The 288,358-nt window shown below is 37.6% G+C and overlaps 2 protein-coding genes and 1 long non-coding RNA gene across 3 annotated transcripts; all 3 read right to left on the bottom strand.

The window, feature by feature from the left end:
* Positions 1–21,653: 21,653 nt before the first annotated feature.
* LOC139589481 (uncharacterized) lies at positions 21,654–23,340 on the bottom strand. Its single transcript, XR_011679028.1, has 2 exons — positions 22,346–23,340; positions 21,654–22,083 (listed from the first exon to the last, which is right to left on the bottom strand). It is a non-coding gene; the product is annotated as an uncharacterized lncRNA (long non-coding RNA).
* An 88,860-nt stretch (positions 23,341–112,200) lies between these two features.
* CHSY3 (chondroitin sulfate synthase 3) lies at positions 112,201–251,832 on the bottom strand. The gene is made up of 3 exons (XM_071424723.1): positions 251,062–251,832; positions 249,165–249,448; positions 112,201–116,501 (listed from the first exon to the last, which is right to left on the bottom strand). Exons 1-3 carry the CDS (start codon positions 251,774–251,776, stop codon positions 114,936–114,938), a joined length of 2,565 nt encoding a protein of 854 aa, XP_071280824.1. The 5' UTR covers positions 251,777–251,832; the 3' UTR covers positions 112,201–114,935.
* A 23,046-nt stretch (positions 251,833–274,878) lies between these two features.
* MINAR2 (membrane integral NOTCH2 associated receptor 2) lies at positions 274,879–284,126 on the bottom strand. Its single transcript, XM_071425931.1, has 3 exons — positions 283,947–284,126; positions 275,882–276,127; positions 274,879–275,058 (listed from the first exon to the last, which is right to left on the bottom strand). The coding sequence occupies exons 1-3, from the start codon at positions 284,109–284,111 to the stop codon at positions 274,879–274,881; spliced, it is 591 nt and encodes a 196-aa protein (XP_071282032.1). The 5' UTR covers positions 284,112–284,126.
* Between the last annotated feature and the right edge of the window lie 4,232 nt (positions 284,127–288,358).

Genomic DNA, 288,358 nt, shown 5'->3' with positions numbered 1-288,358 from the left:
GACACTCCAAAAACCTGAAGATGGGAATCAATTGGACAGTTTGGCAGCATACATATCTCATACTGGTTCATTTTAAAGGGATAAGAGGTCAATATGCTTTATCATTTTTTAAGTTTAATCTTGAGATAAAGAAACCCTGGCAAAACCTATCCCGTTCCACATACACCTCATAATCTAGCCCTATCCCCCAAGTGAGCAGGGCACCAGGCAGAGACAGGAGTCAGCTGTGGAGTTTAAACATCCTACTTTGGTCTTCCCCCAGACTTGTGCATGATTTACTGCTACAGATGGATCCTTATAACTTTGCAAGACTTAGTGATATTAATCCAAGGGTAAAGAGCTGGCTGATGTCATCATGAGAGCTCTTCCAGTGCATTTTCAAAGTTTTGGGGAATCTAGAGGGGTCCCAGTCAACTGCAAGTTGACAAATGCAATAATTTACAAGACAGGCAAAAAGGATGACCTTGGTAATGGCCATGTCTTTAAATCACAGGAACTCAGGAAAGTGGCCTAACTCAGGTCATATATTCCACAAATCAGACATCTATCTAACTTTACTGGCATGTAACTTTAGATAATGATCATTACAAAATAATTTTTTAAATTGCAATATTTTTACATCTTTTGAATGTGTACTAAGTCCATAGAATACACGAATCTTTGAATATACTTGAAGAATTAAGATTTTGATCAAGTGGACACCATGGGAAATGAGGCACTTACCATTCTTTTGGAAATACTTTTTTTTTTGTCGGGACTGCATGGAGTTCATCCACAAATCTCTGGGATGCACAACCACTGGGATTTCAAACCTCAGATACAGCTCTTAGCAACTCACTAGCTGTGGGATGGCATTAGAAATTAGGCAGGGGACCACTAGCACAAAACAGGATTTGACAGTCTATTTACACCTTGATGAGGGCTTTAAGGATACCAGTGGCATTTGAAAAATGGCAGTGGTAAACAGGAACATTTTGCACTTACTAACTGTAACTCAGTTGCTTTGCTGAGTTGAGGCGCAGTTTAATGCAGCAGAGAACATAACAGAAAAGTCCATCAAAAAAATTAAAGCTGATTTCTTTCAGGATGTAGCTGGCATTTACTGATCATCAGAACAGATTAGAGTGAATTCTGGTTTGTTGTCATGGTGCTAGCCAGAGAGGAAGAGCTATGGTGCATAGACCTTACCCACATTCCCACAAATGTGAACCATGCCCCATATGTGCAAGGTAAATTCTGTTTTCACCAAGAATATTAGGTGTTTAGGTGAGAGACAGATATTTTCAGACATTGTATTATAACTTTCTTGCTGAGGATTATAGACCTGCAAAGATGAGAGCAATCAAGAAACTGTCTGCATGTGTTCAAATATGAATTAGGAATAGCTGTGTTTACCAGGGTCAAGGAAAGGACTGTGTTGGGGGACACACAGTGCCTGATGTACCAAGGCTGCAGATACTCTTGCTACAGGAATACCACAGTACAGTATATGACATGGTTAGAAGCAAGTGGCTTAATAGATTTTGCTGAGTGTACCAAGAGGAAATTAACCAGTGGCCTGGATGACATGTCCCTGGAGCTCTAGCGCTTAGCTATCTGATTGAACAGCAGAAATATGAAAATGGTGGTCTCCCTGGCAACAAACATAATTGTATGTTTGCCTGAAAACCTACCTCTAGGTTCAGGGCCAAGACATACCACTACTAATGCTGAATGTTTCATTTTAATGTTTCTGACATTCATCATGTTCTTTTAATAAGCAACAGCCTCTGAAGTGATGGCAGATAATCAAGGCTCTGAATTCTGCAATAAACTGAAATAATAAGAGATCTACTGTAAAGTTCTAGGACAGAATTGAAGTTTTAGTAAGTATTTAATGCCAGGTGATATGGGGGTCTGGCCTAGGGGAAGGGGGGATGCAATGAAATGAGCTTTAAGGTTCAGACCATTCTATGATTCTGTGATTCTTCGAACATCTTCCTTCATTGGTAAGAAATAAATACAGACACAATGATACATCATAAACATCACTGGAAAGCTCAGACCTTTACTCGAACACATAGTTAGCTTTACATTTAGTTTTATTTATTGAAGATTCTAGTTCACACTTCTAGGAGTTCTGTTTCTTTTCTTATCCAAAGGACATGATTGTCCTTCAGCTTCCTGTCTGAAGCTGAGTTTTCTCTGACTTTTATGAGTGTTACTGTGGTTTAATGATAACTAAGAGCAGTTGAAGCAGGTGGTGTATTGTTAACTTATGATCTGTACTTTGCCTCCTATCCTAGCTTCATGTATCCTATGACATTTTTTAACTAGCAAGCTTCAAGCAGCTACAGTTTAAAAAATAGCAGTGAAATGATTTATGCTACATCTCAGGAGTCTGTCTCTCTGAAGTCGTCACAGAAGATTCCTATTTTAATACATTCCAAGTGCTGCTGCAATGTCATTCTTCCAGACACCAACATGTGTCCAAACTATCTGACAAGGTGTTAAGAGACATCCAATGGCCACATTCAGGTGAATTAAGATGTTAATTTCCACTACCTCTTGTTGTTGCTCTCCACACTCTATTGTTCTTCTAGTGTGGTCTAGAAAAACACTGCAAGCAGAAAGCTTTGACAAGTATTTAGTAAGAAGTTGTCTTTGTTCTGCTCCCTCTATATCTTCAGTGACTTCTCTGTTTCTTGCAACTGGTTTTTTTCCCTTGTGCCCTGGCCATATGGCCAGAGATGACTGCACTGTATAAATAGTGTGAGGCACACAGCAAAAAGAAGGCATTCACATTTTAAAGACGTCAAAAATGTTCCCAATGACAGTCCTCAGAGCAAGGTGTGCTGTACAGCAGCATCCTACCACTGGTGCAAACTGCAGTGAGCTTGCATAAACTGAGGTACAAAACTAAGCACTGAGAACAAATCCAAGCACAATCAAGTGTTTAAAGGCATTTGGGATGGCCCATTTGCAGAACAACAGAATATAAGCACGCTATGAGACAAGCAGATTGTAAAATATTATGTACTAATAGAAGGGCATTCAAATCTACTTCATTCCTGCATAACCTGCATATAACTTATGATAAATGAAAAATATTCAATAATTGCAAGTAATTACCACAATTACCTTCCCTGCAGACTGCAATTGCCTGCTTGAGGAAATATTTTCAAATTGGTTTGGCCTATTTAAAATAAAAATCAATTTTTTTCTTCTTTTTCTTCATTTTTTATTTTTTATAGGAAAAGGTCTTTCTATTTATCTCTTTCCCCCTGAGTTTGTTTGATAAGTTTGTCAATACAAGTGCACACAGCTGTAGTTGAAGAGCATCTGAGAGGCATGTCTGTTCCAATGCATGAAAAGGGGAATTAAATACATTCTGAAAAGGCAAAGTCATTGAAGCTGCCAAAGCTTTGACTATACAAGCTTTGATTTTCAGCTCATAGTTGCAGACTAAACTGACAGGATCAGAGCACTTCTCAAGTTTGCTTTTAGGGGGGAGAGTGGGGGGGAGAAGAGATCAAGCAATGCGGATTGGAGCTAAATGACAAGTTTTTACAAATAAAATTCACATCTACCACCAAACTATTTAAATAATGGATTGTAAGTGCCTTTCAAATAATCTAGAATAGCAAAAGGTCTCCTAAAGGTTACATCATATTTACAGCTGAAAATTTCTCTTGTCACTTTTAGCGCAAATTTCTTTCTACTATTGTATGTAGTTCAGTGTGAGCTACTCTCTCTTCTCTGTGTATCCAGATAAATTAAGAGGGACTGAACTGCAGAGCTCTTAGATTTTCAAAGCATGTTTCCTCAACTGTAAAAATGAATTACGGTACTTACCTGCCTGCGAAAAGATAATTCTGTGGAGTCTTCCAGACAAGGTGTGATGACTGCATGGCACTGCACGCAGCACTGAACTGCTACATCTTGACATAAAAAGTTTTTAGCTGGCACAGAACATGAATGGATGTTATTTATAACCTTCCATCATCCTGAGTAGTCATTTTTCATGTGAGACCATTCCCTCTCCAGTCAAACCCAGGCATCTATTTATTTAAGCTGCTTTCATGGGGATTGCATGCAGCAGCTGGAAAAGTCTTTGCTGAAGGCTTTCATTGTTTCAGAGAGCTTCTTTCTGCCTAAGCTGGGTGTTGAAATTAGAAGAGAGAACCTTTCTTAAACAGCAAATAATTTTAAACACACTCACCAAAGTGTGCTCCTCACTAGAAACTGATGCCTTTCTGGTCTGTAATTTCCTTTCCCAGCAGTACTGGGAAATATGGAATTTTTCAGTGGAATTATATGCTTATTGGTTATTGCATGAGTTTGCATATCTGGAAGCAACTTAAAAATGTTCCAGCAGCTGAGCAAATTTGAAAGTGGACCTTTTAATGTTTTGCAGATGGAACACCACAATTTATCAAGAACATAGCAAATAGACAACTACAAGAAGCCCCAAAGATGTGGTTATTACTCACCACCCAGATCAAAAGTTACAGAAATTGTCCATTTATTGTTATTTTTCATATTCCATTGTCAGTAACAATAGGTCATAATGACAGCAAAAGAAAGTGCTGATTAGAGAAACATTGTTCATTTATTTGTTTAAAGTACAGCCCAACACATGATTGAGACAATCCCTATATTATCTCCTCCCCATAAGAAAATGTCAAGTTAAACTTAAGTTTTTTATTATTCCCCAAATACAAATTTGATCACCCTCACGATCCTAACCCAAACCAATTTTTTGTCAATTCTCCTGGAATAAAGGTCCTGGAATAAAAGTCCAGAATTATGCAAAGTGCATTCAAGAATTTAAATTGAATGAAGTAATGCCTGCAGTGTGGCACAGAACTTTGCTATCAGTGCTACAGTCCACAAATCTCTGCTTTTTCTACTCTGGATAAAAGAAGTCAAGAATCTGAGAATGCATATACTTGGGGCTGATCTCCCCCTGAATCTTTGCTGGACACCCTCTCTGAAGATTTCCACCCTTGACAAAACAGTCCTCTATCACCTGAGCAAGCAGAGCTGAGGAAGCTTCTAGAAAGTCAGTGATATATATAAAGAGGTAGAGAGGTAAGTAGCTGTACAACAGAGACTTCAAAGCAATTGCTCAAATATTGACTATGTTGTTTTATAGCTTCAGTTGGTGAAATAAATCCCCACCTCTTTTGTCTTACAACAGTATTTGTAGGTACTACTTTCCTGCTATGACTAATACATATAGTGAAATACAGTTTGAAGACTATAACTAGTACAGATCAGCCTAATTTTTTTACCTTAACCCTATTGCTGAATTTGATAATATATTTTTGATTTATTTACACTGTTGTTTTTTCTTTTTTCCTTTTCTCTTTGTGGAGCTTCAGAGTTTTTTGCAATTATTTAACTTCTTTTGGAGTATAAGATGTCCCAATAATTTGTTGTCCTAAAATTATGTATTCCAAAAGAATTTATATGAAAATAAAGTATTAAATGATCATATTGATAATATGTCATAGGCTTAATTGCTCATGGTTTCTAGGTTTGAATTTTTTTTAATACTGATTAAGACTCCTGGCTTAAATAAGGATGTAGATTGTAGTTACAGACATCCCTAATGTAATGTAAGGTGTTTAGAAAGGTTTCCTGATATTCTCAAGATTTATTTCCTTTGTCTATTTCTGTAGTTGCTAGTCAGACATGTTCTTACCTATCTATGCTTATTGCTTATATAATAATTCCAATCTTGCCTTTCATTTCCTATAAAATCCCATTCTCTTCTCTTTACCATAGGATTGTCAAAAATATCATAGCCTTGGCATTGGACTCACATAACTTCAATCAGCTCAACTGATTAAGGAAGAGAAGGCCAACTAGGTTTTAATAGTTTAAAAAATCCCCTGTAAATCTTTAAACTTGAATTCTGATAAAGATTTAGAGTTTACCAGACTCATTAAAGGCTGAAACATGCACCATTCCTTTTATAATCTACAAGGACCTGAAAATATGTTTGTAAATGTCCAGATAAATGAAATATAGTTTTTGTAATGAAAATAAATAAACAAGGGAAAGGAGGAAATGGGTTGAAATTGGTTTGTTTGGAGATCCATGGTCAAACTGTTAAAGCTGTACTAAGACCTCTTAAGAATGGAAGTGATTTTATCTGCTCAATAAGAATTATGGTGTTTATCTTAGCTGCAAATAGAACAAAAATCTGCTGATTTTCTTTAGTACTATATGATAATTCTGTATATAAGTCAATATTTAAATGAAACAGTACTTTTGAACAATTTTCCAATCATTTTAGATTTTGACAAGTTTTTTTCTTTTGCTTCTTTCAAAATCACCGGCGGTTACTTAAATTCTTGCGGTTTAACATCACTCAGTCATCCTCTTCTCTCTTCAGCTTGATTGTGTTGAAAGCTTCCAATTCATTACCTTTTCATGAAGTTTGCTTTCTAAAATAATTTTAAATGCATCAATTGCCTGTAAAATGGCTTTGTAAACACTAGAAAATCAATAATCTATAGAAGCTGGAAAATGTTATGTCATCCTAGATTGGTTCAGGGAAGATAGAAATGAGCAGTGTTGCTGTACCATGTTACATTCCCTCTTAGTGGCAAATCATCTACCTTATGTATGTCTGCTATGCTGCTGCTCGTGGAGTACATAAGATAGACTACCCAGTACACATCCCACTCAGGAATTTAGATGCACATGGGATGTGCCTATATTGTCTTCTCCAGCCAGCACTCACAGCCCTGTGATTGAAGTATCCACAAGCCAAATTTTATTCTGAAATTAGTACATAACCAAATTTCACAAGAGTGTGGCTCAAGATGAAACGTTCAACATTAACATCATAAAACAATTTTTATGTCCAGATATTGCTAAAAAGTGGTGCAGAGAAAAATGTGTTTCTGACTATTTTCTTCAACTAATAAAAACTTATAGTTCTTATATCTCGTTTTAAACCCCATATAGAGATTGATGCCTTAATTTTTTATTAAGAGGATTAACAAAATTATAAAAGACTTACTTCCATGTGCACAATTGTAAAATATATTAGTAACACTGTTTCTCACTACACTTTTTCCAAAATAATTCTTTCAAGTGCTATGTATTTCTTTTGAAATATTGCAGTGCAGAATATTTTGCCTGAATGCAAGTTAATCTGAAAGATAATAAACCTTTTCAAAATGCCAAAGTGGTTCCTTAAGTATGAAATCCCATAATAAACTAATATAAGAAAAGGAAGACATATTTTGTTCTATTTATCAGGCAAAAATTTTGTGAGGAATGTCTGATACCTTGCTAGATGTTCTCCTGATTATTACTGAGGGCAATTACTGCAAAGCAATCACAGCAGAGCAGATGTGTAGTCAACAAAAATCACTGTTCATTGGTGATTTGCTATTTGGGCTAAATTCATCAGATACAGTGCTTCACTAGAGTACTGAAAGAGCCAAAGATACTAGGCTCCAGACTAGGAGCTCAAAAGCAGAAAGAAAGGCAACAAGATACATTAAGTGCACGTCAAAGTTCAAAACACATGGCTATGGTCATAGTTCAAAAAGTAAGATACAGAAGGAGTTTCAGCTTTTGAAAGAACATGTTGCTGTTTTGACTGTGTACACCAACACTTGAAGAATATTGGGAAGGGATAAACAACAGACATGAGATTATCTTGCAAAAACAGGTTAAATTAATTTGAAGATTTCAGTAAGAAAGGCCCCCAGGGAGTTCAGACTTGAGCACATGATACTGCAAGAAAGTTATTGGTGGTGTTATCCTAAAAAATAATCAATATTGTACTTTTCTATGTTACAGTTCTGGTGAAAGTCTGACATCTGTACTCTTGAATAGTGGAAAATGGAGGGAGGTGGTCTGTAGTTACAGAGGTGAAGAGTTTTGTTTGATTGCTTTCTTTTTTGCTTTTGCACACAAGAAGACAAGATTAGCCAAAACAAACACCTATCTTCAATGCTAAGCAACACCAAAATAATGTTCCCAAATCCAAAAATAAGGTGGGTAAAAATATCAGAATTACAAACTGTTAACACTTCAAGGAAATTTTTATTGTATTTGATAAACTCTTAAGGAAAGAGGAGAAAGTTCCTGAATTTTCACAAGAACAAGCAGAAGAGTACATAGGCAAAAAGCCTGTGAATCATCAAGGGATACCAGAGACATTGCTAAAGATTTGCCTTATTAAAAGTCACTGGAATTCAGTATGTGACAAACAGCATATGCCCACATTCTACAATCAGTTAAGAGTGGGTGCTCTCAACCATGAGGAGATCTTGAAAGATGTTAGCATGGCAATTCCTCAGCTTGACATGTAAGAAACATTTTCTAATGCACATGAAAATAATCTGTGGTCCAAAAAGTTAATAACTAATTTTTTTCCCTAGGTTCAAATGAATAGAGGCACTGCAAAATGCATACAGTCAAAAATAAGCCAGGCAAGTAAAAGAGATTATATTACCAACACTGTTAAAAATAGCCCTTGAAAGAGGAAGCAGTTTATTGTTGCCAGAAAAAGAATCTTTTAACTCCCTGAGAGAGTCTTACCAAAGACAAGTAAATAGGAGATTATGTTATCCAGTGTTTCATTTTTAGATGGAGTATCTGTTATGAAATTACCTTGAAGACATATTTCACAAGAAAATACAGGTGAAATCCTACTTCCCATTATTGCCATGCAAAATGTGTTAGTGGAAAATAGCAGGAAAGTAATAAAATACCTCCTACCAAAATGATGCAGACAGGCTTTGATGTTATGTTAAAAAGCAGAATAGCACTGGTGAAATACAGTTTATCACCACTGACTTTTTAAGACCTGCATTAGAAATTAACATCAGGATATATACTAACTTGCTGGTGTGTATTGACAAAGAAAGCAAAAACAATATAGTCAAAATATGAAGTTCCAGGAATTACTAATATTTTTTGAAAACCAGATTGTATCCACCTCTGCCTCTGGCACCACTAACAGCAGAGGCAGGCAGTAGTCAGACATAAATGGGCACCTACAGCACCTAAGTGGTGTCTGCATTTCCCAGCAGACAGAGAGTTTAGCTGTTGAGGTGTTTGCTCAAGAAATCCTCATGGACACAATTGTTACATTAGGCTGTAGTCAAGAAGTGCCAGAGCATACCACAGCTAAAAGAGATAGATTAAACAAAGCTGAACAATCTGCTGAGATCCAGAGCACTTCATATAAAAGCACTTCAGGCTTGCTTACTGGCTATTTATCAAATTTATTATACAGCATTGATGTTTATTAGCTGTTCGTTACATTTGGCTGGGAAGAAGGTGACAAACAACAGTAATTTTTAAGAGCATGCAGCCCAAGCCATATTGATTAACAAACCCTCTTGATCAGCAAGATAACTAATGATCCAAGTGTGTTTTGAATTCCCAGATTTAGAGTGGCTTTTCATGCTGAGACAACCTTGACACCATAAAAAGATGACTTTCCCAAACTGATTTTTTTCTTCCAGAAAAGTGCACAAATATTAGTGGGTTTGGTACCACTACTGGGAAATCAGAAGGTCTGTATCTTCTCAACTTCTCTGCTTTCCAAGTTTAATAAACTGTTGAAGAGATGGAGGAGAAGAAGGAAATAAAGTGGGGAAAGGTGTATCTCACTGTCTTGAGTCCAATGCCAGTGCATGTTCATCAAAAGGCACGTACCAGAAGATTCCTTGGTTGTACGCATAACATACTTTACAAATTACATATGGGTTTCATGCTATTTATGCCTTATTTATATTTTAACACTAGGCTTCAGCCAGAGTCCTCTGAGAACAGGAATATCTTATTATCAGCCCACAACATAATTGTGTGAGTTTCATGGCTTTTCTTTAACACAGTAATACAAGGCTCATCAGATTTGGTGAAGCATTGGACCAACAGTTCCCATAACTCTGCTCTGTGTTCATGGAGTAAGATTATTCTCTGTTTTTGCATTTTTCCCTGCCAGAGCCCTTCATTACTCTGACAGCAACTTGCCTGTGCCAGAATAAGTGGAGACAACTGAAACCAAAGTTAATTATCATAACAGATTCCTCTCAATGCTGTTTTCTACTGCACTTCACAAGCTCCACTATGGACAAAATAACAAGGGCAATAAAGGCAGGACCTAGAATGCCACAGCATTCAGGATTTTCTGTGGTGAAACTAATTGCTAATATATTTCCCATTGCCAAAAGAAAATAGAAAAAAGAAAGAAAAAAGAAAAAGAAAAAAGAAAAAAGAAAAAAGAAAAAAGAAAAAAGAAAAAAGAAAAAAGAAAAAAGAAAAAAGAAAAAAGAAAAAAGAAAAAAGAAAAAAGAAAAGGATTGTGACCTATGAGCTTTCCATGTATCTTCAGTAGCATTTCATACACCATGATACAGTATACTTCTTCTTTCATTATTGGAAGTCTAATAAAGCCATAGAGCATCTGAAGGGCTCTCACAAAAGTTTTTTCACTGCACACTCACCTTCCTGTCTTGTCTTTTACATGGTATTCTGATTCCCTGTCATGTTAGAAATATTGTTGTACAAAGGTGTGATAATTGATTTAAGATGATTGATTATTAGATTGGATATGAGGGAAAAATACCAAACATCAGAATAGCCAGTCTGACAAGGTATCTAGATGAGTCACCATCCCTGGGGGCATTTAAAAGACCTGTAGATATGGTGCTTAAGGATGCCATAATGATGGATTCAAGTCCATTAGTGATGGACTTGAAACTGCTCCATGCTGGTAAGCTCTTGACCTTTCAGAGCACAACCACATTGAATTCATCTTCTACTGACCTTTTTTTTTTTGACTGGAAAAACTTCCTTTTAAATCACTTCTGCAGAATAATCTGGTAGAGGATCATGCATGTTTTATTTAGAATTCTAAGATGGTTGTGAGATATGGCAAGGAAGAAAAAATTCTGTTGTAGAATAATAATTTGAAGTATCATATTGACAAAAAGATCCTCATTCTCCCGCACCATCTCTTTTCAAGGACTTCAAGGACTAAATCTGATGTCATCCTCTTGCTTTGCTTTTAGGCTTACAGACTCAACTGCATATTTGAGGAAGAAAAGAAGAAAATCTCCCTCTACATCTTCTTGAGAACACATTTTAGCTGCAAATGCTGTGGAAGTTGTTTTCTTTCTTTCTTTCTTTCTTTCTTTCTTTCTTTCTTTCTTTCTTTCTTTCTTTCTTTCTTTCTTTCTTTCTTTCTTTCTTTCTTTCTTTCTTTCTTTCTTTCTTTCTTTCTTTTTCTTTCTTTCTTTCTTTCCTTTTCTTCTCCACTCCCACTGTAATGGGCTTCCTGTATAGTGAGGGCTGACAAAAGGAGCATATTCTTTCTGAAGGGAAAGTAGAACAGACCAAGCAGAAGTAAGGCACTGCAGATCGTGCCAACCTCCTCAATCCAGGTTTTCCCTTTCCTTAGATGATCTGCACCATGTTGTGCATATCTCACTTTGAAACTTCTCACAGTCCTACCCTTGAAACAGCTCAGTTTTCCAATGAAACAAATTCAGCTGTTTTCTGTATGTCTCATTGAAAAAACTATGGCCAGAGAGATTATTAAGGCACATTAAAATAAAAAGATTGAAGCAGCAAAGCTGTCTGAGTAGTTGTCCATGGAACAGACAGTAAGTAGTCCAGTAGTAAGTGTTGTCCCACTAAATCAAAATCCACTCTGGAAGCACTTAAAAATCCAATTCACATTCCACCCAGCAACAGACCTTAATGGTGCTGACCAGCCTCCACTTTGGGACCTCCACCCCACCCCAGTGTATGACCATTATAAGCTCAAACTGGTTTTTTCTGGGTGAATGTTGAATCTATGCCGTGGGATGCTGATCCTCAAACCTATCTCTTGGTGGACTTCTCAGACCCCCATCTCAGGCCCAACTTCTCTTTTGCCATTGCCTAACAAAACTGTGAATGCCCCAGCTCTGACCCCTGCTAAGACCCATAAGGGCAGACATGACCTTTGTGGGGCAGCCTAAGTCTCACCCCCTCATGGGGGGCTCTCGATGCTCCCTAATGCTGACTTTCCATGCCAGGATTCCTGGCATTAATACCAGGGATTCAGTTATAAGGATGGCTTGGGATTCATAGAAACATTTTAAATTTTTAGCCAGTACTACAAATTTGGATTTATCATATGTCTAACAGCAATAATTAAACTACCTTTTTGTAAAGGCATAATAAAAGTTAGCCTCTAGGTGGTTCTTCATTGCCTCAAGCCTTTTATGCTTCCCTAACTCTACAGTAGTTCCAAAAACCTTTCCTAGTTGACGATAATGTGATTATTATGAACATTGTAATACTTCTTTAAAATATCTTTTTAACTAAAAAATATCTTAGCACTGATATATTTCTTTACATCCTCACAGATATGAAAGGTTCCCTTTAATAATTTTGCTTGTCTCAAAAATTGAGAGAATCTTTAGTAATAACCTTTAGTACTTTGATTGCTCAGCAAAAGATATATTTAGATCTAGTGAGCACATAGCCAACCTAGTTAGAAAAAAAATGTTGGCAATATGAAATGGTTATTTCCTCCCTGTGGGTGCAAAAGTAATAAACATACAGTTGTAATCAATATCAACACTGAGACTTCATTGACAAGGGCAAAAACTCAGGAAAAGAAATTACAATGAGCCAATATATTTATATTGAAAACTCTGATGTCCCAAACCTGTATTCAGGAAATCCATAATGAAATCATTAAATTCAAATACATGTATTTATGGCTAAGAAATTTATGCTTAAATGATTGAAAGAGTTTTCAGTCTCATCTAGGATTCCTAATGATATGTGAGAAAGCCATTTTATGTTGACACATCTTTTGTACAAAGACTAGATTATGCTCTTCGAGTTAAATTTAAGTTGACCCACCAATAGACGAAAAAAGCCTACACAGAACTCCTGAGTTCCCAGCTGTAGTCTGCCTTTAGGTAAGCTGCTCCTGGCACATGTGATCTGGATGTCAAATCAGAGGTCAACAAGATGCCCGAGAAATCATTGGGCTATCTTTTGAGATAGGGAAAGAGCTTTCATTGTGTCAGTAGAGAGAAGTGTCAGAGGAGGCCACTGTAAATAGTTGATTTGAATTTACTGGCTTCATAGACTCGTTCTTTTAAAATTTCTGCTTGACATTTTCAGGCAGTTTATGTTTCTGCTTTCTTCCTATGGTTATACATACTTTTGCACCATTTATAAGTATTTCTGCTCCACAAATCTCTGTGTCTGCATAGGTTCTCACTTACTACAGACAGTTCACCTATCTGAGATACTGACATGTGTAAACACATTGGTTTTCTGCACAATTTAATTGTTTAAATTATACATTCTGACACATAGTAATTTTATGCAACAAAGTCCCAAAGAGAATAATTAATATTAAAACATGAAAATAATGTATTTTCAACAAAACATTCTCATTTGACTTTACAATGCATATCCAACACTGCTTTCTAGTAAGAGAAAAATGTTTCTTTATGAACTATGCAAATCTTAGTCTGTCTTTCTTTCAAGAAGAAGAGTACAGCTTTCTATTTCTATGACTAAATCATCTTTTTCTGTTTTGTGATTAAGGTTATTGCTCATATGAATGGCTCTGATAGAAGAGCATCACTACAGTACATTTTTCTGAATAGGTACAGTGTAAGTGTTTATTATCACATTTTTATACCCATGTTTCTCAGACAGAATGATATTGTAGGACATTGAGTCCTTATGAGACAGTAAGTAAGTAGTGGCAATAGAAAATAGCTATTAGCTAAGTTATATGCTATTAAAAATATCTGTAGCTAAGCTGGAGTTCTGCTTGTTGGCAAGTACCCAATGCCAATCTTCTGATCCTCTACCTTAATCCTCTGTTCCACTGTAGGGTGACAGCAGGGGGACCCTTGTCTGCAGAGATAACCATGCTGACTTCTGGCAAGCTGGCATGACCAGCTGGAAAAAAGGCTGTGCAGAGCCAAACAGCCTGGAGACTCCACCTTTACCTCTTCAACTGGATCCTGGTCCAGTTGGGCCTGAGCCCAGCACCAGCAGCTACTGCAATGCCAACACCAGCCTAGACCACCACCCCAATGCAAACGCAGTGTATGAGACCAACCCAACCGTGTCCATTTCCATCTGAGAAGTTGATGCAATTCTTTAGTCTGCTGCAAGAGCTCTTGCAGCTCCTAAGGGGAAAAATGTCTTGAGCAGCACGATGGATCGGCTCTGGTTCAAGCTGCAGTGTGGACTACAACTCTCTCCTTCTGGGACAATACATGCTGATCCAAAAGTAGCCTCAGTGCCAAAACCTGCTCTGTCCTGCCCACGTCCCTCTTTGCATCCATGTAAATGCTGATATTGAATTAGTTGTTGAAACAAAGTTGCCTATTTTCTCAGCTAACCAGGTTTGCAGTCCTACTCAGTCTCCTGACAGTGTCTAAGAGTCATTTTGCATTGTAAATCTGCATGTAACCATGCACTATATATTTTAGCAAATAATTCCTTTGAAAAGATATGAGTTTTCATGTTTCACATGAGATAGATCATGAATGGATGGGAGAAAAAACAAAAACCTTTTTAGCTTTACCATTACAACATGTCTGTATGTGAATAATTCAACATGCTTTTAAGAAAATAATAACATTCTTCTTTTTCTGCACTACACCACCATCTTTATTATTTCATGGTCAGCATTACAATAACTTTTTGGGAAACTGAGAAGTAAAATCATAGGCCATAAAGCTGCTTTTGGATAGGATAGCCTGAAAAACAAACTGTTCCAGATATTACTCTGAGAGTTTATCACTGGGAGACATATATCCATGTATTCATCATGCAGCAGTGGTGACAGCTGATATTCTTTTAAGACAAGAAATTCTTCAGAGTGTGTCTCCACTCCCTGACAGTACACAGAGGTTTTTGTAAACAGGACATACCGCAGAATCCCTCCTCCACACTACACAGACAACTTGTACTATTCATCCAAGCCAAACAGGACAAATGTTTTTTTTTTTTCCATGAATAGAGTCCGTATTCAAAAATCTTTCTGTATAAATTCACCTAGTTATGAAAATTCACCTAGTTATTGCAGTCTAGCAAACACCTCTTTCATAAAGTCCCTTTATAAGTCTTGGCTAAAATTATGTAATAATGAGTTTAGGACCAGCAGCTAAAAGGACTAACTTTAACAATGAGGTCAGTAAGAGGGAGAAGATGATGACGTATGGTTTGGTGGCTCAAATCCAGTCCAAATAGTCAGTAAAGCAAAGTAAATAGTTCTAGTCTGGCTTTGGTCTGCTCTTCCTTTGGTCTGCACCTGTTGAAAGACTTATTGATGTACAGTATATGAAATTATTACATCCTGTGTGCATTATTAAAATGCTCAGCACTCACAAGAAGTCACAAGATAGATTGCAACATTTTAATCTGTTTATTAAGAAACTAACCACCTATTCTTGTCACAGGAGATATTTAGGATTTGTTTTGACTGTGCAGGTTGCGCAAAAATACTGTCTTAAATAATAAAAAGCAAGAAGTATATCTCTAAATATTATGACAGAATTATACAGAAAAAAACCCCAAAATTTACATGTATTGAACTATAGCCCTATTGTACTTCAAGTTCCTAAAGAGAGAAAGAGAGGTTATGGAAAGAGAACTAATGCTCCTACTGAGTTTTGCTGAATTTCATATCTCTTAACTGCTATAGCCAAATCATTCAGTTCAAAGCCCTTAAGAAAACTTATGGAAGCTGCTATTTTGAAGTAGTCTTTCCTGAAAATATAATAAATAATCTGAACAAATATACAGTTGCTATTAAAACTTCAAGTCTCATTTTTTAAGTACTTAGAGCATTGCCGTTTCCATTGAGTAGTTAAGAACTACTCTATTCAGTAACTAGTCCATTCAGTAATTCAGAACTTTCCTTTCCTAAACACAGTGATGCTCACTGGCAGGTAACATCATCAGGGCACCATGGAAGAAAAAGGAATTAATTTCAAGTAGGGCTAAAATTCCAGATAGGTAGCCATAGTCAGAGATTATTTTGCATCCTAAAAATAAATTAGAAGAGTTGATTTCCTTCTGAAATATCTCTTGGAACACTCCAATAAAGCTGTGGATACACCTTTGGCTATACCTAAATACGCTCTATCATGCAGTGAAATAAACATACGCCAGAAGTACTGCTCTTGCAGTAGTCTGTACTGAAAGAGCATTATTGTTTCCTGCACAGTTCTTCTTCCACTAACATCATAATTTGGGTGTATCTCTCTGATTATGCAAAGTGATTGCAAGGCTTCAGACATAGAGAAGAATGTAGGTATTTCTCAAAGTCTATTGAAAAGTCCAATTTTACAAAGAAATGCTGAAAGGTCACTATCTCTGTCTTCTCCGTGTGTTCTGATTGATGCCTGCCATGACAGGACTACTAACTTCACATCACCAGACATTCTTTTTTAAGTGAGAAAGTGTGGAGAGTACACTTTGAAATGTTCAGGTTTAATTTTCATAAACAGTGAAAAAAGTGATTTTTAAAGAAAATAACAAGTTTAAGGTTATATTTGAAGTTATTGCCTACATTTAAGGACTGTGGTCCTTCCCACTAAATTCAGTGCTGGGAGCTAGTAGCTGCCTGTGTATTCCTGTGATTAATGTCTCATAACTAATAAAATGGGCCTTGAGGGGCCCCCTTGAGGGGCCCCCTTGAGGAGCCCCCTTGAGGAGCCCCCTTGAGGGGCCACTTAAATTTTCAGCAACTAAGATGACCTGGATACTGGAGAAATGTCAAGATATTTGCAATGCAATTCCCTGTATCACTAACTGTATTACACATAAGGTTAGGCAGGAACTATTCTCCTTAAGAGTCTGTTATAAAAGAGAAAAACTCTTCAATATCTCTCAGTAAATCATTCCCTGTAGGCTACAACTGTAACTTTAATGTATAGCAGAGTTGCTGGGCTGTTTCCCTCCACATTACAATTGACTAAACACTGCATAATTCCTGCGTAAAAGGTGACCCATCTCTTGCCTTCCATGCTGTACCAAAGAGTTTGGCTAAGTTATATTTAGGTATTATGAAGCAGGGACCACAGATGCAGTACCAGCTCACTACTTAGTTTGACATTTATTAACAAGAAAATGCACTTCATGTCTTCAATCTCTAGCTACAGACATGTTTATCTTGAATACAATTTCATAAGACATTGTTGTGAATTATCAGTGTTTTTCAAGACTACTGTATTCCTTAAGGGAGCTGCTTTTTTACTCACTAAACAGCAATTTTGTCCTTGTCAGTATTAAATGCAAAAGTAACTGAAGATTTCAGTTGTTCCAAGATGCATGAAATGGAGCCATTACATGATTCTCTACCTGACCAGACAAGAGAGAACAAGGAGAAAACACAGTTATTCGTAGTTTATATTTAATCTTAAAATCTTTAGGTTCAGCTCTTTCTATTCACAGTTTGCTACACTACCTGGCACCACAGACATGGTTGAAACAAAGATTTCTAGGTATAGTGAATTTTAGTATTGAATAGGTCCTTTTTCCTAGTATGGTTTGCCTCCAATACCTCACTGAATAGGAAGCTTCAGAGGTAGCAATACAAAAAAAACCCCAAAAAACTTTTGTCCAAGTTTTGTTGAGATTCATAATAAATTACAAAATAAGTCATGTCTAAGTGGAACTGGTCCACATTACATTCTGTGGGTCATCCCTGTGTCACCTAAATAGCTTTTCAGGATCCAGAAAATGAAATGCTTGGTTACAAAACTTTGCATGTTGTGAAATAAAGCCCACTATTGGGACAATTCCAATGGAAAGATAAGAATGAAATTGGCTACACAGTATTTAACCTCTAAGTGAGACTGATCATCACAATGAGTTTTGAATCACTGTTGATTCTGACAAACAAGATATGACCCCAGCAAAAAAAATTCCTGTGATAGAAGAGCAGAACAAGCCCATTCAGACACTTCACCACCAAAGTAAATCAATCAAAAGTTGAACAACTGAAAAATTCAGAAGCTACAATGGATCTGCAGCCATGCAGCAGTCGCAAAAGTATCAGCCCTCCTGATACAAAGGAATTATATTTACTCCTGATACAAAGGAATTATATTTACATCTAATTCTTACAACCAAACACTCTATCAGCCTCCAGAGACAAACATTACCACTGAGGCGATATGGGTCTTGGAAGATCATTTTTGATTCACAAAGCCATCACTCTCTGAGTACAAAGATCTCCAAAATGAACTGTCACTGCACTAAATCTCATTAGTTCACTACACGAGAATGGAAAACAGACCCCTCTGAACAACTCACAAAGTCTGATAAATCTAAAGCTATCTGATCTGGCAAGATATCTTACAATAGCTTTTTAGCTTTGAATCTCTTTCATTTGCACTGGTGGGCTGAAAATGACTAGGAAGAATGCGTGGATGAGGCCTCACACAGATGTGGCCCACAGGCCCTGAGGGACTTCAACTATCCTAATGCATACTAAAAAGAGAATACAAGCAGTACTTAAGCAATCCACATGGTCCATGAAGGACATTAATGTCCAATTCCTGAGCCATCTGTAAAGAAACAAGCCATGACTGGTGCAGGACTGGATCTCATATTCAGAATCAGGGAGGATCTCATTGGGAATGGGGAGGCTGAAGGCAGCCTTGGCTGCAGAGACCTTGACATGGTGGGGTTCGGAACCAGGAGACGAGAGAAGGAACTATACAAAAGTAAATCACAGCCCTGAACTGCAGCAGAGCAGAATTTGACCTCTTAAAAAATATCCTTGGAAGGGTGAAACAGGGTGACACCGCGGAGGCAATAGAAGTCCAGGAAATCGGGTCAATATTCAAGGATCATAATGTCCAAGCTCAAGAATAAGCTCTCCCAAAGAGGAGGTGTCCAGGCAGAAATGTCAGAAACTCTATGTGATATGCTCCAGACAGAAGTGTCAGAAACCCTGTATGATATTCTCCAGGTCCATGAAGAAAGAGAAGGTGATAAGGAGTAGTCAGCATGGATTTACCAAGGAGGAATCTTGCTTGACCCCTCCATCTTATGAGGAAGGCCTGGAGCAGCCAGGGCTTGCGGAAGTCTTTTATCAATGTGTTTATACACCCAGACAGGATACAAAGTGGATGGGCTCTACCCGGTGGCGCCCCAAGACAGGACAAAGGCGATGGGCACAAACTGAAAGACAAGAAGTTCTGTAGAACAATTGAGAAACCCATTTCTACTGAGAGGTGACTGAGCACTGAGACAGGTTGCCTGGGGACACGATGGAGAGTTCTTCCTTCTTGGAGAGTTTCAAAAGTCATCTGGTCATCATCCTGGAGTGAGCAATTCTAGGTCCATCTGGGTCAACAGTCCTGCTCAGCTCAAGCAAGTTGGACCAGATGAGCTCCAAAATTGTCCTTTAATCTTAGCCCTTCTGAGTTTATGCACATATGTGAGTCTAAGAAAGGGGCTTCTGCACATGTTTCAATAAAGATAATAGGTAGGAATATATTGGATTCTGATGAAATTACTTTATTTTTTTGCAGGTTGGGTGTTCCAATTGAGGGTGTGCAGATGACCATTGATACTTTTTCCAAGTACATTACTATCTTCATGCTCTTGTGTTCCTGCATATTAATCCTCTACATGGCTTTTGCTGGCTAACTCCGTGCTCAAGGGTAAATATGTAGTGAGATGGGGTGAACACAAATTAGGTATGTAGAACATGTGAGCATCAGGACACTCTTCTACTGTAAGCACAAAAAAGCAATGACACTTCCACAAGTAAAGAATATTTGAAAATTATTGTATCCCTACAAGGTAATTTTAAAATTGGTTTCTGTTTACAGTGGATCAATGGATCACCCATAAAGCAAAGAAGCAGGCAATTTAAAACAGGATGCAAAAAAAATCTTTTAAAGTTTTATGTGACTGGAAGTAAAATTTAAAACCTTTCAGGTGACAACTCTCAGCTGGAGAAAAGCACACATCTCTTCTGTTTTCAAGATCATATATATTTATAAGCAAAACAGAAGAAGCATTATTAGACTGTCTGATGATGTAGGAGATTGACCATCATGGAGGCAGCAGAGCATTCTTTTGGTGACTTTTTGCTGTGCTAGTGAAAAATACCTTTGCCTAAGGCTGGAAATTAAGCCACCCAAACACAGAAAAGGGGTAGAAAGGGGAGAGGGACCTTTTGTCCTTTGTGTGATACAGATTCTCTTACCTCACTTCCTATGAATACTGGAAGTGCTGGTTCAGAATGGCACCTCTTTCCTTTATCATTCTCATATTTATAAGTAGCTTTTGGAACTCCTTTGCTGTAGCTTTCAATGCTATTAAACAAAATTTTTATCGTTATTTTCTTATAATAGTCTGTCTGGAAAAGTGACTTGCATTTCAGTTTTTTGGGTATGCGGCCTCGATTATGTTATAGGATATTCTGTTCAAATTATAGTGGGCAACACAAGACATCTAGACCCTTCTTTAAAATAACCTCAATTAATAATCATTTCACTATTTTTTCATCAGCTACACATCCAGCCCAGCTAAACCAGTGACTTGAATATGGAATAACAAGTACCTAGAAGAAACTTTATTGAGAAATTAATTTGCAAATAATAATTTGCAAATTAAGATCCATCTATAAAATTTTTCTTAAGGAAATAGTTCTAATAATGACATATATTATAAAAGTTATAAACAATCCCTGGGAAATAAGAAATAGAGGCTGAATGTCACAGTAGAAGTTATTTTCTGGAAATATGTGATACTCACTAAGTACACTGCAACTGCAGGAATAATATTAAAATCAAATATATGTTCATCAGCCCTCACTAATACTTCATGTGCAGACATATTCTCCTAATCCAGAACCACACGGTGCTAGTGTGAAAATGACAGGCAAAATCTCTTTTCTTCCATTTCTTTTGAACTGTAGGACTTCACTGGTAAATGTTTGGGTGAGCAATTTGTGGAGTTTACAGTGTGAGTCCTTATAATTAAAATGATTTTGTGATACTGCTGACAGCATCATATCTGTTCTTTGTCAAAGAGATTCCCTTAATTTCTGAAATAAATAGATTAATAAAGTTGTTAGATTCAAGTTCATGTCAGAGAAGTTATTTATCTGTCCTGAAATGCGTGACTATATATTCTAGTAATTTAATTCCACAGCCCCATTAATTTTATTGCAGCCAATTATATATTGTACCTCATGGAGGTGGGTTCCTTCAGATAACCCTTTATGACCTTAATGGACTAACTCTTCCCTGAGAATTAATTTCCAAAATTAAGTTGATGCAGAAAAAGAGTCCTCTCTGCTGTAATGGGGGTAAAGTAGTCAATCATGCAGGCTGAAGCCTAAATTATGTAGGGAAAGAAGAATTAAAGCTGTTTTGCTTGGGGTTTTTTTCAGATTTTTTAAAATGTTCTATATTTCTGAATTACTGACTAATGTTAACCAGCAAGTGATTTAGCAATCTACAATGATTGATGATTTTTAACAGATCTTCTTGATAACAGACAGAAATCATTTTTAGTATGTGTCATGGTTTGACACTGGCACAATGCCAGTGCCCCCATGAAAATACCTTCTCCCTGGTTTCTGCTGTGAGATGTGACCAGGAATAAGCAAAGCAGGCTCCTACTTAGGGAAAAAAGAACCAGAACTTTATTAACTACTCTACAACTACAGATAAAATAAAACACACACATAGGGAAAATGAAAACTTCACAAATGCATTTCCTCCTCCCCCCACCAAATTTCCAACACAATACATTTGTTTCTCAAATCACCAACTCTCGGTCCAGCACCACCCTTCAAACAATCAATCCTCAGTTCATCAAGAGGAGAGGAGTCCTTCTTGTGCCATGGGCTTCCCCTGGAAACACAGTCGAAGCCTCGTGTGTTTCCGTGTCACTTGTGGCACCGCCCGGAGAACATCTGCCGTGGTGACTTCTTCCTTTCCATGTCCAGTGCTCTCACCACTGAACATGGACCAGAGCTGCTTCTAGGGTTGTCTTTTAAGGATGCTCTGTCCCGATCCAAAAAAAGGCACAGTCTCTCCTTTGGGACACCTGTCCCCCCCATATTTTTCACCCCCTGGGGCCGAGGGGCATCAACACTGAACCCTCTTGGTTCTGAGGCCATTGCCTCCCCCTAGAATGCAGTCTCTGTGTCACAAGGAACTTGGGTCTGTCCATCTCTCTTCTGGGACACTTGTCCCCACAATCCCTCCTTTGGGACACCTGTCCCCCCCATATTTCCACCCCCTGGGGCCGAGGGGCATCAACACTGAACCCTCTTGGTTCCGAGGCCGGCATCTCTCTTTTGGGACACCTGTCCCCACAATCTCTCCTTTGGGACAGCTGTCCCCCCCATATTTTTCACCCCCTGGGGCCGAGGGGCATCAACACTGAACCCTCTTGGTTCCGAGGCCGGCATCTCTCTTTTGGGACACCTGTCCCCACAATCTCTCCTTTGGGACAGCTGTCCCCCCCATATTTTTCACCCCCTGGGGCCGAGGGGCATCAACACTGAACCCTCTTGGTTCCGAGGCCGTCATCTCTCTTTTGGGACACCTGTCCCCACAATCTCTCCTTTGGGACAGCTGTCCCCCCCATATTTTTCCACCCCCTGGGGCCGAGGGGCATCAACCCTGAACCCTCTTGGTTCTGTCCATGGCTATACAAAAAGAGTCCAGCAAAAGCCACTCCATCATCTCTTCCCACTAGGATTCTTCTCTATTCTTCTACTATCTCTCACTCGCCCAGACCTCTCTCACACTGGCCCATTTTCTTCCTCATCTTCCACTCTATCTTCTAGGAAAGGTCAATGTTCTGTGAAGTTCTCATTTTCCAAAAAGGGGTTAAAAGCTCCTACAAGCGGCCGGCTGAACCCCCCCCTCTTCTCCGTCCCAGCCGTGCTGCCGGCACAGGCCCATGTTTATCAAGCTTCAAGGTTACAGTCTCAGGCAGCGGCTCTCTCTCTCTCTCTCTCTCTCTCTGTCTCTCAGGGGGGGCTGCCCGATGGCTCCCGGTGTCTCTCTCTCTCTTTCTCTCTTCCACCCTTCCACCCTGGGGCTCAGGCCTACCTCTCTCGGCCACATGGCTTTCCCCTCCCCCTGCCCAGCCAGCAGCTGGGCCGGGGGAGAGACCCGAACTCTTTCCCGCTGGAAACCCAAGAGGACCCTCCCAGGGGAGAGCCCTGCTTTTAACCCCGTGTTCTCAGAGGCGTGTCCATATCCCAATGGCCAGGTTAAATGCCAATATTAAAGTCTGAATATCCATTGGCCAAAAACACAGCATCCCAAAAAACACATTTCCTGTCAAACCACCACAGTATGTTACAGATTATTAAGAATGGAGCTTAAAAATATTGACATCAATTTTATTGTTAAAGTTATGAAGAACTATACACCTACATAAAAAAACATTCATCCACATTTCTTTTCCATTCATCTAGTATAATTTAGTACTAAATAAAATCTCAGGAAAATGTATTAAATTATTTCCTGCGCATGTACAACAACAAGAATTTATGAATCCTTCAACTCAGGTCATACCTATTATTTTCAATGTAAGACTGCAGAAGTAATTAGCCTTTATTATGATCAATTCAGATTAATTCTTTTGAAACTTTTAAGATAATTCATCCACATATCAGTATATATGTAAATAAAAGTCAGATGAATCAACAAATCAAATGAGTAAGATATGAGTGACAGCAATTCTGGCAAATTTCAATCAGTTCTTGATTTCAGTCAAGAGCTGATTGAAATCAAGTAATCTCTCTGCCTCTGTCGCCATCATGTTCATTACAGTATTTGGTTATTTGGATTTTTTTCTGCTATGCTTTATAATATAGCATTTAAATATTTTCTGTGACACAGAGTCATCACATTTTCTTTGGGAGATTTTATTCTACTCTTAATTGAATTTAAGTAGGTGTATTTGAGATAAGCAATGGTACTTTTGGAGAGCTGCAGATGTGGTGGCTTGGATCCAGCATCCTTTGAAGTCAATGGAAACACTTCAACTCTGATTTAATGGGTCTTGGATTTAATCCAAAGTGCACTTTGACTTAATTGGACTATTCCTGGGAGTAAGTGCAGTGTCTGCTTGAGAACTCATATACAATGAAAGTTTGTGAGATCTAATCCTTTGAAGTGAGCATCTGAGAGGCAAGAAGAGTCACTGTCATGGTAAAAATTGTTAAAAACCAAAAGAAATAAGAACTGTGAAAATTTTGCAAAAGTGAAAATAACTTTGTATAAATGTAGCAGAACAACACAGAAAGAATGTGCTTTTTCACAAGCTAGTACAAGCTGAACTCCCAAGGGATTGAGAAAATAGATGCAGAACTTGGTTGTATGACATTGTAGGTAACGACAGTAATTGATCTTATCATCAGGGTACATGAAATACTGAAAACATGCCTTCATATAATCTCAATCATAGTATGTTAGACACTATTAATCTGAAGGTGTCTCTACAAAACTATGGCACAATGCTTTTCCCATTTCCCTATCCACTGCAAATGAAATACCCTCAAAGGGATTCATTATGAGCCATCTCCATTAAGTCTTGAAACAAAAGACTTTTAGATAGTTTGGCAATCCCTGTACTAATTTCATCTCTCATCTATCTATCTATCTATCTATCTATCTATCTATCTATCTATCCATCCATCATCTATTTATGTATGTATATCCATTTTTTTAGTTTTGAAACAAGAGTTTTCTGCCCTCAAATCTTGATTTCACAAAAAACACCCCAAACCAAAGCAAAAAACAACAACAGCAAATCAAAACAACCAACCAACCAACCAAACAGACCAAGAAAAACCCCAAAAACCAATCCCAAAAAAAACCCCACCACCAAAAATCCCCCCAAAACTACAAAACCACAAAAATAACCAAAAAACACCAAAGCAACCAACCAAAATCCCCCAACAAGACTCTAAGGTGTTGATAATTAGTAAGATAATCAGAGTGTACTATTTTCTCCTTCAGGGTATCACGTGTATTAATCAGTGTTTCTAAACAAGGAAGTCCAGTTTCCATCTACAGTTGTTGAGAGCTAGTACTGAAGACAGTGCACACTTCATTGCAACAAGAGCTTGGCCTGGCTGAGAGCTGGTGCCAGACAGCTCTGTTCCCTGGTGTGACCCTCATGTGCAGTCGTGTGCTGTCCAGCTGTTCTGCCCAAGTGACTCAGTCACTTCTGCTCAATTCTGTGCTGCTGCTGGCTCACCACGAGAGGGGCTGCTGTCACACACCAGCCATACAGATGTGGAAATTGTAGCCAATCATGAACCTTCAAAAACCTACTGCAGAACAAAACCTTGCTGTATTGGGTTTGCATGGCAAGGTTTTGGTAGCAGGGGGGCTTACAGTGCTGCTTCCATCAGAAGCTGGTAGGAACTTCCCCCATGTCTGACACAGCCAATCCCTGTCACCTCCAAGACAGACCCAATACCAGCCAAGGCTGAGGCCACAGTGGTAGCACCTCCAGAATAGCATATTCAAGAAGGAAAACAGGTACTATACAGGAGTATTTGCAGCCAGGGAACAGAGGAGTGAGAATATGTGAAAGTAGGAGCCCTGCAAACACCAAGAGCAGTGAAGAACAGGCAGGAGGTCCTCCAGGTGCTGGACCAGATGTTCCCCTGCAGACTATGTTGAAGATCATGGCATCATCTAGGCAGCTGTGCACTTGCAGCCTATGGTGGTGCAAAGTGGAGCAGAGATCCATCTGCAGCCCGCAGATGACCCCATCTGCTGGAGAAGGCGTACATCTGAAGGAGGTTTTGAGCCTGCAGGCAGTTTATGGGGAAGCAGGCTTCTGTCAGGATCTGTGAAACTGTGGAGAGGAGCTTGCACTGGTGCAGGTTTAGTGGCAGGACTTGTGACCTCACAGGGTCACATGCTAGAACAGTCTGTTTCTGAAGGACTGCATCTAATGGGAGGGACCCACACTGGAGCAGTTCATGAAGCACTGCAGCAGCCCAAGGGAACAACGAAAAGTTTGGAAAAGTTCATGTAGGCCTGCACTCTCTCTTACAGCATGGGCAGGACTCCATGCTGGAACAGAGTAAGGGTTGAAGACTACTGCCTCTGAGGAGGAAGAAGCAGAGACCATGTGTTATAGAGTGATAGCAGTCTCCATTCCCTGTCCTGTCCTAATCTCAGCTCTGGAGCCTTTCATTATATTTTTTCTCCCCTGCACAGTCAAAGAGATGAGTAGCTTTGGTGGCCACTTGGCTTTCGAACAGGGTCAACTCACCAAATTTGTACAACCCAGAGGTCTCTAGAAAGCCACCATTTAAAAGCCACCCTCCTTTGTGATGAACTTATAACACAACTGTACCAGGTTGGTATGTAAAAATCCGCTGCATGAGACACAGAGATGTCTTGGCTCCAGATATATTCAGCCAACGTCCCAGTAACTTACATGTGAACACATGAATTGCAACAAAAAAGCAGAATTAGCAATGCAAATGTGTGTGTTTGAGTGAAATGTGAGGTGGGCTGGGCTGGGGGGGGGAGGTTTCAGAAAGAGAAATTTCATCTGCTTGAATTGTAAAGAAAGAAATTCAGTTCAGAGCAAAATTACTCCTAATACAAGGTTTAAATTTTTTTCTATTTTTCTTCTTTTCCCCTGCCCAATTCCTTCTTCTATATAGTCTTTCTTTCCTTCAGTCTTTTAATGTTTCCAAATTTGAGAGGATCTCCCAATTCTCTTTACTAATGCTACTATATATAAGTATTTTTCACAGTCTGTTTGTGGCTTTCATTTATTTTACCTTGTCTATTCAGCAGTTTGGACTTTGGAAGAATTATGATAAAATAAATCACTGAAGAGGCATGTTAAGTTGTTGTTATCAAGTAACTGAGCTCTGTGCAGCTTTGAACCAAAGTAGTTAGGTTAGGAGAAATCTGCATGTGTTACCTACACAGCCAATCATTCCTGCAGCAGCCCCTGGTTCCAAATCTGATATACAAGCTGATAGTATTTGGTATGTTATGGGTACATTTCCTCCCATGTATGCAAATTCAGAAGGAAAACGTTTCTGACCAAAATGGAATTTACAGTATAACCTAACAATGTTTTTCCATCCCTTTTCAAGACATGCTTTTTTTACAAGTCATATAATTAAAAATTAATTCGTGTCCAGCCATCCTCTGCCAAAGATACCATTTATGTGTATTTCCAAGCAGTTACTATTTAGACATCTTAGCAAACAAAGGAATTAATGCTTATTGTCTCCACAGTTCTCTTATTCTTACAATTAAATAATTCCCTCCCTTCTTATGGTAATTAGTGCATATGCCCAGTCTTTCAGTTGATGGGTTTGTTGAGTCAGTGGTTGAGAGTCCGTGGTCATGATTTCCCCTTGACAGAGTTAACTTTTACCTTGTTGGAGCTGATTTCAGCACTTGCTGAGGTGGCTTCCCTTGTGGTGTGTAAGTTCTGCATTCTTTTGCATCTATTATCAGTGATCCATTCTTCCCCCCAAGCTTTGTTAATCTCCCCCTAAGTCTGGGATAACACCTGGACAATAGTGCCACCTTTATCTTATCTCAAATTCCAGGTGTGGTGGCTTGTTTTACAGTCCAAGCTCCAGGTATACATGGAAGCATATTTGGGGGGAGGGGGCGAGGGGTGCTTTTCTGGTCATTGGTGGTCACAGAGGGCATCTGCCCCATAAGTTGGGGTGATCTATGTTTGACCAGTGGTAGGTCTGTATGTGAGCAGCTGCTTCTTTACACAGTTTACAAAGTGGGAATTTTTGTCTAGATGAATTACCCAGGAGGTACTGACCAGATCTTGCCTCCACCAGGCCTGGAGATAGCACCATCCTGACACTCCCTCTGTGCTTACCGCATGGCAAAGTCCTTTTGTGGCCTTAACAGTATTTGGGAGAGGCAGCTGTGCTCTTTACATCCTTACAAGGCCCTGATACACAAAATAGGAGGTAATATGACAAGGGTTAAATGTAGGACAAAATCACTGAGCTCCTTAATACATACCTTTTAATGTATTAATATAATGTATTAATACAGTTATATGCATAACAGGCTGAGTGCTAGTACTGTTATCTCTATAGTTCTTTATGTGGCTAAAGAGTAGAATATTCTGTTAGATGGTTGCATAGCAACAACCAGCCATTTCAGTTTTCTACCCATAATTTACATGTTGACCTCACACACATTAAGAATGTTGCTATTAAAAATATCCCTTGGACAAGATTATTTAATTCCTCTGGAAACATTGCTTCCACTCTTATTATTCTTGCTATAGAAAGAGATGTATGAAATTGATGAAATTTTAACTTTGGGAATGTATAACATCCACATTCTCTTCTTTGCTTTAAAAGTATCACACGAAAAGTGAATACTATAGCTGTGGCCATAAAGCATACGGACAAAAAGTCTGATGAGGTCACCAGGCTCAAGCTCCTGGATATATCAGGCCAATAAACCCACCCAGACAGAGTACTTCAGTTATGGTACAGCACTGTGCTGTACCATAGCAAGTGGTATATGCACATACATGCATATACATATCTCAAGTGATTTGGTGACTTAAAAATGCAAGTTGGAAGGAGATAACAGGCAATATCAAGTGTCACAAATGCATGGCTGTGAGGGAACCTATTGGCAATGTCTGTCCCTACATAACCAGCAGCTAAGCTTCACTCAGATCTGTAAAGGGAGCAAAACTCCTTAAGATCTGTCACACTACACAGAAAGAAAGTCATTCCACAACTAGAGTGCCTCCACTCAAACCAGGCACACAACCATGTAGCTGTAAAAGCAAGGTGCCTGCAGTGTCATGAATTTCTTTTAGTTCTGTAGCAGGTATATGTCATTAATTTGCTATATGCAAATCTTCAAGTAGGCAACCTACAGAATTTATTTAAGTATGAAAGTTTAGTAAGAAAAGCACATGCAGGTTCTGCTTCTCTGGAGCAAGATTACTGCTTCTTTTTGGACCCTGATAAATATATTGCAGGGCCCATGCATAATCTAGAAAGAGAGCGATCTGGGGCATAGCCAGGTTCACCACAAAGGCACAAAAGAACACAGGTTTAATTCCACCACTTCCCCAGGGGCCATGATTTCTCTGTGGACATAGAGTAAACTAGCTCTTAAAATGCTAAATTGAGTGACTCAAAGGAATTCAATTATCAATTGAATTAAAATACAATTCAAGTATCTTGTCTTCTAATTAAACTTGTCTAATTTCTCTGTTTAATTTGACTAAGCTCTAGAATTCTGAGTTGTCACATGAAAGAGGACAGAAATAGCCCTCACAAGTCTTTTCTGGACCCAAGCATATTTGGCTGTAATAAACATTTGTACCAGTTTGTAATAAAATACTGTAATTTGATACAGTATGTCCATATATCATCAGCATCTAGTAATTCCTGATACTTAAGCTCTGATCTTGCAAATAGTTATGTCTATTAAGATAGTGCTGTAAATTTAGAAACACCAAGCTTATTTAATTAAATTATACTATCCATATGACTGATTACAGAATTGGCATGTAAGCAACAGAAAGCCAATACAGGAAAACTGCACTAAGGAAAATGCATAATCCCTAAGTCTCTGTTAGAACAATCTGTCTTTAAAAAACAAGATTTTCCTTTTATATTCCTTGGAGTTTACATGGGCAACTTTAAGTAGATGATCACCTTATCTTCTGAAGTACTATGTTGGCAGTGATATTTTTTCACATATATTTTTGTGATGAAAATAAAATCTTGAGTGTGTTATAAGAACAGTTAACTAAGTTAGCTTGCAAAGATATACAGCATTTTCCTTGTAAAGTTGTAAAATACTAATTTATGAGAAAAACATTTTCTATTCCAACAGTTGGACAGTCTGATTAAAGGCTCACTTGTACTTTGTTCTTGATATGAAAAAGTGCAATCAATTTTTTATTTTTAAGTACTGGAAAAAGGTAAATAAATTCTTTCATGCAAGATGATTAATCACTAAAAACACTAGGGAAAAAGTATCATTATCAGATAAGACTGGATAGTCCACTACTAAGAAAATAGTACTTAGAAAAATTAATTAAAGCAATCCAAAGACAATGTAGTCCATTAAACTTGCATTCTGGGCTACATCAACAAGGTGTGGACCCGTGGGTTTAGGGAAGTGATTTTCCTCCTCTAGTCTGCCCTCATGGATTCCACCTGGAGTATTCCACACAGCTCTGGAGTCTTGGCACGAGAAAAGCTTGCACCTACCTGGGGGAGTCCAAAAGAGGCCATGAAGGCAATCCAAGGGCTGGAGCTCCTCTGCTGTGATGGCAGGCTGAGATATTTTGGGTTCTTCAGCCTGGGGAATGAAGGCTCAAGGGAGACTTTAGCACAGCCCTGTGTCTGAGCAGGGCTTACAGAAAAGATCAAGAGCAAATTTTTTCAAGGAAACGCATAAGCTTGAGGAGAACATTTTAAACTAAAAGAGGAGAGATTTAGAATAGATCTTAGGAAGAAATTCTTTCCTCAAGGCATGGTGACGCACTGGAACAGGTTGCCAGAGAAGCTGTGGATGCCTCATCCCTGGAAGTGTTCAATGCCAGGTTGGATGGATGCTCTAAGCAACCTGGTCTACTGAGAGGTGTCCCTGCCATGAAGAGGGTGATCTTTAAAGCCCCTTCTAACTCAAAGCTGAATATTCAAGAAAGAAGCAATATCAACATCTTAAAACATGCACATTATTTAGTCTGAGCTAATAAAATCTGAAGTCAACACTGAACTCTGGTTTGGGGTTTTTTTTTCCTGTTTTGTTTCTTTTTTTTCCCCTTAGGTGGCAATTTGAATTTTCTACAAAAAGCTTTGTAAGAGCTTCTCACTGTTAATAGTTTCTGCACTTGTCAAGAGATTTGCTGAAATGAAAGCAGAACATGGTGTTCTGCTTTCATTTCAGCTATTTCTTTATTATTGGTATCTGTCCTGCTCTATTTGATAACGACAACAGTCTTATGGTTCTCCTGTGGTTAAAGACACAGCATTCACACTAAATCTCTTAACTATTTTGAGAAAGAGCATTTAATTTGGCGATTTACACATTAATTTTTCCCTACCTTATGAAGGCAGTCCACAATCTTACAGTTTACTAGATGCAGTAAGATGTGGCTTAAGTTTGTATGAATAAAGTGGTCGCTGCTACATATAGAGGTCAAACGTGCACTTAATCTTTTTTAGCCTTTTTACAATAGAAGGCTTGTCTTAGCATTTTATTCTTGAGTTAAGAATACTTAAACGACTGAAACATGAGAAAGGCTAATTTAATGCAATTTCTTAAGTGGAGTTCTAACCTTGATAATATATTTCATTCTTTGTGCTTCAAATCCTTAGAGGTGAATTATGTCAAACTTACTGGAATAACTTGTTTTACCCTGCCATTCAGCTGCTGTCACTTTCAACAATGGACTTGAAATTTATCAAGTCCTATAAAGGCTGCAAAGATTTAACATTCATTTAAAGACAAACAACCAACCAAGAATCCCCTCCAAAACCCACAAAAGCACACAACAAAAAACCTCAAACCCAACTGCACCTTTGTTCCTTACCACAGGCAGTAGTTGAATTTATTTCTGCAACACTTTTGCATTTACCACACTTCAGCATTTACTTCTACTAAGTTTCTTTTTTTTTTTTTTTTTCTGGCAGGAAGCCATGATGTCACTACTTTATATTTCTAGTTAATGTTAACTCGACTGTAAAATAAATTATGTGACCTATTTTAGAAACACTGAAGTGGCAAAATGTTACAGCACAAAATGTAGTAAAATATCCCCTTTTTAATCATCCAAATCAGCCTTGCCAGAAAATGTAGCTGGAGTAAAATTACTGCTGCATATAAAAGCCTTTTTCAGGAACAGAAGACACAATATTTGCATTCGGAAGTGCTAAATAAGCTATAAAACTTTATTACTCTTTATTTAAACTTTTTATTCTCTCTAAGCAAATGTACTTGCTCTCTGAAAGAACAGAAAGACCTCCAAGAGGAACAAGTTTCTGTAAGAGAAGCAATTACAGTTCACCAAAACTTTTCAGAACACTAAAGGTAATGTTCCTTTTTCTGCTCTCCTCCCCTACTCTGTGTTTCCAGGACAGAAAAATACTGCCTCTGAAATAAACCAAGGAACTTCCCTATAATAGATTTCAACTCTCAGACCTCCATTTTGCAATCAAGTAACATACAGCCTGGAATAGTGGAAAAATTGTTTTCTTTCTGGAGTTTCCAATCCATTTACAGCATGCAGCAAGCCCTGTAAAAAGACAGTAAGATAGAAAAGAGCTTTATTGCCATTGCCATGGTGAATTCAAAGCTATTACTTTCCAGCCATCTGAACCACATATCACAGATAAAGTGAAATAGAAAAAAACAACAAAAGAAGTCATTAATTCATTCATTGTCCCTATGTGTGTTAATTTTAAAGTTATATATGAGCAGAATTCACTCTGTAAGCATAAAGCTCAGCACAGACGATGACAATTTCAAGTATAACTCTAAAGTACTAAATTCAAAGTAGTCATGTAAATCACCTTACTTATGTTCTGTGGAAAATTGACAGAATAAGAAAGCCTTTCTCCCCAGATGATGGAAATTTTAATAGTGGCCAAGAAAATAAAAAATTTCAGATATCCCATTCCATTTTAATAATAACTGAGAATTTCACAGCTTAAAAAATATCTAGTCGTGTATCCTCAGATTTGTTACTTGTTGAAACATTCCTTTTGTTCTGAAAAGAGTCTAATTGAACCTACACCCAACAAGCATTTTAACAATTCTCTTTAAAATTTGGTATTATATTTCATAAGTTAATGATTTTGCTCCATCTTTATCAGAGGGTGAAGACATTTAAGAAAAGAACACTGAAAAACAAAGGAGCAGATTGTTCATTTGACACAAAGGAATGCTTTGATCGCTGATTTATCATCTAGCAGTGTGCATTAAGTATCACACTGCACCACTGTTTACAAGAGATCAAGGCAAGTAGACATCTTCTCCTGCTTTTCTATCAGCTAAAAAAAAAAAAAAGGCAGAGAAAGTAAAGCACACTTTGATTTTATGCCTGGTAACAGAACAACAATAGATACCTAACACTCCTTTTCCTAGTGAAAATTCTTTCATTTCTACTAGTTGCCAGCAAGAAACAAGCAGGTGCCTGCTCTCTTTACATGTGCTGTTATCTCTGGTTGTTTGCATATTCACTAGGATGAATGGCCCACCTGAACATCCTCATGAGCACATTCAGAGAGTTAGTGCCATCAGCCTGCAGAAGTCATATACCTGGCTAGAAAAGAAATGTACAAAATCCATTGCACTGATTGGATATCCTATGCTTCTATTCATGGTACACTCATCTGTGTGCTGAGCAATTTATGTTTTTGTAACTGGTGTGACATTCCAGCTGACTCAAAAATCTGAATTTATTACTTCACTAGGTTACCAAGCTACAAGAACCAATAAATTTGAAACAATTTTCATTTATTTAGCTATTGCATAAAGGACAGTACTGCAGGTTAAAAACTTATTTTCTAGGGAAAGCAGATAGAAACATACCACTATTTTGAGTCCAAGTGCCTCAAGGTAATTTAGAAAACACATTGCAACATTATGTTGAAGAAGCATAAAAATTCCACAGGGAGGCATTGTATAGTTTAAAACCCTTTTCAGTCTAAGACAAAATATTATACAGGAACAACAGATTGGCAGGCCTATGTAACTAGAAACAAAATAATCTAGAAACTGAAACAAAATTCTTTTTGCTTTTAAGTCTTGTGAAAGGAAACAACTAAGGTCATGTTCTTCATACAGAAGCTTTTGTTATTTGTAGCTTTGAATAAGGGGTGAAGCACAGCTCTGCCTTTCCTTGGTTTGATCTTTGTTTTGCAATGAGGATTACAATTTTAATGTTTTAGTAGTAATCTGCTGGAATGGAGAAGAAGAAATTCTCTTTAACATGGAGTAACCTAATTCCTAGGGTACGTTTTTTAAAACATACTGAAGGAGCAACTTAAACTACCTTGGAGAGACTGCATCCACTCACAGAAGCACAACAGAACACAAGAAAAACTCTGAGATGAAATTTCTGGTAAAGAACCTCTGGTGTTTTAAATGGAAAATAAAATCTCAAACCTAAATGAGGAACTTGATTGGCCTGTCATGCTGCAGACCTGTTTACAGGTTTCCAGCTCTACCAGAACATTTGAGTGAGCTGTATTACTCGTTCAGACATAAGCAGTGTAGGCTGCTTTGTAACACTTCTATCCCACACTGGGAAGCTCTTGGGAACCAAGCCTACAATGCAGTTGATCAACAGTCTAGTTCTTTCAAAATGAGAAGTGTCTGATAGTCCAGCTTCAGATGGAGTTAAGTCTTATCCCACAGCCATCTTTGCAGAACTAAAATTCTGGATTCTAGATTATTTACCTCTATGAAGTATAACATAATCTCAGGATTTGCCAGCAGCCCCTCCTGCCTTTGACTTAAATTTAGCTGCAACAATATTTGCACATTTCAGGATTAGCTTTGCTATTCTTTCCAATCCATATCTTATATTTATTTACTCACATTTATTGACTGACTGTCCTACCACAAGATGCTTCAATCATCATTATAGAGGGTACACATAGAGAATGCAGATTCTGTCCAGAGGCATTTCTACAAACTGCTTAATCTAAAGCCAGTATCGTCTGTTGATCTGAACCCTAACTCCATCATAAATTTTACTATTAATTGCAAACAGATGGCCTAGATATATTACAAGGCTTGTGTTGAAGCTTTACTTGAACTAGCAGCTCCTTCAGAATACGGCTGTCCTATAACTAATAGAAGATCCTAAACCAAAGCCATCACCTCAACATCAGGCCAGGCATCTCTATGGTACTAGTCAGATATTTATATTTCAAAGACATATAAATAAGGGGATAATCTTTGTAGCATTATCTGTAAAAACAAGCCTTACTTACGTTTTATTAGAGCTTAACCTAGAGCCAGATTTAACCTGTCTCACTGACTCGTTTCTGGGCTATAGACAGTCATTTACACCTGTGCCTCCTTTTTTAAATTTGGTATCAATAGAAATATGCTGTTGTAGATGAGGTGTAGATCCAGCTTGTTAACTATGCAACTCATTTGCTGTAAGCATTGTGGAATAAAAAGAAGCTTTAAAGAAAATATGGGAAAATAATTCCTTTTATTATAGGATGCCTGGGTCTGTTGCATTTGTTGTTGTGATGCAGTGCCTAGAAGAAAGGAACATGAACTGAAATAGTCTTAAATAAAACTAGAGGGGTTGCTTCCTGTAAAACTTTCTCTTTTTGACTGCATATGTGTAGTTCTCTCCTTGGGATGCTAGCTACCCTACTAAGGACTCATCTGCCCCAGTTGTTTAATACCAAAAGCTTATCTATAGTACATAAGGATTTGGATATGACCACATTAGATGTCACACCCTTTTGCTTTTTCACATGGTAAGATTTTAATTCCCTTATGCCCAGAACTTAAAGATGAGCTGTGTTTTGCATAATGACAAACTATACCATGTACGGCTGATATGTCTGTAAGAGACTATGATCAAATATTCTAATGGTTGTGGAGGACTGTGGTGGGTTGACCTTGGCTGGATTTCAGGTGCCCACCAAGCCTCTTTATCACTTTCCTGTCTCAGCTGGACAGGACTGAAAAAATAAGATAGAAAACAAGGCATAAGTTGAGATATTGCAATTTACAAAAGCAAAAGGTTACATGTGCACAAGGAAAGGCAAAATAAACTGTTCTCTACTTCTCACCATCCTGCAATGTCCAGCCACTTCCTGGAGAGCAGGGCTTCAACATGGGTAGCTGCTCCAGAATGCCAGTGTTGGACATAATGAATGCCACTCCTTCTTTCTTCTTTTCTTAGCCTTTATATGCAAGCCAACACCATCTGTTATGGAGCACCCCATTGTCAGTTTGGGTCAGCTGTCCTGGTTGCTTCCCCTCCCAAGATCTTGGTGAACTCCAGACTACTGATTGAGGTAGAATGTTTGAGAGACAGCACTTAAGCTGTGCCAGCAGTTTTCAGCCATGATGAAAGCACTGGTGCATTATCAATACCCTTCTAGCTACCAGTGCAAAGCATAGCACTGTGAGGATGCCCATGCAAAAAATTAATACGATCCCAGCTAGGTTCAGTACAATGACTACAGAAATATTTCCCTGGACTGAAAGTATAAAAGGGTATTTGTGCAGTGAAATGTGTTTATTGAATTTGCTGGATTTCTGAGACAATTCAGAAAGTGAAAATTGGAATGCAGTATCTCAGCAGCTGTTGCAGTGGAGACATTATGAAGTGATAAATGCAGTATTGCTTCAGGTCTTTTATTATCTGTCACTTGCATAAGCATCTCATTTTGGTCCTCTGTTCATTAGTGCCACAGTGCTCATCCTGTCAGGCTCAGCTTCCTACTCTCCATAGAAAACCATAGGAAGGACAGGCCTTATTCTGAGGAATGAATTAGCACATCGTGACATTTGGCTTCTCCACTGCTGCCCTTGAAGTACAGTTTCTCAGAGAGCCAGCAAGAAAATAATAGCATTTGGGCATACGAAATAAGATAAAAACTATGCTTTAATTAGGTGAGATGTAATGAATTTAACTCTTTCATTAATGACTCACTACAGTTTATTCAATGTGGCTCTGATTCTTTAGTTATTTCTCTCAGGCAAAGGATTTTCATAGCCACAAACCTTATCAGAACTGGCTCTGATAGCTCTTGGGAAGCTCACCCTCTGTATGGATGATGCCCATGCAGGGGCAGTACAAGTCACTTGCAGTACCAGGCACATGGAACCCTTGTTTTCCAAAAGTGAGGAAAGCATCTAGTTCTTAGAAGATGCTTCCTTTTGTACTTTTAACTAGTTTTTAGAGAGACTGGATCACCACTGCCTGTGGCAATATTGCCAGAACCAGAACATCACATTCCTTCTGCTTACTTGTGGATGTGGCTGGAAAATTCTTCTCACACAGCATTTCTGTCTCTGAAAAGAAAACTTCCTTTTCAGCCCCTAGGATACATCATTCCCTCTATTGCATCTTAGGGAGGGAAGATAAATAATTTCATCTAGATGTGGAAGAGAGCACAGTTTGGAAACACACCTTGACTGCCCTTTCTACCACACACAGGATGCTGGAGACTAGGGGTGGCCACAGGCATGTTCATACTAAGGTAAACCACTAAAGAGGTCAATAGCTGTGCTCTTGACAGTGTAAAAACACTCTCTCATCTTATTACCAAGGACTCAGTGATCATATTGTAATGAAAACCAAAAAGGAATGGTGCCTGAAAAACATGGGCTTTTTTCTCATACCTAGTGGTATGGCTCAGAAAAATGCAGATAAACAGAAAAGCCACCACAAACATTCCTTACAGATTTTATTCACCTCACCCATACACACAAAATAGGTGGCCCTTTTTTCTGACCTAATTTACCATTGCCACTGACTACTTTTTTTTTCTGAATTTGTGGGTCCTGTGCTTTTGTGTTTTTCTCTCCTGAATATTGTCAGGTCAGGATAATTGGAGAATCACAAATCTCAGCCATCCACAGTGTTAGACTGCTCTCTAACAAAGAAAAGCAGAAATTAGTAAGTTATGCTTACTAAGTTATGCTTACTATGCTTACAACTCCCATACAGATATGGAGATCTATTATAGCAAACCCCACCTACTGTGGTACTACACAGTTAGAGGCTGGAATACTCTTTTAAAAATGCATCTTATTAGGCACAACTGCTGATACTTTCAGGCCCATCAAATTCCAGTAAAAGCTTACTTGCACGCTATAGGAACATGGATGACACATTGTCCTTAGCTTGAGAAGAATAACATGTTCAAGAACAATACATCCCCATGAGAAAGAAACCAGGCAAAGGGAGCAAGAGACCTGCATGGATGAAAAAACCCTATCAATATGCTAGCATCAGCATAATCGTCTCTTGTATATCTACACAAGAGATGAAAGCAGGGCCAGGCCACTTGGAATGGGTATGGAGAGGTTTTCAGACTAAGTAGAAATGAGGCAAGGAAGGCCAAGGCCCATCTTGAATTAAATCTGTCCAAGGATGTCAAGGACAAAGATAAAAGCTTCTTCAAATACATCAATAACAAAAGGAAAATAAAAGATAATATGAAACCATTACTAAATGGAGGGGGAACCCTGGTAACAGGATTCAGAGAAGGCAAAGTTACTGAACGTCTTCTTGTTCAACAAGGACAAGAGGAAGAACCCAGGGAGATACCAGCCATTCAGCCTTACCTCAATCCCTGGAAAGGATGGAGAGCCTCTGTCTATTGATAGAGGTCATCCACATGGATGACAAGAAGGTGACCAGGAGCAGTCAGCATGGATTCATCAAAAGTAAATTTTGCTTCACCAGTGTGGTTGGCTTCTAAATGGAACAACTTCCTGGGGGAACAAGGGGAGGGAAGTGGATATTGCCTACCTTGGCTTCAGCAAGGCTTTCAACACTGTTTTACCAAACATCCTCACAGGCAAACTTGGGAAGTTTGGACTGAATGAGTGGACAGTGAGGTGAATGAAGACCTGGCTGAACAGCTGCTCCCAGAGGGTCATAGTCAGTAGCACAGAGTCAAGCTGAAGGCCTGTCACTAGTGGTGGTTCCACACTGGGCCCAGTGCTGTTTAATTTGTACAAATAGACAGGTGCCTCCTCAACAAGTGTCAGCAGTGCCCATGTGGCCAGGAGAGCCAAAGGTTTCCTGGGGTGCATTAGGAAGAGCTTTGCCAACAGGTCAAGGGAGGTGGTCCTGCCCTTCTACTCAGCCCTTGTGAGGCCACATCGGGAGTACTCTGTCCACTTCTGTACTCCTCAGTGCAAGAAAGACATGGAGTTCTGGAGCAGGTCCAGTGGAGAGCAACAAAGATGATGAGGGGACTTATGAGGAAACATTGAGGGAGCTGGGCTTGTTCAGCTTTGAGAAGGGATAACTGAGAGAGGGCCTCACCAACGTCTGTAAGTATCTGAGGGGACTTATGAGGAAACATTGAGGGAGCTGGGCTTGTTCAGCTTTGAGAAGGGATAACTGAGAGAGGGCCTCACCAACGTCTGTAAGTATCTGAAGGGAGGGTGTCAGATGATAAGAGCCAGGCTCTTCTCGGTGGTGCCCCGTCACAGGACAAGAGGCAATGGGCAGGAACAGATCCACAGGAAGTTCCACTTCAACATGCAGAAGATCTTTACTGTGTGGGTTACCAAACACTGGAACAGATTGCCCAGAGAGGGTGTGCAGTCTCCCTCACTGGAGATATTAAAGAGCTATCCAGACAAAATCCTGCACTGCATACTCTAGGATGGCCCTGCTTGAGTAGAGATGTTGGACCAGATGATGCACTGTGGTGCCTTAGAGCCTTATCTGTTCTGTGATTCTGTGCAAATGTGGCTTGGAGATAGCTAGAACAATGCCCTTGCTCCAGCTCCCAGAGTACCAATCATTGTAACATCTAAGTACTAGTATTAAAAAGGCACAAAGAGATAAATCTCTTATTTATCTGACATATGTAATTTGTTACTCTGATAGAACAATAACTATATAGAAATTTATTGTAGCTTTTTTAAAAATCTTAACTCACCTGCCAATCAGGTTTGCACTTTGACTGTTGTCTTTTTTATTAAAATAAAGTTGGGTTGCTATGATTCAGTTTTTGCAGTACTTAAAAGACAGTTCCTAGGAAACAGTGAAAACAAAAATGCTGCATGTGCTAGAAAAAAAATACAGCAATTGTATCTGACAAAACTCTGTCTAGATAAGAAAGTAAATGTAGTGTAAATGAGACTGAAGACTTTGTTACTTAGTTACAATTATCTCACCAAAACCTACATGGCTTTAATTTATAAAAGGAATTTTCTGCCAAGCTCAGAAGGAGAATAGTGAACATTTGGATGTTTCAAACTACAACCACTACACTCTTGGATATATTATTGAGTGCTATATAGTTGTATAGGGCTCAACAACATACCCAAGAGTTAATTGGTTCCTCTCCTACAAAATATTTGTAATACTAATGCATTTAATGAATACACAGATGCTTGAACCATTTTTAAAGTGCCAGGAATAATTGATTTTGGACATATTTATAAATACAGCATTACAATGTTAACTTCCTTCCTGACCTGATTTCATTTACCCAGTTCTGCAGTACAGACTTCTAACTTGGAGCATCCATTAGCATCTGCAAATTTCTTCTGAACTATAGCTATGGGTTTGCTTGTTATTCTATTAATACTGCTTGCCTTAAAAAGTCACTTCATTAATTAAATATATTGCAACATTTTTAGCTGCAGAGATGTCAGGATAGTGACAGTCTGATTTTCTTAAGCAACACTGATGTGGTGATTCATTCAGTGACAGGAATAAATGAACAAGGTGAACAAATGTCACACAAAAGTTAGGAGGAACATTCCTGTATGCAAAACCAGAAATTTCAGTTTATAATTACACTGTTTTATTTTATCAATTACTGGCATTTTCAAGCTCATCTCTTTTAATGTGGTCTCCTTTTTTGAAGGGTTTTTGAAGGGCACTGCAGTAGACATGGCATTTGATTTAAAATTCATTTTCTGTATGTGACTCAAAAACTGCAGGGGTTTCAGATGAATCTGCGAACAAAGATTGTTGCTGGATTTTATCATAATGATAATGACACTGACAGGAGGTAAATATTAGCTAGGTAATGAAGAAATTGAGCTTATAAGAATTTATAGCTTGCCTCCTGAGGAAGAATGCACATTGCCTCTGAACAGATTCATATCTGTTCATGGCTACTCTGGAAAAAGGACCACAGAAAAGACCTTTAGCCTGTGAAAAGAGTAAAGGGCTACTATTAGAACAAGAAATGGAAAAAATAATTGGAAAGACAGCAAAGCAACAACAGAGAAAAAGAGCCTGGAAAAGGGATGGAAATATAAATATAGACACATCACAAATAGTGATGCAGCTTTGGGAAGAGGACATTGACACAGTGGGAAGTGAGCAGATGTGAAAGCAAGGATTAAAATCAGGGTACGTAAGGAAATAAAGAATGATGATGAAGAATATAAAGAGAGCAATGGACAAAGTGAGGAAAATATACCCAGTAGTAAACAATTCTATCTTAGAAGCATACCAGTTATGCCATGGCAAGTAGTTAACAATTTTCTAGGGTTATTTTGCTTACCTATTGAAAGAGTGTGAACTACAGGCAGGCAAAGAAAAAAAGACTTGAAAGAACCAACTTAATATCAAAGTTAAATTGATTATTGTCTCACATAAAATGCAAACCTGAAACTCAATGCAAGTACATCTTCTTGGAAACTTGAATCAGAAAGAACATCTTTCTACTTGCTAATAAAATAATATTTTTTATTGCTATGTAAGAATTGCATTAGTTTACCCCCCAGAATCTTCCTAGAATATTTAGATTCCATAGAGTTCCTCTGAGTGGAGGTGGTCTGCGCTTCATAAATTTTTGAATTATCAGACCTAGGAATGGAATGGAGACATACTTGGACTTCTATTTCTTCCATTTCCAAGGGAAGAAAGGGATAAGGCAGTTATCAATACTTAAAAAATTTAGGCAAACTACCAACATCCAACAGATTAAGTTTAAAAGACCACAGCCTGGAACCCAGCTTTTTTCCTAGAATAAAACTAAATGCCATATTCATGAGATGATGCTTGGAGCCTTCCAGCATATAGGTAGAAACTGGCCAGTAGTTTTCTATTGTAGCAGCAGGCCCCACCAGGGTAATAATGAGCATTTACTCCATGATTACAGAAGGCTTTATTGTTACTACACTATGCTATACTATGCTATACTACACTGTAGTATTTGAAAAACCCTTTGCCCTTGCCAGATAGTCCAACACACACACGTGGATCCGATTGGTCAATGAATCAAAACACTATTATCAGTGTCCAATCAAGAAACTACCTCTTGGTAAGCAATCTCCATAATACATTCCACATGTGCAAAGCATTAATATTTGCAGAGATTAAGATAAGAATTGTTTTTCTCTGAGCTTTCTCACAGCTTCCCAGGAAAATCCTGGGAGAGAATTAAGTCTCTCTGTTCAGACGATATGTGGTTACCACAGTTTCCCTGTAAGACATTGGCTGAATTACTCCAACTGGATTTATTTTTTCATTCATTCCTTCATTTATTCAGTAAGTCAGTTATTAGTTAGAGCTCCTATTTTCTGGTGATTACTTCTCTACTATCTGTCTGTGTTTCCTAAACATTTCTTTATTAAGGCAGGAAAAGAGGCATTCATTCCTTTTGAGTGCACTGCCCTGCCATAAGACTATAAAAAGAGTATGAAAAGAGCCATAGCAAATGCAATGCTTTTGTGCGTGGCTCAAAATGGATTCTATTAATCTCAAAAACAAGCAGTTGTCCAAAGAAGGTCAGAAGCTAATTATTTACCTGATTGTACATTGAAGAAATTAGAAGAGCCAAAGGAGAAATAATGCTACATAATCACTTTCATAATCCATAATAAGATCACAAGAGGGTAATAAAGGACTTAAAACTGTTGGTCATATTTGTAGGAATTTTATATAGTCTTCTAAGGGAATAAAAAAAGGCTCTTAATGATAAACACAGAAATTATTTGAAGTAACCAAACTCCTACTAAATAAATTTTCAAAATCACCAATAAACCCCCTAAATTTCAATTGTCACAGATTATTTTTGGAAGTGAGCTCTGCTCCAGGGTGCCTCAAAATTTTGGCACCAAAAATCAGACATTCAAAACATTTTATTCCTTTAAATGTGGACGTCAACCACACTTCTAATGTAAGAGATAGAACTTTTAAAATCATTAATCTTCTTTGAAAATTATGGTTTATACAAAATTAATATTGGATATGTCTAAGAATGATTTAAATGTACCCCCATACAATAAATTTGTAATGACATAGAAGGCAGCTTTCTGTTTTGATAAAGTGTGAAGGAAACCATAAAAGTAAATGGTTATTCCTAAACTAAGACTTGTGACTTCTGGAAACTATGAATTTGGATAATAATGTAAAAGGGTTTTAATATGTTGCACAACAAAGAGCGAAGTGAAGAAGGCTCTCACTTCTTTTTCAAAGTAGTTCTATATCATCACATAAATCTACAGATAAAAAACCCAAGATGACCATATGATCTAAAAGATTCAGTTTGCTTCTTTGAAAAAACAATTTGTTTCTCTATAATTTCTATTTTTCTGATCCTGTTTATAAAAAGACTGCAAGTGAACAGCTCATTCTAGAAGGGAAGGAGGGGAAAACCTTATTTAGCTACTTATTATAAGTAGCTAAAACCTTTGAAAGACAATCAATCACACACAATCATTATACCTGGGCGCGATTTGATTGACTAACCACTGAATCAGTTACAATTAGACTCAGCAATGAAATAAATTCCTATCAACGAAACATGCCTGTATTCACAGTCTGAAAAGCAGGAAGTCTAATAATCATTCTAACTGGACCCAATCTTGATGCACAGTGTGACTCATTGCTGTGATAGGGGAGCTCCGGCTGTGCAGCAGAGCTGCAAAACCTGATAACAGAAAGCCAACATATACCTTTGTTCTCCAAAATATCTCTAACATTCATTGATTGAGGAGATCTCAACAGAAAATTTTATAGTACATGTGTCTCTGTGTTCACATGTATGAATAATTATTAAATATTTTATGAAGCAAAAATAGCTTAGGCTGTTCATTTTTAAGATAGCGAGGTGAGAAATATTAGTTGTCATATGTAGGCAATTAAACACTTCCTTTGCCTTACAAAGATCTTTGGAGATGCCTTCTCTACATCTTTTTGTCATGTCAGCCCCTACTGTTATGTATCCAGACCTGAGCATGGGAATAGCCAGCAATTCCCAGGTAGAGGGCTATTATGCAGGGACAAAATAACCCTGGAGACAATAATATTAACACGAATGCTACTTAGAAAAATTACCAATGAACACCTGTCTACTTCCATATGGAGGCCCTCACCTAAAATATTGTAATTTCATCAGAATTCATTACATAATATATTACTATCTATTATCTTTGTCTTAATTTCTACAGAACATCTTATCTACATCTTATCAGTCAAAGATTGGACTCAATCATCTTGGAGGTCTTTTCCAACATAAATGACTCTGTGATTCTGGGAACCTAATTCTTAAATTCACACATTTGCATAAACTCAGAAGGGCTAAGATTAAAGGACAATTTTGGAGCTCATCTGGTCCAACTTGCTTGAGCTGAGCAGGACTGTTGACCCAGATGGACCTAGAATTGCTCACTCCAGGATCATGACCAGATGACTTTTGAAACTCTCCAAGAAGGAAGAACTCTCCATCGTGTCCCCAGGCAACCTGTCTCAGTGCTCAGTCACCTCTCAGTAGAAATGGGTTTCTCAATTGTTCTACAGAACTTCTTGTCTTTCAGTTTGTGCCCATCGCCTTTGTCCTGTCTTGGGGCGCCACCGGGTAGAGCCCATCCTCTTTGTATCCTGTCTGGGTGTATAAACACATTGATAAAAGACTTCCGCAAGCCCTGGCTGCTCCAGGCCTTCCTCATAAGATGGAGGGGTCATAGAAGGTTTCTAGGTTGGTGAAGCAAGATTCCTCCTTGGTAAATCCATGCTGACTACTCCTTATCACCTTCTCTTTCTTCATGGATCTGGAAACAGGCACTCTTCCAAGGACTGAAAAGTCCTTTTTCTGAAGAGGTCAAATTCTGCTCTGGTCCAGTTCAGGGCTGCAATCTTACTTTTTGTACCATTCCTTCTCTTGTCTCCTGGTTCTGAACCCCACCATGTCAAGGTCTCTGCAGCCAAGGCTGCCTTCAGCCTCCACATTCCCGATGAGACCCTCCCAGTTTCTGAGTATGAAATCCAGCCCTGCACCTGTCATGGTTGGTTTCTCTCCAGGCAGAAATTGTCATGAAAGCCTTCCATTGCAATCCTCTTTGTTTGTTCTTGTCCACCTAGCTTTTCTTTCTTGTAGATATAAAGGTATTTGAAGGATCCTCCTCCAATTAGGATCAGATCCTGAGAACATGACTCTTTTCTGACTGCACAGGCTTCTTTTTCTTCCTCAGCAGATGGCCTACAGCAGAGACACTCTACAATGTCAATCTTACGTGCCTTGTCTTTAACCTTCATCCATAAATTCTGCTGGCTCTCTGTTGAGCTTCAGGCAGTGTCCAATCACCCCAGATGTTTTCTCACATAAAGGGTAACTTCCTCTCCTTATCCTGCTGGTCTGTCTTTCCTGTTGGTCTGTCTTTCCTGTAAAGCGTGTAACCCTCCAATGAAACATTTCACTCAAGGAAGTCATCCCATCTCTGTCATCCCAGCAAGATCACAGCCCTGCAAATGTCCACAGGTCTACAGCTCATTTGTTTATTACCATTGCTCCATGCTTGAGTATACAGGTACTTCAGAGATGCACCCCACCATACTGATTTACAAGAAATTTTTAAGATTTCTCCATAATGGTATCTTGTAGGCATTTCCTTGCTTACTAGCAAAGTGGTGGAGGCGACTCTGCTTAACTCCCATTTTATTGATTTTGTGATCCTTTCCTATCACATCACTCTGCGATTCTTACCCATTAAGCCTGTCCATTATTCCTTCTCAGGGTTGTTAGTAACTCTTTTGTATCACTATCATTCATAGCTTTAAGCCCTCCTTGCCAGCTCAGACATTATGCTGGCAAAGATAATTCTGATCTTAGTGAAATGAAGTCCACTTCTCTCAAAAAAAGTGATGGTCTGCATAAAGTGTCCAGTGCTTGTAGGACCTAAAGCCCAGTCACTAGCAACAGATCCACAGTCAGTTATCAAATTTATTTATCAATACCCTCCTTCTCACTATTTTACCCTCACTGTCAGGATTGAGAACAACACCTCTTGGGCCCCATGCCCTTAACCACCACCTCATGAACTCTGAAATAACTTTTCATGCTGTCCAGGTTCTTCCTAGCAGCATCAATGGTACTCACATTGAAGAAATCAGGGGATAATATTTTGAGGGTCAGGAAATATTGGTCAGTCCCTCCAGAACATCTCAGATCTGGGCTCCCAGCAGGGACCAAACCTGTAGATGATAGGCTGGTTTGTCAGATTGGTGGCTTTGTCTCCTGCAGCATGAAATCTGCCATTTCAATGACTTGCTACTTTTTCTTGATGGACACGAATGGTTTAGTGTCAGGAAGTTCAGTTCACGAGCATATTTGGAACCTCTTCAACTCCAAAGTCAGTGAACTTATTTTGTAGTTATAAGCCCTTAGGTAGGGCAGGAGCCTTCCTATTTGTGCTTGAAGTCACCAGCTTCATCCTTCACCTTCTCCCAAAGTTTGCACTTATACTAGAGATGGACATTGCCTGTACCTCAACAGCAGTTAGGGCCTAGTTATTCTTGTAAAAGATCCTTGTCTATCTCCCTTTCACCTTCTGCGATGCTGCGCAGACTGCTCACTGTCCCCTACAGCTTCTAGAGTTAGATGCACAGTTCCTTCAAGATGGCACACTTCCCACAGGACAAGAGCCATCTTTTCTGGTGTCAGAGAGAGGCTCCAGGTATCCCATGGGCCATGAGGCTTGAAGGAATGCTTCCACCATATGAAGATCTGCCTGCACCTAAGCCTCTGCCCTGACAGGGTCAGCTTCTCCAACAGTTGCACGGAAACTGCCCTGTACCATGTAAACTCTGTGCCTGACAGCTTACACAGGTACAAATTCAGCTGAGGTTCCCTTCTTTATGCCTCTCTTCACAAACTGCTGTATCAGTTGGCTGTCTTCATCTTCCAGGCTCTAGGCATGATTCCAATATAGGCTTCTCCTCAGCTTTGGCTAAAAGTTTTTTGACCCTCCCTAATCAGGGTCACATGTAGCAAAAGCTTTAGGGAGCCTGGTTCAAAGGCAGCTGACTGCACTCAGTAAAATCTGCTAGATCTGCTTCAGTCCCCCACTTAATTATTTGATGTGATTTTGGGGGACAAAATTACGGGCCTGATGAAGAGTGAGATTCCCATTAACTTCCCAGAGATCAAAAACTTAAATCTTGGTAACATTCTTCATAGGGTCATGGGAAAGCGAGTATTGTATAATTTCTCTTTTATGGGAACTGGTGCTCCTGCAGCACCTTGGTTTGAAGCAATAAATAGGGACATAAATACTTGAGGAATGGCAAGACAATCCATGCTGTCCCTTTGCTAAGAATTCTCAGCACATTTATCAGATTTCCTAGCAAGGATTACAAAAGTAAAAGAACACACTGAACTAGCCACAGCCATATATTTTAAATGGTAATTTTTTGGTCCAATTACCTAAGAAATCAAGAGCATTTGAGTCAGTGGCAGAGATTGTTACAGGAAGAAGTACACGGGAGATGCGGAAAAGTGATGTACATCCCGATGAGTGATTTCTAAATTTTCCAGTAGCAGAGCAAACCCAGACCCAGATGAAGACATACCAGTCACGGTTGCTTGGAGTTAATGGAAAATACAGTAAAAATATGTCTAACTGTAGATCCTTAGGTCTATGGACCATACATAAATAAAATAACTCCTGCTTGTAGAGGAGAAAATTTAATGGTAGGGCGAAACCTCTAAATATATGTTTGAAGAAATATCTTATCTCCATTCTGTAGAACTCTCTATTTAGCTGGTTCTGTATTTATTTATAACATCCAAACGTAGGCAGTCCCAGTGGAAGGGCGGAATAAAAGTCTCTTTATAGAAAAGCAGACACTTTTCCATTTATAGGGCAGCTGCAGAAATTCGTCACACTAGTTATTCTATATAAAATGGAGTGAAAATATTGAAGGAAAAGTCTGTACCATGAGAAGCATTAATAAAGCTAGAACATCCATGATAATTTCAGGCAGACTAAGGAATACTTATATCCCATGAAGATCATTGATTTCCATTTTTGCTTTGCATTATTTTAGTTATAGATTCATCAGCTTCAAGCTGATGTAAAATAAAAGAAAACATTCTTTAAGAAATCAAAAAATCTTTAGGATGTGAGGTATTTTAAGAATAGGATACACAAGACATTGGAGTATATAAATTTGAATGATAAAATCATGCAGAATTATATGCTGTGCTAACAGCCTTTAAATGGTGCAAATTATCTTGTTACTATACAGAAAAAAATTTGATTAGCTTACAGAGTATTCACTAATTTGGCCTGATTAGGAGGCTTTGCACTCTGCTGAATGCAAGGCAATTAGTAAAAACATTCCATACACTGCTTGTTTTCTGCAACCAACAAGGAAATTGATGTTATTAATCCTTTCAAATATAGCTATATTTATTATAAACAAATTCTAGCTTTTAAAGGAATCTACTACATTTTCATGCATAGTCATCATATATCTTGCATACTACAATCTATAGGACATACCTAGATATTTTTGACAGCTAATGTTTTTTTGAATTGGAGTTCTGTAATGTATTGCATGTCTTCATAGAGAAATTCTTAACAGGTATCAAATACTGCCTTCAGTTCAGAAAAAAAAAGCAGAAGTTCATCTTTTATGCTTGCTTAATTTCTTGTGCTCAAGTGCAAGAAACAAAACACCGGAGTAAAATACAGCAAAAACATCTGTATATTTTAAGGAATATCTCCTTACAAGGGCTGTCCGCATCAAAAGGATTAGTTAAGTTATCTCTCTACATTATAGAAGAAGTTCATTGGAAGGATTATTTTGGCTGGTGTTTAATCTAAGATTGACCATGAATGCTAGCATCAACACTGTCTTGTGCTATGCTAATTTAAAGTTTCATCAGCTTTAAAACAAGATGCACATTTTGGTTTTTAAGCTTGATATTTAATATTAATTCATACAATCCAAAATTTTTCTATGGCACCTATTATGTAGGTTTTAGAATTAAGCAGTTTTGTTAAATTGCTAGAATTCTTGGAAAATATAGTTTTGATTCTCACATGCAGTACAGGAGAATGTAGATCAGCAGTAAAGCAATGAGGTAAGCAGTGAAGCTCTGAAGTGTTATAAAATATGTGTAAATAACTGGAAACTAAGAGGTAAATAGGTGAGACTAAGCTAAGTGCTCATTTTAGACTTGCTATTTGAACCCCAGATTACACAGGTAATCCTTTCTTCCCCACAGGATTCTCTTCTTTTAAGCCCTCCCTCCTGGGAAACATTGCAATTACAACAAAGTTTTTGCTGTCTGCATTTCATTCCAGATTTTCTTTCTGAGAGATGTAAAAAATATATTTAATTTAATAAGATCAAATTATCAAATCATGCAAATTGGTGCAATTCCTATCTTTAACAATAGAGAAAGTAGGGGAATTTACACAACTCAAGAATCTTTTCTTTCCACTGAGCTGTAAGACTATCTCAAGTGCTTTAATTCACCATATCTCTAAAGCATATCTTCAGGCATACATAATATATATTCCCAAACCCCAGATTTGCTAGTCTGCTAAATCAAATTCAAAAGCCTGGATAAAATGTTTCACTGAATAATAAAAAAAAGCAAATTTTTGAATTGTCAATGAAGCTTTTATTAATATTACTGAAGAAACTTTCATGTAAGAAGTATAAACATAGCTTGAAGTCATACTCAGATGTTCAAAATTGCTACCTACTATTCAAGGAAAAAGTTAATTATGGACTGTGTCTCCAAGTAGAGACTCTGGTTTAACACTGAATTTTTTATTCAGTTGTGGTGTTAAATTTTATTTGTGTTTACCTTACTCTTATTGCTGCCCACTTGCTAAAACTTCACCACAAAATAATAACAAAATGTGGTCAGTTTATCTACAATATTTTCCCATTTCTTAGTCTTTCATTTTAGCTCTAACAAGGTTAAAGTTAGACTGTCTCCCCCAGCTAGACAGTTGATACCTACAGTCATCAGGAAACTTCATTGAATCAATCTTCCCCCTCCAAGACAGCACCATTTCATCTCCCATAGGTGAATTTCCTCCCAGTCTTGTGAACTGAGAAGGTTTCTACAAGGTTGGTGAGAGGAAAACATTATTAAGTGGAAGATGGGAGTTTACAATTCTATAATCTCAGTAGAATGATTTAGTAAAATCTAGTGACCTAATCTCTGGAAGGAAGAACAGCTTCTTTGAAAGAGATCTATAAACACACACACATATGTATTTATTGGGAAGTCTATCTACCAACTTGCATTTTGACAAACAACAGAATTGCCCACTGACAGGGAAATATCTGCTTGTTTCATGTACATTTTGAAAATTATTTTGCTGCATGAAACATAATTTCAACATTATACACCACCTTTCTTTTAAGCACAAACTTATCTTTCATTTCTTCAATATGAGAAGGCTCTTTAAGATAAGGAAGTTTGGGGATTTCAGTATTAGACATTCTTAAAATGACAGATATGGATTTCTGCACTTGTAGTCCAGTATATTAGAGAAATTGTCTCAAACATTTTTTATGACAGGAAAGCACACCTATGTCATCCATGTTATTTCTTGATCTTCTTTTGGTCAATATATGTTGCAATATCAGATAATCACTCATGTTGATCTGTACTTGCAGAAGTAATTAGGTAGTGTGAAATTTTATTTTCATATGGTTAGCAGTATAACCTAATAATGCATCTGAAATAGAGCACATTGGAAAATAGGGTGCAAACATTCAAGGTAATTTGCTGAAGGTATTGTGAAGTTTCTAGATACTTCCATTGCTTTTATAATCTTTTTTTCATTAGCACCCCTTTCAAAAAAAAAGCTATTCCAACCATAAATATGTAACAATTGCTTCTAAACTATCTATTATTACTCTATGAATCAAAAAATATCTGGACCTAGAGGACTCTGAAAATATCTACTTATTTCATTAGCCAAAGACAAATGGCAAGAACTGTGAGGAAAAGACCAGAGAGCAAATTAATTATAATACTGCGCACTTTCCCCTTACACTTACGTTTAAAATTCTGCATGGAGATCTGACTATTTGGTGTCAAAAGGATACAAATACAATAAAATGAAAAGTACAAAGAATTATAAGAGTCATAGAAAAATTTCCACATAACTGAACAGACAAAGGTTTCTTATCATAAGAAGCAGCAGCTGGGGAAGATTTTGACAGACATGTACAAATTTCTGAAGGTGAGAAAAAAAGAATGATTGAAGTGCTTCTTCAGAAACTGCATATTGTAATCTTGTGAACTCACTGTTGCAAGATGCTTAAAATACCAGAAAAGAAGAAGGCTAATCATCAATTAGATGAGTGAATGGTAGAAAAACACAGAGATATTGAATTGTTTGAGCATTGCTGCAACTCCCAGTTCACAGAGAGCTAAAAAACTGCTGGGAACTAGAATTTATTTCTAGAAATACAGTAATGCCTCTCATTTTGCAGGTTTTTTGTCTGTGACCAGTGAGAAGCTAGCTTTCAGGTACTGATGCTCCTTAGGATTGACCTCACATATTCTTAGTTTGGATTTTTTACTGACAAACAACAAAACTCCTTTGATAAACCTGCTCCTCACAGTATAAAATCTGGACTGCTATGCCATGTGTTTATAATAAAAAGATAGGATCATCTTATGTTAGAGGGTAGTTTTGTTCAGCAGTGCTTCAATCACTTTTTATATTTATATTATTATAATCACTGTATTCTAAGCCTTGCTTCTTAATTTTTTTCATAGTGAAACCAAAGTAAAAAAGAAAATAAATTACTGGAGTTGATCAGTCTGCATGAGGCCAGAACACAGAAACAGTCTTGGGTCCCAAATAGAAAAATATTATCTGTTCTGGTCAACAATTTAGAAAATTACCTAGAAAATAAATACTGTCAGTTTATGCTGGTTGCTCAAAATTCAAGGAAAAAAAAGAATTAAATTTGTAGATAAGGTACTAATATCTTCATGAGTAATCAAAACCTGTTACAGGGTCCAATGGAAATCTCAAGTGCTACTCGAATAAGAATGATATGCATCATGCCACAGCATCATGTAAGACTCAGAATCTTGTTTTTCAGGTCACCCATGTAACTGCCAGTCTCATAATGACAAGAAGTTACGAAATTATGTATCATAGAACAGAATCATAGTGTATCCTGAGCTGGAAGGCACCCACTAGGATCATCAAGTCCAATTTTTCGCCCTCCACAGGACAAACCCAAGAATCACACCATGTGCGTGAGAGAGTTGACCAAACTCTTCTTGAACTCTGTCTGGCTGGTGCTGTGATCCCTTCCCTGGGGAGCCTGGTCCCATGCCCAGCTACTCTCTGGGTGAAGAACTTTTTTCTAATATCTAGCCTAAATCTCCCTTCACTCAGCTTCATGCAGTTTCCTTGAATCTTCCTCCAGATGAAAGAGACCAAGTAACCTCAGCCACTCCTAATAAAATTTCCCCTCCAGACCCTTCAACATCCTTGTAGGCCTCCTTTGGACACTTACTAAGAACCTATAATCTATTTTATGTTGTGGTGCTCAAAAATGCACACATTACTCAAGTTGAGGCCCAACCAGGGCAAAGCAGAGCAGAGCAGGACAATCCCTTCCTTTGATCATTTGGTGATGCTATGAAATCATTATCTAGGAAACTGCAGATTTTTATTTTACCTCCTTGTTGAAACCAGCACTTAGAATTGAATTTTTTCTTATGTATTCATAGCTGTCCAAAAGTATAGAGAGAAGAAAACAGGAAGACTCCTGAATTTTTTTTTCTCTGTAGGACAAATGACAGTGTTCTTCAGTGACAAATGACATGTCAGATGAGATTGGTAGAAATATCATTTTTGCAGTGATTGCTTCAATCCTCTGAGAGTCCAAAGTTCTTATTAACAAACTGACTACATTCTGGAAATTAATAAGGGGTTGCAAAGCAGTTAGATAATTATAGCTATTTTAGCTCTCTGACTCACAGGAAGATCAAGTAACAAACTGGCACTTCTTACATTATGCCTTTACATAAGGGGAGGTAGACTGGATAATAAGTAACAGGCAGGAACTGTAGAGTTGTCCCTTTTTTCATGTCATTTGAAAATCAGAATGAAAAGTATGACTTTAGAGAAGCTGTTTCTGTTCCACAAAAGTGAAAATAAAATTTTAAAAGACTGGCCAGCAGAAACAAAACAAAACCCAAATAGAAGAAAAAAAATACTCAAAAGAAAGAAACAGTAAGGCAGGCCTGTATGTCCATGTGCCCTGTTTTTACTGATGGAAAACTTTTGTAACTTGTTCTGCTTGGTTCCCTACCCCCAGCCTCTGCAGTTTTCTTGTGTTCTTTCAGATTCATCTTGACCATCACTCCTTTGTGTGTTATTACTTGAAATCAAATCAAGATCTACAATGTCCAGCTCCAAAGCCTCTAAGTGTCTCTGCAAAACTCCTGCTACACTTTGGCACTCTATAAAACACTACTTTTCCTAGCCAAAAAAAAAACCCCAAAGCCAAAAATGCTTAGATCAGAGTAACAACTGTATTTATTGCAATGATCACAAATATCAAGCAACTGCAGAAATTTTGATCTCTTTTAGTTGACTGGAAAGAAAGGCAGTTACTCTGCAATATGAGAAACCTCATAGACTTCGGCAATGTCTGTGCCCAAGTGACAAAGAATTATTTAAGAGTATTTTTTAGAACTAAAGTTCTGACCTATTTTAATACCAACTAGGAACTGGACCTATAAATCTCATATTCTTCTGTTACTTTTTTTTTGGTTGCTACTAAAGATACAGCAAAAAGTCATTAAAAAACTGGAGAAGCAAATAATGGAATGATTTAACAACAAGCTGATTGTTACTGTGCTGCATTTGGAAGCTGTCAATAAGAGGCTGATTTCTTTTGAAAACCATACCTTTTATTGCAGCATTACAGTTTTGAGGATTTTTGAAGATTATGCTTGTCAGTCCCCTTTCCACACATGAAGAATTGTACATCAAAACCAGATTATTTTTGTATCAGAAGTGACTTTTGCAGCACAGTTTTAAACTTTGTGTTAGTTCTCTTTCTCATGCCAAAGAAGAAGAAGCACAATTCCTAGAGTTCTTGAGTTTTGAGAGGGTTTGACCATTTACGCAGGGATAATGAAATAATCCTTACTGTAATTCACATGAAGGGGAGGAATCATGATGTCTCTGGTGCAACAGAAAAATGTCTATTGTATCTTTCTTTAGAAATGTTGCTGTTTTAGAGGGAAGAGAAGGAAAAAACTTTGCTGGTGATTTAAGAGTGTTTTTAGGTGATAATTTTAAAGCCATGTTAATAGCTCTCTGACTTCTTCAGCAGTGTGCTTTCTAAAGGTGCTCGACCAAGAAAACTATTTGATTGCTATGTTTTCCTAATCTTGAAAATCCTCTCAAGAGCTTATGGAAAGTTTTTATGAATTATTCTAGCCTTTTCTTTGAAGCCTCTGTGTCCTCCCTACAAAAGCTGTGCAAACTGTTAACCAAACTTCTGAACATGAAAACACTGAACACCTCCCTGCATCAGTAAGTCTCTCCTCTTCAAGGCTGGCTCTTTCCTGGAAAGGAGAGGCCAACCAGCCTGTTTACAGTACTCTTAGCAGAAAAAAGGCTTATTCCTCATCACAGCAAATACCTTTTAGAGAAAGTGCATGCACAATTCACCATCCACTCCAAACGTACTGGTATTATGCATCATTTGGGCATAACTAATTCATTTCTGTGCTGTGCCTCTCTGCCTGGATTACTTTTAGTCTCCCAAGCATTTATAATTTGTGATTTCACACTTTAAAAAAAATGAAATCCTGTGACAGTTTAGATCTTATGATTTGAGATAAATGTCTTAATGTTCTAACATCCAGAGAAGCGAGACAGGATTTTGCTGGCAAAGCCCAGCAGAGAAATTCACATACTCATAGTGTTGGCATCTGGTAGGTAAAACATTTATGTATCAGCTCTCCTGCTCTAACCTGCCTAGGTCAGAGACAGTTTGCCACACTCACTTGAAAAATAAAGTGTTTCAGTATTTGATAACACCCCACTTGCTAAATCTTTCCTGGTTTCCAAAGCAATCTGTGTTTTTAGCCTTCAGATATACAAAACACTTTGTATGACAAGAAAACAATGGTAAGGCTGAAGGGGCCTTCCAACAACTTAGTGCTGTCAGATTCATTAAGGATTTTGAATGAGAATCTTGATTCTCTAATTTTCTGTTATGTAGACATCATGGCAGTTGAAGACTTAAATAACAAGTAACAGCAAAGAAGTAATTTACTGTTCCATATTCAATGAATTATTAGATAAAAAACCCTAAGATTTTATATTTTCTAAAATTTTTCTGAACATCTTAAGGAAATCCACTTTGTCCTGTGGTTTATCTAAGAAGTGTTATCTTTTGGTATTCCTATTTTGTCTGAACATGTGAAATAATACATACAGGATGCAGTCTCACAGCCCCTTCTTTGGGACTATACTGGATTGACAGTTAATAGGTGAAGATACACAGCATGTGAGTTGACTAAATTTTCTGAATATATTTCCACTTTTTCATCCTTTAAATTTTGTTTGAGGCTAAAAATGGGCAATAGCTGTTTCAAATGAATACCTTGATGGGAAGCTGAGATGAAAATAGAAAGCCCATTAGTGTCAGTTGTTTCATTTTTCCTCAAATATGATCAGACAAGGACTTAGAAATCCAAGATGCAGATGCATTTTCTTTCTTTGTAAAGAAAAGAGCAAGAATGTAATGTCCAAGATGACTGTTTAAGTGAAGCAAATGGAAGACTTTCAGAGGTTATTTCAGTTTCTGATCTTTAACCAGATATTGACATTTCACATGATCTGAGCATTCATTCAAAATTGAGAGTAATTTAAGTTTGGTTTTAGTTTTCTTTAATTTCTGGTTTGCTCTATTTGTTTGCTGGGTTTTCTGGTGGAAAGCAATTTTTACTTACCTTTGCAGAGCAAAGGTCAACCAGGTTGCAATCACTTCCAATAGACTTGGACTTCTACAAGAATATTGAGAAAGATATGTTCTTTCAAGCCCTAGATCTGCCTTCTCCTGCTGCTCAAATTCCACACAAAAGGAGAAGTTTAAAAAAAAAATTTTTTCTATCTGGAATGTGAATTCACTTCTGTCTGTATCACCAATAACATTCTGTGTAAGCCTCTACATTCTGTTTCAGCTCATTAAAATATGAGAGGCTCAGAATAACTTTTTTTAATTTGATCTTTTACTTTCAATTTTTCAATGTACTTCAATTTTTAAATTTAAATTTCATTATATTCACCTTGCAGATGAAGAAATGATAGTAATCTCTGCAACTTGAGCTTTGCAGCGTTTACTATTTTTTCTTGTATAGGTATTTATTTTGTTACTGACAGTTTGCTTATGTTAGTTTTGATTCTGTTTGAGCATTTCTTTATCATAATTTTTAAATTCAATATAAGAAAGAATGCTTCTTAAATGTACATAAGAGATGAAAGCAATTTTTTTTAAGTATTACACTTAGCTTTAAAAAGGCATCAAAAATATTTTAATATTTGGGTTACATAACCCAATGCAGGGGAAATTTTTATTCTGATCCCAAACAAACATAACTGCTGACAAGCTCAGAGTAAGCATTACTTTCATATATACATCAATAAAAGTAAAAGTAATTTATGAACTGCTCACTGTTTCATTAATATTCCATTCTGCATCTTATCTATTGCAATTGTTTTACACATACAAATAGATGGATGGAAAGATTGCTTTTGAAACATAAGATCTTTAAATAAGCTCAGAAAGAGTTAAAAGTACATCTATTTTAGGAATAGATTCAATAGTTAGATCAAGCAACACCAAATTTAATTACTTTTAGTAAAATTGTTGGAAAAACATAACAAATCAAAAACTAACCAACCATAGCTATTATAATTATCTCCAAGTGAATTGCAATCATTTGGAGATTAGATGTTTTTATGATTCATATCATTTGCACTGCCTGTTTTTCCAAGTACTTTGTCTGTAAAAATGACCACAGCAATGACCTCTCCCAGTAATTTAATGAGGAAAAGGAGGTGCTCATGCAAATTACTACTGCATATATAAAATTATGAAGTCTCCTGTCTTGAGACATATGGTTGTCTGCCTATCTAAAACAATAATAACAGTCATCTGTTTATAACAAGCAGCATCTGTTGCTACTTATATAGCATTGAGTGGTAATCAAAATTATCCTACTGCTCTATCAATGTTAACTAATTAAATGCCAGGCTCCCTTCTGAGGAAGCACTGCTTGATATACTGTGGTAGCAGGCCTGCTGAGAAAACAGTTTAAAGGTACTAAACAAATACAACTTCTGGTACGTGCAGAAAAAACCCCTCAGGTACATCCTGATTAGGCTTCACCCTTTAGCTGGGATAGCAGATGAACCATTAGGACTTGATGAACCTCACAAAAATGGATAAAATGTCCGAATATTAAACAGATCATTATAGTTATTTTGGTGAGTGTAGGTTATCCCTTCTTAGCTAGAAACTGTGATTATTCAAAGGAAGGGTGAAAACTTCCCTAGCATACTAGGAGAACAAGAGCTTTGAGAAGAAAACCAAAAGAAACTGTAAGGACCAGAATCTCTAGGGTAAAGAACCTATTTCTTTTAAGAGGGTCAGGGATCAGATCCCCTGCATCACTCCTTCCTGCTGTTTCAAATAAGATAGCAAAAAAAAATATATTCAAATATATATATTTATTACTGTAATGTTAATTGTTGACTTTATGATGTTTGTAGAGGAAACTGTAAAATGTTTCTTTGACATCATATTCAAGTAGCACTGTCCCATTAGCTGTATGGAACTCTCACCTAAGCATCTGAAGGAGAAATCAATTTTGCATAAATGTGAAAGAGGTGGGTTAAATCAGAAACCTTTAAACAGGTATTACTAAAACCAAATTTAGGACTCTGAGAACAATTCCCCTCTTTTGCATGCAATAGCAGTTCAGCAATGCAGAATGAAAATGCAGAGGAGTACATATCACAAAGAGATCAATCCAACAAAAAGTGGTTATGTTTTTATATCTGATTTTCCAGGGTTTAGTTGAAATACCAATAAATAGTTAAGTGATGAGAATTTCCAAGTGTATTCATGCAGGTAAATTATTAAAGCTAAAATAAAACTAAATGTTAATTCCAACTGGGCCATTAGGCTGCTTTGCTGAAAATTAAACTTCATTAAACATACTGAAAAATAATTACTTTCATGTATCAGTTACTGTCTTTAACATATCATACAAATTTGGGGATAAAGCACTGAAAAAGCTGACCCCCAGGACATGGTTGTGGCTGCAAGTTTCTCTGTGCTCAAGAAACATTTGTACGTGGACTTAGGTGAGAAGTCTAACTTGTAGATTGCCTTGTGTAGAGTCAAGAGCTGGACTCAATGATCCTCACAAGTCCGTTCCATTTCAGGATATTCTGTCATTCTAAGTGGAAATTTTCTGCTTTTTAGCATAAAACACAACTGTTTATAATCAAGTTTTATTTCATATTAAAATGTAAATAACACTTTTTTCACTCTCTGTGACTCCTAAATTTTATTAATCACAATAGATGATACTTGAATGTATCCTTTAAAATGCTCTGTGAACTTGTGCTTAATGTCTTGAGATAAATTTAAAAAATAAAGATGATCATAAATAAAATACTGTGATATTTAAAAGCAAACTATCCTAGAAGACAGACTTGCCCAGTAATTCTCTACACTTATTTCCCAGAAGTATTTAATATCAAAGTAGATACACAATGCCTCCTTTGGTACTTTTTAATATATATAATAAGAAAACAACTAAGCTTTCACTTTAAAAGCTGTAGTAAATTGATGTTTATAGAAACAGAGAAGTTATACCTTGGGAATACAGTTTTCTTGAATTTCTTCTGACCTCAATAACAACTAATTGGTATTTTATATTATTTCTCTAGTCATCAGCAAGCGCCTGACAAGTGCTAGCAAATCAGATGCTGACAACAAAAGAAGCAGTAGGAATGGATCTCTTCTTTTATTGGATTATTCATATCTCAGTTAAGCTTCCTGTAATTAAACAGTAAAGCATTCATCTAGAGGATAAATCATTCCTGCAAAATAGCAAGAGGAGAACAGAAGGAGAGAAAGGAGGGGGAGAAAGCTAGATAAATAGTTTGAATTTTTTTTATTATGCATTAGGTGTTAAAAAGGATTATGGAAATGAGATGGAATAGAGATGAATGCTCTCTTCCTGTGTTGATGACTTTCAGGACAGGAATTTCAGCAGTTAATGGAGCTGTTTATCACATTGGAAGGTCACATGAAACATGGCTTTCAGAAGACTTCAGAATAAAGTGCACTCTATATCCTAAAAATAAAAATGAACCCTCACCTTCATTTATGTTTTTTTAAATTCTAATATTGTCATTTAATGTCAAAGGAGAAATAATCATCATGATCATGGCAGCACTACTGAAATCAGAAAGTCATTCAATATCTGCTAGATTTCTCTACAACCTAATGAGATTTTTATATTAAAATAGTCTTGGGGTAAAAATTAGATCAAGTGATTTTTGGGAGGGAGAAGAACATATGTCAAAATAACAGTATATTTCAAATAAGTTCTCAAGATTACTTTTACCCTGTGACAACTAATATCAGTATTATTCCAAAGCATTCACCATAACACTTCTACACACACAAAGATGGACTACAGGGTAACATGTGAGACAGATCCAAGTGGAATTCCTCTGCTGTTGCCATGAGCAGGCACCACACACCTTTGGTAGCGTCTCTATACTGCACAACTACAATTTCCCTGCTGAGACAAATCTAAAGGTTAGATCTTGTGCCTATTCTGATTTCAGTACTGAAGCCTCCAACAGGGACAGCCCTGAAGCAGGCTGGCTCTTATTGATAGGGTCACCTGGTCAGGAGTAACAGAAAAAAAACCCATTTCACGCATCACCAAAAGTAACTTTGTGCTGTGGGAATCACCCTATGTCAATACAACAGAGTTCCTGGAAACTTCATGGAGTGCTCAAGAGAGATAATAGGGTCTTGCACCAAGTGTACTGAGCTGATTGCCAGCTCCCAAGGTGGAAGACTGTCAATAAAGGAAGTATACCCTTTTCTGTTCTCAGCATTTTCTTAATGGTCTGCCAATGCCAATGTCATGGCAAATACCTTGCAGGCAGGACATGCCGATTAAAAACAAGAAATAATTGCCTTAGGGTTTTGCCTTTCCTTCATCTTACTGATTTATAACTGCAGTGTCTGCAGGGAAATTAAGATTTTCTGCAGTTTTCTCTGGGACTGACAATACCGAGAGAAACTTAGAGTGGGATTTATTGGAAAGAAAATATTTTGACAAACATCCCAGGCTGAACAGTTTCTCTTGGGAAGAAAAAATGTTGCCAGTGAGTATCAAACTGTGAGTGCTTGTTCTCTTTCACCGAATCATTCAGTCAGTCTTTTGTCAGAGAAGCAAAACTATCCTTTTTTTTACTCACTTTTACAGGCATAAACAGTTTTGTTGACAACAAATAGTACATTTCTAAAATAAGGTTTTTTTGCAGTTAAGGTGGTTTTATTTCTAACAAAATCAACTCAGTTTTGACATGCATTTAAACCTAAGACTTCTTTCCTAAGAATATTTCAATTTGTACTTAAAAAACACCAAAAAATAACTGATTGCTTTGATCTTTTCCTACAGTGCTTTCTGCTGAATGTACATGAAATTCTGCAGCTCTGTATTTGAAGACCGAAACTTATGAAACTAAAGGATGATAACATTCTGTTGTACCTGAACTAATCCTTTTAACAGGAAGTTACATTTTACTTGTCCTTGGAGTCTATCTCCTAGTGAATGTTTTTTTAAGTATGTTAAGTAGCACTTGAGATTATCTTCATTTTTGTAACATAACCATGTTTAGCTACCTTCTCCATTCTGCAGGGGTTTTCCAAATAGCAGGCAATATCATGGGCTGAGGAGTCAGCACACTGTTTGACGAGTGTTCATGAATTTAGGGACAATATTTGCCCCAGTGTTACCCTGGCATCAAGCTAGCAAACTACAAATCCGAATCACATGATTCTGGTTGTGTCCACAAGCCTCAGCAAATAACCCTTTTGCCTGCTATAGACAAGTACTGTCATGTTTCAAATGCAGTTCCCTGTTAAAGACCTAATTAACAAAAAAAAAAAAAAAGAAAAAAAAGAAAGAAAAAAAAGAGAAGCAGGCAAAAAGAGAACCATTAATCCCCTGAGCCTTTACTAACTTCTTCACCTCATTTTTTTAGCTGAAATTTTATCACTTTCTGAGTCATTTAATGATGGGCACTTCTGATGCTGCCTGTGATACTGCTCCACCACTGCCTTGGTGAAAGGTTAAGAGAATGAGACACAGTTAGTCCCACAGGTCAAGAGAGAAGACTTTCACCTTCAAAGCCAGCACACAACATTTACCACTTCCTTTTTGGGCTGATCAGCAATAAAATTTAGTTCTGTTGTCCAGCTGCAAGCTCAAATATATTTTCATAAAGTGTCTTTTCAACGAAAGATATTTTAATCTTTTTGCTGTAAACAGTCACTGATCCTCTTTCTGTGTATTCAGCTGCCTTAGTAACGCTCAAGATGGCCTCCATCAGATATAATTTCTTTTAATTAATGTTTCTTTATAATATAGCCAACACTTTAAATCTAGCCAACACAGGGAAAAGTAACTTCTCTTGGTTGAAGACATTAGTTTTAGTATTATATTTAAAAGATCATAGAACATCCCAGGAAGTAAGTGGTTTTAACTATTTTTATGTGCTGATTAGAAGTAAAAATTCATCTGTTCTGAAAGCAATCCATTCCTATTTTAATAACATCAGCTTTTGTGTGTATCTGCCACATTTTGAAGTAAATATTTTCTAGGGAATTCTGCAATATTTCTAAGTGTAAGATAACAAATGCAAATCATGTTACACTGCCAGAGAGCTCAGGTGAGTTATTTCAAGACTACATTCCCACCTATGAAAACTGGCCTTTGAACACCAGACTGCTCTGCTGGGGCTATGTCAGTATTGTTGTGACACTTAAATTTTAGCAAAAGAAACACTAGGTAGATGGTACTATGCCTCCTTTGAGGCATAGTAACATCTATCTCCTTTTCCAAAAGGCCCTGTGCCCATGCAAAAAACCAGATACAACATGTGGAATTTTCACAGTGAAAGGACATGAGACATCCACATTTTCACAGGATTTCCTGTTTTGAGAGGGCTCTATCCCAGAGGAACACCTTCGGAACTTCCATGCAAAGTATAGGGGACATGAAGTATCATCTAACATTGAATGACTTGAACACTGTCAAGAAAACATATTAATATATTTCATAATGAAATTCATAGAATGATATAATGATTTGTGTTGAAAGGGGTCTTAAAAATCATCTAGCTCAAATACTCCCGTGATGGGCAGGGATGTGACCCATTAGATCGTGTTGCTCATAGCCCCATCCAGCTTGGCTGTGAACAGTTCCAGGAAGAGGGCACCCACAGCTCCTCTGGGAAACTTCTTCGCATGTCTCACCACCTCACACTAAAGAATTGCCTCCAAAGATCTAATCTAAATCTCTGCTCTTTCAGTTTAAAACCTTCACTCTGCTGTTGTAGCACTCCTCTTTTTTAGAAAAAAACCCCCTTTTTGGTACTGGAAAGCCTCAGTGAGATCTCCCTAGAGCCGTCTCTTCTTCAGGCTGAACAATCCCAAATGTCTCAACCTATTTTTATAGGAGAGGTGCTCCAACCCTTGGATAATCTTTGTGGCCTTCCTCCGAACTCCTTCCAACAGATACATATCCTTCTTGTGTTGGGGATCCCAAAGATGGACATCTTACTAGAGAGGCAGAAATTACTCTCTTACCCTGCTGGTCACATTGCTTTTAATGCAGCTCAGGATTGGGTTGGTTTTCGGGGGTCTGAGTACAGACTGCTACTGAATTCCCACTGCTTTTAAGAAAACAATATTTCTTTCCTATCAGTTCTATCTCCCTGCTTATATTTTGCACAATAAAACTTTATTTCCTTTTTCATTTTTGATTGGTACTACTTTATGAAGAATTTAAAGGGGAATTCTTTTTCCTTTATTGCACAAGAATGGGTTTTTATGGTGTTACTATATTCTATTGATTGAGCAATTATGTCTTAATCACAGAAAAATTAGGGGAAATCAAAGCCAGTGAATTAAATCATACAAGAAATTATAGATATGGCAATGTTTTAGGGCCAAGTAGTGTGCTCCGACTCAATACCTCTGGAAGCCTTCCCAGTCCTTGTTGACCTCAGTTTGATTCACAGCGTAACCATCTCAGGGTGCATGTCTGACAGCTTTGTGTCTGACACTGAGCCAGATACAAGAACCCTCAGTGCTGCAAGAACCCTCAGTGCCCCACAAGAACCCAGAGGTTTTGGGTTCTGATCCTGCCAAAACGCCTTCAGCATTTCCTCTCCATAGTGAAAAATCCAGGGCAGCTGCAGTGACCCGATTCTGCAACCTCTGACTGAAATGAAAGCATAGTATGCTGAACTAGATAGGGAGCAGTCAGTATTCAGAGGCTTTGTTGTGCCTGAACTGCTGCTGCATCAGGGCCATGACAGATTGGCTTTGCTAACAATGTTTCTTCTCTGTAAATACGTAAAATTTATAAGTCTATTCCACCTCAACAGAGCCCAATTTCTGTCAGAATTATGAGTGTCTTATGAAAACCTAGCACCTTCAGGCTATAATAGCTGGCTGGAAATGACATGATCTGTAGTAGTGTCCACAATTCTCACAGAGAGGCTGAGCAGGGCCAGACTTCCATCTGAAACTCCATTATGTGCACAGTTTAATTTAACAAGTAGCAGTATTTCTGCTGCATGTTTTCTGACCCTCACTGCTATGTTTCTAGGCTGAATTTTTGTTTGTTTCCAAGCTGAATTATTTTATTGATTTTATGTCATTTTGTCTAATGAATTTTCTTTTAAACCCCACTGAATATGATTTATCATCCTTATTCCTCTGCCATAAATTCAGTTGCAAGATGCTTACTCTACCAATAGATCAATTATTTTAAACATCAGGTGATGGGGTATTCTAAACAAATTTCTTCATCACACCTTAGAAGTGTCCTCTGCCTTTTCTCCCTCCTGTCGCCGTCTATTCAATACCATTATGTCTTGTTGCACACACACCCCCCTTTGGATCATACTTTTTAGAAATGGATTTTGAGGATAAGATATCTGGGGGACTCCACTAGGCTACTTCTTTTAGCATTTATGCATAGTTGACATAATTTGCTTATATATAGCCCTGATAATTATAAAAGCCATCTGTGGATGGTTCAAGGCATTAAACTTCAGAAAGAGTTGCCAATCTGGTTTGATTTACCATCAACACACCTAGAAACAAAGGAACAATCAAAACCCTGGCAAAGATATGGTTAGAACTCTCATCTCCCTCATAAACCCATTAAATTCAGGCTACAATGCAGTTTAAATTGTTTCTCTCATCTTAAACTACTGAGATTTTAAATTGTCTTAAAATCAGCAATTGAGTAATTCATCATTTCATCTGCTCTTCACAATTTTTAGAGCTAAAATGTCAAAACAGTAATCTGTATTGAAGGCAAAAAGATTTTTGTGGCTTTAGTCCAGGGAAGCTCTCATTTGTGACTTACGTGTTAAAAGCTACAGCTACGAAAATAATCCTGATGTTTCCTGGTGATGACATATGACTACATAAAACAACAAACCTTATGACACACTTAAATTTCATGACACACTAAAACCTTATGACACACTAAGAATAAGTTTTCCTCCCCTTTTTATATTATCAATCCCTAAAAAAGAAAATATAACAAAAGGCAGAAAAAACTGATACTTTTTCCTTTAGTTTGATCACCAAGTCTCAGCTGATTTTTTGTTCTAAAACCTCTGCTAAGAATAAAATTTTGCGTTTAAGTCAGATTACACAATAGAATTAAATAGGTATTTTTGTTATTCAACTTCAATGAGTGTGCATTAAAAGCTTACAGTCAGTAAAAACATTAACCACAAGATTTAATCAAGACTTACTTATTTTAATAGTCTAAGTCATAGTGGAGGTAAAAGAGATTTTCAGAATCAGTATCAGTATCAGAACAAAGACAGGTAAATTTTGTTTCCCATTAGTTTGATGAAGCAGCGGTGTTTAAGGAATACTAGATAAAAAATGTATGATATTAAATACTTTGCCTGACTTGACAAGACTTGCCTGCAAGATGCTGTCATTATGACTGTCCATTTTCTGTAAATCTTTAACACTGACAATTGCCTCAGTTTATCACTGTTTATACCTGACAACCAAATAAAGATGATGGACTCAGAAGCATGTAAGCAGTAATTTCCGTATAACTGCATCCAGCTGACACAATTTCTGGTTACAAAATTTATATTGTCAATCAGTCTTATATGCTGCATGGCATATGTTCCTGAAGCAGATGCAGATACAGTCATGAATTTGTTTTATTTCTTCAGCTTGTATGTGGATGGATTTTTGTCCTCTGTTCAATAGCTTTGTTTCAAGTGGCTGGTGCAGAGCACAATGGCTGGAATGTGCCTGTGCACTGTGTACTTGTGTATCTTTCTTTCTGTAACAGGAACAACATAATGCTGCCCTGGGACTCCACAGGAAGGACAACATGATAGGCAACACCAAGGAGCCCACTGAACCCTAGCCTGATATGTCATTTATAATTAATTGAAAACTTTGCTTCCACTTAGCTCTAGAAGAATAAAATATTTTGCATCTGGGTGTAAGTGGTTACTTAGTTCAGATACCTATTTTAGCTGGGTTTTCTGCTTTATGTTGACACACTCTGACAAGCTGAAGAACACACATACCATATGGTTCATTTTCACAGAAAGAGTTTTGCTATTCCTCATATTTTTTCAGGTCTTAACTTTAAAAAAGTTATTTGATTTTGCTTTACTCTATCTGCTGATAGATAACCTCACACTGTTTCCACAAGAAAAAAAAAGGAAAAAAAAGAACAAAGAGAAAATTCTGGTGTTTAACTCCAGCATACCTTATAAAGTGAATGATCCATTCACAAGAAGTACCAGTTGTTCACCACCTCCTATGTGCAGTCATGTGTATAGGATAGCTTCACAGCCATCTTGTCAAAAGAAAATTTTCGCTGATACAAAATGATTTCATGTGAGAAGAGATGAAGAAGAAATAAAAATAATTTTAAAAGTACATTCAAGATCCTCCATTCATTGCATTTAGGCAAAATACCAGGTGGTTCTGATCGGTACATGATCTAATCCTAGTCTCAGCAATGTTATATCAAACCATAGTCTACAGAGAAAGGAATAAGCTTCACAGACTGTCAATGTAATCTGTGTTTGCTGTGTCCTTAAGGAAAAGAGGGCTTAATGCTAATGTATAACTCAATTAACCCTAGCAGGTGTTAGTAAAACTTTATCTGTGTAATTTTACTGAATTATTTTAGATCTCAAATCCAATAGATTGGATAAACTTCTCATAATCTCCCTGAACTAATTGAAGAGTCTTATGTCTCATTCAAAATCTAGGTACAGAGGACATGGATTTGGCTCATATCATGTTCCTTTCTGCAATCCACAAAGATAATAGTTAAAAAAATACAAGAGCATTGGTTTCATTACATGAGTAATATCTCTAGATGATTAATTATTCTTGAATAGTTTATCCATTATTTGCATCAAATAAAGACGTGTCTTCAAAAGTAGGGAAGCAAAGGTCTTTCCCCACATATACCCTTGCCTGCATGCATACTTTTTCTTTCTCTGTGCATGGCAGACAGAGGAGTGTGTTTGGTTCTTTTGAAGAAATGATGCACCATTTTTTAAGACATTTTCCCCTAGAAGCTGTCCAGCCACATTTCACAGAGTAGACAAGAGTGTCTGTCTATTGGGGTGTCTCTTATTCCTACCTCCCCTCACAATTTATATCAGGCTTTACCAAAAGATTTTACCAAAAGATTATACAGAGAAATTTGACTGGGGAGATGCTTGCATGTAACAGCAGAAGTCACTAAAGCTGTGTCCCCAGGAGAGCATTAGCCTATCCCTAATTCTGGCCACACACCTGTACCACCAGGCTCACAAAATGGCTCCAGGAGAATGCCACTCAGCCATGCAACCCTCTCCACAGGCAGACTTCACATTTCTGGCAGGCTGCAGCCTGAGAATCACAGAAACTCCAACACTAAAATTTGGTATCTCATTTGCAGAGAGATGCAAGAGCCATTAGAAAGTTATCCATCAATACCTGATATATCAAGAAGAAGTATGAATTGAGTAATCTTACTACATGAGGTAGATCTTCAGCATGATAGGAGACCGATAGAAGAAGCAAATACAAAAAAAGAAGCCTGTTATGAGGGCCAAGTATTTTATTTCCAAAATGATAGGGCTGTGAAATCTCTGAGCATTAACAACTACTAAGAGGAAATCCTTTCTCTTCAGAGACGATGTCTTTCTAACCCACAGTAACACAAAAATAAATAAACACTACTCAGTTGATGTTTTATAATAGAAGAATTATCACCTCACCTGCAACTACGATTCCCTATAGTATTCCAGTGCAATCGTTATTACCGATTTGCTACGTGATACATCAGTTTTAAACATTAGTCTGAAAATACCCTTGAAGCAGCCCAATTATATATATCTCTGCTGAGTATGGTATGACCAGATCTGGAGAGACAGCATGCATCATTGCAACACTACGATCACTTTTAATTCCGTCATGCTGACTTTCCAGCAATGTGTTTAAAAACAGATGAAAAATTAACTTTTCAGTGACTAGATTGATTGAAATAGAAATTTAATTGTCCCTGGTATTTGTGTGACTAAGAACCTAACCTTGTCAATGGGCTGGTTTTGGTAGCACCAACAAACAAAATACTTTTTCAGCTTTGACAGTTACACCTGAGAGAAAGTATTGAAAACAAACTGGTTAAAAGAACCAAATATATTAGCTTCTGTTTTGAAAAAGAGAAGTATTTGATATTTCTTACACATATGTATTTTCCAGGATGTGCAGTTTATTTGTTTCCAATACTTTTAGGATATTGAAAATACAGTAACTAATTCAGGAATCAAACTAGCATTAAATTTGAATTAAACACAGCTGTGCCAACCCCCTGTTGCCTTGTCCCCCAAAAAACAATAACTGTTGGTGAACACCTTTCTGCCCTGACACATATTGCTTAGTTCTGCAGTCCAAGACATATTGGCACTTCAAAAATCTGATTAAGTTAAATTATCAAATTATTAATTCAATTAATTCCATGAAAAAAATTGAAGTCAGTAACAGACTCACTTCATCTTTAAGAATAAAGCTGGAAATGCAACTGGGAGCATCTGTAAAAAGTACTTTAGGAAGATGAACTACACATGTTATGTTCTTTCACTTTTTCATATTAAAGCAAAAATTCTGTCTTAAAATGTGCTTAGTAGTTAATTTAAATTTCAGTTAATAACTTAAGTCCAAGATTATAAATATAACTTCATGTCTTCCTGACAACAACGTGGAGGAAAAGAGGAGTAGGAAGTTTTAGAAAACTAAATAAAATGAGAGGCATGGCATTTTATGATCATTGTGTCACACATGAACTGCACAAAGAACAAACACCAAGCTAGAGACTGTCAATTTAATAAGATTCAAGTATGGTCAATCTCTCTTGTGATTTATAAAGTGTTGGAACAGGCCTGAAAGTATTGAAAATACTTCCACAGCAGAAAGTATCTTTAAGCTAGAAGTAACTTGCTGACTAATGCTCGCAGGAAAATGAAGCTGAACTCCTAAAGCCCATGGAAGCAGGGCTCTAAAAGAGGGCCTACCTCCTGCTAGATTTACTTTGTCTAGCAGAAAAATGAGTAGAATTTTAATTGAAGGAGATGTGAGGGAGAAGATATTCTTTCCACAGAAGGAATTTACGACTGGTTTTCATCACAATTTCTGTTCCCACACCCTCCTAGACTGTTTGTGTCCTATTCCAGCTAAATGGGGAATCTCACTGTTAAGGATATCATTGCTTGTTTTTAAAATGAGACAGTTTCAAAATTTATAAGCAAGATTTTAATTTTTTTTTTAATTTTTTTATTGCTAGACTAGGCACACAGCAACAATTAACTTGTTTGGACCTCAGAAAAATATAATAAGTATTGCTGTGATTCTTCATAGTGTTGCAGATAATCCCTTTGTCCCTACATGCAAAAGGAATTTTGAGAAATCTGGAAAGCTGAGTTTGTTTCCTACTACTGCAGGTCAGTTTGGAGATTAGTGGAAATGCAATAAATAATGGATACAACAGGAAAACACCTGAACTTATGTGTCCTTATCACACAAATATCCTGAATTAATAGTTATCTACTGACTTCTATCTAATTTCAATGGAAGACACTACCTATAATTTAAAAAGAAGACAAATCTCACGGATTGATTTCTTACACTGCCACTCCTTAAGGAAACTGAGAAAGAAAGCAATCCACATTTTCACAAAATCCAACTAACATCTCCAAAACTATCAGTGAAGTATAGACGAATGCACTATTGAAGTTAAACCATATATCCTTTCTAACACATATATCTAAAGCTGAGAGGAAAATGTGACAGCTAAAAAGGCAGTCTTGACTTACCTTTAGGAATCTGCCAGAAGAAGCTCCAAACAGGCAGAAGGCTTATACAGAATGAAAGAAAAATTAAAACCAGTGAAGACCAGATAAGAAATGTTTTGAGTTTCACCAGCATTCTGGTGAAAGCATTCCTGTGAAACATCTCTCTTTCTCTTCCCAGCCTTGGTAGATGATTTTATAGAGGTATCAAAGTGCTGGTGCCTGAACAACTTGAAAGTATCTTTAAGAATTTAATTCACTGGTTTTTTGGTTTTTTTTTTCCCTTAAAAATAAAAAAGAAGGTCAAGTTATACTGCTGCCATCACAGTTGTCACGTGAGGTTCAAATCTTGTAACAAGAGCTCTTGACCTCTGTAGTTTTTTTGGCTCCCCATCAATTACAACATGGTGCAAAATGGAGAGTGAAGGCAGGACCCCAGACAGAATGGTTTTCTCTTCTTTCATTAAGGCCCTAAAAATAGTCTGTGGAGCCTTTGCTTTATGCCCCTCAGGTGTCTGTTAAGTAGACTCAAAGTTCCCTGGAGTAATAAACTTTCTAAGACATCATCTCATTTATGTAATAGAAACTTTTAACCTACATTTTCAGCAGTGCTTGTCTAATGGAGAAAAGCACCCAGAGCCATTGCTATTTTAGGTGACATCACCTGAATAAGCTAAGTTAGAAATCCCCAACTCTAGCAGAAAAACAGCAGAGAGTAACAGGAAAACTTTTTAAATCACTGACAGACACACACATGAATTATTTTCAGACAAACACATGAATTATTTTCCCAATGTAAGAAGTGTCTCTACAAAATTTTGCATTCATAATTGCATTTCCTTAGGAGGATAGCTTTAGCCTGGAAAAAAATTACCTTCTGATCTATAGTATTGATCTTGTATTAAGGATCATGGGACAACATAAACTAAAGCAATGTGAAATGGGGATTATGCATATATACAAAGATGTTTATAATTTCACTGAGATAAAAAATAAATTAATCAGTGCCTAAAATATATTTATATTTTTGCCAGAGTTATACCATATTTGACACTTAAATTATAAAATAATAATAATTTATTTTTAAAAACTCAAACATGAAACAAAGACCTTAAGTCACAAAACTGCTAATGCTTTATGTCTTTTCATATTCCAAACTTAATCCAAACCTTCCAATGTTATTATTATATAAACCAATCTGCAGAGGGGCTTACTTATCTAGTAAACCCATGAGTGTGGAGTATAAGATAACAATTATTGATAAAAGGTCAGAATAGCAGTTTGTCCATCCTTCTCCATATAAGAATACTGACTCAAGATCACATGTTATTAGTAAAAATTCCAGATTTGGGCCCCAGTTAGTAGTTCTATTTGTAAAGTAATTGCCATTATTTTGCAGTCAGTCACCAAAACCTGTGTTTGTACTATGTTTGGGCAGGCAGTGTCCACCTCCACCAGCAGCACAGCAGCTGCCATGCTGCAAGCACTCCCAGAGGCCAGGTTCCATCAGCCAAGGACCTCTATCCACCTCAAATCACAAAAAATGCATGCTGGGCTATCGTGATTGGCTTTTCATGCATTGAAAGCTACCTCTTGCTGCCCCTTGGCACTTCAGCCATGCCTCTGACAGATTGCCAATAGTTTTCATAAGAGCACACAGTCATCCAGATCAGTAAAGAGATTACTAATCCTTAAAAGAAAGGAAAAAAACCCAACATGTGGCTTTTCACATTATCAGTTTTCTCTATTTTAATTTAACCATCTCCTCATACACATTTCTAACTATGAATGGAGGTAAGACAAAACCAAAAAAATTCCTTGTAATGGCTCCTGAGTCTCAGTTGGATCTTAATTTTCAACACACGGCTTTTATACAACCACAAAACAACACATGTAACACAATATGAATTCTAATTAAACCAAATACCCTTTATGCTGTAATGCATGAAGTGGGATTGTTTGGGATTAAAGCAACTTTACTTATAGAATATTAGAACTTAATTGTGTAGGTTTAAGTTTAATTGAAAACTTAGCCTTGGCTTAAATCTTGGCACAGATAAACTTCAAATGAACTTTGTCAATATGAATGGCTGACCAGGGGAGTAAAACAGAGGTTTACCTTTCAGATAAGGCTTGAGACCCTGGAGGGTCCAAAGCCTGTCCCAAACTGGAAGATAAGAACAATTAATGGCCTGCCCATGTGAACATGGAGGAGTTAGAGAGGTGAAAACAGCAAGGGGTTAGAAAAACCCTGACTCTTAGTCTGTCCCATTGGACCAAGAGGTGTGTGCAGGGTGTGTGTGGAGCACGTGAGAACCAACTGCAGAGACTGCAAGGGTGGAAAGGGATTTCCTTGTTCAGGGTCCTTCTCGGGAGTGACCCACATCAAGCTGAAATAAAATTGACTCTGCCTCAAAATTTAGGGCCTGGAACCATCTTTAACAAATTGCAGTAATTAAGAACAATTGTCCCTATTTGGAATACACAGACAATCCTTTAATACATGGAGAATCATTTGTCAGCATATCTTATATTTGAAAAACCAAAAGAACTAAAGAATAGCATTAAAAATTATGAGAAATTTTTAATTTTTCCTAAATGCAAAACTAATTCTGTCTAAAATCAGAAATATATACAAAAGAATGAGTATCTATAATGATGTATCTTTTACTGCAAATTGTGCCAAGAAAATTATAACGTAGACAGAATCAGAGGAATAATCCTCACACATTTTCCACATAAAAACATTGACGTGCAGATGTACAATGAACTTTTAAAGTGTTTACTTAAGAAAACAAACTGAAGAAGATGAAGACAAATTCCTCCCTTTGCTCTACTGCTCTGAATGCGGACAGAAATTTTGCTGTCAGTGTAGGTGTGTCAGGTCTCTGATCTACAGTGGATTGTATTCCACTTTGTTTTAAGGAAAATATCTCTTTTCCACTTCCATAAGAAAATGTTAAATCAATTTATCTTATTTTCATTATATTTTGTATAGTTGGCCCAAATCAGAATTATTTTCTTGCTGATGTTTACTTTTTATCAAATTGTATTTGTTTTTCATCAAAATAGCCAAAGGATAATTTTAAATCTGTTACCTAGGGACCCCAGATAAAATAGATTGAGTGGTAAAAAAAATGATGTTTTGCATAAAATTAATTATCTTTAAATTAAAACTAAGCTGTGCCCTATTTATTATCTATGAGGACAGTTCAGGGACACCATTAAAATAACTTTTATATCTAGGACTATGATCATTAAACTATCTGTTCTCTTATTTTTCATATCTAATAAATGCATAGAGTTGGTAGTAAAGAAGTTAGAAAAACATCCCTGCTTTTCTTTCATATATATATAAAAACATATGCACATCAATATCACCTGGTAGAACAATTTAAATCTCTTAATCTCCAAATTCATCTTGGTTTAAATATGATTACTGCTGAAGGTAGCAGAAGACAAAAGAAAGAAAAAGACAAAGATAAGAAAAGAAAGACAAAGAAAAGACAAAACCCAAACAAAAGATACCAAAGCAAAATCCATGAAAAAAGTTATGATCATGTCTGTCATAATTGACAGTGTTATTTGGGGCAATTTTGCCTTATTGTGAATATTTCCTACTCACCTCCATATGCAGAAATGTACAACAACACCCATTATGTAAATTAAATAATACTTGATGCTGAATTTTATTTCTTACTGAGAATATAAAAGAATTTTTATCTCCATACAGTCATCAGCTTGATCTAAATTTACATATTGTTTTCATTTCAAATGGCTTTTCTTTTCTTTTCTTTTCTTTTCTTTTCTTTTCTTTTCTTTTCTTTTCTTTTCTTTTCTTTTCTTTTCTTTTCTTTTCTTTTCTTTTCTTTTCTTTTCTTTTCTTTTCTTTTCTTTTCTTTTCTTTTCTTTTCTTTTCCTCGCCTCTTCTCTCCCTTTATTTTTGTCCTGGTTTCTTTTTCAGTTTCAAGAGGTGTGGTCTACTCTTATGTACAAATATATTGGGTGAGTTTGCAAAATTTGGATGCACATAGTTTTCAACTTTAGAGCTTGGTCCTTGCTGCTGTTACTCACCTCAGAAATGGGGATTTTCATAATTAATTTTGTTAGGCCAAAGATTCTTGTCTCCCTTTCTCACAAGCAGCCACAAGTGCAAAAACCCCACATACTATGTTTTGTGGTTGTACATTTTGTGTGATGCAGGAGAAAATGAAACTTGTTCCTTGCTGCTCTCCCATATCACTGCAACAGAGTGGTCAGATTTTGCCCATGCTGTGCGGAAAACACCCACAATATAATTTATTATATCATCTAGCTGTCTGGAGCTAGCCATGTGAAGATATGGTATAATTCTCACACCTAATACCCTGTTTTTCAAAGAGTAACAGATGTACAGGTGTAAAAACAAGAATATCATTGCTTGTTCCATTTGAGAGTTTCCTTATTCCAAATGAGGCCTTCTGACTATTTTCTGGCCTTCTGTTCTCTTGCTATTTCATTGGAAAAAGAACTGTTTGCACTGGAAAAATACACATTATTGAAATTGGAAAAATACCAAGGATTGGTAATACTCTAATTTTCCTTAAAATCCAAGGTGTCTTAATACACAGGATATTTTGTTGCTACTAAGCTGTTAGATTTAGGTCAATGTGCTATTCCTTTTGAGATTATATAATCATTCTGACCTGGATTTTGATAATACAGGGATTTTCTAGAGCAGTTCCTGTAGCTGGCAAGCTGCAACGTGTTAGCATGAACACGCCTCAAAGCTTTGCTTTTAGGTATTAGATGGAGAGCCTGGGGAAGTTATGAGGAAGTTATTCACAACATACTTTTAAACATTATACTGTCATCCTCAACATACATAGCAGTTTAGCCTAGCTGCTTCCAGTAGGACTGGGAAGACAAAATGTCTCCAGCAATTACCTATTTGAGTATCTTTTACTATATGTATATACAAATAAGAAGAAACTTAATATAGTAGTAAGGAGAAAATAAGTGTTGTATTATTTTAGATTAGATGCTTAACTGGTGAAGACACCAGTACTATAATACACAGCAGCTATTCTTTTATTTCATAGAGACCTCAAACTGTGTGAAAGTTCCTTCTTAAATAGAACAAATGGTCTTGGGTTTTGACTAGCTCCAATGAGCCAGGAGAGAATCTGCTTTCCTATATTATGGTGTGGAAGCTATAATACACAAAGATTTATGAGCCAAAAAATGAGAATAAGAAGGAAAGGACAAAGTTATTAAGGTTATTTGCTAGATAAGGAAGACTGCATCTGTTTATGCGCCTATGTTTACCAAATGTGAGCGGAATATTAGAGTAAGATCTTGCTCTAATAACATGTTTTTTACAGAACATTGAACACACAACTTAGGAAGAAGGAGAAAAAAAATGGTGCAACATCATGCACTAAGGAAGACAAGAAAAGAAAAACCCCCTTCACATATGTTCACTTTTCTCATTTCACCAGGAGTGGGAAAATGTCACTGAAAATTGATGTTTGATACAGAAAAATATCTGACCAAGCATTAGAAGGCAGGAATGTCAAACCCAGTATTAGAAGGCAGGATTGTCAAACCCAGAATTTCACATATATTTGTGGTTCTTTTTGTTAGCTGCAAACCTAAGCTCTTATTAATTCATTGACAAAACTCTTGTCTTCATGAATCCACAAATGGCAGCTGAAAGAAGAAAACCCATCAAATGCCATGAAACTCACAATGAATTATCCGAGGCTAGCATTACCCTAGGAAGTTCAAAAAAATAGCTGGAAGATTTTACATACTTCAAAGGCTGAAGACTTCCACTAGGAAGCCAGGCAAGGGCTAAACACTGCATTTGTATATATTTCACATACATTTGGTGAAACTATAAAAAGGCACAGCTACTGTTCCTAAGTAGCTGTTGTTCCTCAGTAGCTACCGTTCCTAAGTATTTATGAAACTGTACATAACCAATCTGTGCAATTTTGTTGTCTAAATCAATGTTAAAATTAGATCTCAAGAATCTGTTCCATTTTTAAAACTAAAGACTTTTTCCACTGTAAAGATGGCATCTGCCTAAAACTTCTTCATAGCTAAATTTTCTTTAGTCATATTTAACACTAACCACAGCACTTCAGCACTTATTTCCAGCTTGATGGATGCCAGTATCCCTGCTATCAGACTGTTAGCACAGACAAGTCTAACTGCAGGTATGGAAAATGACCTGATTTCATGCGCAGAAAGCAATCTCTATTTTAACAGTGTGAAATTGTCCTTCTTACATTAGATGCTAAGATTCTTAAAGTGAGTGCAGTGTCTGCTGGGGTATGTTAATGTCCTGTTGCAAAATACCGGTGACAGCAGGGAGACAACTGCTTGTTTCAGAGCATTATTGCCAAATGGGCACCAAGCTGTTATATATGGGAGGCAGCTCATAACAGGACAGGACATAGGATATAAACTGGATTTCTAAAGGGTTAGAGGCTCAAAAGTGTGTATTAAATGTACCCTCAACGTATCTTTTTTTTACTTGGCACTGCCTTTAAAATGCTCAGGGTGTACTCATGTTGAATCTCCTGGTGCAGATGCCCCAAATACTTGGACAATGTAAAGGAGTAATATATATGTTAACTTAATGCGATGTTCCTTTGCAGAGAAGAATGACAGTTGCCTGGGGACACAATTTTACTCTAAGTGGTATCCATATGCAGTGCATGACTTTGGAGTAAAAAGAGTAGCAGTGAAACAGAAATTGGGTATTTCGTCAAAGAAATACTTTTTAAAATAATTCAGAATGTAAAGGGTTTCAATAGCAGTGTTTGGAGGTTTTATCAAATTTTTTTGGAGGCATGGCAAAGGCTATTTATTAAAAATTTGTTTTTCATTTTCTTGGACTGTTTGTTGCAAAATAGGAATGAAATATCAAAAAGTCAGGGTATCCCACAGACATAGAGAACAGCGATCCTTTTATTTATTTTCAATATACTCTTGCTCTAGTTATATCCTTCTGAATATAATACAATCAGTCTTACAGTTTAAAGAGTTCTAAAAAATCATTCCCCCTATAACTGCTGCATTTGAAAAGCCATTTCACCATTTCCTTTGCAGAACAAACACTTAGGCAGTGTATTAAGGACTCTAATGTGGTTACAAAGCTTTTTTTTTTTTTTTTTTTTCAGGGGATCAGGTCAGAAAAATTGTCCTTTAATCACAGTTTTAAAATCTGCACTGCAGTGGATCATGTCTTCATTTGCTGTATGGCACTCAATTTTAATTCAAATCCATATTGCAGAATATTGCAGGCATGGAATTATATTCAAAACACCGATAACTTCCATAGACATCATTAGCAGTCAAACATGCTTAGAAAGGTTCCTTTTTTTTATTCAATTCCATGGTTTTACTCTGTGACTAATAAAATTATGCAAAATCACAGTACATCAAAAGATGCAATTACCTTAAATGCAGTATTCTACCATAATACAGAAAAAAACCAACCAGACAATGTTTCACATCAAAGCCACTTAGAAATAAATGTGACATTTTAGGAAAGGAATTTGTAAACTAACAGCTTGGAAGTCACAGAGGAAAATAGCCTTCCCAAATAAAAATCTTCGAAATCTCATATTTTTGGCATCCTAAGAACCTACTACAGCGATAAAAGACATTCTCCTCATATACTTTCCATTTTATATATATTTTTTATAGACTGGTTTATGTGTTGCTGTACTTTCTACATTTACTGCTTTTGCTTTTTCTTTTGCAGAAAAAATGAGGTATTCACAGGTATAATTCTAGTCCCTCACCTCATTTTTGACAAAATAAAGAGGGCAAGTAGGGCTCTCCCTGTAGACCTTTATTCTCGACAGAAGGGAAAATTTGAGCTGATGATATGGCACCTTTTCTTCTCTTGATTGAGTAGATAATACTCAATCTCTCATTTCAGTATGTGATGTAAAATAGTTGTGGAGATACTGTGAATAGAAATACATGAAATGTTTTGTGGCCCTGTGCTGCTGACAACCATGACTTTAAGAAAAAAGCCTAAAAGAATATGGTTTAATGGGGATTAACATCTCTAACATCTAGAAAATTACAGATACACCCAGACACTTGATGTTTATCATAGCTGTCTTCATTACTTTACCTAAGTGCTATTCCAAACACTCCTGTACTCTGTCTCTCCACAGCCTGATGACTAAAGATTTTGCCCTAGGCTTACAGGACCCATAGGTATGTACACACTAAATTATTCTTCACTTAATTTTTCTCTTCTTCTTTCCCAGGGAAGCTCTTCACTCTCTTCGTCCTTTTAACCAACTCTGCAACTGGTCCTAAGAGAACAGTTTTTAATGGACCCATGTTCTTTTTTTTTCTTAAAGGTAACAAGTAACAAAAATACCTTATGAAGTGAAGATTAGTTTTTCTTGAGTGCATTTCTTTGCATTTCTGGATTCTGAATGAAATTTGTCCTCTCATTTGCTGTCATGCAGCATAAACCAAATTTTCTTTAGCTCTTCCTGGGAGCCTTAAATGCAGTTATTTGGATAATTTTGTACTATGTCCAAAGAACTGGTGCAGAAGGTGTCTAGTTGTGTTTCCATAATCTCAAGTTTCTCTACACAGGCAAAAACCTAGACCCTGTAAGATATTGAATTTGATTGAGAAACCACATTATCTTATAAGGGCATGAAAGACCTGAAAATGATATCTCTGAGGAATCTGTAAATCTATGTCTATTCTGTTCTTACTTAACTGAAATTGCGGTGGTTTTGTCTCTTAATTCACACTTTCATTTCAAAGGCATATTTTGTGCCTTTTGTATCATACAATTTATTCTTATATTTTAAATTTTCTTTAAAGTGTTATTCATAGTAAATTCCAGTTAGATACATAAAAATTTATAACCATTTGTTAAAAAATATGTTTTGTATTTGTGAGTTGTTTCCTTTAGCTTCCAATTGTCTGGATAAAAAGAATTTATAGATGAAGGATTTTCATAAATCTCAAGGAACTTCTATGGAAGTCACTGAAAAATCACTCTTTGTTTCAATTTTACTGCCCAGGCTTTTTCATGTCTTTATTATTCTTCAGCAAATTATGGTATATTTTCCCTTTCTGCAACAAGGAAGAACATTACTCACAAAAAATCAGAGACACAAGCCAAATAAATCAGCAGTCTGGCTGATGTTTCAGGTAAATCACTTCACATGAAGATACTGTTCCTGTTTCTATTAATGTCTTAATAATTTTTCTCCCTAATGTTGCTAGCAGCTTTTCTGTAGAATAAGAATTTTAGTCATAATATCTTCAAGTGTTTTCATACCCAACTACTTTTCTTCTCCAATTTAGGTGCATTATCGATGCAGTTTTGTCAGAAGCTAGAAGATACATAAACGCTTCTATGCAGCTCTCAGTTCCCATGATTAGGTGGGGGATTGGAGCAAATGATGTCCAGAGATTCCTTCCAACCTCAAACACTCTGTGATTCTGTAACATATGTGCATGTTTTAAGGGGGAAAAAAAAACCATAGATATAAACCACTTAAGTTTTATTGAATATCTTCTACACAGACATGAAAAAGATTAACTAATTTACATGAAGCAACTTACAGAACTTTCAAAGCATCCTTTGGAATAATGCCAATAAGTGAAATCCAAGAGTCTTGTCCTAGACAAAATGAAAAACAAACCCACTTTTAAATTTTTTTTCACTACTTTTTCAGTAATTAGGGAGCATTTTGTGGAAAGCTCTAACAATTTATCTGAGAAATGATCATGGCCTCTCTGCAGCGCCTGCATGTTAATGCAGGCAGAATGAGGAACAGCAGAGGCAATTGGAGATCTGTGTCCCACAGCAGGGCTACAGTCTTGATTGGATCACAGAAACTCTGTGGGAAAACTCACACGGCTGGAGTGCTGTGATGGATTCACACAGGCCCTCTGCAAAGGACAGGCTGGCACTGAGAGAAGGAACTCCCTTGAATGGGAAAGAGCAGCAGGAACACACAGAGCTCTGCCTAGGACAGGTGGTCAGCTGTCTGGGAGTTTAGGGGTCAGAATTAGAGGGCAAACTAGTGTGGGCAGCATTGTGGTGAATGTCTGCTACAAACCCTCTTATCAGCAAGAAGTAGATAAGGCTTCTTCAGCCAGCTGAAGGAGGCTCACACTTGGAGGCCCAGGTGCTCATGGGGGGCTGGCAACACCCAGATGATCTGGTGCAGGAACAACACAGCAGAACACAAGCAGTCATAGAGATATCTGAAGTTAATGGACTTCCTAAGACAGGTGACTGAGGAGTGGAGGATGAGGTAAGGTGCTCTGTTGGATCTGGTTCTTACAAACAAGGCCAATGGGGACATAAGGACGGTATGGACTGGAGCAGCCAAGACAGCCAGGAGTTCAGGACACCTCAGAGGAGGAAACATTGCAAATATCAAGATCACTACAAAAGAACAATTTTGGACCTGTTCAGGGACTGGCTTGGAAGAATCCCATGGGAGCTGGTCATAGAAAACAGAGGAGTCAGAAGAACTAGTTGACTTTCAAGGACATTATCCAGGCTCAAGAAATCAGTCAAGAGTGACAAAATGGATGAATTTCTGACTTGAATCAAACAAGGAAGAATATTGGAGCTAGAAGCAGGGACAGGTGACTCAGAAGATTTATCTATACACTCTCTAAGAGTATAGGGATAGTGCCAGAAAAACCAGAACTAAAGCCACTTGCACTGATTCTACTTAAAGCAGAGAGTTAGACTAAATGATCTCCAAAGATTCCCTCCAACTTCAACCACACTGTTACTTCAATGATGGTTGTTTTCAAGCAGTCACTTTTAAATCGTCATTTTCACTTCATTTGAGTATTTTGAATAAGAACAATGTCAAGAGCTATTCCTCAAGTACAGCATATAATGCAAGAAATTTTAATAAAGAGAAAAACAGTACACATAGCAGCCCCTTGACAGAAGAAGAAAACACATATGTCAGAATGCATTATAGTCTTATAACAAAGACTGAACAACAGAACATAACTTTATGCAATATTAAACATAAACTGAAAAGAAGCAGGTCATTAGAGACAGTTTTCTATATTTTAAGTTAATCACAATGCATGTCTTCAGTCCTGGGGGTCTGATGCTGTTCCAGTTTTTGCTTGTTATAGGTGTAAACACCACTGTGACATCATGATTAAGACCATAATTACATTGGTCCTGTTCATCTTTTACACTATGTATGATTCTGTGACAGTAGCAGTTATTGCTCTTTGTTACACTGTAAAATGCATTGACATAAGGCCAATAGCCTGCTGAAGAGTAGCTCTTCTAAAAATAAATGAAAAATATGCATTTATTTTTCTTTTGGGCAGATCATTATATTGCACTAAAGAGATCACAGCAACCCAGACTTGAGTTATAATTTCATTCTAGTTCTCCCTTTTCATTTATTTTCTCGTGTCTAAATGCCTTCATGAATACTTGTCTTTGGTACCAACATTTCCTATACTTCCATGTCTGTTTAAAACATGAATGTTCTTCTACAGTATGAGCAAACATAGTTGCTTTCTAAGTATATAACAGTGAAAATATTTCTCTCCTTGTATATTCCAAACAGAAATGCCATGTTCAGACAAACCCATAACTCAGAATCTAAAAAACACCACGAAAATGAAAGTTACTTATTTCACAGAGACAACTCACTAAGGATATAGTACTTTCAGAGCAATAATTGTTTAAATTACTTACTTCACCATTGACAAAATTTTTCTTCTGTGATTCAAGCCATTTTCAGGTCCAATGCTTAGTGTTTGGGGAAGCAGGATGTGATCAGCCTCATGGAGCAAAGCAAACCTAGCAAAATGCATCTGAAAATCTATAGTTTTATTGGAAGTGGAAAGACATAAGTCTACCAAGGCCTGGGAGTCTCTAGCTTTTATAAATTCTTCCAGTAGAACTATGAAATCAACAAGCCATCGGCAAACAGGAGGATTATTGAAAAAAAGCCCCACAAATTAATTTCAAAACAGGCCATAGCAAAATAATTTCCTCACAAATTGTTTTTATCCCTCTCTGCTTAATTTTAAAACCCTCAGAAATGCAGAGCCAAAGAGGAAGGATTCAAACATTACTAGTCTGCAGCAATGCAAATCAGTAGCTTCCACTACAGTTTTCAGGAAATTTGTTTTGGACAAGTAGAGTGATGAGGTAGGTAAAACAAATTAATTACTATGAGGTCAGGTATTGGCTTCCAAAGCATTGTAGGGAAAGAAAATCCTCCACAGCCCCAATGCAAAACAATGGAATAATATCCAGGGAAGGAACAGTTAGACCAGTAATTTGTAGCTGTCTTCTATAGCCTCAGAATTAAGCTTGGTGAGCTACAGAGGAGGGACATTTGTAGATATCATTTTCTGAGCAGGTGTAATCCAAAAGTTTGAAATTGTTTTAAGTACTAAAAGGAAAGAGAGAGGTGGGTATTTTCTTCCTCTCTTGAGCTAGATGTGTTCAGCCAAGACTTTCATATGCAGTAGGACTCTTCCCTTATATAGTGTCTGGTGAATGTACAAGACTGTTCTGAAGAAATGTCAAAATGGGATTTATGATTTTTAATGATTCAACTTCCTTGCTTGGCCTTCCTTGCTGATTTTTAGTTTATTTTTATTAGTTCAGTTCATACCTCCCAGGTACATGAGATGTTCTCAGATATGCTTTCTGACACACATATGGGAAACCTGTGTAATTATCTGTCATGCAGAATTAGCAACCACAATCTGAAAGGTTAGGTTTGTTTCTTAAGAGTTTGTTTATAGCAAAATACCAATGTGACATCAAGGGAAGGAAATTACTGGCTACAAACAAAAACAGGGCCAAACAATTGATTATCCAACTCACTGGGTTTTAGGGGAGTCTGTGGAATTTCTGAAAAGATTTTGTTAGTAAAGAAAAAGAAATTAAATGCCTTTTTTAAACATTTTGGAAGTGATTTTGATTAAGAGTACACCACATAATGCTTGGCTCTTTGCACTAACAGTTTTTCAGCCAGCCTCTCTTGTTTGATGAAGGACTTCAAAATCTGGCTGAGAGCAATTCAAAGGAATAATTATCTAACTTCATCAGTTAAATATCGCCACTGCTATTCCCAGCAAATTTGACAAGCAGAGAAAGCAAGGGGTGCTTCACCAAATTTCCAGTGAAAGCCTATGTTTACTTTTGGAGCAGATATTTTCAGCACATTTGGTTTAACTCATTGTCCCAGACCCAAAACAGAGGCGGACAACAATAAGTGGACTAAAAGCTAACAAAAAGAAATACCAAGATGATTTAAGACATTTTTCAAAGCAAACATAAGTATTCAATCATTATGCAGGGTTCAGTTTTGTATGTTAAGCCTTCTGCCATATATGTGGTTGTAAAACCAAAACTCGTTCAATTCTAATTTACATATTTCAGAATATTTTAAGGCAATAATCCAAGCAGAGTCATGCTGAACTCAAATATGTCAGTGTGCAAACCTTAAGGCAAATTTCATGGCTACAGCTGAGTCACTAAGGCAGTTCAGCCACTCAGTGAAGCTAAATATAAAAACTTAGAGGTACATGTAATTGGCTGTCTGTATTTATCACTCTTTTGCTTGTCACTGCATTTGAATATGCTCAGGGTTGATTTAATAAAATCTCCTTTGGCAGAATTTCACTTGTCTCTTTGTTTTGCTTTCCTGTAAAAAGGATCTTCGTAAACGTGAAAAACTCAGATTACAACAAGTATTAAATGAAGTATAGACACAAAATGTTTGGTTGGGGATTTTCAAGTCTCTGCACTATTTGTTTGCCTTATTCTACAGGGGTCTCAGAGGATAAGAAACTGATCATTATGACCTGAACTGAGTTTCTGTATGCCTTCTCATACATTTGAAGCACTAACTTTCCAGTTTGTTTTTTTACTGCCTTGGTAGAAGTTGGCAATGAAAACAAATATGTACCATTTAAGGCTGTCTTTCCCATAAATAGACAGTTTTTGATGTCAATAACCTGCTAAAATCTGCCATCAGTGCCATAATTACAATGGCATTAAAAGTGCTCCTCTTCAATGTACTCCTGTCTGACACATCTGTTACCAGTACTACCAGTGCTCCCTTCCACTGCCCAGTTATCTCCTAAGTGGCAAGGTAAATCTTGCCATATTAACTGGTTGTTGATGCAGAGCCCAGGAAAAAGAGGTACTCTTTTTCACCATTAGAATCTTCACAACTGTGGAGATTTAGTGCAACTACAGCCAGCCTGCCATCACAGGAATGGCTACGCTGCATTGCTCCACTCCATCCTCTCTTTCTCAGCCAACAGCCATTCAGAAGCAAACTCAGATACAAATTAAAGTCTCCCAAATGACCAGTTCCAGAGATACCCCCTGTCACTTGTGCTGTTCTGGCAGTGCTCTGTTGGTTTGAAAAATGGGGCAGACAAAGGAATGGCAATGAAATATTGGTGTACTATGACATGTTTACTGCAGGGAGGAAAGCTTCCTTTAGAATTTGGGTTTGCAAGGAGCTGTTTTGAATTGCCATGGACACCAAATATCAGACCTGTATGCAGTGAGGTGGTCTGAAGGTGAACTCCTTCCCAGCAGGTCAGCTACTTCCTCAGGTGTAAGAGATGGCGAAGGGAAAGTAATGAGGCCCTAAGAGCATTTCACGTCATGATGAGCATGTCTCAGAAAGCAGACACAGCTGTAACAGGGTGGCATAAATACAAAAAAAAACCCCAAACCTCCCAGCAAAAATGAAATAAATAATCAAAAATTAATTCCCTCCCACCCTTTTTTTGTACCTGCATTCTCCTAGGCTTCAGGTTGTTCTGTCGCAACTTCCAAAGAAACTCAAAACACAAGGACTAAAAAAGTGGTTTGTTTACTCCTATGCTGTATAGCAGGGAGGTGGATGCTTCAGTTCCTCGATGAAGAAGCATTTGTTAAACCCAAGAAAAAATAATTCAGTGGTATATCCAAAAAATCACATGAGTCTGTCAACTGCAACGTGGCCTGAGGGGGAGTATATCCTGGACTTCATCAGTCAGCTTTGTAAGGGCAAGGCAGGACATCAAAACTTTCACTACATGGAAGTTAAGGGACAACAGCACCATATCCTCATCTCTGTGCATCCTTGGTTGTGAACAAGAAGTACAGAGCCTTTTCTTTCTCACCAGTTTTTAGTAGGAAGGCTAAAATACATTTGTTGTTCCATTTTACCCTGCTGGATGCCCCAAAAGGCATAACCTCCCTGCTGCAAAGCTCACGACTTTATATGGCCAGCTGTGAATACAAAATCTACCATGCTCCTTCTTGCCAATGTTGCTCAGCACTGCAGTAGTTCTTTGCATTTCAAGGAGAAAAGAAGACTTTACCTCATTAACATTGGGCTAATTACTCCAAACAACCTTAGCAGTCTTCACAAAGAAAGGAAGCTCTTGCCATTTACAAAATAGATAGATTGAACTGATACCAAAGTGAATCAATCAACACATGAAAAGCATGCAGAAGTAAAAGGCACACATCTAACAGATTTAAAAGCCCCTTTATAAACAAGAAGGACCTTAATTATCTTCAGCTTACTGGAATACCAATTGTTACTAAAGCCACATTGTTTCTGAAAGATTCATATTATTTCTCCAGTATGTGGAGAAGTAGCTATTTGAAAAGCAATTAACTAATATAATTTTTTAAAATATGCAATTCAAAGCAATTAAGACCCTATCTTCTTTTATATCAGGTGGGGAAAACAGGATAAGTACTTTTGCTGCCTATTCAAACTGAACTGCAGATGTGTCAAAAATTTCTGAGAACGATGGTACATTGCAGCAGAGCTGAAACTTCTTACAAAAAAACAGGAAAATGAAAAATTTTAAAGGCAATAATATAATTTTATATGTCAGAAAAGTGTTACTAGGTTATTCTTTACCCCACAGTCCAGCAACATCTTTAAAGTGGTAACTTAACACAGATTGGCCTAATGTGCTCTCTAACTCAGCTGGTACTGAGTGCCTAAAGCAGCTGGTGCAAGAGGTTAAGTGCTGAGGCTTTCACTGAAAGTTATCTCAGCCTCACAGCACTGGATTTGCCCATGGGAAAATAAGGCAAACACAGCACAGAACCTTCTAAGAATCAGGGTGCCCACCCATCCAAGTACTGGAGTTGTAGACCTGGAGTAATCAGTTTCCTTTTCAGAATAGATGAACCCACCAAGCGGGGGAAACAGGTTTCTAGGACAGCAATAGGTGGCTCACTCTAACACTTGCATTCCAGCTTGCTAAATATTTTGCTTATACTTATTGTATAAATTTTTCAAATTTTTGCCTTTTTCTATTTTTGCACATGCAGATTTCTCCTATCATCTACTGCTTTTTTTTTAAGTAGAAAAGGTGAAAGGATATGCTGTAAGAATTACTGAAAATGCATGGAGAAATGTGGTGGAAAAGGTCACGTAGCAATGGCAGAAAGACAGCATTTCAAAGTGTCATGGTTTGATGCTGGGGCAGTGCCAGTGCCCCCATGAGAATACATTCTCCGTGGTGTCTGCTGTGAGATGTGGCCAGGAATAGAGCAAAGCAGGCTCCCACTTAGAAATAAAGAAGAGAAAACTTTATTAACCTACAACTACATGTAAAAAGAAACAGACAGAAAGAATGAAAACCTTCCAAAAACATTTCCTCCTCCCCCCACCAAATTTCCAATACATCCATCCCTCAGATCACCAACTCTCAGTCCATCACCACTGTATAGATAATCAATTCTCAGTTCATCAAGGAGTGAGGAGTCCTTCTTGTTCCATATGCTTCCCCTGGAAACACAGTTGAGACCTCATGTGTTTCCATGTCACACGTGGCACCGCCCAGAGATCATTTGCCTTCGTGACATCTTCCTTCCTTGCCCAGTGCTCTCACCACTGTGCATGGACCAGAGCTGTTTCTAGGGTTTTCCTTTTAAGGATGCTTTGCCCAGTTCCTAAAAGAGCACAGTCTCTCACTTTCGGGATACCTGCCCCCCCCAAATTCACCCCCTGGGGCCGAGGGGTCTCAGGAACAGAGATCTTCTCCACTGAAGATCGAGGGCACCAACCACCCTCCTCGCCCCTTGTCTCTGTTCATGCACTCCCATAGCATCACTGCACTCTCTTGGCTCCAAGCCATTGCCTCCCCCTAAATGCAGTCTCTGTGTCACAGGAAAAATGGTTCTGTCCATGGCTATACAAGAAAAGCCCAGCCAAAGGCCACTCCATCACCTCTGCCCACCTAAGATTCTTCTCCACTTCTCTTGCGGCCCATTTCCTCTTATCTCTATCTCTCTTCTCATTTAGCTCCAGGAGGATCAGCATTTGTAAGGTTCCATCATCCAAGAAAAGGGTTAAAAGTCTCAAGCTCTGCCTGTCCAGAACTCCCACAGCTGCCCTGCCGGGCACCTTCTCGCCACACTCCCACCCAGCCATCAGGAGCTGGGCAGGGGAGGTCTGAAACTTTCTCTGACCAGAACCAAGAGAAAGTTTTCCTGGGAGGTCTCTGCTTTTAACCCTCTGTGTTCTCAGCAGTGTATCCATGTCCTCAGTGCCACACCAGGTGCCAATATTCAAATCTGAGCACCTACTGGTTTGACCACAGCATCCCAAAAAACTCACTTCCTCTCAAACCACAACACAAAGTAAGGCAGAATTGCTGAATCAATTGTGTTGCCAGCTTCAATTCTCATGGTTCATAATTTCCAAGAGATTGATTTAGCAGCCTTTCCAGTATTTGGAAATATAATGACTCAATGTTACATTTCTTATGTTGCCCTTAGGCCACTGAACAGCATGCAAAATGCTCCCTGGGTACTCCTGGCTGACCATCAGATTGAGGTCCTGCAGAAATGTGCCCTGATGTGTTTCTCTTGGAAGGATAACCATGTAGCTTCAGGCACCAGAGCTGCCAGAGAGACTGAAACCTTGAATTATCAGTGACTTTCCTCTCTCTCTTTCCCCTCCTCGGTTGTCCATTCTTCAGGAGCTGCTCAGCTGACCTGACAAGGTATTTCACTTAATTCCTAGGGAAAGAGGATCTGTTTTATTTTCGTATGAATCTGCCAGTCTCAATTCATCTGCTTAGTATAGCGCAAGTAAACTGGTGCACTTGCTTCAAAGAAAGACATTAAGCTCCCTTAAGTAACACATTTCCCCAGAAGGGGACAAAAGTGAAGTAGAGAAAAAGCCCTCTACCCTGTCCTTCTCTGGCAGAAGGCTTGGCTGGAGACATGGAGGGATCATGGTAGGTTTGAGGCAGGGGCTAGATCTGCATAAACACTTTTCCGATTCATTTGATCCCGAGCTGGGTCAAAGCACTCAAGTCTCCTCTTCACATGGGACTACACCTAGACCTAAAGAGGATGGTTCCAGATCTACTGGCAGATAAAAGTTATCTCAACACATCAAAGGTATTGAAAAGTTACTGAAAAGAGCCACTTCTCATAAACCAGATGTTATGATCTGTAAACATATTAAAGAAATTTTTTGAAGTTTTCTGCCTTCTTCACTGCCTCATTCAGGGCCAACATGCAATAAATCTTGTCCGTATGGATTCCAGACTTGTATGTCAGACATTAAAAACTTGTATTTCAGATGTGGAATTTACATATATAATACATAGTATTATATGTAATATAATACATAAATATAATATATTTATTCTTACTTTCAAATATTTGGGGAGGGTATAGAAGGAAAATGTAGAAAATGGTGGGGAACACAGATCTGGAGAAAGATAGATTGCAATGGGGATTATTTTAGGGAAAATCTTATACTAGAAAACCTTTATTTCAGTTGATGCGTATACTATGAACCATACAATCAGTAATTTTGAGGAAAATTACTCTGGCAAAAATAGCCATCATGCCTTTGAAACATGAAGAGTTTTGGATAAGCTGACATCTGCTGTAATTAAAAATAAAAAAGTGGGGTTAGCTGACAGGGATGGAAGAGAATGAGTATTTGGAATGAGCAAAGAGAAATACTTTTCTTTCCTTTTTTTTTTTTTTTAATACAGACACTCTCAGTATTTACCTACTAATGGTTATTCCTTATTTCAGGAGATTATGATATCACCACTCTTTCAGGATAATTTACCAAATGTTCTTACTAAAAAAGTCAAAAAGCCATGGAAATTGCTTTTTAGAATATCCAAAGACACTCAACAATGTATGAAAAATAACATTTTGTCAATTGGTGGTGAGGACTGACCTGTTAACATGAATAATAAGATAATAAGGGATAATTCTGACACACATGTTGTAACCCCACTTTTGTTCCACAGTCTCCATAAGTATTCTCATCAGGTTTGGTTTTTCATATGGACACAGTTTTTTTTGAAACACCACCAGACTTTCAGATGTTGATATTTAAGGATCTTTTTCTCCAAGTTCAAAAATGGTCCATCACATCAAATAGAAAATTAAGCAAAGGTGGCAAGAGGTCTACATGGACGAGTGAAGAGCTTGTGATTGAACTTGGACATAAAAAAATTGTACAATAGGTGGAAGCACCAACAGGAGGACTATAGAGCTGCTGTCATGTCTGGTAGAGATGAGGGTAGGGAAGTCAAGGTCAAGATGAAAGAAGCATAGGATGCAAAGGGAAAGAAAATGTTATTCACAAGTACATAAACAGCAAAAGGAAGACTAGGGAAAACATGGACCTGCTGCTGAATGGGGCAGGGGAGCTGGTGATGAAGAACACAAAATAGGCCAGCATATTCATCTTCTCTCACTTGGTCTTTATCAGTAAGAAAAACTTTCAGTAATTCCAGGCCCCTCAGACCACAGGCAAAGTCTGAAGCAAGGAAAACTTATCCTTTGCAGAAGAAGACTAAATTGGAGAGAGCTTAAAAAACACTGGGCATATGTGTGTCCATGGGGCCTGAGGAAGCTTTCTGATTTCAGTGCAAGACCATTCTTGATAGTATTTAAATAATCATGGTGACTGATTTTAAGCAGGTGGATCGGGGTGCAGCTGCAATGGGAGATGCAGGTTAAACTCTGTGTGGGAGCCTGAGGCAAAAGGTCAGGAACTGTTGACCCTTGGCACAGCAAAGGGCACAAGGACTGGACACAGGCACTGCAGGAGCCCAGGAATCCCAGACATTCATATTTTCTGACTGTAAGGATATAAAAGCTCAGGATTTCTTTGTTCAGGATCCCTCCTCAGAGGGCAGCTCAAGCTGCTCTTCTGTTATTTAGTTACTGCACCAATTTAATTTTTTTAAGAACTGGGACATCAGAGATTCTGCCATGGGAAACATGGGGTCAAGCCAGTAGGAAACCTGATCTGTGTGAGTGTGGGGTGTGTGCAAAGAGGCTTCAGCATAGCTCAGGTGGTGCAAGTATGGAAGTGGCTCCTGGCTGGTTGAACAGGGAAGTTTCCTTAACACTGGTATTGGTCATCAAGGCTGGATGAAGCAAATGTCACACTCATCTTAAAAAATATTACATTTTATCTGCATTCAATAATATTAACTGTCAACATCACTTGTACCAACCAAACAAAATAAATTTGAGATCTTAAATCATTAATAAAGGAAGCTCCAGTTTATTTATTCTTCAATTATAACAAAAAATTGAAATAAACTGTGATAAAAGATATATCAAATTAAGTCAGGAATATAATTTTCTCCATAAATTGAATATGAGTTTGGGTTTTTATTTCAACACCAAACATATGTGTATAGTCGTAGTGAATAATGTCAAACTGCAAGAATCTTCATGGAAGATTTCATGTATTTTCATTTTCATGGAAAATACAAATGTGCTTCTTCAAGATAAGCTGGCATCCTTTCTGTGAATTTGATTTATTGCCTTTATAAAATTGAAGTGCTAATCTGCTTGGGGGTTGTTGCAATTTTCTGTTTATTTGCTTAGTTTATATATAAATGCTTTAGCAGCAGTAGCTCTAATTGTAGCAGTTAGCAAGCTCATATTTTTCCTCTTTAAAGAAAATTCCATCTGAAAGTAAAGAAATGTTTAAAAAATTAAATTAAGGTGCTGAAGACTTCCCATCATAGTATATTCCATTTACGTTCTCACTGAATAAGAGAGATCAGGATGACATTCATTTTTGAGCTTAGCCTGCAATTTTGAGAAAAAAATACCGTGGCCACATGAAGGAACCATACAGATCACTAAGTATTTTTTCTTGCCTTGGAGGTCACTTGTTGTATACCAGAACTTTGGTTTTCCATTTCATAGTTGCCTTTATCCTGATATGCTGCTTACCCAGAAGCAGGTGAGTAACAACAAAAGCTTAAAGTTTAGGCAACTAAATGACTTCCCAACACCTGTGCTACATTTTGCATCCTTTCTGTTCTTGTGCCCTTACTCAAGATTGGTAAAGTAACTGGGGAAAGAAATAAAAAGTGATATATATATTTTAAAAAGGTGTAATGAAATTTTTCTAGGAATATGTTACATGCCCAGCCTGTCCCAGTTTTGCAAGGTAAATTACATCATCAACTGCTTCATCCTCTGAGGAGGCAGGTAATGACAGAGGAAGTCTATGGATCCTTCTCTTGAACCATCCTCCACCTCTATAAAACAATCACCAGCAGTGACCTGTAAGGCCAGCCTGGATGGTGACGTTCCACCTCCTCTACCTCAGTGAAATGCCATGGAGAGACAGTATATCACTTCCACAAGAACATCATTGTTCAGAGGCAGAGCATAGTGGCATGGACATTACCGTGTTTCTTGCAAATCCAGTTCAAAATATTCCTGACCAATTACAGGAACATTTTCCACTGATTCTAGGCATGCAGCTGAAACTAAGTCATGCCAGCTGTATCAACTAAATTAAAGAGGAATATATTTTTAAAGAAAGGATGAAGACACTAGGCATCTGGGTGGCCTTTAGAGGAATTGATACGGTAGTCCTAATACCATTCAAAGGCTCAGGATCAGATGTTATTAATATTTTAACCAGCTGCATATTTAAGCCTCTTCCGCTAGCCATACAAGCTACAACCTCTCTGGCAGTCTAAGTGCAATTTCTTCTTTTCAGCCATGTAACATATTTAATAGTCTATCATATATCATGAGGTAGACTAAAGTTACATACAGCATTATTTGTGAAATCCTGATTTGCAGCTCAGTATCGCTTTCTTGCACATCACATGTTAACACAAGACAGCTGTTGACTGCATGTCTTTTGAGAAGAATATTGCCAAAAGACAGAAGTATGTAACTACTTGAGTTTACTGCCTTAGAATGTAGAGAGTTTCACTACATTTCTTTTTCCCTTTATGTTTCAGCAAGAGGGACACAAAAAGTGAAATTAATTCTGAGTAGCTTTTTAAGTACTTGTGGCAACACTTTGCAGAAGGAAAGAAAGGAATAGTGAAGAAATTAAGCCTCACTGTTACAAGTAGATAGAAATATTTTCTTTGCAATAAAACAGAAAGTCAGTGGCTGAAGGCCAAATCATTGTCTGGAGAAAAGGAGGAAGGAAAGATGCAGGGAAAACAATAAGAAATAGGACATTGGTATATAGTTGACAGAATTGTTGATCAGGGAAAAGAACTAATAAAATATGTATCTTTAAAAGAAAAAACATGAATGAAGATAAGAAAAGTTTGAATATGTATCTGCTGGATATCACCTTTGAGGGTTTTATGTTTTGCTCCCCCTAGTATAATTGAGCTTTCACATGAGAATGCAAATTAATGGATGTGGACTAGTGGATGTAAATTAAATCCAGTGATAAACTAGAACCTAGAAAAACTTCTGCTGAAATTGAATTTTGGCTGTGAAATGCATACAGGATCATGATGTGATTCAGTTAGCAGAATTTTTTCTTTACCATCTGTTCCATGTCTTGAATTAATATTAGAGTCTTCCCCGGAGATGGCTTTGGATTCTTACATGTTTCTGCTTCAAGGAAACAGCCAGTTGGGATTGTCCCTGATAAACATCAGTGATGTCCAAAAACCTTTACTACAGGGAGAAGCAGTAGAAGGCCCCAAGAATATGCCTCTTCTCCAAAGACAGCGCAGATCAGGTTGTGTAGATGCCAGGCTTGTAAAGAGAAGTAAAAAAGGTTATCATTGCCTTCTGATACCACAGCAAATATAAACAAAGGAGACGGGGAGCAGGGAGGGATAGAGAAACACATTCATTTTAATGGCATTTTCTAGTAAAGAAGTTGTTACTATTATTATTATAGAAAAAATTCAGCTGGATGACAAAATGTAATCTATTCTTTGCAACTTTTTATTTTAGGATCTTTCCAAAGAGAATAATTTTCATCAGGATAACTTGGCTCAGAGTCTCCTTCTGGAGACATTCAAAATCCGCCTGGTCACAAACCCTGATTACCCTCCTCTATGCAAACCTTCTTTATCAGAGGGTTTGGATTAGATGATCTCCACAGGCCCCTTCCAATCCCAATTATCCTGTGATTCTGTGAATCCAGCTGAACTAAAATATCTAGCAGCTGAGTTCAGTTTCCTTTTTATGTCATTACGGTAATTAAAGATTAAAGGGCAAGATACCTAATACATTTGTGCTATCAAAATATGCCTTGATTCCAGTCAGGTCTGGGTTCATTTTCGCAGTAATCAGGAGGAGGCACATCTAGGACCCAGAGGTTATTATATACCACCTCACCTCACTGCTGAGGGCAAGAGGAAAGAAGTCTCTTCTGGAGAGAGGAGAGTCCTGCTGGTTAACTGAACGTGATGGAGGGAGTATTTGGGTGATGCTGGTTCTCAGCTATCACATATTGGAGCAAGCTGATTTCCCTCTCTTGTGCTTTTATTGTTAATATTGTTGCCGTCACTGTTCACTTTCTTACCTCATTGCTGTTTCCAACAAATTGCTATTTTCTCAACCCATGATTTTCACTTTTGGTACCTCTCCAGCCATCTTCAGGAGTAGAAGGGAGGAAGATGGGGAGGGAGAGGAGCAAGCAAGTGGTACACAGTTTTGAGAATCTCAATGGGAGCAGTAAACTAGGGAGTACCTTTTCTAAAACATGAGATACTAGTACAAGTTCAGATTTTCAATAACAATTCTGTGTCATACATTAACTTGTAAAAGATCAGCCATTCACCTCTGTGCGTAACATCTCCTAGAGAGCTCCTCCTTGCTATGACCTTCCTGTTATGCTCCAAGAGGTCTCAGTCATTAGTTAAGCCCTGGCCACTGCATCCTTAATGGAAACCAAAGAAGCACAGCCTGGGATACACCTCAGCTATGAATTTCAGCGTAGTGAAACTCAGTGCCAACTTCAGGAATACTGTAGAGGTCAAGACCCATTACCCCCTTGTGGCAGTAACTGTGGATTTTCCCTTCATTAGAGAAGAGATGCTATATTAGTGAGGGCCACACAGTGACATTTTCGTTGCCCATGGGAGTTTCAGTCTGCCCTAAATGTTGTGAAGGTTCCTGAAGGTCTGAAGAATGATATGAAGACTATGGCATTGTTTCTGTATTTCTTCTTAAGGTTTTTCATCATATCATGGCATTTCATTAAATGTTGGGCGAATGGCACAACCTGGCATGCTGTCCTTTTACACTTAATGAGCAACTGTAGCACCTTTCCTCTGCTACACTTTATCTTAACAGTGAGTTTGCCTCTGTAAGCTCATTCCTTTTATATTTAATTTTCTGAATTGTTTCTTGAGGTCATTCTTGCCTAACAGAGAGCATTAGGAACTATTCATGGCTTAAAAGTCAGGCCTTTGAATGTTCACAGGATGCTGACTTCAGTTGGATGTTAGCTCTTTTGCAACCCAAGAATCTTTAAGCTGCTAATGTCCACAAAATGAGACTGTAGTGGTAATGAGGATGTGCTGGACTTAGGCACTGAACTGGTGTGAAATCACCAAGAGTTGAGGCTGATTTGTCTTATTTCCATTTTTCAATATTGTACATAGTGCATTTTGCTGCTTCTTAAAAGGTATAATTGGCGTTTTAACCTAGGACATTTAAGAAAGTTTTGGATTCTTTGTATATCTTTCAGTTCGTCTAAACTTTGATATTTGACTGATTTACCTTACTGTAGCCCTACAGGAGAGAGCATTAGAAGCAAAGAGTTCCTTGACACCCAGGCTAAAATTTTGGTACAATATGAATCTCTTCAGTAATTTTTATTCTCTCTCTTCCTTATTATTACACATTAAATGAAATGAAGACTGTGGAAATAATTAATTTACCTACAAATCGTGTTGCAGATCTCTGGCAAGAGCAGCTGCAAAACTTTAAATTTATTCATCTCAGCTTGGAATCAATTTAAATAGATTTTGAGAGCTTGTGAATATATTATCAATTATATCATCATGAGAATATCATATTCTATTATCAGTGATGCTTACAAACAATGTCTTATGTGTACTCAGAAAAATATGTGACTGAATTTGCTGAGATGCTGTATTCAGAAGTATGGAATACTTCTCCTCCAGTATTTGCTGCTCATCCTCATGGGACTTTTTGATTGGATTAAGAAACCTAAAGTGCATTGGGGGCACAAGGGCTCAAGCCACTTGTGATCCCAAGAAATATTCCTGAAGAGTAACTGGAAACACCACTTTGCACAGATCTGTCAGATATCTGAATAATCACTTTTCTGGCACACTTCTCACACTGAGGAGCTAACGCTAAGTGATATTACAGAATTCTTACCATCCTATTTTCATGTGCATTCAGTGAATTTCCTAAGCTTATCTTTATAAACCAGCAAATGATTCAGTTCCTTTGCCATTTTACTGAATTATTTAAACTGAGGGGGAAAAATGCTTGAAAGCATGACAAATTTAAATTTAAAAAAAGTCACATAAAAAGTCACATAATCTTTTTCATTATTCAAAGGAAGTACAGGATCCGAACTAAGCCACTTGTCAAAAATTTAGCCTAAATATTTATGATGAAGATTCTCCTGGAATTCTGAATGAATACTCTTCCTCCTCACATTCACACTGGTCATTTCAGAGCTATTGAACGACAGAAGACCTGATACCTGTCAGCTTGCTCCAGCAGCGAGTGCTGACTGTGATGGAGTGGTTCGTGGCAGTGAAATCTAGAGACTGCACAAATTTATCTTACTGAACATTGTTTGTGAATGGAAATTTAGGATCTTGTAAGGGAATAATAAATATTTCAGAGTTTTCTTAACAAATTGACAGGGCTAACAAACATGAATATAATATTTTGGATTAGAAGGTCTCATGTATTGCAGAGCAGGGAATTATGATTATTGAAAGCTGTAGAAAGTATTTCTGATACACAGAATTAGGCCTCTGAGAAAACAGTATAATTATTTTTCTCCTGCTCTCTTACTTAAAAAGTGACATGTGGTGATGAATTCTTTAAGACAAAGTATTAATAGGCTGTATCCAAAGGGCCTGGCATTTGCCAGTATGCTAACAGATTCCCCACCAGAAAAAGTTCTTTAAAAGTAGATATTTTTGTTGTTGTTGCAATATTCAAATGACACTTCTTCTAGCACAAATGGTTAGGATGAATGGGTGATTTCTCAGCATCACATCTTGAAGAAAAATCAGTAATCAGGCAATGCATTTCTGGGCAAATATAACAAGCCTGCAGTGGCAGTGAAAGGCAGAGGAGCATAAGACAAATGGCTCAGAAATGTGCTGCTGCAGAGCCTCAGGAAATTACCTTGTACATACAAAGATGTGCAGCAGTCAGATTTGCCTGTGAGCCCAGGAGATCTTGTAGATGTAATTATGAGATCATCATCAGACAATGCAAAATCTTCATGCCTATCACACACCTCATGCCTATCACTCATACCTATACTTTACTGTGTTTCCCAATACAGAAAGTAATTTTCACTAAGCAATGTAAAGAATTGAGAGAAAGGAAAGCAAAGACCACTTCTACAAAAGAGTGTCAAAGAGTTTTGTCATGAGAAAAAGCACAGATTAGTGCCATCTTGGTGTTGGAACCCCAACTACTCACACTGAAAAAAATGTGGGTGCTGAAAATATTCCAGATTTGGGTGTTGAAAAACCCAAATCTGGTGAATCCCATACTTCATCTGTGGCTGGTGCGAGTTTGTATATGAAAATCCACCATGAAAATATACTCTTAGACTTCAAATAAATTTCATAAACACAGGTTTTCACTGTTTGGCCCAGAGCAGTTAAAGTTAAGATTTCTCCTTGCTAATTTCTACATATTCAGGGAAATCAGGATCTGTTATTGGCCAAACATCAATTTTAGTACCTTCCTACTTGAAACATTGTATGAAAGTTATTTGTCAGCATAAGTATGAAAGCCTTAGGGCTTCCACTTCTTTTCATTTGATATAACTGGTGTGATGCTTGAGAAGGATCACACGTTTTTTTTCTCAATGCAAAAGAATGAGCGTGCATTTCTCCTGAGTAATCTGAGTTCACTGAGAAAGAAATGGTTGTTCATCTGTCATTTCTACAGTCATGTTCAATTTTCCTTGAATCTGCAACAGGCGTGTAAGTACTTTCAAACAACACAAACACATCTGGAAAATTACTTCCATTTTTTAGTCACTTTTTTATCAGTCTAGTGGTGAATATTAGTGATGAATGTAATTTAAAATCTTCTCAGCTAGTGATATAGGATGTAGTTACAGGATGTTCTGAGTGCAGATGATTTTTGTAATGAATTATCTTCATTTTCTGGTGGTGATTCAAAATAATTTCCTTCAGTCTATGGGAATTATATCAATTTTCACATATATGATTTTAGAGAAATTAAGATAATTAAATATAGCATCACACCATGCTGCCATAATTCCTGCCCAGAAATTTTAAGTGTTTTGGGATAAACTTGGTTTCTGGGAAGATTTTCTGACCAATTTCCCAACCAAACAGCCTCAATAAGTATCTGAAATTCACAGCATTTCACATAAACTAGTTATGCTTTTGAAGTCAGTCCTTCACTAATTTTTCTAAGTTATTCTCACATATAATTTGGGCTGGGGTTTTTGGCTTTCGGTGGTTGGGGTTTTGATTTTATTTTCATTTTTTTGATTTAGTTTGGTTTGGTGGTTTTTGGGTTTTTTTGTTGTTGTTGTTTGGTGGTTTTTGGTTTTCTTTTTTCAAATGAATTTCAAAAAAATACAGCAAACATAGCAAATATAGCAAATGTATTGTGCTGATTTATCCAATTTTAAAGTCTGTTTATTTTTCCAGAATTATTCAAGCTGGGGTTTCAAATATTAAAAGAATGTATTAATTTTGACTCACATTATCTAGATATTTTAATGTCACAAAAATTACCCCAATGTTGTTCAGAATTGTGACCCCCCACTTAATTCACTAAGATTGTGCTGCTCGTAGGCCAGAACAAATGTATTTTTTGTTGTATTTTATCTCCAGGAAATCTAGCATCCTGGCAGTGCAATTTAGTGAAAAGTGAGAGAACTGAGCCATGAACATTACTCTAGTCACAAACAGAAATGTCCTGATGAGTGACTAAAACTCTTCAAGCTATTGTTCTTAAAATGGAGATGGAGTGTGGTTCCTAATAACATGGGCAATTCTGGAAGCACATGCTTCTGTCATCCTTTGTTCTCCCCACTTTAAGCCTTATGATTTTATCCTTTGTGGGGAAATGCTGCATTTTTGCCCGACTCTCTTGTGTGTGTTGACTGTTGAACGCATTGCTCCACGACAAAACAGTTGCCCAGGCTTCTTAACAGCATTCCCATCAAAGAAGAGGAAACCAGGGATATATCAATCTGGTTTGCAAATTAATGCTCTTGACACGTGCTGTTGTCTTCTTATTAAGTAGAAAATTGCATATGGAAAGGCTCTAAAATAGCTACATTTAGATGTCTAAAATGGAAAAAAAGGTAACTTTTAATTTGTTAAACTGTAAGGAATTGTCAGGTCTTCCTGAAATTCAAGAGACAATTATGTCTCTATTTTTTTCCTTAGTTCCCATTTCAAGGACTTCTGAACCCTCTCATCAAGCAGGTTAATCAAGGTGCCCTACTGGAAATGCTACATGCCTCAGTATGGAAATTTCTGTTCACTTTGTAAGCAAAATATGTTACAGCATTACCACCGAGAACCAGGACCAGCACGAGCACAAATAAGTTCAGAATTAGCTACAAAGAAGTCCCAGTCTGTTGAAGATTTGCCCTGCTCCCCTGTCCTTTAAAGGGCCTGTCTTGCAAGTGCACCTAATTCTATCAGGCACAGCCAGCCAGCTGATAATGATGTTGTAACTACTTTTCTTTTCAGAGCTCACTTCTTGTATATACAGAGGCTGTCATATTGAAGGGGAATATGCAAAGACTAAAATGTCAGCACTAACTACTATTGCATCTCTGAAAATTCTGATGTTAAAATTAAATGCTTTTGTTTACATTTGCCCTTTTTTCCAAATGGAAAAAACCCAACATCACTTGTTACTCTAATTTATAGAGAAAATACTGAAATATAGGTACATTTTTTTTCCATAGAAAACCTTTACATCCAAATAGGAATCACAAAAAACCCTGACTGTCATCTGAACTCTGTGAAAGACTGTAAATATGAAGTGAAAATACAGCACAGATAAGTTTTGTAGGTAGAACTTAACAATGTGGTTTGGAAAGTAGATAGAAATTGCCTTCAACACCTGCTTATCTCAGCAGTTATTAAAATGCTTTATTTCCAAAGTAGCAACTAGCAATGATCTATGTGGAGAAGTAAAAGCTTGTAAAATATCACCAATTGAAACAATCAAGGAATGTCAATGGTCCACTTGAGAGGCACAGAACATGTTCTTTGATGGCTTAGAAATGAAAAAAAAAATTAAGACAGATTTATCTTGGGAAGGGGGGAATAAAAATTTATAATAAAACCAAAGAACATACACTGATATTCCCACCTTGCTATCAAGACTCTAGCTGAATTGAGCATGGTTTCAGCTAAAACCTGAGTTATTCTAGTATATAAGAGAGAATTTTAAAATAAAATTAGAGAAACTTGCAGATTTTCATTTCTACACACTTTGAGTAGCCTCTCCTACTGCTTTAAATTAATGTGGAAATGAAGGCTGTACAGCGGCAAGTCATGCAGGATCAAGCAGAGGATACCAACTATGCTCCCAGCTCAGTGGAAAGGGCAGCCCTGCAGTGTTTTCTGTTTTTCACACACATTACAGTCTGAGCTGGTCACCACAAGAACCCTCTAAGACTGACCCATGGCTCCCTTCAGTCACTAGTAGGTGAGAGTGGAAGGAGAATGACTGCATCCATAAAACTTGTTTGCACTGAGTTCTTGGAGGTGCTTGAAATTCTTCCAAGAGCCTAGAGATGCACCAAAGCCTCAGGGTGTAAGCTGTATGAGATAACAAATCTAAAATAAATATTGAAGACCACTGACTTCATCAGAAATTAGCTGGTCCAGATACCTGATTCAAGTCTCAAAACAATAGGTTTAGCTTTGAGACATAATCCCCCCATAATTAAATATCTCTTTAATAGGGCCATAGTACACACATCTCTCAACAGAGACAGAGAAAATAAATGATTTACAAGAAAAAAGTTTTCTCATTTTTATGTAGTCAGGTACTGCTCAATGAACAGTTAAATACAGTGCTAAAATGGTGAGAGAATTTTTATTTTCTTTGTTCTGTTGAAAGTAACAGCAATCAAAGCAAATACATTTTTACTGGCTTCAGAAACCCCTGCAAAAGCAGTGAGAAATCTAGGGGAAAGCTACTGGTTCATGGGATGGAAGAAAGACACTGTATCCATCACTTTTCATAATGGAAATCCATCAGTGTTTGTGATTGCTTACAGGCTCAGAACTACAAAACAAAAGTGCTGTGGTACGTCACCTTATAGGTTCAGTATCTTCACAGCACATGGAAGATGTGTGGGAGGTAAGACAAAGTTGGGACCTTCAACAGAGCAGGGAGCTGTGCTCCTTAACAGGCTTGCCTTCCCTCTCTCACTTGGTTACAGCTGTCAGCTCATGTCAAATTATGGAAATGCTTTCAATATGCATTTCTGCATTAGCTTGTCATTAGTTTTACACTTGGTTATTTCGTGAGTGGCTCTTAATTACTCCGATTTTATTCTGTGGTCTTTGATAAACACACACAGACTCCCTTTTTCACTCTTTCATCCTATTGAATTGAAGGCAATGACTCCAGCAGTTGCAAATGAAGTTAATACAGGACAAAAATAACCTACCACACAGATGATTAGGTAGCCATCATGGATCCCACTTTTGTTATTTCATGAGACACAGCTTTGATATGAGTTAGATAAAGGTAAATGTCTAGCACAGGATCACAGAATATGCTGATCAGGAAGGGACCCACAAGGATTATCACATTCAACTCTTAGCCTTGTGTAGGACACATCAAGAATCAACATGTGTGGAGGGAAAGGAGAAAAAACCCCAGATTTCACTGCATTTTATTTGGAGTGATTTGTGGTTTCAGTCCAGTTCAGTTCTCTGCTGCCTGAGTAGGTTACCAGATGCCTGAGTCTGCCTTCCAGCATGAGTGGCCTGCAGGAATAGCTGCAGCTGTGGAGGCAGACAAGGGGTGATACATTTCACTAATTCCCAATGGACAAAAACGGTTGCTGAACAATTACGAACACCAATATTGTTCTGAGGATAACTTCCATTTCACTGTTTCAGAACAAGTTTAAAGGCAGAGTGACCCTAACTAAAGAAGATCCCGAAAGCACAAGTGTATTTCTAGGTTGTTTTTTTTTCCTTTGGGGTTTTTTGTTTGTGTTTTTGTTGTTGTGTTTTGTTGGGGTTTTTTTTAATTGATCCATGAAGATAAATTCCCTCTGCTGGCATGGTTTCTCTCCCTTTTATTTCAGGCAGAAGTCATGAAAGTCAAAAGCATGCAAAGATTTTATATGACCAAATTAATTGTCCTCTTAAGCTTGTCAGAGGGACATTTAAAATGTGAGATCCACACAGTGGTAGGGGTAAGCCTCTGTATACATGGTTGTGCAGCCATTTGCTTTTTGGTTTTTAGTATTCCCACTAACTGAAGTATTTTTATGTAAATTGAAACAATTAAAAGTTTGTATAACAGAAATTTTGCTTATGTTCATATCCCTATTATTAAGGTTTACATAACTTGCAAGAGATTGGATGCTATGATCTACAAATAAAAGCATTATCTCTGCAAACCTGGCCTCCTGAGATCCCGAATTAGTATTTAATTCTATTGGAGGGTGAAACACAAACACAACATAAGACAAAAATCACACTAGGCTTTTTTTTTTTTCCTAGGGCTCATAGAAACCCATGAACAGACTTGTCAGCCTATTGCACATGGTGTAAATACAGGCTGAGAAGTAGAATGGATTTCAGAGACCAACTACTCATGTGCCAACTAAGAGAAAGGAATAAAAGGAAGATGAAATAGACAGCAATAGCAAGCAGAATCCACTCATAATGGTGTAAGATTATTATTTAAAAATGTAATAATAGAGTTTTGCAGTAGTATCTTATGTTGATGACAAAAGAGGTGTGATGTGTATAGGGGTGAGGTCAGCTCCAGAAGAGCAGAGAAGCACTATTCACAACAGGAAAGAAAACTGGTGGCTAGCATGGTGCTGAGCTCCTAACTTCTGTTTACTGAAAGTACATAACTAAAACAAAAAAAAAAAAGTAAACTCTGCTTTGGATTTGCCTAGGTTTCTAATGGCTGTCTTCTTAACTCTGACTTCCACTGAAGCTTTTCAAGTAAAAAGTAAGGACATTCCCAAATTTTACCTCACACATTAGATATAATTGCCTTTGTCAAAAATGTGCACTCCATATCCACTCTTTGATAAAACTTTAGGAAGCTGCACTATCCAAATTGGAGCACATGCCTCAGTCAGTCAAAGATTACTCAAGATATACAAGTACCTTCCACAAACTATTATTGTTAATTGAAACTGATATTGCTGAAACTGGGAGGATTTCTGAAGGGTCAATGAATAGTAATGGTGATGATGATATTTAATGGCATCCTGTTTCCAGGAAAGGCATCTTGATCTCATAGTTTTTAGCAGTTGTCAAATTGCATTGCTTTGATTAAACTTTGAGTTGTTAACCAATTGTCCCCATGATCAAAAATATATTAGTTGACAAAGCAAACCATGTTTTATTCCTTTGACATTTGTTCAAAAACAAATCCTGTGACTGGAAAATTTTTGCACCAGCTTCTGCCAGCAAGGTGCCCTGAACCATTTTGAGTCTGACAGCATGGGCTTCCTCAAATAGTTCCATGGCTTCAGTGACATTTTTATCCACACCTTTTCTCATTAACAAGTTTATAATCTATTTTCCAGGGTAAGCAGTAAATTTTTTCCTGATTTTTAATACTTACCTGCATAGCCATGGCATGCAGTAGGTCTGGGTATGAACCCCACAGAAGTAGTCACCTGGGCACGCTATCATTATGCTTCTCCACTCTTTGTTTGTGTGACATTTGGCCATCAAATGATCTTCTTCTTCTCTAGGTGAAGGAAGATGCACAAAATCTTCACAGCAGTTATTTCTCTCTATCACCCTCTGTTTCCTCCAGATCCCCTGTATTTCTTGATAGGTTAGGAAGCACAACTTGCCTATTTGCAAATGTAATGCCACAGTTGCCTGTGGGGTATCAACAGCACAAGAAGTGACTGTCAGGTAATCTCCTGTGACCCAAGTGCTGGTAAATTAGAGCAGCTATAGGATAACTGCCATGTGTGCTCACCAGCTGTGTGAGACTAGCATAGCAATTCCCTTGTCAGTGTCTCCATAGGGATTTGCTAGCTCCATGCCCTTCAGAAGAAGTGAAGATATTCCCTAACAACCTCCACAGACCTGTTAGCAACCATTGCTCCTCTTCTCTTGCTCTACAGGCACTGTAGAGGCAAGGCACTGTCAATCTTGCTGCCTTCTCTGAGCCTTTTAGATGTAGATTGTAGTCCCAGTAACGAAGCTTACCTAAATGGATAGCTCACAGTTCTCCTCTTACAACAGCTGCAGAAATCTTGCTGCCTGTACCAGGGCTGAAGTTTTATAAAGAGCTCATAAAAGCATGTAAGAAAATTAGCTTTTAATTTTTTAAAGTTTTCAGTGTAATTATGTCCAGTAAGCCAAATACTTTGCATTCATAATCTGCTTTCTCCTAGATGATGATTTTTACACCACTTATCCAAAAGTGGTCTTACCCATGCCACAACAGCAACGATGCTGCAAAGCTTTTGAGAAAATTTAAGTGCTTCAAATGATCTCTAGTGTACCTTTAAGCATCCAAATAATGTCATCCAAATGACATTCATCCCTTGCTCTATCCCACTTTCTTGCAGATTTCCATTTTAATAAAAAATTCCCCACAGAAAATCTTAAAAATCCTCCATTAAAGCCTTCTGTAAAGATGAGTTTATCTATAAATGGCCCATGAAATGATACAAATTCCTTCAATCTTACTCTCAAAATGAGGGCAGATGAAGAGGCAACTGTGATTCACTTATATGGCTGACTGACAGTGGTACAGATTTCAAAAATCCTTTCTAAAAGTTGAGTTTTGTTTTTTAAAAAAAAAAAACGTATCACAAAGGTATGGTTTATGTAGAGTATGGCCTACTGCAGACTATCTTATCAGTCTGATTTATGAATCTTGTCTTATAGCAATTAGCACTTTCTGAATCACTTAATTTTAAAAGAGACCCTCTTCAACATAGAAGTGAGCTTGTGTATCAAAATAATACAAACATATCCTGCTTTGAAGGACTGCTTTTTTCAGTTTCTCAGAAACTGATTGAAATTTTAGGAAAGCAAGTGGTTCCAGATTTTTTTATCTCTTTGTGCCTAACAAATCTCATCCATTCAAGGTGTGTGAGAAAGAACAGGAAACTGGTTCCTATCAAATTTTGTTGGAGGACAAGATGGAAAATACTAAATAATCATAAGGTAACCACTACTATTGTGATACCACTAAGGCTCCTATGTCAAACAGCAGAAACTTTACACAACAAGGATGCTGCACTTTGGGCAGGAATCTTATTAGCATTGTGCTCCTCCTTTATTCCTGAAGTGCTCTCAAAGACTATTTGGAAATTAGGTTATGGCTTTATGTGGTCTGACTCAGGTAAAAATTTGGTAAGTGAACACGGTAAGATGGTGTGAATATGCCACTGTGGTGATAGGTAAATGCTCTCTAATTCCAGAAACATGTACAACACAGTCTCAATTACTGATACTACTTTATGAACTCTGAAATTGGAGTAATCTGGAGTGTGAAGCTTGCCATTATAAACTAGCTTGGTTTTTAGATATAGGAAACATTAGGGAATTTTTAATATTGAGTTCTAGCAAGTGCTTCAGTCTTATAGGTATTCCTTAACAGCTTCATAAAACTGTCATTTTTTTCCCCGTCAAATGCCACCAGCAATAATTTAATTAGTCACTTGCTGCTTTCCAGAGATTTTATCTTTACTGATCTAGTTTGACAGCCTTATAATGACAAAAAAATTGGCATATATTTGTTGCCACTACTATCAGCTGACCACCCTATTCAACCAGTTTAAGTGACCCTTAGCAGACAAAAAAGAAAGATTATATAGAGCAGTAACAGAAGGAGCCATTTGCTGCCTATCTTTGAAAGGCAATAAATGGCTCCTTCTATCTAAGAAACCCCTCAAGAACTGACAAAACACAGATTCTCTTGTTTCTATAATCCTAATAGATAGCAACACATATAGAATGTTTTCTATCAGTCAGTGAGATTTGCCTTAGCATATTTTCTTTTGCCATCAGGAAATTATAATTGCTCTTTAGTGCTTTAGATCAGGTTTGCAGGAACTGAAGCTCAGCCAAAATTTTATCTATAATTACCTGATATTATTAAAAAAGCACATGAAAGGGGAAAATACATTCACTATTCAATAGCAGTTAGATCACAATCCCAGGTTTTTAAATGCCAAATATGCAATAGCTCCGTTTATCAATATAAGTATCCCTTAAGTTAGCACTTAACAGAAAGCTCTGGGCACACTGGTGGTTAACTTACTGCCTCAGTTCAGTCCTCAGCAGTAGCTGACTTCTTAACAACAGCAGCACAGTGGTTTACCTTACAAATATAATTTTAAAAGCTTCCAGAGAAGATGGTCTGTATCTCTTCTGCCTGCTCATTGTTGGGTCTTGCCCCTGTGGCATATTTATATCATTGAGTATCCTAGTGACTGCTGCAGGACAAGGCAGATCCTGGACAGAAGCTTTTTTTGCACCTGTATTTGCTCCATTGATGTTTTTCAATCCAGCAGTTTTTAGCTGTACAAATTATCTGTGGAAACAAATTCAGACTACTAAGTGAAAGAGAAATCAGTGGATTCTACCCATCTTTGAGCAGGTTTTGGGGAAGGAGATAATTCAAGAGAGCCAGCACGGCTTCACTTCCTGCCTGACCAATCCACTGGCCTTCTACAGTGGAGTGACTCATTGGAAAGGGAAGAGCTATGGATATAATCTACCTGGATTTCCATAAAGACTTTTATATGGTCCACAAGAACGTTCTTTGTTCTAAACTGGATTTGATGGGTGGACTGTTCAGTGGATGAGAAGTTGGTTGGAGGGTGGCATCCAGAGTGTGGTGGTCAATGGCTGTGTCCTGATGGAGATCAGTGACAAGTGGTGCACAACAGGGGTCCATACTGGGACCAATGCTATTTAATATCTTCATTAACATGACACGGATGAATGGATCAAGTCCACAGATGACACTAGGCTGAGTGTGGGGTTGACACACCTGAAGGATAGGATTTCATCCAGAGCAACTGGGACAAGCTCAAGAAGTGGACCCATGAGAATCTCATGAGTTTCAACAAGACCAAGTGCAAGGTGCTGCAACTGGGTTGGGGCCACCCACGCTGTCAGCACAGGTAAGACTGTCAACAAGAGCAGCCCTGTGAGAAGGACTTGGGGTGCTGGTGGGTGAGAGGCTGGACATGACCCAGCCATGGGCACTCCCAGCCCAGAGAGCCAAACGTGTCCTGGGCTGCATCCAGAGCAGCGTGGGCAGCAGGGGAGGGAGGGGATTCTGCCCCTCTGCTCTGCTCTGGTGAGAGCCCAGCTGGAACCCTGCATCCAGCTCTGGGATCCCAGCACAGGGAGGACATGGAACATGGAACTGTTGGAGTGGGAGTAGGTCCAGACATGTTCAAAGGGCTGGAGCACCTCCTGTATGAAGACAGCCTGAGAGAGCTGGGGTTGTTCATCCTGTAGGAGAAGGCCCCATGGAGACCTTACAGAAACATTTCAGTACCTCAACAGGGGCTAAAAGAGAAGTGGGGACAGCCCTTTTTGTCACTTCTGTTGCAACAGGATGAAGGGTAATGGTTTTAAATGATAAGAGAGTTGACTTCCATTAGACATAAGAAAGAAGGTTTTGTTTCAATGAGATTAGTAAATTACTGAAACAGATTGCCCAGGGAAGTGGGAGATGCCCCATCCCTGAGAACATTCAAGGTCTGCTTCTTCAATGTTTTCTATCTCAGCTTCCAAGGCTTTTGCCTTCTTGTGTCACTAAGCGCTTTAATATCTGCTGAATCAGTGACTCCCATATACTTCAGACCTAATTTTGGAGATGCATCTTAAATCTGGGAAGATTTAAACAGAGCTGGGAGCTAATGCAACAAAACACTGTAATTCAGCAATTTTACACATCAGTGACATCATTACAGTGTCTAACTTCATATTTGTATGAATAAACTAGAAAAACTCTGAAACATAATTTTATCTGGGATGTATGATTTTGGTTTAAATACATAATTTTGTAACAAAGTTTGTGTGAAAAATTAAATTCATTGGTATGATGCTACTAAAAGGAGATAGATTTCCTTAGTTTCCTTTAGTTTTTCCATAGTCTAAATTTGTCATCAGTACCTAAATGCAGCAGAAGCTAGACATTGAAAGTGTGAAGGAACAAAAGGTGGGGCAAGACTGCAAAAGTTCCTGCTGAATGCCAACTTTTTGAAATTGCAGGACATTTTAACCACAAAAAGATAAATTCAGATGTGTGATAGCATTGGTACTGCCATTTTGCTTATTAAAGATATCTCTCATATGTTTTACTGAGTTCAAAACCACAAAATTCCAGTAACATAGTAGCTGACTAGATATTTACCATGCAGGGTAGGGGCAAACCGAGAGGAAAAAAATGTAGGTATTTCGGGCTCTGACAAAAATCAAGCAAAAGAAAAAATATTTTAGTATTACCTTGGCATTTGGTCCCTCAGCAGCACCCAGGTAAAGCAGTGGGATGCAGTGCTACAGAAATGTTTTTTCAAAACATTTTTCCATTGCTTCTTGAATTGCACTATAAAGTATTCTGTATCCAGGGCATAAATTATGCCCTATGCTAGTCCTTCAGTTACTTTTTATTAAATATTTTTCAATTCTTCCTTTCTTCCTGTGATATCTTTCTTTATTTCTTGTGCTATTTTTTCACATATACTTTAATGGCTACTGTAATTAAATTTTGTGTTTAGCCACATACTCTGTTTCCTGCACTGTGTCTTCTCCTTCCTTTCAAATCTATGTCCTTTAATTACTCACTTTTTCCCCTACATATCAGGGCTAGTAACAGAGCTTAAACACACACACTATCTTTCTATTTTACATGCAAAAAAAAAAAATCATTTTCTTGACACCTTATATGTTTTCCCATGCATTTTCTTTCCTATCACCTACCAGTATCTAGTCCTGTCATATACACAACATTTATGCTTTATTTTTAGTGCTTCTTTTGCCTGGTGCCAAGCTCAATCCAGGAAGACCTGGTAGCTCCCTGATGAGCACAGCACCATGTCAAGTCTAAAAGAAAAAGAAGAATCTTCTCTGTGGTTTCTTGCATGCTCCCTTTGTCCACATCCATGTTTCTTTCAGAGTGGATTCTCTTCTAAGGGTTCCATGTTAAATCTTGATCTCTCTGATCTCTTTCACACGAGTGCAAGATCAAGGGATCTGCCCTTGTTTATGTCCCTTAAACATCGGCTGACTGTGGCACAAGTCATGACTGATATATTTTTACAGGCAAGCTAGATCTTCTGTTACCAGCTGTTCTGAAGTGCGAAACAGTGTTTCCCATTCAGTTTTACTAGAACATTTCCCTAAAACCTTTTTGGTTAAAAACACCTTAGTTTCTGGATGTCCTCCAGGAACAGCACATGTCGGAGGAATGGCTCAATGCTTGGTCCCAGTTAAACAGATTTGCTCAACTCTGTCACCAAAAAATCTTCAATTGTAACTCACATTCAATTTTTTACCAAATAATACTGAAGCCTTTGTTTAAAGGAACTACATAATTTAAAATGTGATGATTAGCCATGTAACAGTTCAATATATGAAGATACAATGGAAAACTTAAGCATCTTTAGGCACAAAGCACTAAAGCATCTGTGACACAAAGCTGCAAAAGATCCCATTTTGTTAAATAATAATAAAGTGCATCATATCTAAAAAGAGTAAAAGAGGGACTAAAAATTGCCAGCTCAGCTATCACTTCCAAAACATGGGCTTGCTGGTCAGAACAAATCAGGTGTGGAAGGTATATAGTTTTGATATTGCTCCAGACTGTCCCAGCATTTCTCTCTCTGCATGTACAAGTGGAATGTACAAGGGGAAAAGCTTTCAGGAAGAAAGTAAAGCAGTAAAGCTCTTCTTTAAAAGATGTTTTATCTTCACTCTCCTAAAATAAGATACACAGCTCTCTGGATCTACATCCTTACTATCTATCCTGTCACCCCTGAAACACATTTTACTGCATTGCTCACTTTTTTCTTCAAGGGCTGGTAGCACTGTATGCAGACTGCACAGTGCCTGCTCCTGGCAATCACTCACTAAGCATTAAGGTGGGGATCCCCAGATACCATGATACCTTGCACAAACTCAGCCTGCTACTTCTTATGCTGAAATTGTCCTCACCTGGTAGCAGGTCTCAGTTTTGGTTTCAAAGTTGGACTACACCAAGCAGTTCTCCCTCTGGTCATTCACAGTTAGACCAACATCTCCAAAGCAGTTAGTTTGCTTTTCTTTCCTTTAGCCAACAGTGTATGATTGAATAGATGTGAATGGATGATTGGATAGATGTGAAAAACAAGCATAATTTATTGCTCCATATTACCCTAATCAAGAATGAGAGCAAGTCATAAAGGCTTCCCAAATAACCAGTAATAACAATGTTATTAATCTCAAGCACAAGCATTTTTAAGTTTTTAATTTCTTTTTTTTCTTTTTTTACAGAAATCACCTAAAGGCAATTTACCTGCTCTAAGTTAAACTGTTTGGCACCACTGTGAGCTAGAATACATGTCTTTCAGGAATATCTTCATTGAATCAGCAGCCTGCAGTATAGATTACATCTTTGGATGTATGCCTACATGGTTAAGCTCTCCACTAAGACTAGGTTAATACTGAACCAGCAAGGATGCTTTTAATTTATCTTTAAAGTCCCTATAAATAGAAGACATCTGTTGAATAATAAAGTGAATGGAAAATAAAGATTTAAAATGACAGTTTGTAGGGTGAAGCTAATATATGTGCTGCCTTACATCTTAATAACCATTATTTCTTTTATTAAATTATAGAACTGCTAAGTAAGGTTTGATTTTGATAAAAATCAGGTTTGAATTTGATAAAAAAGACTTGAAAACAAAACAAAAAAAAAAAGGAAAAGAAAAGAGAAAAAAAAGGGATCACACAAATCCCCTGGTTATGTTAATTTTCCTAGATGTAAGCATTACAAAGCTTTTGCTTTTCCTTACTTTAGTGTAATTCTGGTATAAAGGAGACCAGAGGAAGAAATGAAGTAATAATATTTAGAACACTTTTAACTTACAGTGACAGGCAAATGGAAACAATTTGAAGTAGGCCTGGAAACTTACTCACTAAAATATTCTAGTTCAGCAGTTTTGTGTGGCAGTGAAATCATAAAACTGTAATAGAAATATCATATATTAGCTCAAAAAGTTTCAATTCTGTAGTAACACATACTGCAAATGGGGAGACCCAAGAAAAAAGAAAAATAGGAAATTGAGAGTGAGTCATCAAGACAAGTAATCTTATTAATCAAGTGAATATATGCTGATGGAAGAAAATTTAAATCATTCTAAGAAATTAATGAATTAAAAATGGATTTCACATTACTTACAGATGTACAACAGATATTCAGTGATATTCAGTCATTTTAAGAAGTTAGACTTAGTGAAACATCTCATTTTGCTGCATTTTAGGACCATAATTATCACTACTTAACATCATGGCTAATTTTTGTGTGTATCTAACACAGTAGTTTTTTCTCCTGATTCGATTATCTTTTAAAAATACAGCAGAAACCTAAACCTTTTCCTCTGTCAGTGACTCATCAATTTCTAACCCCTGTTTGTTCCCATAAATTTTAACTGATTTCAAGTTGCAGGAAAATACGATATAGACTACACATATGGGGGGTTTTTTGTGCCCTAAAGCTGGCATCATTTTTTGAAGCAAAACGTTTGATGTAGGAAACTACATCTTAAGTAATTGTAGTGACTAGTTAAGACATCAAAAGAAGTTTAAATTGTTTATTTCCCTCTGATTAAAAAAAAGTGGTTTTTAACTCATGCTGCTTGCAACTCTCCAGTTACTGAGAATGTGCAATACACTCCTAGGAGTCATTTTATCAGCACAGTAATTTTTGGGAAGAATCTTGAACTATTATCAAGCACACCGTAGAGCAAAGGCTCCAGAAGGCAGTTTTGTGCACAGCTGGCATTTGCTGAGTGCAGAAGGTGCCTCTCTCTGTACTGCTCTTTGGGAAGACCATGTGGCACCTTTTCCCTCCCACATGTCCCATGATATGGTAGGGCCCAAGTACATGATGCAGGTCCATGAGCCCCATGAAGTTTTGCCCCTTCCTTCAAAGCCCTTGGAGTGCAAACAGAGGGAAGCCATGTCGGACCAGGGTCTTTTCACCTGGGGACAGTGAGAAACATGATCTGCACAAGACAACCTGCCACCCCCCTCGATGAATCCCCAGTTTGAGACCCTCCTTTCATTCCTCCCTGATAAAAATGGCCCTTTTGCTTCTTAAGAGCAGCTGGTGGCAGCAAGCACAGCTCTTCTGTGCTTGTTTGAGCTGCCAAGTCATAGTTCCATGGCAGGCCGTGGGCAGCACAGGTGGCAGCACAGGGGTGACTTGGGCACAAGGTGCCAACTCCCATGGCTGAGCCTCACGCCTCCCCCTGGCCTTCTGCCTTTCTTCAGCTTGAGAGCCAGTACCCTGATGCAGAGTACACTCATCAAGTCCCACAGAGCCCAGCATGATGTTTTTCCTTCATCCAGGAGATGCAAATGCTCTGTTAAATTAAACACTGCAACTGGGAAAACATGCCATGATGCAGTGGTTTGGGGATTTCTGAGGTTTCTGAGTAGCAAATGCTGAGATTTTTTTTTTAAGAATGGCTGTGTCTAAAAAGCCAAAGTATGAGCTGTTCACAACCCACTTCCCAACAATGAAGCCAGGAAAATTATTCCCAGGGGAAGGAGGTTTGGGGAAGAATCGATTGTTATGTTCTATTGTGAATTCACTTGTCATGCATTTACAAAGGGACATTATACACATAGAAATTTCGTTTTACAATCAAGATTATGATTCAGATTAGAACAGCAAACAGTTGATTAACACAGATATTCCCATCCTAATCTATACATACATAACATTAACACTTTTGTGCTTTTTTTTTTCTTTTAATGTGATCTCCTTAGAAGGCATATTATTCCTTAGACAAACTAACACAAGTTCTCAAGTTATCTCAGGATAGTTATTTCAAAAGAAAATGCAGTATTTCATAATAAACATTTATAATCAGGTTTTTAACAAAGTAATTCATCATATAAACAAATGAATCAGTCAAGACACTAAATAAATATTTGTACTGGTAAATGCTAGCATTTTGCTTATATCATGTAGGACCTGATCCTGCAAGCCCTCTGTATACATCTTTATCCCCACTGAATGATTGGTTTCATTGCTTGTTCTAATCTACTATTTTACTTTGAGTTGAGCAAATACTTTCTGGCCGCTAAGTTAAGTAATTGAAATAAACACTGGAATACATCCCTGCAGACAATGATTTCCTTAGATATCTTTCTAAGTCATTAGGTTTTTTCTTGTTTATGAAATCATCACAAATATTTATCAACAGGCAATCAGTTTTTGATATTTACAATCTGAGTTGCATTGGTTAATTGAGATTTTTAAAATATATCAGGTTTCTTGTTCTTGGCTTTTTTAAGGAAAAAGGTGTGACTTTTGCACTCAGTTTGAAGAGCAATTTCCAAGAATTATAATATAAATTGAAAGTGAATTTTTCTTTTGTCATACATTTGAGCTAACAATACTAGGCTAGGAAGGCAAGAGCCTCCAGGAAAATAACAGCCCAGGAGTTCTGCTTGAGGAGGGCTGGTACAAACATAAATTACAGTCTCTGTTCTCACCTACAACAATTACTATCTTCTCCAGGGCAAGGAAATGGCCTTTCTTAGAGCACACTATGGCCAGCCTTTTAATTCTGAATTTACTCAGTTCTTGTCAAGGTTGCCTTTTTCTTTGCATGGTAAATCCAGAACAGAGAACCACAGATAACAGACATTAACTGACCTGCATACCCTCTTCAAACCTTAGGAAATAACCTGGATTCCTCCCACAAACAGATGTGCCAGTGAATTTCAATCACTTAGTCATTTTGGGGGGTTTGGGGGGTTTTTTGGTTGGCTTTCTTTTTTAAGGAAACACAGAAGCAGTCAGTTACAGCTAAAAATCTCACCACTTTTTCTTGCCCAGCTCGGTTTGAAATATAGTTTGAAATCCAGGGTACTGAGGTTATTGATGTACCCACTGTAATAACTTAAGTTTAGTTAAATTCTGATGGTTTCCTGAATGTCTCTAAGGTCTTACCACAGTATAACATGAAATGCTCCAAGCATCTGGCAAAAAAAACAAGATTGTAGCAAATCACTGCCTGAACTAAAAAGTGGAACATTGAAATTACTCTCTCTATATATCTATGTATATAGGGATATACACACACGCACACACACACATATATATCCCTATATAAACATTTCTTTAAAATACAGAAATTAATTTTATTATTTCTCGTGTTGGTATTAAATACTTTACTTCATGAATCCACAATATGGCAACTTCAGGCGGTTTGGAGAAATAAATCTGAAAACAGTCTTATAACCTCCACTAATATAAATATATTGGCAAGGAACTTTGACCTGCAATAGTAAATTTTGAAACTTAAATAACTATTCTACAGTTACCTTAATTTTAACAACAACTTGCTACTGAGTACCAATATTCATGAAAAATGTAAAACAAAAAACTACAGCTTTAACTTTTAACACTGAAGTTCAGCCTTATGAAAGGAATGTAAAAGTAAATTAGTAGAGACTCATTCTAAAAAGAGAAAGAACAACTTATCCTATGTGTTTCAAAGTAAGAACACTGTATGCTTGCACTTTATCATAAATCACCATGTTGAGTCATAGTTTCTTCTTGCCTGCAAATGAAGGATGTTGGCTCAAATAATCTTCAAAGTGTAGATGAGCACTTGATTAAATCCTGTTTGTTGTGAAAATAAAGTTCATTTACACTTTGACTGAATAACAATGAGGAGTTTGTTCTAATAATAAGACATTTAAGGACCTTGGTAGCCAGTACCAGTTGTATTTGCAAGTAGCTCCTCAGCTTTACTCTTTTTTTTAAAAAATAAACATACAGTTATAGTTATTCATTTACTTTAAAAATTCGAAAGATGAAGAAAAGTAGCGTTTATACATATAAGTCCTCATATAAATTATAAAACTTAAGTTTATCTTAGAGAGTTCCATCCCCAGAAGAAGCATAAAGCACTTTTGTGGTACCTTCACCAGTAAATATTAGTATCACATCAAATCTGAGAAATGCAACAAAGATGATACTGAATCCAAAAACTGAAAGACAACATTCTTCTAATACAGTCTCTTGTGATGAATATGCTCCATGGGCTTGTGTGATTTCCATGACAAGACTGAATTTCAAATAAAGGAAATATGAAGGAATTCACCTCACCAGTTCAGTAGGTATAAGAAACGACAGTGAACAGCAGAGTCAGCCCGTTTGAGGTCAACAGTCTTTGGAAGACTACAAGGAGGGAGTTTAAAACTACAACAGCAAAATCAAATAACAGCAATGAGGTAAACTCCGCTAAAAAGGCCAAATAGGCTGAGTTGTCAGGAGAGAGTCCAATTGTACCTGACACCCAAATGTTTCTGTAGCCAGAGTCCAGCGAGCTGCATGGTAGAGGCAAATGTACTTGCTTTGGACCCTAAGCACATTTTATATTGTTTCGGATCTAAGTTGGGGTCACACTGAACAGGATGAAAAATATGGACAACTCCTACTTCCTGACTTCTGAAGGCCTTCAAGCCAGACGTTATCACTTTAGTAAAGAGATCTACATCCTCAAGTCCCCAGCCTTGAATCGAGGTATCAAATCCACCAGCAGTAAGTAGGTCACTTTTGTAAATACAGGTAATTCCAAATCCATACTCCCTCCAAAATCCAGTTCTTTTTGTGAAAACAAAACTACTGTCAGCTGGAGGGTTGCCTCCATATATTACTTTTGGATCGTATTGGCTGAAGATGATAGGGTAGTAAACCTGTTCTCCCTGAATAGTGTTATCTCTGCATCGCTGGAGGAAGTCTGATGTGAATACTAGGTCAACATCACAGAACAGCAGCAAAGTGTCATTGTCAAAATGAGACGAGGCCATCTCAAGAGCCAGACCTCTAGAAAACTTTCCTGACATTGGAATCAGGGTTATATCTGCCTTGGGATACTTAATGCTGTATTCTTTCATTAGCTCTATGTGTTTGCTAGAGTCTGGCTCCGAATCAGAACTGAAGAGAATTATTGCCAACTTTACATTCTGCTTGGGAATCAGACAAGTCTTCTCAAAATTAACCATAAATCTTGAGAAAGTATCAAATCTCCCCATGATAGGGACAAGAATATGTATCTTCTTGTCACTCTGTCCCCCAGTGTCTTTGGTGCCTTGGAATGACGAGGAAAAAATCTTTAAAGAATTTGAAAGGAAAGAGAAAGATTGAGTGTCACTGTTGGTGTCCTCCAGCAAGCTTTTTACATCCAGCTCCTCCGCTTCTTTGAAGAAAGGTTTGCTAAACAATTGCTGAAGGTAAGCATGGCGTCTCACTGGAACTGTAACTTTCCTTCCTTTATGCCTTTTGTACAAAAGCAGTAAATCCAGAATGTACTCTACTCCATGCAGAGGGTCTACCCTGCGGTACCCATACTGTATTTCCTTGAAATCAATGAGTCTTCCTCTAGATCTGGAGTTCTCATTTATCATTTCCATGACCTGCATCACAGTATCATCCAGTGCAGCCCGCAGGACGCTGCTCAGGCTCTGCCGGGGTGGCTGGTTCTCCACCATTGAGTAAAGAAACTTTCCTGTCAGGAACTCCCACTCGATGACTTCATCCCTTTCACGTGGCTGGAAGTTATTGATAGATGGCACCACTCCCAGTTGCTGATCTTCCTTATTTATTTCAGTGTTACTGAGCTTGCTCATCAGGACACTTTCTCGATGGAGCTGGATGGTCCGATGGCGCAGTTCAGAAATTTTGCGACTCAGTATGTAACTGTGCAGCCTATACTGGTAGGCAGGTCTTTTGTTTGGATGAAGTGTTATGGCTGTGTGGATCTTGCTGTTGTGAAGATCTTGAATGTAACCCTTGCGGTTGTGTTCATAGTTTTCGTGGAACAATTGCTGCATCTACAAAGAGAGAGAGAGGGGCGTAGGGGGAAAGAGACATTAAGTTTAATGTCTTCTACCCAGAAAAAGGACTCACATTGGTACTAGTATCATTACCTATTCTTTTAGACAATGATTATTTTTAGGCACAGAGTTTTAAAGCGGCCAGTAGAAAATAGTTACATTGTTTTGGTTTGAGTTTCAGTAGTGTCCACAGTAAGTGGACAAATATTGTCCTCTGTCTAAAGAAAAGGTCAGTTATATTGGTTTTATCTTCATTTTGTTCAGCTGCAGAACTAAGGGAAATGCATAGGCATAGGTCTGTGGCTAATAGGAGTTCATAGGTGCTATGCATGAATCACTGACTTCACTTCCATCTAAACCCCAGTTAGCACAGATCCTTAATGGAAGGTTAGCAACAATCACAATTTTTTAAAGAGCACCCTGTATTTGTGCCTATGGAGCAAAAAGCTGACTGTACTGATATATGCAAATAGTTAGTGCTGCTTAACATTCAAAAACTGAATGGCCTTAACAAAAAAAAATTTTTCATGTTGACAGAGAATTCAATAATTGAAATAAAACCATCTTAAATACATTTTGTAAGGTACACATATAATAGAGTATGCCAATTAAGCAATTGATGGTGATAGTGATTTCCAATTTATTTCTGTACCAAGAAAAGACATTCTACTTCTGTCAAATTAGTAATTGTGATGGAGTGAAGAGATACGTTTTGTGGCTGACAAGTCCAAAATATCTGGCCTTTATACTTTCTGTGCTGACTAAACATATCATGAAACTATCTTTGACTGAGTTTCCTCCCTAGAAGACAACTTAGCTCATTATTAATGTGATGAGTATTTATTCTTAAGTGGGAAATCATATGGACTAGTAAAATACTGATATGATAAATATATTTAAAACCTGCTGCTCTTTGCTCCAGAGAATTATTTCCCATGACTGGCAGACAAAGGAGAAAAGGCTCATTTTGTTTTAAATCTGCAAACAGATTGGTCTGTAATAAATACATGAGGAAAATGTGCTAATTAGATAGAAAATGTTCAAGAATGTGTTTTAAACTTGAGCTGCAATCAGATTCTGACATGGGTATTGCAGTTTGTCTTTTATACACTGAAGAAATCAGGAGAGGTAAGTCCTGATTGCACAGTATATCTGACTCAAATCATTTAGCTCATTTTACTTCAATTCTTTCAAGAACAGAAGTTTTGACACTGGAAGTAATATTAAGAATAGGGCAATGAATGTAAAATAACTCCATAACTCCTAACTAACTCCTAAGATAAGAATCACGAAAGCTATGTAATATTCATTAGCATGTACAAGACATAAACATTGTCACATTTAGAAAAACAGAACTTTAATACAGAACTTCTGGACTGCCCCTCCCATTTCATTCAGACCTCAAATGCCTCTGCTTGAGCAAACATGGCTGCTACTATTACTCAGTTTAAAATTTTTGAAGTTAGTCATATAACATGTAGAAAAGCAACAGACACATTCTGATAAATACCTTAAGCTATGTTAAATTTGCCTCTAATAAAACAGGTACCTCTGTTATATTGAAGTGAAAATGAACGTGGAAAAAACCATACAATGTTACATTACTCATATATCCCCTATTCATAGAACCTACCTAAAGCTCTCTAAAAAATTTGTTCTGTCTTGAAATGCGGGTGGTTTGCTTGTTATACGAGATGAGATGAGAGTTTGGCTGATTTCCTTATAATCACATAGAACAGGAACCAACATCATCAGGCCTGTTAGTGTTTTAACTAGGAGTGCCGAAAAAACTGAAATATGGCTTTCTTGAGAGTTAGAGATGGTCACAGGCAGGACAGATGGATTAGAGAGTGAAAGGGAAAACAGTGTTTAGGAAAGAGCTGGGTGGTGGCATTTGCTCTTTGGAAAAACTATTTTCTCTTCTCACTCTATAATTTACATTTTGAATAAAGAAAAAAGAAGAGCTGATCTGGCCAGATTTCCAGCTCTCCAGTTATAAGTTACACTTCCTTACTGGTCTGTTTTACTTAAAATTGTATGCTGTGAGCTCTGCAAGGTGACATGCTATGCTTTTGCATTGTCCACTTTTCCTGCAAAAAGCTGAAGGCATGATTTTTACATCTAGAATTTCACAGTAAAGTCCCCTTAAAGGAAAATTAAGAAAATGTGTGGTGTTGAAAACAAAAGAAAGAAGGGCAGGTGGTTTGCGTGACTTTCTTTTCTAAGTTGTCTAATGAAGAATGTTATTTGAGTATAAATGAAACAACCATTAACTTTACCCATTTACAACCATTAACATTTAAAGAACGTGATTTTTCATAGGTAAGTACATGAAAGTTTTATGTAAAGTAGTAAAATGGAATTTATCCAAAAGATTTGCAACAGATGACATATTGCTGCAAATCTAAATGCTGTCCTCCAATTGTGCAAATTCTTCTGTAACCCTTGACTTATTACAAAATCAGCTTTACAGAAGATTCATTAGCATCACTTATTTAACACAAATAAATTTATGTTGACATAAATACTGCATTTTTTGCACATCCCAATTTCAGATGCCTCGGTTTATTTGATATGCTCCACTGAAACAATGGAGAGAAGATATACTCCATTATAATAATGATTTTGGTTTTGATAATCAACAACAGATTAAAAGTAGCAATGAAAAAAGATTCAATCAACTCAGTAATGCAGTACTATCACACATATGCAAAACTGTACTAATCCATTTTTAGTTATGTTACTGAAAACTCTTAATAGATCCTGATTTGGAGAAAACAGAACAAACATGGCACTGAAAGCATCAACACTTCCTGAAGATAGCCTGCTTTAATCTTGGTGCTGAAATTTGTTCTTAATGTTGCAAGAAAAAATGTCTTATTACAATTCAACTTATTAACATCTAAATGAAAGCAATTCAATTTGATCCGAACTTTGCTTTGAAATTTCTAGGCAAGATGGTCAAGCCCAGAAGGCAAAGGGAAGGATGATTAAATTTCCTGGAAAATGGATTTGTGTGAGAGTCTGAATTGAAAAATGTAGTTATAAATTATCGCACAAAGGAGGTGGGTTTAGGAAGTGGCGAGATTTATTGACTATAAATTAAAATTATTCAGCATGGTAAGAGTAAACCTTCCTGCAAAAGTTTTCATGATTTTGAATAGCAAGGTAATAAAATGCCAGATTAAATTCTATATAGATAAATGCAAAGAACATGAGAGGAATACAATCCTAACTCTGCCTGAATAATGCAAAACTGTGTAAGCTGTTAGGACTCTGTCCTAACAGTACCAGTCCACACAGTATGCAATTCTGTGTAGGTGTCACACAGAGGTTCAGCAATGATGAAAAGAAAAGCAAATAGCATGAGGACAAGTCTAGAGTGAATCAGAAGCTTCATTACATGGTTGTGTCCATAGTACACTAGCATCTTGAAGACTGGCCAGGCACCTTATCAGTATTGACCCATCCGAAACTGTTAACACAGAATTATAGGATATTAAGGGTTGGTAGGGACCTTAAATATCATCTAGTTCCAACACCTCTACCATGGGCAGAGATACCTTCCACTAAACCAGGTTCCTCAAAGTATTATCCAACCCAGCCTTTAACAGTGTCCGGCTTGGGATATCCACAATCTCCCTTGGACAACCTGTTTGTGCCTCACCACCCTCACAGGAAAGAATTTCTTCCTAACCTGTAAGCCTAAGTTTTTCCTCTTTCAGTTTGTACCTATTACTCTTTGTTCTTTCAATACAATCCCTGAAGAGCTGCTCTCTGGCTTTCCTGTAGTTCTCCAGACAGTGGAAGGCTGCTGCGAGGTCTCCGTGCAACTTTCTCTTCTCTAGAGTGAGCAGCCCCAACTTTCTCAGCCTTTGTACCTCTCATCAACTTCATGTCCTCCTCTGCACTTGCTCCAAGAGTCCCACATCCTTTGTGTGTTGGGGGCACCAGAACTGGCACTCCAGGTGGGGTCTCACTAGGGCAGAGCAGAGGGGAGGAATTCCCTCCCTCACACTGCTGCCCACACTGCTTTGGATGCAGCCCAGGATCCCACTGGCTTTCTGGGCTGGGAGTGATGATGGCCAGGTTATATTGAGTTTGTCATCAACCATCATGTAAGTACAAAGGTACCAACCATGGCTACCCAACGATTATACATCTGGATCATTAAATAAACAGATAACTAGCCCAAAAGAAAGAAATCCAAAGAGGGCCAATCATGAGATCAATGGAGTCAGAGTAAATGAGCACCATAAGAAAAATTGATAGGAATGGTACCACCTCTTCTCACATAAAGAACTATGACACTTACAAGGATGCACTCAAGACTCAGAAACAGACCTTAGTGGCACAGCAAGCTGCTGATGGTAAAATTTTGGATCACTTTAAAGAGTGAAGCAACAGCTTAGTGGGAATCTACAATCATTGCTATCCAGAACTCCTGTAGCTCCAGTTGAAAACATATCACAATATTTCCTTATTGTCCTGTACCCTGCCTCAGTTTCTTCTACCAATTACCCCAGAGAGAGAATATTTTGCCAAATGAACTTTCACTTTGACATGATACGACCAATTTATGTTCACTGAAAGAAGTGAATGGGAGAATTTGTCTTCAATTCAATATAATACCTGGAGGTCCAACATTTTATCTGTTCACATTGCATGACTTTGTGACTTTTCTGAATAGTTTGCTGTCTTCTGACTGGTTCTTGAGGCACAACTAATGCAAGAGTTGGCATGGACTTCTGCTTGCCTTTTTCCATGCCAGCTGAAACTAAAAGTTGGCAAGAAACACTTAAGATCTAATCATGCTCTGAGGAACTCTGAACTGCAAGCAGGAATTAAAAAAAATATAAGAAAGAAATCAGAATAAAGGCAACGTTTTATTATTGTGGCAGAAAAATACAATAGCTAACACACAAGCACAAAGTAATTTGCATCGCAAGCTCTGAAATCATTGTAACCACTGTGATTTACTGATGTAATAAAAAAGGAAGGTTCTTACTGCATATACACAAAAGCCCAAACCTACCAACTTTATTATTGCAAGACTATCACATATTAAAAGAGTGAATGCAAATGGTGCTTTTTAAATTAACACAATTTTTTTGAGCATTAACAACATTTAACAGAGAAGACATAAAAATCTTCCATTCACTCGAGCTGTTCTTAAATCCATGGGAGTGCTAAACTGTTGATCATTTTATCTAAACTGGACTTTTAATAAATGTAGAAATAAGATGAACAGGAATTACTCCTGGTCTTTCTTCCCTCTGCTCTTTAAAGTTTAGCTCTGCTAAAGATGAAGATTTATTCACTGCTGCCATTGAATTCAAGGGACATTTCATCTGTATGAAGTACATATGTAAATCTACCGCGTTTGAGATGATACTGTTTTGCTGAACAACAGGAAGTTGAGTGCTTAAAAAAAATTCAGATTACTATAGGTACATTAGGATGGCCTCAATAATACGTACTATAACAAAATGTAACACTAAATTACAGTTAATCTAAGTTTCTGGACAAAAGACAGATATGAGCAGGTCAGTTTTGATGCTCTGAGAAATACTATGAGCCTGCAGAAGATAAGGATTAAGACTGGAATTATGAAATGCGTATGAACTAGATAACAGAGAAGCAATAACAAGCTATGTACAAGTGGGCAATTATCAGTTTGGAGGGAAGTTATTACAGAAACTTCTAAGGAACAGTATCATTCCTAGTGATGCTGGTACAAAATCTTAGACACTGCTCATGACACATAGTCAAGGACATTATGACTAAATGAGAAGAAAATACAACCCATAAGAGCCAGAGAACTTGGAAATTAAGAAATTGTGGAAATTAAGTCGTTATAATAAAACAACACATAAAATGCTCTACCCATGGCTGTAAGAGGTATGTGACTAAGTATCTTAGGAAAACTGACGTTTTAAACTGGAAATAATTGGCATACAAAGAAAAAACATGAGAATATCATCAGACAATAAGGTGACATGAAGACATTATTAAAATTCAGTGTGAATCCTCTACAGAAAAGGGACACAAAACTTAGTTTTGCATCAGTCAGAATATTTCGGAAAGATGCAACAAACAATTTCACACAATTCTAGGCCTGCATTTTTATCAAATGCATGGGACAAATCAATGCAAAAGAAACTTGTGAGGACTTTTCTGATTTAGCTTGTAAATAGACAAATTAAACAGCACTGGTATACAAGGACAGCAGCATGCATGGAAGGAAACAGAGAAATGTCTTAAATTACCCTGGGCATTATCTAAGTGAAACAGTTGTGGAAAAGGCTGCATTTTAGTAGTCAGCAGATTTAAGGAAGGTAGGCTGACAGTCTTCTGGCCTTCTCAGGTTTGGACTGCCTGGTGTCACTAAGCCCCTTCTTTGGAACAAACCAGCCTTCAGAAGAGAAGCACCAGGTTAATGTGGAAGGGATGACAGGTTAAGCTGCTAATAACAGTTCCAGTTACAATGAACAACAGCCCCCAACTTACTGCCAATCTTTCCACTAGGATGTGAAATGGAAATGGCTGACTCAGCAATTTTGATGATCCCAATGATCTGACTCATTTCCTGTTCTGCATGATAAAGGATCACAGGAAAGATATAACTAATTTTTCTGTCATAGCTTAAGCTTCGTGTAACTCAGTGATGTTCAGACTTGTGTTTGCTCCTACATATTTGGTCACTGAGAGAGCTCAGCAGAGAAAAGCAAGTTCTACTATCAAGGGGTTACACAGTGAGACACCAACAAATGCACTGGGACCAGCTACATGTTTACACCATGAGTCTTGGGAGCTGAACATGCCTTCCATGGCATTAAACTAATACCCCTGCAGTCCAGCAGGTAGAGCCATCTGCAGTTTTGCCATTGTTTCCTTCATTACAGAAGGTAGTTTACCACAGTAGCGTTGCCATCCAGGTGACAATCCTCAGCATGTACATACTTTTGAACATCCTGGCAGTGCATGTGTGCTTCCTTAGGTAACTAAGGATGCTAAAACTTGATGCTAGAACTTTTCCAAGTGCTAAAATTGTTCTCTGGCTTCCACACGTTAAGTAAAGAAGCAATCCACCCTCCTTGAAGCCCAGTCTCCCACAACATCAGGGCTATATTCCAAACTGGATCTTGCCAAGGTTCTTACCCTGCCTTAAAGGGTGCTTCAGCTCCCTTACAACCAAATACCCTTCCCTGCCATGTCTCATACAGTATGAAACAAAGAATTTATTATTAAGTGGTATTTCACAAATTTAAAGAACATTAATCAATAATTAATTCTTTCTTCATTTGTATCAAGCCACTAAAATACTCCATTGTTAAAATAACACACATTATTGTCTATTAGTTAGCTATAACATGCATCAAGTACACTCTGTAAGAAACCCTAGCTTTTTATGTACATGCTTTATTATTTACAGAATTCATACTATATTTTAAAAACATTGTAAAATTTAACCACAAAAGTAATACATAATCTTCTATACCAACACATCTTTAGTGCAAGACCCTTAAACCTTCCTGAAGGCTCATACACAGCAATGCACCCGAGCATTTACCAATATTTCTTCCTACAAAACACACACTTTTTAAATATGGAGTTGAGAAAAATGCTTAATCATTAACTTTAAGGAGCAAAAGAAGGAAGTTATTTTGCCAACCTCTTACCCTTAAGCATAGTCCTGAATGTAGTTTACAATAATTATTGAACCATAAGACTAAAAAACAAATTTTTGTGTTAGCAAAATAAGAATTATTGAAGTCTTAGTGTGCCTATGGAATTATTTCTTAAACTAAGTGAAAGTTACGATTAACTCTATTACATAACACATGTATGCAAAGTGTGTAAGTACTTTTATTTTATAGTCTGTCCCTTTCTCACTATGTGACACATTTGGCCATATAGAAGCAGAAATATTAAATCTGTCCAATATTAGCATTCAATATACACAACACAAAAACAGGAAGAAGTCTTTAAGGTTATATATTTAGACGGAAATATCAAGTTCTAACCTCTGTGTTAAGGAAAAAAAGATGAAAAAGTTATTTGATGACTAATCATAATTTCTGAATTGTTTCTATGTGTTGTGACCTAAAAGTATTTATATTTGTTTGATGATAAACTTTTCTAAAGCACGGACTCATGCATTTGTGTATCTGACCAAAGATTTGAATACTGTAATTACTCTTTGAAGTGCATGAATGCCAGAAATGCTGATTCCACATATACAAATTCTATAAAAACTGGAAATTTTGCTTTTTTTGGGTACTTTGTGGGTAGTATCACAGTTGAACTAGCAACAAACCCTACTTTACAGGATTACCCCAGAAGGAATTTTTACAGAGAAACTTCCCTTTTGTTACACCAACAATCATGTCCTTTTCCCTCCTACTCAGTAGTGCTCAGATGTTTACATAAACCTTATCCCCAAAGCTTTCCCTCCTACAAAAAACCCCACACTTCTAAACAAAACATCCAAATACTGACAGCTAGTGTGGTGAACACTTTTTAGCATGGATATACTCAGCACTCTTCAAATACATTACAGAAGAGAGTAGTTTGGTTTATGATAGTATGAAGATGCCTGTATTTCATTCACACTTGGCTAGAGCCATTCCTAAAAAAAAACCAATGGTAATGTATCCTTTCTGGTTTTCACTTGTTGAGACCTATCTCCTTGTACATGTTTGAGAATCTTTGTCCATCCAGACCCATTTCACGCTAACCGAACGAAGTTGAAGCCACAAAACTAACACCCTGTAATGGCCTGAGGCTGTGCTGCCTGCTTCATGTGATGACTTCACTCCTATCATACCAGCTGAGACCAGTTCAGATGCCCAGTACACCACGTGCACTCCTGTCACATGGCCTGACATGGGGAAGTAACCTGCTCCATTCAGAAACCTGCCACGTTCAATGCAGGAAACCTCTTCCGCTGAACGAAGAACTGCGGAGATTTGGAGATTTTCTTCTGCAGTGCAATATAACAAAATTAATGTCTCTAGAACCTTTATGCTTCAAGTACCCTGAATGTGTAATCTTGAAACACTGGGAGAGGACAATTTCATAGAGCGAGAGAAAGCAGCCCTCTGCATGGCTCTGCCCCAGTAACAACAGTAGCTATAAAAAGTATGAGGCTCCTGTCTCATGAAAAATCCTTATACTGCAGTGATATTTTACAAGTTGTAATTCTTCCTGCTGGGAGATGAGCATCCTGTAAACTACAGCAGTCTGACACAAAGGGTTCCCTGGTATTTATGACTTCCCTTAGAAAAATCAATCTTCCTGAAGAATCTGCATGCCTCTGCCTTACTAAATCTGTCACCAACTACAGAAAATGTACATCTTACTTTGCTCCTCAGGAGCTTAGAAAGACTTTCTAAACAGAGTCCTAAGCATCCTTACTTTTGAAGTAACTAACCACTTCAAATGTTGAAGAAAAATTCAAGAAAAAGCCATTTTAAATTCTAATTATTCTCAAAAAAAACCCCAAAACAAACTATTAAAAATCAAGCTTTAGGGCTACAAATACTGACATCTAAGTGCTGAGTTAAACTGAAGTGTTTCCTGCTTTCACAAGTTGGTCACATTTCTCTCTAAATGAAAAATTCTAAGTGAAAACAATAATTTGAGTTTACTTTTCCCAGTATATTTATCATTATAGTCTACAGAAAGCAAATGCTGTGACCTACTACCCATCAGTGAAGTCAATTATTGGGACACAAAAAGTTTTTCCTATTGTTTTAGGAGTCTTTAATAGTAGTGTTATTTGAGACCAGAATTTGAGACTAAAATGACAGTAATAAATACTCTTCTCAAGCTGTTTTTATTGCTTTTTACCCTCAGTTTTACCTAAGTTTCCATACAATCCATTTTGATACAAGACAGCAAAACCAAACAGCCTTATCCTTCCAAAAGTCCACAGTTATCTGGAAACAGAACTTCACTTTCGGTAAATACTAAAAGAAAAAATAGAATCATCAAGTAGAGGATTTATCTATGCAAGCCATATACCAAAAATGTTCTCCCTTTAAGTTTATGTCTCAATTATTTATAAAGAGCTACTTAATATAAACTACTTTTGCACAGTGATAGGCATTCTATCACATCTGTCTGTCACCCTCTAACACTTCTGTTTGCAAAAACATGAGGTTTTGGAGCTTATTAAGTAATGTTAATCCAGTGCAACCTGATGGAATTTTGATTTCCAGTCTTGAAACAGATCCTGCTTGAAGACCAAGGGACTGGACCAGATGATCTCTGTGACCTGTTAAACTTATATTACCTCACAGCCTTACTCCATATTAATAAGTAAACTTCTATTACAAAACATAATTTAGAAGGAACAGAGTGAAAGCAATGCCTGCTGTAGAATCAATATTAGAGAATCTGCACTTGACCTCCTCCACAAGTATTTCAAAAAAATACAAACTTTGGGAGACTGGAAACACTGACAATTCAGTATAATTTTTAATTTGTATAATATGATCTATATTATACAGCACATGTGCAGTGGCAAACACATAGCATGATTCCAAATTATTTTGAGTAACTCAGCCTTAAAGAGATGCTACTTTTTCTGTTCATTTATCCTTTTTTACCATTATTTTACAGTTAAGTTTTCCACTTAACCTCTTTTCTTGGGAGTGTCTTACTCTTCTGCAAATTTGTGGAAAGTACACAGTACAGTAAAAAAATAATAATTCTCCTATGTTTAAGTGATACCCTTCCATTTATTCACATATCTTTTTTTTTTTCCCCACATGTTCTACATATGCCCAAAATTATGCACTGGGAGTCCCACAAGATGAGTACAACAAACCTGAAGATGAAACACATGTCTCCATGACTGTATTTTACAAATTCAGTTAAACAAAATTACACCAATGGCAGTTTCTTTAGCTGGACTTTGATGCAATTAAAAAAGCTGACTGATTTGTTAGTATCACACAGGTAATGCCATAAACAGTGCAGTATATCATCCTGCATGTGGATGATACAGTATCTCTTTTTAGCTAACAAGTCTGGATGCACACCTACCAGACAAATGACAAACAAGAATAGGCAATGCTTATTTCTTGGGCAAAGTAGAGTTGTTAAAAGTACTGCCTGAGGAGAAACATCAGTTTGCTAACATTGTCTGAAAAGCCCATGAAGGTGGAGAATAGAAGTTAGTGAGAAAGTAAGAAATTTCAAAAAGTCAAAATAGAAAGCATGACAAGAGGGAAGAGATGGGATGCTAACCTATCCTGGGGAGTGGTGAGGATCAATTAAATCACATAAACATGCAGAGGTTAGAAAGGTCAGATAAACTGGAAGGAACTTCTTGATCAGGAAATACCTCTTGCCACATACAGAAGAATGCAGTGCATCAGCACATCTCTTCTTTGATACCAAAATACTTCTGAACAGTAAAGACAACAAGGCAGGGTAGTACTGCATATAGGCCTTGCTTTGTCAGAAACTGTATTTATGCAGGCAAGTGAATACTGATGGCTCTTACCACTACTACAACATAAGTCTTACTTACACCTACCTCTTCCCACTGGGAAATTAAGCCATATCAGGAATGTTCCCGTAGCCAGAATAGGGGGATTTAACTTCCGGGGACCATAATGAAAAAGCACTAGGTTAATGAAAAAGGACAATTTTCTAAAACAAAACAGAAGATCAGCCCGAAAGTGGCCAAGGACTGCTAGACAGAGCAGCAGTGATCCCAGGCAGAAATACCAGAGGACTGAAGTTTGCCATCCCCCACAGACTGGAACCAAAGTCTGGTGAGTTTCTCAATGTAGAGTTTGTTCAGATCTCTCATCTGAACAGATCTGCAGAGCAGAAACAGCAGAATGTTGCACTTGCCTTCACTGTGACTTGTTGGATATTTCTAGAGATATTTTCTCCCCAGTACAGGCAGATCTGAAAGGAAGTCTTTCCATGTCTGAAATAATTGTAACTTCTAACAGTAAATCATATTACTAATTAAAATCACCTCAAGCACTGAAATGAGAAAAACTGTTTAAAATGCCTAGAAGTGAAGAAAAAATGAGACTGGTTGGGAAAAAAAAATCCTGTAGCTCCCTATATATTTCAACAAAATACATAATTATGCATGTAAAATTTTATTTCTTTTGAGGCACAGGGATGCAGCTTATTTTCCCTGCTACTGTTCACCAGCTACAATTTTCTCTTTTCTTTTAATCTCAAGAAGTTATCATTCCATGGCAAATACACTTCAGAAAACTGCTGGGTCTACCCTTTAAAGAAGCTTTTGAATCCTTTAATTATTCAAAGAAAAATTCAATAAATGCTTGTTTAGTCAATTGACTACAGATTTATATTCCAGCACTATCAGATAATGCTGAAATAATGCATAAAAATGACATCCATAACTTCCATTAAGTAATACCATGAATTCTGTTTAAGTACTTCATCAATCAAACAAATTAACTGTCTGCATACATTACACATTTTGTTTACATTAATGCGTAAACATCTGCAACAAAAACAGTGTAGGAAAACACCTGGCCTTGGATGACTTTGTTTATTTATAATTAGCAATATTTCAATATTAGTTTATGTATTTTCCTTAGTCCATTGGCCTTGCTTGGATAGATTTTTCCATGCAAAATAAAGACCAGATAAGCATTATCAAAATATATACATAACAGGAAAACATAGCAGCTTAGCACAGGAGTGATACTTGATTGTACGTTCCTACGGAGAATAGGAATTCAATCTGCAGCATCCATTTTAAATTACATTCATCCAGGCAACATCAGATAAAAACTCAGTGCCACCTTTTAGCAGTGCTGGTCTAAGGATGAAGCCAAGAATGTGAGACAGAGGTAATATATGTTTCTAAAACAATCTAGCAAAATGGACATATAAACATGTTTATAGGGGAAGCAAAGTTTTGAAGACCTAAAGCTACCTGGAAGCCTTTTGGATACCTTAAATAGCTGACTAATCTCCTTGCTTTAAGCTCAGGCCAAGTTGTTTCACTTCCTGTTTTCTGGTAATAAATCCAACATACTGACAAAATCTGAGGTATCAAAAGAGATAAATGGTAATGGAAATTGGCAGACAAAAAAGAGAAAAAAGATCAGGACTAGTGCCTCTAGTGCCTATCTAGGACTTACAAGGAAGAACTTTTTAAGATAAAAACAGGCAATCTCATAAGATCAACACTTGTAGCAGAGCACTGACTTTTTGTTTAGAACTCTAAGAGCCTTGAAGTTATTTGATTTGCTTTGAAGTCTGCATATTTATTCAAACTGTCATCAAAATCTGGCTTTTTATAAAAGCTGTTGGGTAGATTAGGTGTTAAGATATGGACGTGCTGGAGCACAGAACTCCTGAAAGACAGCATCCAAGGGGGAAAACCAGTGTGATTTCATATTAGCTAGGATAGACAGACAAATGGGGTAATGAGGCTGGTGAAGGAAGAGCCTAGAACACAAGTCCTGTGAGGACTGGCCGAGGGATCTGAGGGGTGTTTAGCCTGGAGAAAAGGAGGCTCAGGGGTGACCTTATCGCTCTCTACAACTCTCTGAAAGGAGGCTGTAGGCAGGTGGGAGTCAGCCTCTTTTCCCAGGCAACCAGCAACAGGAAAAGGGGACATAGTCTTAATCTGCACCAGGGGAGGCTTAGGCTGGTCATCAGGAAGAAGATCTTCACAGAAAGGGTGATTAGCCACTGTTACGGGCTGCCCAGGGAAGTAGTGTCCTTGGAGGTGTTTAAAGAAAGACTGGATGTGGCACTGGCTGCCATGGTCTGGTTGACAAGGTGTTGTTAGGTCTCAGGTTGGACTCAATGATCTCAAAGATCTTTTCCAACCTGATTGATTCTGTGTGATTCTCTGAAATAGATTACGCAAGCACACTGAAGTGTGTTTAAACACTCAGCCATGACTTAATATATTTATATTTATGGAAGTGGTCTGGGAGACTTAAGAGCTATGGCAAGCAGTTGCCAACAGCAGGAAATACTGAAAAGTGGTAATCTTGGATCATTAAAGCAATGATCCAGTGAGAAATGCTCCTCTCTGGGTGCCATATATATATTCCAGGAGGCAAGAGGGAATGACCAGGGATATCTTCAAGTAGAACAGGTTGCACAGAGCCTTGTCTACACTGATATTGAATATTCACAGGGATGGAGAATCTCCTCACACCCTGAGCAATCTATTGCAGTGCTCCATCACCCTCATTGTAAAAATTGCTTTCTTATATCTCATCTAAATTGATTATCCTTCAGTTTTGAAACTATTCCCTCTTCCACTCCATGGAAAAATTATCTCTCTAGCTTTCTTGTAGGCTCCCTTCAGGTACTGGGAAGCTGCTCCAAAGTCTCCCCAGAGCCTTTTCTTCTCCAGGCTGAACAACCCTAACTTTCTCAGTCTCATTAGGAGACATGCTCCATCACTCCGGATCATCTTCATGGCTCTCCTCTGGACTTGATCCAAAAGGTCCATGCTGTCTTTTTGGGAACCCCAGAGCTGGATGCAGGGTTCCAGGTGGGCTCTCACCAGAGCAGAGCAGAGGGGCAGAATCCCCTCCCTGGCCCTGCTGCCCACGCTGCTTTGGATGCAGCTCAGGACACACTTGGCTCTCTGAGCTGGGAGTGCTCATGTCCAGCCTCTCACCCACCAGCAGCCCCAACCTGATTGATTGTCCTTCTCCCCAGGGCTGCTCTTCATCTGTTCATCCCCCAGCCTGGGTTGGTACTGGGGTTTGCCCCAACATAGTTGCAGGACTACAACTGAGTTGCAGGCCATTTTAACTTGGCCTTGTTAAAACTCATGAGATTCCCATGGAGCTGTCTTGGGCTTTTCCAGGTCCCTCTGGATTGAATCCCATCTTTGGGTATGTCAATCACACCACTCAGCTTGGTGTCATCTGCAGATTTGCTGAGGGTTCACTTGATCCTGATGTCAGTGTCATTGATGAAGACAATAAATAGCACAGGCCCCAGTACAAACACCTGAGGGACAGTGCTTGCCACTGATGTTCCTCCATCAGGACCCTGAGCTGTTGACCACCACACTCTGGATTTCACCACTCAACCAGTTCCTTACCCATTGATCTGTCTACCCATCTAATCCATCTCTCTCCAGTTTAGAGATGGCATCTGAGTGCCATGACTTTTCAAAAACCATGGAGATTAGCTTGGCAGCTGTATCAGCCAATTCCCTCTATGTTCCCCTCTTTGCCCACTCATACAGTGGTGAGGCTTTGTATTCCACAGCTGTTGCCTGCCTGGGTGGAGGGTCTATCCCTCCCAGCCAGTAGCAGATGACTGAGTTGAGTACTTGAAGCAAAGCCTCCAGTGGGTTATTTTAGTCCTAGGAATATTAACTTTATGGAGGAAACATACAGTCATGCAGTAACAATAAAACATGAATAATTTATAAATAATAATTAACGTAAATCAGACATATATGTTTTACTAGGACAAGGAATAGAAAGCAGATACAAAATGGAAAAATACAAAATGTGTGCAAAAAAATACTTAAGGGAGATCAAAGTTATTGAATTTTAAAATTATCAAAGCTCATCACTTAGCATGAAGCTAAAAGAATTAAACATACAGATAATAAGAACATCCAAGATGATATTATAAGGAATAAGAGCATTGAGAATCCTTACTGATTCAGGGTAAAAGCAATTAGGTAGCTCATAATAGCCCATTGGAAGGCTTCAGCACAAGCTCACCACAAAGATCAAGCCTACAGAATGCAATGTTAGTAACTTCTCCAAGGGAAATATATTTAGTAAAAAAATGTATTGCATCACATTAACATTCTTAACACAGGATTTTCAACATCTTTGGGCAACAAAACAATAAACATAGACTGATGAAAAATGAACTCTTCTCTTCTTTGGTAAACATATCTTGAGAACTCTTAAATGCATTGCCAAATCACATTTGAAGCTCTCATATTAAGTAACGAAGTAGAAGTGCCAGCAGATCTACCTAATATGGACCAAGGCTCCCTAATCTATCCCCACTAATGAAATACGCCATCATTCTTACAGAAAAGTTAACCATAAAATTTGTGACAACTTCAAAATTTGGGAATGACTGCAACCTAGTTCTGGTGGCTGATAGACCTAAAAGTAGTTTCTCAGAAGTTACCACTGGGGAACCAATGACTGAACTAGAGGATCCAAGATCTGAGTTCTTCCAAAGAAGGAAAAAGCAAAATCAGTACAGTAAGATTTCCTGTAATACTTCATCATCCCCTTAACATAAAAGCTTTTCATCAGTCTGCACACTGGCCAGATTTCTGCATGACAGGCCAGATTTAATCCAGTTTTTTATTTATTTTTTCTTACACTTGTAGTGCATCAAGACCTTACGCAGCTGAGACACTGAACAGCATGACTTCATTGTCAACCAAGTCTTCCCTTCTTGCCATGTCAGTAAAAGAATATTAAAACAAGGCTGTTCAAATTAGGATTTCATTTCTTATGGTGTAATCAAGGAGGTAAGTATGGCTTCCTTCCAGCTGATTGTATTACCATTAAAGTTTATGATAAATTATGAATGCCCTTGAGCTAAACATCCAATTAAAATAACATAAGCATGGCAGGATGTCTGTTACAATGTTTTCCATAGAAGAAATCCTAATTATATCACTGTTATACTTTTCCACAGGCTTTCCACTGTGCTTTCTGACTGGATAGTATGAAAATATAACATTAATTAATATGACTGTGTTCTTATAGCATCACTGAGAATTGCTCTTACATTAAAATAAAAAAAAATCAAAGCCTACTGAGTTATATGCTCCATGGTGACAGGAGATCTAAGACTGAACAGTGATTCTTCATCCTCCTATTATCATAAAATATCCTTAACAAGATCCTTCATTGTTGCACTTCTGAATTGGAAAGTGTGGTTGATTAGTAAATAGAAAAAGTCTTTCAGATAGACAGTGATAATTTGAAACCCATTTTATACTGCCTCATGTCTTGTCATTGCTGAAAATATTAATGGTTTTAATGGAGATTTGAAGGCTTACATTACAAAAAAGTGGCATTACCCTCCTATTTAAGTCATAGATTTGAAACTAATTTTTTTTCCAGGCAGTAAAAGACCTGCACATTTACTGATTGTTTCTTTAGTTATAATGATATTCTTACAAATCACTGAAGTATCTTGGTCATTTAACTCATTAAGGAATTCATAATTTATATACACTATGTCTCCTTTTACATTATGCCACTGTTTTCACACAGTAGTCTGTCACAGAACAATCAAATACATAGAAAGCAGTTCTATCTTTACTATAGATTTTCAAAGCAAACAAAGCAAAAAGAAAAACTCTAAAAGATAATAAATAGGGAGGTACAATGGAGTATTGAAAATAGATGTGATTTATATATTTGGAAAATTCTCAGTGAAAACAATTCAGAAAAAATATTAAAGACCTCAGATTTTACCAATCCAAATGACCTAAATAATTCAGAAATTATTTCTTTCGTTTTTATTAAATTGTTGATTGGCTTGAGTTGTGCTTTGAATGGAGTACATGAGACATAAGAGAATAGGCAAAGAAGAGTAAAAATTTAAACAAAGGGCAACAATCCATTTTACTGTTCTCTTGTCTCTTACTGCAAAAGGTAATAATACCCTGAAGGAATGAAAACAGAACTATACATAGCTGAGGCTATTTCTGTAGGATAACTTTACAATTTTTTTAATAGGATGAATATTAAGCAAGTAACTACTCTGTCAAGGTGGCCAATAGTTCTATTGCTTAACAATGGTGACAACATATATTAAGAGAAACTCTTTCTTACACAATTTTTGTTTATGATCAGGTTGAAATAACTTGGAAGAGAGAGCTGCTTGAAACCCACTCAATGTGTTTATTACATGTACCTGCTTGGATGTGTCCCTAGAGAGAGCTGCTACTACTGTTACAACTAAATCCTCTAAGAAGTAAAATTAGGCAGTCATAGAATCATACAATAGTTTGGGTTGGAAGGGACCTTAAAGACCTTCTAGTTCTAAATTTCTGCCATGGGTAAGGACACTTTTCAATAGACTAGGTTGCTCAAAGGCTCATCCAATCCGGCTTGGAACACTTCCAGGGATGATGCATGCACAGCCGCTCTGGACAACCTGTTCTAGTGCCTCACCAACTTCTGAGTGAAGCACTTCTATCTAATATCAAATCTAAATCTCTCCTCTTTTTTAGTTAAAAACCCTTCCCTCTTATCATATCATTATCTGTCCATATCATTATCTGCCCGTACCATTATCGGCCCATTGTTCGCCTCCCTTTTGTAAGTCCCCTCTATGTACTGGAAAGTGAAATGAGGTCTCCCTGGAGATTTCTCTTCCCCAGACTGAACAACCCCAACTCCTTCATCCTGTAGTCATAAAATAGGAGCTCCAGTCATTGGATCAGTTTTGTGATCAGGACTGCTGAAGACTCCAGAGCTGGATGCAGTCACCCAATGAGACACGCAATGACAGAGTAGGGGGAGAATCACCTCCCTCAACCTGCTGTTGAGGTTGACAACACTTGTTTAGAATACTAAACAAAATAGGGAAAGCTGCAAAGAACTTTTCAGAGAGACGACAACAGAAATAAATTCATTTAAATATGTGGCAACAAAATTAATTTTCCCTTATAGTGACTTAAGACATGTAGAATGAGGGAATACAAGCAGTAGTTAAGTCACAAAGATATTGACACAAGTTTTAGGAAGATGGGTTGAAGTATCAAGTGTATCTGCTTCAAAACCAGTAGCCTTTGCCTTCTGAGAGGTGTATACTAAAATGTGCAAATGTCCTCACTCATTTATGAGGTTCATTAATCTTATCAAAAAGGAAGAAAGAATAATGTATTGGGACTTCCAGTAAACCAAAATGCACTAAAACTAGAAATTACAGATGTAATCATTAGTGTTCCTACCACTGCTGTGAATATGCTGATCTGATCAGTTGTTTCCTGAATTTCAGCAAATAACAAGAAGAATCAGCTATCTTTTATTTGGAAATTAAATTTGGTCTTTTTCACTTTAGTGTCAGCTGGGTTCTTTCATGTTTAAAGCATCTATCAATGGTGGCATTCAGAGGTTGATGCTCCATGTCGTGATGGAGATCAGTGACAAGTAGTGTCCCACACTGGGAACAGTGTTGTTTAATGTCTTCATCAATGGCACAGACATCAGGATCAAGAGAACCCTCAGCAAGTCTGCAAGTGACACCAAGTTGAGTGGTGTAGTTGAGTTGACACAGCTGATGGACAGGATGTCATCCAGAGGGACTAGGATAAGCTTGAGACTTGGGCCCATGGGAACCTCATGAGGTTTAGCAAAGGTCAAATGCAAGTCTGAAAATTAAGATTCAAAAGTTAGGAAACACAGAGTCCTTTAAAAAAATACTACATTATTGTATTTTACAAGTATAAAATATTATTCAATTTTCATTCTCCATAAACAAGATGACCACCCATAGCATAACATCCCTTTGGAATAAATGACTCTATCACATTTTCAATCCTGTCAACACTCCCTCTCACTCACTGAAGTTTTTCCTCAGATATTCTACATTATTTTATGTAATGAAAGTGCCAAATAATTCTTTTGAGATTAATTTCCAATTAAATACAATGTTAATTTTCATTAATTAAATGATTAATTAATTCATGTCTGTACCACAGACTTTAAGGGGGCTTCTATGACCAAATTTTCTCACCTATATTGAGTAGGTCAAACAAAAGAATTATGTCTCTCTTCATTATTCTCTTATAAAAATTCAAAAATACTGATATAGTGAAAGAATTAAGCCTGACAATCTGCATTTTCTAAGGGTAGGAAATTTCAATGCTTCTATTCTTCACTAAATTCTGCATGTAATCTTCTGTTCCTTGCCAAAAACCCAAAAATTAAAAGCAAGTACCCATTACTACATCCATCTTACAGAAAGAATTGCTCTTATCCAAATTTGCACTTTACAATAAAGTTAAGGCTCAAAGGTATGGGACATGGCAACCTAGGACTGGAAGATTAGAAGTTCAAAGCACAGGGCCCCAAGCCTGGGTCAGACATAGTCAGGTAGGGCCATTTTCACTCCTGCTGCTACTATTAATTAAATTAAATACTAAATCCTCTGCATGTCCTTAATTTTTGAATTAATGAAGGCAAATTAGAAAAAACCCTTTCAGTTTGGTTTGAGTTGTAGATGATCAGAAAGGAGTGTAGGAATGAAAATTCCAATTGTGGGCTCTAGAAGTTGAATGCTCTAAATCCTGCATATCTTCCATCTCTGCTCCTGTTGGATCTTGTGATCACTCCTACTGTATTTTCTGCTTGATGCTCTGGCCAATGCTCATCTGCAGTTGCAATGTCCACTTTGTCATTCTCTTCCGATCTGCAATCTCATGTGATTTTTCTTCCCCTCCCCACTCCCTTCCATTTCACACCCTCAAGTCACTGCACTTACGTAATGAGTAAAGTTACCCCAATGATAAAGGTGAAGCAATTTGTCTGTTAGGAGACGTTTCTGTTTTCAGATCAGCAATATAGTTCCCCTAATCTTGTTCCTCAAAGGACAATGATATTTTTTACAAAATTTAAACAAATCTGTTCATGGCATAGAAAATTTTAGATCTAATGGTTCAAATCTAGCAGAAATATAAGCAAAGAAAATAAAGCCTTTTCATAGGAAGATCTATGCACACATAATTAACAGCAACACAATTAGTTCAGGCTATATTATAATTGCATATGTCTGTGAAACAGCAGAGTAACCTTATACAGAATTCCTGTATAAGGGCTCCTTATACAGAATTAAGTTTTCTTTCTGCTCACTAAAGGAAAAGACAAATAAATCTCTGATCAGAAGTATAAGCATGATGACAAAGGCATTCTGTTTACCAAAATTTCCCAGCAATTTTGTCACTATAGACTCCTCAGAGTTTCTTACTAGTTTAGCAGCTGTTCTAGTACTAATTAAATTGTGTAAAGCTTTTTAAATATGTTACTTAACTTAAAAAAAAAATGCTTAAGATTTAAAATACAGAATTTTTTCATATATTTTCATCATTTTACTCATATATGCTCCTCCCTTTTTACCTAATTTTCTATTACCTTTAAACTGCAGTCATAAGATGTTTTTTACCCCATTAAGAGAAAAAATATTCCCTGACATCATCCAAAATTTGGATCAATCTAATGTTCATTTCACATCAGAGAGTTACATAGTTTAGATAGGAAAACACATAATTTATTTCTATTAGAAATTTCTAATTTCTCTATTAGAAAAGTAGGACAATAAGACATTTTTTCCTGCGGATAACAGTTAACTTAAAAATTTACTTGTCCTCAGACATATTCTGAGAGGAACCTTCTGGGTACCAGCTGTGTTCCTAAGTATCCAAAAATGCATTGGGGACTTCAGGCACTACAGGCACGAGATACAAAAGTTCATGGATTTTTCTTGCAATGTATAAACACAGATTTGAACTATGATGAAAATGTAGAAGAAAACCCCGTAATCTGACAATTGAGGAAAACAAAATGGAAAACAGCTTCTCTGGATTATGGACTTATTCTCTCTGGATAAGTTTAAGTCCTGAAAGGCAAAAAAACTCCAAGAAAGGGTGAAGGCTTGGTCAATATAGTGTTGCTGTGCAAATATATGCAAAATTTGTAAGGAAAAGAAATGCAATAAAAAAATTCTTTCACAAAATTAATTCCTACATACTATTTTCTTCAGAAGGCATGGTTATGCAGATGATGACTGTTTCTATGACCTTCAGGCATGATGTGACATGGAGACAGGGGCTTGAACAGTGGCACCCCAGGTAACAAACTTTCTGTGGAAGGAATCCAAGTTAGACTTGCAGGCTCAGCAGTGTTTGTATTGCATTTATAGCCTTCTACTCCTGTAAATGAAATCTTTGCTGATAAAAGTAAACCCATCATTACTTACACTAGTAAAAGTGCTTTGCACAGATGTTCAAGAGCTATGAAAAAAATTATGAGTCAAGTTGATTTTATACTTGGTTGTATTTTCTTTTAAAACAGATGGGTTTCTTTTTATGGCTTGTAAAGCCAATTTTTATATATATTTTAATTATCTCTATCCCATCTGTGCAGTTTAATTACTGATTTATTTCCCTTTTTAGTAAGATATCCATCCATACATATTTAATTCCTGTCTATATTGAGGAATGCAAATACCTTTGTTCTCCTCATAAAACTGGTGATGCATCTTTTAAAGACAGCAGAGCTAGGACATGTCACAAATAACTAAACAAACTGAAGAGAGTGAGAACTGTAACTGCAATTCCCTTTACTAGCCTCTATATTTTATCAGCTAATTGTAAAATTCAGTTTTATTGATGAGATAAAATAGTATATATACACATTAATATTTAGACAATAAATCAATATCTGATTCAACCTCACTTTGCATAAAACTTGCCAAGAAATGCATTACAATTGTCTTTGCATATTTACAAACTCTATCTCAGGGTCTTTGAAAAAATTTTTCACTTTTTAATATAAACACTACAATATTAGTAAAATTCCCAGTTCCAACATAGACAGACTCATTCTGATTTTTATGTAATTCTGCAGATACAGAGAAAGTGGCAGCACTTTCCCTTGAGAATGCCATAAATCCTAAAGTGGGTCCTGCTATGAACATTCCAAGATTTTAACACAACCCTGTCTAAATTACACAGGTACTTTAACAGTCATCAGTAGAAACAGCAATAGTAAAGAAATATTACAATGGATTCAGTTCACAATTCACAGTTGGAAAGTTACCTATGTGAATATATATAAAATTTAGGAAAATCATATAGTTAACTCCTTAGAGAGTTAAGTGCTCACCAAGATTAGTAAAACTGCTTTATCAGATGAATTTTTTAATTTTTTAATCCTATCTTTTCTACGTAAGTAAGCTGTTTCCAACTAAATGGAGTATAAAACGTCATAAGCACTTATTACTGTGCTCACAAATAATATCTTTCTCCAAGAACAATTGTTGAGAAATAACTACAATTAAATATTGACATTCCTAATATAAGTATAACAATGTACAAAGCTGCAGCCAAGCATTAATATTGCCAAAAACTAATGTGTGTATCAATCCAGGTTCTGAAAGGCCTTCAAGAATGTGTGTGCCTTTTTAACTGGCTGATACAAAAGGAACTGAATTGTACTCAGAAGAGGGCATTTTTACAATTGACCAAGCAAAACCCAAAAGAAAGCAAAAACCATGCTACCATTCTTTGTAAACAGCAGCTGTATTTAATTCATATCAGAGCTGTTGTGAAAGATAAGAACTCATAAGCCACCTTATGACAGCTGAAGTGTTTAGTGACAGAAAGAGAAACAACTTGAGAAGATCCTTCTGGAGGAACTGACAGATTCACAGGCCGAACTGCAACACTGACCAAGAATACAGGGTTTATTGTAATTAATTATTATTGTAATTAAATTATTATCTTTTCCACTATGATTATCACCAAGGAAAAACTGCAAGCATGTAGATTGTTGTACTGCATTGGTTTTATGTGGCACAATTTTGGTAGTGGAGGGACTACATGGGTGATTTTTTGTGAGAGGATGCCAGAAGCTTCCCACCATGTCAGACAGAGCTGGTGCCAACCAGCTGCAAGACAAGGCTGAGCCCATCAACATTGGTTGCAATGCCTCTGGGATAAAATCTAAGAACTGCAGCCAGAGGAGAGGAATGAGAACATGTGAGAGAAACAGCCCTACAGACACCAAGGTGAGTCAAGAAGGAGGAGAAGAAGGGGATCCAGATGCTGGAGATGAGCACTTCCCTGGCAGGCTGTGGGGAGGACCATGATGAGCCAGGCTGTGCTCCTGCAGCCCATGGAGGACCCCAAGTCACGGGCGTGCCCAACAGAGACTGTGACCCCATGAGAAGCCCATACTGGAACAGGCTCCTGGGAGGGCATGTGGACCCAGGGAGAGAAGAACCCACACACAAGTAGGCTTGCTGGCAAGACTTGTGACCCTATGGGGGACCCACACCAGAGCAGCCTGTATCTGAAGGAGTGCAGCCCCTGGGAGGGGCCATGCTGGGCCATGCTGGAGCCTCCTGTAGGAGGAGACAACCCCAGACTGAAGCAGGGAAGAGTGTGAGGAGTGCTTCCTTTCCTTCCCTGAGAAGGAAAGAGAGATAGAGTCAACATGTGATGAATTGACCACAAACCCCATTGTCTGTCCTGCTGCATCACAGTGAGGCAAGATGTAGGAAATTTGGGAGTGAAGTTGAACCTGCAAAGAGAATGGAGGGGTTGGGGGCAAGATTTTAAAAAGAATTTTGGATTTATATTTCTCATTATTCTGACTAGGTTTGATTGGTAAGAAATTAAACTAATGTTCCTGTATGGACACTTTTGTCCATGACACTTTTGTAATCATGTCAGTGATCCCTCCCTGCATCTCTGCTGATCCAGGAACCTTTAGTCATATTTTCTCTATCTGAGAAGAGAAAGTGTCAGTGTCTAGCTGAGGGGAGGGATAGAGAAGCTTTGGTGGGCACCTGGCATCCAGCCAGGGTCACCCTACCACCTGTACTTGATCCTTATTTTAGGTAAAGAACACACTTCCATACCAGTTATCATACAGCATTACAAAGACTTCCAAAAATAAAAAGATTTACCAAGCAAGTTTACCTAATTTGGTCCTGCTAGTCATTTTAAGACTACTGGAGCAGCTAGCTCAGGTTGCTATACCTCAATTACTCTCCTTACTTTAGCCCAAGTGAAAACAGTTATGAATCAATACTGAAGCAAGCATGATTGATTGAGACCTCAAGCACCTCTGTAGCTCCTGGTCCCACAACTCCCTTCAATTACTGTTATGCTGTCAGCATCCTGTGGTTTTTAGGGCTCCCTTTCACATTGATCTGAGCTGCCTGACACTAGTTTAACTGATCACTTAACTTGAATAAAGCATTTTTGTACATAAAATCTGTAAAAGGCAAGACCAATTAGAGTCCTCTTTCATTACCCAGAGTAATGGGATGAAAGAGGATTCCTGCAACAAAAGGATAAAGCAGATCACACAGGATTAGACAGGAGTGGGAATGGGTGTGTGTGCATATGCAGTGGTGTTGTGCAGGTGTGCTTCTGCATGGGCCTGTGTGCTGATAGCTGACGCAAGCACCACATTTCCTTGAAGCAGCTGTTCCACTTCACCTGGAAGCCACAAGGATAGATCTGTGAAGGCACTGGAACAAGTACATGTTTCCTGCCCTGAGCCAGCTTGGCAGAGGATCAGCTCTGCCCTACTCTGTGGCCTACTGAGTTTGCAGCTGAGTAATTCAGTCTTGATTAACTAAAGTGAGAACCCTGCCAAAGGGCTGGAGCACTGAGAAGACTCTAAACCAGTTCTAAACCTGCACCACCTATCACTGTTGTGTCTCCTGTTGTTTGCAAAATCACCATTCATTGCATTGACCATTTCAAATCTGATTTCCAAAGGACTTATTTTTTCTAAGATTCTTATTCCACTTATTTTAGTTGCTAAAGCCATATGTTTTGTTTTTCTTTCTGAGACATTTTAGCTATTTAAAGCAATATGGTTGGGTTTCCTCTGTTACCTAATGTAAAAGGATACTAAAGTTCTTATTTCCCTAGACAAGTTCTTCTTTTCCTATGTCTTCTAGGCCTAAACAAAAGATCACAGCTCTCCTTACTTAAATAGCAATAAAACATGATCCTCTTCGGTGAGATACATTAGAAACCTCGATATTGAAATTTAAAAAAAAAAACAGAAAGCAAGATACCAAGCAAAGACAAATACATAACTGATGAAGTATAGCACTTTGCAGAAAACAAAGCATTTCAAAGACACTCAACAAGACAGGTCTCACTGACAAACAGACAAACAGATATATAGCAAATTCCAGCATGAAAAAAACCAATGAGAGCATTTAGAAAACCAGTATTTTTAACTTAATAATTTCTCAAAATAAGAAACTGAATTATTTAGGCGACCACCCTGGTTTCAGGTGATACAATTTAAGAAACATCCAGATATAAGCAACATTGCCTACGGCCATTGCTGCAGAGTTGTGATGTCTCACTGCAGACAGGGCAAAGTACAATGTACAATGGTAAGCTACTTACAAGAGCAAGTTCTGGAAAAACAGGAGTTCCACAAGGTGACTGAATAAAATTGTTCCAGATTTGAGACTGTTTCAGTAACTAGTCACAAAGAAACACTGGTTCTACAATGATATTCTGATAAACCAAATATTCAACACCTTTTTCAACCCCTAAATCAGAAAATCAAATATGCCCTATATAGCCCACACAGAGAGTAACCTGGACTTACTTTCAGGTAAAGGTGGGATTTTCAAATGATGCACATGAAGCTAAAATATATTACAAAGACACACATTAAGTTTATACGAGGAGCTAATTTTTTAAGATAATGTCAAGCAGTCTGAAGCTAATCTGACACCTTCACGGACTATTACACAGAAACAGGGACTTCTCACATTCTTTCCCTACATATCTCAAGTCAGAACTTTACATAATTTCTTGAATTCTCCAACTACTGTAGCTAGACCAAAGATAAAACTTTCAAGAGAGAAAATTAGAAACCAGGAGGAGCATTCAAGTATGCATAAAATGATGAAATTAAATAATAAATAAGGAAAGAGGAAGTAAATGTTCGGGAATTTTTTTTTTTTTTGGTGCCAGAAAATAAACCTGTTCAAAAAATTTGAAAGTGCTCCAGTCAGACTAGAAGATAAATATGACAAGCTCTAATTAAGATAAAACTTTAACATAACATCTGGAAATGTGATGTTAAAGCTAGCTATGAATCTCATCATAGGTCATCACTTCCCTTGACCACTACTTCCCCCTTAGCCTTTCTTAGGGTGGCTACAGTAACTGAGCTGCCTTTTAGACACCCATTCCTTCTTTCATCTGTTCAAAAACATGTTAAAAGAAAATTTAATACATTATTGAATTGAAGAGGGATTATTCTTGTGTGCAAGACCAGAATTATTTTGATTTGCTTTGTAGACTCTGATAACCTTAAGGAGTGACACCAGAGCTGGCAATCTGCTGAAATGGTTGTCCAACATACAATATAAACAACTGTCAATGCTGTAACATATGGTTAAGCCCATGCTCACACACATCAGTCCATGTTTATAAATCTCTCCTTAAACTACTGATTCCTTGAAAGAATATCTCAGATAAATAATGCAGGAAGTGTAAGTTACTGATTACTTCTGTTATGAGGTTTGATGGATAAACTTATAAAACTAAGCACTCCTGCACTTTAAAGGAAATACGCTTATCATGATCACAGATCATGCTAACTTGAACACAACCACACACACACACACAAAAACTCAAGAAGACTGACTGATAAAAAGAGCTAAATTTTAAGCAAAACAAAGCCAGCCATTTCAGTCAGACATCTTCAGACAGTATTAGATTATTAGATATTATGGTTAAAACACGGTGTTGTATTTCACTTAGTGAATACAACTAACAGTGTTACTGATAAACCAGGTTTATTATGAAACTATTTTGCAATAACTTTGTGGCAGCTGTTATCTCTAATCTGATCAAAGCATGATTTTATCATCCTATTTTTTCACCTCCTTACGCCTTTAGCCAGCTTTTGCTTCTCAGATGCAAAACACTGTAAGAAATAAAACCCCAAACCACTAAACTCTTTTGTGCAAACTGAATTTTCTTTTCAGCTAAAAGATGGCAGAGAGCAACTAATAGTCCTCTAACAATATAGCAATCATTATTATTGTATTGCAAATGTAAATTGAAATACAGCAATCTTGTAGATTGTATTCACTATTGTTCTTTAATATCATTATCTACAAGCAAAATAATGCAATGTATTTTGCAAAACTGTTTTCCTTGTGTTCTGCAGTCTTGTCCCTCACAAAAAGCTTTTTTTTTAAAGCAAAAATTGAAATGCATTTGCATTTTAACAACATTTCCAACTATTTGCATTGTTAATAAAAAAAATTGTAATGGTGACACAGGACTGGATTTCATGTACTATATTGAAAAACTGATGTAAGGAATTATGCTGAAAATGAATATTAGTTATATCTGCATTAAGTGTCAGAGTTTCTTATCTTCACTAAAGGATAAGGATTATGTTCAAAAAGGATAAGGATCTTCACTAAAGGATAGGAAGAAATTGCTGGTTTCAGATTTGAAGATCCTATGTCACATTGCCAGATTCATACAGAAAAGTACCTCATGCTATGTTTCAATATTGAGATATACCTGATGGAGTTACTTAATCTAACATAAATTATACTTCAAGCCCTAAAGAAAACAAAAACAAAACACAGCACAATAAACATCTGGTTTTAATCCAGCCAAGGACAGTGGGTTGTGGATATTCACATAATCTCATAAGGAAACATGAAGGGGGCTTGGTTCTCTCAAATCATAAAATCATTCAAGAACCATCTAAGAAAACTCCCATGTTGGTCTTACATCTTCACAGCAAGACACTGTATTTTCCTCTGTTAAATAGGTAGAATTTATGCAGCAGAAGCATTAGGGATGAAAGCATAGACCACTCTACTTAAATGATTTTGCAGAGAGTCTGTGCCATTTATGCAGCAAAAGGGTCCCACTTATGTCTGAGCACCCACAGGCACACAGAAAACTGTGTTCTATTACCTTCTGTCTTATAATTTGCTTCTATTTTGAAACTGTAATAGTAGAGTTACTGTGCTTCAATTAGTCACCTCCACATATGTGGTGAAAGGGAAGAAAAGGAGAGGTAATACTTTTTGTTCTTTTTCTGATTACAACAATATTTCTTGTGCCATCTGACTAAAAGAAAGGTATCAAAAGTTATCGGTCTTTTCTCTTGAATCTCAAACTCCAGTTTTCAGACAAAATAATTTCTAAATGGAACATAGGTAGTTAAAGGACAATCCAATTAAAAGGAAAAGGGAATAAGGGGAAAAATCATACGGATGGACTCCTTATGTCCACTAACAAGTCACAGTTCTATTCATGCTGGAGAGGGAGCTTGTTCAGTTTTTCTGGTTAGTTTACTGTACTAACTTGGCTCTCTCGTGCCATCAAAATGTGTCACTGATGTAACCTAACAATGGGCAAATATATTTTTCAGTATATTTCAAAATCATTTCCAGAGTTCACGGTGCAGAAATACTGTTTGGAACAGCTCCCATTATCACTCATGTCTCCAACTGTGTTAAAGAAAGCCACCCTGTAAATACTAGCTCACCCCACCAGCAAGTATCACTTACTGGACTGCCATCCTTAGGCAAGGTAAGGGGCTAACGGCTCTCCACTACAGCTTCTGTAATAAAAACAGCTCTTTTACAACTAAAAATGCAGAATGCATAAAACTGAACCCATCATGAGCATATCTATTTTAGGTGTCACATACTATTAGAGATCACAAGGGTTTTTTTCCACACAGAGTACAATAAAAAGTATTTTCCCCAGAAAATGAGAATATCTGTGGAATTTATGTGAAAATTTTTCCATTACATACAGGCACATACTGTTTTACTGTTTCAGTAGTGTAAATAACATTATTTTTTTCCAACAACATTTCCAGCAGGAAAAGATACATAAACAATCTGTATCTCCCAAAAGGTTTATAGTCATCTACCTCCTGTTTTTTTCAGCCTACAGGATTCTGACATTGAGAGTCAGAAAGGAAATTCTGAAAAAACATAAATTTAATTGTGTAACACTAACTTCTACTCTAATATGCCGAAGACATATAAAGAAAAAACATCTTTAATGATTCTGCAAGTGGAAAAGAAAAACCAAAAAAAATCATCACATTGCATTTACAAATTTTTCAGTGGAAGGAGAACACTTCAGGTTTTCTTTTGAACCTCCTAACACAAATCATCAACTTTGAGTTAACTTTCTCTGCAGTCACTCTCCAGCATGTCAGACTTGTCTGACAACCATTGTTAAGAATTAATAATCTCAAGTTTCCTTAGGGAGCACCTCACATGTACAGAATGCTAACCAAAATATGTAACCTCACTGCTACACTAACACATTTTATCACACTCCCTACTGGTCCCTTGCTTCTTTCATAGAGATCAGTCATGTCTTTAATTTGCTTTAGGCAGAGATCTGATGGTAAAACCTTTCTGGCTTCACAGAAATGTATTACTGCAAAATCTGTTGTTAGAAATTATTTAATGGGTGTCTTGGGGGCATGGGGTTATGAGTGTGTGCTTGTCTGTTTTAGAACAGAAAAAAGTGTCTTCACATTTTTGAAAACTAAATATATTTGTGCCAGAAATGGACTGACACAAGGCTTGCATAAATACTGATTTTCTCCATGGTAGCTGAAATACTCATTAAGCAGAGAGTAAGAGCAGATAACCAAAAATGAAAGAAACCTCTGTTCCATGATTCACTGCAGTTTGAGGAACACCTATAAATTTCCTTACATCACCACAAATCTACTGGCAACACTCAACACTGGTCATTTTCTGTTATGATGACAAAATTGAAGGACAAAGCAAAAAGGCACTGAAAACAGATTTAGGTCTCCAAAGTATCCCTGAAATTGGTTTCAAAGCTTATGCTAATGATTGCATATAAGGCAATATTAGCAGGCACTCATCCCAGCCTTGTTATGTTTGCATAAAGCAGTGCCATATGCAACAAGATATTTAAAAATAACATCAGCAGCAACAGGCATTGTGTGCAAATACAGATACACCTCTAGATGCATCATGATACTGTTTGGCCATCACTGCACTGGCTCCCAAAGATCTGAAAAGCTCAAGCTCATGTAAGGGTTTCTCCTAAATTCAAACTACCTTCAGGAATGTGAGATGACTGGGTTTGTTTTCTTTCCCTGTCTTTCCCTGCTCCTCTCTTCCCCTTGTGCAGTCGGTCTTTTTCTTTCTTGCTTCTTGTCTGGAAGTGAGAGGAAAGTGTTATTCACAGAAGTAAGATTAAAGCACAGCTCAGGTCAACAAAGTTCCTCCCTCAATGTCCAAGATTTTCCAAAAGAACTCTAAGAGCAGTCTTTCTCATTAAAAACAAAACAAAAAAGCTCTTTGAAGTTAAGAAAAAAATACAGAAGGCAGTAAAAATTTCAAATCTTCCTTTAAAATTTTTGTTTCAAATACTTTAGCAGTTATTCTCATTTCTGTATTTTAATGAAGTAATGGAAAGGTTTAAGAAGCAATTATTTGACAGATGCAAGTACCTGAAAACCCAAATTGTATGACTGCTTAGTACTTTTCAGCGAGAGGCTGACACTTACACAATTGAGTTTCTGAGCTCATTTAGTTTACCAGAATTAAGGCACTTTGAAAAAATTATTAGACATTTGTAGTGTATTAAGAAAAGTGTTGTTTAAGTCCACAAGAAATCTGTCAGTTACCACCAGAAATTAATTGTACTTGTCTAAAATAGCAGAAAGCTCTACAGTGGTTTGTAACAACAACAATCAGTGAACCTGGAAATATGTTTCAAGGCTTTCAGAAGAATTCCTTAACTCCTTCCCAGAAAACAGAGTAAGAGATAAAGAAATGCAGACTCTCCTTGACTTTGTGAGATAAGGTGACACGTGTTTTGTTTTTAGAATATAGCTGGGCCTGTTATCTCTTCCTTTTTTAACCTTTGCATCTGACTTTAAACTATGAAATGCAAATTTTTTGGATTTTCTCAGTGTGTAGACAATATAGACATTCTAAACAGAGGAGCAACAAAATCTCTGTATATAAAACAGTATATTTAATCTGTTAGTACCTACACATTTCTCTCTTAAAATTTTGACACATTGTTAGTTGTATCTAAATAGCTTTAACATGTACTCTCTTCATTGCATACAATGCAATTAAGAAAAATTATACCAAGCAATATTAAGCAGCTAATAAAAGTTAGTTCTACACAATTTACCTTTATTAATCAAATCTGAATCTCATCAAGGGATGCAAACGAATCTGGCTGACAGTTTTTATTTTCCATGTCACAGTTCTGATTAATTTTAACTACATTCTTCGCTTTAAACTCCAATGAGTTTTTCTTCCAAAAATAAAACTAATATTGGACTGTTGAACAGAAAGATGCTAATGTGGTTCCCAATAGGACAAATTTACAGAATCAAGTTATTGAAGAAGTGTAAGCCATGACAAAGGAGAAAACAGGGACTGAGAGCTGCCAATGTGTGAACTTGCAAAGTCCCTCAGAAACAGCCCACAAAACAAGCTATGCTCAAGACATTTTGTTGATGTTATCAAACTTTGAAATGAATCAGAAATGAGGAAGTTGCAGGCAACATGACTGCCTATTGTCATTCCAAAACAAAAGAACAAAATGTGACAATCTTTCCATGGGCATGCAAGAGGAAATGACCAGCAATATATGAGAAAGATACCTGACAACTGCAAAACAGCTGCCTGAGTCTACAACAAACATGATAGAATCTAATATAGAAAATACTTCATAAGGTTACTGATTAAAAAAAAATAAGGTCTTATCAAACTACTAATGGATGTCCTTAAAAATTCAAATGAAAATCTTTTCTTGTTGCCTGAGCAAAAACTTCTCCCTCTCTGTAGCCCCCTTAAGTACAGGATCAACTTTCAGGGTTACTGAAATGCTGAGAACATTGAGCTACTCTAAAGCACAGTAATCTCTCACTTTTTGCTGCAGAGCCATCATAAAATATCTAGGCTATAATGACAAGAATATATGGAATGGCCACAACCGGTGAGAAGATCAAATGCAGACGAACTGCAACCATGAAACTTCCAAGTCGAACAAAGTTTCTTCTGTTTGGATATAACTGACTGAAGCCAGCAGCCAAAATAAGGAAATAGTCTATGCTTTTACAGTAAATTACGTAATCTCGCATTTGTAGATTCTATTACCAGATGACATCATATTTTTGAGTTAATGCTTGAAAATTCTGGCTGAAATCTGCTATTGTGAGCTTACTGTCAAAAAGTCTAGCTAGCTGTCCTGAAGTCTAGCTGTCCTGAAATCTTACACTGTGTTTTACAATGTATCAGAAAATGCAGAGGCCACTATAAAATGGTAAATAGAGTCATATAAAGGCTCATTTTACTCAGAAAGTTAAGTACTAGACTCAGGTATATGCTACCTAGGAAATAAAAGTAAATAAACCACCATAAACACAGTGCTTGCTGCGTATGTTAGTTGGGAGATGACAGAAAAAAACCCTGCTTCTTAAAAAATAAACAGCAGTAAAATTACAAAAAAATGGGACTATACTAATGAAATGCATGGAATATATTAATCAGATAATATCTCACTAGGAAAGTGTGGATCAAAAGATATCCTTCAGTCATCATATAAGCAGACTACCAGGAGTCACACAAAGTGATCACAAGAACAAATTCTAACAAGAACAGGAGCTAAAACGTTCCCTTTAAAAGAGGATTTTTTAGTTAAGTGCTTGTGCAAATCATGTGATACCAGAGGAATAATTTCTGTTCCTAAGTGTACTACATACAATATTCACTGGGAGTCACAGAAATTAAACATAACATAAACTCTCACCAGTGGCTGTAAAGCAGGGATTATAACTGACTGAATTCAGAAAATAGCATAATATGGGACTATTTGCGTCTACTAGTTTAGGAAGATACAATTCACTCATTTAAAAAGTATATTTTATAAGTTTTTGCTTTTGACTTGACTTAAAAATGGAGGTGGAGAACACTAAAACTTCTGAGAGCTTAAAATGAGAAAAGATTGGAAGAATTGAACAAGTAATGATTACAAAACATAATGAGACAAAGACAAAGAAATAAAGCATTAAGGAAAAGGTAGTAAGAGCATATGATACTGCTTAGCCAGATTAATTTTTATTGCAGGTTGTGCAAACATCTTTGAAAAATATAAACCCATATGTATTACAGTAAAGAAGATATTAAGCTCTTAAGCTCATATACAAGAAAGTCTCCACAAAAAATCCAAGGACAGCAAAATAAACAGGCTCATTAAAGATATTCTGGAAAGGGGTGAAAGCACTGGAAAATTATTCAGCTTATTTCAATTGCTAAGGCAGTTTGCAAGATTTAAGACAAATCTGTCATTCTTCATTACACTGTTTATAAACAGAACAAGAGTACTTAGGACAACATCTGCCTGAATTTACCACCAAATGTTCTTTCTAGCCCCAGTTTGTAAATAAATCTCCTTAGGTTTAAAAATTAAGATAATTGACCTCTTCCGGATCTAACTTTCAATGGTGTCAGTATCCAACAAGTACAAAAGCATAAATGTATTTTGGCACAAGCTTCAAAGTATTTTGTTTCTTTTTCAGAATCTGTGTCAATCAATAAACAAATATTGCATTCGGTCTCCTCAATTCTTACTTTACTTTTCCGCACTGATTACTTTTCAGTCCTATTAAAAACCATCACCAGCAGTTTGACCAGTTTGACTCTTTCATCCAGATTTGCTTCAATGCAATCTAATCTTTGTGTAATCTTTCCCTGTGTTGGTTAGATTTCAGACTCTAAAAGACTAGGCTATATTTTCTAGCATTTTATCTTCCTAACCTTTAGACCTTACCACACTGTTTCAGTCTACCAAAAGTGCTTGACTATAACAATACAGCTAGTGTACTAGGAAGGCACAGAGGAAGAGCTGCAGATTTTATGGTAGTATCATTAGACACCAGAGTTTCAATTCTCAAAGGAGGAAAAAAATACACATTACCACTCTTTTACATTACTCCTTCTCCAGAAACAAGAGCTCCCAGAATACTAAATATATAAATATACATTACAGCCTTTTGCAATTATAGCACTTTAGCCATAAGATTACAATACAATTACAATTTTGTGTATGTATACACACATGTATAAATATATATGTATACACACATACATACATACTATATATAGCACCACTGAAAGAGGAAACAGATTCATTCTGCTGTTCTTTTTTTGTCAAATCCATGGATAATCACATCTGCTTTGCTATCAAATGCACATGATGAACACAATAACAACAAAATACAAAAATCACTTACTTTACAAGTAGATGACCTAGGCAAACAGCAGTTTCATAAAAAAAGAAAGCACTCAACATCTGAGGCATATCCGGTTCCCCTAGATAATTCCCTACGCAACAGATAACCAGCAGCTTGTCCCAGGTGTTTTTAGTTTCTCCACTCTGAGGTACATTGTAGTTGTTTTCAGCGCTTGGAGCAGAAATCCACATGGATCACTGAAGTGATTTTAAGAGCATGTAACGTCCTCTGACCCTACACACTCTGTATCCATGAGATTAAATACATCTGCCAACTGTATGTCTCAGGATAGGACCTGCTCAGTTAGACTCCCGTAATCCTACTGTTACTCTACTTTTTCAAGCATCTGCCACTCACCATTTTAGTCATCCTGGCAGGCAGCTCTGCAGGAATGACCAGCAGCTGCTGTTTGCAGATCCTGACAGTAGATGACAACACACTCAAACAATACATACAATACATGCTGGAGATGTGAGTGCTGCCTATTTCAGTATGCTTTTTACAGGATTCTAAGCTAAAAAACAGGGAAGTTTCAATTACTGAATGGAGCTAAAATAACAAACTAGAGCAATGAAGTCCCACTTTGCCTTCTAGAAGAGACAAAAACCTTCCAGTGCAAAGCAGAGGTCCAGATCTTTAAGAGCAGAGAGCTTGATAAATCAGGTTGCACTTACCAGCAAATAACTTGAGATATTAAAAACAGTCTACAAATCATAAACATAGGCTTACAGAGGGCCTTACAGATGGTGATGAGCTCTGACAGGATTATTAGCAATGATATTGGTGGAGAAAATCATAATAATACCCATCACAAAGCCAGTAGTATGGTGATAACGACAAATGTATTTATTTGAAGAAAGGATGAAGCCCTCTAAGTCAATTTACAATCTGTGTGTTGTGAAAAAACAAGTTGATTAGTTTTTAAGAATAGAATAAAACATATCTTCATGAACAGAAAAGGATTTCCTTTATCCCCCATAAAAGCTGCACAAACTCGCATTGCACTGTAAAAAAACAAAAAAAACCCCCAAAACCAAAAAACCCAACAAAACCAAAAAATACCTAAAAGGAAATTCCACACAGCTTGCAGTCTTTCCGCCATAAAATCATAGTGTGTTGGCTCCATAGCTGGGACCTTACACAACACAGTAGAGTCTGTGTTCTGCGATTATGTGATGTCTGTGTCTCAGGGCTGGTGGCAGAAGGCTGTGCTGTACCGTGTGCCGGGGCTGGCCTGTACTGGCAGCTACAACCACCTCCAGCAGATCCACAGCTGGTGGTGAAAGCACATTTAAGGACAGGCAAAATCACTGGACAGGAAGGGAAAGAGGTAAACCAAAAGAGTTAGAAGCAGCAGGGAGAGCAGGAAGGTCAGAGAAGGAGGTGCCTTTTTAATTGGCAGTAAATGAAATTAATTTCACCCAAGCTGAGTTTACATTGTTGATGATGACAACTGGTAAGTGATCTCACACTCTGGATCTTTATTCCCCCCAGTCACCAAGGGAGCAGCGTGAGCAAGCAGCTGGGTACTGAGGATTTTGGTCCTCAGCCAAGGCTAACCCACCACACTTTGTCACATGCTAACAAATGTGGTTCTGGTTTTACAAAAGCAACTACCAGAACAATTGTGTCCAAACACTTTTTTTGGCATGAAAAGCTTCTATGTTCCAGACACAACAACATAATTCATCACAAAGCCTGTTCATGACCTAATTTTCTAATTTTGTCTGTAGAGAGCTGCCAGGATATGTATCCCCAAGAACACTGGGCCAGTTAGCTAAGGGTAAGCTTGACTCTCAAACTGCATATTGCACAAGCATAATACTATATACATAATAATAATATTGTGAACATACTGGGTTTACTAAGCTACTGTAGTCACTAGGTATATCTGAACAAAGATTTAAAATTCTCCTGGTGTAATTAAACCAAAGTACAATCCACTGAGTTCGTGGCTGAAACAGTAGGATTGGTGAACAAATTATGATGAGACTCATTTTGGATGCAAGAATAAATTCAATCTAAGTTAGTAAAAAAATGTAACTGATATATGCAGTCTGTACCTTTTACAATATACCTTGAGTGATGGCTGACTTCCTCATCTCGAAAATATACAAAGCTATAGAGCATTTAGACAAAGAATTCAGCAACAAAAAAGGAATAGATAAAAAAACCAGTTGTTCCTTAATTCTTTAAAAAACAGATTTTCACTCAGCCACTCTGCTTTGGAAGTATGGGTATTTTAACATGCCAAAACCAGATGAAAGCAAAAATCCTTTAATAGTTATTTGCATTTAGTGCTCTAGACCCAGTAAAGCAACTGTTGCATAATGGCAATCAATGGTCTTAAAAGAACTCAAAAAACCAAAACCAAACCACACTTAAAATACAACCTATTCTTTTCCTTCCTACACAGGGTAGCTGTATGTTGTCTGGAGCTAATCTGACTATAGAGTATGTGAGGATATCAAGAAGAAATGTAAATTTCGGGAGCAATGAGGTGTACACAGATTTAATACATTTTTTTTTCAATATGAGCTTAAAACAGAGAGCAGCTATGTCCAAAAATCAGTTTTCACCTTTATTCTCAAGATGTTGTAGTTAATGCACATCAGAAAGCATTAACAGTCACTTAGGCCAGTGGGAACAGAATGACAACAGCCTTTGTATTTGTTGAAAACTGAAAGCTCTAACAAGAACGCAAATGGGAAGAATAGTAGACATGGACCAGAGCAGAGGATGGAGAAACAGAACAGGTTACATAGACATGGCATCAAAAGGAGAACAAATGCCAATATATAAAATGGCCTCTATACAACATCATGATTCTTTCTCACTACTAAAACTCAGTGTCTAATCTTTTCACAGAGTGGTAAGGGAAGAAGAAATCAACAAGCAATTTGGTGATCAAGGTGTAATCAATTACTCTGCATAATACTGATCATACTGTTTTCCAACAAATCTTTCAAAAGTCTAAATGAGAGTGAGTCAAAAATAATTTCTACAGAAACCACCATCAGAAATCCTAGTTGAGATGCAATAGTTAAATCTAATCCTTTTCACTACTTGAGAAAAGACCGAGGTGAAACAGGCTGACGGATGCAAAGCAACGTTCCTTGTCTCCACAGTGGATTGGGTATTAATATTAAACTGTAGCATGAGAGAGGCAAGGAGAAAAAAGGCAGGAAAAGGAACTTGGGTTAATACTGAAATAGACTTCCTAATGAGGTTATGGGATGTCCCCCACAGGAGGTTTCAAAAAACAACTTAAGGAAAAATTTATCTGGAATAACATAGGAATTGATCCTGAAAGCATGAGCTAAGGGATCTTTTCAGGTTTGTACAGGCCTGATTTTCCCAAGCATTACTGTTGAGAGCTTCCACTATGAAGGCCAATAGCAGTCAATATAGCTGATCATCTTCCTCATGGATGGGATAATACAAATATAGAATACTTGTTATTTATATAAGAAATAGATAAAAGTTGTTTTGTTGGTTTTTTTTAAACATAGCTGATTCATAGCCTAAACTGCTGTTGTTTTTACATACACAGCTTTCAAAAGACAGATCATATGTGATATGCTGACCATCATGTTTAGATTTAGGTAAATGGATCAAAGGATTTTAAAAAAACATTTTGAAACACACTCCGTTTGGTGAATTTGAATGTTATCTTCAGGTATGAGATAACATTGAATGTTATCTTCAGGTTATCTTTTCAACTATCTACAGATGTTGGGGAAAGCAGAAACCCAGCTCATGCTGGAAACACAATTTAGCTGAAGAAAACAGAAATTATGAAGAGAAGAATGAGTGAAAAATAAGAAGCAACCTTCCAGCATTCAAAGAAAACCACTATGAGGAATGTGGCTATGAGCTTTTCCTCATATTTACTGGGCCTCCAGGGAAGGACTATGAGCAATGGGATTTAATCTGCAGCAAGGTAATTTTGCTTGCACATTAGAAATGGGCTTTTCAACTATACATACATACATAGTGGAAAAATTATATGATGTCATTAATTAGGATACACTAAGACTATTTTAACCAAGAGACTTTTTTCATGTGTTCTTAAATTTACAGAAGATGTGATCAATGCAGACTTCAGGCCTCAGTGAACTGAATCCCTTAAGATCAGATGACCTTCATACAGTTGTATTTCTGTGTCTTAGATTCAGCCATTTAAAATTTATTGAGACATATTAAAAGGAAAAAAACAGAAAATAAATTTTAACAGTGAACTAGGTTAATATCATCCTTTTAAAAATGTCTGAGGGCTCATCATACAATAATTTGTATAAAGAAATGTCTACTTTTATACAGATACAGTTTAATAAACACTTCTGAACTTTACATAGTATCAACAACAAACAAACCAAACCAAAACAATTATCAAACCAAACCAAACCCCCTCAAATGTATGAATAAGTGGTATAAAACCATTAGTATCTGGATAAATACCATATTCCTTCTGGAGGACTTCCAATAACCTTGGAGTTTTTAAACTGCTCAAACCCAAAAGTTAGCAATAAAAAACTGGTTCTAACTCAAAGGCTGTATTTGACTCTAAAACACAAAGACAGGTCAAAAAATTCATGGTTTCCCAGAGGAATGCATTTCATGTATTAAAAAGTTCTGTATCTACTCTTGAAGTAATCAAAGCTTTTACACATCTGCCAGAACAAAGTCTCTTTCTCCCTCTCTCTTAAATTTGTCCTCCTGAAGACCACTACAAAACCCTTGCTCAGAGGCACAAAACTTTGTTTTCTAATTCCCATTGCTTTTTTGGCCCTGTTTACCGATTCTTTTGTAAAGGGGAGAAATCCAGAGTTTCCTCTTAAAAACAATCCCAAGGACAGACAACATGTGGCCGCTCATTCACAACCAAAAGATAAAAGGTCTTTAAGACTACATCACCCACAAGAGCACCAGCTCTCCAGCATAGGGACAGCAGCCATATGATCCAGCACATTCAGCAAGACATGAGAGGTCTAAGCTGAACCAATAGGATATCAAGGGGAAGCAACAGCCTTCCAGGTGTCGAGATAACACCCGTCAGAGCTCTTCTTGCTGCTCATGTTCAGAGAGGGACTATTAAATTCAACTTAAGGGAACATACAGGGGTGGGAAGCGTCCACTTCAGCAGGGATACTTGGAAATTGCACTTATGAACTCATCACTATAATCTCCCCATTTCACCAATTTTTCCACTCTTCTCAGGTGTTAATGTCACTCTCACTCAGGGTTCATAATGACACGCTATTCTGAGTTTCTTCCATTCAGTTCTTCTATAAACAGACTGGCAGTGAATAAGAGTCTCAGCCATTTTATCCATATTTTCAGGGTGATGTAAAAATGTCACAATGTGACTGTCATCATGGAACACAGAGCACTCAAATCATACAGAAAAGAGCCTTCATGCACTTTGGCATGTTCCAAATCAATGACCAACAATTGCGGGTAAGGTCTGGACATTTTTATAGGTACTCTATTAAAACATTCAGCTCAGGTGGGTAGAATCTGGATTTATATCTAACTAACAAGTTTATTTTGCTGGCATGGTTATTGTTGGAGGACACCTTTCTTAGCTCATTCATCTGACACAGAAATGAATTCAGACACATTATACACATTCCATTTTATTAAAAAAAGCAATGCTTTCTGTAAAAGTCAATTTTAACAGTTTGGTGAAAGTGCTAAAAATACTAGCAGGAATTCAGCCTATCCAAACACATTTCTTATTAACAGAGTCTATTGAAACTGAACTTCACCACAACCAAAATAAATATTCAGAAACTTCCACAGGCTTAACTCAGTTTAAACCACTTTAATTACGAGCACCAATAGGCATCAGATTTCTTACCCTCTCATCATTTCAGCACATTCTGAATATATAGAAACACTGAACTTTGACAGCAAATCAGGTCTGCACTGTTCAAGTAGAAGTCACAGGTATAGAAAAGGGCCACATTCTAGAAAGAAACGAGATCTTGCCTTTCTTTAGGTCTAAGAGAACCTTTGTGAAACAGCATTAATAGATTTTGCAGTATTGCCATATTTTTCTAACATAGTATGGCTTGAACAGCAGTTAAACGGAATTTTGCCACCTCTGTACTGTGAATTTAGACCAAGTTATAAAAGTCTGTATAGACCCCACTCATGGGTACAATTCTTTACATAGGCATTCACCAAATATTTTCAGAAAACATGACTCCTTCAAATTAGATGACACTTCAATCATCTGTTATAAGCTTGTCCACGGAACAATGTAATGCAAGGGCCTTAAGAGGTCCCACAGGAGTGGGATGTTGGTACAGAAAGCCTGTCTTTGGGAAGGCCCCGCTACAGCAATCCCCAGGCTGAAATGGGATGTGGCAGAATCAAAGGCAATTACAAAAAGGAGTTTGTGCCTGTCACACCACCAGCATCTAATTCATTATCAGCCTTGACCAAAAAGATCTTAAGGCAGATTATAATTGTACTACACACTTGTACTTGATTCTACCCACTTGTACTGTGGGTAGAATGGGAGTAGAAGGAAGTAGAAAAGCATCTCTTAAAGACAAACGTTTGAATTGTCTAAGCCAAGACCTTTATTTATCCTCCTTCCCTGAATCACCTTCAAAAATATGGAGGCCTCTTTTTCCACTTAGTATAATATGAGTCCAAGAAGATGAGCTGATGAGGCTGATGCACAGCAAGCCAATATGAAGATTCACAAGTATGTGACCACAAAATTTCCACCTGTACCTTTCCATCTTTGAAGATGTCCTCCTTTTCTTATTAAGCCTATTCTTCTGCACTGTTGTAAAAAAGAGGAACACAAGCCATTGTTCAAAAGTGCTCACCTAAAAGATCACACTACTTAAAAACTTGCACTACACCATTAATCATCCTGATTTATTTGGCCCTCCGGTATTGTCTCACTTTTAAGCTTTCCTGATAAGACACATAAGCAGAGAAATATTTGAATACTAATAGGTAGCTTGCATGTAATAGTTAAAGATACCATATTTAAATGTCATCCCTTGAAAGAAAAAAGCTACCATGAAGACCTCAAATATTGAAAGCAATTAAATATTGATACAAAAATTAGTTGAAAGGGAAAACTATTAATAAAGATTAGAATCTCAAGGTCACATGGGAAGACACAAAATTATTCTGGAACTGTTCACAGGCAAATATCATGGTCTGACTACTGTCTGACTGAGGTACTTCCACAGTGAAAGAGATTAGGAAGATGGTGCAGGAAAAGATATTGTGAAGAGCAGTTGAGACGCCACATTTTGTATGCCCTAGGAACATCTTTTTGGCTTACAGAGAACAGGAAATTAAACACACCCATGAATCAGATAAAACTGAGAACCACTGGGATCAAATAAGTATCACTATAAAAGAGGATTTTATATGCTGTGTTCTATTTTGCATAACTAATAGAAAGAATTGTTACTGTTCTCTGCGGATCTTGACACGGAAAATACAAAAGATTCACTTTTTTTAAAAAATTAAATATTTTAATATGAGAGACAGTATTCAAGGAAGGGCTACTATAAACCAGTCTGACTCTAGGACATTCTGCTGAAGAAAAGAAGAAATAGACTATGCACTGTGTATTGCAACAATTTATAGTTTTTAAAGTAATTTGAAACTCTTCCCAGCACACATTTTCAAGCTTCCTCCCAGCCTTCTCCTCCTGACCCACTGCCATTATAGCAAAACACTGAAAACTATTATTAATAAAGTAGCAGTTAATCTTTAGGAGTTCCACACAAACTCACTAAGCCTGAAATGTAGCTTTTACTTAGGGCAATTTAGGTAAGGCTGTATGTTGTCTTAGAATCATTTTGCAAGCAATTGCGTCCTGAACTTTGAGAGGAATTAATTTAAAAAGATTTTTAATCCTTTGAACTTCATTTGGTAGCTCTGTTTTTCTTCATATGTTACTATGAGCTGCACAAAGAGTGAAGTTGCTAGACCTGAGTGCAAAAATAGCATAAAAAAAGCAGCTTCCACATTTAGGATCAAACAAAGCTAAAATGAAATTAAGGAATTAATCAATATCACTCTGATGTCACCACTCACTTCACACAAGATGAGAATTTGTTTTAAGGAGGAAGAACTCCCATTAGGGTCAATGAATAAAAGAGCTACTTAGTAAATGATATTAGGAAAAGTGTTCAGCTTAGGTAAGAGTGAGAACTGGTCAAACTCTAGATAGGCTGTTTGGTCATAGAAATCTGTTCATAAATCTTCATTACCTACAAGAGAATTGCTTGCTCCTCTGAGAACATCAGTCCTCCAAGTGCATTAATAGAGAAGGCTGAGGGTATTATTCCTTCTTTTTCATTCTGTTCAGCATACAAATCTCTCTAATCCAGCATGAAAGATATCTGCAACAGTATCTCTTGCAAAACTTGCCAAAGGAGATCTCCTCACACAGTGAACATACAGAATATAACCCCTTTTCTGTTTCCTGCCATGCTGAATATTGTACTGCAGAGAAGCTTTGCATTAGGCAGAAAACAGGCAGGTGGAGGTGAACAACTTGTGTCTCACTCTCCTGCTGATAAACTTTGGGGTTTTTTTTTGCTCTTTGTTCATTTTCTCCCTGCTGAATGTCTTGCAGAGAAGTGCTTCCATGGCTTTGGTACTTGAGTTCAAAACTTTTTCATGTCTTCCTTCTGGAGGACAATGAGTTTATTGGGTTTTTGTTTTGTTTTGTTTTGTTACAAAAGAACATTTGTAGTGAACCACTGGGACCTTGCAGCTAAATTTTACCTTAAACAAGCTGGTTTTGAGCTAAAGCAGAAGCTGCCATCAAGCAACAGATCCTGCAGAAGCAGGTTCAGTGTTCCAATGCTGGTCTCTTTTCCACACTGTGAGCCACCACTGTGCAGCCACAAAATTCAGAGTTTACTCCAAAAGTCTGTCCAAGCACACCCAGACAAACAGAGAGACATACACTCATCCCCTCCTCTCAACACCACCAGACTTCCAGAATCTTCTCCTATCTTTTTCTCTGTTTCTCTCCTGCCAATTATCTTCTCATAGGGTGATCATACACCGCAGAACATCTATATGCATCCTTTTCCAGATCATTGTGGTTTTTCCCCAGTTACATTTTCAAAGCACTTTTTCTAATAAAGTTTGTTGCTCTATTGGTTATTTAGCATCAATTTCCTTCAATCCGCCCCAAAGGATCTGTGAAAAATGAACTTGCCTGAGAGGCAGGTCACAACATCTAACTTACATGTAACTTACTTTGAAATAAATGGAGCACATGATATCACCTTGTTGATATGTCACCAGAATTCCAGAATGTGGCATCACAAAATATGATTGTGAGAAAAAAACCTCTACACAATCCCAAAAAATTAACTGACTAAAGGAAAAAAAGCAAGCTTCTATGTCAAGAATACAAAGTGCCCAGGCATTCTCTGTATAGTCACCTTCTAAAATACAACAGTATATTTGTGGAATTAGAAATATTTTTTCTGGATGAAGAATGATGGGAATATTTATAACTGTGGAGTAATGTTTTGTGCTGAAATTTTGACTAGATATTTTAGTTACTCATTTTTTCCCCAGTAAAAATTAACTCTAAATACCTAAACCTACAGATTGCTGCACTTATTGACTTATTGCACAGATTAACAGGACTTGTTTGTGAGAATGACAATAAAAAATAAAACTATTTTCATTTCCAATCCACAGTCCTGTTAGTCAAAGAGCTACACTCTTATATCTCTAGATGCTGAGGCAGGCACAGAGAAAGTCACACTGGCCTGCTTATATTTGGCTTCTGCATAGCTGAAGGAGGAGGCTCAGTGCTGTGCTCAAGACACTGAAGCAATTCTGCTGACAACTCTCTGGTTCTGCACCATAGTTACACCCGCCTGCTGTTCATGTGCTTTGCTTCTGGCCACATCATTAAATGAGCTAAAATCCAGACAGGTGTCTTAGCATGCAAACTCTCACTACGGAGCCACTAAGCATAACTCCTTTTTTTAAAGCTTTCAGTCCTCTGCGGGAAAAGCCTGCGGCACTGGCACAGAGCTATCCAGCTGAAAATTAGTCAACATAAAGCTCTGTATTTGCAGTGTGTGTATACTGGTTAGTGTATTTTATTAGACTTAAAGCTTTTCAGATCTAAAAAATAATATGTCATGATTTGGTATGGTAATTATAATATATTAAATCAGGGAGGCAATGATGCAATAGGTAGCTGTGACTGGAGGACTCCCTTTAAAAGCACACTCTTTCCACAATTAAAACGCTGACTGGAGGGGAATGGGGGTATGTTTTTAAATGCTAAATATCAGTGGCTTGTTGTTAATTATAGACATGTAATCAAGACTTTGACCACAGAAAGGGTTTTCCTGTTAAGGAAACTTCCCATTCTCACCACTGATGAGACTCTGGCAGTTGCAGTCCCAGTGTCAGAGACTGTCACTGTTGGGACCTCAGCCCCTTTGCAAGCAGGGGCTGCACTGAGCTCTTGGCAGCCCCACTTGAGTCAGCCCACTCTCAGTCAGAGGAGACTTCCCAGGCAGAGTCTCAGATGTCTCGTTCCACAGAACAGTTTATTCACAGCGCAGTAACACAGAAACAGCCTGAGCTGGTGCCTCCGAGGAGGATCCTGAGCAGAGGAACCCCTGGGCTTTTACACCCTCACAGTCCAAGCCGTGTGCAACTCTCAAGTCTCCCAAAGCTCACCCTTCCTCCCAGCCCTTGGCTCCTGCTGTGTGTCCCAGTGTCCCTTTCCCTGGCCGGTGACACCGCTCTTTGTGCACTTTGCTGTGCAAGGGTAAGCAGCCCATGGCCTCTGTGGGCTCTCAGCCAGAACTCAACCTGCATCTCAACCTGCATCCTCAACTGCAGCTTGCAGAGCCAGCTACCTGCACCAGGTATTCTTCAACATTTCCCACAGTTTTAGGCTTGATGTAGGTCTTCCAGGCTTCCAGGTTTCACAGACCGAACACATGAATTAAAATCACAGTGACTCCTTATAACTATTGCAGATATTAAATAAATCTAGATCTATTTAACTAAAACCTCATTATTATGTAGTAATATTTCCATCACACCAAACACAAAATATGATAAGAAAATCAAAATAAGTTGTGTATGCTTTTTGAAAGCTTGCAGGAATTACTTTTAATCTCCAAATACAATAAAGACAATTCCCTCAAAGGGTAAAAATTTTTCTTTTTATTTTTAATCAGTTATTTTTGCTTACTTTTTTACAGAGCTGATATTACTGCCTTATATAGAATTAATAACTGGAAAATATGGGTTACATATTGAATTTTAAAAATCCCATGGTTTTCAGTGGAAATGACAATAAACTTCCCTGGTAATTATTTAATTTATTTCTTAAATAAGTATCTCACTGCCAAGTCCCCAAGACAGTAATCTAGAGACAGGAGGAGCCTCTCAATAGTATGCCACCCCATGGATATCCTGAATTATGGGCTGAAACAAAGAGTGAAGAACATAAAGAGAGGAAAACTGGGCCTTTGCTTCCATGCACAGAAAGCTGATTTGGTCCTATGGTGGCTTCTAGAGATGTAGAGCTCAGCTGAAAGTTCAGTGGCTAGCATAGGGGTGGATGCCTGTCCACATGCACAGGCATACTCTGGCAGCAGAAGAGAGTGCTACTGCCCAAGAACAGTACAGGTCAATTGTTATCAAGACTATGCTGTGGGGTGAATGAATTTTAAACCCCAGGTAACATTGGTCAGCTCCACAGGCCAGGCCATGTTTTCACAGCAAACAGCACTCTGCCTCAGGTCTCAGGAATAACTTTGTCAATCCCAAGCTTGCAGAGATGGGCTGTGCCAGCTCAGGCTGAACCCCAAGAGCTGTAGAGAAGACCCACAACATGCTTCACAAGGAATCTTATCAGTTTACTGTGTAATATAAGTCAGTAATGATTCCATTAGAATCTATCCTTTTTTATTTTCTAAAACATGTAACAGCTATTTCCATCTGGTTAGTGGTTTTTTGACACTGAATAAGTCACATCATTCCTGTTTTGTGCAAGAGCACTCCCTCAAACCTCCCCTGTACCGTGCTGTCACTTGATGTCACTATCAAGGCAGAATAAAAATTAATGATTTTAACAAGCTGTATATAAGTTCCTGCTGTGGATGGGCTCCCCTACATATAATGTCAGAGCTTTGCACTGCTATAGTTAAAGACACTTCCAGTGCCTTGTGAGGCAGCAGTGAGCATATGCCACCAATTATTTTTTTTATCAAATCAAACCAAATTTAATGCCAAACTAGCCACATAAAACCTAACAATATTCCAACCAATTATCTCCAGACCAGGTATCCTCCCCTTATAATCATCCACAGACATAATGCAGCTCTGTGATGGTCATTTGGGCTGATGCTGCATGAAAGTGCTAGTTTAAAAACAAAATTGGCTGTCAAACAAATTTTCCATATGAAGACACTGAAGAGCTTTTAAGAGCCTTCTGGGTAACGCAAAGATGTAATGTCATTTAAAAGAAAAAAATACTTAATTCCATTCAGAAAATATGTATTACACTGATTTTTTTAAAACCCAGAAGTTTTTTTTCACAAGATGTAAACCTGCAATCTGGAGAGTTTGACTACTGTTTGAGCTAAAGCATCAGTAAAATATTACAGTATTCAGTTTACAATAGCTGTAAAATCATCTTACAGGAAAATGAAATTGCAAATGATATAAATAAGAATGTCTTTATTTGATAATGAGCATGGACTACTGGACTGGCATATTTATGCTGACAGACAAGGTAGATGTCAGCAGCAGACATGTATTTATGCATCACCAAATGTTTACATATAGGAATGTAACTGTATTTCACCCTAATTAATTCAATTTAAATACATCTAAAGATATTAACTTCAGCAATTAATTGTAGTTTCATCTTGCACTAGTTCCTGTTATATTCATTAAATGTGCTCTCACTTAATTGGATTCTCTCTACGCCCACCAGTTGTCTTTCCTGTCCTGAGGCTACTCTCTCAGTTCCAAATTTTTGCTTCAGATTTCTGCCTTTCTCTGCACCCTTGACTATTTTCACTGTTATTTCTACCTGGTCAGATTCAATTGCTGATATTTAACTTTACCAGATTTTACTCTATGAAGACAGACACCTGACAAACCATTTGAACTTCCATTTATTTCTACCCACTCAGATTTTTGATTCTTTATATGCATACTCCTTTTTTCCTTTTCTGTTAATAGTACAGATATAATTAAAACTGAAATATCAGGGGCGAAAAAATGATAAAAAATGAAAGAGAGAATTGAATAATGTTGCTGAAAACACCAGTCATGTCCCTGTCCAACACCCACCAGTCACAGGCAAGTCACCCACATGGAATTGTGAGAGAACATTGTTTGGCATCGGTGTTATAATGAATAAATTGTATGTTAGATGGACCATATCACATCAATTCCCACCACAAGTCTGAAAATCTGCAAGTGCAGCTACTGCATGCAGCACTGTCTTCACTCACTCCTAAAACAAAAAAACTATTTCTTGTTTGTTTATTCTCCAGTCTTTTTATGGTGTGGTGAGCCAGTGTGTATTTTGGCCAGCAGAATGGCTTCAAGTATCACTACAGCTGCTGCAAATCCCCTAAAATTTTTGCACTAAATTGGAATATAAAAATCTATAAATTATATAAAATCTAGTTCTTAGATAGTCATAGTCATGTGAAGTCAATATGAAAACTACTGGATCTTGACTAACCTTGGAAAGTGTTTTCTCTTTCACATCTTGTGGCAAGATTCTGCACACTACAATACAAGGAAACAGACCTTGTCTGTAAACATTTAATTTATTAATATATGTAATAAGGCTTTACAGTTAGTTAAATTAAGATATTAGTAGACACTTACTACTATATAACTTGAAAGCTTTATGGGGAAGTTCCTACTTGTGAAGTAGGCTAAGATATGAGATACTGAATAAATACTGTATTTTCAACCTCAGCTTTAGTCATTCCCAGTCTTCTGTTGATTCTTACTGACAAAAATGTTCAAGATAACATAATTCACAGATTACAGCAAAATTAATAACATAATCTTTATAAAAAGAGAAGTATTAAAATATGAGATTAACACCAGTAGCTGAAGATAGGAGGATGTTGCGGTGTGAAGCAATATCCTGTTTCACCTTTCCCAGTAGGAGAGCAAAGAGAATCCACAGGGAAGTAACTGAAGAGGTTACAGATTATGGTAACTCAAAATACCATAAAAAACAACTGTTTAATTCCACAATATCAATGGAAAGCAGCAAGAGAGTGACACTGATCTGAGTTTCCAGAAGGCTAGGAAAGTAAGCTTACAGGTAAACAATTACACAGAATGATAGTAAAGTTAGAGATCATCTGGTCTGCAGATCATCTAGTCCAACACAACTGCCAAGGCAGGCTCCCCCAGAACATGTGACACAGGTGCACGTCCAGATGGGTTTTGAATGTCTCCAGAGAGGGAGACTCCATGACCTCCCCAGGCAGCTGTTCCAGTGCCCTGACACCCTCAGTGCAATGAAGTTGAGGTTGAACTTCTTGTGGTTTGGTTAATGGCCATTGCTCCTCATCCTGTCACTGGGCACCACAGAAAAGAGTCTGGCACTGTCCTCTTGGCACCCACCTTTGAGATATTTGCGCTCACTAATGAGATCCCTGCTCAGTCTTCTCTCCCCTGGACTAAAGAACCCAAAAGCCAACTCACATGTCCACCAAACCTGTCCCACAAGCAAATAAACAACGACCAAAATAAAACAAACCCCCACCGCTGTTAATCTTTCATGCTCCTGTTCATGTTCTTAACTCATTATAATTTGTCTTCTGGTAAAACATTGATTTCAAGTAGTAAGACTGCCAACTGCACTTAAATTATTGATAACCTAGAAACTAGGGTTGTCATGCTTTAAAATATATCAGTAATGTTCACACATTTTACATTCTGAGGGACATCTTACCTTTGTAAGATGAATACTGGTTGAGTACTCACAGTTACTTCAGGGTCTACTTATGCTACTGTACACCTTGCAAATGAAATTCAAATCATATTTCACACATGCCAAATAATAGTGAGGTTTTGAAGAAAAACTGATAAAATCAGATTAAAAGAGCCACAAACCAAAACAACATTTGAGGGTAAAGTCCTCAGTGTAGGTTATACAAGAGGCCTGAGATATTGTCAAGCCATAGTTCACCCTGTGAGCAAATCTGTGATAAATATTCTGCCCTTCTCACAGTTGTCTGGGAATATGCAGAAACAGCTATATTTTCTGTATGTAGTTCATGCTATGTAGTTCATGCAGCTCCTTCATGGAGGATTCTTATCTTCACAACCTGCTCCAGCTCCCAAATTTTTTTTTCTCTGAATTCACTCATCTGTTTCCTCTGAGGCACTACAGGCTTGTTGCCTGGCTTGAATTATCAAGTAATCTACTATTAGTAAAACAAAGGGAAGAGAGGGGGAAGTACTGCAGGAAGAAGTATGATACGTGTCTTTATGTACAGAGACATCTGGAGATAGAGATCTAGACCCTTTGCAAGACACCACCACTGTTGAAGGGATTCAGCCTGTGAGTGATAAGAGTCAGAGGACAGAAATTGATAGTGTTTATCAACATGGGAATGGACTCTTGATATTTATAATCATATTCAGTAGATGATTCAAAATTATTTTTAAACACCGCATTTATTAATTTACACCCCATTATTCACAGCACGTACAATAGAGAAGTTCACAATTTTTTAGTACCCCTTATGAGAATAAGTTGATATCTCTTTTATAAGGAAAGAACTATAGCACAGAATTTAACATTAAGTTTCACATTGCAAACACTTAGATCACTCTGGTGGTTTCAGTGGCTGGGGTTGAACCACAGCAATCACTCATTATGTTCTATCCTTTTTCCCATCAAAGCATTCCTAAGTATTATACATTTCATTTATCCAGGTAAAAAAAGAACTTGGATATAACACTGGAATCTGTGTGCACAGGGCTGAGGCAATCAAATGAAAATAGGTATGGTCAATCTTCACACTGACCCAATTTAAAACATGAGTATACTTCACTGTATTGCCAACAAATATTATCATTTGGCCCTGCCTTTAAAACCATAGTTTTTTCTTGTTGCAATAATAAGAACAAAACCATTGAGCAATTAAAAACTTAAAATAGCTTTCTGATTTGCAGTATGTCTTGGAGATGATCATCTTCACTTATATTTAACAACTTAGAAAAATGGGGAGATGGCTCTTTCAGTAAGTCCTACAAAATCTTTACTAACTGGAGCTCATAGTTGTTAATCTGCTTGATATTTCCTTTATTCTTGGTAGATAATGACAAACATGCACAAATATATGTGTATGTGCCACTTAAAACCATAGAGCATTCAGCTCAGGGAAGAAAAACCTAGTTGCATTTGTTATTTTCCTGCTCATTCTGCATTCTCTTCCTAAGAATGAAAACCACTATTAAATTTAGGTTTAAAGTGAAAAGGAGTCATCATTTTATGTTACAAAACTGCACTCTTTCTAGACTCAAGCCTACTTGTACAGTATCTCTGTACTACTGGTTAATATGATCTGAAGTTAATATGATTGATGACACTAGAATGTCATTATATGATAATTAGTGATGAATGCCTTCTCTTCTTGCTGTTTATATTTAAAAGAAAAATAAATAGATAAGGAAACACTTTCTACTAACGAAGATTCCACTTGACTCCTGCTGATTAATGTTGAAGCCAGCAGAACAAATCTTCTGCAGCTTTACCTAATGAAAACATTCCTCTTGCTGTTTTCTTGACACAGGATAAGGCATTAATTTTAGGCATTAATTAAGATTACAGGAGTTACAACAATATTCAATGACAAATGGTGTAAGTTAAGGCCAAAATTTGAAAGAGCATCTGTAACTTTCTAAATGATTTTCTTTAAATTCTTAGGCTATTGTAGCAGCATCATTAGATCACTTTCTCCAAAAGTGCTAATATTGGCAGGTTGTGAATAACTAATTTGAAATGGAAGGAAGCGGAAAATCTAAAATTCTATTCTAGTAATTGGGAGGACATTAGAACTGAGATTCCTTTCACATTTGCTAAGGATATATTTGCAACAAATATGACTATGCTGTGAAGTGGATATACAACTGATAGCTAACGTAGATTTTCTGGGGAGTTTGTTTATTTTAAGGCTGTTAGAATCCATGCAAAACAGCAGGCTTTTGCAGGCATACAGTTCAATAAATCTTAAAATATATTAAAGGATTTTTTTTCTATTTGTTAACAATAAAAAAACATGCTAGAGGGAAGACTTACTTGAAAGAATATAGTATTCTAAAGAAACAAATACTTTTAAAAATTAATCATCACAATTTAAGAACTAATATCATGGCTTCCTTATTGTCACATCTACATGATCCACTCCGTGGATGACAAGCTTAACACTACATTGATAAAAGCCTATATTTAGAGTAGGAAAAAAAGGAAGTATTAGTCAACCTCATATTTTGTACAGATCTCCATATTTACTTTATCCAATCTGAAATTTAAATAAAATTATTCAGAATAAAACTAGCAAATAATTGAGCAATTAAGTTATGTCTTCTTGTGAAGAGAGAAAAATAGTTATTCTATAAAGCAAGAATTTATGTTGTTTTAGTACAGCATGCTTGAAATAAAGTTATTTCATAATTCCAAATGATGAAAGAATGGAATTATTTAAGCAAATTTAACCATAGACTCTCCCTGAAGGAGGAAAAGAAGATAAACTGTTTCACACGAGGTTTCACTAATCATGTATTTTAACAGATGATACAAGGAATTTTAGCAGGTACCATTGAAAAAAAATCTGTTCAATAGTCTCCTGCTGAATTCACGAAAGGTGACTAACACTAGGTATCATACATTTGATATCTTTAGTGTTTTGACAAACAAAGGTATTTTATCTGCACTTCTATCCACTTTTCCATGTGATTCTCACACAGTACTGGAAGAATTAGGAAAGATTCATAGTGTATGCAAAAATAGAGCTGTCTAGCTACATGTTTTTCCATCTTCAGAGTAGTAAACAATCCCAGGTTTTTAGGTAACAGCACTGAAAATTATCAATACATTTATATTTATTCTTAATGCTGAAGCAACTTCTCTAATTGAACTTAAGATGCCAGGAGGTTACACATGGAAATACCTACTACAAGGCTGATTCCAGAAGCATGACCTGTGAGGTAAGCAATGTTCCTTGAACATCAGATGCAACAGAGGTACATTTCAGATGAGGCTTTGGAAAAGCCTGCAATCCATCAATGGCACATTGAGCCCAGCACCCAAACAATAGGATTTGCCAAACCTCCTGTCTGTGGTCTTAAGCACAGATTGCATTGTAAATTTCAGTGTCCCTTTAAAGGCAAGCCGGAAAAACTCTTCAGCTCAAAATATAAGACCAGTATTTTCTCAACTTCATTTACTTAAAATTGATTTCTGCACCTCAAACAGCTTTAAGTGGGATGCATATTATAACCACGGTTTAGGAAAGATGCACCAGGTGTACTAACAAGTTTAAAAGATTTTGAAAATTTCCAGTAACAGTTTGAAGTGCATTACATCATTTAAAGAACTTCATTAGAGTCAACTCAACTCTGTTGTTTTTATTCTTCCAACTTTCACTGTCAATTTCTACAGCCTTTTAATCTGGCACAATTATTCTCTGCACAACAGAGGCCTCTACAGTAATGCTGAAAGCATACAAATGGATGCTTTGAGAACAAATCAGGCTGTACTATCCACACAAATATAGTATTACTGTAGCAAATTGCATTTAACAAGTCTACTTTCTAAAATATTATACATTTACATTGCTTGTAGATGAAAAATCCTGACAATGCAATTCTACAGTAACACCATCTCCTGCTGACCATTTTCTTTATAGATGTAATAAAGAAGAAGGGCTAGCTGAGATTTGTAACAGTGCTCTGAAATATGCTAAAGGACTTTCTTCTGTTAGGTGTATTTGCATAGATTGATCTGGAATGTAAAAGCCCTAAGGATCACTTCACCTTGTTCTTTTCATAAAAATCTTTAACAAATATCTCTGAAACACAGCTACCAAAGGTACACTAAATATACTACCTGACATTGAGTAAATTAACAGGCACATTTCTACTATTCAAAGTACTTCATGTTAGAGTACAGTCAAGGACAATTGCCAATTTTAAAAAGCAGTGAGGTTACACAGAGGATCAACACAATCCCTTTCTAAAATTAATTCCAAGATTCTCTTCTGCCTTGTATTGGCAAGTTTAAGAACCTGTTGACATCAAATTTTAACACTTTCAGAAAGGAGTGGCAAATAAAAACACATCTGGTATTTCCCATAAATAAAAACCAAATAAACTCTCCATACTACAATCATCTCTCTCTACACAGACATGAAAACAACTTAAGTATTTTTAAATTAACATTTCAGATTTCTTAACCAGCACTAACATTGGAAAAAAAAGTAGTGCCATACTTCTTCCACAAGGCACTTCTAATATTGAAAACTCTAGGTATCAAGTTTTTTTATGAACAGCCAGTATACTGAAGAAATGATCTCACTCCAACAGCTTTAAAGAAAATCAACTCAAAAACATACAAAATGTGACAAAATAATGAACATCCTACAGATAAATTTTTATTTCACATCCATAACACAAAATAATAGGAATCATGTTTCTCTGCTTTTCTTCTATAAGGTGTCTTAGGATCAAATATTGACAAGCTTGCACAGAAAACCAGTGGCAAAATTTTTACAGCAAGACTGGAAATGGTCAGTGTTCCATGTATTTCTTTGCCATGAAGTCTGAAAGGCTACACATAAATTATTAAAGTAACAAATGATGCAGTACAACCTTGCATCTGATTTTAAGAAAGAATTTTTAATTTTTTTTTCTACCACAATGCAAATTCTGAAAGCTGGCAAGATATTTGATATCTAGGCTGACTTGAATGAAGCGATGCTTTCAAGTTAATACATAGCAGCATGAATGCACTTAAATTTAAGGGCTTATAGGGTAAGCTTTGAGGGCTAATAATAAAAGCATATGTCCAATTTTAAACAATATAGGCAACATTATGCCTTTCTGATTTGCAAAAGTTACAATTTCACCTTAAAACATTTTAAATTAAAACGCCATCTGTTTCAAAGCTTTAACAGTGACCAAATTATTTACTTTCAATTCAGCTGGCTAATTCAGTGTCTCTGTTCTCTCACTGAACTAACATTGTCAGTAGGATGGGATAAACTGGCATTTATTGATGGAAGGAGCCAGCAACAGGAAATACTCTGTGCTACAGAACAGACTAACATCCCAACACCCACACCTTCTGAGTATGGAGGTGCACTGGACTGCCACCAACCTTAAAGCGGGGAAAACATGTCCCTGCACTGAATGACACTGCTTTGTAACAGACATGCAATAAGCCCTCACATTTGTTTTCCAAAACCAAGTTGCAGTTTATTTTTTGTAGCAGTTATCACTGTTCATTACTTCTCCCTACTACCAAGCAAGAATTTAAATAAGAATTCTTATAAACAAAATTTAGAGTTTTCATTTTAAACAGCTACAAGAACAATTACATTCTTTAGGGAGTATGTTCTTCTAAAATGGGAATATATTAAGGATAATTTGTACTGCATTAAGTGCTATGGGTTTATACTATTTACCAGTAATCCTCAAAATCTTCTGTTCAGTGAAATATGATGTTTTCTCTGTCTGATGGCAACTTACTTTTACCATTGTCTTAAGAACAAGAAGCTCCCAGTGCCTTCCCACAAGAAACAGTCATCATTCAAAGCTGCAAAGAGCACAGGGATGGAGGGCTAAATTTGCTGCTAAAATGTGACAGCTGCTAGAGTACTATGACTATACAAATCTGTATATACCATAAAGCAGACTCTATCCAAACTCCATTTCAGTAGAAACAGCTAATCCATAGGAATTGAAATGTCCCTTAATCTTTGTTACAAGTGTCATCATCTCTAAAAAAGGCCATCTTAAAAGTTCCTCCTCTAACACTCCAGACACAATGTTTCATACAGTTTCTACCCACCCAAGACTCTTTCCAGGGACATAGGACAGAAGCTTCATCATGACTATTGAAACCTTTATGGCTCTCAAGTTTCTGCTCTAATCTGCTGTTGGCTTTGGAAGAATCTTATCCTTACTCTTCCCAGATGTGACTTTCTGTCACTGTTTTGCCCTTAGAAATTTTAAGCCATACTTCATCTCTCCTTAGCCTACATGAATTTTGGTCAAAAATACAGTTGTTCATAGTGACACTGATGTATTTAAGAAGTAACAGTGACACAAGTATTCTGCAGGTCTTCACTACTGAGAACTGCTGCTATAACATAAAGATTTTATTGCCTTTAAGGTTGGTGAGCAGGAAGATGGAGAAGATATAATATTACTGTAACAATTTTGGCAAAGAATTTTAAGTTACTCAATAGCCAAACTTCATAATATTCATTTTCAGAAGTTAAAATTTAGTCAGTTCTTCCATGGAGTAACAATACAATGAAAATTATAAAAACATCAATAATATTAGCATCCCTTATTAAGCAGCAATGTAAATGAGATAGTCTTTACTCATCTCTTTATAAACAATAATATCTTATGCAAATGAATTCTGCAATAAAAAAGGGCAAGTAATTAAGAAAGGAATAATTCTTATGTGAAGGCTAAATGCAAAGATACCTAAATTTGATATCTGAAGCAATATTATCCCACGTGTGGTGGTATAGCATGGCTGGGATGTAAAATTTAGGCAATGTACATTATGTTATAAGCCTAAAGACAAAATGGTCGAGGAAGTAATGACTGGAATGAATGGCTCTGCAACTGACAAGTATAAATAACCTTCCTTACATACTCTAGCGCAGAAAACAGGTGGAAGACTTATCTCATTTTGGAATTAAATAAAGTATTTTTCCACTAACTTTCACTATGTACATACCAATGTGAGAGAAAAAAAAAAGGCATGCATGCAAGATTTTTTTCTTCCTCAATTTTTCCAAAGAGTTGACCTGGCAATTTTCAATTTGAATCATAAGAATCTTTAAAGAAAAAAAAAAAGAAAGTAAACAAACATCAACAATTGCAGTTCTGCTCTTGTTACAGGCTCTTTCACCCTAACAGTACAGAAGAAAGAATAAGTAACAAAGCTGCTATGTGTCTGACCCTCATCTTTTCACTCTCCTTTTTTTTTGTCTACTGAAACTAGCTCAAAACTAACCATAATGCTTGAAGAATAAGTAACACCACTTTTACAACATCATATCGTTATCATTATTACTATGAAGATAGGGGAAACCTGACAGGTTTTAGTTGATAAAACTTGCTATTTCTTAATACTTTCTACTAAAAAAAGAAGAAAATATTAAATCCATTAAATCCAGATTTTTATTTTATCTGTAGTTGATTATTACTATTGCTTACAGACTTTGAGAAAGAAGTTCTAGGTAAAAAAATTTCCCAAATTTCCCTATCTGGTCTCACAGGAAAAGTACTTGATTTAGCAATTCTTCTCAACAGAGTATAAAAATACAACCTTAATTTAACGCTACAAGATTACCAGGGCCACGGTGATGAACTGTGTATCCAAAATAGAAATTAATTATGTTAGGAAGTTCTAAAAATATTCTAAGATTAATCATCCTCTTCATTCACCCAGAGAGGTCCGTCTACTCAGCTTTTGCACTTTATGTTCTAAAAGTGTGGTTTACAAATCAAGAGGATAAACCAGCTGTTAGAGTTGAGATGGTAAGAAACTGATTTATTTCAGACTTTTTGTCCACTGTGTTATTTAAAAAGTTTAAAAGAACAGCAAGGATATCATATTCTACAGACAGCAAAAAGCAAGCAGTTGGTGAAGATATTTCTTGCAATTTATTTTTGTTGTTTCTTTAAATGCTTTCCTATTTTTAAATTTAAAAGGATGTTTTGTTATATAACTTATGTACTGAAGCCTTTATAATACCACTGTTAAATATACACAGCCTTCCTCCAATTGTTGATATAAAGATTATATCAACTTCTTTATCCTATAATTCATGGCAACTATGAAAACATTAATGAAAATAAAGTAATTTCCTAAGAGTGAACCATCTCATCAGAGCACTGTCTGTTGGAGTAAGTACAGCGTCTGTACTGAAGTAGCCACGCATTTTTACTAAATTAGGCTATTGATAAGATTAAAAATGCAGAAATAAAACATCCTTGAGAAGGATCTCACCATTCTTTATAAAACTACAGAGGAAGTCAACAGAAAATACTATCTTTTGAGATCTACCTTTTACATAACTGCAGTTTTACAAACTGCATTCAAAACTTGCTCCGGGGTTGCTGCTTTTTGGAGATAAAAGCGATATTAAAGAGGAATAACACAAAACACAAAAATATTTTTGTACTTCTTATAAATGCCACAATGTTAATAAAAATGGGATATTGCTAAGACTGACCAGACCCTCCTAAACGAAGAATTAATTCTCCATTTATGACACTGTATTGAAGTCTGCCTGTACGAGTCTACTAAATAAACTAGTATTTAAAAAACATTGTTCTAATTTAATTTTTGTGCAAAGTGTAAAAATGCACACATACACACACACGCACATAAATATATAAATACATTCCTTCTAAAGGAAACAGTTTGGAACTAGATTAAAATAAATAGACACACACAAACAGCAGGAGTTAATTAAGAGATTTCCCCCTACAGATAAGCTCTTAAAGAATATTTAACATTCATATATCAGAATCCAGACATTCATGATCAAAATAACCATTCAAAATAGTTGTCAAATGAAGAGATTTTGTAATTATAAACAACATTTTTAGCATAAGTAATGTGTTGAATTTACATCCAAGTGGTAAATAGCTAAGAGTTGTTAATCATTAAATTACATAGATATTTTAAATCAATTATTTGAGAACTAAATAAGAAGATGCTTAAGTGCTTTCTTAATATCAACAAATAAATATTAATCTATACCTATGGCAAAAATAACCATGTGTGTACCTAGTACCCACAAAAAACTTGCTTCATTGAATGTAAGGATCTAACTTACCAAATGTTCTCCTGTTATTTTTAACTTTCCATGACTATTTTTAAGCTGCCTCACAGCTCCTAGCTGGAGAAGAACAATACAGTTGCTTCTACATTGAAGATATTTATCTAGATAGCCCCAAAAGCCAAGCTTTCCTAGAGACCTGTTTCTAAACAAGACATGTAAGTTTTGTTCCCTGTAATGTCTCTCTACATGTACATCCATAAACTTTACAGGCTAATGAGCTGCTCTAACCTGAAGAAATCAGCAGCTACAATATTACTAGCTTCTAGAAAGTACAAACTTTAATATTTATATACCAACTAATAAAAGGAAAATCACTGTCTGCTAAGCAGCTTCATCCTGTAAGGCAAATAATCAAATGTATCAATTTCTCATGCTATGTATATTAAATAGGACTGACAAAGCTAACAGCCATCTTGGGGCTGGACCTCCCTTTAGGGCTAGCTAATCCAGCTGACACTACTGCAATATCACTTCAATGTGTGCATCACTGCCACAGACTTCTGGCCCCTTGAAGTAGAAGGCTATACTTAAGTGTACCCAGTTAATTTTCATTAAAACAGGATAGGGTACAATTCCAGTGAAAGCAGTCCCACAGAGAGAAGCAATCTTATCTGAAATTACAACAGCAATAGGAACTGATGGCCCTCAGCCTGCACATTCATAAAATTCTCAATTTTTCAGCAGAATTGAATCTCAAAGGCACTGCACAAGTAGAACATGGAAATGTATAAGAACCACAAAAGTACTCTACCATGCAGGCAAGGGGTGAAGGTGTGGGACAGCACTGTAAAGCCTCTGCGACATCGTAATTTTTATTTTTATTTCAAACTATTGTGGGTACTTAATTCATGATCAAAAATGTAAGTATTGTAAGTAAGATAAGAAGACATTAATAAGCTGAAATAAAAGAAAAAAATGGAAGTGCATTCCACAAACTTGTGCTTAGTTCAGATGAACTTATTGGAGAGAATGCTTTTCCACGGAGTGCACATCGTGCAATCAAGCACTGGATAGTAAATAATTAGTATACAGTATAATAAATGACAGGAGCTCAAGTGTCTGAAATATGGGGTTTCCACAAAAGGGTAGCTCAGGCTTCTAATCCTAATACAGTAAAATTAATTTCCACGTGGAAGCAAAAAGATAGCAAATACACTTTTCTGCGATTTGTATTATGTTGCTGCATGGTTATTTAATGATTTAGAAAGCTATTAAGTGCAGATACCTATCAGTCTGTGGCTTTAAAATCGCCAATGTCTACTGTCAAAACATTCACATTCATCAAGTGGTTCCTTAGAAGAGCACTTGTTTTTATTATGCTAATATCCAAACACATAAGTAAAAACAGCTGCAGAAAAAGAGGCAGGAAAGAAACCTTTGGCACAGAAAGCAACACACTACCATCTTTTATCCTTTATCTTTGCATGAACAACATACTGTCATCTTTTTCTCCCCCATCTTTCATGGGGCATCTTTCATGGAGCTTTAATTGGTGGAAGTTTGCTTCAAGTACCCAGTAGCTGCCATCAAAGGCTTTCTGGGTCAATGAACTGTATTCACTGCTGTGAATATAGGATGTGCTCAGAAATGAAACAAAAGCACATGATTTTCAAGACATCTTGGCACAAAGATCTTGATCACTAATGTCTTGAAAAGCCTGAAGAAAAGTTATCAGAAGAAAACTTTTGGCCTAATGCAAGATAAGTCTGAACTAAATTACTATTTGGGTCTTCTAGACTTAGAGTAGAACAAAATAACTTCAATCCAGCTGCAGCCCAGACATAACGCAGTTCACCTCTTTTGATGGCTCATGAATAAAGGAACAGCTACCCTACGGCAATTATCTAAATACCATAGCCTCCTCATCTCAAAATATCCCATGCTCCAGTCTTAACCTCGAAAAACAAAGTGTAGTTTTAACTGGATAATTCCAACTGCTAATGCTCTAGACTGCAAAACTGCCAAGCCACTTGGGCAAAGTTCCTTTCATAAACTGATTAACAAGTCAAGAAACACACTTAATGAAGAGATACTATACTGAGGAATACTGACTCTCAAAATCCCTCTATTAATCAGAGACTGATTAATTAGGCTGAAAAGCAACAACTGAAGAAATAAAATGGAACAGTTTCGTATGGCTTCTATCATATTCAAGTAGGGTAGGCTACACTACCCTAATTCTATTTCACTGCCTTTTGCACTTCCACACTGATATTTCTTAGCATAAATCATAATTTTTTTTTTTTCTGGGTAGGAAGCAAAGATTAATTATAATGAGAGCTTTTAGCTTAATTCACTGGATGTTTAGACTGGTTCTCAGATAAGAAGAGGTGGGGAATGGAGTAATATGGTAAAGCCAGCTTTGGTGTAAGTTTTCTCCAAGGGCCTGCTTCCTCTTCTTTATTAGTCTGACCACAGCAATGGTAGTCCACAAATATGTGACAATGGTTAAGTTTTAGGGGAAAATAATTAAATTTTTTGGTGTGTTTCGATGAAGAAAAATTTTACATACACTAACTAACTCAAGGAAAAAAAATGACAAAAATAATAGAAAACATTTCAATCTATACAGTACATAATATCTGTGATTGCTATTGGATACACAATAGCAGTTGACACCAAAATACTTTTAAAATGTTAAGCCTCCATAACCTCCTTTCTGTCCTTCTAAAAAAATCAAAGCCTCCAAATAATTAAAATGTCTAGACCTGCCAGCACTGTTCATACGGTCCTGCCCAAGAGTATTTTAAAAGCCTGAGGAGTGCATGTCTTTGGCATTTACAATTAAAGTCCGCATTTGAAGGAGCTAAGTCTTGCTCCCAGCTCCACAGCTTGACCAGAATTCCATTCCTCCAATTCTAGATAGGAATTTTAGGCATGTGCTCTGATTAAATAAAAAAAAAAAAAACCAAAACCAAAAAAACCAACAACAATAACAAAAAAACCCACCCAAAAACCAACAAAAAACCTCAAACCAACAAACTACATTCTACATTAAAACAATGAAGTGTGAAGTGTTAAGTATGATGTGAAGATGTGAAGATAATTATTCAAACTGTGATTGCCAGTACACATTTGCCTCTACGATGTTCAATTCTATTTGTTATCCACAATAGAAAAGCTTCCAAATGCACATATTCTTAACTAGAATACTGTTTGTCTATATATTTCCTAAAGTATCCAGACTCATATTCCCTTTCTCTTTTTTTCCATGGAGTACACAGAATTATTATTTAGGTATGTATTTAGATAGTATAACTGGTTTTAAAAGAGTTATAAACACTCAAAAAATTCATTGCCATGTTGCATATTATCTTTTTCTATGAACATTTCTTTTTCATCTAGAATTTCCATGGACAATATGCAATATTCCAAAAAAAAAACCAAAAAAAAAAAAAACCCCACAAACAAAAACAACCAACAAAAAAATATCTAGACACTGTAGGGAGAAACAATTACAGGAACACCAGTAAATTAGCTTTGATCTATCACTGAATATTGATAAAGCAAACTAATGAAAGAGACAAGTATTCCCTACAAAGAAATAAATATCACATAGGAGTTGAAATACTGCACAGGTTTCAATAAATGCATTAATTATATTATATATAGTGTTAGCAAGTATATTTTTAGTTTCTGTTACACTTTCCTAAAATTATGAAATTGTAGCATCTTCTCATAGCTGATTCTTAAAGTCAAACTGAATGCAATTCTGTGAGACTACTTTTTTGGCACATTAATTTAAAAAGCAAGAATCCGTCCAATTGAAGGAAAGTTGCAAAAGCAATTATCCTGAAATCTCTTGAATTTATTTCAAGGACTTCCAATAACCTGACAACAAATGCAATTGGGCTTGAGAAAACACACATTCACAATTTTATTTTTTTAATCTGTTCTGTAACAGCATACAGAAAAAATGTTCCTATTTGTGGAGCATTTAAGGAGTTTTACACAGTTCTGTGATTGCAAATACCAAAATACAATTTTAATGCAGCAAGCATGTTAAGATGGAGCTCACCTATCATTTTACTAGAGAATGAAATTATGTCGCAACATAGTAGATACTCTGCATGCAGTTCAGCCATATTTAAAGAAAAACTCTTTTCAGCTTGCCATGAAAAAAAATGCTGTTACTTACACATCATCAAAATTCTTTATAGAGAGCAGCATTTTAACTGAGTGGGGCAGGAGCCCCTGATCTAACTGAGATGCAGACTTAAAAGGCAGAAATAAAATGGGAAGAAGTATATACTTTTCATTTATTCTCAATTCAGTCTGTGCCTTTCAGAATTGTATAAGCTTGAATAAATGAAAAGAATATGAACCTGACCTTCTATAATTCTACAATTACTGGCCAAGACTTCATGCAAGGCAGCATTCCTTATTTCATTTTATGAGAAGGATTTTGTAGATGACTAGAGAAATATGAAGACTTAGCAAACCCCTGGATACTTGTATTCTTTCATTTTAAATTGACTCTGCTTGGAACTTCCAGCAATTTACTTTCATTCTTTTTAAGATATCCTACAAGATCCTTGACTAAATTCAAATAAAAGGACAATGCTTGGTTTTTTGTTAGAGACACATGCAGTAGTTTGAGAAAGGTGCTGTGATACCTTTATGATTCAGTATGTGAACAGGCATTACAGTACCTAAGTTACCATAGGTTCAGATAAAGGTTACAGTCCCTTCCAACCGGAAAGAGTGAAAAGGTTATAAATAATCCTTGTTTCATGAATAAGAAACTGCATTTAAAATATTCAAACGTCTGACAGTTCAGGAAGTTCTGTTAAAGAAAGTCAGAAATTCAGCTAATCAGTATAGCTTAAGACAAACCTGTTTCATGTGGAAATTTAAATTTGTATTTCAAAGGCTTGAGCATGTAACACCAACTGAATCAGAGTCTGGCTGAATCAACAGGACATGGCCTGAATAAATGATCTTTACTTAGGTCTAACTGAACAATAAAACCTGTACTGTCTATATCAAAACAAAACCAACAAACTCCCCTAAGCATTTTGACCTATTCACAGCTAATTTAGCTATAGTGACAACTCCATATGATAACTACAAACTGAAAAGTGAAAACTCTCAAGAGTGATAAAATTGGTGAAAGAGTCAAGGAGTCTATGTAAATGCATTACCCACGGGGAACACTCTGCAGGTTGCAGTGACATTGCATTTTAGGCTGACTTAAGTCCAGGCTGTTTTAGCCTACCCACTGTGTCAAATACCCCTTCCATCAGCAGCTGAGCAAGTTTCTCCCCCTTGGGCCAGTCCAACATCAGAGGTTTCCCTTACTCTGAGATGAATGTATATACTTCCTTTTGAACCAGGGTACAGTAAAAGCTACTTGCAGAACTACGTTGCTTTTAAACATCCAAATTAGGTAAACTGAATTACATGAGAGACAACTTGTAATCTCTTGAATACCACCTGAGATGCTAAATAAAATAATTTTCTCTCTTATTGTTTGGTTTTCCTGCAGATATGAAATACTATGATATGTGATATTTCAATTCTGTTTAACAAAACAGTGCCAACTTTTAAAATCACAAATATGTTTCTTGATGCTATAAGAAACATTGTAGGCAATGTGGCAGAAGGAGATCAAGTAAAGTGGAGGAGGTTTTTATGCATGTATTAATATTTAAACATAAATTTAAAACATAATGGTACTATAATAATACAATTGAAAAAATGACTACATTAAGAATCCAAAGGCAGAATTAATACCACAAAATTCATATGTTGCCTAGCTCAAATGAAGTCACAGTTAATAGAGATCTTATATTCCCTCTCTTCTACTCTTTTGTGTACATACTCATGGGTAGGGAAAACCCCAAACCCCAAAAACCCCAAAGTTTAATCACACATCCACAGACAGTAATAGTGGAAAAAATGCCAGGTACTGGGCAGTAAAATAGGCACTAACTTGATGCAATACAGATACAGTCAAATCTCTAAGCAATTTTTACTGAAACATTCTTTTGATGTTAAGAGTATTCTACCTGTATTTGCAGAACAAAATCAAATTTTAAAGGCTTAACATTCACCATGAAATGAATTCTAATCCTCCTGATATATCAACAAATACCTTCACCTTTGCTGAGAATATGCAGGCTATTTCGAAGATAAAAATAAATGTAATTCAGAAGTCAGAGCCATGCAATCTCATAAAGTGCACTCATAAAAAGTGATTCAGAAAAAATAATGAACTAAAATCTAAATGAGCTAAATTTCAATTTAGCTCAGTCACAAAGTGTGGACTTAACACTGACTTTGGAATTGATCCTTGACCAAGATTTGACTAGATTTAAAGAGTGGTTTCTTTAGTCTTGAAACACAGACACACTCTATCATTTCACAGCTCTCTATGCAGAAAATACTCAGGAATTTTTTATCACTTCTCTCTGAAATCCATTAGTAATCTCTGAAATCCATTAGGTCTGTTAGGACCACAGACACTCCACATTTCAGCATTTCAAGAGTGACCTGCAGAATCAGCAAGCCCCCCATGACAGCTATTGCAACATGATGCCTGGGATAGCAGGCAGGTGTTTTCAGTCATCTCTGGGGCAATGCACTCAGCCCAAAACAACAAAGCATCAAAGGGGCATAGGCAGCATGATTGCAGAAATGGGTCCTATTCAATAAAAAAATGTAGGATTCAGCTGACAGAAGAGATGCTACCACTTATCTGAAGTAGGTGGTTTTGGGTTTATCTCGGTGCCATTACTTGAAGCTAGAGGCAGAGTAGTATACTGCCAGGGCTGGAGCCTTAGTTCTTGTGGCAGAGTTTCTGTAACTCCCTTGTAACTGCTGAGGGACCAGCAGCCCCAACCCAGATCTGCATCTCATGGGGAGCAACTTATAGGGCATTAACCACAGTGAAGGACACAGAGAGGCACTTATTTTTCTGGAGAAAGAGCAGAGACCAATCACAGTTCTTCAGAAGGCCAGAAAAGCAGCAACCACTTTAGTATTTTACAGCAGATTCATAGGTACTTTTATCACAAGCTAACATAAGCAGTGCTGATTTGACACACTCACAGCCCTGTGCACTGGCCCCCAAAGGAAAGATCTGGCAGGTTTTTCTCTGTGATGCACAGTCAACTTCACCCTAGATTTTATGCAAACTGCTTTTCCTTACAGAATATTCATATTTAATTAAATAGGAAACTGCAGGGTTTCCATACAGTTCTGTAAATACCAATGAAATTTGATGGAAGTTTCTATACTTTGAATTTCTACAAAATGGCTCAAAAGAAACTATGAAAAAGAATGCTACTATTGTCTTCCTTGAACCTTTGAGCTTCATGGAAATTGCTCACTATCCTGTACACCAGACTTACAATATCAGTTTCACAGTCACCTCTGTGTTGGGGCTGCCTGCAAGAATGCCCCACCTACTCCTACAGACAACAACCTAACAGCTGAATTCTCTGTTCTATTGCTCCTTTATTATTGACATATGTTAGGTACAAGTTTAACAGAGAAGCAACTACATCAGTTTTTCCTTTCAGAAATGGTGAAGCCTGAGATTTAGCTTCATTGAACACAGGCTCTTGCATCCCTAATGAGTTGCTCCTTATGCTCTTTCCATACCAGCAAATGCTTGTCATTTCAGTGATAAATATATCATATCTAAGCATCATATCTTTATGTAGAAACAATATGAAAAGGTAATAACTGCATATTTGATTTATTGAAGCAAGTAGGCAACAAGGAATCAAAGAGTCACTTTTAAGATGCATGATTTGTCTTGGACATGGTATAAAAGTTGTTAATTTTAATTAATAGTATGTATACCTATATACACAGAGATACACATACAGTATTTGCAATAGTTCTTTAGGGAAGCCCACTTTTCTACATCTCTTACTGCTCTTCTCTTACTTATTAGCCCTGAACCTGAATCTGAATATTAAAAATCTTTTCAAAGCATTTTTAGTGAGATGATAAGTACAAAGATATATCCACAGAGTAACAATTTCTTCTCATCCTTAAATCCCATTCAGCCAGTGCTCATGTAGCAAAAAATGGCTGCAGGAGGAAAATGCTGAAAAATTATACATCTTCTGAAACAGTTGTTCAAAGTCAGGAATTAAGGATCAAGTATGCCACTAAAGCCTGGCTAAGCTGTACCAGCAGTAAGCATCATTGGAGATTATGTTTAGATTGAATTCCAACATTCAATTTCCACATTGGTATCTGTGCATTTGCAGTTCATCTAATCCAGCTACATAGCAGATTTAATTAAAAGGCAGATTCATTCCTTTCATGCGCTCTCCCTTTTATATCTAGCAAAATCAGTACCCCATCCCAACTCCAAGCCAAATCAACACGTGCTGTAGCATAAAACAGCCTTTCCCTTTTAAGTGTAAAGTTGTTTTTCCATTTTCTGTACTAAATTGCTGTGTGGCACACCAGTAACCAGCTTCATTCTATAAACTGGCAAACTAGTACACTTATATACACACACATACATGCACAGTATGTATTTACAGACCTTGCAAGTTGTTTACTCAATCAGCTTATTGCTAAAAAATAAAACTAAAACTTCTACCACAAATAAGAAAATAAAGATTTTTAAATGTTAATTAACAATACCATTCCTAAAAAGCAGGAGGAAACAAATACTAACTTCGGGGGATTAAATTGAGAGAGTTTAAAGGATAGTAAAATCTTTACCTGCTGATAATATGAATGGCTGAGGTCAATACAATGCACATGGACACTCATGAAAAAAATGTTAGGATTGAAAATATTTTATGCTGAAATTGGTAGTCTGTTGAATGAACACTAACAATACAACACAGCATAAACAAAACTTTCAGGTTTGACTGTTAGTTTCTGCAAGTTTATTATTCTGACTTAGTGTCACATCTAAATATGGATTCTGCCCTTGCCTGACAGACTGCTCTTCTTGAACTTTAAGATGCCCCTTGGCTTCCTGAACATCTGATCCTAATAATTCTCATACCAAGACTCTTACCATCTTACTTTGATCAATCCCACAACAAAGAATACAATTGAAAGCTCTATTTCCTGGCCTGGCTGTTGACAGTTAAGACACAGGAGTTTTGCTCATTTTGCAGCTAACCAGAATTTCCAAAATAAGGTTATAAAATCTCTGTTCCTTGGATTTTCTTATCCCTACTGAAGGACTGCACTTTTGAAAATGTATGCTGGCTAACAGATGCTGTTCTGCAGCCACTGGCAGTCAGCAATTCTACAAAGCAGCCCCATATCCTCTGAAACTAGACTTGTGACTGCATAATTTTGGTAACATCTAGAGATCTTCAAGTTTGGAACTGCAGAGAACTGGGCAGTGTCCAAACACACTGGACGTCATGATTTATTTTTTTTCCATAGCTATTGTTAAGTCTTTTTAAAAAACACACCCCTAATTTGCAAGTATTCAGCAAGATTTCTCAAAAGCAAGAAAAAAGCAAATAAAAGAAGCATGTGTACAAAACAAGACATTATCTAATCTTACACCTTTTCATTACTATAAGCAGTAATCATATAAAAATTTGGTACTTCTTCCCAAGCTTGCTTCAGAATAATTTAGACTACTACAGAAGAAGATAATCTAGGAACTGAAAAAAACTCCTAGAACTGTCATCAAAGGGCATTTAAAATACAAATACATATAAAGTCGGGGAAAAAAGTCAGTGTTTCTGAGTTTGAAAATAAAAGGAGGAATCTGTCAAAGCTGCACAAGCTAGCTGATCTCCAAATCAAATTTGGGAAGAGAAGTAGATTAAAATGTAAAGTTATTGAGTGTGGAAACACTTTTACTGTATTTTTGTACTTGATTTTCCTGTGACTCTTTTCATTTTTATAACACCTTTCTTGCAGGATTGATTGTCATTGGCCATAAGAAAACTCAAAATCTGATTCTTTATTTCAGCATTAAACCAGAAATATCTGCTAAGAGTCTTTAAAAATCTACGATTACAAATAGTATTTATAAAAACACCCCCTTGATTTGAATTTTATAACTGAGTTTTTAAAGGTTCTGCAGAATAAATCATCATTAAATTAAATTTTTCTAGGAGGTCTCAACATAGGGATGGGAAATTACCATCAGTACTTGGAGAAATAAAAGAAGTGAAGATTTTCTGTTATCCTGAGGTAACTAGGTTATTGAAGTCAATCAAACTGAAAAGAAAAATCCTAATAAGGAAGGTATTATTTGCCTTTACACCTAAGAAAAAATAATTATATTTGTTTCTGTCAGAGCTACTATGAAAAAATCATCTCTTGCTACTATTTTTAGTAGAAACTCAAGTTACTATAATTCTCTTTAGCAGAATACTGGTTTTTGGCCTTTTTTTTTAATGTTTCTTTTTCCTGTCATATCCTAATGTTTTGGTTCCTTTTATGTTTCTGAAATTTTCTTTGACTCCTCAATTCCCTTCCACAGAGCTATGAATATTTTTTCATGATACTCTATTCAGACTCCACATTTAGCTAGTCATGAGAGAGAAAAGTGTGACCAGACAAGATTAAATTGAAAAATTGCATTCTTAAAAATAAAGTTAGGTTTAAATAAAAATGACTGCTATTAACATTAAAACACCTTTAATTAAAACTGCTGAAAAAAAGAAAATGCTTAGAACCCAACAGCTTATCCCTTAAAAAAGCACATACTCCAGACATTGCTAAAACTGTGAGCCAATGTACCTGAATGTCCCCTGAGCATCTACAAGGGCATCCTGGAATTATTTAATATAGGGAACTTTTTTGTTTCTCATTTCCCTTATGGGACAAATAACTTACCTTCTTAATGCTATTTTGTGTATGGAGTGCAACTGTATAAATGAATCTGTGTACTTCAAAAGAGCTAAGAGTAATAAATTATTTTATTATAGAATATTTGCTGACCATTTCTTTTCCTTATCTCACTGCAAGAATGAATGTTTTCTGGGGAATAAGCATTAACATCAATTACTCAGGACTTTTCTTTCTAAAAAAGGAGTTATACTCCTTTAAGATTTAAAAAAAAATCCAGGAGAAAAGTGGTGAGTTGCTGATATCCTGAGTTGTTCTGTAAGGCAGTTGAGGCAGTAAAACAGTGCCCAGACCAGTCAGGACATCCACTGGTGGTTCATTTCTCCTTCTGCTCACTTTGTTGGGGCTTTGGCCTGCCACAGCAAGAAGTTGTGGTGTGTACAGGAGGTTTAAACTGCTTAAACAGTTCCAGAGATAATGTGCTACTTACAGTCTCAATAGTCAGAAATTCCATGCGTATCAAGACAAGAAAGAAAAAAAAAAATAGACATTGACCACTGTGTCCCCTCTGTTCAGAGCAACCTGCCATGTACATGGATAATGTATATCCATGTTCTTTTCCCAAAGACAACTCAATACAATCAACATCACCTGACACACCACTCTTGCACACACATTTTTGACTTGCAGGATGAAGTCAAGCTCTGACATTTTGAAAAAGGTTAAAAATACATAAGAAGACCTGGGTTTTAGTTTCAGAAATATGAGTCAGAGAAGAGGAGCTTCTACTGCTAAGAGAAAAAAACATCAGTTTGCATTTACTTCAAACTCTGTCAAATCCAAGTTAGAATTAAAGAAATTAACACTTACTATCTGTTAGCCTGATGGCCAAGACTAATGGGTTGCGTTAAAAATAGTTACAGAAATCTTAATGCAAATTTTAAAATTAATTTCACACAATGATATGAAGAAAGGGTTTCAGGTTTCACCTCTGCCAAAACCAGCAGAAGCCACAGTGGAAACTGGAAGGAAATTGCCTGTACTAAAAATAAACAGTCTAATAATAGTGAGAATGGGAAAATATTTTGTTGTCTGGATAGTTATTAACTTGGGGAAAATGATAAATTCATATTAATTCAAGTTATTTTAAAAACAAAGAATTTTTTTCTTTTTCCTTTTTTTTATAAAGTCCATTGGAATTTTCAGAACTATTTCACACCATGAAACAACAAACAACAGACTTCCTCTTGTGCACAATCAAATTCATGTACTTGTGTCTATTTTTCTTTAGAAGACCCGAACCAAGCAATAGTAGAGACATGAGTGCTTTATAAATTGTTTTCTATTTAACATACCAAAATAACAATATTGAAAAAAAAGTATTATAAAGGCATTTCATTTTTTTTCCTAATATTGCTAATTTAATTTGGAACTTTCTGATATTTTATTCAAATTATTGAATTTTCCACCTGTTTCTAAATATTTTGTCCTTAAACCAATTTTGTGCATATGTGCTGCTTTATACTGCCTGTATGGAAATAAGGACTAGTGGAAACCCTAAATAGTTATGCAGCTTATCATAGTTAACCAATGGCCCATGTGCACTGTACAGAGAAAACCAAAACTACAATGGTAGAAGAATTTAATACCTTAAATGAATGCAGACACAAAAGAGGACAGTTTTTTAATAGCACCAATAGTCATCGAACTGCTAAAAAAATTTGATTTCCAGGAACGTAGTTTATTGTCCATAGTATTATAAATTAAATATATGTCCTTTTGAAACATTAATATAAAGCAGAAATACTTCTATCACTAACCATCAACAAGTAAAGCAATGTTGTACTATGTAGTGGAAGGCTATGAAATGCAAATTGCTTATGAATCTATTCAGGGTATAGCTCACTAACCAAGAACAATGAAATAAATTATTTGGCAAAATGCATCTTCTTCTAAAATCTCTGTGAACATAACCTTCTGTATACCAAATATCTGATTCAAAGATTTTATTGCTGTTTTCATAGCTTAAGTATGTATAAGCTAGTTTTTGGTTCATTTTGTTTTTGCAGGATTGCACAGAACAGGGTTGGATGTTAGAAACTGATTGATATTAGCATTGGTTTAGTGCTAGTGATATTGCTAGAATCTGGATCATAAAGAATGATAAAAATAACAAACTCAGTTTGCCAGCATACACTACAGTGAACAGTTCTACTTAACACCACTTGCCAGCAACAACATTGGCTATAGCTTCAAAGCTCTTTTATCAAAGAGTTTAGCTGCATAACTATATTCTTACACAAATTTTACCATCAGCCTTTTAAGTAGTCTCACTTAGCCCAATCGGCATTTTCTGTCATTATAGGAAAATTGGGCAGGTGTGTGGTACCACACATTAGGGTAGAATATTACATTCCAAATGTCAGTATTTCTTATGGTTGCCATTAAACACATTCCCAGAAACTGTGAACTAAAAATACACTCTTCCTGAAAAACTACATTGTCAACCCCTATTTTTGAAACTTAAACACAATCATAAGAAAATGAAATTTAAATTTTTATATACCAAAAAATTCCAATGAAAATTTAAAGACCAAGAAGAATGCCCCAAGGAGATAAAGTACACAGCACACAGTTCATACATCATGTTTTGTTTTGATACAGACACTTTTGTATCCACACTAATATAAAATCACTCTTCAAGTAGGGATATTTGAATAAAATAGTAAAATTACTCTTCTAAAGTGAAGAGTAATAAAATTTTAATATATAAAGTTCTGTCTTACCATAAATGAAGGACAATAGCAGTCTTTCTAACACGTAATTCCACAGAAAAGTAATAAAAAATGTTTTTCTGAATGAATGATGTTCTGAAATTTTACAGCCACAACACCCAGAAAACCTAATTATCAAGCAAAATTTAAAAATATTCAATTTCAGGTAATAAATAAAAAATAACCTTTTTTTCCAGTTTTTCAGAGTCAATGTTTATGAGTGTGGGATTTTTTTTTTTTCTTCAATATTAGGAGGGAAAAAAACAACTAAAAACCTCTAGATTGAGGGAAAGAAAATAGAGAGGGAAGAAGGAAGAACTACAAGGACAGAAATTTAGAAAACATGAAGCCAGCTTGAAAAAGTCTCAAAAAGGAAATTCTTCTTAATTCTTCTTTTATTTTGTTTTAAAATTCAATCCAAGAGTCAGATGAATGAATTATTCTCCTTCTACAGACAGCTCATTTAACTCTGCTGCTTTTATATTTTTTTTATCAGGAGAATGTTATAGTAATATAGCTTCCATAAAATGTTGGGTGTGTCTTCTGTGTGCTAATACAGTCTTAAAAAAGACTGTAAAAATCTCAAGTGTATTATTTTTCAAGATATTAATCAAACATCAAAGCAGCCACATGAAGTTTTCCTCTATATTTGATTTAAGAAACAACTCAACCTACAGACTGCCTTTAAGAATAAATAAATAACTAATGAAATCCCATGACACTTAGTTTCAGGTTCAAAAATAGAAATAATTTGAGAATCCAAAAACAGAGATCTGTAAAACAAAGTTGTTGTATCCTGTAGCAAATCTAGTAGTGAGGAGAAAATGGACTGATAAACCTCCTCTCTGCAAAAAATATAGACATACCAAGCAAAGAGGGCAGAAAGAGTAAAAATAAGTTAGTAATGAAATAGTAAATAATAAAATATTCATAATTAAATGCTTTACCTAAAGAGAAAATGTGAAACACTATGCAATGAAAGAGAATCCTCTAGGGAGGAAATACTTAAATTAGAAGAACTGACATGTTCTGACTAAAGCAGTAGGCTAGACAAAAAGAGGTATGGAATACATTCTAGACATCAACCTTGTAAAATTTTGAGCAGGCATCTACTTTGACAGTGTTTATGTACCTGAACAATGTGGTGGTTGTTTCAGTACTGACCCTCATGCCTGCCATTTCACACCTCACAGCCGCCAAGTAAGCTATTTCACAATAATCATACAAAATACCCTACCAAATATGGGAGAAGAAAAAATAAATCTAGCTGCATCTTAACATTCAGCTAAGAAAATGAAGCAAAAGCCTGACCTCCACTCGACAGAGAATTCAAAGTTAACATCTGGATAAAAAATGTGAACAAAATAAGCTTTAGAAAAAAATTCCCTTAAATACATTCTATGAGAATTTTCTACATTCAATAAAAGCCTAGTATAAAGAACTTTACTACTAAAACATGAGGATAAGAGCGTTTGGGAAAAAAAAAAAAACTTCTAAAAAGTTAAAAAACCTTTAAAAAACTGTTAAATCCCCATGTAATTATATAGCTTTCCCTAAATTCTGTCAAGTCAAATTCAAAACATTTCAGTGGAATATGCACATTTTTGTACATTAATTTCTAATTAAAGAGATTTCAAGTAAATCTTTCAAATTCCAATAATTTTTTTCTAAATAGTATCTGAGCAATATAATATTGTATTGCCCTTTAAGTATCAAAATATTTCAGCAATCCAAATGTCCTAGAGAGAACAGGAGACAAAATAGTAGGGGATTATTACTTTCTGCTCACATCCACAAAATTTTAAGCATTTCTGATTTGCTACAGTTCTCAATAAACCACACATCATTACCAATATATTCAGTTTATATACTTCTATAGTTTTTATTTTTCTCTGGCTTAGTCACAGATTCTGTTATCTTGCACAGGATAATAAACTAGATCAGGTATGACAGAAGACTGTGCTGAGACATTGCCTGTAGAGTCAATCACAAACTTCTTCAGTGCTCCTTTAAAATCCTCAGGAATGGTCCCTTTCAGTTAGCATCTGGAAAACCAGCTTTGAGTCTGATCCTTATTATTTCTTGACTTGTTTCTAGTTGGAAAGAACATGTCCCTGATTAAGCCATTGGAAGAAAAAGCGCCAATATTTTTGTGCTTCTGTTCCAATAAGTAGTAGTGTGCTAGAGCTAATTAAAGGGACAACTCAGAAGAAGGGATGGAATGAAATGCTTAATGAGGCATCCAAAAAACAAATCCCTCTCCATCTCTCACATAAGCACAGCACTGTTAATAATCTCATAACTACATTTTCAGAGAAACAACCAGCCAGAAAATATTTTTGATGAGTCAGAGCTAGGATTAAAAAAAAGAAAATAACACTAACCCAAACTACCTGAATAGCTACTAGTGTGAACTGTAGGATTTTTTTTCTAAATCAAAATATATTGTAATGGTAGAAGTACCATTTCACTGTAATTTACACTTTACAACAAATAAAAATTTTAGATATTATAATACAGTATTTGCAACCTACACTGATAATCACTACAAGGGAGGCAGCACAAATGAAAACATTTAACACTTGTTCCAAATGTATTATTGTGTATGTGAGCAGTCAAAAAAATAAATTAACCCCCCAAAAAAGCAGTCCTGCAACAATCTACTATAGACCCTTGCTGAAATTCCTGTTGAAACAAGCAGATGAATAAACAACCAGTGACTAGAATATAGGTTCAACACATTATCAAACCTCAGTGTTACATAACACATAAAATGTCAGAGATGCACAAAAGATGGGCAAAATCTTCAATCACTTCCTGATTTGAGCAGTATTAGTAGAGTGGAAAAATCATAGAAGTAGATTTAGCTATAATGTTATTCTCCCAGGAAACAAGAGCAAAAAACCCAAAAAAATCCCCCAAAAAATAACAACAACAACAAAACAGACATTAAAAAAAGTCTTCTGTCTTCCTAAAGGTAGTAACTCAGAAAAACACTTAGGTACACTTACTAAAAAACAGTTCTCAAAGGAAATTAATACTTTTCAGGACATTACAGAGGGAAGCCCAGATATTCCTGATTCCAGAAAAGCCTTCAATGTCTTCATTATCTTCAATAAGAGGAAATGTAGATAGAAATAAAGAATTTGATAAAGGGACAAAAAGCCACAATTAGAAGAGACCTTGACAAATAATACTAAATTAAATGAAAGGAGATTGTTAAGTACATAGAATTTAGGTAAACATGGAACAAAAACCAGCCTAGGAATATAGGTGAAGTCAATAAAGAGAATGAGAAACTGTTTAATAGCTACAGAAAAACTTCCTCCCCCTGCATGAAATGGGAGGAAAAAAAGACTTGAAGAAGATGATCAATGGAAAGATCTTCTTTTTTATTTTTGCTATGCAGTTCAGAATTGTTGGTGTACATATGAACAGCATCAGAGAAAACTGACACATTGAAAATAATGTAAGTTGATGCGGATCACCAGAAACAGTAACATAATATAAACCGGCTATGTTTTTAAAAAAGCTAAAAAGAAAATATGCCAAACCACAAGATGAAGAGGAGAGGAGAAATCAGAAGATACTGAATACTGACAAGGTTCTAAAGACTGGCAGAAATATGCAAGAATAAGTAAAACAAAACCACAGAAAAGACAATAGTGAAAGATCAGAATAAACACAGAGTAATAGGGGAAGTAATACCCACTTTAAATATGAAAATGAATAGAAAAAGGGAACTTGAAAACATACTTTATAAAGCACTTCCCAGACATCAGTCTCTCACAAAAGAAATACAGTGTGACAATTCCAACACCAAATGCACTTGAAGTACTTCACACTGCAATAATCATCTTCAAAAGAACAAGGTTCAGGATAAAAAAAAAGGTGTTCTTTTTACATAGGGGAAAGCAGAGACAAATATAAACAGCTAAGTCCCAAAAACCCAATAAAGTAAACAATCATCATAATTTAGAGATGGATATGAAGTATGACTTGATTGACCAGACTGAGAGTGAAAACAGGGAGGGGTATGAAGTCCCAGAGCAGTCCACAGAATTAGAACATAAAGGGGGATACATGGAGGACTTAAAGACTTTCAAATATGTTAAACTAAAGAACAGTATTGGAAGTCAGTGTAGACGTACTGATTATACTGCAGCTGAACACAGACAAAAAAAAGGAAAGGATTTGAAAATGCCATTAGGTATGATAAATGTCCTGCATTTATAGGAGAGAATGGTAGAAGAGACCACATATTCTATAGAAACAAGAGTTGAGCAGATGTAATAAATTAGCAGATAGAAATAAACAGCATGCAAAAACGAAGAGCATTAGCATGGCTTAAAAAGAGAAAGCATTATCAGTGGAATCAGATCACCTACCATTTTTAATACATCTGATCACCTACCACCTAGAACATCAGATTTATGAGACTGCAAACCTACCACACCTCTATTCTTGAAAATATGATTTTATAGTCTAACCTTAAAAATATGATTATTCTTAAGTACCACTTATAAGAAAAAAACACAATAGAAATTACTTAAATTATAAGATTTGCTTTTTTTTCCCTTGTGGAAATGTCATCCCATGGTGATGAAATCTTAAGCATAATATATTCTTCTAGAGATGGTATGAAAAACAGCATTACCAAGAAACTTGATACTGAAAATGAACTTCAATATAATTGCCATAATTATTTAATAAACAAATGCATTTTTCTCCAAAGGAAGGAATAGTATCTTATTTTCAAAATAAAATGCTGCTTCTGGGAATAAAGCCATATTTCCATTTGTGATATCATGGAGAAAGAGCTCCCTGTGTTAGTGATTACTCTACTTGAGACTAAAGTGGTTCACAAATTCCTTTCTAATGGAACAGCTGGAAGCATGGATCAAGCAAGTCACCATAATCTGATGTTAAAAACTCCCAATGGTTTTGGTTCAGAGAAACAGGAGGAAAAAAAGCACACCATTGTTTTAATAATTTTAGTTGTTCTGTTTATTTCCTTATCTACTGCCAGATCCTTTTGACAATATACACAAAAGAATCCAAGTGTACTTAGTATAATCATAGCATTAAAATTATTTATAAATAAAATGTTACTGAATAACACACGATTAGGAAGTAAATGTACTTGCTTAGATAACCTAAAAGACTGGAAGATAAGGTTCATTTAAATTAATGTTCATTCACACTGACTTCTATATATTCAACCAATGCTTGCACTTACTTTACTAATACAAAGTTCTGGTTTTGCTACTCATTAATATAAAATTTCACTATGTAATAAAGCAATATTAAAATGCTATGTTGCATTAAAATCGCCAAACTTCAAGTTTCCCAGTAGATTTAGCTACCAATCTCACTGATTTACAAAGTCCTCCCCAGCAACACTACAAAACATGAAAGTATGAAATCTGCACAACTACCAACGAATACAATGATTTCGGATTAATAGAACCAAGAATTCCTAGGGTTTTATAGGTGCTCTGTGAGATCCAAAACTTGCCTGAAATATTGTCTGAAGTGACAGTGTTTGGATAGAAACAACCACTCCTCTTCAAAACAGAGTTGCACAGGTGTGGTGAAATGGAGAAGCCATTTCTTAAACATTACCTGTATCTAAGTAAGTAGCCAAAGAAAACCTTCTGTATAAATACAGTCTATTTTGCCATGAAGCAGACAAAGGAAAACAGGCATGCTGGCAGCAGTTAGTGATAATCAATTTGAAAGCACATTTGTTTTGCAGTATTCAAGTGCTTCTGTTCTTCAAAAGGAGAACTGGAACTCATCAGGATCTTCTTGGCAGGCAAGAAACTAAACTGCTGAATGAACAAAGTATGGCTCTGTAGAACTGAATTACAACGAAATGAGCCAAGGCCTCATTACAAATCAGAATACTTGCAAGAGAGCCACTACTTCTGATGTAAATCTAATTCTGATGTAAATCTAAGAACAGCCATGAAGATTTGCCCATCCAGAATGTGTCAAAAGTTTACACTGCACTGTGTACAGTGGACAACAAGCTGCTTTAAAGCCATAATCCTAAAAAAATGGCTTAATGTTAAATAAAAAAAAGGTAATTTAATTTTCATTCAGTTGCAAATTATGCTGTTGTAATATATCTCAGTAATATTGAAACACTGTTAAAATTACAAACTTACCAGCAAAACTAAGTGCAATGTACCTGAAACTGTAACTGCATTTAAACTCATACACATGCCCTATATTTTATTACAACAAAAATCACAAGATATCCAATTAACTGACACTCTAATTAGCTTCCTCATTTTAAAACTTGTGTTTCTTCTCTAATCAATACATACTCTTCATACTGTACTTCTTCCTAAATTTAACAGTTTTGATTCTGCCACTCTTAAGAATCATTTATTAGAGAGTAATTTTTCTGTCCTGCTTAACTGAATTAATAGTTTTCTACCTTCAAAGATAAAGGCTCTTTCTGGCTCTTTCTTTCCTTTCCCCTCCACAATTCACTCACCTCTGACTGTGCACCCACTGCTTACTTTCACCTAATTCTGATGTCTTTCCAAGCAGAAGGTAAGCCAACCAAACTCCATTAAGCCATTTCATAATATTAATGTTTCAATGTCATTACTCTGATGTTTCCAGGGAGCAGATCTAGATTCTGACTCAGAGGAACCTAAGCTGGACTGGGATGGGATGGGACTGCTGTCCTACTACAGTACCTTTGGTTGAGTACTCAACTCAAACTATGTAAATGTGCAACTACATTATGTAATGGCATAAAGCCATTTTTAATGTAAATACCTGAAGAGATGGTAGTGGTGAAAGGGTAATAAAATGAAACAAAGGGGTAATGAAATGAACCTGAAATGAAGAGGTAATAAAAAATATGACCATGTTTTTTCACTGGTGCCCAGTCACAGGACCAAAGTGGGTCCAAACTGAAATACAGAAGATGCTGTATGAACTTTGGAAAACACTCTTTGCTGTGAGAGTGACTGAGCACCTGAGCAATCTCATTGTGGTCCCAGGAAAACAGATCCCCTATTTAAACAGCATGGCTGCATCAGATGCATCGACCTTTCTGGGATTCTGAGTCTAGCTCATTCCTCTGTGCTGTCTGGCTGAGAAACAAGTCACTCATAAAGCACAGTAACAATCTTAGAGGCAATTCTTCTTGAAGTTTCTCTTTAGTAGTTATTCAGTCTTTTCTCTTAAGTTATTCAGTCTTTTCTCTTCACTCACTTCTCTCAAGTATTTATTCAATCTTCACTGATTTGCTCCTTTTTACCAGACTGAGCTTCTGACATTCCACTTTTTATTTCCCAGGAAAAAAAGCCTATCTGGTAGCTATAGTCTACCAGTTCTCTAAACAGCCACCCATGACAGTGACTCTTATAATCTATCATTTCTTACTTTGCATTATTTTCAAAAAATACTGACAGAAGTTCTTCTGTTACAAACTTCATCTTCAGACAGGAAGCAGCTACCCCCGATAGTGCCAGACAACAGAAGAGTAATTGATATTGTCTACCTTGACCTTAGAAAAGCTTCTGACACTGTCTCATAAAGGATTCTCAGAAAAAAGCTGATGGGCTGCATTAGCAGATAGTGAGGCAGATGAAGGAGAGGCTGAATGGCCAGGTTTCTTGCAACAGGCTTTGTTACATGTCTTAAATACTTCTACATCATTTACCATTAATATGGTGGTTGCTTTGATCCTATACACTTAAGCAATCCAACTAAGAACTGAGGTAAAAGAAGCAGCTTGAAAACACACCAAACCCTGACAGGAAAACTGCTAATTACAGATTATGTTTAAAATTTTAATATTTTAAGGAAGCATACTAATTTAAATACTTACAGTATAATTCACTGTAAAACTATTTATTAAAATGCTAGAATTTTACTGTTATTTCTTCAATATAAAATGTAAAGAGAAACATCATATTAATAGCAATGTGCAGGAAACCAAAGTCAAGTGAAAAGTAAGATATCTCAGGTACTAAATACGTCACTTACATGTGCTCTACTCATAAGAAGAAAATATAAACCAGCTACTTTATAGATGACATTATGTTTATCATCTTATATATTATATGCTGATATACTATCTTCCTCTGCTGTTTACTTATTAAAAGAGTGCCTAATCCTGAGTAAAGAATCACACAAATCAACTTGATTTTATCTTGTATACTGACTACTTCTGTTTCCAATATCTTATTAACTGGATAGAAAAGCCTAGAAAGAAAAGTGTACAAAAATATGTGCTGTGGATGTTGTCTACATCCTCAGGCCACACAATACTTCAGAAATCCATCTGTGATTTGCACATTGGGATTGATGCTGTTTTGCTGTGGATAAAAGGCCAATACAGCCACCTGGCTGCTGTCATGCCACTTGCACAGTGGTGTGTATTATCATAAAACACTAATAAGGAACCCTTAGCTCACCCCTTCCTCCCTTGGAATGTAACTTTAGCAAACTCTTAATCCCTAAGTTTCAGCATGGAAATTTTGTTAATGTCTACCACAGAATAAATGTCATTTTCTGTAGAACGAGGGAAGCCAGACAAGGGAAAGGTCATGACAACTAAACAAACCACTGTTTGATCATATCAAAATGCTTGAGAACTGTTTTAGCAAAGCTGAAAGCAGAAAACAGATATGACACTTTAATGGAAGCATAAAATGTACTGTGGTTGCTGGAAAAATATGATGAAATATACTCACTACCTTTTTTTAATCCATATGTTTTACTGTGCACCCCATAAGTTATGTTCTGAACTAACAATGATTAGTTTTTCCTGTGCTCTTCTGCAATGACTATAGCTAAAAGAACATCTCACACACATTAATACCTTTCTCCCTCTCACAGCAGACTCATACATTTTTCCACTTTAACAAGTGAAGGAATAAAAACAGATTAAGATCCTAAGGATGCACTAGCTCTGAATGTCTAGTTTGAGAAATGTAGACAATTTAGAAATTATTAAATATAGAAATCATTGTGCTAATGCTGAAGCAATGTTAAACTCAGCAGTCGCAACGAACATATTAGAGTTTGGTTGATTTTGCACTTCAGTTATTTTTGGTTCAGAAAAATAGACTGTGTAGTTAGACATAATGTTGAAAGACAGGCTGGTCTTTTCAGACCAAGAAAATCCCATTTTGCCTAAAATACTAAAAAATGACTGAGTATTTGTAACAGCAGAATCTGTGAGATGAGAGTATGTATATTTACAGCAACCAATTATACACAAGATGCTAGGTTTAGACAATGCTGAGGCATGAGAAATACTCCATTTTTTGATCAAATTAAATTTATGCACAAACCTAGATTTAAAAAAATTACAGAGAACTATTTCATTCAAATAATTTTAATGAAATTTATTTTTATGATTTTGTCCTTTACCTTAGTTATGGAGCAATCTCTTTCTAAGTTTTACAAAGAACTAAATATCAAATTTAGAAATTACACCCTGAAATATGAGCACCTAGCAGAAATCCTAGCTTTTAATTTTCACTTTTCTTCACTTCTTCGTACATGATGAGCTCATTAGAGGGCTTAAGGCTGAAGCAGCCTGTAGCAGTCTGTAGTGACCACACCCTTGTTGAGCTCATGATCCTGAGGAACATAGGCCCAGCAAAAATCAAAGAGCAAAGTCAAGACCCTGAATTTTGGAAGAGTAAAATTCCAGCTGCTCAAAGAATTAGTGGGCGAGATCCCCTGACAAATTATCCTTAGGGACAAAGCAGCTGATAAGAGCTGGCAACTCTTGAAGGACAGTTTTCTTAGAGCACAAGAACCCTCCATCCTTATTTAGGAAATCAAGCAAGGCAAACTGTAAACCTGTAAGTTCTGAACAGCAAGGTCTGCTCCTCAAACTGAGGAATAAGAAAGAAATGCACAGCCAGTAGAAGCAGGTACATGTGGCCTGGAAAGGTAGAGGGATATGGTTCAGATGTGTAGGGATGGGACAACAAAAGCTAAGGCACAGATATAAAGGGACTTGGCAAGAGACGTGAAGAACACTAAGTGGGGATCTGTAAGTGTATCGGTCATAAAAGAAAGCCCAAGGAGAATATGCAATCTCAGTAAATGTGAAGGTAGAACTAGTGAATGGATATGGAGAAGGCTGGGTTTGCCTCAGCCTTCACTGGCTTCACTTACAGTACTTTGGGCTTCTCACTTCTCTCCAATCCATGAACCTCTTGAGTTGGGGAAATGAAATCTCTCTCACTGTAAACAAAGAGCAGGTTTGGGACCATGTGATGAAACTGAACAGCCACAATCTATGAGGCCTGATGAGATGCATCCTAGGGTTCTGGCTAAGGCTGTTGCCAAGCCTACAACAACTCTCAATCACATCTGAATGGTCATAGCAGTCAGACAAAATCCACTATGGCAGGAAAAAGGGGAGCATCATTTCTACTTTTAAAAAACATAAAGGGAGATCCAGGGACTACAAACTGGTGAGCCTTATGTCTGAGCCTGGGAAGATCACAGGGTAGATTCTCACAGAAGCCTGCTAAGGTACATATGAGATAAGGAAGTGATCTGAGACAGCCAAAAAGGTTTTACTAAGTCCAAATTTTGCCTGACCAACCACTGATGTGGGGGCCTTCAGTGACTGAGGGACTGCAACAGTCAACAAAGGGAAGACTGACTAACATAATCTACCTAGATTTCTTTAAATCTTTTGACATACATTTGAGGGGTAGACTATTTGGGGAATAAGGAACTGGCTGGATGGACACAGCCAATTGGTATAAGGTTCTATGTCCAGATGCAGGCCAGTGGAAGTGATGCTCCTGAGGGCTCTCTCTTGGGACAGGTGCCCTTCAATACCTTCATCAATGAAACAGACAGTGGGATGGAGTGCACACTCAGCAGGTTTGCAGATGACACGAAGATGAGTCATGCTGTTGACAGAATGATGAAATGTCATCCAGAGGGATCTGGAAAAGCTTGAGAAACGGGCCCATGACAACCTCATGAAATTCAACAAACGCAAGTTCAAGGCTCTCCACCTGGCTCAGGGCAATCAGAGACATGGGTACAGACTGGAAGTAGAACTGAGAGCAGTCCTGTGGAGAAGGACTTGAGGTTATTCTGGATGAAAACCTGGAGATAAGTGAATAGTCTGCACTTCCAGCCTAGCAAGGTGATCCTTCCCCTCTGCTCTGCCCTTGTGGACCTCATCTGGAGTCCTGTGTTTAGCACAGGGGCCTCCAGCACAAGAAAGACATGGACCTCTTAGAGGGGGTCCAGAGGAGATGACACAGAGCGGCTGGAGCACCTCTCCTACAAACACAGGCTGAGACAGCTGTGGTGGTTCAGCATGGTGAAGAGAAGGCTCAAGGGAGATGTTACTGCAAGGTGCTTCCAGTATTTAAAATATCCCCCTTTCTTTATAAAGAAAAAAGAGAGAGCAACTTTTTACACAGCCAAAGAGTGATAGGATAAGAGGGAATGGTTTTAAACTAAAGGGGGAGAGATTTAGATTAAGTATTAGGAAGATATTCCTTACTCTGGGGGTAGTGAGGCTCTGGAACACCTTGCCCAGAGAAGTTGGGGATGCCACATCCCTGGAAGTGTTCTAGGCTAGACTGCATGTGACTCTGAGCAACCTGATCCAGTGAATGGCATCCCTGCCCATGACAGGGGGGGTGAAACTAGAAAATCTTTAAGGTCCTTTCCATCACTATGATCATTCTCTGATTCTGTACTGGGTGACTAGATGCCATGGCAATAGTAATATGAAGATTTTACATCATGCCACAGGTACCCAGATGTATTTTATCCTTAACTTTGCCAACAGTTTCTCTAGAATGAAATTATTACTTTTTAAGTAATGTACATTAATAAAGAAAAAATAAAATTAATGGCTCTTTACCTTTTCAGTAAGAGCAGATATAAAGATACATTTATCTTCCAATTGTTTTCCAAAAAAGTTTGTGCCACAAAGAGGTACACTAAAAACACTAACAATGTCATTAATGCCAAACATCCCTGTTAAACATGAGAATACTGTGAAGTACTGCACGTTTACAACTGTGAAACGGTCCCCTTCAAATGCTTCTGCAAACTGGTTTTCCTTCCCTTGACCACTAAAGAGTCTGTAGGAGATTGCTAAAAAGAGCCCCTTCACACAGCTGTAATGAACTACATTTCATAGTAAGCCTGCAGACACACGATCAATTTACTGGCTCCAAAAGCTGTTTGTTAAAAAAAGCACCTACACAGACAAACAATTTTAAAGTAATTGAACAATAAAATTTGCATCAAGGTAATGTACCGAATAGAGCAAAATTCCCTAGATTTGTCATATTAAAAACCCCCAAAATTTTGGCCTCAGGGGAAAAATTAGGACTCTCACTACCTCTGCTCTCAAACAGTAAATTAGCATCTTACAGACTACATTACATCTCATGAAGGATATCAAAAAGATATCAAATCTAATTGAAGAATACAACATCAGCATATACTTCACATTTGCCTTGTACATGAATATTTTGAACATATATATTTTTTCACATAGTGAATTAGAGAAAGAACAAAACAAGAAACTATTTAATTTACTTTGAAGTACATTCAACCTCCAAAGACCACGAATTTGTATGACCAAGTAGAAATACATTAAAAAACTTGCTTGAAAAGGCTGTACAATATTGTTCAGTTTTATGCTTCACTGAAAGACTTTTCTGGTCTTGGTTTTCATGTTACATGTTACCTAGCTGCCATCTCGTTTCCTATCAATTTCTTTCTCCTCAAATACACTTTCAAAGCCACAAATCTTATTTTTTTCTCTTCAGACCTGGAGCTCAACTCATTTCAGGAGCCTGGTTTTGCACATGTTGTTCCCAGGACTCGTAACTGACTCTTGACAGCACAGTGTAACTTCTTGAGTAAGTCAAATGTGTCATTGTGTAGTCATTACAGTAGATGGGTGCCGGTAGCAGCAGATCTCCTTCTACTACCACAGAACTGCTACTGCTGATAGAGACATATTTGTCATAAGAACACAGCCCAAAAACACTGTTACTTGAAAAGGCACATGATTCCCAATCTAAACATGCCTATGAACAGATTGTGTGGTCTCAGGGAAAACTTAACAACGTGGGTGATTGGATGGAAAACGAGACTGACTACCATAAAATAACAGTAAAGGTAACAGCAATAAAAGTTAGGATGTTTTCAGAAAGTTTATATTTATCCTCAAAGAAGATACTCCTTATTTCCTTTATACTGTGACTTGGACCCAAAAGGGGGCAAAGTAATGCTACTAAATGTTTTTCTCTTCTGAGTGCCAACATATGTGGAATAAATACAGACATCTTAGATGATCAGCAGAGAAATGTAACATAGAAAAATTGATCCTCTGTGATACCATTATGAAACTTCCAGATAGATATGTTTAATATGATATTGTTTATACAACCATGACTAAATCTTCAAGAGCCAATTGTTACAGAATCTAAGCAGAAAATACTGTTGGGCTGTACTGATAGTACATACTTAAAGTAACTAAATTCCAGGCAGTCAGTAAAATGCATTGAAGAAGACACTCATAGCCTGCAGTTTTAAACTTCACCTTTTCAGCAATTACAGAACTGATGGATCTAATAATCAGTTTCACATGTAGAAGCTCTAGTGTCTCATATGCATTTTTTTAGAGGAAGAAGAAACAGATCAGACTGTCAGTTAGTAATAGTAAGGTATCTCTGAAGTCTTCTGCTTCTAAAAACATTACATTGAACTGAGGCTTTAGGAAATGACTAAAGAGTTCACTGAGGTAAAAACCTTTTTAAAATCGCAGAAGGAAAAAGGAAGCATAAAGTGCTACTAAAACATGCCTTACTTTGGCCAATCTTAAAGGAAAAGAAAACACTTGAATGATGCAATAGCCCTTTTCCAACATGATAATTTTGAGAAAAAAGTTTAGCATAGTTTACAGGCCACCAGTATCAGCATCATCTAGAGGACAAAAGGACTTAAGTGATTGAAGACAAACTTAAACATTATGCTTGTATTCTGAACAATAAAATTAAACAGTAGGAACTTGTTATCAAGATTAAAACTTCTTGTTCCTTGTAGTAAGCTAATGAACTCTAACCTTGCCCTGGAACTAACACAGTTGTGGAGACATGGCTGTGGATGTCTCTGCAACTGCAGCTACATGCCCTGAAGCAAAAGGAAGATTTGAGGGGAACACTTGATAGTTCATAAGATTTACCAGGACTGTTATTAAGCCAGATCTGAACACATTGATTTTCATGTCTTCATTACAGATGGACCAGCATAATTACAGGTACAACTGCTTGTAAAGAAGTCTCCTACAGCTTTCAACAAAGGGGAACTGCCAACAAAGGGGAAAGAAGAAGGATCTCAGATCCTTCTCCCTGTGCTGAAATCAACTGTGAAAGAAGATGACAAGAGTTAATTACTATACATCACAGAAATAAAGAATGTAAAGGATTATTCTATTTTTTTCTCAACTGCTCAGGTTCTTGCCCTGCTTCACTATAATTCTGGTTTTATATTGCACCAGCCGGAAACATAGCTGGATATTTTTGGCTTACAATTACAGTGTACTACATGATACCATCCAATAATTTACCAAAACTCATGTGATGCAGCCTACATTACTGCACACAAACTCACTTCACACACTCCTGCACCTCTGTTATCCTAGCTTCTTCATGGAGCGCTCTACCATCCTGAAGTCTCCAGTACAGAAGAACTCATATACCAAGGTATTTTAATGGAATTGGAAGTCATTATAGTTTCAACAATATATTTTATTGCTCTGCAAGAAACACAGTTTTACACTGATTGAAATCCTCAGAAGGATTGCTTAAAAAATAGTAATTATACAATTTTGTCAGAAGGGAACACTACCACACAGTTAAGCTGCAGCAAGATTAGATAAGAGGATTACTGATTTATACTTAACAATGTTTTCACATATTTTTCTGCAAAATCTTCTCCTTACTGAGAAGTTAGCCAAATAGGAATTAAGCCACTGATATTCAAGAAACAGTATTTGAAAATTATAAAACATCATTAAGATTAAATTATTGTCTAATTCAGCTAAAATAATCAGATACTTTAATGCAGTAAGGGACCATTCAAAAGAAATTTAAAAAAATGAAAAAGGGAAAACCCCAATTGAGAAACAACATATAATAGCTACTATACTAAATATACAACATCTATATCCTTAGTTATCTAGAAAACACATGAGACACCAGGTTACTTTGAAATCATTTAAAGTAGAATAACTCTGAAGACAGAAGCACTGCACTTCACAAACACAGAAGGATTACAGGGAAAGGAAAATTACCGTTCTTGCAGCAGCAAAAGATGCTCATATCTCAGCTGAATGACAGCAGATGTGTGTAAGATTCCTGAAAATGAAACTGTCAGAGTTTGCAAAGCCCAAGTATCTATACCAAATATACACAATAGAGCCACAAAAGAAACATCATGTATGCATCTAATTAAGTAAGCGTGAATACTATTCACATAGCACCCTCTCACAGTCCCCGTCCCAGAATACATTTCACCTAATTTCAGAGAGTCAAATCAGGCACTCCAGGTGCTGGGTCAGTCCCTGGGATAAAAAAGGGAAAGGCTGACAAATGAGACACATTTTAAAAGGAATGGAAAAAAGTCCTACTGCTCTTTAAGAAAAGACTGCTCTGCTGCAGAAGCATTTAATCCACGAGACAACTGAAAATCAAAATCCAGTGGCCAATTCTTTTCCTTCTGGAAAGGAATTAATTTTGATTAGTCTTCAGTCCCATCAATTTCCATTTTTCCTTTTCAATTGCAGAAATTCTACATAAGCTTATATCTAAAAAAAAAAATCAACACTGTAAAGATATTATTAATATAAATCAATTAAATCAAATAATGGAGTCTATTAGTAACATGGTTTATGAATTATAAAAGGATGCAATTTTCCACATTTATAATGAACAAATCATTCCCAAATAATTCCCCAAACTTCTAGTAATAAAAACTTCTAGTAATAAAATTTGTTACAAATGCTACTTAAACTTGTTATAATTCAAAGCAATCCCTCAATGAATGTAATGACTAATTACAATAAAAGGGAAATTCTTCCAAGCAGGAAAACACCTAATAAAAATCAACATCTTTATATCTTGAGTAGTATCTCTATAAGAATGAAGTAAAGACAATTTGTCATTGGATAGAAGTCACTGACAGAGTGCTCCATGAAAAATGCCATAGGCATAGCTGTAGCATAATTTTTGATACAACAGCAGCAGCAGGCAAGATTATAATTAAGGTTTAACTTTTTATTTTATTCAGTTGCATGAAAGATTAATTTTCCATCTGCTTTTACAATATAGTAATTTGCCAATGTCCTCAGCTGGCTTTAAAATTTGTGTGCTCTAATATCTCACTCGCTAGCATGTACTAAAATTAAAAGTAATAGAAAAAGCCACATTTCTAAATTCCATTCCATGGTGAAACAAAAAAAATCTGATCATATTAAATTAATAGTAGTAGCTATGCATTGTGATTCCACTTACTGTGATTATAAAATCACACTGGAAATATTTGTACTTTAAAATCAAGGCAAATGTTACTCAGGAAAAGACAAAATATACTATTTTCCAATTTGAAGTGTCTCTTCCATTTAAAACTGCCTTCATTTTCAAGATCAGAACAATTTTGGCCTATGTGAATTTCCTGGTTTTTATGCAAAAATATCACAGACTGTTGAAAAACAGCCTGCTTTGGATCTGTTTTTTGGACAAACTTCATGGTCTTTTTCTGAGAGAAGCTCTGGACTATTTAGGGGTATCCAATGTCATCCAGTAAGTGAAAGTGCAAGACATGTTAACAAGAGATTTATCCTCCACAAGCATGATGTTTCAAGGTCAAAAAATCACACAGCAGTTCAAAACTTATTTGAGTTAAAAGGGTTTTTTTCTCATTTACTAAAATATTTTTTAATATCTCAGAGTAAAATCAAGAAATCACATCCAGGAAATTGCTATTTACCTAGAGAAAACTGCTTCTATTTGATCCTCCTTTTCCCCAAGTTAGTGTTTTTACACTTACAATTTCAGAACAACTCCAATTTGCTACTTTTCACTCACTGTTACTCAATAATTGCCTTCATGCATAATGAATGAAATTCAGTGTTCTTTCTCTTTTTTTTCACCAGCTCTTCCTGCACTTCTGGCATACACATACCACTTTTCTAGTATCACCAAAGCAATTAACAGACACATGTGTTAAGGCTGCCACTTAAAAAGTCATTGATTTATAGTCTGCTTATCTAAAAAGCTGTAACTGCTTGATAGAGCCAGTTATTAAGAACTTCATTAAATGCACCATGGAAGAGATTCAAGTGAGAAATGTAAGTCTTCCCAACAAAACACAGGAGTAATTGCTTAAAAAGCAGCAGGAGTAGCTGTAAATATAGAAAACATAAGATGTGTGTTTCACACTCTTGAGAGAAGTTTCAGATTCAAAAAGTTTTTAAAATAATAATAAATATAACCTAACTAATAAGCAACAGAGAAACACACTGGTAGAAGAGCAACAAAATTGAGTTTTGCAAGAAAAACAAGTACATTATAAAAAAATGTCACTTCTGCAGCACTTGATGACAGCAATCAAAGGCCAGGTTTAAAAGTCCATATATCATGCTGAACTTGCACAGTCATCCTGTTATTTTGAATACTTTCTTCTCTACCTTACCCTATTTGAAAAACTTCTCAAAAGTCTTCCGCCTCATACCTGGCAGAAGACTGTTACTCTGTTTCCTACCTTCCTTCTTCCTCTGTTCTGTAGTTTAGGACCTGCATTCCAATGCCAAAAGCTGTCACCTTTGATCTCAGTGACTACTTACCCTTGGACACCATAACTGTTTAGAGGTCCATGCTAGCTAATAACATACTCAAGAAAGATGAGGGCTATACTCAAAGTTATTGTTTTCACATCAGGTTTTAGTCCCAAGGTTTCCAGAAAGACACTTTCAGAATCTCATTTAAAAAAATAGCAATGATACGGACTGTAGAAATTACTGTCTTGGGCTTCTACCATCATAAAGCATAAGTTTTTCCAAATTACACTGTTAATTTCACTGCACAATTCATCAAAAGGACAAAGAGCTTAAAAATAAAATAAAAACTGCAACACTGAACATTTTCTTGCTTTCTCCCTGCCTCAGTTAGCTAAGTCAGATAAAATACTTACGAGACTAACATCCTGAAATCTTACTGTGAGAGGTTTGGCATTAGAAGTAATGAAAATTTTGCAACACTAAAACACACCATTAAATCTAAACAGCCTCAAAAATGAATGACAGCTCCTAAGGTCTGCCAATGTAAATGCCTTCAGACATGAACAGTAATAAAGCAAGCACTTGACATCAGGTGATCAGGGTATTTTGCTGACCTAGAAGCATAGGTGAGAATTCACATCTCAGCCTTCAGCATTTAAGTTCATCCCACAAAGGATCTGGACCTTACTTTTATGTGCTTATCATCAGAGAGTTGATGTGTAGCATTGAGATGACTGAGAAAGACACCAACAGCTGTGAAGTATCTGAAGTATCTGTTGTCAGACAAGCCTTGAGTAACTCTAGGAGGCCCCAGATTTAAAAATAAAAACACTGGCTTTTTTTCTTCTGGGCAGAGATCACCAGAAAAAAGTCCCTACAATACGTGTAGAGATTCTGGATGTTTCTATAAAAAGCTGTATTGTAACAAAGAAGAACATACCACAGCTTCATGCTGCATATACACAAGTAAAGCATAAAATTCAAAAATAAGAAATAAATAAATAAATACAAATATTCTGAAATTATACTTGAGGAGCTATTGTGGTTTGACAAGATACCAAGAATCACATGACCACCTGACTAGCTTTTTCCCCATACTTTAGCTCACAGGTTTGCTTTAATCAGGTCTTAAGTGTTTCAAAATACTGACCTCTTATTAACCCATGTCACGATGTCAAAGCTAAATATCGCAGTTAAAATATTCAAGTTGTGTTCTGATTGCTATACTCTATGTTCTTTTTTTCATTACACAGTAACCTGTGACATGGCTTGAACAGGAAGGAAGAGCATATGCTAACTCAAACTTTTGGAATAAAGTAGAGTGACTTCCAATTTTCCTTATAACTTGGCCGACCTTGTGTTTTAAGGTGCGTATTGTCAGGAAACTACAGAATAACTTCACAAAAACCCACAGAAAATAGGAGGATGTGGTTCCCAAAAGACTGATGGTGAAGCAATAATTTTTAAAGTTGTCTTTGTGTAGCCAATTCTTATAGTACATCTGCATTTAAAGGTGCTCTATGGATGATTCACACAATTAAGGCTGCATTGCTCCTTGATGCCTTTCGTGAATATATCCAAATTGCTTAAGTGATAAAATAATTCTACTTCCCAGATTACAAAGGATTATCAATTGATTTAGGGACCAGTGAGCACAGATCATTCCAGATAAGAGCAGGAGAGGCTGTGGCTAACTGGGGAAAGCCCACAGGTTTTAAGAGCTGAAAGGAAACTCAAAACCTAATTGTACTACAATAAAGCTAAAAATTCTACAACGTACCTGCTTCCATCTCTATCTGTATAATCCTGAGGTTTTACTAATCCTATCTGAGGCAATTGCTCTTTCTCTTCCTGCCAAAGCATAGCCAGTTATCAGAATGTGGAGTTGCTTCATAGAAGTAACCATAAAACCCAGTTCTCAAGTGCACAGAAGCAAACTACTATCATTGAGTAAGAGTAAAGTTAAGCACTGCAAACACAGTTGCTCAGTTTTCCAATAATTACTATTATCACCTCAAGGCTGTCAGAACAGAATTCTAGTATCAGAAACACTTGCACTGTTTCAAAGTATGTTACAGTAGCTGGATTTTTAAATATCCAATTACCATTGCTTCCATAATGTATGTCTCCTCATCAAAGTGTGTAGACTAGAGACAATTTACAAAACTTTACACATAAATGGCTACATAAAATTATAATAGTTCTTCAAAACATTATAAATGTAACTGTTTTAATCTGACTATCTTTTTTTCATGCACAAAACCAAAATAATTTCCTGCCAATAATCAGATCCTCTGGCATCCAACACTGCTACATCCTCTTGAAAGATGTCATAATATTGGACTAAGCTTCAACCTTTGAAGGACGCCACTAGTGACATGCCTTCAACTAGACTCTGTGCACTGATCATTACTTTCTGAGCTCTGCCATTCAGTGATTTATCAACCCACTGTCCACTGGTCCAGCTGGCACTTCCTGAGTTGCTTATGAGGACATCATGGGAGACAATGCCAAAAACCTTGCTGAAGTCTGGGTAGGCAACAACCATTGCTCTCTCCCCTATCTATCAGCCTTCCTACCACGGAAGGCGATCAGGTTGCTTTAACAATTCCATGCTGATTACTCCTGATCACCATCTTGTCTTCCACATGCTCAGAGATGGCCTCCAGGATGAGCCATCCACAGTGAAAGCCATTCCATCAATTTTCCAGGGTCTGAGGTGATGGCTTTCTTTTCATTTTCCCCACAGGAAAAAGTCAAATGCAGACCATGGCCATATTTAGTTTCAGACTGAATGATGTACCTTGTTTGACTGAAAGCTTTTTTTGGCACACTGCATATTTTTACATAAAACTGAAATTAAGTTTCCAAATGCCAATTCATTCGGGCACTGAAGAAACAGAAATGTCACAACTTTCTGATTCTGGAGCAAAAGATGCCTCTACCACTAGCTCAATTAACTTACTGAAAATGATGTGAACTCACCTAAAAAAGAAAACCACACACTATATACCGGAGTCTGAATACCTGTGGCTAAGCTACTTGACTGGAATAAAAACAACACATGCCCTATTCTGGCCCACTAAACATATTTAAGTACTTTTCAGTTCTTCAGAGTAGGCTGTGCACTCCTTTTAAACACAGTAGGAAAGACCTGCTGAAGTTTCTATATCATAATGATCCAAGTTGATCAGTTCCTGCAATTTGATTTTTCTTCATGAGTCTAAAACACAAACCTCCCTTTCACTACTGTACTGAAAACATGACTTTGCTTTAAATCCCATCACTATGATTTAATATAAAATATGAAAACTCTCCCTACCAAGTGCTAAGTAAATACCAGTTGATCAAAACTGCTGGAAAAAGCACTGTCTACTCAGCCAACAATCCCTGTGACTCTAGCCGATAGAAGTATGGTACTCTCCATTTCCCACACACACTTCCAGTCAACCAAATTGAGACTTGCTTAAAATAGACACATATTGGGTCAAAATATTACAATTGCAGAATTGTACTTGGTGGAAAACAAAAAAAAAAAAGCTCTCCCAACACTATATGCTACTTCATGGTGAGGGGGCAGGGTGATTTTTCTGGTAATTTTTTTCTGTTAAGAAACTTCATCGATTCAAGAGTCACAACTTCCAAAACTCAAAGAGAGGGAAAACCCTGGGAGGAGTACAAGGCTGGAAAATGACAATGTCTACTTGAGTATTATACGCCTCTCTGTGGCCTACAATTCAGCTGCAAGTGGTTAAAATGCTTTGGGTTTCCTCATTCTAAGCATGACATTAGAACTCGTTTTGAATCTGAGTTCATACAGCTGTTTTCAGATTGTATCTGTGATTCAACGCTGTGTTTCATTGTTTTCATCAGTTATACTCCCCATGTAGGTATTCATTCCTCGGTTGTAAAGAGATCACTTGATTTTTTTTTCCTTTCTATCCATGGGTATGAATGAGCTACACACAAGAATTGAATCCTCAAACACTACAAAATTTAGCTCACTGAAACAATTTTTGCAGTATTTCAGATGTAATCCCTTAAACCTAGTATTGAATTTTCCAACTGAAGACCATGGGGATCAGGATTATAATGATTATATGAAGCAATGACTTTAACTCACAATCCTTTAGAGACACATGCCTCAGAAAAAAAATACCATTAAGTGTGACTCAAAAGCATTTGGAGCTTTGATTTGGTCCTTGAGTGCTGTGACTCAGAAAAAGCATTTGGATGTTCACTATATCTTTTCTCATAGATTCCATGCAAAAGCTGCCCAGGTGGTAGACCAAAGGCTTTCCTAGCTGAAAGTATTGCAAATTTAGTCTAGGCTGAGAGCCAAGATAGGCACTATCCATCTCAGGAATTATCATGAAAAATAAAATTATCTTCACTCAGCAGGCATTTATTAAATTCTCTCAAATCTGTTGCGTCAAAAATTTATTTCTTCCAGCAAAGGCCCTTAAAATCAGGTTGCCATTTTTCAATCCTGATATTGCTTTCAGAGTTTTCCACTAGGTTTCCAGGCCATATTCTTCATCCTTTCAGGCAAACAGACTTTCTCCATTACTGAGAGTGTTGGTGCTGGTGAATTTAGTTCCCAAGCTGTACTCCATCACCTCTGTGTCCTGATTCAAAGCAAAAACCCAGTGATCCTAGGAGAGTCATGTGCAAACCAAAAGTAACATATGGTCACAACAGTATTCATCAGAAATGTAATTGGGAGTAATTAAAACTCCAAGTTTTGAGTGATATTTGTTCTGCAGAACTTTAGGATAACTGCCAAATAGCAACAACATGTCTGATCGTACACAAAGAGCTATGATGCTACGTAGATTAAAGTAAAAAAAGATTTTTTTTAAGAGAACTTTACTTAAGGGTATCATCAATATTTCCTTTCTTCCAACACACTATTTCTTCTTTTTTTTAGGCAATATAAATTATTATGTTATTATTACTGGTTTACAAATATTACTGATTTACAATGTGGAAATGAAGATGGATGAAGGGCTCTTCTAGCCACCCTACATTTCATTTTAAAAAATGAAGGAAGGAGAGGAAGGAGCATCCTATCTTGCAATAACACTTTTTTGTTCTTTACTTTTCCCTTTTTTCCCCTAATGCAAGAGCAGATTTAAAGAAAACATTAGCAAATGTTGTTTCAAGTTCAAAGGCACCACATTACCCCCATTTTAGTGAGTTCCCAAACTTCTGTTATAACATAATACAATCTAATTCACAAGGAGTGTATTCCTCCAGCAGACTACACTGCTGTTTCATTTGTCTTTGCAACATAACTAGTTTGCCTAAAATTTAAAGTAATTAATTCATAACTCCACAGCCTACTGAGTATCATATCTATAGTATTTCATAGAATCATAGAATTAGGTGGAAAAGGCATTTCAGATCATGAAGTTAAACTGTTACCCCGCACATGGCCAAGCCCACTCAAACACATTAAGTGGTATAGAATGATCATATCAAGACCTTAATAAGTATATATTTTAGGGCTTCCAACCAGTTACAAGCAATCTTTGCCTCTGCTTTAAACTTTCCAACAACTCTCCTTATGCTGTGCCACCTAAAGTCTTGAACCTTCCAAGAGATTTGCAGAGTGCGATGATCCAATCAGTCAGTACAACCTCATGCAAAGAAAACACTACCTTTAATATCTTGCTCCTCAAAATTTCAGATGAATAACACTTAATTTCGTTTTTAAATTATTTATCCTTTAAAAAAGGGTAAATTAAAAATCATTGAAATTATTTGCATTCATTAAAAATATACCCATGTCCTTCTAAAACCATGCAGCATACCAAGTTTAAATATATAGCGATGGCAAGTACAAAATAGAAAATTTCTCACAAATGATGTGGCTAACCAGGCACAGCACACTCATTGACACATCTTTATAAAACGTGTAATTATATCCTGAACTGCACACCTTTAAAACACAGTAAAATGTGACAGTATAACTCACAGTGGCAATTTTTTACAGCCTTTCAGCATCACTTACAGCTTGGGCAGGATTTCATACTAAGAGGCATCTCTCTTTTTGTCAGGTTTTATTCACCTTGAACTCTCTATTTGCTGCTTTTCATCTATCAGAAGCCTATAACAAATATTTTGAGATAAATTACTTCGCTACAGACTAAATTAAAAGGATTCCAAATACAAATTATAGTTTTGGCTGTGACCCTTCAGGTCTTTATCATAGAAAAATCTAAACTTTCTGCTTAATTAAGACCTGTCAGTGAAAAGGTGCAATGCTTAAGGACAAAAACAGCTATCTAGACAGTGTGTCTTTGTATTATCCTTTATACATTCACGCAGTGTCTAGTGTATGGTTAATAGCCACTCCACAAAAATCACTAGCCTGTTACAGACATGCAGATAAAGGCTTAAAGCTACTGTAATCCTGTCTTTTTGACACTTTTTGGGACACCTCTCCTAGAACATCACTTCCATGGTGCAAAACCAACATACATCCTTTTGGTAAGGAACTCCTGACATATTTGGCTTGTCCTAATAAATAGAAGGATTTTACATCAGCTGAAAAGTGGTATCAAGTGGCAGAAAGTAAGCATCATAAAATGACATAAGTTTATAAATTCAAGACAAAATCTTTCAAGAGTGAGTTTGTATCTTATTTAGTTATTATCAGCAGCATTGAAGAAATTATGGATATACTTACAGCATTAAGACTGAAAATATAAAGGACTTTGAAAATATAAAGGACTGTAGTAACACAAACAATACTGATACACTGCAGAAAATATTCCACTGTGAATCACAGAAATGAATGAGTCTAAAACTGAGAGGGGGCAAAATTTATTTTTTAAATTCTAATGCACTAAGAACTTCTATCTCCAATCCATTACTGAATATCACATCAAAAAGGTGTTACGGTTAACATCTTTGTAACATTTTTGCAACATTCCACCAAACCAGACTTCAAAAGCTGGCAGCACTGCTGCAGACAAAGACTGTGCATCAGTGAGGTGTTCAGCAGCATGATGTAATTTTAGTTAAATCCAGGATTTATTTATCCCAAATCCAGGATTAAAAGCAGTTTGTAACCAAGCAGATCTGAAAAACAGTTAAAGGATAAGGCTAGCTCATAAAATTTAATAGGGAGCAAGGGAAGTAGTGGAATGGAGAGAGCCAGAAAAAAAAAATTAAAAGGATTTATGTCCTGAATCAATCCAGATTATCAGATGCTAACCAAGCAGGGTAGGGAGGAGGAAGAAGGGGAAAGAGAAAACAGGATGCTGCAAATACAGAGCAAGAGCCTCCATTTTCTTTGGCAGGTACTCCTCCCACATTCTCAAGTGCCTGAAAGTTAAGGCAGGGACCGGGGGAGTTAATTCCTTTCTGATTGTAAGATCATTGGAGGAACTCAAACACATAGAAGACTACAGAATCCAAAAGGATGCACCTCAGGTTCTTAAATGAAATGGCTGATGCCATTGCCTAGCCATTCTCAAGCGTATCTGAGCAGCTCTGGCAGCCCTGTGACTGAAAAACAGAGAAACATTGCACTCATTTTTAAAAGGGGTAAAATGGAGGTCCTCAGAAACATCCTAAACCCAGTAAGATCATGGAACACATCCTCTTGGAAGCTGTCCCAAGGCATATGGTAGACAGGGAGGTGATAGGAGTCAGCCAACTTGGCTTCACCAGTGGAAAACTGCGCCAAACTAATCTGGCTGCCATATGCAACAGGGTAACTGTGTTGCTGGATAAGGCAAGAGCAACAGTATCTCCCCAGACTTCTGCAGACCTTTGATTTAGTTACACACAACATCCCTGCCAATAAACTGGAGAGAAACGGATTTTCTGTATGAACTAACTATTCCATGGACAAGGAATTGGATGGACAGCAGCAGCCAAAGAGAAAATACTGCAGTCAATGGCTCAATATCAAAATGGAGATAGGTAACAGGTGGTGCCCCAGTAGCCAAAGCCTCTGCCTAATGCAATTTGCTCATGGTTCCATCACATGCAGGTTCCGAGAGGACCTTTGGCTTGCTCTACAGAGTCTGTCATGGGGGGAGAAAAGCAAGTCTGGAAAAGTGCTTCCTGGTAGACAACCACAGCAAGCACAGTCAAGTGCCCAGATGGTACTGCTGCTGCTCCAACATTTCCTGCCTACACTCTTTCTGCTACTGGTAAAGAGAGGATCAGGTAACCTGAGCACTAATCCCTTTCAATCATCCTTTTGCCCAGAACTTTGCCATCTTGTTTGATTCTGCCCAAGTTCTGGTTTGCTGTGTCATTCATGCCTAGATGAGAGAACAATAATCCCTGTTTCTCATAGGTTGTACATAGGGTTGTATCCTAAGTGGTATCTGTGACATCCCAGGCCATAGCACCTGGAAAGAGCCAAACTTCAGGTGAATTCCTGTCAGGCTGACAAATGGGTCAGTACACCTTTGCAGAGAGATACCCACAATGAGCACTCGTAATTTCTTTTTGTGGTTTCTAATGTGTGCTGTGGGTATGGTTTCTCCCTCCAGAGCTTGCCCATTGGTGTCTTCAAGTGTTAAGTTATCCTAGAATCAAAGAATGTTTTGGGTTGGAAGGTACCTTGAAGACCATCCAGTTCCAAACCCCCTGTCATGGTCTGGAACACCTTCCACCAGACCAGGTTGCTCAAAGCCCCATCCAACCCAGCTTTGAGTATCGACAGGGATGGGACTTCGACTTCTCTGGGCAACCTGGGCCAGTGCCTCACCTCCGCTATAGTAAAGAATTCTTAATATCTAATGTTAACCTCTCTTTCAGTCTAAAACTGTTCCCCTTTGTCCTGTTGCTACTACATGCCCTTGCAAATCTTTCCATCTTTCTTGTAGACTCCCTGATGTACTCAAAGTCTATGCCCTTAAACCTTCTCTTCTCCAGGCTGAACAACCCCAATTTCTACAGCTTTTCTTTGCAGTAAAGGTGCTCTGTCCTTCTAATCATCTTGCTGGCCTCCTCTGGACTCACTTCAACAGGTCCATGTCCTTTCTGTGCTGGGACACCAGAGCCGGATGCAGGGCTCCAGCTGGGGTCTTGCCAGAGAGAAGCACCTCCCTTGCCCTGCTGGCCACACTGCTTTTATTCTCATCTCATCCTGGTTTCTATGCAGGAGAGGGGAGAGTGCACCAGAGCTCTGCTCTCATGGGTCACCAGGATCTGTGGTGCTTTACTCAGAGTAGCATTAACCATGAGGGACCAGTCACAAAAGCCTTCCTCTGTTTCTTTTTCAGCCTGTCCAGTACCATACAGGCTCCTGTAACTCAGCCCCCTGGTGTGCCTGGCCTCAGCCTGCACCTTTCACAGATACTTGCTTGTGCCTCAGGAACAAGGCCTGGACACTCACCACAACATCAGTGCCATACTGCACTCCTCTGCTAGCATTTCTGCCTGGGAGACAGGCCCCTAAACATCTTGGGGCTTCTCCCAGTTCTTCTTGGAGATGAACATCCACCCCCGCGCTCTGCCTGCAGCATGTTTGTAATTAATTGCAAATACATGAGTCAGACTTATTTAGAACTAGCCATAGAAATCAATTCTTAAAAGGTGAGGAGAAAGGGGAAAGTGATGGCAGTGTTTCCACGTATAACCAGTTTTTGCCCTCTGTGCCTGTCACACCTATCTTCAAATGTAGTGACGAGTTATCAGCTACTTGTACTGGCTGAAATACCAATATGTTTCACGCTTCCCACAACACAAATGGAAGCCTGATTTGATTAAGAAGGAAAGCAGTGAAAAAAACTCAGCTGTTATAAATACCAATTTTCACTGTTTGGGAAATTGTCTGTCCTCCTAGGGAAGTCTACTTCTCAACATAGATGTCTCACCAAAATTGTCACCATGTTTGCCTTGGGTGAACACAAAAAAAAGCTGAAGCATGATCTTTGCTGATGATGAATAACTTCAGGATTCCCAGCATAGAAGCCAACAGAACTACAGTTCTGAGAACACTGTTGTATTGTTGCCACATAATTCTTAAAATCACTGATGGCAATTATGTACACACAATAAATGGTTTTTTGCATCATAAAAGCCCTAAGACTATGCTGAGATTGTTTAAACTAGATACTACAGACAGTTTAGTTATCTCCACAGTCCAGGAAATAATTGCCAAATTAGCTGAACTGTTCAGGCATCATCCAAAATAAACTGGTTGGGACACTCTTTTCAGCTCAAGGAATATCCAGATGTGAAGGTTTTTGCCCTCTATTAATAATGAAGCATATCTGAACACACTTTTCAACGGACAGTATAAAATGCCAGCATGTTACTAATTTGCCCTGCATTTGACATGAATATTCATCTTCCCTAATTCTTCTAAAAATATTGTTTAAAACAATGAGATACCCAGAAAATTTCAATGAAAGCAGAGTTTGTGGAAGAATAGAAAGAATTCTGCAGTGCTCATACCAAGACATAACATTTTCAAACAGGACAGATATGCAAGAGGTTTTACAAATGGGACATCAGGTATCATTCTTCCAATTTAACATAATGATATTTGTCTTGCCAAAAATGTAGCTGAGTCAGAATGTGCCAGCAGAAGAACCCAATCATTGTAATGCATTGTTGTCAGCTTCCTGAAATAACAAGGTGACACTAAGAAACCTTAGAGGAGATTTACCTCAGAGAAAAAGAATCTCATCTTTTCTGCAGACCATCTTGTCAAACTAAAGGGCACAAAACAAATGCAGACATGGTGAAAGCAGGAACAGGTTTTCAAGGAAGAGCATAAGGAAGGTGTCCTATGTAAGGTTGCTGGACTCTGCAATGCTGGGTTTATGATTGGACTCGATGATCTTACAGATCTTTTCCAACATAAACAACTCTATAATTCCTGACAGTTGCCAAGCCCCTGTCCATGGGGCTTTATTTCTAATATATTTCAGATATCGTATCTCCATGATATCTGAAAAGCCATGGCAGTCAGGTGAAGACTCTGGTGAACAAAACCAGAAAAAAACCTGCACCCCTTTTTAGAAAAGGCAGCAAGGAGGATCCTGGGAACCACCAACCTGTCAGCCTCCTCCCTGTGTCCAGGATGATCTTTATAGAAGCTATGTTAAGGCACATGGAGGACAGGAAGGTGATTTGAGCCAGCCAGCATGCTTTTGCCAAGGGCAAGTCCTACCTGACCAACTGGTGGGTGAGAGGCTGGACATGACCCAGCCATGGGCACTCCCAGCCCAGAGAGCCAAATGTGCCCTGGGCTGCATCCAAAGCAGCGTGGGCAGCAGGGGAGGGAGGGGATTCTGCCCCTCTGCTCTGCTCTGGTGAGAGCCCACCTGGAACCCTGCATCCAGCTCTGGGGTCCCAGCACAGGGAGGACATGGAACTGTTGGAGTCCAGAGGAGAGACAAAGAAACAACCAGAGGGAACACCTTTCCAATAACTAAAGGCTGAGAAAGTTGGGATTGTTCAGCCTGGAGGAGAGAGGGCACTGGGATGACCTCACTGTGGCCTTCCAATACCTAAAAGGGGTTTACAAGAAAGATGGGCACAGACATTTTAAGCAGGGATTGTTGAGATAGGACAAAGAGTAATGGTTTTAAACTAAAAGGTAAATTTAGGCTACACATAGGGAAGATGTTTTTCACAATAAGGGTGGTGAAATACTGGAGGATGTTGTCCAGAGAGGTGGAAGATGCCCCGTCCCTGGAAACATTCCAGGTCAGTCTGGATCGGCCTCCTCCCCTAATTGAAGACAATCCTTGACATTGCAGGGCAGTTGGAGTAGATGGCCTTTAAAGATCCTTTTCAATACAAAGTATTCTGTGATTTTATAATAAAGTAGGTTGCACCTGTGCATGACTTAGAAAAATTAAATTCCTAACTGTAGCCAAAATAATTATTTAAAAAGCTGCATCACTGTGACATCATGCAGGAAAATGAGTATGTGAAGTAATAAAACAGACACACAACCTTCTCATAAGAACATGGAAGTATTCCCAAGGTGATTACTGCTTACAGGTTTAGCAAGCAAAAGATTAGGGAACTGTAATACTGAATCTTGATGCTTAGACACAGAGATAAATGTCTTAAATACTGTACTGCTAAAACAAACAGCTTTAAAATGCATTGATTCCAGTTCAGTATACAGATTTTGTTTAAAAGGTGTAAGTTATACATTGAAAACTATAAAACTATAAAAAATATACATGCCTTTTCACTTGTTCAGCAGTAGTATGTCTGTAATACCTTCTTAACTCATTTTTGCTAATGCAGCCAAAAGCAAGCAATTCAGCTATACTGAACATGACACCTACTGACATGAAACATCCATACCTAAACTTTAATCCAGTAACACAGAAATTGTTAACTCCTCAAAAACATCTTATTCACTGGCTCTCTGTTCTAACTTGTTCTAACAGTGCAACAACACACATCACATCATCCAGCTGGAAAAGCTATTGCACAGTCCTCCACAGAACAGTGTGAAAAAGAATTTTCTCCTTTAGATTGCATGTTTTTAAAGATTGCTGGGATTATTTCTTAAAAGTAGGACAAAAGTAAACCTCTAATTTGGCCAACTATTTTTAAATTTACCTTCCATGCAAAGAAACAGAAAAATGTATTTTCAACCCATTGAACACTTCTCTTATAATAACACCCCAAAAATTTATTGCTTTACACTTTAGGTTGGACAGAGACAAAGCAATTTATAAAATAAATTTATATATGTCTGAAGATACTATTTTATGAAGGAATATTTCCAGCCATTTGAGAATACTCTACTGTTATAACCAATACTCAATTTCCTCTAATTTGTAAAGCATTATCTGAAGGGCAACTCAGTAAAATTGAAAGCAAACAGAAGTGACAAAGCAGATTGTAGTCAGTTATCTTTGAGATACAGAGACCTGCAGTACTTCAGTTTTACACTGTCAACAAAGAGTGCCTGTTATACTTCTGTAGAAGTAATTTTACATTTATGAGCTGTCAAAGCTAAATTGTGTTCAAAAGTTCAAAGCCAAGAAATATGTAATGATTCATCACATGATACATGAAGTGAAGAGGCAATTAAGAGAACAACTTTAGATGATGCTACACAAATTCTCTGTTTTATTCAAAGATGCAGCTGACTACAAAATAACCAATGGTCCACAAACCATGGCTGATAGGTCTAAATTTCTTCATTTCAAACATTAAATGCTAGACAATTAGTGAATTAATTTTTAAGTTACCTAAACCTATTTGAAGGCATGTTATTAAAGCCTGGTTTCCTGGTTTTATAGTCTACATAACACATTATTAAGGAATTGAAATATACTTTAGATAGAAGAATTCATTATTCATTATATTACCCCATTTACAAGACTGTTGCCATTTTGGATGAAATGTCTAACAGAGGCAAAAGAAATCATGATCTGCTGCCTTACCAAGGTCACTATATGTTACTGTTTAGCAATGAATGCTCCACCAGCTTTTGATGATTTTATGAATATCCTTTAAAGCCAAATTTTTCATTTTCCACTGAAATAACACCTACATGCAAGTCTTTAATTAGAAATTCTATTTTAACACATGCAATATGCATTGAAATTACATCCTGGTGCTTCAGTTTTTAAGTGCGTGACAAAGCAACCTTAATTGTTTTTAATAGATAGGCTTCATTTGCTTTGTATATATGCTTCTAATTCACTGCCAAATGAAGAATCATTTAGAAAGCAAACTAATTCATGAGCTTCCAGAATCAAGTTTCAAAGAGCAGTTTGGGAAGGATTTCTAATTAAGTACACTAAGTTGCTTCCTTTTGCCCTACTGACAGTAATTTAGTAACACACCATGATAACTGAATCTAGTGCAGGGCTTAAAAATGCCCAGAGCACAACACGAAGCCTTGTCATACTAATTTGTCCCAGAATTTGGTAGACACCAAAGATTGCCACTAGGGAGCAACACCCCATATTGGCAGTAATCTCTAGACTGAGCAGCAGGTGATGCAAATATCTAGCCTTGAGCAGGATATGGTGGTAAGACATATCACAAATTTAATTATGAATTCCTATAAGAACATATTGCACAGTCTCTTCATGACTTTTCCAGTTACATCACTCTATTACTCTTCCAGGCCTATAAAAGTACATAGGCTGGTTAATAGCAAATGGCAGTTTTTTAAACAAGCATACTTGAGGACACAGCTTTCCTTAGAAGGTTCCAAATTTTATTATTAATACACAAAAGCAATAATCAGCTCCATAGAGTTTTGAAACATTTTTGCATTTCTTTTATGTTTTCACATCAGACATTTATTATAAGCCGTATTACCTGACTACATTTAATTAAATGGTCTTTTTACGCTGCAGGATTATTTTAACTAAGTTATATACAAGGAGAAGAAATCCATAAAAAGGGAGATAAATCTCCTAGGTTTTATATTGATCTCAGAAGTGTATTGCTGCACAGCAGTGTCTCCATTTCATTCTTCTGTCTCAACACACTCTAGAGGGAGACTGGTGCTACAGCTACAGTAATTCATACAGCTATTGTAGCTTCTGCTTTGCTTCAAGAGATGACCTATATCCCTGTTGTACAGCAGATCTAACAATAATGGAATTAACCCAAGTAATCCTCAGTAACTAGGCTATATTCAGTCACTAGGGGCTTTGCAACAGAACACTTCATCCTTTTTGAAACAACTTAAAATACTATTCCTTTTAATATATTTTCTATTTTATTATCAGAAAGTGATATAATGGATAGAACACCTTTCAATAACTTTCAAATAACTTCCAATTTGCTAAAAGCATTAAAAAAGCATATTAAGTAAACTGCTTCAGTAGAGTCGGGTCTTAAAACATTCATATGTTCGATATTTGTGTGATTTAAAATGTAAGTCTGAAATACTTGGTACAAGTATATGGCAGCACTCTGGTACAAGAATCACACTTCTGCTTCTGTGTACGTATACAGTTAAGCAAGATTACCTACTGTAAGTTTCATACAGACAGTAATTTATAATTAATACAAATACAGACATTTGCTGTCTCTAACAGCTAACCAGTCACCAAAAGACAACAGAGGACAATGTGGAAAAAAACAACTAGAGAAATTATCACTCAAAGTATTCAATAATGATGAAGTTGGATCAGCCATCTGTATTTAAAAATGCAACAGTTGGCATTTACCATATCCACCTGGGACACAGATTGATATCAACAACAGATAAGCCCTTTTGAACAATTTAAGAAGGGTTCAGCTCTGAAAAAGAGAAATCTCACTTGATTTGCTCACTGGAAGAACTTCAAACATAAGCTTTTGCAGTAACTCCATTTCAACTAATTAATACTTTCTAGAAACATATTAAATGCACAAAACTCATATTTTGAGCAAAATTGCTGTTTTCTGTATTTAAAGCCCTTCTTAGTCTTCACTTCCTCAGACTAATTTGTAAAACACATACATAAATTTAAGTAACACAAAAATTTCCATAAAGAGGCAATCTGACTCATCTACAGAGTCAGCTTTCTTGCTCATTGACTCGTCCCCAGGCTTGTAAGCCTCTGAAATCAAGCTGTAACAGATTTCAGCCTGTGCCGTACTTTAGTTGTTAAATTATGCCTGAAAATTTGTTTCCTGGTAGTGTAGTAGGTTTTTTTCTTCTCCTTCAGAGAGGAAAAACAACTACCTTTGGAGCACCACACTAATCAAGTGAGGTTTTTCTGCATATATCATAAATCAAAATACACACATTATTTGAGTCTTGGAGATTTTGCTCCTGTAACAAGAAAAACGTTGTTCTTATGAACTGTCCAGTTCACACATATTTTTTCATTGTGCTCACTAGATATAATTATAAATATGCAGGCATCTTTCTTAAATCTCTTATCATTTCTATAAACAACACTATTATTTCTGAGTAAGAAGGTGTGAAGTTTGACAGAGGCACATGACATAGACACTTCCCTTGGGACTCAAAGAAATATTCATACAGAAATTATGGGATGCTGTCAATAGGATTTAAGAATGCAATTGGGGTGCTAGGGGATGTCAGGGACACGGGACCCAAAACAGGGGCCCCTTCCTTTGACTAACCACAACTGCAGTGTAACCAGCAGGCAAGCAAAGCTCGCATGTCTTCAAAACAGAAAGAGCAGTCACAGATCTGATTTCTGATTATCAATGCTGCATAACCATACTGTAAGATCATTAACTGTCAATATATGTTACTGACAGAAAGCATATCGATCTGACAGGAAGTCTTTCATTCTGATGACAACTGTGCATTGTCATATTTTAAAACACTTGAGTTTGCTGCATATAGTGACAATGATTTTTGCTAGCTGTACATGCTAATAGTGTCATGAATTAAGTGTTTTCTTTACAGTGGGAAATAAAAAAGACTACAAAAGGGAAAGAAAAGTAGCCCTGAGTCAATGATTTAGGTTCAATCTGACAAAGAGAAGTCTGACCAACTTCTTAAAGACAAAATGTTGCTGCAATTTGATATCATTAAAAGGTGCCAAGTGAAAGAGTTTATACAACAAACACTTTTCTACTTAGAGAACATTAGCAATATTTGAGATAAAAATATGAAGCAGCGAGTCTGTCAGCCATAAGAGCAATGGTAAAATATTATAATCCTGTCTTGTGCTTGAATGAAATTTATGAAAACTATAATGAAATAGCCAATTAATACAACCAAATAAAAATGTGTGCCATTTAAAACCATTACAGAAAATTAGACATTTTCGTGTGTTTTTAGAAGACTCGACTCTGATTAAAAACAGTATTTAAGCTACTGATTTTTATCATTCTGCCTTTTTTAAGCTTAAGTCACATTTCTTATCTCTCTGCTTATGGTTTAAGACTGCTGAAATTTCAATTTTATAACACATCTTGGGAAATTCTAATGCCATAACGTTAGTGCTATGAATATTTGAAATTATGAAGATAACCCATTTTTTTCCTACTTTTTGTTCTTCAAATTAATTCCTGTGCTGGTCCATAGCTATCTTTAGCAAGGGTAAATGTACTTTAAAAAATGCCTATTAATGTAGAAATATTTGCATACTAATGGCACATTTTACAGCAGTCATCTAAACTTGAAAAGATAGAACTGGTGTCATGATATTTCATTCAAACAAGGCATAACTTGTACAAATCTCCTTAGCATTAGGCTAAGGAGATTTGTACATCATCATTGATTAGTCACTGACAGTTCAGCACCTTAGTGTCTTTTGTGCACAAATCAAAATTACTTCTTACGTACTACCTACTAAACAGTCACCATAACCCAACAAATTTTAAAACTGGAAACTAACATGACATCAAACTTTTACAGTGTGCATTTTGTGATATACTTCTTACTAAAGAATTTACACTACTTAATAGGATTAATATCGAATTGCTACAACTAAAAGTATAAAATATTTTCATTCTCTTTTCTTGTTAAACAGTAAAAACAGGCCTGCATTTGTAACTGACAAAATAAAGCTCTACTGATTACTATGTATTTTCTGATAAGGGAAAAAAAGTACCTCTTTTTTATCCACTTTTTCCACATGTTCCTTAACCCTATGTATTCCACTGGCAGATGAAGAAAGCCAGCTGTCAGGTACAGGTAAAACCACTTTTAACCAGATTAATTTACTCCCTACAGCCATATCACTACTTATGATACGAGCAGATAAGCATAACACTTATTTTTCCCTTTGCAATTTCCCCTTATTTTTCCCTTATTTTAGCTCTGTCGACCAACCAGACCTGCAGAGCTCTCATCAAGCGATGGTCCTCTGACTAACCGCAGCAGTATTTTACTGCGACTTTGTGGTCAAGGAAATTAACAGAGAGTGCATTGGACTAATTGCCTTCTGCATACAAACTTGAACTGAAACCCACTGGAAAAATAAATTCATCTTCCTTTAGGTATTTGTTGGAAACTGGAAATTTCCTTTACAATATCAAACCAATTTTTAAAAGAGATGCCAGAAGAAATATGCTTCCTGGAAATGTAAAAAAAAAAAAAAGGCACTGAATTATCTTTATCAAATACAAACATTACAATTCTTATTCCAGGACTATAAACCATCAATTATCATCATGCCTCCATGAGAACTATATAATCGGCCGTAGCATGACAGCTAATGAAGTACAAATTCGGCATAATAATAACACAAAAAGATATTCAAAAAATACTCACAATTAATTAGGTAGTTGAGACCTTGGAGAAAATATCAAACGTGTAAATTTTGTCAAGCACTGAAAAGAGTAATTTTTGAAGTAAGCTTGAATAATAACAAAAAAAAAAAATAGAAATTTCTTAGATAAAAATTATCATTACCAGTTTACATTCTGTTGTCATATTTCCACATCTATTATGAGCCTGAAGATTAATTTCAAACTGATATTAACAAATAGTATTTCAATATTGAGACAAATGCAGAATTAAGAAGGGGTTTATTCAAAAACTTTGTTAGCACAAATAAATGCTGACACAATACTGAGAAAAATAAATTTGCAAATGGAAAAATTAATAAAATTACAGAAAAAAAATTTTAAATGCCTTTTTTCAAAACTCAACACTGAAAAGCAGCTTTTGCAATTAGAATTGCCTGAAACTATTTAATCACTGAGAGAAAACATAATAAACAGATTATCCTTGCTATTGTTTCGGTCATGTAGCTTTACTGTATTTCCTGCAAAAAATAAGAACTGTCTCACTTGAAACCAAATATCTGAAGTGCTTTTTTTTCCAATATATCCTACCCTTATGCCATACTAATGGATTGAAATAAAACTCACTTGTGTATGCAAATTAAAGCAACAAAAACATAACCATTATAGCCAAGAAGACACTGTAAATAACATGCCTCAAAACCAATTTAAACAGTAACTGCTTTTTGGGAAGAAAAAGGGCATCTCTCAAAATTTGATCTTCCTTTTTTTCCCACGTAGAGAAAACAAATTATTTGCACTTGTAATTAATTTCTGAACACAAAGAATATTGACATAAAGATCACCTTTAGTCTTTACAGGAAAAATCTCTGATTTTTTTAAACACTTTTGAAATTGCTATAAAGTATTTCCATCTTCTCCAGCAACAATGTAAACAAACCAAGTAGTCAGATTTATGTATTCTTCTACTTTAAAAACATTAAAAAGCAAGTTTCTTTACACACTGAAACATAACATAACTAAGAAGAAGCAGCAGAGCTCTTACAACATAAGAACATAAGCATGGACACAGAAAGCAAACTTCAAAGAATAAGTAAGCAAAGTATCAGAATGTGAAAAGCTGAGAACAGATAGAATGATATGATGAATGATATGATATAGACTATGTTTCTTAAATAGGTTTTTACTTTCAGTAAGTGTTTTTAAATTCAGTTGCATTTGATTCTATAAGTCAAAGTAGTATGAGAATAGCCATTTTAGCAACCTTCTTAGAGAACACCCTCATAATGCTTCTTTTCTTGTGCCGACTCTTTCAGAGATGGCACAAGAAAAGAAGCACACGATACTTATTAATTATGAACTGAGTCCACCAAAACCAAACTAATCTAATTATAATAGTTAAACCACTGCCAGTGAATTAATCTGATCATTTATGGAAGTCTATTAGAAACTAGAAGATAGCATCACTGAAGATCTATCATCAAAGAAAATGTCTATCCACCTCTGCTAACTGTTCAACAGAGTTTACTATTTCTCTATCTCTTACATACTGGCCAAAAGAGAAGGTTTATTAAGAGACAAGATGAAAACTTAAAACTATATAGGCTCTTTCCAACAAAGCTAAATTGAAGCAATGTATTCTTCAACTCTGTAATACCTAAATACTGCTTTTAGCCAAACAATCTGTATTTTCATTTTAATCATAAACTTAACACATAACTTTTGACCAAATTAAAAAAAAAAACAAACCAACATCTGAAAAAAACAACATAAATCCTCAGAATACCTAGCAAAAAGGGAAACCTGATAAATTGTACAGAGAAACCTTATTCATTCCTGTTTAATTCTTGTTACAATAACAGATTCTGTATCAAATATTTAAAGGTCCTGGGAAATTGCTGGATAACTACGAAAAGTGCTAGGGTGGAAGAACATTTAGAATTTAAGAACCAAAAGAAACACAGCAAGAGATGGGAAAAATTTCAACACTTTATCCCAGGGATCAGAAGAAATAATAAAAAAGAGCATGCAAATCATAAGCTAAGTTGTCATTCCACAGTAACACAGCTCATGAATGCTACAGGTTTGAGCTAGGGAAACACGCTGCTTATCTTTGAATAAAGATAAACACACTGGTTACCTTTGAATAAAGTATATTATGGTTTAGCTTTTAATAAAAAAGGATTCCTCATTGCAAAAGTAGCACATAGCCACATAGTAAAGCTTAGTCTATCAGCAAAGCTGCTGAAATCAAGACACTACTCACGTGGTTACAAAGTCTTCAGTGCTGTTTGTCATCCATACAGGTTTTTATACAGGGTCTCACTATCTCAGGGAGAAAGTGTTGGACTACAACTTTTTCAGCAATAATAAAATTTCATGACAAATATAAAATCTATGGAAAAGAATTTTGGAACAAAAAGTTGGATGAAGAAATGACAGAATAAGTATTTACACACAGTCACAGAAGTACTTTTCCATAAGTAGCAAGTTCATTATATACGCATACATGTTCCTTTTGCACCTGGACAGAATAAAATAGCTGTTACAGCATGACAGAGAAATCCTGCACCTTTTAAATTACATCGGCTTGCATGTCAGAGGAAGTATGCTGATAACACGGGGTTACCATTAGTATAGACTATAAATACAAGGTGGAAATAAAACCTTGAATTAATCAGTTTTGATAAAGTAATCATGAAGCAGAAAAGTTCTCAGAGTATTAAATGTGCAATCACAATTTACAATTGACCAAATAATTGTGAGGGCTTTTTTCTTCCTATGCCTCTCAAGCAGATTTACACAAAACGACCCCAAGAAAGGGAAATATGTATGCTCTGCCCTTAAATAGTATCCTGATTCTCCTACACTTTGTGTGACAAAATGGCACAATGAATGTCTGTAAAAATATTCTATTGAAAGTCAGCCAGGGACAGAAATGCCACTTTGTGTCATATGTTCCCTAGATACTTTAAAATGTTCAGATATTATAATTTTGAACCTAAAAATAAAACCCTAATACTTACGGAGCTGACAATTTGTATGGCAAATCATATCTGGGTTTTTTTGTTGGTTGGTTGGTTGGTTTGGTTTGGGTTTTTTGTTTGTTTGTTTGTTTGTTTGTTATTGGGTTGGGTTTTTTTATGGGACAAATCCTGGGAGTTGCAATGTCAGAGGATTAAGAAAAACGCATTTAGAAAAGCCTCTGTTTCATGGTCATCCCCAATTTTTTCACAAACAAATACATGATTTTCCTTCTGTGTTACAACAAGTGAAGGACTGCTCAGATTGTGAGGACCCTCCTGTGACTAAGGAGGGTCTTGGAGGACGCCAACATAGGGGCTGAAGTGAGGAAAAACTACCATATACCAGTCCATGGCTGGTTGCACCTAGCAAGGCAAAACACCTTCTGGTCCCTCTCTGGCTGCCAAAAGGAAGGCTCCTGCCTTTTCCTTTGCATTCCTCAGCCAGCTGATGATGTATCCTAACACTTCCTAAAACTAACACATGCTGATGGAGAGTTTCCTCACAGTGCTTCCTCCCAAGGAGCTTTTCATGGTAGATGACAGGCATAATTGAAGAGTTGTGGACTATGACAGTAAGGAAAAATCAGAACATTCACAACTCATATGTCTCCACTTGGCTTTATAGGCTTTTTTTTAATGAGACAATCATTTGCTTTCACGTTGGATTGCTCTCTCCATTATAATGCTCTTGAAATTTTGGGACAGAAAACAGACAAATGAACATCATCTGTCTAGCAAACGTTTAAAAGAAATTACATTTTATTAACTGTAAGCAAAGAAGAATAACTAAAATTGATTATGATAAATCACCACACAATTGTCATATTATTTAAAGCCACCATCTTTAGGTGAACTACTAAGAACCCTGTAACTGTGTAAACTACAGGCTTCTAAGCAACAGATGCTCAGAAGTCACTTTGTGTGGGAGCCTGTCCTGGAGAGGACAGGCCAGAGACTGGGCACACTGCCACACCACAGACAACCAACATCATGCCTAAAGAAATTAAAAGCCACAACTAATGACATCTGAGAAGCTTATGGTGAGGAGCAAGGAACTCAGAAAGGAGTCTGGGACCAACTGGGAGTGGCCATGCAGATCAACAGCCTGTGATCGGCCAGAGGCTTCTAGAACATTCTATGAGAGACTATATGTAGGTGTGTCAGCCCCACTTTGGAGTCTTCTGAAGCAGCCTCTTTATGTTTTGTTTTGCAGCCTTGTTTGTGACCTTTTATTTATTTATTTAATAAATATCTACAATTTTGGCACTTCAGCTGTACCCGTTGTTTCCTTGTTGCCGTGCCATGTGACCACACCATCCTCAAGCTCCCGAGACCAGAGGCTTTCCCATGATCTCTGCAGATCCCTCGGGGTGCTGTTGCCGGCCCGTCTCCAGCCGCTCTGCTGCTAGCTGGGTCAGAGGGATCACCAGCGGCCAAATGCGCACCACAACAGGTTTGCTTTTCCTTTGTTTTGTTCAGACACAACAGTCTGCAAAAACCACATCTGCCAAGCACCAGAATTTTACCTTTAGCTCACACTTGCAGAACTTTTTCTAGAATGTGGCATATTAAGAATTGAGCTGCTTTCCAGTAAGTTTACTGAAGATAACTGTTGATAGAAATGAAGAACAGTTTTCAGCTGAAAGTCTGTAGGAAACAACAGTATGCAGCATAACATATACACTGGTTTAAAAATGAGATCTGTCAAAAAAATCACCAAGTAGAATCAAAAGGTGACTGAAATTTGATTTGAGACTGCCAAGGGGGCAAAACAGTAAATATACAAAATAAACAAGAACATATTTTCCAGTCCTTTTATTTCTTTTTCTATTGACATTCTTCATAGGAAGAGAATAGACTGACCAAAACCAAAAACTATTTCATGCAAGATGGGAAGCATTCAATAGATAGAGAGGAAAAAAAATCCCATGAATTTGAAAATCCTGCCCTCAAACACAATATTGCTCCCCATGATCTAAAAGGCCTGTTTCAAATGGTAGGTACCAGAGCCTCCGCAAAGAGCTATGGACTATGTATTTGGACATTGGAAGAAGACATCCAGTTTTATCCACTGCCTGAAAAGCAACACCTGAAGGAAAACATGAGCCTAACAGGTATTTAACATGGGCTAACTTCCACTTATAAATGATTACTGTAAGTTGATAAGGAGTCACAAAAGCTGCAACTTTATATGGTTTTTCTCCCCTGCTGCCCACTTAGACTGGACCCATACCAAAACTTTTACAGAAAATTAACCTAACCAGGTGTAGACCTAGCAGACCTAGACCTAGCTGTCTGACTTAGATCATGAGGTAACCAGGTGTTAAAATTGGGTTTTTCAGTCCAGCATTCAACTAGGAAGAAAGATACATGTGCACATTGTGAAAGTGAAGGTGATAAACAACATCATCAGCCTACTGCACAGACTCTGATGTGACTTGTTGGTAGTGTAGATAACAGTGAAAGGCTACAGATTTATTGTTCCAAGAAACTGGAACAGACCAAGGATGCCTGAGTGCCAGCACTAAACCATTAAACTGGGGAGGGAAAAAGTAACACAAAACAACTCCAATAAAAGGAAACAAAAAACCAAACAAACAAAAAAAAAGCCCCAGCAAAACCAACAACAAAAACCAAAACAGCAATAGTGCCAAATTGCTATAAAATATAACTTCATACATTTAAACTTACTCTCACTCTTGCATGTATGAATCATTGTTTTTTTGTAAATTTTTATGAATTTTGTGTTGATCTGGATGCCTATAACATAAGTTATAAAAATAAAAAATAATTCTAAAATTAATAAAGAAAACTAAACCAGGAGAGCCATTAAAAAAAAAACTAGTTTTCTAAGGCTGCTCAAGAAGAGGATTTTTTGCTATAAAAACTGCAGTTGATTCAAGTGTCTTTTACGTTAAGCGTGAACCCTTAATGAATTGATTCTTTTAAGGAGTGAGAGCACATTGGCTTCTTCCATCAAATATATATCATGTCTTAACTAGTGCAATTTTAATTTTGCCCAGAACATCACATCATCACTTGTTGTGGTTTGTTTCATGTTTGTTCGGTTTTCCCCCATTGTTCGAGTTGAGGGTCTTGCCCAATTCCCAGTTTCTGTCAATCCTCAAACCCCTCCCCAGTTACCATAGTTACAAAATGTATCATTTCGTTCTCCAGCCCTGGCTGCCTGCCTGTCACTCGGCACCCCTGCCTCTTTTTCCAGAATCTTCTGGCCAGGCTGTCGGGTGATTGGTTACAGGGCCAGGGCCCCTCCCGCAACTGTGTCCAATTGGTTTCCCTGTTATGTCAATCCCAAATGTATCCTTTATTCCCCTCTTCTGATTTGTCAACCTTTGCCCCTCCTAGTCCCTTTATAATCCGAGGTTTTCCCCACCTCGGGGCTCTCTCGGACTCTTCTCCCTGGCTCTTCCTCCCCTCGCCCAATAAACCCTCCTACCCCGAAGAACCTGAGAGTCGCCTCTTCCTTCTCTCCTGCGGCATTGGAGTACCTCTGCGGCCAACGTACGCAAGGCACAACATCGCCTTAGGCACACGACCTGACTTCGGGTTGGGGAAGTGCCCCACTGGCTGGAGGTGGGCTGGACAGTTCCTAGCCTGGGCATTCTCATTCTACCAGCCACACCGCTCCAATCACTACCACTATATTTTGATATTATTAGTATTTAGTAGTTCTTCCAGTTTATCCTTTCTTCATTCACCTACAAGAGCCCCAAACGTATCTCCTTAGATGGAAACAAATCATTCATGACCTCAGAAAGCCTCCCTCTGTTCTCAGCTCTAACAGCACTTGGTTCAAAGTCCTCAACTTCAAGGCCCTATCACAAGGCTATACATGTTACCCCAGACTGGAGATATTTGGTTCTATCCCTTCCTAGATGAGCATATTTTTTCCTTTCTCTCCACTTTCCTCTTTCACTCTCTCATTTGTCACATCCATCCCTTCTTACACAGGGCACAATGGTGAGACTGTTGCATGTTGTTCTCTTTTTTGTCTCTTCAAAACTCATAGAAAACTTTTCAGCTGAGGATCTGTTCAGGTATCCTCATTTTGCCCAATAAACACACCTCTTAATCTTGCCTTCCATCTTCAGTGATGATTGTGCAGATGTCCAAGCCATGCATGTGATACTCCCACCCTCCAACTCTTCAGGACTGCAGGGCTTTTCTAGCACCTGGCTTTGAGAGCATATACCCTCTTAAAGAATTTATTTTTTTCAGTACCTAAATTTCAGAAACACTTCACAATCCTGTTACAGAAACTCTGCAGCCAAGCCAACAGTATGCACTCACAGTTCACAATCCAAACAACCAATTTGGCTTTGCATACCGCCAATTACTTACAATGCACACACATTGTAAAAAAGTCACCTTGATGAAATTATAAACCATTTGAACACTGGAATATTTTCTAATCACTTGTGCAGAAGTCCAAACAGTTCAGCTCTCAAACAGGGCAAGAATCCATCCAGCTAAAAAAATTAACATTGTTGAGCTGGTTAATAATGTGTGGCAATACTGTAACGATTTTCAAAGAGATTTATGTAGGCTGACCATAAAACAAAAAAAGTTAGATGAAGATTGTCAAGCAGATTAATATGGGATTTCTTTGGGTCACTAGTTGCCAGAACCACTATTGGTATCTCTTCTAGAGGAAGTACTTCAGCAAGCAAACTGTAGAGCTCCATTCTTCACTCTGGTCTGCAGGCATTCCCCAAGTGTGGATTAAGGAAAGTGAGAAATGCACCAGGTACTGCCAAGATCATTTCTTTCAATTATCTAATGTCTTCCAAAGGTCTCCCATCCAACTGATTTTGAGAACTAACCACATTTAACTGATTACATCTGAAAGATTTAGAACAGAGAACATGGCTGCAGGCATTCAGGGAGACACACACATTACCAGGGTGAAAGCATTTTTATTGCTTAGTGATTTCACCATCTGGAGAACATTATGGTATTAACGTGTATGAAATTATTAAACATTAAAAATGCTTTCTAAAAGCTATTAATGCCCTCTTATTATGGAAAACCTTGAAGATGTGTCCCATGAAAATTACATGGTTCAGGTTTTGAAAATTTGTAACAAAGAATACTACATGTCATTAATATTTAAGAGCTGCAGAACTATGGGTTTTGAGTGAACAAAGAGGATATATATAAAAAATGTTGTCTTATGAATTCCACAGCAGTTTATATGACCTTTAGCTACTGAAAAAGGTACTGAAGATAAATAATAATAAAAACAATAAAAAATACTCAAGACACAGAGGTGTACAGGAAGCCCCAAGAAAACTGAATTTATCTTAAAATCTGTCTGGTGTCAAAGCAACACTTCAGGCAACAGCATTCAGCTGCTCAGCATTATGGGGTAACACAGAAGGAAGAAGGTAGAGCACATCTTCAGTGCCATTGTCACTGTGAGGAAAAACAACCTGGTGTCTCACATCCTTTCATTTCAGGATAGAGTGCACTACAGGTTGACGCAGCAGTAACTTACACTCCATCCAACCTCAGAGAATTACCTTCCAGTTGTTGCCTTCCTACAAAGCTAAAAAACCTTTTAAAAATTGTAAGAAACATAAGACTATGAAGAAGAGGTAGTAGTCTCAACAAAAATGTATTAATTAAAAAATCTGAAGATCTGAGGAAGATAATACAGCTGAGAAGTGTCTGTGGACATATTTCTTGTTTGAAGCAAGCAACTTACTTAAAAGCTACTTTTTTGGGACCTTGGTGGGGGAAAAGAAGCTCAAAAACTACAGAAAAAAACATGCTTCTTCCTTAATAACCTTTGAAAGTGATTAATGTTTCATGCACTGAAAATGACATCTCTCCTTTCTGTGTTCAAACCACTGAAGGAAATATTAACAGCACACATCATTCATTTAATACGTTTGCCTTGCACATCTATTTCATTAGCAAGATTTTTTTTCTTTTCATAGACAGATCACAGCTTATACTGAAACAGTTTCATTTCCACAGTAACACGGAGCAATTTTGTATGGTTTTATAGGCTTTCACATCACTTCAAAAGCAGAGGCAATAATCAGAGCAAAAATTTTATTGCAAATGAGACCAAGTGGCAACAGAATACAAAGGGCAAAGCTGCAGAAAGAGACAGAGGATGAAGGGAATGTAAGCTCTGAGCAAGGAGGCAATTTTATGGCAGAAAATAAGTCACTATATTCAGTATGTGACATACATTTAATTAAAGTTTAAATTGAAGAGACTTCCCACAAAGTAGGCTAAAAAGATGTATACAAAGAGCAAGTGCAGCAAGGTAGGAAAGGAGACAAACTTTCCTTAGGGGAGAAATGACTCCTCTTAAACCAAACACTTTGGTGAGTTTCCTGCTCCCACATGATTTTGTGTCACCCAAAAGTAGAACACCAAAAAGCTGCTGCAGACTATGACAAATCCAAGGGCTGCATCTCTCCTACAAGCCACAGGTTCCCCGCTACAGCTGTAAGTGGAGGACATAAAAAGACAGTGATTTTTATCAGAGCAAAGAGAGAAGGTGGACTGATTTCATATCAGCTCAGAACCCCTCTATGGGCAGTAGCTTTAACACCTGCACATACTAAGGGCCCTCAGAGCTTGCTCAAGAGTTTTATGACTCTTCTCATTCTTTGAATGCCAAAAAGGCACACAACATATCTTCTCATACTAAAGGATATATCAGCATGTAACAAAGATCACTGCAAGCAGATTCCAAATGCAGTTTTAGGTCTACAACTTGCATTAATTTATTCACTTAGGAAAAGCTAAGTTCTGCACAAGTTGACATCTCTCTTCCAAGAAAGCTGCCAGAGCTGGCAGGAACAGACTGCTTCTAAACTGCAATGACTGAGCCATTTGTTTGGTATCAGTTGCAGGACTGGTGCCAACCTGAACACACAGACATGAACTAAACTGCCCAAGGAATATAGGCACACATAAGATTTAACACACATATATTTACTACTTAATACTGAAGTTTAAAAGCTCTGAAGAAGCATCAGGACTGGAAAAAATCCATGCATTTATGCAAGTCTTGTTTTCACAAGAACATGATTGCCAACCTAGCCAAAAACCTCTTTTAAAATTTTGTATATTATTTTAGGTATTTCAAGGAAATTGCCTCAAGCTGTCACATTGAAAAGCAATGGCACACTCTTCTAGTGTTCATCACATATATATACATACCTACATACACACACACACACACACACACACGTGTGTGTGCACACGTATACATACACACTTCTTCAACCTTTATTTCCTTAAAACAATTAACTGGAATCTTCCACTTCAATTCTTCATGAATTAAAACATTGAGGAACAGTACACAGAGGATTTTTTTTTTCTAAATTGGGTACGAATTTGTAGCACAAAAGGACCTGTATTACACAGTCAATATGCTTTAACCAGAAACATCAGCTCTGCCAGCAGACTCCAGTATTTGTTTTTTGTCCTTGCTATGAAGGGTGCAGAGCAAAATGGGAAACCACTGTATGTTTGTCTTCCATAGATGTTCAGTTTTAGATTCACATAACAGATTTGAAAAACAAGTCCAGTGTTCAAAGATAAACCTTTGGCGGTTTATCATCTCCATGTTTATTTGGAGTCATTTAACTAACACGAACAGCAGAAAAGAAAATGGCAAATGATAGAGTATAAAGTTGAAAAACCAAACTTCCTTTTAAGATGCACCAAATTGCTTCCTTTAGTGGGAATCAAAGCCCTCAATAAGTACTATAGTGACTTAGGTCTGTGAAATGAAACCCTCCTTATTCACTAACCATTTGCCTGCCTGGAGGAACAAGCAGACTGGACACAAGGGCTGCGTTTTCCACATAGGACATGATCACACAATAATATACATTTCCTCTCATCCTATCACAGCATCTGCCTTTGCTGTGGAGGCCACAGTGGGAGCCAGGAACATTCCCTTCACACAAGAAAAGGCCATTTTTTGGCTGATATTGCAACATAATGTTTAGGATGGCACAGTTTTCCAATAGCAACAGGATTAAACAATGCAACTACTATACTAGCAAATTTTAGCACAACTAGAATGTTCTGCCAGTCAGAAGTTCAGTAGGTGAAAACAGCCAAAGATGACACTGACCTGGCAGTAATTACCAACTGAAAAGTGGTGATGAATTTACATAGTGACAAAGCCTTAAAAATGATAAATGGAATCCAGAGCCACAGTAGCAAGGCTGAACATTGAGCACCACAGTAAAAGTTACACACAAGTTCCCACACATACATAATCCTGATCATACATTTAAGAAATAAATAAATAAAAAGACAGACTGAGGCAAATGAAATGAAGGGTGATTAAGGGAACAAGAGGATCATGAATCCTTATACGTCAGCAAATAAAAGCCAAATAGTACCTTATCAATATAGATACAAGGGAAAAGAACAAGAGCTTTTTAAAGTAATAACAGCTTACAGAAGAAAAAAGGCTGCATATTTGCCTCAAATAAGTTTAAAGTGCTACTTATTGAGAAAACTGCATTTATACAACAACATTCTAGTGGAACAGGACAAGTAAAATGGAAAATTCTATTATTTTAGACAGAGCTCAATGTGTTTATAATAAACTAATGGTGGGATGTGTGGAAGGTATACTTCCTCAGAGTCTGTGAATGAATGGAAATTTCAATTTGCTAAATACAAGAGCATTGCCAGTTTATTTTCTGTATTGATTAATGGATGCCAAAACCTCTATTTAACATCTCTCATTATTATGTATTTTTCCCCAGTGCAAAAAGAGTAATAATTATACCACAAAACATGAAAAAAATCTTTGAACAGCTTATAAAAACAGAGTAACTCTTTACAATTCCATTTTATACTGCTCACTACAGCTTATTTTCCCATATAACTGAAATACTTAACCAAGGCAACTATTTTTGTTATCTATCTACATGCTCATTATGGATATGACAAGGGCAAAAAGTTACTTCACTTGTATAGGCTAGTATCAACTCTGCAGAGAAGGTTGGACCAAACTGACTAATATAATTAAAGTCAAACAGAAATAAATAAATAAAACTCAACAAGGAAAGAACAAATCCCTTCCTCCCCCCCACTCAGGGCATCACTTTTTTTTCTTTATTTCAAGTTAGAAAGAATACTGAGTGTACCTACACTGAAGGTAACATGGCTATTAAAACTAGTAAAAACATATCTCGTTTGTTTTTGTTGGCCACATCATGGATTTATGATAGTACCCTCAAAAAAATTGTTTTGGAGGCCATTTCCAAGGAAAGCATTAGGTCCCCAAATGATGTTTAGCAATGAAAAATTAACAACAAAGTTTTTTACTAAAGTTATGAGTTTAGTATTAAACTAAACATTCCAATAAGCAACAGCAAAGTTCTTTTAAATTGAGATGAGCAGGAAGTTCCTCCAGTTCTGGACTTACCCTGCAGGAATGCTACTTCTGAAGCATATTTTCGTATAAAAAAGAAGGTACCACCAGCATTGAGAAATATGAAAAATTTGACTGTTCCTACACTCAGGAACATATTTTGACCTGATTGTTCTGAAGTCCTCAGTTAGATTTTTTGCCTTCTGAACTCAAGAAATTTTATCAGCGTTTCATCAACACTATACATAGCTAATGGAAATCCCATTCTGATCAATGTGGATGATTAAGTGCTTTCACATCACTAAGTACACTAGCAATACACAAATAGTGAGTGAATACTATAGAGTGAATACTATAGAAAATCACTGGCATATTTAACAGAAACAAAATAACATTCTAATGCTGGATTCTCACATGGGGACAAGGGGCCAACATTATCAGCCAGTTCTAGGTGCAACAATTGCTATAGTAACAAACAGTCTCCAGAAAAAGTTAGTAACAAACTGACAAGTATTTAATGGTCTTTATATCATTATTCACTCCCCAAAGTGGAATAAAAAGGCAAATGCCAACTTAACTGCAACTTACTTTAGCTGCGTTATACTTAAAAATGTAATTAAATACCTCTACACACACATATGTATATACACACATCTACAGACACAGAGAGAACTTCAACATCACGTCCTATTTGCCTATTTCATGAGGCAAAAACTCATGAAAGAAGTCCTACTTGTGTGGATGAAACCCAGCCACAAGCAGCTGATTCGTAATAGCTGGTTTTTAACTTGCCAAAGTCAAAGGCAAGTCAGTCTGTTACTCTAACTTACCTCCTTCCAGTATTTCCCTCTCCTGCTTTAAGCATTCACGCAGTCATAGAATTTTCAAGGTTGGAAGAGACCTTCAAGATCAAGTCCAACCATCCGTCCAGCACTACCACTGTAACCCATAAACCACATCACTCAGCATCAGATCCAGATGCCTCTTAAACACCTCCAGGGACAGCAACTGCACCACTTCCCTAGGAGTGATAACTTTTTTCTAATATCTAATCTGATTCTCCTGTCTCAGTTGAAGGACATTTCCTCTGGTCCTACCACTACAGGGACAGTAGAAGTGACCAACTCCCACCTCACTACATCTTCCTTTCAAGGGAGATGCAGAGAATGACACAGTCCCCCCGAGCCTGCTCTTCTCGTGACCAAACAAACCCACCAACCTCAGCCATTCCTCATAAGACATGTTTGATAGTCCCTCCATGAGCCTTGTTGACTTTCACTGGACAAGCTCCAGCACCTCAATGTCCTGGAGGTGTCAGAGGGGCCAAAACTGGACTCGAGGTGCAGCCTCAGCCACACCAAGTACAGGAGGCTGATCATACCCTTGTGCTGCTGGCCACACTGCTCTGGTTCAGGCCAAGATGCCACTGGCCTTCTTGGCCACCTGGGCACACAGTGGCTCACACTGAGCTGGCTCTCAACAAGCACCCCCAGGTCCCTTTTTGCCCAGCAGCTCTTAAGCCAATTCTCCCCCAGCCTGTAGTGCAGCAGGGGTTTGCTGAGACTAAAGGGCAGCACTTTGCCTTATTGAGCCTCATGGAGTGGTCCTTGGCCCACTGACTGAGTCTGCCCAGGTCTCTGTAGAGCCTTCCTACCCACAAAAGGATCAACACACTCACCCAGGAAATTCACTGTCTACAAATTTACTGAGGAGTCCCTCAATCCCCATGTCCAGATCATCAATAAAGATGTTAAATAGGACTGGCATCAAAATCAGGCCCAGGCAAGCAGAGCTAGCAGCCACCAAATGGATTTACCTCCATTCACAATGGTCTGGGCCCAGCCATCCAGTGTTTTACCCATTAAGCAGTCCACCCATCCAAGACATGAGTAGTCAGTTTTTCTAGGAGCAGTACAACTAAAGTAATAAAGTCACTGCTGTTCAAAACATTTTTCCAGCCATGAGTTAGGAAGTCAGACTGGGCAAGTTGTTAAGCATACTGCAAAAAGAATCTTAGCACACTCAAGGCTCTCTGCCCCACAAAGTCTTGTATATCTCACTCCCATGATAGAGTTGCTACCTTCAAGCATATATGTCAGCACTACAGCATGGCTAGGAATTTAAGAACAGAAAGGTGTTTATTCTTGGACTTAATAGACTAAAAACTAAGGGTAAAAGATTTGGAAGAGGGGACATGAGCACCAGCTTCCTATGGCAAGGATGGAGCAATGCCCAATGCATAGGTTTGGTACAGAATTCTTTCTTGAAAGTAAAAACAACAATCATTTTTTGCAAGGGTGTAACAGACACACTCCATAATTCTAAGCAAGCCTCAAGTATTAAATCCCACAAAAGAAATGCATATACATTTACATGTCCCTATTAGACCCTTCAGTACTATATTTTTAAAAACTATTTTGTACTGTTTGACCATATTTTCTATGGTAGTCAACTATGCTCAGTTAGGTGCAGTTTTTCCCCCTACCAAATGAAGAAAAAAGAAATCACAAAAATATAGCACAGAAGAAAAGGATGCAGAATACTAGCCTCTGCTTTCATTCCATCTTGCAGGCCAGATTCATACTCAACATATTATTATTTAAAAACAACAAATATATCAAAAGCACATAACAAAACTGTTTCATTTGATGAGTTAGGCACTTTCCGAAAAGCTCAGTCATCACATACATTTTTTGTAGCTAAATCCACTGACTTCTAGAACTCAACTGCACTTCAGTTGCAGCTGATAAAAAATGGCATAAAAAATCATTGTGTTTTGTCATGATCAAGAATAGGAACTTGTGCAATTCTAGTAGGATAAGAGCTGGTCCATAAGATGGGCCTTTTCATGATGAAAAGTCATTATGATAATAGGTGTATTACAGTCTACAGCAGTAAAGAAAAAGCTTTCAAGGAAGGCTGAAAAAAGCTATGTTAAATTGAAGGCAAATATATATATATGCAGAACAGAAGGACACAGATCTAACCAGAAAGATAAATTTAAATCAAACTGAAAGCTAAATTCTTTAGCTTTACAGTAGAGAGTCTGCAGTAACTACTTGGAAGCACAGCTTATTCTCCAAAGGACTTTGATGCTCTCAGAAGCTTGGTTATCACCTAGGCACAAGCTTTAAACATGCGTATGCACACATGCACATTTCTGTGCGTGCAGAGTTACAGTGTATGCCTCATGTAGCAGCAAAGCCCACGTATATTTCCACTGCCTTGCAGCCACATATACTGCTAAAGAAATGCTGCATTTCTTCAATGCATTTGTTTGTACACCATGAGGAGCTCGTTCACAGATGCTGCACTCAGAAAGGACCCCATGAACAAGCACTTCTCTTATAACAGCAAACGCAGAGTCAAAAGAAGCAGTGTCCCTGGTGATCAGATTTTTGTCCTTCAGATGTTAACTTGTCCCTGAAATGTTTGTAAAAAATAATAATAATTAAAGAAGAAAAAAACCAAAGGCAAAACAGTTTAGGGACTCAAGTGTTTTAAAAGCATAGCAGAGCACTTGAAAGCACTCCTGAAAGCATAAAGGCCTTCAAAGTAACAAGCACATACACACAAGAAAAACCCCAAACCAACCAACAAGAAGCCTACCATCCTATTTTAAACTTATTAAAATGAACAGTTTCCAGTTTCTAAATAAAATAGCACAAACCAAAAATTAAAACCAAACAGACAACCTGTCCAGTCAGAACTTCAGGTTTCAGCTTTCAGTATTCAACTGTATGGTTAAACCAACATACTACAGAAGACTTATTTTAAGCCTCTATTAAAATATTTTTAAATGTTCATCTTACTAAAGGTAAAACTTCAACAATGTGTTGAAAGCGTATCTCAAGAGTACTACATAAAAGATAATGCAAATGTAACTCAACACCACTACATTTCAAAAAAAAAAAAGCTAACTCCTTTCCTAGGTTCATTTTAAGACTAAATCATACATAAAACAGCATTCAAGAAGCCTGTATCAGCTACCAGGCTGCTTATCCTCCTCCAGAATGTCCTAAAATTATACCTCTAGTTCAAGATGTTCTTTATTTTCGAAAGTATATGAGGGCTTTAAAAGATTTCTTACAGGCATGCCAAAAATCTTTGCTTAGAGTAATACCCAGAAGCTAAAAATATTGCAGCAAGGGTGGAACTACACATTTATTTGCTCCCCAGCTCCAAATATGTACTAAAAAGTGACCAACCTGGCACTCATCTTGAGCTTAAATCAGTACCCGACACTGGTCTGATGGAATAAACTCCTCAAAGCCAGCAATTCTTGCTACAATTTTAATACATGAGGTACTTCAAGTATTTTGTGTTATTCCATGCAATGAAGTAACTAAATAAAAACATATTGCAGAGAATATGGTACAGCAGCATATGCTGATGATGAGTTAATATATGCCTTCTCACATAAGAACTGAAAAGAGCTGGCAAGCGCTTTCGTAATGAGAAACATAAAATAAAGCAAGAAGACTTCAAATGATCCAGCTACATTTTATGCCTCGTTGTCTACCTGAAGAAAACTCCCAAGAAAAATACAAACTGGAAGAGTAGCTAGGAAGCTTATTCTTCTAAAAAAAAGACATATCCTACTGTAGTATTCCACTAGGTTTCAAGAGTACATTTAATAAGCTTTTATTTCAAATAATTTTTGTAACTCCCTCAGTTTACAACTTCCAGCCTCTCTCTTTTGTAAGCATTTTCTATTTAAGTAGAAATATGTCTTTTGATCTCAAAAGATGTGAAGCTGGTAAATCAAAGTCAGGAAAAAGTTATCTCTGTGAGATTTTTCTGAGTTGGGTTGAGTAGAGACACAAAGAATAGTCCAGAACAAGTAACAAAACCCATCTACACTGGGGGTCAGGAGGGAGCAGAAGGAAACAACTTGTGGACTGTCTGTGTCTGAGAAAACTAAACACACTTTCAGTAACTCTCTACTATTCCATTTCAACTAACATTAATCTTCAGAAAGGCTACAGTAGGACAGTTTAACAAAACTATTAGCCAAAGCATGACCAATTACCACAATCAGATCTGTACATGTAAAATACAGTTATTTTAGAACTTGTAGGAAAGAGAAAACTTTGAAAGCATAGGTAGTTCTGGAAATATCTATAGAAACAAATGCTTCCTGTGTGATTAGGTTTACTTGATTTTAAGATAAAGTAGAAAACTTCAAAAAAATAAAAGTAAACATAAGTGTTTCATCTTGCTTTGCTTCACAAATTCACTTAAAGTTGGCACTAATGCAGTTATTCATCTGTTATTCTCATTCTAAAAATCAAGCTTATTCCTTTTCAGTAATAGAGCACTGTAAAGACTGATGATCTGATGAGTTTAAATGAGATATGTCTATAACAGTTGTGCCACAATTGCATCAGCTCATGACAAACACTCTTTGAGTTAAACACTTGAACACCTAGACTTCTGCAGTAGACATCTGTAGAAATACCACCTAGATATATACAATATCACAAAAGTCTTGAGAAAATACTTCCAACAAAATTACAGCAAACTTGAGGGAAAAAATCCAACATGGTTAGCTTTAAACATTCAGAGACACTGAGACATGGGTCAGGATACCCATATGCAGAACTAAATACACATTTATAATAGTTTAGGAACTTTTTTTCTTCTTGTCTGTGGGATCCTTTAGTAAGTCAAACAAGAACTTACTCTTAGAGGAAAAACTTTTAAATACTTGCTTTAAGAATATTCAAACATTTGCAACTGACTCAAAAACGGTTAGCTAGCCATTCAGTCCTCCAAACAAAGGGCTGCTGTTAGATAAAAACACATTGGAAGGAAGGTGTAGCCATGCATTTTTCATACCAGGGACATGAAAATATGTCCCAGAGTCTTTCAGCAACTTGGTAACTCAGCACAAAGTGTCACAATTACACAGCTGTAAAACTCCAAAATGGCACAAGTAATATTTCCTCTTGGGGCAGGGCAGAAAACACAGGACACTAAACCTGAAACTAAGACAGGAATGTAAGAGACCTTAGCACTCAACCAAGTGAGAAACGGCCCTCCTAACTTGGCACCATGTATCAGATGCCCTCATATAGTGGACTACAGCCATAGGTTTGTGTGTTCTGCACATCTCCGTGGTAGCTATGGGAATGCTATCCATCACAACAAGGATGGCAGAAAAGGTATCTCCAGCTCTTGCTGTTGTGCTGAGCCACACAAGAAAACACCTATGACTCAGAAACATGCAACTATCAGGAATGATTCTACTTTCTCACCATGATTTTCCTTAACTTCCCAGCCAAGCTGATCATGACAGGATCAAGAAGAGTTTAGAAGACAAGGAATCCCCAGGATTCATGAAGACAAGAGAGGCAGGGCCCTCAGGCCCTCCCCAAATTCCCCACATAAAAGAGCAAATGAATGACAGGAGGTTATGTAGAAAGCCATAGGAAAACAAAAAAGCAGGAAATCTGCACAGCACTGCACAGTCGTGCTGGCAGCTCAAGTGAGGACCAGGCAGAGGCACACAGGGCAAGAGTAATGACCCAACTTGGAACCATGGTTAAAGCAACAGGATATGCATTTAAGGATTTACAGTTTTTTGTATCATGGACACACAGAAACACTATACTACAATAGTATGATTTTTCTAAATGGGTGAGAATCACATAAAGTAAAGAAATTCGATATGTACAGTTGACATCACTAATCAGGTAGATGTTGGTAACAAAGAGTTAAGGCAGCACACAAGCAATCCTGTATCAGAAAATGTCCATTTATGCAAGAAGTTCTAAGGCCTCTGGGATCATCTGATTTCTCTTCATATACACTTAGAGACCCCTACTGCAGGGGTCCGCTCTTATATGCATTTTTATCCTAGGATCACTGATGTTTTCTTAAAGTATTGGCTGCATTTATGTAACTACCTAATGTCACTGTTTGAATTCAACAACTTAACTGGGGGTGGAGCACTGCTGCTTCAAGACTAATCATTTCAGTCAGTACCCAATATGAGCAAAATACCATCCTATCATCAAAGGCACCCACGCCTCTAATGCTTCTGTTTGGTGCTGGGTTGAACTCAAAGCTTAGTACTGATCTTCACCAAAGAGAGAGATAAAGCCTCAAATGACAGATTAAAATACAACAGGAAGGAAGTCTTAGACTAAAACAGAAAATATAAAGTATTTTTAGAAGAAGATACATAAAATGGTTTACAAAGTTCTAGTACCACCACAGACAGTCAAAATACCAATGCACTGTAAAGGAAAAGTTTCTGAGTACACAGCTTGATCCAAAGAGGCATTTTCCCATGACATTTACTGCAATATTTACTGTAACTACTGGGAATCAACAACAAATAGGATAATAGAGAGCTTTTTACTAGAAGAATGTTGCAGTAATGAGACTGTATTCTATGGTTGTCCTTGAATTTTGGAAATGAAGGAGAAAAAAACAATGGGAAAAACAGATATATCATTTATGTGGACTACTTATATGTACAAAGTATCATATTTTCTTTCAACATCAACCTACACAATACCAAAGGAACACTACTGCATTGGATGCTTTGGAGGAATGTAGTTTTTAACTCTAAAGTGAACACAGCAAGATAATCCTTATGAGTCTCTTCTGCCTTAAGATACTACATGATTTTCATCCAGAGAAAGGGAGAAAAGGCTACAAAAAGAAAAGCTTTGCTAGCATTTGAATATATGGTACAAGTACATCAATGAATTGTCTTTAGACAATTTTTATGCTGCATTTGACATTTTTTATTTTCTAAAAAAACACATTCTCTGATAGTATTTACACCCTGACAAAGTCTTCTTCAATTGTTATCACTACTTATTTCACACACAGCATTTCTTTTAGTCATTTTATGGAACTACACTATTTGATCTGTTCAAATCTCAGGTTATAAATTACAAAATGGTCTTCTGAAACCCAAAATATGTTTTTTAAAGCCGAGGGGGGGGGGGGGGGGGCGGGGGGAAGAAAGGGGGAAGGGAAGAGAGATAAAGCAATCCGACCTTTATTTCAAATCGTCCTCTATACTCAAATCCCAAAACAAGGAAGTACACAGCATCTTAGCTTTTTAGCTATATTTTTGTTTTAAAATAATAGAAAACATATGACTCACTAAAATCAAGCTAATTTCTTCATTCCTTTAAAATAAAAACATTTGAAAGCTTCAAAATTAGTGGAAGAGAATGATAGCTTGAAATATAGATTCTGAAAACAAACCAAAAAGCCTGATTTGGGGGAGCAGAAGATGCTATGACCTTACACAAATGAACAGACTTTTTACAGAGATACTTTGGACAAATTTGTCGGGTTTATTATACCTCAATCATTACAGCATCATCAAAACTAAGGGTAAATTAAAACATAATTGAAAAAATATACCAGAACAAGGGTGGATCTTCTGTAGAAAGAAAATGATCCATCCAAAATACACTTCTAGCAGATACCTTCTCATGAAGCGAGGAAATGGACTAGATTTAGACTACATTCAGCTGTTGCTTTCAGACAATTTGAATCTAAGCTGCTGTCAAGATAGCAGTTCAACACTTTGCTAGTCCTTTATTCCTGTCTACGACCACCTCTTTTTCTCCTGATGCTTATGCTCAGCAAAGTGTATTCTTGCCTGTTCCAGCCCGACACAGGGCTGCCCAAGTCCAGCAGAACAGGACAGCAACCAAAAACAGACACTAACTCAAGTGTCCTCCTCCTTCTGTCCTCCATTTTTCACAAGGACCCTAAAAACACTGTCATTAGATTCCCACTCTTAGCAATCTAATGACTAATTCTTTATTTGGAGTGTAGGAGCCCCATCAGCAGACACAGAGAGAGGCTCATCACCTCAGTCATGAGTCACTTAGTACATGGGAGTCCCAATCTTTAGACCTGGCTTCAAATCTGGCAGAACTAGAATTTAACTCTAGAAAGCTGAAAAAATAAGAGTGGCTCACTGCAGGCCTACAAATATCCTCTTATTCATTCTTGCAACAAAAAGTAAAATAAAATTAAAAAAAAAAACAAAATTTAAAAAAAAAACCAAAAAAAAAAAAACCCACCAAAAAAAAAAAAAAAAAACAAAAAACAAAAACGAAGTTCTTACCCTCTTCTTGTCAGCAAGCACATTATGCATATAAGCTACCATATGCTTCTGGCTAGCCCTAAGTAGCAGCAGAACAAACTCTGACAGGCAGCCAGTCAACTACACCAGCTAAGCCACGCAGCAAAGATCAAGCATTTCAGGTTTTCTCAGCAACTCTTTGACTTTCCGATCCAGTTCTTATAAAAGAAATCTAGTAAAAAATGAGGCAACAGTGATTCAACTCTTCCGGAGCTAAAAAGTTCCCATGAATTTTAATGTAACTGTTTCCAGCTTGCATTGGTCTTCACAAATACATACAAAATACAAATTATTTATCTATTTATTTATGACTAAAATCAACTAAGTTCATAATAATCTTGCAGCTCAACAGAACTCAGTTTATTACTTACATAGAACAAGTGGACAAAAGTGCAACTGTCTATACAGGAAGTCCTGGTCCCAATCGTAGATTTTGTGCACATGTATCTGAAGGAATATTCCCCTTCTAGCACATAGAGAGCATTTCTGATGTAACACAGGAATGAAAAAGCACACAGAAACAGTTTCAGTGCCCCAGGGAAAAATATCACTCTTTTCACCAAATAATCTAGCAATCTGCAACACACAGATCTGCTCGGGTGGAGTATCATACTGTTGTACAGCACAAACTATGCCAAAGCACAAATGCAGCTTCTCTTTCCAGACACCTCATTTCACTCCTTCCCATCTAAATAGGTTTAATGCTGGGATAACATCCTAAGCAGCTTTGTCTTAATCATCTGCATTTTCTCAAGCAGCTTCTGCACTGGCAACAAAGATTCTTCAGAATCAGACAGAAATACTGGTCAGAAAGTAGTGGGGATTATTGCAATGCCCAACACATTTTTTCTTTTATTCTCTATTACACAGACCTAGGTCCTTCAAGAGCAACTGACAACGAAGACTGGTGTCACTCTATTCCAGATCTCATACAAGCATGAGTTTTTTTCAAAAAGTTTGTTTTCAGGTCTCAATCCTACCATGAAAAGCTGAGCTTCTGGGCAGTCATATAAACCAGTCTCCAAAACTGTATTTTTTTTGTTCCATCCCCCTTAAGATCAGTGCTTGGAGCCAACATTTCCTGACATTCAACATCAAAATACATTATAACCATGGTGACAATATTATCAGTTTTCTTCCACAGATTTCTCCCAAGTCAAGCCGTAAAAACAAAACCAAAACCCCTTCCAAGATACAACTGTCAAGGCAGAATCTTAATGCTGCCACCTGATACAGATCAGCAAGCATCACATGCCCATAAGGGCTGGAAAATAGCTTTGCACAGACACGGCCCAAACACATCAGAGTGTACAATTAGGCTGCAGATGTACCACGCAATTTGGATGTCAGATCAGGAACCACCGGTCCTATATAGTTCTACATGGATTTCCATCAACACTAAAAATGCCTTCCCTTCTCTGCCAGAGCCACAGGTATATTATTTCACAGTAGCATTTACAACACATAATGAAATAGGCTCAATAAGCATCTTTCTATTATGAAGTAGATTTGCCCCTCTAAGATTTCTACCTAATTAGTACTCAGCATGCCGCATTTTCTTTTGTTCACCTATTTACATACACTGAAACCTACAAAAGCATTTATAAATGCTCACCTTTTCCTGGGCGATTCAGAAAAACACTGTTACACAAATTTTTTTTTTTCTGACTTTTTGACACTAAATACCACATAGCCTCTTTCTGTGGCCCATTTAAATGGATTTTTCCTGATTAATGGAGGGAGTGCCACAAGAGCAAGCACATATTAATATTAAATAACTGGTAAAAATAAGTGAAATAATATTTATCATATTAGGTTTCACCCTTTACCCTTTCTTGTAGTTGTATGCTCAGCCTATTTTTATCTATGAAGATAGTCTTGCAAATAAAAGTACAAAAAAAAAACCAAACCCAGCCAAACAACACGTATTTCTGCTTTTGCAAATAACAAACTTGAGTAAGATACATCTGAGTAATTAAGAAAATACAGACCATTCTTCAAATGCTACAATGTATTCTAAGAGACTGAGATGCAAAGCAAACAGATATGCTTCATGCTTATCTAAACTTGAAAAGATCTGCTTAAAACAATCTTTCATGAACAATATATATATCAAATGCAACACCTTCCTGTCAAGGACTGTTCCGAAACCCTCTAGGTAATACTCTAGCAACTTACAGCATAGCAATGCTTACAACATGGCCGCAGTAAATTGTCACGAATGAAAACTGTAAGACACAAGTAGAAATAAATATGGTAACAGCAATACGCTGTGAATGTTTTCCTCCCTTTTTTCCTTACAGTCTGTAGTTCACATCCTGATGCAAGCACTGGAAGATAATTATGGTGGAAAGAGATTGCAGATACAGGTACTTACCGTGCAAGATGAAAAACTCTGTAAACAAATACCACACTGCTAATTTATACTGTCACTTACCTCATAGGACCAAACGCACTGAGTTCCTCCAAACCTCCGGACACACCTGCCCACTTCCACATCTTCATGAGTGGTGTACATTTCTCGAAGGCATTCACCTATATGTGGCACCATCCTCCGGAGAACTTCCCGGCTGAAGATCATTCCTGGCCCTCCCATGCAGAAATTTTCTCCAGGCTCCAGCCCGAGTTTTCCGAGTTCTTCAATATTACCCAGACCAGTCTGCCCCAAATACAGAGGTTTACTGCTGTTCAGTGAGCGAAGAAACTCCTCCAATTTTTCACCTGAAAAAAAAAGGACAAGATTTACTGTTATTTGTCTGACTACTCTGCCAGCCATCTCTTTTCCTGTACTTCAAAGTTTTATAAAAATGTAACAGGTATCTGACTCAGAGGAAATGACTTCCAAAGCAATATCCCAGACCTCACAGAAAACATCCTTGGACAAGTTAACAGGGTTTTTTTAATTAACATTACAATGACATTTTCCTTCCAGCCACAAGCTGGAATATGGTCAGAACTTAATTTTTGACAGTGAACTTATTCTGTTCAAACAATACTGATGGAAAGCACTTGCTAGTATAGAAGTCCCTAAAGTTGGACAATTTGGACACTATAGTTCCAGACTGGGAAGGAAAAGGAGTAGATGGGAAATGCCAGATAAGATTTAATACATTAATTTTAGAAAATACCAGAGCCAATCTAAATTAACTAGGAAACACAGGTTTGATTACAGACTAATTCTTGGAAAGAAAATAAAACTCTTGTTAGTTTCAAATAGTTCCAGTGCTACAGTGTTTATCATCACTTAGCTAGTTATTTTTAGGAAACTTTAATATTTATTTGAAATTAAAAGTTTCTGGATTGATTTAATTTGGTACCACGTAATCAATTAAAGACAGGTTCAGTACTCCCACCGAAATGAGCTCAAAGAAAACACAACTTTAGCCTGCAACTGAATGTATACACATACATACATGTGTAAGTCTGTAAATATTTGACAGGTGAATGACAGCTGATGAGCAGGAAGCCTATTAAACGATTCGAAATTAAGTGACAAACAGGGAAGGGTACAGCTACCGCTAATGAACTTACAATAGTGTAAGCAACCAATCTCATAACCTGGGCTTACGCTTTCAACTTCAGCTTCCCTTTCGTAAGCGCAGGACACGGCACAAACAATGCTAGCCTCAAGCGCAGACCAAAAGGAAGAAGGCTGCAGAACATCACGTCCTAACGGTGCTGTGAAACTCGCACGGGAGCAGGGCTGGTGCTTCCCGGTGCCGCTCGCTGCACTCAACAGCAGCTTCACTTGGAGCCCGCGGCGGCTGCGCCCGCCCAGCCCAGGGTCGAGGCAGGCGGGGAGCTGGTACTGGTGACAGCAGCGCTTCCCAGGAGTCCCGCACCGACTCCACCGGGGGGCCGGGGCGCGGCACGACCGCCAGACACCCCGCGGTCGGGTCGTGAGTCCTGCAGTGCCCCGCAGCCCGCCGCGCCCGGTCAGACCAGACCCTCTACGCCGGACCACGGCGGAGGCTCGTCCGCAGGATCGCCACGGAAGCGAGGGCGGGGACGGCACAACCGGGACCACACGTCCATCCAAAGGACCGCTCACCGAGCCCGGCGCGGTCCAACCCGCAGTTTTGGCTCTCCAGTGAGTCGCGGCCTCCGCAGAGACGGCCCGGCCCGGGCACGCCGGGGTTCCCTCAGGGATGGGGCGGCTCCCCGTACCCCGCAACCTGGGGCTGGAAGCAAACGCCGGCGGGGCGGTGGCAGGTCGAGGCGCCCCATGCTCTCCCCGCCCCAGGCGGGAACCGACCACGGGGGGACTCCGACGGGCTCCCAGACACCGCTCCCCTTCCTCCCTGCCTCCCGCCGGCGGGATGCGCCCCGGTCACCTTTTATGTAGACGTCGTCGTCCGCCCGCATGAACCACTCGTACTTGTCCAGGTAGTGGTCGTGCATGTACTTGATCATCATGAAGGACTTCTTTTGAGGCGGGTAAGAGTCGTCCACTCCCGGCAGGGCAACGACGGGCAGCGGGGGCATCCCGGGGGGCGCGGCGGAGCCCTGGCTGGAGAAGAACTCCACGCGGCCCGGCACCGAGGGCGCCCACGTCCGCTGCGCCGCCACCGCCCGACTGCCCAGGTACTTCTGGGCCGTCATCACCCCCACGTAGAGAAAGTTGCGGGGCTTGGTGCAGCCCTGCGCGCCCCCCCAGTCTCCGCTCCCGTTGTGGCTGCCGCCAGGCCGGCCGCTCCGCTTCTCGCCTCCTTCGTCCTCCTCCTCCGGCTCCCCTTCCCCGCCGGCAGCGGGGCTGGAGACCGTGCCCTCCGCCGCCGCCGGCGGCAGCTCCCAGGGGCTGCTCCTGAAACTCGTGCCGCCCAGTACCGCCGCTGCCCCCGGCGGCGCCTGCTGCCCGCCCGCCGCCGCCGCGCCTCGGGCCGCCCCCGGCCCCGCCGCGCGGCCGTAGTAGGAGCAGAGGCTGGCGCCGCGCCGCTTCTTCTCGCTGAGCTCGGCCACTCTAGGGGCGATGAGCCAGGAGGCGGCAGTGAAACCCAGCACCAGCCCCAGCACCACGCTCAGCCAGGGTCTCCGGGATCGCGCTGCCATGTCGCGGGAGGGGCGGCTCCCGGAGCAGCGCTACCGCCGCCGGCGTCCCGCCGGAGGCGGCCGGCGTCCCGCCGGAGGCGACCCCCGTCCCGCGGCGGCCTCAAGCGCGGCGTCTCCCGCCGCGGGTCTCTGCCCCGCCGCGGCGGCCCCGGGCGGCTGCGCTGCTCCCGAGTCAAACTTCTGCGGGCGGCAGGGCGGCGGAGCAAGAGCGGCGGCGCCTCCGCTCCGCTGGCACCTTGTCCCCGCCGCGGCTGGTCCCTCCCTGCCCCTCCCACCGCTCAGCCTCCTCCGCCCCGGCCGCCGCGCTGCGCCCACCGCCTTCCTCCGTGGCTGCCGAGCGCCTCACCCCGGAGAGCTCCGCTGGCGCCCCAGCTGCGGCGGGGAAGCGGCGGCCGCCGCCGCCGCTCCGGAAGGAAACGATTTTTTTAGATGCCTCTCGCCGATCACCCGCGCCGCCGCCTCGACACCCGAACCGGCCCCGCCGCCCGCTGGCGACCCTCCTGCCCGCTGGGGCGGGGGCAGGGCCGGGGCCGCCCGCCGGGCGGTGCGGAAGGCTGGGGCGCGGTGGGGCTGCCCCCGGCAGCCTCGCTTAGCTCTGGATGCCCCGGTGCGTCCCGGACCCGCTGTAGTAGCGGGCGAGGCCGGGGTCTCAACAGCGGCCGCGGCCCGGCACCATCCGAGGGCGGCCACGGGGCGTTCCGCCCGGTCGTCTCCTCCAGAGATTGTGGAGAGCAGATCGTGGAAGGCACCCGGTCCGGGGTGTCGCGTCGGGAGGAGAGATGCCCTCTCCGCTGCCTCCGCTCTAGCCTCTGCCTTCTGCCCTCGACAGTTAACAACTCCCCTGCTAAAAGTGCCTTTTACTGTGGCCTGGATTCCCACGGCCTGAGTATATAATTATTTTAGTAGTATTAGTATTATTGGTATTGTTAATGTTGCTTTGGTTCTCATGAACTCCAAGATCCTGGAGCATTGATTCCTCATCCTCCTGACCTCTGGGTAACCTCGGTGTAACAGCGATGTCCACAGTCCAGCATGACTGGCAGCAGCAATTAAACGTTAAGGACACTGTGGATACAGGGACAGTTTTAATTCTGAAGTTTAAGGTTGCCTGCATATCCTCCATATTTGTATGCATCCCTTGTTTAATTGTGCAACATGTCTATGCAAAAGGCATAAATTGCTCTTCACATCCATACATCTTTTCACTGAAATACATCAATACAACAGATCCAGTAACATATATTTAATAGTTTTCAGCAAAACCACCCATTTTGTGGCTTATCTGTGACATTGTCTATCACTTCTTGTGATTTTATCAATTGTTAGACATATGTCAAGGTGGGAGGAGGAGTATGGAGGCTGGTGGTCTGTGATGTTAGTAAAAGTATGCAAATAGTGAGAGAAGAATGTCAAGCCTTTTTGGAAAATGATACCGCTTTACCCACCTAACAAAACAAGTCTACTCTCCATAGTCTTTAGCTGTGAAGAGGTCACTTATTGAAGTAATTTGCAGTTTTTCCATGTGATTGCCCACATGCAGTGAGCAGGCTGCATGCTCTTCGTGGTTTTGAGATGTGGAAGCATCAGGCTCAGGAAGCATACTCTATGGCTTCCCCAGAACTGAATGTCCTTTCCAAACAGACCGTGGTTAATTTCCTCCCCATGTGCACACAGGCTGGCACGTTTGTAGCACCAGTCAGTAAGGCACTAGGCATTCACTCCAGCTGTCACCACTAAAAACAACAGCCCAAGAGTTGTGTCTGGACTAAGGAGTCCAGACATCTCACTACCCGAGATGTTGTGTGAGCAACAAGGTAGCAGATCCTGAGTCTGTCTTCCCCAAGCTATTAACAGACAAGCTATGTGGAAAGGATGTCCTCCAGAAAGGCTTTAAATGGCATTGGAAATTACCAGTGTTATGAGAGTCTCAGTTTTCTGTACGAGCCTTGCATTTTAAAATACAATTTCCCATCCCTCCCCCCCGGCTCCTTGCAAACAGTTGGGAGTTACTGAGACATGGTGAGTCATGTGCAGTACAACCTCCTTGAGACCTTCACAGCCCCATCATAATGGTGTCCTAAATTTTCAGACAGCTTACTGCTCTGGGGTTGCAGAGGTACATTGTGTGACACTTAGCCACTTCCCTTGCTTATGCATATACCGAAATCACTCCAGTCAGTGTCAGCTGCACCAGCTCCTCAGATCTGGCACTCTTATTTTTGTCACAAAAACAGCAGGTAAACCCATGAGAGGTGATTATAAAGCCCTTTACACACTTCTGAGTTGAAAATGGACCCCAAGTTGTTGTGTATTATCAAAATAATTTATAAATAAATAGAATATAAGGTGTCTATCTACCTGCATTTGTATTTTTAGTTCAATATTATTCCACTGTTTTGATACACTGCAGAGAAATCTCTTGAAGGTTTGTGGGATTTAATGGACACAGACGTAGATTGGACAACTTTTATAGGAGCAATGGTGGCATCTAGTGGTTAAGAAAAACAGTCCTGCACCTGTGTTCAGAATGCCTTTAAAAATAATGTAAAGGGCATCTAAAACACCATATGTATTCATAGCAGCCGTAGATGGAAAGCATTGACTAAATCTGGCTGTCCTTTAGATGTTCCATTAGAAAGTTAAGAATAATGGCTGAATGCCATTTTCAAAACAACAAGAAAAAAAGCCTCAAAAAAGTGGTGAGAAGTAGATATACTTGATGCAAGAAAGGGGAAATTTAAGACTGTTGTATATTAATTATTGAAAGGACTGGAGCTATTTCTATCACTAGTCAGACAAATCTGAAAAATTTGCAATAGGGTGGCAGTGTTCAAATCCAAAACAAAACCTTTTTCACTACTTTTTCACTTTCGTTCTTTAAAGTATCACCACAAATCAGCAAATAACTCCCTTTTAGGTGTGTGAGATTAAAAACTAAGTAGAGCATTTGGCTCTAAGTGATGGAAAATTATGTGCCCAGCCCACAAAAATAGCTCATATCAGAGCTAGCACAGCCACCTGCAAAAGATAAAGAAATATCAATTGTCTTTGTAGAGCAAACTTACAGGAACTCTAAGCTTTAAATTCCCCTTGGGCATTTGGTTTCATTAGGGAGGCATACAGACATCATTTACAGAGCAGTAGTTGTAATTGCCAAACATCCTATAACATTTTTGTTGGCATATATTTATTCATTGATACACCTGGGTAATCATATGCATTAATCGTATCTTAACAAATAAATAGTCTTTAGTCTTTATTATAATATGCCAAAACCCCTCAGGGTTTATGGCTGAGTTTGGTATTTTTACATTGTGTTTGCATTATTGCAACATCTGGCTCTATAACCATTTGCATTTTTATGCACCGTTTTATTTTGGAAGGTAATTGTATGTCCAATCTATTAACCTTCACAGGCATCTGACTGAATGTGGTTAAAGCCTTTTCAATTGATTTTACTGGGCACTGGACACAGCCACATCTCAGATGAATATGTCCCTTTCTTTCAAGAGAGATCAGCTACTTAAATCTTTAAGATCCGTCTTGGTTTGAAAAAGAGGTGTCTGCCATGGAAGGTGGGAACCTCCCTTGGAATGGAAAAAAAAATTACCCCCTTCCCTCTGAATTACTATAACTTAGAAATAAAGGGGTCTTCAGACAGATATGGGAAAAGAAACAACAGTTCTTTACTAGTATATATATGTGTAACAAGGCAAAAAAACAACAATGACAGAGACAACAAAAAGAACCAGAAGAATAAAGCACCTCTGAGGATATTGGTTGACTTTTTCCTCCCTTCTTGGCAGTCTACCTGAGAGGAGGTGAGTTTTGGTGGGACCAGGGAAAGTGACATCCCAGTTAGCAGCACTCTCCCTGTACCTGTGGAAACTCTTGATCAGCATAGCTCACTACCTCTGTCTATACAAGGCAGTGCAATTTATTTGAAGAATATCAGACTTCCTGGGTTTTCAAACTGAAGTTGGTAGGGTTCAGTTAAGGCTAAATATCTCATGCAATCCCTTTTCATGTGTCCTGTGAAGCAGTGCTTGGGAAGTGATTCCCACCTGCCAGTGCTACAGGAAGCATCCCTCTGAGGGGGGAGAGGCTCAGGGATTCCGACCCAGGTACAGGGACTAGCAAGCTGCACCCTTCCCCTTCCTTCTCCTCACAGCAACATCTTTTTTTCTTTTAAGTATCAGTAGTAATAGTTTCTTAGAAACAGATAGGACAAAATTCAATGAGAGAAAGAAACAAAAGGAATAATCCTAATCCCCAACACAGTTTTACCAGAATTTCCTTGCAGAGAAATTAGACATGGTGCAGCAGGAGGCCAACTGCAATATCTTGCTCCTCCACTACTGTCCACAGGGCCAATTCTGATGCTCATATATTCAGTCCTGTTCCAGACCAAGATCAGTGAAGTGAAAGAGTTATTACTAAAAACAAAACCTTTGTATCTTCTAGAATTATTTGCAGTTCTAAAAATCCATAAGGAATTAAAATTTTAGATTCAAGATGATTTAGTAAACCCATATTTTATTCTGGGAAAACAAACAAACTACACGATCTGCAATTTAATTAAAGTGTGGAGCTTCATATTCAAATTTAAATAAAAACAGAATTTAAATTATATGATAGACTATGCTGGGAAATCTGTACTTCTGAAAATCCATTTAGATTTAACATTTATCTCCATTATTTATAAAAAAATATTATTACACCAAAGTTTACATGGGCTATTTATGTGTAAATTTGTTTAACCTGCTTTATTTTACTCTTATTTCAAACTGTTTGTCTTGTCTGTACTTTGTAGTTGTTTTCCTCTCTTCTTAGAAGAGAAATAAATGGGCAAAATCACTGTCTTTTATGAATAGAGGACCTCCATACATAGCTCCCATCTCTACGTGGGATACACTAAAAGGTTCTAAGTGGTGGACAGCAGTGTTTACTCTCTTCCTTCTCAGGTACCCCATGGTACATAGCCGTGGATGGGAATGGAAGACATAGTCTCAAGTGGTTTAAACAGATTTGTCTTAACACTTTTGTCACACATTATTGCCTACTACTCTAATGAGAGATGAAAGAATTAAAATAAAGTCAGCGAAGTTGCCATTTGAAAGAAAGTCAGCAAAGCTGTGTTTCCAAATGCTTAGGATAGACAGAAATCCACTGTACTTCAATCCTGGAGATGGCTACAGCTGTAAGGAGCACAACAGAAAATTTCTCTTTTAAAGACCTTAGCAAACACATTCTCCATTCTCCATCTGAGAATAGCCTGTAGGGAGGAAAATCAAGATTGAAACTAAAAACCTTTCTGGCTTTACATAACTTCCTGCAATTTCTGGATTAGGAAAATAAACTGTGTAGTGTTTTCTCTCAAAATTGTAAAATATGTTCATAAGATTGAAAAAGTTTTAATTCTAATAGCTTTTAGTAATTGTTTTATTACCAAAGGTAAGAGCACCAGTTGATTAACCTGGCCACAAGAAACCTTTTTTCTTTTTCCACCTTGAAAAGAAGAGAAGATAAAATGGAAGAGTAATTTCTAATAGCAATAGCAGTACCCTACATACACAAATACTTTACTGGTAATCTGCAGACTGCAGTAATGCATGCAGTGTGAGATACTTTGCTGTATGGTTTGGGAAAGATAGAGGTCACTGCTTTAAGGCTGCTCAAGCAATCTGAAAAGAAAAATCTGGCAAAGTAAATAAAAATCTAAACTGAATTAAAATAAACTGAATTAAAAAAAATTCCACTCAGAAGAGAACTCTGGAAAGATAATAGCAGGGTGTCTACAGACACAAACATCTATTGCTCCCAGAGGAAGAACTGAATAGTTATCTTTCATTATAAACCAACCAAAACAGTAGTGACAATAAACAACATACACATCCCCTCTTCCAACATCCAGTGTCAATGAACTATGTGACATCTTGAAAGGAAAAACTAGGAGGGGAGAACTGTATGGTCAGAAGCCTGATTCTAGGTGTATTGGTTTCATCCATTTACATAATCCTTTTTTAGGAACTGTTGAAAAGGTTATAAACCAGATAACAAATAAATTTTTTTCTAAGTTTGTTAGGAGTTTTAACAAACTCAAATATGACTTTTACTCAGATTTGACATCAAAGTCACCTAATGGAATATTCTTCTAGTCTACAACTTGAAATGTCTGGATGAAGGACAAATACTGATACTTAAAAGACTATCTTCATCAAACATTGCAATAACATTATTTTGCAATTATTACATAAAGCCAGAAAAAAATTCTTTTGTATATTATGTCGCTTTTCCACTTGATCCTAGAGACAAATTTCCAAAGTCTGAATTAAGGATATAAATCATTATACTTAGCATTAAGAGAGAAAAATATAAAGAATTTTGATTAGAATCCACTCTTTCAGTCTATCAGTATTCTGAATTTATGTAGAAACTGTCCCATTGAATTTGGTAGGATTATGGATGTGTCAGCTTCTTGTTCTTATTGCTGGATTAGTGTATTAGTAATCATACTAAGATTTCTAAAAAGCCAGATGAGAGCTAAGCATTATGAGATTATTTTTCCTGAGAAGTTTAATATGTTGTCTGCTGTAGCTAATCACACATGGGATTAGAAAGCCTGACAGGAGAGTTTAAACATGCCATGGATAAACTATTAAATTCCTATCGAAGACATTGGAAAGATGCTTATTGATTTCAACTAGCCTTATAGCATGCCTGACTTCTTGTTTATGCCTGAGACCTTTCTTATGCTTTCTTGATTTGAATACAGGTAGGTTCTTTACCAGCTACACTGGGAGACTAATTAGATGTTGGATGAGGAAAATATACATGCACAATAGGAAGAGTAGTTGTGCCACCTTGTGAAACAACATCATGGTTGCAGTCAGATGGTTTCTGGCAGCATTTCATTACAATTCAAACCCTCACATAATGTCTTCTGGACCAAGTTATTATTACACTGTTTTGTCTTATACCTTTTATCAGAAAAATACTTTGAAAGAAACAACTTTTCTAGCTTCCTGATTTATTTGCTGAAAATGCTATCACAGTTTTGAAAAAAATTATCTTTTACCTGCTCATTTCTGCCCTGAGTAAAAATGAGTGCTTGAAATATCAACCATGAAATCCATTCAACAAATTTCTACAAGAACACAGTTGCTCTGTTTTAAAAATACATCATATAAAATATATACATCATAATTTTTACTAGCATTTTTTACTTTTAAAACAAATAGGAGATTTTATTAGTAATGTTGTAAATCTACACTTTGCTGAAGAGAACCCCAGAGCTGAAGAAGGAATTATCCCTGATTTCCATTCTATCATTTGACTTATTCAAAGAGCAGTTTGTGGCGTATTTTCTCTGCTCAGTTACCCAGTACATGGTGGCCCAAATTCACCAGAATATATTCTTCTTAGCATGGAAGCTATCCTAATGGAACTAGGACAGTTAAACTAGAAGTTTCAAACCAGAAATTATAAAAGGTTAAGTTTTGGCATAAAATAAAGACAACACCACAATATATTACTTTAGAATGGATATATTTTAAGAGATGCTACAAGTAAAAGTTCAGGATTGCATTTAAATGCACTGTCCCCAAATCACTGATATGAGAATTAAGCTTGCTGTGATTAGAGAAATGGCGTGCTTGAAATTAAGTCCATTTCAATTTTAAGCATTCTATAAATAGAGTGTTTGTAATTAAGTCCATTTTAACTTTTTTTAAAAAATGTATTTTTACTCTTAAAGTTGCTGTAGTGAAGAGAGAAACTATGAAATTCAATTTGTGACTCATATGCATTTAGAACTTAACATTCTCAGGGCAATGGCATCAAGCGTGAAGTCTGGCAAATTTGCTTTGCAACATCCCACTGCTTACATAGCTACTTGTATTTCATGCAACGTTTGCAAAGGAAAAGTTTCCTTGCTGGAGAGCTGGCATTAACAACACTGATGAGCATCAGCATGTAACAAATTGCAGAACTTATCCAGGGCTCAGGATTGTTTATCAATTTAGATTGTGGCCTTGAGGTAAGAATGAAGAAAATTTACAGTTTTACAGTCTCATGCCACAACTTTCTAAGAAAAATATTCTCATGGGTGAGCTTCTGAAATTTCAGATGACCATAAGACAAATATGGATTAATTTCTCTGATGATAAAATAAGCATATGTGTCTTACTCTCTTTTGTATTATCCTGACTGTGGTTGTCTCCAAGAGCTGTGTCTATGCAAAATCTAGCTAAACTAAAAAAGGCTTTGGATTTTAAAGGTAGGCTAGTTAGTCAGGCTCCTGTCCCATGTGGGCACCCATCCTTCCAGGCTGGAAGATGCAAGGTTGATGACAGCAGGCTGATTCCCATGAATTCTCATTTCATTCATATTATGTAACAATTCTATATGCCTTGTGCCTCCAAGCTGCTATGGCATGTGTGGCAGCCACAGAAGAATGGGCTGTTAAGATCTTCTGAGTGCTCTATCTGGACAAAGATATGAAAGTTCCCCTGGGGCAAGGAGGATAAATTGCTAATTGTTCTTAATTAATAAACAAAGGACCTAGGAATTCCTCAAGTAGTATATTCCAATACTTCCATTTTGTATAGTTCTTTCCACATGGCTGAGACAAGCAGGACTATGGCTGTTTCCTGTGATATCTCTCCAGATCACCCAAAGGAAACAGCCACAAAGAGTTTAGTAAGAAGGCATGCACTGCTCTTTTTGGCTGGACTGGTAAGACTGATTGCTGTGGCCATCAAAACTTACCCTCCATCATTTTTCTCACTATAATCTTTTGTAAAACAGGAAGGAAGGAAAAGAGAAGCTAGCAACCAACTAAACCAAACTTTGAAAAGCTGGAGATAGATGTGAAGGCATAGCTGTGTACAAAAACATTTGAGGAGGTGAGACAACCCCATTCCTCCCTATTCCTAGGACATGGACAGTAAACAACGTTTGATGTCATTACCTAAAGATATTTTTATATTAAATTGGTGGTTCAAGTCTATTATTAGCTATATTTGTCTTTATTTCACCAGTAGGTGTAAATGAGAAAGCAAGGAATTGGCATTTCTTAGTCCTTGCTGTGTGTATGTGGCTAATCCTTGTCTCCAGCTCCTTTTATTCAAGTAATCACCACTAGGAGTTTTAACACTAGAACTTATATTTTTCAGCTAACTAATTATTTTCTCTCAATAATATTTTAAACAGATTTCAGCTGTTCAGCAGCTAGTGCATATAAGATCAAATTCAATAAAACCATGCCCTGTCATTTGCAGCATTTCTCTTCTGCCATGGTACAAAAGGTGATTAATATGCTAAACCAGTGTTATTTGGTAAATACAGCTTATAAGTATTTTTTCTGTCAAGCACACATGAAGATCCCTGCTACTACCCTCAAAGTAGCATTTCCCCAGCAGCATAAGGCTGCAGACTTTATTTGCTGGAGAACATTTTCTACAGATTGACCTCCCTGTTTTGATGGAAAGGTTCAGACCTCAACTCTTCTCATATCTTTGCCTTTTCCCAAAGTGTGATTTCCTGAGCAGAGGGGAGTCAGAACATTCCTTATCTGTCTCTTGCAGTGTCAGGCAGGAAATTATAGATTTTATTGAAGATCTAAAATTTGCCATTCTCTTCCATTTATTTAGCTTCACTCTTTTAAACCAGGGACATGGGAAATAAGTCTTCTGTTCACCTTCAATACACTCAATGATTCATCTCTTCTGTTTTCAGAGTTGTATTTGAAAGCCTTTTCACACTGAAGAGTGCTCAGCATGCTGCTTTATGCTTAAACAGTAGCTGACAGATCCTGCACAAGAAAAGAGTTTCCTTTTCAATGCCTCATTTTCAATGAAGCTGAGGCTAGCATGGGGGCATATTCTTAGAAGAGAACTCACCACTGACACCAGTTTTCAGCAGAATGATACATTACAGAATGGGCAGGCATGAGTAAGTTTAGAGCACTGCCATGCAAAAATCCCTTGGGTTTTAAAGGAAGCAAAAAATTGGTTTCTCAAAGAAGCAGTGCCAGCACTAAGAGAAATTCCCATTGTGCATTCACAGTGCACACATTAAGTGCAACAACTGAACCCACCTGACCTAATTTTATATTTTTTAGTGCCTTAAATAAAAGAAAATGGTATGCAGAATGTGAAAAATAAGTATTGAAAACAAGGCTGAACATTTAATAAAGTATCCAGGGACTAAAATTATGCAGGATAACAGTAGGTATCAGAGGTAACAAGAACTCCTTGTGTAGTTACAGAAAAAGCAGTGATGCTGAGCAGGCCAGAGGGCAGATATGTCAGCACTCATTATATCTTTCTTTCCTTTAAAATGCCATAATACTTACATTTTTCATTAATTTTAACCGAGGAGGCTATTTTTGAACTGGTTGATAACACAGTCAGCACAAAAGACGTAAGAATTCAGTATAGGATAGGGCAGGAAGACACCAGTGAGAACCCTTAGAGAAATTAGATATTGCAAACATGAATTCTGGCATGCTTCGAGAACTGGGTTGCTGCTGTAAAACCAGAAATTGCATCTCATAATAGTGAATTTGGTGAGGTTCTACACAAACAAAACAGTACCAATGTTAAACTGATTTAAAGTTCAAACTTCAGTGTTTAAAATCTCATAATTTGCCTAACTATGGCTTCCAGAGCGAATAACCTGAAGCAAATCCAGGAACTTCCTACTATGTAAAAGCCTAACAAGTGCTGCGAGTAGAAAGTTCTCATGAACTTGGGGCTTTTCTGACACAGGGAGCTGTGCTCAGCCAATTTCCACTTTTGAGAACAAAAACATGTCCTGAGGCTTCAACATGATTTACAGAATCAAATCAGCATTACTTGAAGATGACTTAGGTTCAGTCACTCAAAAATTCTAGATTTTTGAGCATCTTACTCAAAATTAGAGCAGGAAAATTTGGTATATTATTCTTAGTACCAATTCTTTAACTCTTTACAGATTTTTCAGGTCCACTGCTGAGATTGACTTTGAAAACTAGGAATCTGTACTGATGCCTGTACTTTAAAAGCCTTCTACCATTGTTCTGATCAGGAGCCCCCATCTGTCCTCTGTTTAAGTTCAAGTGACTTCAATTCCTCCTTCTAGACACCTCCACAGTGGTTCTAAACTCTCCTGATCTTGGGTGAATTTTTCCAAATATTTCTGCTGAGGTTTGCATATGGAGGCTCTGTTGCCCTGAGAGACCGTGGGATCTTCTGCCATGTCAATGCTGTACACATCACTCTCCAAGTCTGTGCAATAAAATGTCCTAGTTGTGGTTTCTTGGCAAGCATTTGCTGGTACATTTACAGCAATGAGTTCTTTCTAAAAAGTTATCTTCCTTGTCTGCCATTTGTCTATCTGCAATAATGCATTCTATGCATGATGACTGCAATAATGCATTTGAACAATCAGCAATCTCCCAAAGGAAAGCCACCAAAAAACTTAGGTTTTTTAGAAAAAATTTACATCAGGAGTGCAATGTTATGATGTCTTAGGAGAAAAGCATTGGGTTTATATCTGTAGCTTGTACTAGCAGTAAGTTTTGCCAGGGTGTATTTCATAACAAAATATAGTTCAATTCACAATAACATAGTTAATTATTTTGTTGATGGGTTTTTGGTGCTTTTTCAATAAAAATAATAGAAAGATAATATCAAAGTTCAACCTCTAAAATTAAAGATAAGCATTTTTCTTCCTGGTTCTTCATTTATTTCTACTTCCAAAAAAGCATCAAATTAAACTTTGAAGGAAAACATAAGTTTTTAAACATAATTTAATAAATTTTAAGGCATTTTTCAATACAACAGTAATCACACTTTTGTTCCCTGGTTTGATGCCAATATTTTCATCAATGGAATAGATGTTTGCTGAAGACCTCTTTTTTTTTTTTTTTAATGCAAGTTGTCATCTGAGCATTCTAGCTGCCAATGGAGAGGTTACACTAAATGGAAAACAAATTTATATTACATAATAAAAAATGTACTTTCATAACAGAGCTTATTGGCTGCATTAGTGTGTTAATATTCTCTGGAAGAAAAGAAGTGTTCACAAACTAGACCCCAACCCTGCCATTATATTGCTTAGTAGTTATGGTAATTTACCTTATAAAACAAACTTGTTTAGGGGTTTTTTTTGTTTGTTTTTCTTTCTTTCTTTCTTTCTTTTAATTTCATTTGAAACTGCAAAACTGTAGTACTTAGAAGACAGAACCAGGTTAAAAGTCAGAGTTGTCTGCTTTACTTCCTGAGGGAAAAAAAAAAAGAGAAATATCTAGGTTTTGGGCAAATTCTGCCAGCATAATTAAAATAGAACAAAATCCTTGTTTATGAGCAACATATACTGAGAACATTATTCATTTCTTTTTCTGGAATAGATAGTAACTCATTTTGTGTCTTAACATTGCCACATTGAAGAAATGATGTGCAAGATGAGCCAAAATTATTCACCTCTTTACAGAGAGCAAGGATTTTTTTTTTTTTTTTTTTTTTTTTTTTTTTTTTTTTTTTTTTTTTTTTATGAAAACCAGTTACTGCTATTTTGTCAGAAGCAGCATGGTGATAATTTAGGCAGTGTCTCTGTGCCAGGCAGCTCTCAGCTCCTGCTATGTTCCTTAGGAGTAGGATCTGTGCACCCAGGAACTGGGTAATGGTTTAGTGACAGCCACCAACTCCCCAGGAGTTCTCAGCTTCCCACTACTTAAAGCAGCCCAGGACTGTTGCTTAACAGCACCTGGTCATCTGCATCCTGCCTCTGAGAGCATCATATTTCAGAGTCTACCTGTTTCCATCAGTCTTTACCCATGCATTTTGAAGTCTGCTTATTTAAATGTGTAATGGCCACTTTTTGAGGTGGCTGGCCCTAGTGCAAAGCATTACTCTGCTGTAGGTGGTGGTGCTGCTTTCCTGCAGGTGGTATGACACTGGCTGAGATAGCTCAGTGTGGCAAGCCAGTCTCCAGAGAATATTGCATCACCTGTGGTGTAAATATGGTGCACTTAAGAATATGCCAGAGGGAGCCACAAATATATACTGATTTATTTTGAACCTTAAATGTGCTTGCCAAACTTGCATACTGTCAATGTGTAGCATGAATAGAAACTGGCTAGAAGCAAGCAGTGGATGTAGCTGGCTCCATAAACTTGAACCATGTCAGATAACCAAATATGATGTTGGTATATACAGATATACCCAGGATGGATAAGCAGGAGCTAACTTTGTGTCAGAAAAGAAACTTGAGAAGAATCTCACAACTGTCCTGTAAAAGGAGGATTTGTCTAACAACACTGCTGATGTTACAAAGAATAACAACCAAGGGATCCTGACATCCTCTCTGAATGCCATGTAAGAAAGGAAGAATTTACAAAATCTTAAGCCATTGAACTTTTTTTTGAGGAGGATATAATTAAGATTCCTTAGAATGAATTGTCAAGACATGCCACTTATTGTTATCAAGTTTTAAAGGTATACCTGGAAGCACATGTCCAACAGAGAGCAGGCAGGGAAAGCTTCCTGGACTTTAGTACCTGTCAGTCAAGTATACCACTGTGCTACTAGTGACAGAATTTAGTCCTTAGTTTGCAGAACTTTATAATGGATGTCTTCTTCGTCATCTCATTGATCAACAGGTTTCTCCAATTTATTCTGCTGAAATAATCAGTAACAGCTTATTCCTTAAGATTTCATAAGCATGCAGCAGCAGTTTCTTAATTACTAGGTTTTAAACTGATTTTGGACACTAAACAACTCCTGCTAATTCACATAAATATATATAATTTTGGTTTTGGTGACCTGTCACTTTATCTCACATTTATGGTCCACATCACCATGCTGAATAATGAAGTTAAAATGGATTAAGAAAACAACAGCAAAAAGAAGTTTTATTTTCAGCACGCTTTCAGCCCCCAGTCATAACATGTTAAAACATTTGCAGTGGAGAAAGTGGGGAGGAACTTTTTCATTAAAGGACAGGGTCATCTCTCTGGAGTGAACTGATCCCACAAAAAGTTTCAGTGGGAGCCAGCAGAGATGACCAATTCTGCCTGCCTGGTTTGCCCCAATTGCAGGGCTGCCTCGCTCCCCAGGTAGCCAGTACAGCCTGCTGAGCTGCTTCAGTGTCCAGCTCCTTGTCTGAACTGCCTGTCTGACAGGGAGGGTGCCCAAAGCCCTGTGTCCCCTCAACAGCCTCAGCTCACAGTTGTGTGAGAAATGTAGCTTTACAGGCCTCTGCATAATTCAGGTATTAATTTAGGCATAATTCAGAATGAAAATACACTGATGAGCATGCCTGGAGCAAGAAGTGTACAACTGAAGATCCAGCAAACAGGTGTCAAACAAATGGAAAGGTCAGTGGTAGCTGCCTGCTGCCAGGATGCAGAGGGAGGAAGGCCAGGTACTTTGGCAGCATCTGACTGAGCCATCATCACAATTGTTGTGTCCAAACTCAGGGGTGCAGGGAATAATCTACCATAATGGAAGGAAGGAGATCTCACTTGGAATTGAAGCAGATTTCCTGATGGTGGAATTGCCTTCTGAAAACAAGGCCACTTGCTCTCCTCTTGTGATGGGGGTATGGACACAGCACTAGGGAAAGTATCTGACCAAGGCACATACTCTTAAATGTAGTCACTATGGTAAAATTAAATAGATTTCACTATACAGATCCTACCTTTATTTTTGTCAAAAAACACCCAGAGAAGCTGATTTCTCACTTCAAGGTCAGACATGCACTTAGGCCCTAAGTGAATTCTTCTCTCCCTCAGCAGTTTGCAGGGTATTGCAACATTCATTTCCACGCAACATTACTGCTATAAACATTTTTACTCACTTGTTTTCTACTGCCTCAGGACTTGACAACTTGCCAATTTAACACACTGCCTTCCAGGTTGCAAACAATATCTCTATTCCATTTCCTGGGAGAACCCATTTTTCTCTAGCTTTGAGCTTTGCATAAACTTACACCTCCATCTTAATTACTTCAAATGTTTTGTATTTTAACCCATATGTAAAAAGTCAGAAATACTGTTGTATCAGCTCATTCAATTCTAAATGCCTTGCCCAGGATTTATTCTTGTCCTAAGTATACTTTCTATGTCACATTTCAATCAGGGACAAAGCCTGATTTAATGACATAGCTTTCTCTTTATCCTCAGCTTAATCTTAACAAATTAGGAGATTTTCCATTCAATTTCTTGTTATTTTATTTTTAAACAGTCTCTATAAACTGTGCTCTCTGGTAACTTAATATTGCAGGCATTTCAGAAGTGTTTATGGGGTGCAATAACTTGTCAAACCTTTAGAGCAATACAGACCATTTCAGACAAAACAGAGCTTTCAGATTCCTTACTTGAATTTTTTTCCCCACAAATTATTCTGAAACTTGATGCTTAATTAATATGAGTCAGTTATTATTAGATGCTTAGTTAATATTAAGAAACAGACATTTAAAAATGAAGGTAAAAATAAACATTTAGGCCCTCAACTACACAAATTACCAACATGCCAGTTTACTAACACTTAGTTCAGCTCTCAATGAGCTGAGACAATATTTATGGCATTGGTCATTTAAAAAGCCAGAGAACTAATTCAGATTTAAAGATTGAGTACCCTGTGCTCATTTTAGCCTAAGAACTACTTTTATGAGGCACACAGTCTCTCCTTTAGCAATTCACCAGCACACAGAACATTATTTACTAATGGCTTCTGTATCCAGATTATTTTATGTCCCAAGCAGTTTCAAAACATTATCGTTCTCACAGTTCAGAAAATAAAAAATGCATATGTGGGTATAGAAAAGAGGACTCAGACTTCAAACAAAAGCAGGCACCTCCCACAACAAAATCATCCCCTGTTATTTCCATTATCTTTATCACTTCCCTCTAAGAAAGGATCAAGATTTTTAGAAGAGAGGCCCAAACAGCTGAACAACAACACCACCACCAACAAAAAATACTGCTTTAGAATGCATGCTTACATCTGTGTTTTCAGAATTTAGTTGTGCCTAGAGAAAAGCAGCTTTAAAGGCTGAACAGGCACACACACCCACAGGTATTAAAAACAGCAGTCTGCCAAATTTGAAGCAAATAAGCCCAACACTCAGTAGATTTGTGCTGTGTGTTGAACAGTAACTGTGCTGCCATAAAACTTTCTGCCTTCTGCCTTAACTCCACAATGCTTCCTCCAAGAAGACTGACCTTAACACAGGCAAGAAGAATTCCCACAGATGAACCCACTTACAGCTACAAGAGTTTCAATTTACTACAGCAGCTGCGGCAAATTGATTTCTGAGCTGAGAGTGGCTTATTGGAGAATTTCCAAAAAGAGCACAATCAGCACAGACAAAACCCCAGAGAGAAACAAGCCCTCTTCAGGAAGGCTGGTTCATATACTGGGTTGTCTGTGAAGCTAAATACATGGATGGAAAAAATAATGCACACCAACTCAGGATTTGTGTGTTTTCATCAAAGTGACATAGCTAGTCATGCTGCTATGAATTAACCATTCTTCTCTCTCAGCCTAAAAATTGCTGGCCAACTGGTTACAATAATGCATTGAAAATATAATTGTGTACAGGATTTTTGTTGCTGGGTTGCCTTAATAGAATGTAATATATCAGAGGAGAGAGTGTCCAGCATTTTTTCCACAACTAGATGACTTACAATAACCCTGGTGAGGGAAAAGAACCCTTAACAATATGTAATTGGTAACAGAATATTCTAACTCTTGGATTCAGTGTCTTGTGATCAGCATTTCGCCATATCAGGATCACTGCAACAAGTTTCCTGTTGCAAAGATACACAGTCAGCTTCCATGATTAGAAAATCCTGGCAAGTACCTCTGTCAGGAGGAGAGTTGCCTGTCAGGATGCACTGCCACCACTGACCAGACCGCCTGCTCCCAGGGAGAAGCTCACTAAGAGACAGCTACAAAAGGAAGAAATCAAGAGGGATGGACTGATCTGTTCAAAAGCTGCTTACCTAAAGCACATGTTCATTCAAACTCCAGCTCAGCTCAAGGTTGAACTACATCTGTTCTTCAGCAGAAATCTGCAAAGAATGTGGGTTTTTTTGGAGAGGAGGGGAGGGGGCAATGCTCCCACAAATCCCAAATCTTGCAAGTCAAATCTTATACAGATTTAGATTCATGGACTTAGAGATGAATATTACATGAAGAAATTTATTGTTCTCTACCATTGCTCTGTTGTACTCCTTTCAGATCATGGACTGTAAGTGGGCACAGGCCTATCAAACTTGACTTACAACTCTGAGTTTGCAGTGCCACCAGGTTGCTGAGAAATTAGTTGAACCATGGCACATGTCATTCCTACGAATATATGTAGGTACCCCATGCACCTGAATAGGGCTGTAGCAGTGCCTTGAGTCCAAACCAATACCATGGGAAATAAGAGTTGGAACAGAGAAAGCTTTTCAATATAAGCAGGATCTCACAGACAGAAGAGTCTTTCCTGCATTCAGTAATGGATTTCTCCAGAATGCAAATAATCATGTTCGGAAATAAGCACATTATGGACATGCAGACCCAAGCAGAACTATCAATTCACAGAAATTTGTGTGCTTCTTCATCCACAATGACTAATTAGGAAAATAATAATATATATTTTTTTAAAAAGTAGATAATGGCACTTTTCACAAAGGAAGCTATATAGGAAGAAGTGGTGCTGTTAAATCAAAAAGTGTAATCCTCTTAAAATACTAGGTGCTAAAAACTTTTGAAATTTATCTTGTGCAACAAAGAGATTATACACTTTATCTTACACCTGTTACTTGTTGCAGAAGTCTAACTGCTACTCTAACCTTTCAAATCTAGGTGCATATTCTAACCAGTAAAACCACAAGAGAAAATAGTTGACAGAAGTATTGCATTTGTTGTGCTGGATGCCTGTCTGATGGCTGACTAGATCCCTCATAAATTTGTATTTCAGTGAATGACTCAACTTACAGGAGCATAACCACATGGAATAGGTCCTTAGAGTGTATTCAGCAGTCTGATCTGCTTCAAAATCTCTCTGAACTAATCACTGGGAGCTGGGTAGGGAAGTTTGTGGTAGACCTTCCTGATCTTTCAGTGATAGATAGAAGAGATGCACAGCATCTACACAGATTCTGCTGTTATTCATTTACCATTCACACACCAAAATACCGTAATTAAAGGAATAACTTCTGCCCTACCCAGAGATATTTATAGTATATTGCAACTCACCACTTACATTGCTTCTTTCTTTTTCAAATCCTGATGTGACCAGCTAATTTTACTCATGGCAAACTCTCTCCCCTTTTTTTTGTTATAGACCTTGCCTTCTGTAATAGGTGCATTGAAAGGAAAAAAACTTAGGCTGGAAGATGAAAACATGTACCCTGCTAAAGCAACAAGCCCTGTGAGATCTTTTCATGGACCAGGTCTGTGCTTTACTGAAGGGGAGTGGTAGCTGTAATTTTCCCAAATTGTGCCTGTTGAACTGCCAGAACCATGCAGAACTCTGTTTTCAGCAACTTTACAGGCCAAAACCAAATAAAATGAGAACATAGTTGCATATTTCTGAACACTTTTGGGATGAGAAGAATGAAGCAAAGGAAGAGAAAGGCTAAGAATTTCCTCAGCAGAGTCTTCCAATATGTTCTAGTGATTTGGGAGAGTAGTTTTACTGAAAGCCATATAAAAATTTCATTCAATTAGGTAGTTTAAAAAGCTAATCCTTATTTACTGGAGAATAGGCAATTTCTCTAAAATCACATGTGAAATATAGTAAATGCCAGTGCAATTATAAGTGGGCACAATCTGCAGAACTCTCATTTGCTTCCAGGTTGTTGCTGTGCAGTTTATAAGAGCAAAGACCTGCAGTTACTGCATGTTATTCCACCACATAGTTATATCATTAGTAGTATTCTACCACAGTTATATCATTGTCCTACATCTTTTTAGAGGTGCTGGTAAGATATTGATGTATCAACTTGTATGTTAAGAAGTTTCACTGACTACATAGGAGTCTTTGCTGCTATTTTAGTTGATTACTAGTGGAATAAAAAATTAAAAATCAGACCAAGATTGTTTATGTTCTGATGAAAACTTGACTTCTTTCCTACCTTTAAGCACCTGTTTAAAGTCTTATTGAAGTTAAGTTTTCTGGAGGGCTGCAGAAAAGGGACCCTGAGGTCCTTGTTAAGGGCAAGTTGATCATGAGCCAGCAGTGCCCTGGCAACCAGGAGGGCCAGCTCTGTCCTGGGGTGCATCAGGCACAGCAGGGCAAGGAAGGGGATTGTCCCACTCTGCTCTGCACTGAGGCAGCCTCACCTTGAGTGCTGGTGGCTGTTCTGGATGCCACAATATATAAAAGATATTGAGCTATTGGAGAGCATCTGAAGGAGGGCTGTGAGGATGGTGAAGGGTCTGGAGGGGAAGCGGTATGAGGAGTGGCTGGGGTCATTTGGTCTGTTCAGCCTGGAGGAGACTAGGCTGAACTGAGGGGAGACCTCACTGAGGTCTTCAACATCCAACAGGGCAAAACAGAGGAACAGGTACCAATCCCTTCACTCCTTTGACCGGTGACAGGACTTGAAGAAATGGAATGAAGCTGAGTGAGGGGAGGTTTAGGTCGGATGCCAGGAAAAGGTTTTTCACCCAGGGGGTGGTCATGCCCTGGAATAGTCTCCCAGGGAATGGGTCACAGCACCAAGCCTGACAGAGTTCATGAAGCATTTAGACAATGCTCTTAGGCACATGGTGGGATTCTTGGGGTGTCCTGTGCAGGGCCAGGAGTTGGACTTGATGATCCTGATGGGCCCCTTCCAATTCAGCATATTCTATGATTCTGTGAAGTATGAAATTATGTGTGTAAGCATGCTTTCAGGGTAGGAAGAGACCAATGAATGTAGATCACAGAGAATACTTACTGGAAACTTACCTAGTAGTAAGTTTCCAGTAAGAGTTGTTTCATTCATGGAATCATATAATGATTGAGGTTGGAAAACATCTCTAATAGATATCAGTGCCAACTCTTAAACCAGCACCGCCATAATGACCACAAACCCATGTCCATATGTTTCTTGTGCACTTCCATTGGTGGTGACTCCATCGCTTCTCTGGGCAACCTGTTCCAGTGTATGACAACCATTTCAGTGAAGATTTTTTTTATCATATCCATTCCCAACCTTCCCTGGCACAACTTGAGGCCATTTCCTCTTCCTACCTGGGAAAACAGGCTGACACCTACATGTCTATGACCTCTTTTCATGTAGTTGTAGACAGCAACAAGGTCCCCCTGAGCCTCCTTTTCTTATAGTGTTTTAAGCACTTTTGGACTAATACTAAACATTCTGTTCTCTAACCACCAATACCTTTATTATGAATGTTGTGTGATGACGTGTCTTTTTCAGTCTCTGTCATTAATGAATTAAAAGAACCCTAAACCACCCAAACCAACAAAAGCAAAAAACTCACATGACAAAAGAAACAATACACAGCAATGTCTATCAACCAATTTTTTTTTTTCTACAGGAAATGTAAAGTAACACTGCATCAAATGGTTAAAGGAGGGGTGTCTAATTTACTGTTTTTAGAGTTAGCACATAGTACAAAGGATCCCGAGGCTCCGCCACTCGCCCCTGATGAAAAGTCTTTGTCTCTCAGTCTGTTGAGCTGGTTGGTTCCTCTCAAAGTATTCGAGTGTTGTTTATTTTCCCATTACCAGCAGCACAGCTCGCGTTTATGCAGACAATGGGCTCTTCCCATGCCAGTGCTCCCCGAGGGGCGCAGCAGCAAGCCCCTTCCTTCATGGCCGGGCAGACGCTCCCGCAGGGCACGAAGGAGCCTTCCCTTCCCTTCCCTTCCCTTCCCTTCCCTTCCCTTCCCTTCCCTTCCCTTCCCTTCCCTTCCCTTCCCTTCCCTTCCCTTCCCTTCCCTTCCCTTCCCTTCCCTTCCCTTCCCTTCCCTTCCCTTCCCTTCCCTTCCCTTCCCTTCCCTTCCCTTCCCTGCCGGCACTCCGCGCGTCCCGCACCTTCCCGGGAGCAGCTGGATCCGCGGAGTCCCTCCGCCCGCCGCGCTCCGCCGCGAGGGGTCACCAAAGGAACCTGCATCCCAGGCCATGCCTGGGAATCGCAAAAAATCCAGCAGCCCTTCCCCCACATCCAAGAGAAACATGACACATGACATTATTTAAAAAAAAGAAAAAAGAAAAAAATTGTTCCAGGCGGCACCTTCGCGCCTGACATGTTTTTCCCCTTTGCTGGCTCTCCGCTAGGTGACAGCAGTGAAATCGGACTAAAACAGCCCGTAGTCGACTTGTGGAGAAAACGGCATTATCCTTTCAGCTAAGCCCTCACAGAGTAATGTAGTTGAGAAACTCGCATTATTGGCGGTTTTCCTGGAAATTACAGAGCTCTTTGCTTTTAGGTTTCCAGCCTGCAGGCCTCAATAATTTACAGAAGTACGTCTCTGCATTATATGCAATGTACTTAAAGCAAATGTACTTGGGCTGGAAAAAAGTCAAGTATTGTTGGTTTAATGTTAGTAGTTACTTCATAATGTCAGCTATTAGTCTTGTAAAATATTCCCAAGTTCTTACTTTTGTAAACTGAACGGGCCTGATCTTTCAGACAAAAACCCCCATCTGCACTGAAACTGCAGCAAGGCAGGAGGCTGAGTTCCCTTGCATATTTACAGCAATGTCCAATTTTGTAACAGGGATACTAATTTTATGCACGTGCATTTAAATGCTACTACTCTTTTACTGTTGTCTGCACACCAGATTAAAGCACTAAGCTTTTTTAGCTTGAATTTTTTTTTTAGGTTGAATCTTCAAACTGGTTATAGTACAAGCTAGAGCAGGGTCCAAGAAGTTACAGCACACAGAAGAATCAATCATGAACTAGATGAGAAGGAAGGAATGAAATACACTTGTCTGAAGATGAATTCATCTTGACATGACTTAAAGCACTGTAAACCTGCTGTAGGTAGGGCACATTCTAGAATTCAGAAGACACAGTACAAACCTTCTACCTTAGTTCTATTCCTGACTAATCCAAAGCATTTTTTGTGGGATAAGAAACAGATCTCGTATAACCTCAACTTTCCAGATTATGTGTACCTGTGAGATTCTCTTCCAAAAGGGAAATATCTCAACAGTATTCATGGCTCCTTAAATAACAAATACAGGGGTATAAAGGGTTTGCAGCACCCAGAGTATCTTTTCAGAAAGGAAATAATTACTTGAAGTTCTTGTCTCCCTATTCACTCACTTTTTATTTTGTAATTTTATCTCATGTTTTGATTCCTCTGAATTGTTCTGAGGTGTATTAACGGTCTATGTGCTCTAAATATTTCATTTTGTTCCTTTAATTTATAGATATTCTTTTTCACAGCCTGGTTACATAACTTTAATATTTTAAGGTGTATTAATTCCAATTTATACTTGTATTCCACAGATTTTATTGAAAATAAATATTGTCTCTCCATGTTTTGGGATGACAGAAATATGTTGAAAGAATATGACCTAGTGATGGAAGAACTTTGTCACAGGTTACGGAATTTTTTGATAGAAACACAGTGATCTATTTTCTGTTTTTCTTCTCTGAAAAAGTGTAAGAAAATATTTATGTGTTTAGGTTGGCATTTACTATGTGCTGCATCATTGCAGCAATGCACTCAGTGACTAAGTAATGTGTTAATGTTTGTTTTATAATTCTTTGGGATATCTTGAATGATGCTTTATAATGCTTTTCTATATTCTAAAAATATGTATCATAAAAAGACAAAGAGTGTAGTAGGTCTTTATTAGAACAAATAGTCAGCTGGTTCTCTATATGTAACATACCACACATACTGATTTAAAGCACTAGACTAAATAAGGCACTAAAAAAGATAGAATATAGTTTTCTTTTTAAATTCAGGCATGCACAGAATATTTGTATCTTTTCAGGGTCAATTCTCCATGTTGTACAGGAATATTTTGAAGAAGTGACGTCAAATGAATTGTGTTTGTGACCAAAAAAAAAATGGAATTCAAATAAAACCAGAGAAGGAAATAATTTAATAAAAATATTTATTAAAAAAAATCATCATTATTTGGCTGAGCTAAGTAAGTAAAATACTAAGTGTGATTACAGTAATTAGAATGCAAATGGCTAGTATCATGAGCAGAATGATTCGGCAATATTTTGAATGTTTTTTTTCTCGCTCCTTCTTTTTTAGCAAGGTATCATACCCAGGAGTATAAATATCCCCCATCCAGAACTTTAGATCATTAGGATTTTCCTAGAAGAAAGATCAGAAAATGAAATCAGTTTCTCCCTTCTACACACAAAGTCATTAGAACATACGCAGAAATATTTTGGCTATCATCAGACACCGATTAATGAATTTAAGATATCACAACACATATGCAAGACACTTTCACTTGAATGTAGGTTGTGCTACTTTCCAGATGCTGCAAATGTTCCACTGGGGAAAATTAAAACCACACTTTTCATCCAGGAACCAAAAGTAGGACACCAGCCATTGAAATGTGTTTAAAAACCCAGAACAAACCATGTTGTCTTCTCAAGAAAAGATGCCATGCTGTATAAACAGAGTTCTGAGTCCTTTTTCAAAAAAATGGAACAGCAAAAAAACCCCAAACCAAACCAAACCAAAAACTAAAGTAATCCTAGAAGTGATTTGTGCCAACCCACAGGGAGGCAGGAGCCTGTATAGTGTGGATGAGGCTGAGAAAAACAGATGTAATTTGATAACAGAATTTTGCTATGAACAGTTATAAAGTGACTATATAGTATTTAAGTGCCACATTTGTAGCTCTTCCCTATGTAAACAGGGAAGCTGAGTTGTACAGCGTTGTGGTTTAAGAGTTTCTCTCATCAGATGTCATGTACTGTAAAATTTAAATTCCTGGAATCTCACTAGATATGTAGACTTCTTTCCTGATCACACTCATGTTATTGTCATGTCTGTACCAGGAAATACGTCCATATTTACTTCTGTAATCCCACCTAAAGATCAAGAGGGCTGCACAGTGGTTTATGCATGCACCATACAGATCACACCAATTCACTTGCTCAAACTCAGCACAGCAGCCAATTACCTTTATGTGGCTGGCCAAGTTAGAGTGCAGTGACTGTCTGTCATAGTCTTGCACAGTCCAGGAAGGGGTCTTTTTCTTCTCCTCCCAGTCATCATCCACATGGATATCACTGTACAGTGGGTTGCTCTTGATTGTGGATTTCAGGGTGATGGGAGTAATGTGTTTCCCCAGTGATTTGTCTATTATTTCTTGACTGACTATGTTCAAGTCTAATCCTGGCAGCTCAGTGACAGTTCTCTTTTCTCTCTGTAAGACACAAGTTAGATCAGAACCTGGCTTTCATTTGCATTACCTACAATACAGGCCCCTTTCCAGAATTATTACTTGTAATATAACAGAATCATTTTAAAACTGAACATGCAACCATTTTTCTCCTTCTGACAAACTTCTACAGCAAGGGAGCCTGACTGCTCACTCTGGACGGATTTCTTCCTTCTGGGGAAAGCAGGTGGATACAATCTGAACATTAAATTCTTTTGCAAATGTGAACTGACATTACAATGCCTGCTGGAAGAAGACCTCTGCTTTAGTGAAACAGTGCTATGGAGAGCTGCAGTAGAACATTATAGTTCTAGTGGAAGCCATGGATGTGTGATGCAGGAGCAAAGATGAAAGGGCAAAGCAGAATGATCACAGGGGCAATGGTGTGTAAGTGAAAACCTCAACTGGAAATGCATCTCTGATAGCAGGGGTGTGACACAGTTACACAGTTCTGTTCACACTCTTGAATGCTAGATCAAGAGTGTCAGGATGTTGAAGAGGCTCTTCATTCAACTGAGGTAATTAAATTTCTGAGCATTCTCCCAGTAACAAAAGCTGTTAAATAAGACCTTTTAGAACATGTGGGTGTCAAGGGAGGAAGAAGAATAACAGCCCTGGTGGGATAATATTTTTTGAGAAGTCACAAGCTGCCTCTTAAAACAGCACTAAGGGCCTCTTTAGGGTTCTGTAAAATAGTAGTTACGATACTTTTCAATCTGTAATTGCCTGGAGGAATGCAATCAGACTCTCTAGTCCAAGCTATTCAAGATTTGTCCCAACCTTCTGTCCCCAAGACTTTCAATTAACCTGGTACTGATCTGTGGCACCACAGTGTGTCAGCTACCTAAGAGACCTGCTTTTTGCAAAGCCTTTGTCTTATACTAACACCTCTCCCATTTCTTAGGATTTTAGAACCAACACAGAGCATATTCATCCCTACTCACAAATACTTTTATCCTTAGGAACTTTATGTTGAGTCAAGGGGAGCCTTGGCCTGACCCAGTGGTCCTGTGTCAGGTATGCTGGGAGGGGACAATCCCCACCTCTCTCCTGCTCTCAGAAATCACAAAGATGTGGGCAGCACCTGCTGCACAATGCCCGTAACGTGAAGTGTGCATAGTAAACAGCCAATGAAGAAGACAGGTCCTGAGAAACTTACTTCCATGTAAGGATGACTTTCCCTGAATTTTCACTTTGACTGAGATCTCCAAACATTAAGGTACCCCAGGCTGGATGGACTTCAACTGCAAAAGTGCTAGGGGCATGTCCTGCTTCTCCTTCCACCTTTCTGGTGGGAGCTCAGGGCATCTGACCTCCTGCACACTGGCTTTGGGAGCTTCTTGGACACCTCCTCAAGTCAGTGAAGGTCCCTAAGATGATAGCAAACTGTTGGCTTCTTCTGCTTGAGTAATTCTCTGCTCGCTTTGTGGGCTGGTGGATCCATTTTCAGTGGAAATCAGGTCCTGTGTGCCATCACCTACTTAATGACTGCAGTGTCATGTGTGCATGTATAGATTCATATACATTAGTCTGAGGCAGGCAAGTGTGGAAGGAAGCATAAGGACTGATTTCCCTCAGAAAGTGAAGGTGCAGAAGAGAAAACAACAGACTTTGTCTAAGAAACTCTAGGAGGAAGCATTATGCTGGCATTCCTATCACTAAATCCTGCAGAAGTGACTAAGCATGTTTCCCATCAATAATTGCCATTAGTAGGCGGGTGGATCCTCAGCGACCTCCCATCCTTCTGTTAGTTCATCATTTCCACATGTTGTTCCTTAGCCTCCACACATCCCCTGATAATATTACTCTTTGCATTGCAGTTACAGCTGGCACTGAAGCCCTCTGGGCTGTACTGGCCAGATTTCAGCTGAGCTGGTGTTTTGAACTGCCTTTTCTTTCTGACTGCATTTTATTTTATTTACTTTATTTCTTATTTAAGATTTGTCATTGACCTTAATGACTCTTCCCTCAGGCTTGCTAAATAGTTGAACTTGGAGAACATTTTGTTGAAGAACGCGAACTGTCTCACCAGGGGTTGATTGGTCTCCCTAGGCTAAAATGTTGTGAAAAGAATGTGACTTGACAGTAATTTTCAAAGCTGTTTTCCATAAAATCCTCCAAAACTTGGAATAGATGGCACAATGCAAAAATTTGTTCATAAAAACAGTGCTTTGTAGCAAAATTTTTTTCCCCTACTGTCTGAAGTACCTTTCTTTTCATGGGCATGAGGAGAGTGTGGTGGCTTGGAGCAGACATAAGAGAGGGAACAGATTGGGAGGGGCAACCAGGTTTTATCATGAGAGCTGGACCAGAATTTGGGGTAAGATATAGTTGGCAGAAATTTTAGAGAACAGACATTGAAATGACAAGCTAATTGGGAGAATGTACTTGTGTACAGCAGATGTTTGATTGTAAAATTTCTGCGGTAGATATGTTCTACAGACTAGTTAGGGAAAAGTAAGGACATGCAAACCCCAAAAGTTTTAAGACTAAGATATCATACAAAGAAATATTAAAAATATTGAGACTACTTCCTCTAATGCATTTCTAGAAGCAGAGAAACATAAGATTAGATAAGCAAAATATGCTTGCTAGTATTAACTGTTGCAAAAGCTACCTTTTTACATTTTCTTTTAAGATTCGAGACACTTCCCAACCTTTGTCACAGACTCTGACTCATGCAGCAAATGTTCAAAGAAAGAGAAAAGTAGTGTAAATTTAGGTATCAATATCCATTAGAGAATTCATACTATATACACTGAATATAGGAAGACAGTGTGAATGAGCTGGAACAGAACAAATCAAAGGCGATTTATGTTATTATTCACTGAATGGAAGGAATGGATAGTGAATACTCAAAGAAGCAGTAGTTTTGGAGAACACTAAAAATTGTAGATGAAATACGTTTGTGAAATACTTATTTAACAAGATGAAAAGTGCTCAACTCTGCAAACACATAACTGTGTTTGATCTACATATAGCTCATGAGCAAGAACACTGTTATAACTGGTTAATAACTCATTTTTCACTGAGAAGAGTATGTTCTTCTTTGACAGACTCAGAGAGCTGTCACATGCAAGTACTAGTACTCTGTGAAAAGCCCAGAGATCTATAGAGGGTTGATGTTAGTTCCATTACTGAGTCAACATGTGCCTGTTCCATGTTTTTTTCTTGCTGATTATTTTATAATGCAAGTTATGCATACCTTACAATACACATAAATAATAATTTAGTTTTTATTACTAGGAAACATTTTTATCTCATTTTTATCTTGACTTCATCCTTCTGTTCCCACTTCTATTGTTGTTAATAGCATTGAACAGCCCAAGAGCCAAACCATTATTTTCTCAGCCTGTGATATGAGGTATCACCCACAAAACCCAGGACATCAACAGTTAAGGCTAGATCTTGGTTTCAAGCCCATCCACCTGAAAGAAGACAACAAAGAGACAGATAAAAAATTAAGGAAATATACTTCGTGGAACTCAAGCCTTTCTTTCCTTTCCCTCCAGACAGAACCAGTTTCTCTTCCCATGGCCAGCCCCAGTTTCCACTTGATGTTGGCAATGATGCTCAGGGGAAGTAAGAAATGCTGTTGATGGGCTACTACAACTAGAATTTTTAACCAAGGCAGTCCTACAGAAACTTACAGCCACCAAACACTACAGGATTTGTTTCATAACAGCCTTCTCAATCCTGATGACAGGTACTAGAAGGGTGGTCATTATATTCGACAGTGGTTTGTTTAATAATATAACCCTCTGTTGTGCAAAAGCCTTGTAAGAGGTTGTGGAGGACCCTCCCTACCCTCATAAGGACGTTTTTCTGATATAGAGAAATATTTTGAAGGCAAACAACTTCTAGGGTGTAGCTAAGAATCCCTGTGTATCAACTGTATAGGTGTTGCTAGACATTTGGAAAATTAAAAGCTCTTTTGTTATGAAGAATATTAGCACTTGAGAGCTTCGTTCAACAAATCACATCTCGTAGGAAATGCAGTGGAAAAGCAGTTGGGAAGGTAAGGATTAATTGAAGGGGCATAAGGAGATAGGAAAGACAGTAGGGCAGACAGCTCACATCAAGGGTTCCTGAGAAGCCTGAGCAGGTTCAGACAAGGCTGCAATGATCAGAGGGTTGAAACACCTCTCCTATTTGTGGGAGCTGGGGTTGTTCAGCCTGGGGAAGAGAAGGCTACAGAGAGACCATGTAGCACCCTTCTAGTACATACAGATGCCTGACAAGAAAGCTGGAGAGAGAATTTTTATAGAAATAGGACAAGGGAAATGGCTTTAAACTGAAAGAGGACCGGTTTAGATTAGCTATAAGGATGGCATTCTTTGTGAGGATGGTGAGATACTTGAACAGGTTGCTCAGAGAAGTTGTGAATACCCCATCCCTGAGAATGTTCAAAGCTGGCCTGAAGACACCTGCTCAAGGGGAAGACATCTCTGCATAATGCAGTGGAGTTGGCACCAGATGACCTGTGATGTCCCTTCCCACTCAAACCTTTCTATGATTCCAGACATGAAACTTTTCTCAAAGAAGGAAATAAAGGGGATCTGGATTCCTTGTCAGAGATATTAAGGCAGCCTCAGGTACTGCAAAACTGAAAAGCCACCAGACATGGGCAGGAAAGAGAGCAGTAGATGGTTACAAACACTTCAGCCAAAGTGACAGGAATATTTAGACAAAAGTGAATATTCATATGGACTATTTAAATTGTGCATTATTGACACTACTTCTTCTAATGAATTGTTTCATTTAAAAAGCTGTTTTATCTGTCATTGGCAATGCAGCTCTGCAGGGCTGTGAGAGCATTATATAAAAACTTCTGTACAGTCTCAGACCAAAGCTCCTGCAAACCTTGCAGCTGGCTCTTATTGTGGCCAGTTGCAGATGTCTAGGGAAGAATAAGGGAGAGAGTGGAAATATGTAATGCACGTATGAGCCAGGGGACAAAGATGTGATTCTAACCCGGCACCTAACTTACAGACTTTTAAAAACCCTCTTGTCCTGGTATACTGAGAAACAAGCAAGGACAGGACACAGGCATTAACTCATATGTAAGGCCAAAAAAACACCATGCCAAGAAGTAGCATGCTGCTGAGACTGAATGCTCTCTGCTGTCTTCCAAAAATAGGGGGGAGAAATGGGAAATATAAACAAGAAAGAGAAGTCTGAGAATTGCAGAAAACTACCAGGTTGACTACAGGGAAGACATGCATGAGAAACAGATATGGAAGATTAATCTTCTGGTGTGTGCTGGGCATTAAAACACATTGTGGGGCAGAGAGTCCAGCAGAACTGGAAATTGTCAGGGTGAGCAGAATGCGGTCAGCAATGATACATTTGCTGGAGAAAGTCTGTGCTTTTTATGCTGCTTTTCACAAGGAAGGGCCAAAATTCCTGGACTGCTTTATGGTTTGTTTTAGTCAAAGTAGATGATGAAAGTACATGCTAAACGGAGAAGCTGTTCAGTTTGCCTGATACCAAAGAGGAAAGTGAGGAGAAAGACCAGGAGTTTTCTGTCATTACATGAAGCTTCTTTTTATAATGGAAACAAATTTTAAAACCTAAAGGTGGAGAAAACACATAAGCACTTCACTGCTTTTGAATTTAAGTGATCTCAGAATAAAAGTTTGGAAGAGACCACAAACATACCACTGTGCAGTCACTTTGCACAGGGAGACCTGAGTAGCATTAGTTTCTTTAGAGAATATTAACTTCTAAAGAGGGAATTTAGGCTACTCTCAAGGTTTAATGATTTTAGGAATATTTAGATCATGCACATATTCTGAAATTAATTCTCTCTCTCCTCCTCCCATCCCCCCTTTTTCCATTTCTGAATTAACTAACCCTTAACCCCATTATCCCTCTCATCTTAAAGTGAAATATGTTATTCCTGCACCATTAGTTCTCCACTGTGCCATCGTGTTTCTTGTAATGTCTGGAACTCATCAGTACTTTTCCCTTTATTTGATTGTCAGCAAAAGGAGAAAAAGAAGGCAAGCTTGTAAGGGAGTGAGAATGGCACAGTGAATTTTATCTGAACAGTTTGAATTCTCTAGTGACTACACTAAAAAGTTTAGATTGTATCCTAGGTTTAACACTTATAAAATAATACCACTTTGCAAACTCCATTTTTGGAGTCATGGTGAGTACAGACATTTCCTTTGTAACAGCCATCCCGGGCTGGGACACAGAGTTCCAGGAAAACCTTCTCGCTGGTGGCAAAAAAGCAGAGCGCAAGTCAAAAAGCACGGGGCTCCCTACACATTTTTAATCCTCCCGCAGCTCTGCAGCCCTGGCTCGGTGACAGCGCGTCCTGATTGACAACAATGGGGAGAAGGATCCCTGCTGCTGCGGAGGCTCTGTGTGTGGCTGCCTCCCTCCTGCATAAAAGAGGGGCTTGGATGGGGGGGAGGGGGTGAGGCCAGCATTGCGCCATCCCCTATAGTCTGGGATCCTTCAGGCTCCGTCCCTTGGTTAGGGTTGTTTGCATGGGACACTACGGGCGACCGCGTGTTCCCCGCCCCAGCTCTCCTTGGGGAGCCGCCAGCAAAGATTATACAACACGAACAGAGTGGCTGGAGGCGGTGGCGTAGGCAGAGGGAAGGGTGTCTGGGGCAGGGAAGAAGCTAGGGGAAGTAAGGGGGAATCATGGAAGTGGATATAATGGGGGGGAGGATGGAAGCAGGTATCACGGGGGGTGGACTTTTGCAGTTGGAAGAGGATTGGAATGGACTCTGAGAGGGAGCAAAGGGGATTAGAGAGCTGATGGGGAGACATGTCTGAAAAGGGAGAAGTGCAACAAGAAGTAGCTGTGGGAGACTTTCAGCATCACTCTTCTCCCTTCCCCCAGGTTCAAGCTTTTTTGGCTCTTAGTCCTCATTTCCCTGGGGAATCAGATTCCCATACTAAGGATCCTGAGAATGTAGACCCTTCTCCATCACTCCCCTCACCCCCAACCACTTACGTATGTCTCCATCCCTTGACAAGAACCAGACCTTGGAGCTTTTGCTCATGCAAGGGGTGGGGAAAGGCGAGGGGCTCCCTGGGCAGCAGGGAAGGAGCACTGTGGAGCAGCAAGTGGGGCCCAGAGGGGTGCGAGCTGATGCAGCTGTACTGCTGCGGATCCAGACATGAACTTCTCCTCCGCCAGCTCCAGGGCCTCTGCTAGGCAGTGCACATTTACATTTTTACCAAGAAACTGCTGCTACCACTATATAATAACCTGGATTAATGCAGTCAGCATGTTTCCCACTTTCAACAGTTGTCTTTCAGTGTACCGGGAAGGCCAAAGTTGAATGAGGGGAAAAAAAATAAGGAAAATAAAAAGGAAGTTATGGTGAGCTATGTAGATATATACATTTGTAGCAAGTATTTCTAATGTCCCTCTAATGTGCCTTTTCATCAAGTTTAAGGGATATCACTTCACTTTCAGTTTTAAATCTGGGGCTTTTCTCACTTCAGAGAGCATATTTCACACACAACTTCAGTACAATTAAGTGGTATTTGACTTCAGTACACTTTCTGGAAAATGCAATGAAAATGTTACAAAGAGCAGTAGAAATCCTAATACACTGAAAAATGTCTGTGGACCCCCCCTGAAGAAAGTTACTATTCTCATGGAGCCTGATCCTTGCTGATGTCCATGGGAAAATTCACAGTAATATTAAGGATGCCGATTAAGAGATGCAGGAAGCTGAATTACTGCTGAACTGTCACCATCATGTAATTTTTCTCCTGAACTTTAAAACAAGGTAGAAAAATCAGGAACATGTCAGCCTCCTTTAGACCTTACCTGTAAATAGATCCTGTTGTGCCACTGCTGCACTCCAGGTAAAGCTGCTTCTGGGAATTTTGCCCAGTTGGCTGGTAAAAAGGCAGAGTTTTTCACTAAAGATTTAACCTCCAGTTGCAGGAATTTATCAGGATGGTTGTTGTTTGGCAAAACGGAGAGGTCCATGTTTCTGTGCTGTAGAGTAATAATGAAAACAGCCCCAGCTTCTGCTTCCTGGCTGTGCATGCTCTTTCTATTATTAATGACGTGAAGAAGGATACGACAGTTTCCTGAAACTGTATCTGACCCCTGTTTGGTATCAGGCTCACTTATATCATCTACCAATGATAAAAGATTGTTTAGAAGTGGCAGAGCAGACAGGACAAGTTTCTCTAAGTGCCTGGCTTAAGTTTTCAGGTTCAAGGTCTATTTTGATAGATACACATGTGCTCATTAAAACTGAGTACCAGTGAGTAGATGCATAAGGCACTTAAATGCATACCAGCACTTCCTCAAGTTATCTGCCAAAAATGTCAAGCCTACAATACTTCAAAGTAACATTTTTTTCCCCCGAGAAAATTAAAAGCAGCTTCCCGTCAAAGCGAGTCTTCCTTTTCTGCAGCAGTACCAAGAGGCTCCATTGTGGTGTGTGGGTTGGTACCATTTACCACAACAGCTATAACATGCACTTTTTTTAGGGTCAAGGATTTCTTTCACAGTAAATTCTTCTTGACCCTGGGAAATATTAGATTGTTTCAAGTAATTGATAACAGAAGTTTTCAGGGAATTGATTCTGCTCCCATTCAAATGCGTGGAAAAATTCACTGTAACTGACTTGAATGGTATGGTCTCAGTCCCATCACTTTTATTACTTTATTCTGAGATTTGATATTTTCATGATCATTTTATGCGTCTTAAGTCCTTTTGACTTTCAGCTAATGAAATTCCCCTTCTCATTATGGCCTCTATATATGACTAGCAAAAGTAACCTCCTCATTCTTATTTTAACCTTTTCTTAAAATATGTATGTTTTTCTAGGATATGTTTCATTTTGATGAAATTGCTACAGAGGATAAGCTTTTGAAAGGTCATTGCTTGAAATCCAGGAAAACCTTTTTTGAAACAAATTTGTGCCGAGAATTAGGGCATCACAAAAAATTTAGCTCTGTACTTTGACCACAGAATCAAAAAAATCTATTTACCACACAAAAAATAGCTGAAACAAAATAGCTGAAATATAGAAACAAAATAAAAATAGGAAAACATTTTTTAAATACAAAAGTAAAAATTAATAGTTGGATATACATGTAAGTAAAACCTATTAAAAATTCATGATGTTTCCTTGCATGTAATTATTGGAGATTATTTTAAAGTATATCTGTTTAAAATTATTAATATGGCACCTTTCAAGTAGATGCTCATATAAGTATCTGTGAGCAGCCACAAAAGAGACAGTAGTGACTGTGTTTCTGAGTGGATGTGCATGCTTTTGGGGAACCTGGTGCTACCTGTACAACTCTGTCTCCCCAGTTTAATGAAGCCCTGAAACACTAATACACCTTTCCAGTGTACCATAGGTATTACCATGAAGCTGCTGTTTTGGACTTACCATGGCACATAGTTCTCACTTTTTCCCTGTGCAGTAATAACAAAGAGAGTAATAATTTTTGTTCTAAAATACATGGGTATATGCAACCATGACTTTTAAAACATAGACTTTCCAACATCTCTAGAAACACAGGGCTTGTCTGTGCTGCTGTTGCATAAGATGTTGTGTGTGTCTGTGTGAGTTTACATACCAACAGTAATTCATTGGACATAAGAACATAAAAGGTATCTTATTAAGTCAGACCTCTCCAATCCCAGGATCTATCACTTTGTTTGAAAAGGACAAGAACAAGATGCTGTTTAGGGAGTCAGTGTACACCCTGCTGCTTTCTGCAGTTCATTCTTTTACTCTCTCAGAAGCCACACTTTTTTTTTTTTTTTGTGCTGAAGTATCTTTTCCAGGCCTTTTATTATCTATTTATAAATTGTCAATAAAACTGTCTGTTTTTCAATTCTTCTGAGAGTACCTCCACCAAAAGCAAGATTCAGAACTTCATGACCATCTGTCTAACTGCTTACTTTTATGTCTTTTAAATTAATTTCCATATTAACCATATTAAGGATGCCCTTTTTGTAGTACTGCAGAGTTTTAAGAGCTCCCCATACAGTTTATCCATCACGTTCAGGATTGTTTAAACTATAGTTATTTCAGTCTCTTTCTTTTCAATCTGAATTATCAACATTTTAAATCTCATCTTGTAAGCCACCTAGTCTACCTCCTTGCTAATTTATTTTCAATGTGTTGCATTGTAATTCCACTACATTGTTCATTAGAATACAGCAACCATAAATGAATACAATGCTCATGTTCTGGTTACACCAGTTCCAAAAATGGGAAAAATTATATCTTTCCTTCTGAAAACATCCATCAGTTTCTGGTGCTTTTTTTCCCTGCTATTCTCATAGCAGTAGTAACTCTCACAGGGCTAGTAACTTCACTTCTGAGAGTGCCAGTTGCAAATTCAGTGTCTCATAGGAATGGTTCAGGCTATTTTTATAGGTATAATACTTGACACATACCTACATCAAAATTTTTCAGTTAATGTCTTGTCCAATCACTCAGTTTTTTGTTTCTTGACAATTGAGGCAGGAGTTAACCAGAAGAGCTTTATGGCACCTGCCTAGACAGAGAACTCAATTTTTACTCTTCCTCATGCTACTGATGAAAATGCCAAAAACCCTAACTCCTTAGGGAACCATACCGCTGACTTCTCTCCATCCTGAAAGATGATCATTTTTCTTCCAATCCTTTAATCACCTTTCAAGCCATAAAGATTGCTCCTTTAGTCCTGTGTGAATGAAGTTTCTTGAACATCCTGTAATGCTGAACTTTGTCAGAGATTTCTGTGTCCAGCAGATACTTTTTGTTCCATTCACGACCGAAGCCATGCTGACTCTCACCCAAGAGCACACGCTTATCCAGGTGCTCAGGGATCTTATTTTTTTCATTGGCTATTATGGCAATCTGCAGCTCAAGGGGTTGCCTTTTCCACAGGCAGGAATTACACAGCAGTCTGCCAGGCTGGCAGACTGACTCTTAGCAATGGCAGCTTGGGCACTATGGCAAGTGGCTCTGATACCAATTTCCTAGTTGTGTTCTTCCAATAGTCTCAGGTGACTGCAACCCTAGATACTGTTTGCATTGAACATATTTATTTAGTCTTACTTTCCTGCACATTTCCTTCACCTCAATCCAATTTCTCTGACATCTCTGCTATAAGGAACCCTGCAACATTTCATCTGGAAAAGCCAACAAAAGTAATTCACTGAATTTCTCTTTCACCACTTTATCACTCCTCAGTGTCCCTTTCACAGTTGTGTTATCAGATGGTCCCAACGTCTCCCTTTTCAGCTTCCTGCTTTGGATGTATTTCAAGTTCCCTTTCTAATAGTTTGCACATCTTTTTTTACAAACATCTTTAAATTCTTTCTGAGTGCTTTTAATTTTCTTTTTATAATTGATCTGTTAGGTTTTAGGGTCTCTATTGGTCTCATGATGCAGGCAAGCTTTCTATTTTTAGTGTATTTTTTGAATATCCAAATGGCTGATTTTCTGTCACTAAAGAAGATAATGAAAACTGAGTGGAAAAAACCTGAAACAACCCAAAATGTAACCCGCTTCCTCCAGAACAAAGCAGCAATTTCCTTCAGAATAAATGACAATGCTATTAAAATTCAGGTATTTCTTTAAGAGAGTTATGAGAAGTGGTAGCTCTTGTAACTTTTGGTCACTACTCTAGCTGACCAGCGGGAGGAGGAAGTAAACCTGCTGTGCACCAGACTAGCACAATCCCTATGTACCATTTAAGTCCCACTTAATCCGACAAAGTAGGGTCTAAGTGGTATTTAATTAGCAGAGAGGCCTACTGTAGCCCTTAGGAGCCAAGAGTGAGTTTCACCTTTACATGCCAGCTGAACTTGATTGATTTGACACTCATTTGTTGAAATGTTACATATTCATCAGGCTGGAAGGAAAACATATTAATGCAGAGGGATTGTACTTGAAGAAGAAAGAACAAATCCAAAAAAAAAAAAAAAAAAAAAAGAAAACAGTAAACTCTGAACTGTCTATGCCTGCATAAGTCTAGAAGGCTATGGTTTGCCTGAACACAGCTGGAAAGGGCTGCCTGCTGCCAGCCAGGTCTATGGAAAACTGGCACATGCCTGCCCTCCCCATGGCATGCTGTGGCTCAAGCCATAGCCTGGGTACATTTTCAGAATGTTCTTATAATTTTCTGACCAAAAGGGTATTTCAGTCTGTACTGCTCCTCTGAATGATGATAGGATCTAAAGCAATAAAATGGACTTGCAGTAAAATGAACTTG

Source organism: Agelaius tricolor, unplaced genomic scaffold, assembly GCF_023055355.1.
Source record: "Agelaius tricolor isolate 1412-34295 unplaced genomic scaffold, bAgeTri1.0.p SCAF_4, whole genome shotgun sequence".
Classification (NCBI taxonomy): Eukaryota; Metazoa; Chordata; class Aves; order Passeriformes; family Icteridae; genus Agelaius; species Agelaius tricolor.
Note: the sequence above shows the minus strand (reverse complement) of the source record. Positions and strands in the feature narration are given on the sequence as shown.

Bases quoted from the DNA above. Each gene is read 5' to 3' on its own strand.
- CHSY3 (XM_071424723.1), bottom strand. From the start codon at position 251,776: ATGGCAGCGCGATCCCGGAGACCCTGGCTGAGCGTGGTGCTGGGGCTG. The intron at 249,449-251,061 runs GTGACCGGGGCG...TTTTTTTTTCAG, and splicing joins CGACGACGTCTACATAAAAG to GTGAAAAATTGGAGGAGTTT. The intron at 116,502-249,164 runs GTAAGTGACAGT...CTCTCTTTGTAG, and splicing joins AGTGCGTTTGGTCCTATGAG to ATGCAGCAATTGTTCCACGA.
- MINAR2 (XM_071425931.1), bottom strand. From the start codon at position 284,111: ATGGACCTCTCCGTTTTGCCAAACAACAACCATCCTGATAAATTCCTG. The intron at 276,128-283,946 runs GTAAGGTCTAAA...TGTGTCTTACAG, and splicing joins ACAACAGGATCTATTTACAG to AGAGAAAAGAGAACTGTCAC. The intron at 275,059-275,881 runs GTAATTGGCTGC...TCTTTCTTCTAG, and splicing joins ACTTGGCCAGCCACATAAAG to GAAAATCCTAATGATCTAAA.